General features: G+C 42.8%; 1 protein-coding gene across 2 annotated transcripts; it reads right to left on the reverse strand.

The window, feature by feature from the left end:
* Window positions 1-69,764: 69,764 nt before the first annotated feature.
* On the reverse strand, window positions 69,765-234,465 carry PDLIM7 (PDZ and LIM domain 7). 2 transcript variants are annotated; one of them, XM_089671137.1, is made up of 11 exons: window positions 234,320-234,465; window positions 234,008-234,112; window positions 157,516-157,667; window positions 157,373-157,403; window positions 152,054-152,256; window positions 88,616-88,653; window positions 81,132-81,375; window positions 80,809-80,989; window positions 74,749-74,869; window positions 74,537-74,652; window positions 69,765-72,991 (listed from the first exon to the last, which is right to left on the reverse strand). In XM_089671137.1, exons 2-11 carry the CDS (start codon window positions 234,101-234,103, stop codon window positions 72,905-72,907), a joined length of 1,269 nt encoding a protein of 422 aa, XP_089527263.1. In that variant the 5' UTR covers window positions 234,104-234,112; window positions 234,320-234,465; the 3' UTR covers window positions 69,765-72,904. The 2 variants fall into 2 exon arrangements, with proteins under 2 accessions (XP_089527263.1, XP_089527262.1); XM_089671136.1 differs by having other exon boundaries at window positions 234,267-234,385.
* Between the last annotated feature and the right edge of the window lie 53,893 nt (window positions 234,466-288,358).

Below are 288,358 nucleotides of genomic sequence, written 5' to 3' on the forward strand. Positions count from 1 at the left end.
AACTGCTGCACTCTGTTTGCAATTCTGGAAAGGGTCAGGCGAGTGGTATTTCCCATAATCCCTCTCCAGAACCAAAGAGGCACGCCGATCATACTGGAGTTCCCTAAGGAGAAGCTTCACCTCCGAGATTGCCCCCGAATCTCCACCGCTAGAAACAAGGTGGTCGAGCTTCCTCCGCAACCGCTGGTAGGCGTTATACTGTTTAAACTGCCGTCTCTTACCAATAGCCTTGAAAAACCTGCTGATCCGCACTTTGGTGAGCTCCCACCACTCAGACTTACTGCCGCAGAAATCCAGCACCGTCTCCTGCGCCTGAAAGAACTCCTCGAAAGATCGTCTCACCTCCTCGTCCTCCAGCAGAGACGAATTCATCCTCCAGATGCCCTTTCCTCTCAGCGGCGTGTCTGAAATATTCAAGGTGACAGATAGCATAAGGTGATCGGAAAACTCCACCACCTGACACTCAGGTGCCGAGAAGGCAGAGTTCTCCTTCAAAAAAAACCTGTCTATCCTACTCTGGCTATTACCTCTCCTAAAGGTGAAACCCGTGCCGTCTGGGACACTTTGAATCCAAGCGTCAACCAGACCTGCCTCCCTGACTATAGCATTTAGAAAATTGCTATCATATCCCAGCCCGTCAGTGAAGCCTCTCCTGTCCTTGGGCCTAGTAATGGTGTTAAAATCACCTCCAAAGACTACCAGCCGGGATGTAAAGAGGTAAGGTTTAATCCTCGCAAAGAGGTTCTTCCTGTCCCACTTGGACTGTGGGCCATAGATATTAATGAGACGGAGCTCATGCCCCCTTACGAGAACATCCAGAATCAGACATCTTCCGATCTCTACCTCAATTATCCGCCGACACGTTACCATGCCGGTAAAAAGCACCGCAACTCCGCTGTAAAGCTCAGCCGCAAGAGACCAGTAGGAGGGCCCACGCCTCCACTCACGCTTGGCCAGATGGACATCAGCCAAGGTGGGCAACCTGGTCTCCTGCAAAAAGAAAATATCAGCTTCCATCCCACTGATCAAAAATAAGGCTGTTTCTCTAGCACTTACAGACTTTATGCTGGCAACATTAATGGTTGCCACCTTTATCGGAGCGGGAACTGCCATTAAGATAATTGAGAGGGACGTTTCTTAATCCTCCTCTTGACTTTCTTGGCAGGGTCCCTCACTCTCTTAAGAGACCCCCCAGCATCCTCGTCCTCCATCGGGGAAGCGGGATCACTTGACCCCTCCTCCTCCCCCGACAAAGCCCCAAACCTATTCCCCAGGGCCACCTCCCCCGCCTCTAAAGAGGACACCGACCCTGCTGAGGACAAAACTGGCTTACTCCGCCTACCCACCAGGGACCACCCCTCCTCCACCCGAGCCCCTACCGGAGCAGAACCTTGGGACTCACGGGACTCCCTACCGGGCCTCCTACTCCGCCGCAGCGGCAAGAGCAAGGGGGGAGCAGACACTGAGGGACTAGACCTAGCCTCAACCATCCCGGCCCCTTTAGCAGCCTCCCTCAGCTGTTTCTTAGTCCTGGGAGGAGGAACCGGCACACAAGGGGGAACAACAGGGGACTCCAAAGGGGTAGACGAAACAGGGGGGACAGAGACAGGAGGGGCCACAGAAACCTCCCCTTCCCTCACAAGGGCCGCCACAGCAACCGAAGCCGCTCTCTCCAATGCCGCCTCCGCCTCTTCAGCATCTACCCGATCCAACTCTGCTTCAAGCTCCCCCACCGGAAGGTTGTGGAGGGCCTCCGGGCACTGGTTGTATGAATGCCCAAGCTCCCCGCAGAGATTGCATCGGACAACATTGCAGTCCCTGGCCAGGTGTCCTATTTCCTGACACAGGGAACATCTAATGACGGGGCAGGTGGCCGCAAAATGCCCCTTGCCCCCACACCGGTGGCAGACCCTCGGCTGACCCGCATAAAAAATTATCAGGCGGTCCTTCCCTAGAAAAGCGGAAGAGGGAATGTGCTGGAGCACATTTCCAACCACCTTTAAGCGGACGGTGGTCGTCCACCCACCTGTCCATATTCCCCTCTCATCCTTGATCTTCCCAAGGGGCCCCATCACATCCCCATATCTGCTTAGCCAGACCACAATATCTGATGCAGGGATGGATTCATTTCTCACCAGCACCGTTATTTTTTTAATCAGGGACTGGCGAGAGATTAGGCCCACCCACCTAGGGCTGGTGACAAAGGTGGCCTCATACCTCTGCCAAAAGAGGTCCAACAATTCTGGCCGCATGAAGGACACGTCATATTCTCCAGTACCAACTGGAGCAATAAACGCAAAAATATCTGCGGCATGGAAGCCCATTTCTAATATGCGGTCTATGACCTCTCTCCTGCTAAGGGGGGGGCCCTCCCCTGACCATTTCAACTGAACAACATTTCGCCTTGCGGCGGAAGTGGGTAGGTTACCTGCCCTTGCCCGGGCCGATCCCACTGACCCCTGACCTCCCCTAACTGCAGCAGAGTAACTGAGCCCCGATCCAGCCCCAGGGGCACTCAACATCAAGGGGGCATGACCAGGGGAAGCCGCCACACCAGCAGCAGCAACTGAAGGGGCAGATGCTGATGAGCCATGACCTGGGGGAGCCCGGGGCTGGGGACCACCCATACCAGCAGGAGAACCCACCTGAGCCGGACCCGCAGGAGCCTGGACCTGAGAACTTGGAGCCCCCTGAGGAGAAACCGGGGGACCTGCTGGTTGCACACCAGAGGCCACCATGCCCCCCAAAGGGGCGGGGCCCAGTGGGACCACCACCGGAGGGGAAACACCCTTAGCCAGGACTGTAGGGCTAACCTGCAGCTCAGACAATTTTGCAGGCATTATACCCGCTACCCCAGTGTCCAGAACCATCTCACCAACACAATCAGCAGAGTCCTTCTCCCCTTCCAGTGGCTCCCCTGCCTTTGCCAACACGTCCTTGGGGATGCGTTGCAGCATGACAAAGGCAGCATGCTCTTTCACCACCGGCTTAGCCGGCTTGCGGGGGATGACATCACTTTCAGCTTCTTCCTCTGAGTCCTCGGACGTAAACCTGAAGTCGGCTCCACGCAGCTCTGCAACCGCCTCTGCCAGGAACTGCAATCCGCCCACTATCTCCTCCTCCTCCACCTGGGTCCCCCAATCCACAGGCAGCTGCCCAGGGGGGAGGGACTCTGATGATCCTGCCACCACGCTGTCTTCCGTGATAGACGCCATTTCCTCTGAGGGTGCTGTGGGCTCAACCTGCCCCTGCTCGCCTTCCACCAGCAACTCCCCCGACAATTCCTCCACCGAAGAGGCCTCCTCCACCGGACCCCGCATCGCCGCAACACTGCGGCTTCTTGCAGCCTTAAATCTCGCTTCATTCAGATACTTCTCGCTTAGGACGCCGCTCTGGCGCTGCAGCGCCGCCACATACCTCCCCTGCTGTGACACACGAAGTTCCAGCGCCTCCAGGTCCGGTTTCATGGCCTGCCGCTTAGTAGACCATACACGGTCGTAGGATGACCGGAGCTTCTTTAGCTCCAGAGTCAGCTTCTGGAGCTTGGCTTCCTCCTTCTCTATTAACCTGGCCCGAGCGGCCACACGGTCCCGGTAGGCAGAATAAACTTCCCCCTTCCTAGGGGCCATTCCCAGGTCCTCTACTGGTGGAAAAGAGAGGCCGGTACTAGGCCCCTCCAGGGCCTTCTCCCCGCTGGACCCAGGCCCAGGATCCGCCATCCTGCCTGGGCTGGGCAGGGCACTTTAGCCCCAGGCTTCTCGGGCCTTTCTGGAGCTCAGCAGACAAGTGCAACACACCCTCTCTCAGGAATGAATTCACCAATAATGGTGGGACTCAGCTGCCTTGTGATCTGCAGTACCAGGGCTGGCCAGCGGGTGCTCCCAGCAATCAGAGACTCAACCTTTCAGCCAGCTAACACCTGGAACTGATGATACTGGTGTATTTAAGGGATGGCCAGACTTGCAGACTCTGCCTTGGTGTTGTGTTTGTCCTGGGCCCTGTATCTGTCCTGCATCCTGTTTCTGTTCCTTTGCTGACTTCTCCTGCTCTGATCCTGGCTTGTGACCCTGACCATCCCTCTGTCTGACCCTCTGTACTACGCTGCTTGCTACCTGTTCTGATCCCTGGCTTGTGACCCGGACCATCCCTCTGCCTGACCCTCTGTACTATGCTGCTTGCTACCTGCTGAACCTGGCCTGTGACCCCGACCATTCTCCGCTTGCTCCCCCAGTACCTACCTGCCCAATTGATATTGACCCGGCCTGCCTGACGACGCTTGCTTGTATATACTGTTATCTGTGGGTGGTTTGGTTTGGTTTGTTTGCACCGTATTATGTTTTAGTATTGCACTGCGTTTATGTTTGTACTGTTAGTGTTAATAAATTATATTGTTTATAACATATCTGAGGTCTGCGTTTCCCTGCTTCAGTCACACACCTCTGGTCATACCTGGGAGCCCTGACATTACACCAAGGCCAATCCTGACCAGAAGTGGCTGCACAGGGAAGCCATCTTGGCTTGTTGATGGGAAGGATGGATCTTGAGGAGGTTGAGTATTTATATCTGCTAGTGTTTGATGTCAGGGAGTATGCTTATCAAACTCTGAAGGAGTATACCCGGGATGAATTGCTAGAATGTATACGGCTCGCTCATGTTCTAGTAGATCAGGGCACAGTGTTCTCTGAGGTGCAGCCATTGATTGAGGTTTGTGCAGAGTTGGTTTCATCTGGTTCCCCCGAATGCAGGGATGAATTTTTGCCACCATTTAGTGCAGACCAGGTAGAGTCCCTGGTGTGGTTATTAGAGGATGATGTGGGTTACTTTCTGGAGCGTTATTCCACATGTTCACCACAGACACTAAGAGATTGTATAAACGCAGTGCAGTCATTGACCAGACAGACTTTGTGTAAGCTCAGCTTTGTTCAACCCCTACTGCAGACATGGACAGATTTGTTGCACCCAGCCTCAGTCAGCTTACAAAGACCCAGTCTTGCTTCTAACTCTACTCCTGTATTCCCACCAGCTCCTCTAGTTACAGCCCAGTATACTTGGCTATCTACCGCATGTCAGTCCCCTGTTCCCACTCGCTGCACCTATCCTGCCTTTAACCCTGTAAAAAAGCCCTCTGTAGCAACTGCTCCCTCTCCTGTTCCATCCTCCAGTTCTTCTCTGTCTCCAGCTGCTCCATTCGTTTGCAGACCTGCGTTTACTTGCAGTGCTCCAGTAGTTAAAACCAGAAAAAAAGCGAAAATTCTTTCCAACCAATACCATCCTGCCAGTATCCAAACCGGTGAGCCTGCCTTCCGTGGTTCAGACTGATGCCTCTACTCGGCCTGAAGCCTCTACTCGGCCTGATGCCTGTACTCGGCCTGATGCCTGTACTCGGCCTGAAGCCTCTACTCGGCCTGATGCCTCTACTCGGCCTGATGCCTCTACTCGGCCTGAAGCCTCTACTCGGCCTATTGCCTCTACCCAGCATGATGAACTGATCCAGCCTGACGATCCTATTAGGCCAGTTGACTCGATGCCCGCTGTTGATCCAGATGATCCGGTACCTGATCCGGTGCCCGCTGTCGTGCCAATTGACTCAGAGCCCGCTGTCGTACCTGGTGACTCGGAGCCCACTGCCTTGCCAGATGACGCGGTGCCCGCGGTCGAGCCAAATGACCTGATGCCTGGTGACCCGATGCCCGCTGTCCAGCCAGACGATTCAATGTCTGCCCCGGTGCCCGCGGTCATGCCAGTTGACTCGGAGCCCACTGCCTTGCCAGATGACGCGGTGCTCGCTGTCGAGCCAAATGACTTGATGCCTGGTGACCCGATGCCCGCTGTCCGGTCAGACGATCCAATGTCTGACCCAGTGCCCGCGGTCATACCAGTTGACTCGGAGCCCACTGCCTTGCCAGATGACGCGGTGCCCGCTGTCGAGCCAAATGACCTGATGCCTGGTGACCCGATGCCCGCTGTCCAGCCAGACCATCCAATGTCTGACCCAGTGCCTGCGGTCATACCAGTTGACTCGGAGCCCACTGTCGTGCCTGGTGTCTTGGTGCCCGCCGCTCCGCCTGGGGGCCCGAGACCTGTTGCTCCGCTTGGGGGTCCAGCGCCCGCCGCTCCGCCTGGGGATCCGGCGCCCGCCGCCCCGCCTGGGGGCCCGAGACCTGTCGCTCCGCCTGAGGGCCCGAGACCTGTCGCTCCGCCTGGGGGTCCGGCACCTGCCACTCCGCTTGAGGGGCCGAGACCTGTCGCTCCTCCTGGGGGTCCGGCGCCCGCCGCTCCGCCTGAGGGCCCGAGACCTGTCGCTCCACCTGGGGGTCCGGCGCCCGCCGCTCCGCCTGAGGGCCCGAGACCTGTCGCTCCACCTGGGGGTCCGGCGCCCGCCGCTCCGCCTGAGGGCCCGAGACCTGTCGCTCCTCCTGGGGGTCCGGCGCCCGCCGCTCCGCCTGAGGGCCCGAGACCTGTCGCTCCTCCTGGGGGTCCGGCGCCCGCCGCTCCGCCTGAGGGCCCGAGACCTGTCGCTCCGCCTGGGGGTCCGGCGCCCGCCGCTCCGCCTGAGGGCCCGAGACCTGTCGCTCCACCTGGGGGTCCGGCGCCCGCCGCTCCGCCTGAGGGCCCGAGACCTGTCGCTCCATCTGGGGGTCCGGCGCCCGCCGCTCCGCCTGAGGGCCCGAGACCTGTCGCTCCGCCTGGGGGTCCGGCGCCCGCCGCTCCGCCTGAGGGCCCGAGACCTGTCGCTCCATCTGGGGGTCCGGCGCCCGCCGCTCCGCCTCAGGGCCCGAGACCTGTCGCTCCGCCTGGGGGTCCGGCGCCCGCCGCTCCGCCTGAGGGCCCGAGACCTGTCGCTCCTCCTGGGGGTCCGGCGCCCGCCGCTCCGCCTGAGGGCCCGAGACCTGTCGCTCCACCTGGGGGTCCGGCGCCCGCCGCTCCGCCTGAGGGCCCGAGACCTGTCGCCCCGCCTGGGGGCCCAGTGCCCGTCGCCCCGCCTGGGGGCCCGGTGCCCGTCGCCCCGCCCGGGGGCCCGGTGCCTGCCGCCCCGCCCGGTGGCCCGCTGCCTGCTGCTTCGCCTGGTAATCCGATGTGCCTCTGCCCGGAGTCCTGCCCGATGTGCCTCTGCCCGGAGTCCTGCCCGATGTGCCTCTGCCCGGAGTCCTGCCCGATGTGCCTCTGCCCGGAGTCCTGCCCGATGTGCCTCTGCCCGGAGTCCTGCCCGATGTGCCTCTGCCCGGAGTCCTGCCCGATGGGCCTCTGCCCGGTGTGCCTCTGCCCGGAGTCCTGCCCGATGTGCCTCTGCCCGGAGTCCTGCCCGATGTGCCTCTGCCCGATGTGCCTCTGCCCGGAGTCCTGCCCGGTGTGCCTCTGCCCGGTGTGCCTCTGCTCGATGTGCCTCTGCCCGGAGTCCAGCCCGGTGTGCCGCTGCCCGGAGTCCTGCCCGGTGTGCCAGTCTTTGATATCCCGCCAGTTGCCAGACCCGGGCGGTGGAACATTTTGCCCAGCTAGGACTGTTTGGAGCGTCCTGAGGCCGCTCCTTGAGGGGGGGGGTACTGTTAGGAATGGACTGGCCAGCAATGGTGGGACTCACCTGCCTTTTGATCTGCAGTACCAGGGCTGGCCAGCGGGTGCTCCCAGCAATCAGAGACTCAACCTTTCAGCCAGCTAACACCTGGAACTGATGATACTGGTGTATTTAAGGGATGGCCAGACTTGCAGACTCTGCCTTGGTGTTGTGTTTGTCCTGGGCCCTGTATCTGTCCTGCATCCTGTTTCTGTTCCTTTGCTGACTTCTCCTGCTCTGATCCTGGCTTGTGACCCTGACCATCCCTCTGTCTGACCCTCTGTACTACGCTGCCTGCTACCTGTTCTGATCCCTGGCTTGTGACCCGGACCATCCCTCTGCCTGACCCTCTGTACTATGCTGCTTGCTACCTGCTGAACCTGGCCTGTGACCCCGACCATTCTCCGCTTGCTCCCCCTGTACCTACCTGCCCAATTGATATTGACCCGGCCTGCCTGACGACGCTTGCTTGTATATACTGTTATCTGTGGGTGGTTTGGTTTGTTTGCACCGTATTATGTTTTAGTATTGCACTGCGTTTATGTTTGTACTGTTAGTGTTAATAAATTATGTTGTTTATAACATATCTGAGGTCTGCGTTTCCCTGCTTCAGTCACACACCTCTGGTCATACCTGGGAGCCCTGACACAGTAGCTACAGTTTTTGTAGCTGCTGACTTTTATTTTTTTACAGAGTGAGTGGAACTCCGCTTTAATTTGGCTTGAGCATCTAGGCATCAATGACCTGTAGTCAGGAATAGATTTATCTGGAGTGATATCTTTCACCTATATGGTTACGCAGTAATGAAGATGTGTGTAAATCCAAAGACTGGTTGTACAGAATTACAATCAAACAATAAACATTTTTTTAGTATATCAACTGTGCATTTTGCTGTTTGCCAGGAGTTTCAAATTAAATGATATCTGAATTAACAGGAGATATTCCTCTGCAGAAATATAACAAACATGAATCTAGGCATACTTAAATGTCTAGTAGGGTCTCCTTTTGTATTTTTAATAGCATTTTTCATAATTAGATGTGGATAGAGAAAACCAATTTACATTTCAGTTGGACTAGAGGCGAACCAGGTAGAAATTTATCTGACTTATCCCTTATGAAGCAGGTTAACAGGAAAAATTGTGTCATTCTAACCAAATAAGGGAGGGGATCTTTTTTCCCAGGGGAGTGCAGGACTGGAGAGGAAGCCTGATTTCTCTGCTATAATTAACTTGCTGGCTAAATGTGGGAGCTGCGAAGACACCTCTGTGGTGGGGTGACAATGCGCTCCTCATACATATGCAGGCAGACTTCACGCTGCTTACATTTTCCTGTTCTTGTCCATACCAGCCACCCTGCACTCAGGGGACGGTTCATTTCTTCTCAAATATACATAATATTAAGCGCAAGCAATGTAAAGAAAATCTCTTTTGTTCCTGTCCAGAGCCATAGAATAACACAGCGTGAAGTGGTATATTGTGTGGGATGCAGCAACCTCTTACAAATATACAGGCATTCCTTCGTCAGTTCTTATCAAGGTCATAACAACAGGAAGACTATTGTTTCACGTACTCTAGAAATCCTAAAGGATAAATTTCCTTTTTTCTCCACCAATGGTGGTCCATGGGGGTCACCAATAATACCTCATTTAATAACCCTTTAAAAAAAAAATCCCACAAACTCAACATAAAGTGATATAAAGCGATTTAGAATTTTAAATGATATAAAAGAAATAATAAATTATATTGCACAAATATTAAATATAATATAAAATGATTTACATGACTTATGTTTTGGAGGCATTGGGGAAAAAAAAAGGTAATATTTCATGCTTAACCATTTTCTAAAGAAGACTACCAATGTCTGACTCACAAGCTGCATGCTATTTCTAGGGCAGTGGAACAGCTGTTCAGCATCACTGTGAGTGAGGTGACTGCCTCGGAGCTAGTATGTATCTTGTAAGGGCCCTTTCACACAGGTGGACTTCAAGCGATCCCCGCTGAGCAGGCGAATGACAGGTCCGTGTCTGCTACACCTGTGCAGAGCAGACACAGCCCGTTGTTCTCTATGGGGCAGCTGAATGTAAATAGACCGCCTGTTTTATTACATCTGACAGTCATCTGATCCGCTAGATGGATGAGGAATGGATCGGATGCAGGCACACGTCCATTTACATCCGCCTCCTCATAGAGAACAATGGGTGGTCTGATTGGGTCAACCTGAAAAATGGACAGGCAGACCCCATCAGTCTGCCCATGTGAAAAAGGCCTAAGGTAGACAGTGGCAGCTTCCAGTAGGCATATACAGTCTACTAGATTTAAAAGTGTCGGATAACCCCTTGATACAAGGGGTGCGGACGCGGGTGGGGGAGATTAAATTGGCCACTCTTGCCAATGACATATTGTTGTTTTTGACTGAACCTCGATCTCCATTGCCAGAGCTCTTGTGGGCCCTGGAGGATTTTCAATCTCTGCCCAATTTATTCATTATTACTTCAAATCTCATGCTCTTAACATGTCCTTACCGGCTGCTGAGATGTCCTACTATATGTGCCATTTTCCTTTTACTTGGAAAAAGGACATGATCATATACTTAGGGATCCAACTACCTGCCGATTTGTGGAATTTGTATAAGGCTAATTTCCCACCACTTCTGTTTGCCATTATTGTGGACCTCAGCGGGTGGGATTGCTCCTGTTACTCCTGGTTTGGCAGAGCAGCCATTCTTAAAATAAATGTGCTATCTCGTCTCTTATACATCTTCCAAACTTCTCCTCCATGAAGAGTGCCATGCTTGCGTTCGTATGACAGAAGAAACCTCACAGACCTGGCTATGCTATGTTGACCTTGCCGAAACAACAGGGTGGGATAGGCCTCCCGGACCTTAAAAAATATTGCTTGGCTTATCACCTTTCCAGGGTGGTGGACTGGTCTGTGCATGACCAGGTCAAGGACTGGGTCTCTGTAGAACATCTCTTTTCCGAAACGCCACTTTATACGTTGCCATGGATACCATCCATTGATGGGGCCAACATTACGAATTTTTCATCAGGCGTGCAAGACTTACTCTAGCTCGTCGCTTCTGGCCCACTAACGCTGTTGCATTTTAACCCAGACTTCCCCCTGGGGTTTCTGGGACTTTTTTACAGGGGGGCTGGCTAGGGAGATCGTTGAGGGCTCTTCACTTCTTTGATCGAGGACAGTTTAGGGATCGACTGTCTCTCCCCATGCCTCAGATAACCCTATGCCCTTTTGGGTCTACTTTCAAATTAGACATTTTCCTAAAGTTCTTTTGACCCGGTCCACTTATGCCCGCTCTAGAACGGACTTTGAAGTCGCATGCTCCTTGGAGCAACTCCAGGCTCACATGGTTTCCTCTCTGTATTTGTCCCTGTTTCTGGTCACAGCTACTTCGGGTGTTCCTGCCCATTCTAAATGGGAACGTGAGTTGAACATTACTCTCTCAGAAGAGGACTAGGAGGCCGTTTGTACATACACGCATAAGGGCTCCGTGAACGTCAATATTCAGAAAAATGGTTTTAAGTTGCTATCTCGAAGGTACCGTACCCCTACAGTGGTCCATAAGTTTTGCCCAGCTGTACCTGACCTTTGTTGGCGGTGTCATTCGGCACAGGGAACATTGATACATATTTGGTGGCAATGCCCAGTCTTAACAAATTTTTGGCAAGAGGTTTATCACATCACCACTGCGGAGACTGGCACCCCTCTGGAGTACACACCCGCACAGTTTTTGTTGCACCACTCAGGATTGTCTAAATGAGCGTACTTTAAGTCTTTAGCGACGTACATGATAAATGCTGCCCGTTTATGCATCCCCATGCACTAGCGTGCAGTGCATGCTCCCACGGTGGCAGAATGGTTCAGGAGCATTGACAAAATTAAGGTCATGGAGGAACTGATGCATGTTTCCATGGAGAGGACCTCACACTTTCATAAAACTTGGATGTGCTGGCTTCAGTATCAAACTCAATCTGAATATATGGATCTTCTTCGTTCTGCAGGATGAACGTATACCTTTATTCAGTTTCTTTGGGATGTCCCAATATGTCACGGATCGCAAGATCGCCGCCACCAACATGCGACGATCCCACAATCGCGACGTCTATTATGTCACAATCACGGCGTCAGATCCCAGACCTTCTCACCAAAACTCGTGACCGTAGGGCTAGCCGACCTAAAACCGCGATGTGACGCGCGTCACAATGCCAGACCCAGCTGCACCCTGCACAACGATTTTCCAGCTAATGGATACAGATTGATGTGCCAGCAGCCTGAATCAATTGTTACTGGGTCAGGTTAACTACGCAGTTAACCCTTCACACTGCCACCACCTCCTTTTTATTCAGAGAAAGAGGAAACTCGGCGTTCAGCTATAACACTATAATGGTTGATGTAATCGACTGCATAACACGGTCATCACACAGGCCTGTTATACAGAGGGTTAAAACAAACAGTAGCGTCTCTTTAAAGGCAGGGATTCGTAAATTGCAATTAAGAGCTATAGAAACAGTTCAACACTTTCAGAAAGAAAGATTATTACTAAAAGGGTCAAACAGGTGCAATAAAAATAATTACAGAGAAGATGTAACTAAGATACATAGAGAAAACAGCACAGCATAGCAAAGAGATAACGGAGAAGTTAAAAGGTTAAGTTACTTGCCATTAAGCCTTGGATGTAAGCAGATCCAGTTTCAGAGCGAAAGGCACAGGTCTCCCCAGGTGGTATATTGATGTTAAAATGGGAGATGTCTTCAACTTAACTTACTCTTAGGCTTGACAGCCTGTTTTAAAGTTTCCCAGCAGGGGGTGGTTCTGAAGTAACAGACCAATCCTCTGTTTAGAGAGGGATCGTCAGGCGGAACCCTAAACTGGAGCCCACATCTTTCATAATTCATATTCTGGTCCATAGCTTTCCATCTGCACAAGCGACAGTCCACCCGCGGGTATATTATTATGCAGACAAGTCTGAGGATTATTTAGATATGAATTATGAAATGATATATTGCACGGTTCATGAGTTCTATGTTTCAGCTTCCCTGATGGTCTGAGATAAGCGAGTGACCCATCAAACTGTTCGCCTGCTCATTGGCCATCTGACGAGGTGTCCGGTTTTTATGTAGGTCTCTCATATTCCAAGATATGAGAGATAGGGGAAAAATTTATTTGAGAAGTGTTCATCTAATTCTGTCACCTATGCTGAGCTAGGTTATTAGCTCAGAATCCCTTTCAACTCTTGGGAAGGCTCTGTTATATTTTTACGAGGTGTGAAATTACACAGGTACTTTGGTCAGTGAGACTCCAATTCTCTTAGGAAAGCTGGCCTTATCTCTTCCTAGGTGAGAAAAGATACAGCTTTCAAAGACAGCTCGGCACCTAGCTAGAGATGCCTTGCCCGGCCAGTGACCCATAAACAGTACACACACACACTGGCCACATGTCTCCTCTCAGTGAGAGGGAGGGATAGGGGAAGGATAAGAGAGAAATGGATACCCTTAGCAAGATGGAGTCTGCATCAGTCTCTGTTGCGTATGTTTGTGACAGTCCCCGTTAGGCCTGTAGAAGCTGATGAGGCTTTTGTTATCCTTATCAGGGGTGGTAGTGTTGCGGTGTTACCTCCTCCCTGGTTAGCGGCACCCTTTTCTCCTTTTCCTTTTTCCCTTTTCTTCCTTCATCCCCTTCCCACCCAATTCTATCCCCCCCCCACCCTTCTCTATTCCCCTTTCCTCTCTCCCCCTCACCCCTTCCCTCTCCCCCTCTCTCCCTGTCCCCCTTCAGTTTCCCTTCCCTCCCCACTCCCTATCCCCCCCCCCTTTTTTTATCTTCCTTCCTCTTTTCTCCCTTTTATGCTCATTTCTCAACTTTGCTCTTGACTCTCTCTGGCAGTTTTTTCTGTTTCAACTTCAGGTTTGTCTTATGTGGCTTACTGCCCTGGCGTTTTATGTTTATATGTACAGGTGATTGGTTAATTTCACATGGTGGGGAAAAGTCCTGATCCTCCTCCTATGCCCTTTTGTACTGATTGTGGCCCCTTCCCACATAAGTTCTTGTGATATGCCTTACGTCTCCCATTGGGTCATATGTGCTCCTTTGTTCCCATTTTTTTTACTCCAGCACACCTCTGGTTGGTGCTTATGATGAAAAGGTTTTAACCTTCAACTGGTCACTGGCTGAGATGTTGGGATATTCGATTTGAGGCTATTTTACCGATGGTGCTGACTTATGTTTTGTACTGACTTATTTGACATTGCTCTGTAACATCTCTGTCTGATTGGCTGTGTATACTTCCCTTCACCTGTACTGTATATTATTTGTTAATAAAACTTATGTGGAAAAAAAAAGTGTTGGAATACAGTGTTCATGAATTTTGTGCAACAACTACATTAGTATTTAGTAGAGATATATACTTCAACCAGTAGATGGCAGTTTTTATTCATTTGTAGCTGCATCTATGATGTACTCTATGTCTTTTCTTTAAATAAAGTTTCCTGTCTCCTTCTTGCACTGAAGCAGAAAAGCACGTGTGGACTTGTGGACTGTGCACTGTTTGTTCTGTAGAGCAATATATAGAATTGCTAACAGGTTATGGGCCCAGTCATAGCAGTAGAGTTGCCACCTGTCTGAGTTTCACCTGGACTGTCTGGTTTTCCAATCATGTGTCCAGGTTTCAAGCTGCCTGAAATCCAGACACCTACCACCCAACCGTCCAAGAACCTGCAGCACTATACCGGCAATTGATCCAGCACTGTCCTGACATCCTGCATGTTGCATCCAGCAGCCAGCAATCTGCAGCTGTCATAAACCTGTCTCTCTCTCTCTAAGCTTGTGTTACTACTTCTGGCTGGCCTTCCATGGTAAGCCCCAATCTGCACACAATACCTTGCATTGCTGAGCTTGTGTGCTGTAGCCACTTCCCTCCCCTCCCGTGCTCTGTTCTCAATCAGGATCGTTGTGTATGTGGAGGATTTCTCTGTACTGCAGAGCATAAACTGGTCACACTGCCTTCTCAGCCCTCCCAGCCATCAGTGAATATAGTTTTCTCTGTCCCCATATGTATAGTATATCAGTGAGAAGAGCTATGTCATTGCAGGGAAGCCATGGAAGAGGTGAGTACTGTAACTGTGGGCAGCACAGTGGCTAAATGATTAGCACTTCCGCCTGGCAGTACTAGGGTCGTTGGTTCGAATCCCAACCACAGTACCACCTGCGTGGAGTTTTCATGTTCTCCCTGTGCCTGCGTGGGTTTCCTTCAGCTGCTCTGGTTTCCTCCCACACTCCAAAGATCTGCTGGTAGGTTAATTGAATCCTGTCTAAATTGGCCCTAGTATGTGTATGTATAAATGTAAGTTAGGGAACTTAGATTGTACACCCCTTGAGGGTTAGGGACTGATGTGAATGTGCAATATATTTGTAAAGCACTGAGTAAATTGATAGCCCTAATAGGGTCCTTTGTGAAAACTCAGTTCTGTTACAATCAAGCCCCTACCTAAGCCTTCCATAAGGAAGATCCACCCTTAAAATGAGCCTTTAACATAGGGTGGAGTTCTCCTGCAATCTGCTTGCTCATTAGGGGATCTATCTGCTGATCCCCTCTGAGCAGGCAGATGACAGGTCTGTGTCCGCTCCATTTATGCAAAGTGGACACGGAGACTGCCCACTCTGCTCTATGGGTGGTGAGATGTAAACGGACCACCTATATGTTTACACCCAACTGCCATCGGTTCTGATCCACTAGACAGAAGGGATCTCCATCCATCTGTTTTTATCAGATTGGATGTTGGAAGGTGTAAATAGACACATGTCTGTTAACATCCTTCGTTCCATAGAGGAGAATGGAGGTTTCTATTGAAACGTTTGTGTGAAAGGAGCCAAACTTACCACTTTTAACCTCCAGCCCCATGAATTGCTACTTCCCTCTAAAGTGCATCAGGTCTCTCTGAACAGAACACCAGCCCCCCCTTCACTGAGTACCAGTCCCCCTCTCCACAGAGAACCAGTTCCTCCACCCTCTCCACCAATGCACACACACACATTCCTTCACTATATTGTACATTACTAAGTGTTCATTGCCTTAACAGTTACTGGTTGCTAAGCAGTCTCTGAGTATTTTAGGTCTTCTTTAAGGTAGGCTCAGATAAAATGTTATCTCTCTGACTATTTTCGAGGTACACAAAAGCATATGTAATGGAAGAGTTTTTTTTTTTTTTTTTAAATGGTTGTGTCGAGGATTAAACATGTCTGTGAGACTCTTGCAGGTGAAACTCGAAAAATTTGAATATCGTGGAAAAGTTCATTTATTTCAGTAATGCAACTTAAAAGGTGAAACTAATATATGAGATAGACTCATTACATGCAAAGCAAGATAGTTCAAGCCGTGATTTGTCATAATTGTGATGATTATGGCTTACAGCTCATGAAAACCCCAAATCCACAATTTTCTTTAGCCCAGGTAAGACACTTCTGATGTTTGTTGTTCAGGAGCGGCTTGACAAGAGGAATACGAAATTTGATGTCCAGGATCCATCGGTGTGTGGTGGCTCTTGATGCACTGACTCCAGCCTCAGTCCACTCCTTGTGAAAGTCCCCAACACTTTTGAATGGCCTTTTCCTGACAATCCTCTCCAGGCTGCGGTCATCCCTGCTGCTTATGCATCTTTTTCTTCCACACTTTCCCTTCCACATAACTTTCTTTTAATGTGCTTTGATAAGGCACATTGGGAACATCCAACTTCTTTTGCAATTACCTTTTGAGGCTTTCCCACCTTATGGAGGGTATCAATGATGGTTTTCTGCACAACTGTCAGGTCAGCAGTCTTTCCCATGATTGTGATTCCTACTGAACCAGACTGAGAGACCATTTAAAGGCTCAGGAACCCTTTGCAGGTGTTATGGCTTAATTAGCTGATTAGAATGGGACACTTTGAGCCTAGAATATTGCACCTTTTCACAATATTCTAATTTTCTGAGATTGTGGATTTGGGGTTTTCATGAGCTGTAAGCCATAATCATCACAATTATGTCAAATCACGTCTTGAGCTATCTTGCTTTGCATGTAATGAGTCTATCTCATATATTCGTTTCACCTTTGCATTACTGAAATAAATGAACTTTTGCACGATATTCTAATTTTTCGACTTTCACCTGTACTTGTGGCACAGCAGTACAGGCATATTTTATGTGTAAAGGAAGGCTTTTGTCGCATGCCGCTTTAAGTCCCTCCCACTGTTAATGCAATTTGGCCACACCTACTGTTCACCACGACGCGTTATGTGCACCGCATTACTACTTTCCTTGGGACACCCAAAGGTCCTTTACAATCCTATAGTGTATACTACTACTACTACTACAACAACAAAAATGCCATGCACAGATAAAGTGTTAGGGTTTGGCTTAAAGAAAAGGTGGCAACCCTACATAGCAGGCTACAGCAAATAAGTGCAAGATACAGCAACAGAAAGAAGACTGCAACAGTATAAAAGAAAATGGTCAGTAACACAGCTGCAACAAAGCTTTCTTTTGAAAATCTGACAAACTAAAACTACCAGTCCTGAAAATTCAAGATGAAAATGCTGAAAATGAGAAGGTACATGGAAATGTATAAATAAAGTTAGGCCAGAACAAACTTCAGAAGAGTAGATAAAGAAAGATCAGAAAGCACAGAGCACAATCTCTCTTAGCATAGAAAATTATAAAATCTTACATACACTACATACAATCTTACATACACTTGCAAAAGTGTTGGGACATCCCTCCAAATCATTGAATTCGGTGTTCCAATCACCTCCATGGCCATAGGTGTATAAAATCCAGCACCTAGGCATGCAGACTGCTTCTACAAACATTTGTGAAAGAATGGGAATTCACTTAGGAGCTCAGTGAATTCAAGCATGGAACTGTGATAAATTGCACCTGTGCAATAAGTACATCTGTGAAATATTTCACGGTCAACTGTTAGTGGTATTATAACAAAGTGGAAGCAACTGGGAACAACAGGCCATGTAAAATGACAGAGAGGGGACAGCGCATGCTGAAGAGCACAGTGCACAGAAGTAGCCAACTGTCTGCAAAGTTAATAGCTAAAGACCTCCAAACTTCATGTGGCCTTCAGAATAGCACAACAACAGTGCGTAGAGAGCTTCATGGAATGGGTTTCTATAGCCGAGCAGCTGCATCCAATCCTTACATCACCAAGTGTAATGCAAAGCGTCAGATGCAGTGGTGTAAAGCACACCGCCACTGGACTCTAGAGCAGTGGAGACATGTTCTCTGGAGACACGAATCACGTTTCTCTGTCTAGCAATCCAATGGATGTTTTTGGGTTTGGCAGTTGCCAGGAGAACAGTACTTGCTTGACTGCATTGTGCCACGTGTAAAGTTTGGTGGAGGGGGATTATGGTGTGGAGTTGTTTTTCAGGGGTTGGGCTTGGCCCCTTCATTCCAGTGAAGGGAACTCTTAAGGCAACAGCATACCATGACATTTTGGACAATTTCATGCTCCCAACTTTGTGGCACAGCATTTGTAGCAAACCCCAAATTTCTTCAAAAGTTCCTTACGTTCGTGGAGGGTTTTCTTTCTGAAGCCGATACATTTCTTAAGTGGATGTTGTTTGTTATGTATTGGACATTGGCGATTTGGGTCCTCAATTTTCTTGTTTTGATCAGTCTTTTCAAGAACTGTAGCAGGCTCAGGTTGAACATTAGTTATTTTCACTAACGCTGGACCTCTACGGTTTCTGTGTGGCATACTTGTGTTTGTAGGTCTTGGAGAGAGTGTACTGAGAGAGTTACAGTCCCCATACGAGAAACTTGGGTCATTCTTAGTGTCTGCAATTCTTTTGATGAACTCGCAGAAGAAGGAAAAAGGAGGAAAGGCAACTCTATGTTCTTCCTTATACTTTGATCCAAGTGCTGCCCATCTTTCTTGAATTCCATATGGTAGCTTGAGAATAATAGATTTGATGCCGTGAGAGGTGTCAAGATAACTGAGACCAGGTAAGTTGATGTCAGCTTTAGCAAGTTGAAGCTCTAATAGAACATCGCTGAGTTCTTGAAACTTTAGATCAGGGGTCCTCAAACTTTTTAAACAGGGGACCAGTTCACTGTCCCTCAGACCGTTGGAGGGCTGGACTATAGTTTAAAAAAAAAACCTATGAACAAATGCGGACACAGTACAGGAGATGACCAGAGACTGCAGACATACACTGGCGGCGGGAATACTGGTCCAGCCGCTCCATAAGACGCACAGACATTTACCCCCAAGTGTGTCTTATGGAGCTAAATAGTGCCCTGTCATTGGTGTCAGTGGGAGGAATAGTGCCCCATCATTGGTGTCAGTGGGAAGAATCGTGCCCCATCATTAGTGTCAGTGGGAAGAAACGTGTCCCATCATTGGTGTCAGTGGGAAGAAACGTGCCCCATCAATGATGTCAGTGGGAGGAATAGTGCCCCATCATTGGTGTCAGTGGGAAGAATCGTGCCCCATCATTGGTGTCAGTGGGAGGAATAGTGCCCCATCATTGGTGTCAGTGGGAGGAATAGTGCCCCATCATTAGTGTCAGTGGGGGGAGGAATAGTGCCCCATTGTTGGTGTCAGTGGGGGGAGGAATAGTGCCCCATCGTTGGTGTCAGTGGGGGGGGGGAATAGTGCCCCGTCATTGGTGTCAGTGGAGGAAGGGGATAGTGTCCCAACATTGGTGACAGTGGGAGGAATAGTGTCCCATCATTGGTGTCAGTGGGAGGAATAGTGTCCCATCATTGGTGTCAGTGGGAAGAATTATGCCCCATCATTCGTGTCAGTGGGAGGAGTAGTGCCCCATCATTAGTGTCAGTGGGGGGAGAAATAGTGCCCCATCGTTGGTGTCAGTGGGGGGGGAAAGTGCCCCATCGTTGGTGTCAGTGTGGGGGGGGATAGTGCCCCATCATTGGTGTCAGTGGCAAGAAACATGCCCCATCATTAGTGTCAGTGGGAAGAAACATGCCCCATTGTTGGTGTCAGTGGGAGGAATAGTGCCCCATTGTTGGTGTCAGTGGGGGGAGGAATAGTGCCCCATTGTTGGTGTCAGTTGATCTATTCCATTGTAGCTCTGGCTGTATTTTTAGGGTGGTTCTCCTGCTGAAAGGTGAACCACCGCACCAGTCTCAAGTCTTTTGCAGACTGTTAACAGGAATTCTTCTAAGATTGTCCTGTAATTGGCTTTTAGGCTAAAAAGTTAAATTTTGGTCTCATCTGACTAGAGCACCTTCTTCCACATGTTTGCTGTGTCACCCACATGGCTTCTTGCAAACTGCAAACGGGACTTTTCAAGGCTTTCTTTTAACAATGGCTTTCTTCTTGCCACTCTTCCATAAAGGCCAGATTTGTGGAGTGCACGACTAATTGTTGTCCTGTGGACAGATTCTCCCACCTGAGCTGTGGATCTCTGCAGCTCCTCCAGAGTTACCATGGGCCTCTTGGCTGCTTCTCTGATTAATACTCTCCTTGCCCAGCCTGTCAGTTTAGGTGGACAGCCATGTCTTGGTAGGTTTGAAGTTGTGGAATAATCATTCCATTTTCAGATGATGGATTGAACAGTGCTCCGTGAGACGTTCAATGCTTGGGATAGTTTTTATAACCTAACCCTGCTTTAAACTTCTCCACAATTTTATCCCTGACCTTTCTGGTGTGTTCCTTGGCCTTGATGATGTTGTTTGTTCACTAATGTTTTGCAACAAACCTCTGAGGGCTTCACAGAACAGCTGTATTTATACTGAGATTACATTACACACAGGTGGACTCTATTTACTAATTAGGTGATTTCTGAAGGCAGAAATTTCTGGTTCCACTAGATTTTAGTTAGGGATATCAGAGTAAAGGGGGCTGAATACAAATGCACACCACACTTTTCACATATTTATTTATAAAAGATTTTGAAAACCATTTATAATTTTCCTTCCACTTCACAATTATGTGCCACTTTGTGTTGGGCTATCACATAAAATCCCAATAAAACAAATGTTTTGGTTGTAACATGACAAAATGTGGACAATTTCATGGGGTAAGAATACTTTTTGAAGGCATTGTATTGCATCTTACAATCCTTAGATGTGTTGGCTGCATTAGATTTCCTTTTTAGGCTTTTTTCCCTCTGTTTTTAACAGGTGATCTGTCCAGTAACCCACCCCCTTTACTAGAGTGCCCCCACTCTGGATGAAGGAACACAGGGGCACTTTTGGATAGCAGCATTGTTACTCTAAGGCAGGGGTGGGCAAACTTTTTGACTTGAGGGCCGCAATGGGTTCATATATTGGACCCGGGGGCCGGACCAAGAGTAGATGAATGATGTGTATGTGTCATCCATAGTAAGTATAGTAATATTCCCCCATAGTAAGCATAGTAATTAATCCCCCATATAGTAATTCATCCCCCATATAGTAATTCATCCCCCATAGTAATTCATCCCCCATATAGTAATTCATCCCCCATAGTAATTCATCCCCATAGTAATTCATCCCCCATATAGTAATTCATCCCCCATATAGTAATTCATCCCCCATACTAATTCATCCCCCATAGTAATTCATCCCCCATATAGTAATTCATCCCCCATATAGTAATTCATCCCCCATATAGTAATTCATCCCCCATAGTAATTCATCCCCCATATAGTAATTCATCCCCCATAGTAATTCATCCCCCATATAGTAATTCATCCCCCATAGTAATTCATCCCCCATATAGTAATTCATCCCCCATAGTAATTCATCCCCCATAGTAATTCATCCCCCTTATAGTAATTCATCCCCCATAGTAATTCATCCCCCATATAGTAATTCATCCCCCATAGTAATTCATCCCCCATATAGTAATTCATCCCCCATAGTAATTCATCCCCCATATAGTAATTCATCCCCCATAGTAATTCATCCCCCATATAGTAATTCATCCCCCATAGTAATTCATCCCCCATATAGTAATTCATCCCCCATATAGTAATTCATCCCCCATAGTAATTCATCCCCCATATAGTAATTCATCCCCCCTATAGTAAGTCCCCCCTGTGTCAATTTACTTACCTTTGCTCTGCGCGTTCCTCTCGCCGTGTTCTCGCGCCGTTCCGGTCTTCAGGGCGGACTGTGAGAGGAGCCTAGCTCCCCTCACGTTCGTCACGCTGCCCCGCCTACACACATCCTGACAGCCTCACATCACGCTCCGCGGGCCGGATTAAAAGGTTAGTTTGCCCATTGCTGCTCTAGGGGGAGGGGACTGTTAAATGCACTAGCAGATTTAGACACTCTAACATATTGAAGCCAAACTGCAACTTGACTGTTTTATAAATAAAAGCTGATCATTGTAAGCACCCCTGTCAGTGGTAAATAGTTTGTCTCAACACTCTTTAACTGATACACTTGCAGGAGAGCTTGTTCCGTTGAAAAACAACAGATTTACTGGCCAGCTCGCCAGATGAAAATAAAGGAAAGAAACTCTAAAAAGAAAACTAATGCAGCCATCACATCTAAGTATTGATACATTGCAATATAGTTCATGTTTGCTTTTGGGATTATTACTGCTTTCATCTCTCACTGCTGATGTCATTATAGCAATCCAAATGATTGTATACATAGCTCCCCTATTTGGAGGGATTGTCTGTCCATTGCAGTCAAATCCCTCTGCCTCTCTTTCCCCCTCAGTTGTCCCCCTTTTGGGCTGTGAATAGACCTCTATTATAAAAAACACTTTATAACTACCAAAAGTGTTTTCCTACATCAGGGATCTCCAAACTTTATAAACGAAGGGCCAGTTTACTGTCCTTCAGACTTTAGGGGGGCCAGACTTTGGCCAGTGGGAGAAGAAAATGTCCTGGCATCAGTGGGAGTAAACAATGCCTCATCATTAGTATTAACGGGAGATATAGTTCCCCATCACTGGTATCACTGGGAGGAATAGCTTCCCATTGTTGGCATCAGTGGGAGGAATAGTGCCCCATCATTGGTGTCAGTGGGAGGAATAGTGCCCCATCATTGGTGTCAGTGGGAGGAATAGTGCCCCATCATTGGTGTCAGTGGGAGGAATAGTGCCCCATCATTGGTATCAGTGGGAGGAATAGTGCCCCATTATTGGTGTCAGTAGGAGGAATAGCGCCCTATCATTGGTTTCAGTGGGAGGAATAATACCCCATTATTGTTGTCACTGGAAGGATTAGTGTTCCATCATTGATGTCAGTGGGAGGAACAGTGCCCCATCATTGGTGTCAGTAGGAGGAACAGTGCCCCATCACTGGTGTCAGTGGGAGGAACAGTGCCCCATCACTGGTTTCAGTGGGAGGAACAGTGCCCCATCATTGGTGTCAGTGGGAGGAATAATGCCCCATTATTGTTGTCACTGGAAGGAATAGTGCCCCATCATTGGTGTCAGTGGGAGGAATAATGCCCCATTATTGTTGTCACTGGAAGGAATAGTGCCCCATCATTGGTGTCAGAGGGAGGAATAGTGCCCCATTGTTGGTGTTGGTGTTGGTGGTGGGAACTATGCCCACTGTTGCTGATGGTGGGGGGGATAATGCTCAGAGGGCCGGATAAAAGCAAGCAAAGGGTCGCAGTTTGGAGGTCACTGTCCTACACCAAACATTTCACCCAACCTTAAATTATTACATCTTTTTTTGTAAAGGCATTGTAAAAGAAAAATAATGCAAAAGTTGGATTGCCCAATCATTTTTGTGCAATAATTCTTTATTGTGTGTCTAAAAATGGGCATGGCAGATGGGTGCCCTTTGCCTTCATGCTATGTCCCTCTTTCTCATCTCAGCAAATAGGGGGGTATGTGCAGAGTTCATATCTTCTAGATAAAAAAAAAAAACAACTAGCATGAGAAGTGAGTAGAGTAGTCAGTGTTTGGTAAATCAACTCCTTACAGTTAAAATCAGTGAGCAGCATTTCTTTTTGTTTGCAGCCAAATTCTCCAATGACAAGGCCCAGCTGTCACCTAACCAATAGCATAGGCAAACATTCCTAATTGTCACAAAGAAGGATGTCTGATGACTACCTGGTGACTACATCCTACCAATTATTGGAGTGCTGGGCATATGGGGAAAGAACTATTGGTTTCATCCTTAATGATTTTCTGCCTCTGAACATACCCATGGGAGAAAACATGATACTGGTCACTGCTGCTTAAGACAGACAATGTATTTTAATATGTATGATGTCACCTGTAGCTTCTTATCAAGGCGGCATTTACTTTTCTTTATTTAACACTGGCTGTATGAAACAGCCATAATAAAATCTGTAGATATGATGCAAATGTCATAACATTACACACCATGCACTGTCCTTGAGAAAGTTTGTCCAGTCAAGCAGGGTCCTCTTACCCATCACCCAATTCTTTTATCAAGCTTGCTTCACAGTGTTCAGATATATATATATATATATATATATATATCTATCTACAGAGCACGCTTGTTCCACTTGAAAAACATATATCTCTGGAGGCCCTTTTACTTAGAAATGTTTAAAAAAGAAGAAGATATGCAAATCCCCATTTGGTAGAATCTGTTCTGTACTGTTAGCTGGAGGGCTGCACACTAATTAACCCTAATGAGACACATAAATAAATAGATTCACTGTTCACATCATGCACAGTGTTATGCAGGCCATAGATGGGGAGAAAACCGGCCGATTTTTCTTTAAAAAACCGAACAATCGGTCGTTCAAGTGTCCGACGTTACCAGGAATGGTAAAAAAAATCGGCCGATTTTCATCCCGTCTACAGCCAGCAAAAAGTGTCCCTGCAGAGAGCTCCGCTATTTCTTTGGCAGTGCTTTGACATTTATAGCGGCTGCAACAATGTATCTATTTTTATCCATTTCGGATACAGATGTTTTTATTCGGAAACAAATAGATACATTGTTGCAAGCGCTATAAATGTCAAAGCACTGTCAAAGAAATAGCGGAGCTCTCTGCAGAGACACTTTTTGCCAGACTGAAATTCTTCTTCTTCTTCTTCCTCTTCTCCTTCTTCTCCTTCTTCATCTTCTTCATCCTCTTCTTATTCTTCATCTTCTTCATCCTCTTCTTCCTCTTCTTCTTCATCCTCTTCATCCTCTTCTTCCTCTTCTTCTTCATCCTCTTCTTCTTCATCCTCTTCTTCTTCATCATCCTCTTCTTCTTCATCATCCTCTTCTTCTTCTTCTTCATCCTCTTCTTCATCCTCTTCTTCTTCATCATCCTCTTCTTCTTCATCTTCATCCTCTTCTTCTTCATCCTCTTCTTCTTCTTCTTCCTCTTCTTCTTCATCCTCTTCTTCTTCATCATCCTCTTCTTCCTCTTCTTCATCCTCTTCTTCCTCTTTTTCTTCTTCTTTTTGTCTTCCTCTTGCAGGTCACTGCTCATGCGCAGATTTTTTATCGGTAAAAAGATTGGCCGATTTGCCCATAATTGCCGCAAAAATCGGCCGATCTTTTTCCAACTTTACCGATAAAAAAAATCTGCCAAAATACCGAAAAATGGCCGAACAATTAACCCACTAACGATCCTAAAATCGGCCGATTTTTGACCCATCTATGGCCTGCATTCATTTTATTACTAAGATTAGGGCTCATGGACACAGGACTTTATAAAATGCCAGTAGTGTTAGCTGTGGACAGCAGTGTTAACCACTTACTTGGTATTTGATCGCCTGTGCGTTTTTAATTTTAAAAACAAAAAATCTAAACAAAACTATTTTTACTTTTACAGTTTCCTTAAAATGGTGATACAGTACACCTGTAAATAAACTATTTTTACTTTAACCACTTGCCCTCCAGAGGATTTACCCCCGCCTACCCCCCCCCTCCTGACCAGGCCATTTTTTTGCGTTATGGTGCTGCGTTACTGTATCTGACAATTGCGTAGTCATGCAACGCTGCACCCAAATGAAATTTACATCTTTTTTTCCCACAAATAGAGCTTTCTTTCAGTGGGATTTGATCACTTGTGTAGATTTTATTTTTTGCGCTATAGACAAAAAAAGACTGACAATTTTGAGAAAAAAAACTATATTTTTGACTTTTTCCCATTAAACATGTCCAGTAAAAAATCAAATTTCGTCATAAATTTAGGCCAAAATGTATTCTGCTACATGTCGTTGCTAAAAAAAAAATTTCAATACATGTAAAATAATTGGTTTATGTGAAAGTTCTAGCGTTTACAAATGGCGGTATATTTACTGGACTTTTTTTTTACTAGTAATGGCAGCGATCAGCGACTTATACCGGGACTGCGGCGTACATTCTGACACTGGGGGGAACTGACTTAGTGTCATTGACATCCCCAGTAATACCAATACAGTGATCAGTGCTAATGAAAAGCACTGACACTGTGTTAATGGCACTGGGCAGGAAGGGGTTAACATCTGGGGTGATCAAAGGGTTAACTGTGTGCTGTTTCACTATGAGGGCTGTGTGTGTGCTTTCCACTGTAAGCACACTGCTTTGTATGGCTCTGCTATGCAGTGTGCTGTAGCCGACAGGGGAGAGAATTGTATTTTACATTTCTCTACCCCTGTCGGTATTGCTGGGTGATCACTGGGTGCCAGCAAGTAATCACCGGCTGGGACTCAGTGACTGACAGCTAAGGCCGCGAATGGCGGCACGCCCCATACCCGTAAATTCAAAATCACGTATATATATGTGATTTTGCGCACCCCTGCCACTCTCTTGCAGTATTTCTGCTATAGGGCAGTGGAAAAGCGGTTAAGCAATGGACACTGGCATTTTTTATTATACAGTAAATTCCTACATTTCCCAGTGTGCTTTGCTGCTCTTGCTTTCACTGTCTGTGTGGTCAGTTTCCCCCCAGTGTCAGAATGCCCACTGCAGTCCCGTTATAAGTCGCTGATCGCCGCCATTACTAGAAAATTAAAAAAAAAAATTCCAGTATATATACCACCATTTGTAAACGCTATACCTTTCACGTAAACCAATTAATTTACATGTATTGGGATTTTTTTTAGCAAAGATATGCAGCAGAATACATTTTGCCATAAATGTCTGCTGAAATTAGATTTTTTACTGGACATGTTTAACCTCCTTAGCGGTAATCCCGAGTGTAGCTCGGGGTAAAATTTCTATACCAAGAGAGGTAACCCCGAGCTACACTCGGGCTTACCATGCGGCGTTGCTCTGGGGGTCCCTGCAGCACTTACCTTGTCCTTCGCTCCCACGATGTGTCCCCTGCAGCTTCCCTAGCCATCTCCTCCGGCCGATGCCGGCATCCAGCTTCTGTGTTCCGGTCCCTGTGACGTTGGGAAATTTTAAATTTTTTAAAAATGTAATTTTTGCTGTCATTGCTGTTTCAATGCATTTCACATACATTTTGTCCCTACTGCTTTGTCCTGTGCCCTGCCTGCATTTTGAATGTTCTTTCTGCCTGGAAACTTAGAAAAGTCCATGGCGTCCAAAAAGCGTCCCTTTACGTCAAAAGCGGTTATAGAACAGCTAGAGAACAGCGATAGTAAATCAGAACCACTTGCAGAATTGAGTGATAATGATTTGTGGGGAAATTCGTCATCAGACACTGAAAACGATTTTGCAACTTTGCTCAGCAATGTGCGAACTTGGCGCTATATTTCAAATTTCAGTGTTTTTGGTTTGATTATATTATTGAATTAAATTTATTATTATTATATTATTATTTTTTATGATTATTTATTAAATTATAATTTATGATTTCGTGTTTCAAATTTTATCCTACCCGGGATGTTTAATAGACTCTTGTTCGTACAGATTTCAGTGAGTTATTCCTAAAAATTACAGCCTACAATAAAAAACTACATATTTCCATGCAAAAAAATGGTACCGCTTTCATCACAAAAAATCGGAAAGAATCATACCGCCAAGGAGGTTAATAGCAAAAAGTAAAAAATATTTTTTTTTCTCAAAATTGTCAGTCTTTTTTTGTTTATAGCGCAAAAAATTAAAAACGCACAGGCATTCAAATACCACCCAAAGAAAGCTCTATTTGTGGGAAAAAAGGATTTAAATTTCATTTGGGTGCTGTGTTGCATGATCGCGCAATTGTCAGAAAAAGTAACACAGTGTTGTAAAGCAAAATATGGCCTGGTCAGGAAGGGGGGTAATCCTCTAGAGGGCAAGTGGTTAAAGTGCCAGGGCCAGCAGCTGCACCTAGTTGCTCACAGCTGCAGCAGGAATCAGAAGACTCCTGCTGCTACAGTTCACACTGGCCTAAATCAACGATGTGAATGGAGCCTAAAGGTGGGAATACACGATTAGAAAATCAACCGATCGGTCATCCGACGACCGACAGGCACATTAACCAATCTAAAAAAATCGTTCATCGGGCATACATAATGTTGACATCTTCCGTACAAGTGGAAGTGATGCAGTGTGCGTGTGACCTTGTAGCCACACCCTTCCCTCCAGAACAAGCGATATACACAGCAATTAACAGCAATGAGTATAATATAGTTTATTACATTACCTATATAATTAAATAGTGATACATAAAATATAATATGCAGAATTCTGGTTTCATTATGCCAATCTACTTTTAACATTTGGATTTTTCGTTTGTGTTTACGAAGATTCCTTGAACATAAACATCCGAGTCACCTTCTGTTTCCGCTCATGCATGATAGCGCTGTATTGATTTTTTTTCGTATGGAATCGGTTGTACGTATGCGAAACGACAACATTTTTCACTGTTGTTCAACCGGATTTTTTCGTTCACAATATCGTTATCAGTTAAAACATCCTGCTCATCAATGAAGAGAAAATCGTTTGATCAGTGGTTCGACAAACTTTTTTGTACAATTTTCTTATTGTGTGTACGGGGCATTAGATATTGAACATCTTTTGTTTTGATGAACCTGGAATGTATTTAGCTGATGTCAATGAGATTGGGCTTTAATAGACCAATGTAATGTCTCCCAGGTACCCTTGATTTGAGCAACATTTTGCTCTAGTACTTCCCATTACCTTTTACATTTTTTATTTAGATATGTGACATCTCAGACCATGCTGAAAGAGCCATATAACATAGCATAATGTGAACAAAGGACCTGGTTTTAAAACACTAAGTAAACACAGCCTTCAACTTGTATAAAAGCCGTATTTACAGCAAGCTTTTATGCAGCATTTGCAACGTTTTTGGCAAGCTTCAAGCAGCTTTCTTTAAGCCTTTAAAACAGGCATGTCAAACTTAAATCAAACATTGGCCTGAATTGAATGCAATAAATCGGCATTATGCTCAATGAGGGCCACACACACTTATGTTTATAAAACAGTTCACATAGCTATTCATCTAGCGAAACCGCTGGTGCATCCATTCTGTGCATATGTGGCAAAATCAAAAGTTCTCCAGATATTTTCTCTACAGGTCAAATGGTATTCATTTATGAAAAAGAGTTGTTTGGGAAAATACCACATTATGACCAGCAGATGGAGCTGAGATGGAGTATTTATTTCTTATGATCATCAACTCCCTCTAGTGGCCATAATGTAGAATGTTCCTAAGCAACGAATAACATGAATAATGAATAATATTTGAACTGTAGAAGAAATTGTACAAGAGCATTTGATTTCGCCCCACTCCCACAGAACGAATGTACCAGCAGTTTTGCTGGTCAAATAGCTATACATTTTTTTTTTTAAATACAGCACTGCTGTTACAGTCACACTTTGTAATGACCTGTTTTTTTCTGCGCAAGAACATCGCCACAGGGTTTATAGAAAACGATTGTTTTCTAAGAGCCCTATTCACACTGCAACACTGGTGTGATGTAGGGTACGTTGTGGAAAAATGCCCTCTGCCGGACCTCTTAGGGTAGCTTTGAGCAAAGGGCTAAAGCAGCTCACCATTGCTATCTGCATACCATCTGACAGGACAGCTTTAGTTTACTTTATAAAATACACAACATGATTACCACAGATAGTGGTGCTATATTAAAGAACATGAGAAACTAATGGCGAGTTCTTTCATTCTTAGGGGCTGATCTATAAAGCAGCAGAATGACTTTACCACTGCCATTCTGCTGTTCTAATAAAAACTCCTATGTGCTTTATAGATATAGCACTCCACCTTTGGGATTCTAAAGCTGGCACAGTGCTATTAAAAAGAGATTCTAAAAAATTAAAAGAAAAAAAAAATGCTGGGAGGATTCATATACCAGCTCCTCTCCAATCACAGAATTCTCTGTACTGGAATAATGGAAGTGAAGTCTCTTAACCCCTTGCCTATAAAGCACTTATACCCCCTTCCTGCCCAGGCCAATTTTCAGCTTTCAGCACTGTTGCACTTTGAATGACAATTGCGTGGTCATGCAACACTGTACCCATATAACATTTTTAGCATTTTTTCCACACAAATAGAGCTTTCTTTTGGTGGTATTTAATCTCCGCTGGGGGTTTTATTTTTTGCGCTATAAACAAAAAAAGAGCAAAAAATCTGAAAAAAAAAAACGTTTCTCTTTGTTTTTATTATAAAATTTTGCAAACAGGTAATTTTTCTCCTTCACTGATCTGCATTGATGAGGCTGCACTGATCCGCAGCACTGATGGTCACTAATAGGCGGCACTGCATTTGCTTTTTTCAGCGTTTTTTAGCACTTTTAGCACAGTTTTTAGCAGTTTTAGTGCTCATGCACTCATGTTACCTTATGGACTAGTGGGTTTCTAGAGTTTTTTAGCTGTAAAAATGCTCTAACGCTGAAAAACATGGCAAACCGTGGTAAAATGCTGCAAACCAGCGTTTTGGACTTTTTTCACCCAAAAAAACCTGGAAAAACACAACTAAACGCGACAAAATTCCGCTAAATGCTAATGAAAAACGCTAAAAAAGCTGAAAAACTCAGGTTTTTAATGTGACTTTACACAGCTAATGTTAACAGCATTATCAAAATGTCCAATATGCGTGAGGGCTTACTCTCACAAAATCTTCATGCTCAAAAACGTCAGTTAGCCACGGTTATTTGCGTTTTTCGGCTTTTATTGGTGTTTTTCAGCTTTTATCAGCGGTTTTCAGCTTTTATCAGCATTACAGCATTTTTAAAGCTAAAAAACTCCTCTTGAAACCCACAATTTCTGGGGAGTTTTCCAGCCAAAAAACACTGATTAAAGCCTATGTGTGCATGGACATATAGGATAACATGCTGGGGAGTTTACTGGCTGTAGAAAAAAGTGGCAAAAGCCAAAAACAGTCGCTGTAAAAACATCCGGTGTGCTTAAAAGTGCACCATTGGTTTTGAGTTATACTGGTATACAACACATACCATATATATGAGTATGTGAAGAGATCTAAAGGAGACACATTAAGATAAGTTTATGCTTTGCTCCCCACCAAACCCTATACAAGTCATTGCTTGACAATGGCATGGTGAATGCACAATCAAATGCATATTAAAAGAATCTTAACCTACCATATACATTAGTCCTAAGCCTAAGGTATCAATATGTATTAAAAACTGGAGTTATTTATCTTCTAACTTCATGGGCATAATCAGGGGCGGACTGACCATTTGGAAACTCGAGCACTGCCCAAGGGCCCCGGGGTCAGTAGGGGGCCCCATTAGATGCCCCTGGTACCTTTTTCATAGGCTTTTTTGAGTTTGGGCAAGGACACAGGGGCCCCATCATCCCCTATTGCCCGGGGGCCCCATGAGTTGTCAGTCCGCCCCTGCACATAACACATATACCACTTTGGATAAAATAACTTGTCCTTTCTTGTTTAATAAATACACATAAATAAATAAATAAAAACACCTGAGCAGAGCGATTTTCTGGCATTTTATTTTAAAAGTGTAATTCAAAAATTTAATGGGCATGTAAACTTTGGACATTTTTGTTTTATCAATAGAAAGCACTGGGGAGGTGGTAGATGTAGCTGACAGTTAGGCATCGAGCTACAGGCGCCAAGTTGCTTGAATGTAACGGACACCATTTAATTACATGTGATTTTGTATGTTGAGATTTTTTTTTTTAAAGTTTTGAACGACAAGCAACAAGGGATCAGGAAGGAATTTTTTCACTGCAGGAGCAAATTGGATCATGCTTTGCTGGGTTTTTTTGCCTTCCTCTGGATCAACTGTGGGTATAGGATTATAACTTTTTTTTTTTTTTTTAAATGGTTGAACTGGATGGACTTTTGTCTTTTTTCAGCCAGACTAACTATGTAACTATATGTAACTCAGTGTGAATGAGGCCTAGTTGTAAGGCCAAGGCTACAGCTCTATTGATTTACAATAAAATCAAAAATATGTTCAATCAAATATGCAAAACCATCAACGCCACGGCTAACAGGAACAAAACAGTGCCAGGCACAGCGCACCTAGTTATCATAGATTAGCATTACTGCTTGTCCTAGCCATCAGTTCAGGAAAGGCACCATCTGGACACAACCCTCTAAGGATAAAACGGATAACTTTGTTGCTGGCAAGGTGACAATTCCACCGATATAGCTCTGACAGTCAACTTTTTGTTTTAACTATTGAGAAAGAAGGGTGGAATATTGTATTGCAGGAAGCAGGGATCCAAAGGGGCCAAGTTCTCACTCACATCCCAGTTATTGAAACACTCTGCCTGCACCTTTTATTCATTATAGCAGGGATCACTAAACCAGGGCCGAGCTACAGTCCTGTCCAGACAGTGGCCATGCCACCTAACAGTTGTGTGTCCTTTCCTGTGTCTCTCGCCTAGCTACTGCCATCATCCTTACAGCGGGTGGGGGCGGGAAGTGCTGTAGATCTTCAGAGTGGGTGGCAGTTGTGCAGCAGATTGGAAATCTTTTTAAGTTAACAAGTGGGTTATCACCCACCTGTTAACATAATAAGTTGGGCAGCTCCCACCCTCCATCCAGATCTGCAGTACCTCCTGCTCCCGCCTGCTGTGAGGATGATAGTGGCAGCCGGATGGAAGACTCGGGAGAGGACAGCCAGGCTGATAAGTGTCTCTGCCCTGGTAGGAATGTGCAGGGGAGCCTGCAAATAAGAAGGGAAAAGGGAGAAAAGGGTGGGCTTTGACTGCAAGGGGCACTGTGATGTGAGGTGGGGGCACTGTGATGTGAAGTGGGGGCCCTGTGATGTGAAGTGCGGTACTGTGATGTGAAGTGGGGGCACTGTGATGTGCAATGGGGCAGTGTGGTGTGAAGTGGGGCAGTGTGATGTGAGGTGGGGGCACTGAGATGTGAAGTGCGGCACTGTGATGTGAAGTGGGGCACTGTGATGTGAGGTGGGGCACTGTGATGTAAGGGGGGGCACTGTGACGTGAAGTGGGGCACTGTGATGTGACATGGGGGCACTGTGATGTGACATGGGGGCACTGATGTGAGGTAGAGCACTGTGATGTGAGGTGGGGGCACTGTGATGTGATGCGGGGGCACTCTGATGTGCAGTGGGGCAGTGCAATGTGTAAAAAAGCACTGTGATGTGAAGTGGGGCACTGTGATCTGAAGGGCAACTGAGGACACTGTGGGACTGCTTTAAAAGGAAAAACTGTGATGTAAAGGGAAGTGAGACTGTGATGTGAATGTAAGCTGTGTACCGAGGTGGGCTCCCCAGGATACAGTGAAGTCACAAACGAGGAAAGCAACCCCAACACCAGCTTTTGTCACAACAGAATTTTACTTAGATGTGGCAAATAAACACAACCACAAATGCTGAGAACATACAATAAATTTACATACACCCAGCCCAAAGGCTGAGACCCTTGTACTGCACAGCACGGCACCTTCTGATGGATGAAGGTAGAAAGTGTAGTAATTTACCTACTGGCGGGCACAACTAAGCTGACACACCTTACCTGTTATTACCCTAAAAGAGCAGGAATCAGTGTATGGGTGTATGGTATGGGCTAGCCTGCGGTGCAGCACAACAGCTTACAATCTTACACAAATCTACAGTATTAGCACTCCCATAACTGGTCCTGTAGCATGTGCCTGAGTATTCCTTCTGAGCAAAACGCCAGTCTGGCTTGAGTTTGCGGGATGTTATCAGCTCTCCAATGTGAAATGTCACTTTAAGTTATGGAGTCCTTCCAATGACCAGTAATAACACTTGTGGCCTGACACAAACAGAGACCCTAACTAACTAACTATAGGCCTGGCCTCAGTCTCTAGGCGCCAACACTGAATGAGGTGTGTGCACGATCTTACCAATCCGGGTCTGCTTTGCATCCGCTGGTGACTCTGAACAGAACAAATGTCTCTCCAACAAGCATGTGATATTGCAGTATATGTTGCTTTGTTCTTCTGCTCTCATCAGCATTCCAGGCAGCAATCTTCCTTTCTCTGAACAGGATCAGCGTCTTGGACATGATCAGCTTCACTTAGCTGCAGCTCTGTTTACTGAGGGATGCACTCACACCTGGATGTCATCGGATTCTCAGCTCACACAGCCCCTTCATTCAACATCGTCCAAAACATGGCTGCTGTCTCTCCTCCTGTTCACTAAACTCCGTGTGAAAACCCCACCTCTTGTTGAATATAGAAATATCTATGCAGTCTGAGGCTGTGTTAGAAAAACAGTGACATTTTGTGGCTAAACCGCAGAATGTCACTTCATAACGTTTAATTTACTCCTCACAATCAGTGTTCAAACAATGAGAGCTGTTTCCCCATCTCACATGAAGGGGGTCTGTGATGTAACGGGGGACTGTGGTCACTATTGAAAAGGAGGGCAGTGATGCTAAGGGGGGTTGTGATGTGAATGGGGGCTGAAGGCAGTGATGTGAAAAGGGGCTAAGAACACTGATGTAAAAAGTGGACTGTGATGTAAAGGGGGCTATGATGTGAAGGGTAGGCTGAAGACACTGTTGTACAGGGGGGACTGCCATGTAAAGGGGCATTGTGATGTGAAGGGATGGGGGGCTGAAACACTGATGTACACGGGAGACTGTGTTGTAAAAGAGGCTGTACTGTGTTATAGCACAAACATGAAATTCAGACCTATGTTGGAAGAACAATTTACCTATAGTATGGCTACATTACACTTGATCACAGCCCCTTTTCTTAATGATGTGGTTCCTTTTTGCAACCAAAGTCATACTTAGACTTCAAAGTGGAACTACACTGCATCTGAGCACCACAAACCAAAAACACAGTTTAATTCAATTATAATATCAAAAGCAACCCCCCCCCCTTCTATTTGTGTCTCCATGCTTTATTTTGCTGGAAAACACCCCCTGGCATTTCTGGCCATGGCCATCTCGAGTAAGGGCAGATGATTCATGTAGCATTTACTTCCAGGAATCCATCTACCCTTAGCTCAGGCATAGGCTGAGCTGAGAACCCTCGCTCTCCTCCTGAAGACTGCTGGGATGTATGACATAATTTGCCTAGGCCTGGAAAGCAGGAAGTAACTGAAGAAATGTAAAACAAAGTTTAAAACAAGTAAATATGATATACTTTCCAATCTATTTACTAATGCTAGCAGCGGAAGGATTAAAAATAGTCCATGTTGATTGAGAGAGTGAAGATCCACTTTAAGTCTATCAGCATTACATATTCAAAGAGTGGGTTTAGAGAGGAGGTCTTCCTGCAAGTGTTTTGTGAATTTAAATTTCTGTATTTACAGTATAGTAAAAAAGAAAATGTGGGTGAAAATATGGAAGAGAAACTTGTAAAAATCAATGTCATATGGAGCAGGGGCGGACTGACCATTTGGAACCTCGGGCACTACCCGAGGGCCCGGGTCAGTAGGGGGCCCCATGAGATGCCCCTGGTACCTTTTTCATAGGCTTTTTTGAGTTTGGGCAAGGACACAGGGGCCCCATGATCCCCTATTGCCCAGGGCCCCCTGAGTTGTCAGTCCACCCCTGATATGGAGTATGACACAGCGATTATTGCTAGAGGCTATACCTGCTGGAAATAATTGCATGAAAAATCCGAGAGGCTGGTTGTACCCAAGTTGTACAAAAATCAATTTGGGTACAATTAGCCTGCCCATAGATGATTCGAATCTCAGCCGGTCCCTGCTGAACCAGTAGAGATTTGAACCATCTATGGCTGGCTTTAAACATTTTGTCAGATTTTTATTGTGTTTTTTACCCCTTTGGTGAGATTTTCTCATTTCTTATCCATGTGTAACACTCAAAAGAAATGACAAGTTAATTGTCAGCAGGACAAGAAAGCAGGTCAGCAATAAAAACACTGTTGAATGTTCTAACCCTTCCTTCCTTAAAGTGATACTAAACTCACAACATTAAAATCAGTCTGTATATGCAGCAAAGCATGCTTGTTATACTCAATGTGTAACCTAAGGGGTTAACCCTCTGCACTATTTAAAAAGGATGTTTGATCCTCCACTTCCTCTACTGTCACCAATCCATCTGCTGATAGTACAGAGCTCTAGGAGTCATTCTGCACATGCACAGTTTAGTGTACAGTGGATATAAAAAGTCTACACACCCCTGTTAAAATGTCAGATTTCTGTGATGTAATAAACGAGGCACGGATAAATCATTTCAGAACTTTTTCCACTTTTAATGTGATCTATAAACTGTACAACTCAATTTAAAAAAAAAAATGAAATCTTTTTTTTTTTTGGGGGGGGGGGGGGGGGAATAAACATAAAAAACTAAAATAATGCGGTTGCATAAGTGTGCACACCCTCTTATAAGTGGGGATGTAGCTGAGTTCAAAATTAAGCAATCACATTCCAAATCATGTTAAATAGGAGTCAGTACACATTTGCCATTATTATTATTATTAGTGCCTCTGATTAACCCCAAATAAAGTTCAGCTGTTCTAGTAGGTCTTTCCTGACATTTTCCTAGTCGCTTCCTACAGCAAAAGCCATGGTCCGCAGAAAGCTTCCAAAGCATCAGAGGGATCTCATTGTTAAAAGGTATCAGTCAGTAGAAGGGTACAAAAGAATTTCCAAGGCATTAGATACACCATGGAAAACAATGAAGACTGTCATCATCAAGTGGAGAAAATATGGCGCAACAGTTGCATTACCAAGAACTGGACGTCCCTCCAAAATTGATGAAAAGACGAGAAGAAAACTGGTCTGGGAGGCTGCCAAGAGGCCTACAGCAACATTAAAGGAGGTGCAGGAATATCTGGCAAGTACTGGCTGTGTGGTCCATGTGACAACAATCTCCCATATTCTTCATATGTCTGGGCTATGGGGTAGAGTGGCAAGACTGAAGCCTTTTCTTACAAAGAAAAACATCCAAGCCCGGCTAAATTTTGCAAAAACACATCTGAAGTCTCCCAGAAGCATGTGGGAAAATGTGTTATGGCCTGATGAAACCAAGGTTGAACTTTTTTGGCCATAATTCCAAAAGATATGTTTGGCGCAAAAACAACACTGCACATCACCAAAAGAACACCATACCCACAGTGAAGCATGGTGGTGGCAGTATCATGCTTTGGGGCTGTTTTTCTTCAGCTGGAACTGGGGCCTTAGTCAAGGTAGAGGGAATTATTAACAGTTCCAAATACCAGTCACAAAACCTTCAGGCTTCTGCTAGAAAGCTGAACATGAGGAGGACTGTCATCTTTCAGCATGACAACGACCCAAAGCATACATCCAAATCAACAAAGGAATGGCTTCACCAGAAGAAGATGAAAGTTTCGGAATGCCCCAGCCAGAGCCCAGACCTGAATCTGATCAAAAATCTGTGGGGTGATCTGAAGAGGGCTGTACACAGGAGATGCCCTCCTAATCTGATAGATTTGGAGTGTTTATGTACGGAAGAGTGAGCAAATGTTGCCAAGTCAAGATGTATCATGCTGATAGACTCATACCCAAAAAGACTGAGTGCTAGAATCAAATGAAAAGGTGCTACAACAAAGTATTAGTTTAAGGGTGTGCACACTTATGCAGCCATATTATTTTAGTTTTTTATTTTTACTTCCCTCCACCTTAAAGATTTCAGTTTGTTGTACAGTTTTCTCAGTTAAAACAACACAGCGCCATAATGCAAAAAATGGCCTGGTCAGGAAGGGGGGTAAATCCTCAGGAGGGCAAGTGGTTAAAGGTGGAAAAAGTTCTGAAATGATTTATCTTTGTCATTTTTTTACATCACAGAAACTTGACATTTTAACAGGGGTGTGTAGACTTTTTACAGTATATCCACTGTATATGGCTAGAGAGTTGTGTGTGGGTTTTTTTTATGTTTGGAAGGGTGCATGTGATCAGCACAGGGCCAATCAGCTCTGTCCAGAGAGAGGGTCAGGGGGTCACAAGACTGCTATATGCTGCTGAGAAAAGGGATTTAGCAGTTTATAGATAATAAAATAATTGCATTTCCGTATTGCGTGTACTGTGGGAGGCTGAATATAGTAAATTCAGGGTCCTGGGTTTAGTAACACTTTAACTAACATATGTTCCTGTTTTGCCTGTGTCCCTGTTGGAGAGATTTCCCTTTACTTCCTCTACTAATAGGAAGTGAGGAAAAATCTCCCAACAGGGACACAGACAGCAATGAAAACCTAAGCCTTGTTTCAGTAAAAAATCTTTGAATTGAAAAAACAGATAGGGGCTCCATATTTCCTTTTTCTTTTTTCTCTCTCTCAAAAAAAAAAGAACAGTTTTGTTTGGAAATGGGCTAAAACCATTCAATATAATGGTTTTCCTCCTGTAGTGGCAAATGAATTGTGGACTGTTAGTAGGTTTGTTCCTCACCATTATAATTTGCTGCTTACAATAAACCAAAATAATAGCAAGAGTGACATTTACAAGTTTTCTAAAGGATTGTAGAGTTGATATATGCCAGTGCTAACCATTTCTTATTATTTCTAAGCAGAGTACCTTCTCTTTTGTCTTTTAATTCTTTATGCCAATGAAGAAGTGGAATAACCTTTTCAGTGATTGTTGAATTATGACTCCAATAAATAATAAACCACAGCTGAAATCTGGTTCCAATGGTTCTCTATTGTAAATTCAAAAAACTTAAACCAGGAGACGGCACACAATAGTGGTGCATGGCATTGTCACATGCTGGTAATGTGAGTAATGTCGTTGTTTACATGTGTTGAGTTAAGGCAGTCAATTAATTTGAATGGGCTACCAACGCACCATGATGCAGCTAAAATGTAAGTGATATTTGTATTGTTTAACACAGTATACCACCATGCATGATATGAGTGTTGCAGTTTTCTGCAGTGCCCACTATTGTAACAATGTGTTGGGGATCCATTAAAAATGAATGGCACTGCAATGAGCATTTTACGGCATGTTACTGTTACAGCCTGTAACCAGTGATCCATTACTGCCTGCCCACTATTGCTCTTAAATATAAATCACATCTAAATGAAGTCATTCTGCCATATGTAGACAATTCTGAAAACTGTAAAGTACAGACATTGTTTATTGCTTTATTGTTATGTAAAATAAAAGAGTGATCTATGTGGTCTGGCAGACTGAATGATCTGATGCATCCTTTATTACATGTTCAGAACATTGAGACCACAGATAAATTGCTGGAGCTTTTTGTGCTTAATTACTTTTCTGTAATCTTCCAAACCAATTTTATCCATTAGACATTGCAGTCTAAAATTAAACGGAAAACGCATGTTTCTAACCACACATTCCATAAAGCTGAATTCCAGGGGGTTATAAAAAATATCAATGAATGCAGTATGTATTCATTTATAATTATAATTACATGTATTTTTAAATGCAAGTAATGTAGGAACCTGACTGCGTTTCGGTATCAGCCATGTGGGCTTAAGGCACCCTAGTGTGAACACTGTGGAACTGTAATTAATAATGCCTAAATGATAGGTAGGAGTTGCGAACATGTGAAATTAACATTAAGGAGGCACTCTAAATCTAGAGGCGAGTAGAGTACTTGCACCTCTTTGTAGTCCACAGCCATAATTCTTACACTATACAAATGAGTAAGTTGGATATGACGAAACGCGTTAGTTTGAGGCTGTGCAGCGACTGAAAGTGACATGATCGGAACCAGAAGTGACGCGGGTGAGAGCACTGTCTTGGGTCCCATCAGTGTTTACACCTATTGCAACATATTTGAGCTTTTTACTTACTTTGAGTCTGTAAGTGGCTATTTTAGTGAATAAAGGAGCTGTTTTGTACTGCACCATTGGGGCTTTTTTTGCTTTGTTTTACATGACCACTACACCTGAGAACAGAGTATTAAGAAGAAGGAGGTTATCCTTTATGCTGTCATAAGTGCCTCTGTATTAGGAATCCACCATCTACCAATTCATGTAAGTATTGCCAGCTAATTTTGGGGAATGGTAGATATGAAGATTGGAGGTTAGGAAGCACATCGGTACTAACTGATCTTTTATTCCACTGGGAGATATTTATTGATCGATTTTAGCCAACCATGAGAATGGGGGGCATTACCATTTGGTGAGTGTATACCTGAAAGGGGAGACACCAGTTTCTTTTACACGTACTGATTTATTCTGGAGAAATTGAAGAATTATTTGGTGGATAAGAACTTTCTTTGGACTTTATATTTCATCTGTGTTGATTTTTCATGTTCACATTTATTCACATGTAATTTGCGTTACTGAATCACTTTGAGGGTTCGTTTATGTTTTATAATTCTTACACTGTTGACACTAAAGCACTTCAGACACAACTTCTGTTAGAGAAATCCTCTCCCTCCAGGTGTGCAGCATTTTTGAGCTGGTACATTGGAGCGTGTACCAGTTGTAGGGGTAGCTCAGGTGGGGGATCACCTTCCCTGGGAAAAAGGTAGTCCAAACCAGGGGCGGACTGACCATTCGAGAACTCGGGCACTGACGAGGGCCCAGGGTCAGTAGGGGGCCCCATGAAATGCTCCTGGTACCTTTTTATAGGCTTTTTTGGGTGTGTTTTGAGTGTGGGCAAGGACACAGGGGCCCCATGATCCCCTATTGCCCGGGGGCCCCATGAGTTGTCAGTCCGCCCCTGGTCCAAACAGCAGGGCTTTCTTAAAATCTTACTTGTTGTCAGTTTTATTTACAAGGTTGCAAGCATCAAAACAAACAAAACAGAAAATAAATCCTTGCCATCCAAGCACTAACTGAAGATTCCTCTCTAAAAGGTGAAGGGCTTCTTCCTGTCTCCAACAAATGAAAACAGTACGCAAACCTTTTTCTTGCTTGTATAACACAAACATTCATCCACAGCTCACTCAGATATGACTCTCTGAGTCCCAGGCCAAGAGCAACTTCTTGCTCCAGTCCTGTCTGGTTTATACCACCTGCTGGTGGTCATCAGTGGACCACAAAATCCGGTCCGGAACCACCTCTGCCATAGTGGCCTGGAAAACCATGAGTGGACTCCACCTTAATCTCCCAGATATGATCGCATGCGAGGTGACACATGGGGGTTTATTTACTAAAGCTGGAGAGTGCAAAATCAGACTCACTTCTGCATAGAACCCAATCAGCTTCCAGGTTTCATTGCCAAAGCTTCATTGAACAAGCTGAGGTTAGAAGCTGATTGGTTTCTATGCAGAAGGGAGTCTGATTTTGGACTCTCCAGCTTTAGTAAATAAACCCCATAGTGTCCATCGATCACCTCGCCTTTCATACTGTCACACAGTCTTCACCAACTCAGTAGTCCCATCACTTCACTCCCAGTGACAATGTCCAAATGTTGCTTTCGGACACAGAAAATGCACTTTTCCATAACTTAATGTTTGTTCTCCTCCCATAGTCTCACTACATTACCCATGTCTCTTAGTTTAGGTCCCTAGGGGTACCATGAGTTCGGTCCCACTATATGGGTAATTGTTCGCTAGTGGAGGGATCAAGCATAACATTGCTTCACTACCAGAGCATCCGTCACCTCTGCCATATCACCTGTTTCCTGACTGGTTGGCTGCTTTAGCTGTTAGATCCCTGTGCTTGTTAGACCCCTGTACTGTATCTTCTCTAACCTTTCCTGTCCCCTGTTGTAAACCCTGTTCTTTTGACACGCCTGACACGCACCCCTTGAAAGACTTCAGACCAGGCAATTCAGATGAACAATAAAGATCTTTTACTGAAGTAGTTGCAGGTAACAAGTGACAGTCTTCAAAGACATCTCCCACACACGTTCCTGTACAAAGCTCTCTAGTGCCCCTGGATAGTGCCCCATGAGGTAGTCATACCTTAGACAGATTGCTAAATCCATAAAGAGTCCCTTAGGCAAGAGTCCATCATAGGTGGTAAATCCACAAGAGGTAGTAATAATCCCAACAGGGTCCAGCTTAAGTCCCTATAGTAAGTCCAAAGGTTCCAGACCCCAAAAGGAACCCTGACTGGGCTCCTCTCCAAGGGGTAGTTCAGGCTGACAGCATCCTGGCTACATTTTGGCAGTCTTTCCCCAGGCTAACCTACTAGGGAACTAATGAGCCCCTATTTATATGGTCTGACCTGCAAGGGGTGGTAACCTTTCTGAAAAGAGCGGAAAACCCTGTCCTGCAGTATTAACACGTCCTTCTCAGGGACCACCAGCTCTGCAGGTCAACCTAAGGACAAAGTGCAACAATTCTACATGGTAACAAGTAGCTTTGACACATAAACATAGCTATTCTAAATAATCTCAGAGCATGAACCTGGCAACAGAAAAACTAACACCAACCTTTTGGAAACACCTACTTACAAGCATCTTGCAATGCTTCGTACAGCAGTCCTCAAACAGACAGAGGAAGTGCAAGCACTAGGAACCAATCAGATATGCTGTATGCACATGTGCTGAAAAGGAACGTGCTGGCCTGAGAAAGCAAAAGTGAGCAGAGAGATGACTTCATCGCTGTGCTTCTGTTTCTACACTGTCCAGTCACAGTCTGGGAGACAGGGAAATGATCTAACTGTGTTGGTTAAATTATATCTAAAGGCAAAACGTTTTAGTTTTAGTTTTGGGTAGACTGGGGAAGCATTAGAACCCTGGTTAGGTTTTGCATGCTGTAATTGTTGTAGTGGAACTGCTATGAATTGGACAGGTTTTGCTAACTTGTACAGCTAGCTTTAGACATACTCAACAATTAATATTAGCATTCATTTATTTACTTCTCAAGTAAAGATACGGCAAGTTTGTGAACAATGCAAGCTTAGCAATTGTGTAATAGAGGATCCAAAATGTATGGCCTTGTGGCAGCATCCAGATATGGCAGAGTTCCCCTTTAAACATTATTATTTTTAATAGTATCTGCTTGCAAAGCAAAGTTTTTGGCTCACTTTTCCCCTCCCTTATTTCCTGTGAGTAATGTGTACCAGTCTGTAGCTAGTACCCTTATCTGCAGCTGCTATTCAAGGCTATATTCTGTTTAGAAAGCCTTTTGAATGTACAGAAAGTGAACGAGGAAAAATATGCATTGTGACATAATCATTGGTATATATGCTTGTAAGAAGTAGATACAAGTTACTCGGCTTTGCAGGCATGAACCTGGCTGGGTCACTCAGCACTGTTTTAAAAAATAACTTGTTTTCCTCAAGTCCGTGTCTGGAGTTCCTTGGTTTTCCAAAATTGTTACTACAGCTTTACAAGACAACAGTCATTAGCATCTCAGTTTTAGGCTCCTGTGTAGTTGACTGACATTGTTTACAGATGGCAGAGTTGATCATAATAAAAATTGAAAGACAATGAAAATCACTTGTTTTCAATGGTGGGAATTCGCATCACTGCATCACTGATTCCAGCACAATTTTGGCCCCATAGACTTAAATGGAAGTTGCTAAGAAAAAACTAATGAATATTGATTCAGGTTAGATCAGTTTCCACATCCATCTTCAGTTCAGGTAGGTTTACTTCCATTTTTGCATCCATTACTTGTAATAGCTGAATAAACAAATCATAGGTGACAAAAGTATAATAAAAAAAATATGTTTATTGCCTAAAAACAAACATCAATTGAAAAAAAGCCTTGCTCAATTAAAAAAACGGCCCTGAACAGGCATAGATGTATTCGCATGTAAATGGGTGATCATCCTTTATATGCGCACATCCCCTAAGAATTGCTGTTTGCTTTTCATTCATAAACGGACAGATGAAATATAGATGAACATGTGAAAGAACCCTTACTTGAAAAACAATAAGCTAGATATGCCCAATAATCAGACAAATCAATGTCCACATTATCTTCCCTGCAGTGTGCTCTTACACAAGGCCAGATTTCCCAATAGATACTGTAGGCATGTTCCTACAAGCATCCTTCCTAGAAGGGTGCCTGTCTGTATGAGGAGTGAGTTAGAGAGAGAATTCCTCTTTACAAAAATTTTTTTATCAAGAAAAATAAAAGTCGATCTTACTGTCTATTTTTTTTTTCGGAGGGGGGGGGGGCTTCAGAATTCTCTTCCTCGAGGCTCCTTTGATGTAAACCCGACCCTGCTCTTACCGTGCTCTATATTTTGTGATTATTATTCAGGCTCTGTATGGGTGGCAGTGATACTCAATGATACAATATGTATAAACAGCATGTTTTTTTAATTACTGTAACCTTATTATCCATTATTAAGATTCCTGAAGTATATGCACTGTGTCTTTAACTCTATGCAATTCTCTACCCCATTTCTTCATGATTTTTTTGTTGAACACGCACAGTAAAGATGCTCTGTTCATTAATAACACCATGTGGTACCAATAACTCAAAAGACCGCATATTACATTCCCTGAGATGAGAGGAAATTATTTGCAGGGCCTACAAGAATAGTGTTAATCTAGGATATACTGTAACTAAATTCCATACCTCCCAACATTAGAAATTGAGGGACAACCTAGAAAGGAGAAAACATAAGCTGCAGAAAGTGGGCATGGCTAAATTGCTCTGGATATTGGGCATTGTCTAAAGCAGGGGTCCTCAAACTTTTTAAACAGGGGGCCAGTTCACTGTCCCTCAGACAGTGAAGGGCCGGACTATAGTTTAAAAAAAAAACAAAACTATGAACAAATGCGGACACAGTACAGGAGATGACCAGAGACTGCGGACATACAACGGTGGCGTGAATACTGGGACAGCCGCTCCATAAGACGCACAGACATTTCCCCCCAAGTGTGTCTTATGGAGTGAAATAGTGCCCCATCATTGGTGTCAGTGGGAGGAATAGTGCCCCATCATTGGTGTCAGTGGGAGGAATAGTGCCCCATCATTGGTGTCAGTGGGAGGAATAGTGCCCCAGCATTGGTGTCAGTGGGAGGAATAGTGCCCCATCATTGGTGTCAATGGGAGGAATAATGCCCCATCATTGGTGTCAGTGGGAGGAATAGTGCCCCATCATTGGTGTCAGTGGGAAGAATCGTGCCCCATCATTAGTGTCAGTGGGAGGAATAGTGCCCCATCATTGGTGTCAGTGGGAGGAATAGTGCCCCATCATTGGTGTCAGTGGGAAGAATCGTGCCCCATCATTAGTGTCAGTGGGAGGAATAGTGCCCCATCATTGGTGTCAGTGGGAAGAAACGTACCCCATCATTGGTGTCAGTGGGAAGAAACATGCCCCATCATTGGTGTCAGTGGGAGGAATAGTGCCCCATCATTGGTGCCAGTGGGAGGAACAGTGCCCCATCATTGGTGTCAGTGGGAAGAATCGTGCCCCATCATTGGTGTCGGTGGGAGGAATAGTGCCCCATCATTGGTGCCAGTGGGAGGAACAGTGCCCCATCATTGGTGTCAGTGGGAAGAATCGTGCCCCATCATTGGTGTCGGTGGGAGGAATAATGCCCCATCATTGTTGTCAGTGGGAGGAATAGTGCCCCATTGTTGGTGTCAGTGGGGGGAGGAATAGTGCCCCATTGTTGGTGTCAGTGTGGGGGGGGGGAAAGTGCCCCGTCATTGGTGTCAGTGGGGGAAGGGGATAGTGTTCCAACATTGGTGTCAGTGGGAGGAATAGTGTCCCATCATTGGTGTCAGTGGGAGGAATAGTGTCCTATCATTGGTGTCAGTCGGAAGAATAGTGCCCCATCTTCGGTGTCAGTAGAAGGAATAGTACGTCATTGGTGTCAGTGGGGGGGAATAGTGCCCCGTCATTGGTGTCAGTGGGGGGGGATAGTGTCCCATCGTTGGTGTCAGTGGGGGGAAGGAATAGTGCCCCATCATTGGTGTCAGTGGGAGGAATAATGCCCCATCATTAGTATCAGTGACACCAATGATGGGGCACTATTCCTCCCACTGACACCAATGACACTTAACTTGCTGACCCCTGTTCCAGCATGGTGCTGTTGTAGCCAGCATACCTGGTTGCAGCAGCACCATCTACACGGCACACTTACCTGTCAGCTGTCCTTCTTCACTCCAGCCCTCTCCCTCACTCGATGTTTGCGGGGTCGCTCGGCTCCACCTCCTCGCAGGTGGTCGCCTGTGTGCCTTTCCTGAGCTACAGTTCTGGCACCCAATCACCTGTGAGGAGATGGAGCCGAGCGGCAGGAGTGAGGGAATGGTCGGAGTGTATGAAGGAGCAGCGCTTCCTGGACTGGATCGGCGTGGGACTGGGACCGGAACCAGGTAAGGTACAGTAGCCCCTGTACTTAGTGTCCCTTCCTCGTGGAAAATACGCCCCTGCCGGGGGGCCAGATAGATGGCCTCGGCGGGCCGTAGTTTGAGGACCCCTGGTCTAAAGGAACATGGGAAAATATAGTCTAAGGAATGACATTCACCTTTCAAAATGTGTATATTTTACAAACATTTTCCAAATTTCGCCGTCAATTTTTCAGTTCTGTAAAGTTGAAAACGAGTCTCAATTTGCACCCATTAATTGGCAGAAAACTAAGCAAATGTTCCAAATATACAAATTTTGAACACATTTCTACAGGTCTAGGGCCAGCCATCAGTGCCCATTACACACACATGCTGCATTCCTTGTAACCACAAAACACTACTTTAAGTGGTTGTAAACATTTACATGTACCTAGTGAAGTGACTGACCTCAGGTGATACACAGAGATTAAACAAATCCTCCTACATAAATTGTACCTGTTTATTTGCAGTCTTCTTTTCTCTATATCCATTCAAAGTCCAGAATGTATAACTATTTTCTGAGCTGTCAGAAAAAAGGGGGTGGAGAGCTGAAATTGCACACTGCAGAGCTTAGTGAGGAGAGCTGTGAGAGCTGATTGGAGGAAAGTGACACACCCCCTTCACACAGGAGCAGAGCTGTGGCTGTCATTCAGCGGGAGCTCCCTCCCCTGTCACCCTTTTTTTTCTTGATGTCAGAAAAACTTGTCAGAAGTGACTCATGCAGATAGCAGATGAACAAGTCAGCAGTACTCTGGCCAGAGACAAGTACACACACTATAGAGGGAAATGCTTTGTTCATATTTTATGTCTTAAGGTTACAACCACTTTAACTACTGCATCACTGAACTATTGTCCGGTAGCACAACACCATAATGAACATAAAGCTTTTAGAACAGACAGGCTGCCATGAATCCTATATATGGAAACAAATTATTTTAAGGCCTTGATGGGAATTTTTGAGTTATTGGGTTTGTAGACCTCAAAGTGAGATTTGTAGATAGTCCCCTGTAAATAAAGTAGGGGCTGATTCTCTTTCTCCTGGTGGGAAATGAGGTCCCCTCTCCCATTTTTCACCCCTTTTTTATTTGTCCTGTTATGAATGTTGTATTAAATGTTACTTTTAATTAAATGGGTGGGAAGTATTGTAGCAATATGAGCATAGGTATATTATTGATGAAAGTAGTTGTTAAATATATATATATATATATAGTAACAGTGCAGGGCCCTGTCACAGGATAAAAACAGGTAGAAGTGGTCTGGTAATGGACACAGGGTCTGCACATGTGCGGAGTGCTGAACTGCGGAGCGTAGATTTTGAGTGGAGAAAACTGCTTTTACTGGTTTCTCCAGATTTTGATATTTCTGGATGGGGCTCTGTAGTTTTGAGATTTCAAAATGCCTTGGGAGGGAAGAAATCTCCAATCCAGTGTCCAGAGTTTGAAGTCAACCAGCAGGGTGTGGGCCCAGGTGCTCACAGCCCTTATAATGATGGTCTGCTGAGAGTTGCAGGGGGGAGTGGAGTGCAGTTGGAGCAGTGGCTGCCATTGAGAGTCTCTGTGTGAGACAGATGCTGTGTGTATCAAAAAGGCTTGAGGCTGTGTGCGTTAAAGAAGTCCAAGGCTGTGTGCCATGAATAGCCAGTGGTCTGGGAGACCCATACTAGCAGAGGTACTGCTGACCAGCAGTGCTAATAAGGAGTAGCCAGGAGGCTTAGCATTTTTCATGTGGATTTACAACTGGAGAAGAACCCTTGTGGGAAAGCTTATTTTGAACTTTTGTGCTTTTTGTTTATTGCCTTTTATTAACAGTGGGCTACCAAGCCCTGAAAAAGAGTTTCTGACAAGCGTGGACTCACTTGGAAAGCATCTACCACTACAGCTAATCATCCCCCATGTCACAATAATAATATAATATATAATAATTTATATATAATAATAATTTATATAATATAAATGTATATATATACATTGTGCGATAAAAGATCAACCCCTATGTACGTTATACATATAGTTAGGGAGTAGGAAATAAGAGTGCTAAATGGTTTTAAATTGTATTTTATGTGATTCCATTTTTGTATTCTTTTTTGTATCTTATCGTGATGGAGAATTTTAAAAAAAATGGATTGAATTAAAAAAAAACCTACTGTATCACAAGGGAGAGTTTCACAGACACACATGGTACCTAATAAAAAAGAATATGGAGAAAGAAATCTTTAGCTTGCCTTAAAGGATAAGTTCACTTTTTGCCAAAAAATTATAACTACATTTTTTTTGCAAGTAGAAAAAAAAATGTGGATATTTTATTTTTTGTTGCAGGAGCCTGTAAAGCATTGCACCAGTGATCCGCAGATCGCTGGTGCCATGCAGGTCTCCTGTAGACCTGTCAGTATATCTGCTTGCCCATATGGGATGTACAGACAAGCAGATATACTGACAGGAAGAATCAATTAACTACTTTTACTTGTAGTTTCTCATTCACAGAGGACTGTGAAGGAGTGAAGCATCTGGGTGGGCGGAGCCCCGCTCAGTCACTTTTTTTAAATTTTGATAGCTGGCTGTCAAAGCGGAGGAGCAGGAGCTGGTCTATTCATAACAAGTTACATGTTACACCCTGAATATGGAAGTTATCCTTTAAAGAAGGTGCTTATTAAGATATCCAGAAACTGCTTAGCAACTAGTAACTGTTGAGACAATAAACAATTTGGTCAACACCATGTAATGTATAGTAGTAATCAGTTTGTTATGTACATCATTATTATTATTATACAGGATTTATATAGCGCCAACAGTTTGCTTAGCACTTTACAATATAAAGGGAGACAATACAGCAACAATACAGTTCAATACAAGAGGGATGGAGGGCCTGATCCTGGGAGCTTACAATCTAAGAGATGTATAGAGTGCAGTATGTGTCCTAGTGACCCTTATATTGCTGACCAGTTAAGTCTGTGTGGTGAATGGAAGAAAAAAAATATTAGCTATTGGGAACAATGGCCATCTCTGTGTCTAGCACAGTGCATGTGTTCAGGACAATCATGATGCTCTATGGCAGGGGTCTCCAGACTACGTCCCTCAGGTCACATGTGGCCTGCTACAAGACTTTATCTTGTCTGCAACAACTGTCCATGAAAATATCCTGGCTGGCTGCTATGTATCACAATATGGAGATGGGCCCATGCACGCCAAGCCCGTCAGCCGTGACCAGTCCCCAGCACAGAACCCCCACATCGGGCATGGTTGTTTTCTAGGACCACTAGTGTCCTTGCAGCCAATGACATGTTTGACCCACCCCAAGCTTTTACAGGAACACCAGACCTCCTCCATCCAGACCTGCTTCAACTACCTTTCCTGCCGCACTGCCGCATGAAAGGTAAGGGGGAAGTCTGTTGGGCACACATGATTGTAAGGGGAGACACTGCTGGACACACATAGAGGTAAGGGGGGACCCTGCTGGACACGCATGGATGTAAGGGGGCTCTGATGGGCACTCCTGGATGTAAGGAGGGGACTGTTTATAAAATTGATCCTTTTCATCCCACAAATAATTGTAAATTATATGATGTGGCCCTTGTACTGAGCAATTGAAGAACCCTTCTCTATATTCTCACGGATACAGGATATATCATCAATGGCAGCTGATATATTTCTCTTAGTACAGGTTTCCTTTAATATCTCAGGTCAGCTGTAAATTCACTTGGGAAGCTTTTTCATGATTAGTTCAGCAAAACAATGTTCAAAAGGAACATTGCAAAGAGCTGGTGGCTTCAGAAAGAATGGACAGATGGTGGATCTTCAGCTATTACATTTAAGCTCTCGCCTACTGATTTTGATCCCTTATTTTGATCTCTTATTTATCAAGCCAGAATGGCACTATTATCAAAGCACATTGTGAAGTTGCTTTAGAGTACGAGCAGTTACAGAGTAATAATTAAAAACAAAGAAGACATTACTGAACTTTAAAACATTTATGCAATTGAAAATATTGATTTGTTTTTGCAAAAACCAGAAGAAAAGTGAATATGACAGCAGACCTAGCCAAAGAACTGTTCAAAGATACATAATCCAAAAACGAAATCCTTAAATCATAAATTATGAAGGGTTTTGGTTGAATTTTAGTTTTATAAACTGATTTTTAGTAAGATCATTTCTAAAATATAATCTTGATTTTCCACTTAAACATTTGTTGGCAAGTGTATCTATGATGTTCAGTTAGCAAAAAGCTACACATGTTCTACACAGTGCTGTATTTAGACATCATGCTATCCTAGGAACACTTGAATGATGATGGCCTATTGAACATGTTCACCCCTTGTGATTATTTACATGAAAACTGATGGAATGTTCTACTGGAGGAAGCATGAAATTTGAACATATTCTGAACTACTTCAACTGTACAGACCACCAAGCAAGGGAGGTGATATAGCTTTATGTTTCATGGACTATAGTGGATCTTCTGAGTCTTCTAACTAGGGATGCATTGATACCTGTATAAGTATTTTCATGTGTACTCGTACTCAAGAAAATACTAACGATACCTTAACCCAGCCTTTTTCAATCTTTTCAATGCAGAGGAACCCTTGACAAAACTTTCCGGTCTCAGGGAACCCCTGCTAAAAATGACTATATCTTCAATTCATGATATATTAGTGTGATAGTCAGAGGTAAGAATGCTCCTTATACTTGTGGTCATTGGGAAGAATTACCCCCTTACAGATTTCTAAAAAGATCAATAATGTCAGTGGGAACTTACCTGAGAGGCAAAAACTGCAAATTGCTCAAGAAACCCCTGGCAACCTCTGGAGAAACCCTAGTTGAGAAACCCTGCCTTAACCGATACTTTGCGGTGCGATTTGGATGCAAATTGCACTGCAAAGATTAGCATGCGATTTGAGCAGGAATGCGATTCTTGTTCAAATCGCATACAGTTTCCTCACTGCTCCTGTGTGAACCCAGGCTTGTCATAGCACGAGTTCACACAGGAGTGGTGCGGGAAACCTCCCAGCTGCTGACCAATAAGATGCCCTCTAGTCCGAACCAGGGCTGGACTGACCATTTGGAAACTCTGGCACTGCCCGAGGGCCCGGGGTCAGTAGCGGGCCCCATGAGATACCCCTGGTACCTTTTTCATAGGCTTTTTTGAGTTTGGGCAAGGACACAGGGGCCCCATGATCCCCTATTGCCCGGGGGCCCCATGACTTGTCAGTCCGCCTCTGGTCCGAACTGTCATCGCTACAAGGAGAGTAAAGAAAGTGGCAGGGATTTGAAATCCTCTCCTACCACTGCCACTAGCATGGGATGCCTTCAGGGAGGTTTCCCGCCCCGCTTTTGTGTGAACTCGGGTTATGGCAAGCCTGGGTTCACACAGGAGCAGTGGGGAAACCACATGCAAATTGGACAGGAATCGCATTCACAGTCAAATCACATGCTATTCTTTGCAGTGCAATATGCACCCATTAACACAAATTGCACCGCAAAGTATTGGTACTCGGTATTGGTGAGTACTTGATCGAAAGTATCGGTACTTGTATTCACCAATAAAAAAACGGTACTGGAGCATCCCTTCTTCTAACTCTTCTCAGCCTACCCTGTACCCTCTTTCTTCTTCAGTTCTCTTTATTCATATATGTATGTATTCCTACTCCTAGGTCTGAGCAGTGGGTGAGTTTATGTAAGGCAGTGGCTGACAGAATTGTGGACAATATGTCTCGCCTAGGTTTCTCACCTATACATGGTAAGGGACTTCAGGCTTGAAGACTGATATAGAGAAAATAAACTTGTTGTTTTCTCAGAATGTTTTTTAAAGTCCCATTTGAGTCCTGCAGTCCCGAGGCTTTGTAGAGCTTCTGGTGGGAATAAGCCTTTGCTGGATCCATACCTTATTTTGCAGCCAGACCTTATTACTGGTCTCATCTTTACACAGGCCTTTGCATGTGAGCTGACTGATGCTCAAGGCTCTCCCTCTTGATCTTTCTGCTGTGAGAGCCTGCAGCTGAGTGAAAGGCTGAGTGCTGACAGAACACTAAAAAGGTACATATGCTGCCTGTTTGATTTGGGGAACCCATTAGGGAGCACCATGTTAGTCAGGGACTGACCCACGTTTTCATTAGTTGCTCAGGTGATGGTCTGTTTCATGCTATGGATTTTTTTGTACATTGTCTTATGCATGGTTTAATATATAAAGAGAGAGATATTGGCTTTCTGTAAGTTTGCAGTATTAGAAATTACCATTCCAGAGCTTCAAGTTAAATCAGTGCCATAAATTTAATTTTTGGAGAGATACTTTCCAAGACGATTGCATTTGTAAAGCTATGTAGATTCTACAGCTTTTCCTATAACAACACTAATGCCTAGGTGATGATGAAAGCAGATCCTATCACTGAGATAAATCAATTTGGTAAAAGTGCTAGCAAGGCACGTATCAAAATCTTTTACAATACAGTTTACCAAAAAACTTTAGTGTGTATACGGAATTCCTCTTTCTTCTCGACAAATCTGGAATTTCACACTGTTCAAGTTGCTTATTGTTTATTATATCATTTTGGGAATTCAGAAATGGGTTCCAAGCTGCAGGAAAATGCATTATGTCAACCAATGTAATAAAACTCTACCAATTAAAGTAATGTTTCTCTATTCAGTTTGTTGTGAATGTGTTCATTTTCTTATACAGTCAACTTGGTCTGACAGTGTAAGTCATACTAGTTCTCTTGCATGATATCATTAACCTCCCTGGCGGTATGATTATTTCAGATTTTTGGTGCTGAAAGCGGTACCATTTTTTTGCATAGAAATATGTATTTTTTTAATTGTAGGCCTGTAATTTTTAGGAAAAACTCACTGAAATCTGTCCGAACAAGAGTCTAGTAAACATCCCGGGTATGATAAAATTTGAAACACAAAATCATAAATTATAATTTAATAAATAATCATAAAAATAATATAAAAATAATAAAAAATTTAATTCAATAATATAATCAAACCAAAAACACTGAAATTTGAAATATAGCGCCAAGTTCGCACATTGCTGAGCTCAGTCGCAAAATCGTTTTCAGTGTCTGATGACGAATTTCCCCCACGAATCATTATCACTCAATTCTGCAAGTGGTTCTGATTTACTATCGCTGTTCTCTAGCTGATCTAAACCGCTTTTGACCTAAAGGGACACTTTTTGGATGCCATGGACATTTCTCAGTTTCCAGGCAGAAAGAACAGACAAAATGCAGGCAGGGCACAGGACAAAGCACTCAGGACAAAATGTATGTGAAATTGGTTGAGACAGCAATGTTTTACTATGTAAAATGTAAAAAAAAAAAAAAAAATGACATTTTTTAAAATTTTTAAATTTCCCGCCGCCGGCGGCGGCGCCCGTACGTCCCGACGTCACAGGGACAGGACACAGAAGCCGGCATCGGCCGGAGGAGATGGCCGGGGACGCTGCAGGGGACACATCATGGGAGCGCAGGGTAAGGTAAGTGAAGAACAAATGCCGGAGCAGTGCCGCATGGTATTCCCGAGTGTAGCTCGGGGTTACCGCTTTTGGTACTGAAATGTTACACCGAGCTACACTCGGGAATACCGCCAAGGAGGTTAAACATGCAAAATTATTATTGCTAATCCTGAAAAACCTATTTGCAAAACTGTTAGCTTGCAATGACAGGGCACAGAGCAATTAAAATGTGCAAAATGCAGTAACCCATGGTAACTGGCTATATTTCAGCTGTTATGCCAGAGCAGTCAGGAAAATAAGAAATTGTTGATAATTATTGCAGGATTTTTTGCACATTGCTGTATGTTTCTTTTCTTTATTAAGCTAGGTTATTGTAGTGTGTTTTTTGAGCTTATCTACACCAAGATGTCAGGGCAGGGCTGTGGAATGGACAGGTAGGCCTAGTGGCAGGGTAACGCACTGGCTGACGACAACCACCACCAACAGACCGAAGTCCCTCAGGGCGCGGAGTCTAAGTCCCAGGCTGCCCTTCACCAGGGCCCCTGATGGTGGGGATGGACTTGACGCAGCCAGGAACCAGGTCGCGGCCCCCGAGACACCCCGGCTGCGGTAATGGCCGCCGCCAATGGCGTGTGCTGGTGAGAATGACAATAGCGTAGTCAGGCAAGCCGGGTCAACAGCAATGAGACAAAACAGTACAGAACAGTAGACAGAGAATCACAGGTCACGGGCCGGGTTCAGCAACGGAAGGTCAGATCAAAGGGAAACACAGAGAATGGTCTTAGTCACAAGCTGAGTCAGAATACCAGAAGAGTCACGATCGTATACACAGAGCTGTAGCAAGACCAAGACACAAGAAACAAGTGCAAAGAGCATGTGCAGATCCCAGGCTTATATGTACTCAGCCACACCCCTCTGGGAGATGGACCTCAGAGACCTGAAGGCATAAAAGATTCCCATCATGCTCAGCAGAAATCCAAGATGGATGCCAGCACATGGAGTAACATAACCTCTGGGAAAAGGTAGGACCTTGACACAAGAAAATGCTATATCAGTAATTAGGTAATGTCCCATGGACCAATCCATGCAGGTCATACCATATAAAATGGTGCTCTTCAATGCCCCATGAGTCTTCTGCTGGAACCACTGCCAAGATGTAGGCTGTTACTCTGCCAGACTTTGCCCCCATCTGAGAGCCTAGTTGGGGTTCCCTATGGGGTTGGAAACCTGAGGACTTTCATGGGCTCCTACCTACCAGTTATTGACTTGTTGCCTGTTATGGATTACTGCCAAATCTGGGACTTTAACCACCTCCCGCCCACCCTATAGTAATATGACGGACGCAAGGTGGTTCTCTCATTCTGGGAGGACGCTGTGTCCGAGGGACACAGCGGATCACCGATCACAGAAAGAGCTGAAGATGTCTGCTTGGTCATGTGATCAGCTGTGTCCAATCACAGCTGATCACATGTAAATAGGGAAATGTCGGTTATCTGCATTTCTCTCCTCTCGAGCTGTCACACTGACAGCTCGAGAGGAGAGCTGGTAATCGGCTTTCCGTGGAGGGGACATGTACACTGATCATCAGTGTGCCCTGATGATCAGTGTAGCCCCAGCAGCGCCACCTGTCAGTGTCCATCAGTGCCTTGTGTCAGTGCTCATCAGTTCCTCTTGCCTGTGCCCATCAGTGCCACATCAATGCCACATATCAGTGCCTACCAGTGCACATTATTGCCACATATCAGTGCCCATCTGAGCTGCCTTTCAGTGTCACCCATCAGTGCCAGTCAGTGCCACCTATCAATGCCAATCAGTGCCACCTATCAGTGCAAGTCAGTGCCGCCTAACAGTGCCAGTCAGTGCCACCTAACAGTGCTGCCTATCAGTGCCATGTATCAGTGCTGCCTTTCAGTGCCCATCAGTGATGCTTGTCAATGCCCATCAGTGCCACCTACCAGTGCCTCCTCATCAGTGTCCATCAGTGCCACCTATCAGTGTCCATCAGTACAGCCTATCAGTGCCCATCACTGCAGCCTCATTAGCGCATATCAGTGAAGTAGAAAAACCACTTATTTACAAAATTTTATAACAAAAACTAACAAAAACTTTTTTTTCAAAATTTTCAGTGGTTTTTGGTTTGTTTAAGAAAAAATGGGTACAGTGTTGCATGACCGCGTAATTTTCATTCAAAGTGCGACAGCGCTGAAAGCTGGAAATTGGCCTGGGCAGGAAGGGGGTATAAGTGCCCGGTGAGCTAGCGGTTAAGGAATACTTGCTACCTCTGTGGATGTATTCCTTAAAAGGACTCTTGCCTTAAAAGGATTGCTTTTATGAACTTGCCAACTTCCTAAGGTACAGTCACTTTATGGGGCATTTAGAGAACCTTGTACAAGAATGTATGTAAAAAGAAAATAATGCTACTACCCATTAATCTATGAGTAAAGCTCAAGGGCTCACAATCTTCAGTCACTCATTTGAAAGTGGTATACCCATATAGTTGATCCATTGTTGCTTATAAAATTTTGAATTTATTCAGACCGCCACAGTGTACAGTATGCAAAAATGCAGTTTAGTTGATGCGTTTCGGCCTACACGGCTGTATTCATAACATTTACATTATGATTAAAGTTGCGTAGGCTGAAACGCATCAACTAAACTGTATTTTGCATACTGTACACTGTGTGTTCTGAATAAATTCAAGATTTTATAAGCAACAACGGTTGTGTGGATCCGCTATATGTATATACAAGAATGTATGTGAGGTTGCTTGAAGGAACTGTTCCTGTATGTTGGTGCTCTGTTTCAGTAGAGGCTTTTGTTGTTCCATTTAATGCCTGGTTAGACATTTCTCTAAAAGGGTGCATGCACAGCATATCCAAAGAACAGGGCTTACATCTAGGAAACTGTAGGTTAGCATAGATACAGTACATGTAGTCCATTATGTAGGATGCTGTCTAGTGCAGGCTATATTGCTGTTGCTAGGGTCAACCATATTTTTATCTTTTGCTAAAGGCAAAAAACCAGCCAGGGAACCGGTGGCTGGCAGGGGTGATGGTTACTTTGGTAGTGAAGTGGTGTTTTGCTTAACTCCTTCACCACTAGTTCTCCAAAGATGACTCTCACACACAGCCGTATACAGCCATTCATTTGTATGACCAGCTGTACACACCACCAATGGCTCCCTGAGCATGGGGAAGGGAATTGTCAGGGCTCCCGGGTATGACCAGAGGTGTGTGACTGACGCAGGGAAACGCAGACTTCAGATATGTTATAAACAATATAATTTATTAACACTAACAATACAAACATAAACGCAGTGCAATACTAAAACATAACACAGTGCAAACAAACCAAACCAACCACCCACTGATGACAGTACATACAATGCAAGCGTCGTCAGGCAGGCCGGGTCAATATCAATCGGGCAGGTAGGTACAGGGGGAGCAAGCGGAGAATGGTCGGGGTCACAAGCCAGGTTCAGCAGGTAGCGGGCAGCGTGGTACAGAGGGTCAGGCAGAGGAGAATGGTCAGACAAGCCAGGGATCAGGAGCAGGAGAATGGTCAGACAAAGCCAGGGATCAGAGCAGGGTCAGCAACGAATCAGACAGGAACAGGAACAGGGAGCAGGAACAGGATACAGGGCCCAGGAGAAACACACACCAAGGCAGAGTCTGCAGGTCTGGCCATCCCTTAAATACACCAGTATAATCAGTTCCAGGTGTTTGACTGGCTGCAAGGTTGAGTCTCTGATTGCTGGGAGCACCCGCTGGCCAGCCCTGGTACTGCACCTCATAAGGCAGGTGAGTCCCACCATTGCTGGCCAGTCCATTCCTGACAGGAATTTTATGCTTGAGCGCTTTTGAGCCTTTACATGCCTTTGGTCTTACTTTAATATATTTACCTTTTGTAGTTACAGTGAAACTCCAGGCAAATAGCTAAATACAGAAAAATCACCTAATGGCCAACTGGCTCAGCTTTATTACCTCTTGGGTTTCCTAGCTACCCATTGGATAGAGATGAAAAAGTCAATTTATTGTCCAGTAAGCAGGCTGAAAGCAGAGGTAACACATGAAGATGAATTGCTGAACCAGAAAATATTTGTGCCAACCTGACAGTGCAGTGTGGAAAATGTACTGTATGCAAATCATAATATAGATTTTTGCAGATGCTAAGGGGTGCCCTAGGCTATAATAATGACTAGATAAGATACAGAAGGCACTTAAGTACAGTTTGGAGATGGCAGATGAGTCTCTACAGTTCTGAATAGTGCAGTAAAGGTGTAAAGCACAGTGTTGTATTACAGATTGTATACCTGCATCCTTCTTTCTTGCAGTTTGTTATTCAGTTTATCAGCTTCATAAGTAGGTATTCATGTTTTCTTGATGATTACAGAACAGATGCCATAAACAACATCTTAAACTAACTAATGAGAAAATGTTCTAGCCATTACAAACTGGCCAACTGATAATTGGTTCAAGTATTTCATCCTCCCCCATACATTGACGATCATCCAATACTTGCAAGTTCAGCATTTTGGGATGTATTATGGTTATGGGTTTCTTGCAATTTCATATGCAATCCAGATACTGAGTACTGTTGGATGCCTTCAGGGAACACCCATTATTCTGACTGTGCTAGCCATTATCCGTAAAACACTAAAGATTCAAAGGACATTTGCTCTACTGCCTGTCTTGCATGTTTATGTCCCCAAAGGCACACAAAACAAGAGAAACTAAACAAGATCTGTCTGAAAGGATATTATTTAAAACAAGATTGTAATTCTATTCAGAAAGACAAATGAGTTTTCCCTACTGAGGGGAAGGAACAACATTGATTCACATATGAATCTACAATTCTTCAAAGAGACTCTTGCTCCTTCAAGAAGGAGATGGTTTGCTTTGACAAAAGCTGAGAAAGGGGCCCAGTTAGTGAAATTTGATTTTAAATGCTTACTTCTATGTGCCAGTCTTCAATTTACACCAGACATTCCTAAGATTCCATTTTCTGAGTCAACTATTCAGTACATTGCCCTTTCAGCCCTGTAACCTTGCTAGGAACCTTGGCAGTAATGTTAGCAAATTAGGAAGACATAATACAACTAGCTAAGAGAAGATAGCTTTTGGTGCCTTCCTAAATATCAGAAAACAATGTTCATGTTAATGATGTCATTGAAAAGAACTGACAAACTGTTAAAAGCATAAGCTGATAAATGTAGTGGCAATGCAATAATGGCGTTGTCTCCATCCCAACTGTAGGAGCAGTGAAGGTCTAAAGAAATCCTTGAAAGCAGGGAGAGGGGGGGGGGGCACAGTATGAAAGGGATCCAGACAGTGTTCCCAGGGACATTTAAAGTGTATGCAATCCCAAAAACAAAAATATAATATTTTGCAGCCTTCAAATTCTTAGATATGGTGACTGCATTAGTTTTATATTTTTCCTTAATTTTCACCTGGTTATCAGGAGAGTAACACACCCCCGTCTTAGCGTGGTTCCTCTATCTAAGGAGGAGCAATAGAGACACCCTTGGCAGCAGCATTGTCTAAAGAGGGTAGTGTTAGATGGACTTATAGATTTAGAGTGACATGTTACAGAAACATTTTTTGTTTTGGAATAAAGGTTTTTCGCATAAATTAATAAAAGTTGACCACTTGACCTGTCAGTGTTAAATCGTTTGTCTTAACCCTGTAGCTTCAATCTTTGCTGCACAGTTTGGTCTGTTAAAGGAACTTGAAAACTAACAGCAGGATCAACAGGTAAACAAATAACGAAGTTACAGGATTCAGAAAAGCAAAGACTGCTTTGTTAATGCTAGTTACAGACTGCATCGTATACAGTATGTCATTTTTGCTTTTAGTACCACTTTAAGCACATTGGCATTGGTGCGCAGTGTTTACTTTTTAGCATTATGCACATTATTTATTTATTTCAGGTACTTGTTTACACAGCGCTTTACATATATATTGTACATCAGAAGTTTATCGATTATTACAAACTGGGAGTAATCATGTGACTATAGCAAGCAGACTCTCCCACTTAGCCCTCAGGAATATATAGTATAAATATATAATATGTGTTATTTTCAATAACGCTTTACATATATATTGTACATATATATTCACATCAGTCCCTAACCCTCAAGGGGAGTACAATCTAAGGTCCATAACTCACATTCATACATACATATACTAGGGCCAATTTAGACAGGATCCAATTAACCTACCAGCATGTCTTTGGAGTGTGGGAGGAAACCGGAGTAGCGTGAAACACATGCAAACACAAGGAGAGCATGCACATCCCAGATGATGCATACTGTATTATGGCACTGATTTATTGACATGTTTGTATTAGTATTTGTATATTTGCAGCACCTTGGTAGACAGTCCCCCCTACAGTTTTGGTGACTAACAGTGTTGTCAATTTGATCTTCTGATCTTCTTTTACTTCCTGGCTGGTATTTTGTGACTGAAATTTGATTAGACAGTGAAACAGCAGGCATTCTCACATCTCCTGAAATGTTCCTTTCTTGGCCTGGGCTTACATGGTGTTTATACAATCTGTGCCTGGTAATGTGGAAATCTTTCACACGTCTATGGCAGTCACTGTAATACAGGTAAGATCAAATTTAGCTGCCTTTCTATTCTCCTGTATAAGATTAGTTAAATCACATAGCTAGTTGCTTGGTAGCAACCTGATATCTAAACTAGACACATACATTTGGCAACAGTGTCATACCTAGCTTCTGGAATTCTGCCAAATTTTCTAAAAAGTGATTCTAAATACAATTCTTTTTTAATAACAAATAAGTTATACTTACCTGCTCTGTGCACTGCTAGAGCAGCTCTGATCCTCCTCTTCTGGGTCCCCCTGCTGCCATTCTGGGCTCCTCCCCTCTGCAGAGTGCCCCATATCAAGGAGCTTGCTCTGGGGGCACTCAGGCATGCTCAATCCCAAGCCAGCTATGTGCGTCCATTGACATATAAAGAGCATGATTCAGCCCCACCCCCTGCTTTCTCCTCAATGGCTGTAATTAACAACAGCAGGAGCCAATGACTCCCACTGCTTCCTCTCTGTCCAATGAGAACAGAGGGAGTTATTGCTCTTATGCATATCGCTGGATCAAAATCTGACCCAGGTAAGTATTTAGAGGGGCTGGGGGGGGGGGAAGTTGGGTGTGGGATGCAGGAGGATTTTTTTTACGTTAAGTTACAAAAAAAACAAATGTGTACCTTTAGAACCACTTTAACCTTCTAAATTGTCAGTACATATTGGCAAGTGCTACTTATTCCTAAATAACCCAAGTGTGGTTTTAAAAGAAAATGTTTCCTGCTCACTTGATTGGTTTACCAGAATTTTATCGATTATTACAAACTGGGAGTAATCATGTGACTATAGCAAGCAGATTCTCCCACTTAGCCCTCAGGAATATATAGTATAAATATATAGTATGTGTTATTTTCAATAGAATTGCAGGTAAACCGCTAATAAAGTGTCTACAGATGATGTAAGATTTACACATATACACTATATATATATATATATATATATATATATATATATACACACAGTTGTGTTCAAAATAATAGCAGTCAGACATCACTAACCTGATCAATCACTGTTTTTGGTAGAAGTGATATTTCTACATGGCAAATAATTTACTAGCAGGTGTAGTAGAGTAATAGAAATCCAACAGACCCAACAGTCATGACATGCATGCTGCTGATTCTGTGTAATTGAATCACTAATTGAAAGGGGCATGTTCAAAATAATAGCAGTGTGGAGTTCTATTAGTGAGGTCATTCATTCTTTGAAAAACAGGTGGCAATTATTGCCCTTATTTAAGGAAGGAAGGCAGCAAATGTTGTACATGCTGGTTACAGTGCATTTCGCTCTGAAATTCTGAGGAAAATGGGTCGTTCCAGACATTGTTCAGAAGAACAGCGTGCCTTGATTAAAAAGTTGATTGGAGAGGGGAAAACATATAAAGAAGTGCAGAAAATGATAGGCTGCTCAGCTAAAATGATCGCAAATGCTTTAAAATGGCAACCAAAACCTGAAAGACGTGGAAGAAAGCAAAAAACTACCATTGGAATGGATAGAAGAATAGCCAAAATGGCAAGGACTCAGCCAACAATCAGCTCCAGGAAGATCAAAGAAGGTCTAAAGTTACCTGTGAGTACTGTTACAATTAGAAGACGCCTATGTGAAGCCAAGCTATCTGCAAGAAGCCCCCGCAAAGTCCCACTGTTGAAAAAAAGACATGTGCTGAAGAGATTACAGTTTGCCAAAGAGCACATTGACTGGCCTAAAGAGAAATGGCGCAACATTTTGTGGACTGATGAAAGTAAGATTGTTCTTTTTGGGTCTAGTGGCCGGAGACAGTTTGTCAGACGACCCCCAAACACTGAATTCAAGCCACAGTATACTGTGAAGACAGTGAAGCATGGTTGCACAAGCATCATGATATGGGGATGTTTCTCATACTACGGTGTTGGGCCTATTTATCGCATACCAGGGATCATGGATCAGTTTGAATACATCAGAATACTTGAAGAGGTCATGCTGCCTTATGCTGAAGAGGAAATGCCCTTGATATGGGTGTTCCAACAAGACAGCGACCCCAAACACACCAGTAAATGTGCAACATCTTGGTTCCAGACCAACAAGATTGACGTTATGGAGTGGCCAGCCCAATCCCCGGATCTTAATCCAATAGAAAACTTGTGGGGTGACATCAAAAATGCAGTTTATGAGGCAAAACCAAGAAATAGAGAAGAACTGTGGAATGTAGTCCAATCATCCTGGGCTGGAATACCTGTTCACAGGTGCCAGAAGTTGGTTGACTCCATGCAACACAGATGTACAGCAGTTCTCAGAAACAGTGCTTATACAACTAAATATTAATTAAGTGATTCAAAGGAAAGCAAAATCTTCAAACATTTTTCAGTTTATATAGTGAATATTTGAGTTTGTAAAGAAGAATACAAACACTGCTATTTTTTTGAACAGTCTAATATTCACTTTTCTTCCATTTTTTTGTTTTTGAGGAACAACACAAATTTGATATATTTCTCTTCATGTTTTGATTTGGAATAGAATGTGTAGTGTTCCCAATGCATTTGTGTGTATGGAAATAAAAGCTATTAGAAGGATTTTGAGCTTTATTCACTTTTTTCAACACACTGCTATTATTTTGAACACAACTGTATGTACACACACTATATTGCCAAAAGTATTGGACACGCACATGAACTTTAATGGCATCTCAGTCTTAGTCCATAGGGTTCAATATTGAGTTGGCCCACCCTTTGCAGCTATAACAGCTTCAAGTCTTCTGGAAAGGCTGTCCACAAGATTTAGGAGTGTCTATGGAAATGTTTGACCATTCTTCCAGAAGTGCATTTGTGATGTCAGGCACTGATGTCGGACGAGAAGTCCTGGCTCGCAGTCTCCACTCTAATTCATCCCGAAGGTGTTCTATTGGGTTGAGGTCAGGACTCTTTGCAGGCCAGTCAAGTTCCTTCACCCCACACTCACTCATCCATGTCTTTATGGACCTTGCTTTGTGCACTGGTGCACAGTCATGTTGGAACAGGAAGGGGCCATCCCCAAACTCTTCCCACAAAGTTGGGACCATGAAATTGTCCAAGATGTCTTGGTATGCTGCCACCTTAAGAGTTCCCTTCACTGGAACTAAGGGGCCAAGCCCACCCCCTGAAAAACAACCCCACACCATAATCCCCGCTCCACCAAACTTTACACTTGGCACAATGCAGTCAGGCAAGTACCGTTCTCCTGGTAACCACCAAACCCAGACACATCCATCAGATTGCCAAACAGGGAAGCTTGATTCGTGGCTCCAGAGAACACATCTCCACTGCTCTAGAGTCCAGTGGTGGCATGCTTTACACCACTGCACCGGACGCTTTACATTGCACTTAGTGATGTAATGCTTGGATGCAGCTGCTCGGCCATGGAAACCCATTCCATGAAGCTCTCTGCTAATCTGAAGGCCACATGAAGTTTGGAGGTCTTTAGCTATTGACTGTGCAGACAATTGGCGACTTCTGTGCACTTCAGCATGCACTGACCCTGCTCTGTCATTTTACATGGCCTACCACTTCGTGGCTGAGCTGCTGCTGTTCTCAGTTAATTTGTATTCAATTGAGCAAGCCTTTTCACTACATAGTTGTTGATAGACATTAATGAGATAATATAATAATTTTGAAAGTGTGTGGTGATCTTAACTGAGCATTCTCACATGCAAACCCTGTTGCAAACGTGTTTTGTAGTTTACCATTTCTTAACCTCCCTGGCGGTATGATTATTTCCGATTTTTGGTGCTGAAAGCGGTACCATTTTTTTGCATGGAAATATGTATTTTTTTTATTGTAGGCTGTAATTTTTAGGAAAAACTCACTGAAATCTGTCCGAACAAGAGTCTAGTAAACATCCCGGGTATGATAAAATTTGAAACACAAAATCATAAATTATAATTTAATAAATAATCATAAAAATAATATAAAAATAATAAAAAATTTAATTCAATAATATAATCAAACCAAAAACACTGAAATGTGAAATAGAGCGCCAAGTTCGCACATCGCTGAGCAAAGTCGCAAAATCGTTTTCAGTTTCTGATGACGATTTTCCCCACAAATCATTATCACTCAATTCTGCAAGTAGTTCTAATTTACTATCGCTGTTCTCTAGCTGATCTAAACCGCTTTTGACCTAAAGGGACACTTTTTGGACGCCATGGACATTTCTCAGTTTCCAGGCAGAAAGAATAGACAAAATGCAGGCAGGGCGCAGGACAAAGCACTAGGGACAAAATGTATGTGAAATAGGTTGAAACAGCAATGTTTTACTGTGTAAAATGTAAAAAAAAAAAAAATGACATTTTTTAAAATTTTTAAATTTCCCGCCGGCAGCGGCGGCGGCGTCCGTACGTCCCGACGTCACAGGGACAGGACACAGAAGCCGGATGCCGGCATCGGCCGGAGGAGATGGCCGGGGACGCTGCAGGGGACACATCGTGGGAGCGCAGGGTAAGGTAAGTGAAGAACACTTGCCGGAGCAGTGCCGCAGGGTAAGCCCGAGTGTAGCTCGGGGTTACCGCTTTTGGTACTGAAATGTTACCCCGAGCTACACTCGGGAATACCGTCAGGGAGGTTAAAGAGTAACTGCACTTTTGTTAAGAAAACAACATTCCCCTCAGGATAATCTATGTACATTGCAAGGATTTTAACAAACTTTGTTGCAGAGGAGTACCTTTTTGTTATTCTGGAGAAAAAGCTGTTTGAGTCCTTTTATAAATACTAATCAGTTGCTGAACCAGCAAGCTCGAATGAGGGAAATTGCAGGGTCTGCATCCCTTTAGACGTGTTTTCCCTTTGAGAGGATTTCACCAAAAATGCCATTTTTGTTGCAGGGGATGTTCAAAATCAAATTTGCATCGTAGTGTAGCCTTTTGGAAAAATCAGTAAGCCAATCACACAAGCAGGAAATTACACACCTGGGGGGCATACTGTACACCATCTTTGTACATAACACCTCCAAGTTGCCATACTGCATTGCACTTTACAGAGCATTACAGTATTGTAGATTGAAAAGGAAAGGTCATTTTTCTTAAAATTCAATTGCAATATGACTTGTGTCATAATTGTTTATGCTATTTCTTTTGTATTTGCTATCTTTTTTCCCAGTGGAAGTAGAGTTCCCTTTTTAAATGTGGTGGCAGCTGCATTCATTTTCTTTTTTAGGCTTCTTTCTTCTAATTTCATTTAGTGATCTGGCTAGCAAGTCTGTTTTTCAAAAGAGCAAGCTCTCCAGCAGAATGTATCAGTTACAGAGATAAGACCTTTACCACTGCCAGAGGTGCTTACAGTGACCTTTTATTTATTCATGTAAATCCTTTAACCCAAAAGGAAAAAAACTGCTTGCTGTAATTGCTTATAAAGTGTGAGCTAGAGTTTGGTTTCAATGTGTTAGTGTATTTAAATCTGCTAGTACATCTAACACTTCCATCCCCTAGACTGGCAATGCTGCTGCCCAAATGTGCCTCTTGTACTCCTTCATCCAGAGTGGAGGCACCCCAATACAGAAAGGCCAGATTACCAGGTGAAAACAGAGGTGAAAAAAGCCTTAAAAAATAAAACTAATTCAGCCACCACATTTGAGGATGCTATGTTAAGCTGCTATATATTACATTTTGGATTTAATACGGCTTTAAAAATAGGAGATCAACTGCTTCCCAGAAAATGTCATCTGCAACAGAATTCAATCTCCACTGAGACTGGAATATGTACATAGAATATTCTACATCTCCATATATATTATCTTTCTCTACCACCCATTGTGCTGTTATGGGCTGTGATTGGCCAGGTGCATGTGACTGCCTTTTGATGTAATGCTCTCCTGAGAAGAAGGAGTTCATCCATGTGTTTGGAGGCCATGACTCACTAAATAACCAAGCCAGATCAGCATGACAGCCAGCAACCAGTATCTTTAGAAGAGGGTCATTAATCACAGTGCATGTACGTTTCTAATCATAGCCTTTAAGCAATAAAACAGCAAACTATATTTATTGAAATTCAAATGATCACATTTCCTGGTTTCCAACAAATTTACAGCATTTTTGTGTTGTACAATATATTATAAGGAATTATTGTATGATTGGCAAACTGCCTTCTTTAAAATTCCCTTGATTTCCACAAATGTAATTTCCAGTGGTGACATATTCCACAGTACATTACAAAGCAGATCGATTATTTGTATGCATCCCAGCACAACCCATTCATACGGGCAATGTTAGAGATTTGGATGTGACTTTTGTACAGTCATAAACTAGTTTCATTATGGGTGGAAGCAGGGGCGGGCGGACTGACAACTCATGGGTCCCCCGGGCAATAGGGGATCATGGGGCCCCTGTGTCCTTGCCCAAACTCAAAAAATCTTATGAAAAAGGTACCAGGGGCATCTCATGGGGCCCCCTACGGACCCCGGGCCCTCGGGCAGTGCCCCAGTTTCCAAATGGTCAGTCTGCCCCTGGGTGGAAGGATAGGGGCAGCTCACAGGTAACCTTGGTCTCAATTCAGTCAATGCTAATATGCAATGGGTTGATTTAATAAAACTAGAGAGTGTAAAATCTGGTGCAGTTCTGCATACAAATCAATCAGCTTACAGTTTTTTTTTCTTTTCTCAAAGCCTTATTGAACACTCTGAAGTTAGAAGCTGATTGGCTACAATGCACAACTGCACCAGATTTTGTACTCTCCAGTTTTTAGTAAATCAACCCCACTATGTCCCACTGGTGGTCCTCTTAAATATTGGAACAGGATCATACAAAGATGTGTCAATTCAATCGTGCAGCTTCCAAATATATTTGCTTATGTAAGCAACTAACACCACTGTCTTTTAACTAAACTCACGATGGACAGGTCCTCTTTCTAGGTTGGTAATATGAGTGTTGGTAATTTTTTTCCTGTTCAGTCTGGATAAATCAACCTAGCAGTACTTTCTTGGGTGATGGGTGAAAACTCCATGCAGATAGAGCCCCTAATGAGAGCACAACCCAGAGCCATTAAAGGATAAGTTCACCTTTTGACCAAAAATAATAAATGCATATTTTTTACAGGCAAAAAATGTGCATTTATTATTTGTAGTTGCAGGAGACTGTAAACCATTGTACCAGTGATCAGTAGATCGCTGGTGCCATGCTGATCTCCTGCAGACCTGTCAGTATATTTGCTTGCTTGTACGGGATGTATAGGCAGGCAGATATACTGACAGGAAGAATCAATGAACTACCATGGTGCTCCACAGCGCCGTGGCAGTTCATTGAGAACTACAAGCCCAGAGCCACTAAGGCTCTCAGGACTTGTAATTCTTTAATTCACAGAACTCTGTGAATGAATGATGCGGCGGGAACTTCTCTCTATACTGCTGACACATTGGGGGAGGAAGGAGGGATTGGGCAGCAGCTGCAGTGGTGGGAACATGTTACATGTTCCATCCTAAGGCCCCATGTACACGGGACACTTCTGAACGATGGAAACTGACTGCTGGAAAATGTAGGTTAAAAAACATCTGTTTAGCCGCGTTTGCATACCGTGTTTTTGTGCATTTGCGCTTAGAAGCGTTTTTTAAAGATAAGCACAGGAGAGCCTCCCAAATGTCCAGAATGCACTGAAAAGTGGTAAATTATTAACTATTTCAGACTGTTTCAGAGAAATACAGAGAGCAGAAGCAGAGGCAGCAGTATGTGTTGAGATTAGCTTAGTTGTGAGTTGCTCATTAACATTTCTTTTGTTTCAAGGGTGGGAAGGTGTCTGCTGGAGTGAGTCATTAAGGCCACCTGGCAGGGGGTCTTCATGAGGAATTTGAGGTGTGAATGGTCATTAGGATATCTTTTGTTTCCAAGGGTGGGAGAGGTCTGAGGTGTGAATTGGTCATTACAATGTGTGACAAGCTTGGTAGGAACATCCTGTGTTCAGTGTTTTGTCCATTTGAGTACCTTGAAAACGCTTTGCATGCATTTTTCATGATGAAAAAAGGCTCTTGACAGCATCGGGAACTGGAAGAGTTAAAAAAACATTTTTCAAGTGCAAACACTTATAAACACTGCTGCATTTACAAGCGTTTTGCGTTTGAAACGCTGATAAAATCAACTGCTGAACGCAAGTTTTCTGCCTTCAAAAAAACGACTGTAAACTCAAATACCTGTAAATGACTGTAAACGAAGATGTGTACATGGACACATAGGAAAACATTAGGGTGAGTTCAGGGGCTGCTGGAAAAAAACGCTGAACAGCTCCTAAACGTGAATTCATCAGCTGCAGTGTACACGAGCCCTAAAAATAGGTGGGACATATAACATGTTCCCAAAGGTGAACTCATCCTTTAATGCTAGACATACACATTAGGATTTATCTTGCATAGCCCCATGGGCCTTCCCTGCCAGCTACTGCTTTCTGGCAGCCAGCTGTCGGAATACCTGAACAGTGACTGCATCTGTTTGACTGGCTGAGAATTTTCTCTATGGCTCCTTAGAACGAAGCTTGTTGAGCTGGGTGGCGGCATGGCCAGCATAAGCTGCAAGACCAGAGTAATATCCCCTTATCCATCCCACTCTGCCAAGTTCATCCCAATTCCACTAGTAACAAATCTATTAGCTGCTTTTGCTGGTAGAACCAGAGAAAAGAAACATTTTTACCCTTTGAAACTTTGATTATGTGTTGCCATCCTGTCATCCTTTTTACTTTGTGTCACAGAAATAGATTTCTAACATGTATACATTACCACTCCTCTTCTGCTATAACAAAAACTGAGCATTGCAAATTAATAAATCCAGGCCACATTATTCCTTGATCTAGCATACTTAGGAGACCTCCAAGCAAAAACACAAAACTCTAATGGAAGTGGAAAGTGAAAAGCTATTTGTGAAAATGTGCTTTGTTGTTTTACAGTATGGTCTTGGAGCAGAAAGTGAAGCCTTAGTTCATGTTTTGCAAGTTTTGGGTGACATTTAGCTATTACACACACTGTTTCTGGATCTGATATTTAATTGTTCTCCATTTCTTTTCCTAGATTAACAGAAGCTCCTTGAGATGCTGTAAAGCGCTTGCAAAATTGACAGACTTCGATTTTCCCATTAATGTTCTAGTAATACATGTTAAATTCTTTGTATAGTTTGTAATTATAAATGTACATAATGGAAGTCATATTTGCTCATTCCATATGAAGGTTCTGCTTCCTGCTCTGCAGTGCTTCACTGCTTCTCACAATGCAAATCAATGCTCTCACCAATGCTTTGAAAAACAGTGCCTTCTTTGTGTGGCTGATGTCTTATCTACAAAATGTGTAAGCTATCATTCTAGTAGCTATTCTGCTCTTTTAGTGGCTATTCTACAGTCATCTAGGTTTGATACAATAACAAAATTAGAGAAGAACCAACATTTCAAAATATGAAAGTCACATTAAAAATTAAAGTAATTCATGCAAAATATACTAATAACATGATACACAGCATGATATTTCGGATTAATAACTATTTAGTCTGACATCTCATCAAACTGGTAAATATAATATGGAGTAAATAATATCTATGCAGCCCTGTTAAATGATAAATTGCTACAACTGAGCAGGGCCCTCTGATTCCTACTGTATTGACTTGTATTGGAAGCGTACGGTCTGCCCTCATGTTGTAAAGCGCTACCTAAACTGCTGGCATTATATAAATCCTGTATAATAATAAAAATAATATCTGTGGTTATTTCACCAGTAGCTTTTTCAGCAGTACAGCAAGATTCATGACAGAAGCCCCACATCTCTTCTTTCATGAACTGGCATGCTGCAAAATGACCAAGTACATTAAAGATACAAACACACTTATCTGTCATCAATGAAGAAGCATTTAATAATGTGCATAACATTACAGCAAAGTGAAAACAGTGAAATCTGAGATAAAACTATGTATGTCACAACACATCAGTCATATCGATTTGGCATGATCACTAAAGTGACATGAACATAATCAATTTAGCACAGACAGACATTGTTAGTTTGCCTAATTTAATAAAGCTATAAATTGTTTGAAAAGTGCAACAAGCTATGTCAACCAATCAGCAATTATGTTTCACTGATATGCCCACAGATAACTGAAATTTAAATGGATGTTGTGGGTTACTGCACTTTACATATAGCTGCACATGTGCAAATAGGTACAGCTGACAAATGGGACAATAAACTAGCTGTTAAAATGGGAAGCTTGTTTAAAGTCAACATCCATCAAGTTCAACTCAGTTTTGACTAGAGTGTAATAAGGTTAGAACCTCTTTCAACCATACAATGATCTCTTCATTTGTCAAATTTCTGCCAACTTCTTAATGTCCAGGTGACTTGTCAAAACAGAAAGAGAAATTTCCTCTATAGGAATGCAGACAGCTTTAAAATCTAAAGCTGGCTACAGACGCACTGAATCTCAGCCAATTCAGTAGGGACCAGCCAAAATTGGAACCAACTATGGGAAGGCTGGTTGTACTGAAATTGGTTCTTCGACCAACTTCAGTACAACTAGCCCATCAGACCTTTGCATTTGATCACTGCTGGTGGTTATAGCCGCTAGCAATGATCATTCTGTTCTGCCAGCAGGGAAGGCTCCCCACTGGCATAACACAATGCTGATTGTGTTTATGGGGGAATCAAGCAATTTTCCTTCCTTTCTGGGAGGAAAGAGAATTGTATAATCCATGGCCCACCTGACAAAAATCTCCTCAACAAGGACATACAGAACAGTTTACCCCACAGAAAATCTAACCCTTCCATACACTATCCAAAACTAAAGAAGACGGTGGCTAGAATTAGGCTTTAGGATAGGCAACCCTGCTCCCTACAGACAACCAAGCTTATGTACTTTCACATACAGAGCCGCAGCTCAGGCCCGGCCCCTTTCTCTCCTCATTGGCTCAATGGCTGTGATTGACAGCAGTGGGATCCACTGCTATCTCAGCCTATCAGGAGGGAGAGTCCCCAGAGAGCCGAGGCTCTCATGCACATAGCTGGATCTCACTGGGACTCAGGTAAGTATTAGGTAGTATTCTGCATATAAAAGGTTTTTTTACCTTCATGCATGAAATGCATGAAGATAAAAAGCCTTGAGCCTTTAAACAATAAACTGAATCCACACCCTCCTATTTACATTACATTTTTTTTTTATTCCAGCATCAAACATTGTAATCTAGTTCCTATTTGCAATAATATTACTTTAAATCTAAAATGGAGGAAGGGGGGGGGGGGGGGTTAGTGAGTTCTTTATTCTATAGCAATCTGAAGGATGTTGCAATGTTATTGTTTTACAGTAGTTCTGTTCCTTTTGTGTTGCCCACTTTACCACTAAGGCCGCGTTCACATCTGGTGTTTTGGGATCCCAGGCCTGGTTCATACTATTGCAGGTGTGGGAATCGCACCTGTTCCCACACCGACAACCACCCGCAGCCAAAACACGATGCTATTTAAAAACGTGTGGGGATGCCATTAATTCTTAATGGCACCCCCATGCATCTAAAAACAAAGCGCATTTGCAGGTCTGAGAACTGCAGGGAACTCGCATGGTGCAAAAGCACCATGAGATTTCCCAGCCACTGCATTTCAAAAATGGTGCAGGAAACTTTCTGCATAAAATGCAGGCACAGAAGCCCATCCAAATGAATAGGATGCCATTCCAGCGCAAACGCGGCTCATGGGGCCACGTTAATGTGAACTATGTCTATGACTGGGGAGCCAGGAGGACTAACTCTTTTTAAGATCAGGGACATAACGTATTACTCTTACCTATGGGTCGGGGTACATGGGAGGTTACGCCTGCAGGATTTCCCAAGGATTTTAAGCTAATGGATCAGTGCATACAAAACAGCCCAGACACTAAGCATTCCACACTACTCAAAGTTGTATTTATACCATATATCTATACCATATTGAACTATATCAAGAGCAAGACTGAATTAGTTATTCTATACTCCACCTGGATGATGACATTTTGTACATTTTATATCAATATTGACTATGCTAAATTCATAAATCTGCCTGGCAATTGAAAAATGTAACAGGAATCCGCTATGTATAATGTAGCTGCATTATATATCTATATACACAAGTAAAATCAAAGTAGAACAGTCAGGTTTATTTAGTAAGACAAAATACTATAACTGTAAAGTACAGCGTGCCATAATAATCAGAAAGAACCTGAAACAGGTGAACTGGATTCTATGGGTTACTGTACTTGATAAGTTATTGCATTTCCCACTGTTCATAAATAAGCCAATGTGTGTGCAAAATCTGTAAACTTGCCCTATGTAAACTTTCTCTCTCTACTATCCTCCCTTCAGTATCAGTTTCAGCCCTTTACATTGTAAACTAGCTATAGTTCTCCATTTTCTCTATGTTAACTTGCAAGCTCTCAACCACCTGCCCCCTGCATTCATTCACTCGTCACCTACCTCGTCTGAGATACTTTAAGGAGTGTAAGTTTCTATTGTCTTTAAAAATGTACACATTGAGGTCTCTTACTTTGCAATACTGAATGTTAAAAGTAAAAGTTTTGCAGTCTGCAAGTGTTGATGTCTATGTAGCATTGAAGTGTCGTTGCTCATGGCAACCTTTTGTGTTACAGGTTTTTCTGAAAAGGTTAACATAATTATCTAGCGAGGACTCTTTCAGCTCTCTAAAAGTTTGCTATATATTTATTCTAACATTCTTTTCTCTGTCAGTTCCTGAAAGTAAGCGATCAAAAGAAACCACAGAGACTATCACTTATTAATGATTAGCACCTAATGGATTGAAGCTGAAATGTGACTGTATTTAAGCCTGTTCTTCATTCACTGCAGGTTCCTAACATAACTGAATGTGTATATGGGTGTCCAACCCATCAAGGCTCTTTTGGATCCCATACATCATGCAGGTAGCTATACTGTGTATGATGTGTGCGTGTCTGTGAGAGTGTAAGTGTGCCAATGTGCAGTTAAGCCAGCTACTCAGACATTGGAGAAGGCATGAGTCTTGCAGAGGGGCTTGTCCTTCTTTGAGTAAAATGTCTTGCCTTCCAGATTAGCTTGACAGATCTAAAAAGAGAACAAAAGTGTGTCAGTTTCAGTTATGATAACCTGCAAGTAGTGGATGCAAATCTCCTGAAATGTTTGAACACCTATCACAGTCATACCTCAAACCTTGTGAATGAACTTGGTTATACACCGATGGCTTTTGCTTACTGAACCAAAGCTGCAGGACGTTCACAGTGGAAGAAGCCATGTTTGGGAATACTCACATCACATCTCACAACACAGTAAGGTACACCTCTCAACTGTTTGCTAAGGACCTATACTGCATTGTGGGATGCAGTCAATGTGTTTTTTTGTAAGCTGACAATTGTATACTGCAGGCCTACTGGGTTCTGGGGGTCCCTCTGGGTGCTGAAATGCGCAACATTAGGGCATATTTATGTTTGCTTAACTCCTCCCAACAGGCAGTCCACTGCTTGCATCAGGGCCAAGGGCCAAGGGCTCTTGACGGGAGTACTGAAGCAGGGTGCTGTGATTTTTTTCTAGGAAGCTACAGTATGTATTGCACTCTGCTGACCCCTCCCACCACTCACTTGCATTGCGTGAAGAAGCACTGAGCCTAAGAGAAGGCAAACAATGAAATCGGAAAGGTGTTATTTAAAAAAATGTATTATCATGTTGATGAGTAAGGAATGAAGGAACCAGGGATGGCAGAAAAGAAACAGTTTAGGTTCAGCTTTAAAGCGGAGTTCCACTCACTCTGTAAGAAAATAAAAGTCAGCAGCTAAAAAAACTGCAGCTGCTGACTTTTAAAAAACAGCCACTCACCTGTCCCATGATCCCACGTTGCCCCCGCCGCAGCCTGTTTCACCAGCCGTCCTGTATTCCAGGCGCTGGCATCTTCAGTGTGGGCACCCGGCTGTGACAGCTTGTGGCTTCACAGCTGCGTGCCCACTGCGCATGCGCGAGTAGCGCTGCGCTTCCTGAATGGCCCCGTCGTCTCCTAGGACCTGTCACGTGTCCCACAGGACTTCGGGGAGGGAGGGTAGGACAACTTCCGTTTCCGATCGCCTAGGCGATCGCAGCGGAAGTGGGAGCTGTTACCTGTCAAATTCAGGTACCAGTTCCCCAAAGGTGCCAATCCTTAATGGGGAGTGGGGGACCAATTTTTAAAGCGGAACGTCCCCTTTTGGGTGGAACTCCGCTTTAAAGTAAGTTCTATTTTGGATAGAACAAAATGGGATCCTGAGCATTAAACTCACAGTAGAAAATGTTTATCATATTTTATAAATTATTCTGATCAGTACCCAACTACATGAAGTGGACTGGCAACATGGGTCACAGAAGCAGTCCACAGACTGGTGTTTCAGAGCCACTACTCTACTGCACATACTGTATTCTGCACTTTTTTTTTACTTTATTACTAAGTATGAAGGAGCATATACATACATATTATAAACATGAAGTTCAAACATGTCTTTAAATGACTACAGGGCCATCACCTTCCTTAGTTTGTGTTTCTGTATTCCATGTTTAGATTATGTTTTACTTCAATACTGAGATCAGCATACATAACTTCTTGCAGAGGAGAAATAAAGCAGTGCTTACCGCACACACAAAACAGGTGTCATGCCAGCTGAATCCAAGAGCTTCCAAGAAACGGTCACCGGCATCAATCTTAAAGTCACAGCCCCGACACTTAGTACCAAACATCTTTTCATAATCTGTACAATAACATATCTGTTAGTCCTATTGAAACACTTTACAGGTAGACCCAAGTATAACTATTAACAATACTATCCCCTTCTCATACAGCTCACCTCTTTCACAGTACGGCTGTCCTTCCTCCATGTAAAAAGCTCTGTTGCGAATGGGGGTCTTACAGAAGGCACAAGTGAAACACTGAACATGCCAAGTCATTTTTAAAGCATGCATGATCTCCTGAAAAACATAATAAAATGTCAACAACCAGTATGACACACTGAACAGCATGACATAGACATAAAAATAAAAGATGTTACTATTGTATGTCAGTTATCCATTGTTAATTTAGTGTATATTTGATGTGAATGACAAGTAAGACTGGAACGTTGAAAAAAAAAAAAAAAATCACACAAAGTTCTACAGTATCAATATACATAATAGAATATAGCAATGCATATTGTAGTTGTTGAAAGAATACAATGGAAGCTCATGACAGCAACGGAAATAACTACATTAAAGAACTATAGGTATTGATATACATTGATATATACACTGCTCAAAAAAAATGAAAGGAACACTTTTTAATCAGAGTATAGCATCAAGTCAATTAAACTTCTGGGATAGTGATCTGGTCAGTCAAGTAGCAAAAGGGGTTGTTAATCAGTTTCAGCTGCTTTGGTGTTAATGAAATTAACAACAGGTGCACTAGATGGGCAACAATGACACAACCCCCAAAACAGAAATGGTTTTACAGGTGTCACTGACATTTTTTTCCCTACTCATCTTTTCTGACTGTTTTTCACTAGTTTTGCATTTGGCTAGGGTCAGTGTCACTACATCAGGCGATACCTGGACCCTACAGAGGTTGCACAGGCAGTCCAGCTTCTTCAGGATGGCACATCCATATGTGCGATTGCCAGAAGGTTTGCTGTGCCTCCCAGCACAGTCTCAAGAGCATGGAGGAAATCCCAGGAGTCAGGCAATTACTCTAGAAAAGCTGGAGAGGGTCGTAGAAGGTCCTTAACTGCCAGAGCCCTACAAAATGACCTCCAGCAGGCCACTGGTGTGAATATCTCTGACCAAACAATCAGAAACAGACTTCATGAGGGTGGCCTGAGGGCCCGACGTCCTCTACTGGGCCCTTAGCTCACTGCCTGGCACCATAGAGCTTGATTAGAATTTGCCATCGAACACCAGAATTGGCAGGTCCGCCACTGGCACCCTGTGCTTTTCGCAAATGAGAGAAGGTTCACCCTGAGCACGCGTCAGACATGAAAGGGTCTGGAGAAGCCGTGGAGAAAGTTATGCTCCCTGTAACATCGTTCAGCATGACCGTTTCGATGGTGGTTCAGTGATGGTCTGGGGAGGCATATCCATGGAGGGATGCACAGACCTCTACAGGCTGCCATTAGGTATTGGGATGAAATCCTTGGACTCATTGTCAGACCCTATGCTGGTGCAGTAGGTCCTGAGTTCCTCCTGATGCATGACAATGCCGGTCTCATGTGGCGAGAGTATGTAGGCAGTTCCTGGAGGATGAAGGAATTGATAACATTGTATAGCTCCCACACGCCTGACCTAAATCCAATAGAACACCTCTGGGATATCATGTTTCAGTCCATCCGATGCTGCCAGACTGCAGCTCAGACTGTTCAGGAGCGCAGTGATGCCCTAGTCCAGATCTGGCAGGAAATACCCCAGGACACCATCCGTCGTCCCATTAGGAGCATGTCCCAACATTGTCAGGCATGCATACAAGCACATGGGGACCATGCAAACTACTGAGTACCATTTTGAGTTGCTGCAATGAAATGTCAGCAAAATGGACTAGTCTGCTGCATCATTTTTTCACTTTGATTTTCAGAGTTTCTTTGAATTCAGTCCTCTGTAGGTGGATAATTTTCACATTCCTAAAACATTACCCAGTTCATAACAGTAATGATATCCAGCATGATATTGTTCCCCATTGAGATCTGAAGTGTTTTCAAAGTGTTCCTTTAATTTTTTGGAGCAGTATATATATATATATATATATATATATATATATATATATATATACACACACATATATATATACACATATATATATATATTTTTTTTTTATTATTATTTATTTGGTACCTGAAACCTATTTACTGAGTTGTCATGCCGCTTGAAAGGCATTTAATTTAGCTAGGCCGATGAGAGGGAGAAAGCTCAGGGTGGGTGTTGCTAATGTGATGATATTCACTAGCAATTAAAACAGCAGGTAGGACCCAGAGCAGTGGCACTTAGCCTTTAGAACTGTATTTCTGAAAAGTGTTGCCACCCTCACTATACTGTACAGTCAAACAGCACAACTGAGGTGCATAGACATCAAGAATATACAAAGCTAACATGCCAAGGAATGGACACTTATTTAAAGAAATGACAAATTACAGGGATATGGCCTAAAATACAGATACTTATCCTTGTGTTAACGCTTTTTGAATTAAGTCCACTGTTTTTGCCAGTTAAAAAGGTCTATCTATCCACCTGTATGTACATATGCAGTGTACGTTTGACATATGCAATTTTGACACCTGTGTGTCCCTCCACACCACATAACCCTAGCTTGACCCAATCATTAAACCCTTCTCTCAGCTAAGCTCTTAAAGGTAACCTAATTTTAAATGAAACCACCAAAACTTAAAGTGGTTGTAAAGACTCAAGGTTTTTTACCTTCATGCATTCCATGCATGAAGGTAAAAAACCTTCTGTGTGCAGCATCCCCCCAGTCCTCCTTAAAACTTACCTGAGCCATCTTACTTACCCATCTCGATCCAGTGATGTGCACAAGAGCCGTGGCTCCTCCAGGTCTCATTCTCCTCATTGGCTGATACAGCAGTGGTAGCCATTGGTTCCTGCTGCTGTCAATCACAGCCAGTGATCCAATGGGGAGAGAGCAGGGGTGGGAAGGGGCCAAGCCAAACTCCGTGTGTGAATGGACACGCAGAGCTGCTTGGGAAACCCCATAGTAAGCTGCTTGCTATGGGGGCACTAGGCAGAAGGGAGGGGCCAGGAGCTGCCAGACAAGAGGAGGATCAGGGCTGGTCTTTGCAACACCACTGCACAGGTAAGTATAATATGTTTGTTACTTTTAAACAAAAAAAAAAAACCTGCCTTTAATATCAATTTAACATCTGCCCTAACCTTACAATGGGCCTTTCAAGGTCTGCATATAATGTCCAAGCACCCCAGCCCTTTAAAATCCTCCTATGGTTAGTAGCTCCAAATGCCTTGAAAGAAAAAAAAAGTTAGATTTATATAGTGCTCAGCATAAATGAGTACACCCCAAAAGATGTGTCAGAAAACCTTTTACTTTTTTTTCAGAATCAACATTTTCTACTAGACACTATACTACAAAATACTCCTCCAAATGCAGGCCATTGATTACAAACAAGATTTGTTAATTTGCTCACACAAGAAAGTATTTTTGATAACACATTCATTCAAGACCATGTTGCAAAAATGAATACCCCCAATCTTAGAAGCAAAGGTAAATTCTGGACAAAATAATCCTACTTAACAAGAATTTAACTACAGCTGAGTCTAAGTATTCATTAACAGTGTCCAGCAGACAGTTGATTATAAAAGTGTGTTACTTAACAAAGAAACCCCTTCCCATTTCATGCTGTCAGCAATGGCATGGTAGAGAAATGTCACAAGGCCTGTGAAAGAAAATAATTTCTTTACACAAGAAAGGTGAAGGCTACAAGAAAATCAGCAAAGCTTTACTTATCAGTCAGAATACTGTAGCAAAAGTGATACAAAAATTTAACAAAGATGGAACTGCAACCATCTCACAGAGATGACCAGGCTGTCCATGGAAGTTAACACCTCGATAGGAGTGTCTTCTGAAGAGAAGGGCTGAAGAAATTTGCCATGAAAGTTCTCTGCAGTTAGCTAAAGAAGTAGAAAGCCAAACTGGGGTGATTGTTTCCCGTGACACAATATGGCATACACTGCAGAGGAATGGCATGCATGGGTGTCGCCCACGAAGGAAACCTCTCCTAAAGCCCATGTACAAAAAAGCCTGCTTAGAATTTGCTAGGGTCCATGCTAAAAAAGAAGAAGACTACTGGGACTCTGTACTCAGGAGTGATGAGACCAAGATAAAGGATTTTGTAACTTATAGCTTCACAACTGTATGGCATTGCAAAGGTGAGGAGTACAAAGAAAAATGCATGGTGCCTACAATGAAACATGGTGGTGGCAACATTCTTCTGTGGGGCTGCATGAGTGCTGCTGGTGTTGGGGAGCTGCATTTCATCGATGGAACCATGAATTCACAGATGTACTGCTCTATATTGAAGGAGAAGATACTACCACCGCTCCGTGCCCTTGGTCGTTGTGTACTTTTCTAACATGACAATGATCCAAAACACATATCTTAGGCCATTGTTGCATTTCTGAAGAAGAACAGGGTGAAAGTGATTCAGTGGCCAAGTATGTCTTCTGAACCCTATGGGGTATTCTTAAGAGACAAGTTTAACATCACTCTCCATCCAGCATCCAGGCTCCAAAAGAGGGCGTTCTTGAAGAATGAAAAAAGATAGATTTTGCAATACGTCGCCAGCTTGTTCATTCCATGCCTAGACTTAGCGCTGTCCTTACAAATCATGGAGGTCATACAAAATACTAAATGTAAAGTAGTATTTTATGTTGTGGGGTGTATTCATTTTTGCATCAACTAATTTGAGTAAAACTGAAAATGTTGTTATCTAAATTATATTAAACTTACTTTCATATAATGAGCTAAACAAATGTTCTATAAAACTCAGTTTTGTCAAAATTTTGGAAAGTGTTTTTGTGTTCATTGAGATATTGATTAAAATCTTACTTTTCAAAAGAGTTGTACTCATTTATGCTGAGCACTGTACTTGACTTACCCTCATCTTCCAGACTGCCAAATGTCAGCATCTTTCCGGGTAACTTTTTGAGAGATGCAGAGCAGGTGAAATCCCTGAGCATAAACTCTTACCACATTCCAAGAGCATCCTCTCCAAAATTTGTACTGCTCTGTATTCCACAGAATCTAGCCAGAAGAAATGTGACATCCTCTTTGTCTAGATGCCAAAGGCCGAAGATAGGGGGTAAGGTAAGTGTAAATCTAACTTTTTTCTTCGTACGAACATTTTGTAACTACTAATACTAGGTGATTTTTAAACGGGGGCGATTGCTTCCACCCGATTGCTTCCACATAGCCCACAGTGGCTGATTTTAAAAGTTCCAAACATTCCTAAAAACGTCTCAGATTTAAATAAGGTTTGAGTTAAAAAAAACAAACATTTTTTATCAGGACAAGTAGATTGTCATGTGGGAAAAGTAGATTGGGATACCGATTTAGTCCCTGGACAAGTAGTTTTTTAAAAAAAATGTCCACACCCCTGTATTATCCCTGTCAATTTTATTGCCATCTGTGTCCCATTGGGAAATATAACTGCACTTCCAGGAAATCGCTTCAAATTAAGGGAATCCCTTGGGGCCTACCAGGTCACCAGAACTAATATCCCCATAGGAAGATTTTCCATCTATTACTTTTCTGGGGACAACCCAAAGTTTGGGACATTCTTTTATTTTAACTTTCAGCGATAATGGTAAACTGGACAAACAGAGAGGGTGAATCTCCCCAACGGGGACACAGACAGCAATAAAAACCTGACAGGGGTTCTTATCAATCTCCACTCTATCCAAAACAAAAAATGAAAGTGATATCTGGAAATATAATAGCTATTAAATAGAAATGTTGGTTTTAGACCAAACATTCTGACACAATGAAATGCAATGACTGTTAATTGTTTCAAACAAGAAATAACATGTTTGTTTTAACTACAACAAAAAAATATCAGATTCATTCTAAAGGATTTAAAACAGCAGGACTATCAAGTAACCAGACTGTACCTGGCATCCTACGAAACCAACAATTACAATGCTACTCTGAATAAATGAGGGAAGTTTTGATGCATAGTACACAGAGGACAGGAAAAATAATTAAAATGAAAAACAGTGCCTCAACTCATCACTTAAACAGTGGAACAATGACACCACTGGGATAATATAGGCCAGTCTTTACACAAAGCATATTAAACATCTCTACAAAATGATTGATAACTCTCTGCTTAATAATGGAGAATAAAAACAAAGCTTTCTCTCACCCCCGTAATCTTCTTTTTGCACTTGGCACAATTAGGAGCAAACCGGACATCATAGCACCTTGGACAGAATATGGATCCCTTTTCTTCAAAGAATCCACCTTCCTCAACTACTTTGTGACACTGTGAACAAGTAAACTCCTCGGGATGATAGTAACGACCCAGCGCTAGTAGGTATCTCCCTCTGTGAAAACAATATACAGGAAAATAATATTTATACTTCTATGGAAAGTTAAGCCATTGCTACTTGTGGCTATACAATATGGTCTGGATTAGCACAATCTTAGTCAGCGTGCAAGCTTTTCTATTCTGCACAAGGTACTCACCTAATGACCTTGTTACACTGGGAGCAGATAGGAGTCTTTTCCCCAGAAGGAGCAGGCTGCGCAGCCTGCAGGATTGAGCTGCGGTTCTGCGCTGGAGTTGGGGTCGCTGGTTGACTGTGCTTAGTCAATACAGTGGTTGTTTTGTCTGGAGCATAGCGCTCAGCAAAGGAGGGATCAGTGGTCCAAGGGGGCCGGACTGCCGGTCCAGTGGAGAGTGGAGGAGGGGCTGAAAAGTCAGTGACATCTAAAAAGAGAAAAGAACAATCCAAATCAGCAAAAAACTAAAAAGCACATTACCTTGCAAACCCTGTATTTCTGCCATATTTCAACCTTACACCATTAAATACAAGCTATTGTGAAGACTCTCTTTAATTTCAACATTGCACAACTCTACAAATGCTGGTTGAGAGTAAATACCCTTTCAGCCATTTTAGAAAATTTCTGAGTAAGGGTCCATGCACACAAGGTGGCAGAATAAGCAGCATAAAAAACACTCATAGTGGTTTGCATTGCACGAGAGTTTATGTGCGTATATGTGCAACCAATAAACACATAAAAGCGCTGAATGCTCCTAAATGCCAAGGTTAGGTTCATTTATGCATGTGGGGAGCTGGCCCATGTAGTTGGATCCAACAAAAGAACTACTGTAGCTCAAACTGCTGAAAAAGTTAAGACTGGTTCTGATAAAAAAGGTGTCAGTACACACAGCACATCACAGTTTGTAGCATATGGGAAGGCGTCGCCCTAGACCAGTCAGGGTGCCTATGCTGATCCTTCTCCACAGCCAAAAGCACCTACAGTAGGCACATGAGCATCAGAACTGGACCATGGACCAAAAGATAAAGTGTCTTCAAGGTATTGATTTGGTCTCCAAATTCTCCAGATGTCAATTCAAATGAGCATCTGTGGGATGTGCTGGAAAAACAAGTCCCATCCATGAGGGCTTCACCTCACAAATTTCAGGACTTAATGGATCTGCTACCGAGGGCTTGGTCCCAGATACCACAACATATCTTTGGAGTCCATGCCATGATGGGTCAGTGCTGTTTTGGTGGCAAGGTGGGGACCTACTTAGTTTTAGGTGGGTGGTCATGTTATGGTAGGTGGTCATAATGTTATGGCTGATTGGTGTATAGTTTGAGTTAGGTGGAATTAGTACTTTCTGGAAATTAATACTGGAAAAATATTCAATCAGTTTCAGTTGCAGGAAAAAAGCAGAATTTGCTATTTTATGACATCATCTAAAAGGAACCTGGGTGAACAAAACACTCAATGAAATAGTATATTTAACAGACAAAAGGGAGCAAATACGACATGTTCCTTGTTAGAGTGTTTTCCTATTGGTCGTGAGATCTCATGACAGCAATCAATAGCACATACTAGCCAGGGTTCAGATGGTGAAAGTGCTTGGAACTGTTAAAGTTAAATTTGTAATATGTCAGGGAAGCAGTCAAGCTTCCTCAACATAAAACCTCGCAGTTTTTAAAAGAGAAAAGCAAAAAAAAAAAAAAAATCACACTCACCTAGATGGCTGCAGCACTTATCCCAGCTGCATCTGTCCCCTACCAGCTCTACCCCGAGAACTGAGTGATCAAACACCACTGATCGCTCAGTTCTCCCCCTCCACTCTTGGCAGAGAGGGGTGACAGTTAGTATCACTGTTTCTTCTCTGCCCCTCCTGGAGCGCTAGGCTATGGAGGGTGCAGGAGGGCCTTGCTTAGGCTCTCAGTGACACGCTGAAAGGCTGAGCCAGCTGCCAGTCCATCTGGGTGGATCCCGACTGTAAAATTTCCTATGCCTGGACCAGCTGAGTGACATCAATGAAAATGGGTCAGAGGAGTGCAGGACAAACTGCACTCCTGTTATTTATAGGAGAAGTATAGCCCAAATAGCTTTGGCTATACTTCTCCTTTAAAGATCAACCCTGGATAAAAGAATAGCATATGAATTAACAAGCAATTTTGTATGTGACAAGAGTTCTCTTTTTGAGCATGCAATGTTTTTAGTAAAATGACAGGTCAGAAAGTAGTTGCCTATGTCTAAATGAACAAAACCTTAAGATCACAGTGAAAATGGGTAGTTGTTGGTTCTTCAGTTGTTGGGGAATAAGGGGAAGTGTCTATAAATGGTAAATATCATGTGTGGGAGCATTTTCAGGAGACAGAACACAATGAATGTGTTTAACGGAAAGAGACATCATAATTAATGTGCATTTTACAGAAACTGCAGCCAATCAGTCATTAGACTTGATTAAAGGCCAAAGTCAAAGACTAAGTATCTAGAATGAAATTGTTCCAGCTACTGGGAAGATCATGAGCTGATGTGTTAAGCAAATCAAGCAAAATTGCAAATACTGTTTTTCTAAAGGTTGATTTGTGGTATAAAGTTACTGTAACATATGTTTTTATAAGAAATGTCTGCTGCAAAAATCTCTCTTTTCCAGTTTATGCAGTGAAGTGGGTGTCACCACCCAGAGTCAATCAGGAGTTATCTGTTATATCACCAAAATTTCCTATGTCTATCTTGTATAGTTAAAATCTATGTCATGAATACAATATATATATACTGTAAAATATGTTCCCTGCTTGTAACATCATGCAGGCTGGAGATCTGCATGCATATCTTTCTGTAGACCCACACCAGACCTGAAGCATTTGTACCTGTAGCCCTACCCCACCTTTAATTCTGTCATATGTAATGTACAGCGCTGAGCGAACCATTGGCGCTTTATAAATACTGTATAATAATAATAATATGTCAAGTCATATTTCAAGACAGAACTTCATTGTTGCAAGAAAGCTGTCATGCAAGAGAAGCAATGTATATTACAAAAGACCACCGTATTACTGAATGCCTCAAGAGACTAATAAAGGGAAGATATTATTGGTTTTGGGTCAGTTTTATTTTCATTATCCTTTTAACATTCATACACTTTTATATTGGTTGGGCTATAGACCATGAATTGGACTTGACAACATTAGAGGACCTGCAATCACCTGGGCAAAGGAGAAAAGGGGCTGCAGGGACCAGTCTTAAGCCCCATACACATGGGCTGAATATTGGGCAGTTCAATAGAAGCCTGCCGACATTCGGCCCGTGTGCACGGCAGCTGGTCCAGCTTCTGTCGAAGGGGAATGATCAAAGAAGGTCTGCAGATTGACATCCAATCAGTGCTGGCAGCCAGTGGCTGACCGGTGTGTTCTAGCAAAACAAAATAGCTCAGCGGGGAGATCATTGGATTGTTAGTACAGGATCTCCTCCAGCATTTTTCAGCTTTTTTTTTCATTCAGCCCACTGGGTTGAACGTAAAAAAAAAATTGATCGTGTGTACTAGGCTTTACAGCCTGAGGTAGCCTGCAGGAATGGGGATTGGGTAAGTAAAACTGCTTTACTTGTTCCCCTAGACCTAAACGAGCATTTAACACTTGCGGTACAGTGGCAGCACTCTTTTCTTTAAAAGAGAAGTATGGCCAAAGCTTTTTTGATCATATTTCTCTTTCGGGCCACTGGAGTGCACTTACTCTTGCTTCCCTGGGAGCCAACCATCAACAGGCTAAAGCCCACTGTCAACTGATGTCACAGTCTAGGCTCTTGAAAAACCCTGAGCATATTCTTTGTCCGCCTGACTGACAGCTAGCGCTGGCTCTCAGGGTGTGGCTGCACCTGCCCCCTCTCCAGCCTGGTGCTCCATTGAGTGTTAGGCCTCATGCGCACAGGCAATTTTTGCAGGCACTTTTAGGGGCGTCAGGCTTCTTTTTTTTTTTTTACTGCTACCATGTTTTTTTTACTGCCCCTCCATTTCATCCTATGTGTCCATGCACACATACACTTTTAGAAGCTTTTAGTGGCCGCAGAGTTTACAGGCAGGAAAAAAACCCAGGCAGCGTTTTGGCAGAAAAAATGCTTGAAGCATGTAAACACGCCTAAACACGTCTTAATGCTAGGCGTGTTTATCGCTTGAGTGGTAATTAATTTCAATGGCCAGAATATATTATTATGGCCAATGAAATGAATAAACACCCAAGTGATTGATGCCTGTAAACATGCCTAAATGCTTGTAAAAGTTGTTAGTTGTTAGACAAGTATTTCTGCCGTCACCATGTCAGAATACCGGGCCGCCCGCTCAGCTCTTCTCTCCTGCAGGACCTTACCTGTTCCTCGCTCCAGCGCTGCAGTCTTCCCGCGGCGGCTTCTGTGACAGCCGAGTGCCCACTGCGCACGCGCGAGAAGCGCTGCGCTTTGTGAATGGTCCGGCGTCTTCTGGGACACATGACAGGTCCCAGAAGGCTCCAGGCCATTCACAAAGCGCAGCACTTCTCATGCATGTGCAGTGGGCACCCGGCTGTCACAGAAGCCGGCGCAGGAAGAAGAAGGAAGGACAACTCCGCGGATGTGGGAGCGGGTACCTGTCAAATTCAGGTACCCGATCCCCCTCCGTCCCCAAAGGTCCGCAGTCTCTGGTCATCTCCTTTACTGTCTGCAGTCTCCGGTCGTCTCCTGTACCGTGTCCGCAGTCTCCGGTCGTCTCCTGTACCGTGTCCGCAGTCTCCGGTCGTCTCCTGTACCGTGTCCGCAGTCTCCGGTCGTCTCCTGTACCGTGTCCGCAGTCTCCGGTCGTCTCCTGTACCGTGTCCGCAGTCTCCGGTCTTCCCTGTACCGTGTCCGCAGTCTCCGGTCATCCCCTGTACCGTGTCCGCAGTCTCCGGTCATCCCCTGTACCGTGTCCGCAGTCTCCGGTCATCCCCTGTACCGTGTCCGCAGTCTCCGGTCATCCCCTGTACCGTGTCCGCAGTCTCCGGTCATCCCCTGTACCGTGTCCGCAGTCTCCGGTCATCCCCTGTACCGTGTCCGCAGTCTCCGGTCATCCCCTGTACCGTGTCCGCAGTCTCCGGTCATCCCCTGTACCGTGTCCGCAGTCTCCGGTCATCCCCTGTACCGTGTCCGCAGTCTCCGGTCATCCCCTGTACCGTGTCCGCAGTCTCCGGTCATCCCCTGTACCGTGTCCGCAGTCTCCGGTCATCCCCTGTACCGTGTCCGCAGTCTCTGGTCATCCCCTGTACTGTGTCCGCAGTCTCTGGTCATCCCCTGTACGGTGTCTGCAGTCTCTGGTCATCCCCTGTACTGTGTCCGCAGTCTCTGGTCATCTCCTGTACTGTGTCTGCAGTCCATTGGTTCAGAATATTTTTTTTCTTGTTTTTCTCCTCTAAAACCTAGGCGCGTCTTATGGTCAGGTGCGTCTTATGGAGCGAAAAATACGGTATTTATGATTATTTTTATTTTACACTCCATATATTTTCTTCAATGACAGCAGTGTAAGTACCTGAATTTGACTTGGTATTAGCCTCTTGCAGTCAACTAAGCAGTCTGTACAGCAAAGCTCAGGAAGAAAGAGGGGAGGGTGGAAATAGTACAATGAGCTGGATGCTACAGTGCAAGAGGCATGTTGTTAGAAGGAGGACAGAGCAAAAAGACAGAGATTAGCTCATCAGTCTTCTGCTTCTCTTTTCGCTGTAAAAGTCACAAGGTGGGGGTGGAGAGGGGACCTGTAAGTGGAAGTAAGGCTGCAGCAAAGAAAGATCAGGTACCCTCCTCTGCTAGGCAGGGCTGTGCTGTATGGCAGAGTTGTGTATATCACAGGAAAGAATGAGAGATACAAATCCTTGGCAGGTAAAACAGCTCACATGAATGTATTTCATCTGTATATTTATCTGCTCATCTTTAACCTTTCCTCATGGTTCTCCATTCCCTTTTGCTGCACTTTTTTCCATTTTTTTTTTTTTTAATGGCAGCAAAAAATTTTTATTCAAGATGGGGTGCACTTCATGCCACTTTCAGCCAAAGTGCCTAAGTACACCTTGAACAGACAACTAAAACAGTATGCCAAATATTTTTTGCTAGAAGTTCAGTTTTATTTAGTTTATTTCTCCATACAAAATGAACAAGCAAGAAGTGTTAGCCAAATCAGCAGGCAGGAATCTGAAATCCTTTCTTACACACAAGAATAAGTGACTGTCTGCAAAATGATGTGTGGGTGGTTGTGGACTGCCCTTGTCAGCCCCACTGACCTAGATCATGGTCATGTTGGTCATGCAGAGATCCACCCCTGTATGTAAGGTTAGTCCTGTGTTTAAATTCACCTTGAGCTACTGATCTCTGTAGACAAGAGAGAGTTGATAAACAAGAACTCCTCTGAAATTCTTACAAAAATCACCAAAAATATATTACCAGCGCTTACTAGATTGAAATTGACAGTTTTTGGGTAAACACCGTTGATACATTTGTTGCCCTATATATTTTTAGCCCTGGCCATAAAATACATAAAAAAACCCACTATACTTTACTTTCAAACCCTGCTGCTACTTTGAAGTTATAAAAGACTGTTAGACATTACCTCCTTGTGACAAGAGACCTAAGAAACTGCTGCCTTTCTTAAAGTGGAAGTCCAGCCTATTCCTAACCAAGCTTAAATCTGCCCCCCCCCCCCCCCCTACTTCTAAACCCTACCTACCCTGTGAAAGGAATATGTCTATACTTACTTATTCTGAGAGTGCGCCTGTCTGGTCACATGATCAGCTGTCAGCCGTGAGTTCAGTGTAGAAGTAGGACAGCAGACAGCAGATAGTAAGCCTATGGCTCTGCATCTGGTGTCGGCGATTTCTTCTCTTCACTGAAAGCGGCCACTGGGGCATCATGGGAGCAGGTTTAAACTTAGCTAGGAATGGGCTGGACTTTCAACAAACAAAAGTGCCACATACTGAGCAGCAGCTAATTCAACTAATTTGTACAGCTCAATAGCTGCTTCATTTTAGAAGTGACTTGTAGATATTTAAAGCAGTAGTAAACTGTCAGAAAAACAAAAAAACAAGACAATGGGCCCCTGCAGGTTTAGGTGATAATATACTAGTATGCACAGACTTACCTTTACCAGGAGCCCTCCAGCGCAGAGCTGCCACGGCTCCCCGGCGCTGCCATCTTCACCCAGTCTTCCTTCTGGGTTTGTGGGCTCCAAGCATTTTAATGGCCGGAGCCGCGATGATATCACTCCCACGCATGTGTGTGGTAGCCCTTGGCAGCAAGACGGGCATTGAAGGTCCGGCATGGCTCCGTTCCTTCAGAGTGCTATCACCGGTGGTGTCACTGGCTGCGTGAATATCTCCTAAACAGTGCAGGTTTAGGAGATATTCACAGTACCTACAGGTAAGCCCTATTATAGGCTTACCTGTAGGTACAACCTAAACAAAAGACATTACTACCACTTTACTTCACTGCAGGCTGTAATGTAGGCAATGCAACAGAAATATAAAAGATATGTAGTGCTATTTGAGAGGTTTGCTTTTGAAGCTAAGCACGTTACATCATTTAGCTTAGTGCGGATTTACTTTATTATATTTAAAAAGGAATAAAAATTAAAGAAAATGTATGGAAACAAAGTAAAACTTCAGTACCTGAGTTACAGGTTAAATCAAATTAATTCAGTCACTTACCTTGTCCAACATTTATAGACGCATTCCTTGGGTTTTGCCTGTAGGAGAAAAAAGTTCAGGATTTGATATGGGTTGCTATAGGTGGTAAGCACAACACAGATTAAAACAGATATAAACACATTCTGTGGTATACAAACTAATATATCATGAATCAACAAAGTGTGACCATCCTAATACACTTTTCACCAAATGTTATGCTTGTGACACCAACTTAAAGTACGTTGTAAACAAAAGCATATCCTACCCAAAGAGCTTCTGTAGAACCGCACATTACATGTTGCCTAATGTTGTCTCCCACCCTCATCATTACAGGTTGCAACAGAAATCATTAGTCTAATGCCCATACCTGGGCCGTATTTAGACATGCTGACCTGGGCAACAGTTCCTTCTGACGCTAGCTTGGACCAATGTAAGTATGCATGTGCCATAACTGGCTGATCTCTGTGGAAGTTGGAAATCTCTGTAGTACTCACTGCTACTACACTGATTGCCACCAGCATCCAGACCCTGTACCAGGTGGCTGCCCTGATGCTTAGTGAACACAGAGGGTCGTTTTCTGGGCACAAGCGCCATTCAGAGAACACCTGGCATTTTCTCAAATAAACGCAAAGTGGTCTCTAATTTGGGCAAGGCAGGGCCGTGACGTCAAACTGGAAAATGTTCTCTGAATGGCACCTGTGCCAAGCGAGTGACCCCTATGTTCACTCAGTAGTAGGGCAACGCTCAGTACAGGACTTCAGAGTTAGCGGTGATCATTTTAGTAGCAACACCTGTTGCAATGATTTCACAGCGAACCCACAAGTATGGAACATACAGTATATACTCTAGTTTCAATACCTACATTGATCCAAGCTGGACCAACATAACTATGCAAAAAAGCCACACCTAAAATTCAGCTTTAATCCTCTGTACCCACTTCCTTCTACAGCCTTAATGCTGAATTTATCCATTAATATCCAAAGTTGGAGAAGAAGGAAACAAAATAGGAATAGAGTTTTCACAATCTGTACATTTTCAAGCTTTTGATGCCTCCTTCAACCCTGGTGCCCTAGGCATTTGTCTTCAAATGCCATTATGGTAAATTCAGTGCTGCCCACATGCTGCCAGATTTTTTTGGTACCTGGCTGCTACTATACTGTATCATGTACTCTGCACACAGAATACAAAGTACCATATGCACTAGAGCAGGGGTCTCCAAACTTTCTAAACAAAGGGCCAGCCGACTGTCCTCGACTATAGGAGGGCAGCACTGTGACCAGTGGAAGTAGAAAATGCCTGGGGCTTGGGGTTCAGTAAAAGTGAAAAAAAATTATAGTGCCTGTGGTCAGGAATAATGCCCCATCAGTGGTAGTAGTGGGAGGAATTGTGCCCCATCAGTGGTAGTAGTGGGAGGAATTGTGCCCCATCACTGTTAGTAGTAGAAGGAATAGTGCCCCACCATTGATATTAGTGGGGGAATAGTGCTCCATCATAGGTATTAGTGGGGGGGGAATAGTGCACCATCATTGGTGTCAGTGGAAGGGATAGTGCCCCATCATTGGTGTCAGTGGAAGGGATAGTGCCCCATCATTGGTGTCAGTGGAAGGGTTAGTGCCCCATCATTGGTGTCAGTGGAAGGGTTAGTGCCCCATCATTGGTGTCAGTGGAAGGGATAGTGCCCCATCATTGGTGTCAGTGGAAGGGATAGTGCCCCATCATTGGTGTCAGTGGAAGGGATAGTGCCCCATCATTGGTGTCAGTGGAAGGGATAGTGCCCCATCATTGGTGTCAGTGGAAGGGTTAGTGCCCCATCATTGGTGTCAGTGGAAGGGTTAGTGCCCCATCATTGGTGTCAGTGGAAGGGATAGTGCCCCATCATTGGTGTCAGTGGAAGGGATAGTGCCCCACCATTGGTGTCAGTGGAAGGGATAGTGCCCCATCATTGGTGTCAGTGGGAGGGATAGTACTGCACTGTTGGTGTCAGTGGGAGGAATAATGCCCCATCTTTGGTGTCAGTGGAAAGAAAGGGGGCCCACCATTGCTGTCAGTGAAAGGAAATATGCCCCACCATTGGTGTCAATGGAAATAATGGTGCCTCATTGTTGGTGTCAGTAGAAAGAATAATCCCATGTATCAATGACAGGAATAGTGCCCCAAGGGCCAGATAAAGGCAGGTAAAGGGCCGCATGTGGCCCGTGGACCACAGTTTGGAGACCACTGCACTACAGGATGCATTTGAGCTGGGGCCTAGAAACACTGTCTGGCTTTGGACAGGTCAGGTACTTTGTAGAAATAGAATTTCTACTTCTAGGAGTAAAGATGATGGTCTGGAAGGGTGGAACACAAATGCAGTTCATAATTACATGTATACATACTATAAAATTCTGAACCAGTCTCTCAATAGACACCATTAACAAGCTTGTTTCTTGAAGGTTGCCAAGATCTTTGGTAGCCAGAGGGAGCTATTCTGTATCTGTGCATACTACTATCATTGCATATTCATAATCTTAAATACAGGAAGCAACACTTCATGAAAGCACAGCATTTTTTGCTTCCTGATTTAGACCAGCTTGACTATGCGATGCTGATTAGGTAGATTTGCCACACACAGCCCCTATTTTTAAAAATTTTTAGGATCCATGTACACTGCTGCTAATAAACGTGAGTTTAGGAGCTTTTGCTGCTTTTTTGTCAAAGCCCCTAAACTCAAATCAATAAAAGCCTATGTGTCCATTCACGCACACGCTTTTATCAGAATTTAGGAGCAGTTAAATGTTTATTCATTTCAATGGCAAGTACTCTGGCCAAAGAAATGAATAAACGTCCAAGCTCTAAATGCAGCTAAATGTGGCTAAGCACGGTACCACGTTTACACACGTTTTTGCCTTGTTTAGCGGTTTTCTGCTGCCAGAAGAATTAAGGTCTACAGCAGTTCCTGTGTACATGTAACCTTACACGTGTCATAACTATTAAGAAGGGTTAGGCCATGGGTCATGTTGGGGTCCAACATTACCAATCATCCTGTTTAGGTTCAGGGAAATGTGTAGACGGCCAAGATCTGATCTAATGATTTTAGAGAGCATTAGTAATCAGAGATAGACAGCAGTCAACCATTTTGATGAAGTGTTGTTTTCTGCTCTTGGTCACATGACATGACTACCACCTGACGCTGGTATACTAAGCGCTACTGCTGTCTAATATCTGTTGGCTGGTATTCGTGACTACACTTCAATGCAATAAACACATAGTAATCCCTGGCAGTTCCTTTGTAAAATAACAGTCTCTCTGCTGTGTTGCAGAAAGACTGCCAGAAATTGGCTAAGATACAATCTCAAGTAACTGGAAAATTTTTGTCTTTAACGTGATGGTGGTAAAAACAGAAACAGGCAGTAGGTACAGACTTTGTAGGTCAGATTTAGGATACAAGCAGATCTTTAAGTGAGTGATGCAGTGCCAAGACAATGCCATCCAGAGCCCAGGGCAAAGATGCCAAACTGCACCCCTTCCCCCACTCACAATGTGCAAGCATATGGAATTATATGCCTAGCAGTCACTTTTTAGTCAAAATTACTGCTGCTGTAACTACTCCTGTCAGCCTTGTAACAGAAGAAAGGTGCTCCCATGTCTGCAGTAAACCATTGTGCCCAGGGCAATTGTCCCTCCCACCCATCACTTGTCCCAACCCTGGAGAGATGGGTATGTATATGGGTAAGGTGAGGTGGGCTTGGTAAGTGTGGATCTGTAGAAACTTTCTGTACCTTTATTACACCATATACAATAAAACATCATATCTGCATAACTTGGGACCATAACAATAACTGGCTAACATTCAAGCACAGGAAAAAAATCAATGCATTTTTATAGTGATCTATTTTCTTCCTTGACACTAGTAACATCTCTAATTAGCCTATTGTTTATTCATGTGGGGCTTGTAAATTCAGCCAGATGACATTTCAGGAAAACACAAGCAATGACCTTATAAAACACAAAGAAAACTATTACCATCCTGGTCACTAGGTAGGATAAATTGGATTTTGGCCATCAGATCTATGAATTAAATGATGGCAAAGGTCCTTCCAGGGAATCAGTATTTACTTAATCGAATTACAACACCAATGTTTACTATCAACATATTACATAGTTAGTCTGGCTGAAAAAAGACAAAAGTCCATCCAGTTCAACCATTAAAAAAAAAAAAAAAGTTATAATCCTATACCCACAGTTGATCCAGAGGAAGGCAAAAAAAAAAAAAAACCCCAGCAAAGCATGCCTCCTAGAGATAATCGTATATTCCCTGGATCAACTCTACCTATAAATGTTAGTATCCAGTTATATTCTGTGTATCTAAGAAAGAATCCAGGCCTTTTTTAAAGCAATCCACTGAGCTGGCCAGAACCAACTCTTGAGGGATTCTATTCCACATTTTCACAGCTCTCATGGTGAAGCAACCTTTCAGTTTTTGGAGATTACATTTCTTTTCCTCCAGACGTAAAGAGTGCCCCCTTGTCCTCTGTGATGACCTCAGGGTGAATAACACTGAGTTCACTATATGAACCACTGATGTATTTATACATGTTGATCATATTCCCCCTTAATCTCCTCTTCTCAAGAGAGAATAAATCCAGTTCCTCTAATCTTTCCTCATAGCTGATCTCCTCCATGCCTCTTATCAGTTTGGTTGCCCTTCTCTGTACTTTCTGCAGTTCCCCAATGTTCTTTCTGTGAATTAATGCCCAAAACTGAACTGCACATTCCAGATGAGGTATTACTAATGATTTGTACAGGGGTAATATGATATCTCTCTCTGGAGTCTATACCTCTTTTAATACAAGAGAGATATTGAAAAGTATACAGAGATGAATAAACTTGTGCTCAAAGCTGGCCATAGATAGGGCGGTTTTCTTTCCTGCAACCAGGAGAGCAGAGCCATTGTGTTCTCTCGGCAGGGAGGAGGGGCAGGGGGAGCCGCCCACAACATGGGAACACAGTGATGAAGATGTTGAATCCGACAGGCTGGTTGTGATGAGATTCGATCCATCTATGGCCAGCTCAAAGTTGAGTTCCAGCCGTTTTAGTGATTATTAAAAGTCAGCAGCTACAAAAACTGTGAAAGTTCCCAGGAGACTGCGGGATGGAGGAGGGTGCCGAACTTCCGGTACACTTCGCCGTGGTGAACTGAGTTGGAAGTGGGAGCGGGTACCTGTCAAAAACAGGTATCCGCTCCCCCCCAAAAGGTGCCAAATATGGCAGTGGAGGGGGGACGAGGCAAATAAGCAGAGCTTCCACTTTTGAGTGGAACTCAGCTTTCAGTTTCTTTTTGTACTGGTATCCACAGATAATAAAATACTGATAAATTGATCCAGTATTTATTTACAGTACCTGCTGGTAGGGAAACTGACTTTCAAAATCACATTTATTAAACCTATAACTTTGTATATAATATTTTTTAGATATATAGATAAATACAGGACTGGATTAACATCTCAGGAGCATATAGGCACAGAAAATCTGCTGCCATAAAGACTAAGTTCAGCTTTTTTTCAGAAAATAGCCTATGGAGTCAAGGGGCCCCGATGGGTATTAAAAAACTCTGCTCTTTTGTAAAATGGTAATTAATTTTATTATCATACCTGGAGGCAGTTTGGGCCCTCTCTCTGGAGAGAGAACACAGGAGAGAGCAGCTGAAGACATGCACAGTGCTGGATCAAGATCGGACGCAGGTAAATATATAGGGAGGTGAAGGGGTGAAACACATACGGAGACACTTTTTATCCTAATGCAGGGAATGCATTAAGGTTAAAATCTTTAGGCTTCATAACCACTTTAAATGTGTTTTACTTCGCAGTAAAACAAACTAATTCTAATATAGGTTTAGGGTTAAAATGGTTTTAAAGGCAGAAGGTTTTTTTTACCTTTAAGATGAACTCCAGAATTGTGCTATATTATGTTTACAAGATGCTCTCTGCTGGCCCAATTTAACCGCTGCCAAATTATAACCAAAAAGAGCTTACTTTTTGAGATCTCCATGACTGTAAAGTACTGTGACGTTACAGTGTTCCACAGAAAATCACTCTGCTTCCGAGCGCTAAGAGAAGGACTTTAGAGCTTGCCACATCACAACCACACTGCTATACAAAACTACCTTTCCCATGATGCAAAGGGAAATGTAAAACATGATGGGCGCATGTGCGGGCAGAGATGAGGGTGAAACTGAGGGCTGTGTATGTGTCTGTGGACAGAGCTGAGACACAGCTGTAGTTAAAGTGGGTGGATCAGACTGGGAGTCTGAGATTCCTGGATCCACCCACTACAGTGAATTGAGTGTAATTACATCTGCTCACTGTCTAACGTACTACAGTGGGGAAGTTACAAGACCAGTGGCCAGGTGGACAGAGTGTAACGGCCACTGGTCTTATCCAATGGAAGTTAAGGGGAAAGAGCACCTTAAAGCACTAAAGAAAGCATTATTTTATCACTATCTGGATAGCTATTAATGGAAAGAAGAAAGTGCTACTTAAAAGGTATGAATACAAAGATGAATTAATATTTATGCACAAAGTTCTGCTTTAATGCATTAAGGTGAAAAATCTTCCAATGTCTATGCCTCCCCCTTCACCAAACACCTAAATACATCTGCCTTTTGTATTTAACCACTTCCATACCGGGCACTTTTACCTCCTAAATGCCCAGGCCAATTTTCAGATTTCAGCGCTCTCACATTTTGAATGACAATTGCACAGTCATACAACATTGTACCCAAACTAAAATTTTATAATTTTCTTCACACAACTTGAGCTTTCTTTTGGTGGTATTTTATCAACACTGGGGTTTTTATTTTTTGCTAAATCAACAAAAAAAGACCGAACATTTTGAAAAAAAAAAACAAAACACATTTTTCTTTGTTTCGGTTATAAAAGTTTGCAAATAAATGATTTTTCTTCATACATTTAGGCCAAAATGTATTCTGCTACATTTCTTTGGAGAAAATAACCCAAATCAGTATTTATTTAGTCTGTAGGAAAGTTATAGAGTTCATAAACTATGGGATATATCTGAATATTGATCAATCCTGAAGACAGCCAATCTAATTTCTTGAGGTCCAAGAATGTCAGAACAGTACAGATATCCCCCAAATTACCTCTTTTTGCAAAGTAGACAGTCCAACGTATTTCATAACAAGCATGGCAAGTTTTTTGAAGTTGTAATTTTTTTGTCATAATTTTTCAGAAAATTAACAAATTAAAAAAATTATTTTCACTATTTTTTTTTTACATACTGTCACCAGTGCAGTACAGTGTCATCATATAACTGGCAGGGATCAGGGACACTGGTGACAGTACGAAAAAAAATTGCAAATTTTTTTTTTTTATTTTACATTTTTCTCTCTTTTTTTAAGATTTTTTTTTTTCATATTTCACTATGACCAAAGTAGTATAATGTTACCATAGTAACATTGTACTACTTTGGGGAAGTGATCAGTATTTTTTTTTTTTTTTACACAATTTGCTTATAGCAAAGAATTACTTTGCTATAAGCAAGCATTTACCTGAATGACATCGATTCATTCAGGGTTTTTATTTTTGTGCTTAGCTGTGATTTGGCCACGGCAAATCACATGACACAGTTGGGCTGTGATTGGCCCAGCTTGTGCATGTGATCACTGTGACCATTCACAGCTAGACACACTTGTATACAATGGATGGCATGAAAGGAAGCCATCCATTGTATACAACTGTCATGTGACATGCTGTGATTGGTCACAGCAGGTCATATGGTACTGGCAACGGGGCCAGTACACATATCTGTCATTGGCTGTGTCCGAGGTACACGGCTGGTGACCGATCACACCACAGCATGGCCCTGCGGGCATGTGCAATGCGCGTTCCTGAAAGGATGCCATAAGGCGTCCACGCAGAGGGACGAGCTGTTCGTCCGACCACCATCTAGCTATAGGCTGGGCGGCAACTGGTTAAAGAGGTAATAAAGTCAAAAGGTTTTTCGTACCTTAATACAGTACTTGCTGTTTGTGTCCTCGCTCGATCCAACAATGAGCTCATCTGCAGCACTGGTTTCTCTCCCTGCTTTCAGAGGACAAATTGTTGAAGGCAGTAGGAGCCATTGGTGGATGCACACAGCCTGGCTCAGGAGCGCGCCTGTACATGTGCCCCTATAGCACACGGCTTGCTATGTGGCAAACACAGAATAGGAGAAGCAGACAGCGCTGGTGTGGGATGCCAGAAGAAGAGGTCGCTCTGTCCAATATCCTTGCACAGAGCAGGTAAGTTTAAAGCCCTATTCCATTTCAGACAAAAAAGAGACTTTAATACCACCTTAATTTGAAGTCCCGTGGTGTAGTGAACACACAAAACTAGCACCCAGTGCAAAAAAAAAGTGAGCGCACAAAAGTGAAGCACACAAAAAAGTGCACAGGGTGTTCATCTAGCCCTCCTCTAAAGAGAAAGGGCCCTAGCCCTGATCCCCTGGGGCGCAAGGCTCCTGACAGGGACTGAGGCACGCACTAGGTCCACCCGGCCGACACCAGGTGGACCCCTTTCTTCAGGAGGCATGCAGACGCAAGGCAATCCCTAGTACTAAGTGGGGCTCTCCAAAGGGAGACCCCATGAAAGGGGGAAACCCTGATTAAAAGGCCACGTGCCCCCCCAAAGACTTTCAGGGCAGGCCCAAGGATCTACACTATACTAAATCGTAAAGTCAAAAAGTGCATACGTGGTGTGAAAAAAGTGCAAGCGACAAACAAACATGAAAAAAAAGGGAGGGGGGAAGTGAAAAAGTGCTTATTGTGCCATAGTGAGGTACTATGGCAGGCCATTCGGCCAGAAATAAAAAATTCCTCTGGTCCTGGCCAAAAGGCTCAGCACAAGCGGCAGGTGCAGAAAAAAAAAAAAAAAAAGCGTGACTGGTGTAGTGACCAAGATACCTAAAACTCAAAGTGAGCTCCCTCACCGTGACAATTTCGGCATTTTAATATCACTTTATGTAGAAGTTAAGGCTATAACTTTTTTTTTAAATTATTTTGGATAGAGCCAGGGAGGGTTATAACCCCTGTCAAGTGTTTCTTTTTGCCATCTATGTCCCATTGGGGAGATTTCCCTTTACTTCATATCCAATAGCCACCATAGGAAGTGAGAAGAAATCCTCCTACGTGAGGAAAATCCCTCGTAGTCACCAGGGTCACCAGAACTAGTCTCCTAGTCTTCAGGACAAATAGAGAGGGCAAACCTCCTAAAAGTACATATAACCAGTGAGGTGACTGGCCTTAGTTCAGGACTTGACAAATTAGCTGTGAATCTAGGAGCCAGCTGAAAAAGTTAGGAGCCAGTTTTCTTTCAGTGTAGCATGGGTTGTCAGCGTTTGAGACTTCATCTGATGCGATTTTTCCCGCAACAATCACGAAAACTGCACAAAGTTTTTGACGCCATTGAAAATAATGGCACCAGAACCTTCACTTTGCAATCACGGGTGTGAATGGAGCTGCCCTAGTTCACACACATGTGATTCTGAATTTTTTTTAAAACTCACAAATTCGTATGACACGCTAGGTATTTTGTGTTCCTATTTAGGTGGTTCACACAGATGCGATCCACACATATTGAGTTTTGAGTGCCATTATGAAAAGGGTCCTGTGAGAGTTTGTAAAGTGTGCTCCAGACTCCCAAGTGATAGGCTATAGTGTCAATGTGGAGATAAGTGTTCACATAGGATTGCTATTGACAGGAGTTTTTGCACTGAAGTCAATGGGAGCTGTCTTCGCATTGAAGTCTATGGGAGGCGTTTTCTCATTGAAGTCTATGAGAGGCATTTTCCCATTGAAGTCTATGGGGTGCGATTCCCATTGAAGTCTATTGGGCGTGATTTCCCACTGAAGTCTATGGGGCGCGATTCACCATTGAAGTCAGTGGGAGGCAGTGTGTGAACCCAGGCGCCAGGATGACTTTTTTTGGCGACCTGGGATTTGTTGAGCCCTGCCTCAGGTGATACACAGAGATGAAACTAAGCCTCCTACAAAAGTTTTATCTGTCTGTCTATCTGCAGGCGTTTCTTCTCTACATCTGTTCAAAGTGCAGGATTTATAAAACTTGTCTGAAATTTCAGTAAAAAAGGGGGCGAAGAGCTGAAATTACACCTTTGTAGAGCTGAGTGAGAATTCTGAGAGCTTATTGAATGAAAGGGGGGACACCCCCCCTCCCCCTTCAAACAGCTCACAGGGACAGAGCTGAGGCTGTCAATCAGCTGGAGGTCCCTTCCCATCACCTTTTTTCTCTTGGTGTCAGGAAAACGTATCAGAAGTGTTTCATGCTGATAGCATAGTAATGAAGTAGCAGATAGAAATTATACTTAGTGCTCTTAGTTGAGACAAGTACACACTATAGAGGGCTATGCCTTGTCTGAGGTTTACAGCCACTTTAAATGGGAATGCAGTAATAAACACCTGACAGGGGTGTAATCCCTCTCCACTTTATCTAAAACTAAAGTTTTGCCTTCAGTTATACTTTAAGTCCTGTCTATCCCCATAGTAGGGCTGGACAAATCCCAGAAACCAGGTAGCCAATGCTTCCTGAAAATTACAACTGGTACCTAACATTGTGGTTCTATCTAATTGCTGTCAATGGAGCTGGCTTCTAAACAATCCTGCTGGCTCCTGGATTGGACAGACTTACTCTGGAATTTTATAATTCAATTTGTCCACCCCTGCCTTATAGTATCATATGATATATTACTGACCTGTAAGATATATGGTTTACTGTTCCTGATGTGTGCTGTTCAATGAATGAGGGAAATTCTGTGCATTTGTAAAAATATAGATTTTTTTTTTTGAATTTGATTATTGTAAGCAAACTGCAGATGCACTGACTGCAGTGTAAATATAATAGGACAATAAAATATAACAGTGACACAGATTGTTGTGACACTACTGGTGATATATACTGGTGGTAAAGATGTGCAGGACATTCCTGTAATATATACTGTGATCAGCTAATTGACCTTGCATATACTATGTAGGTCCTTTTAGCTATATATCTTGAATGATAACCCAATCACGTTTCTGTACCCGGTGTTCTCTTCAGATTCATCCTTACAAAACCCCTGATGCGTAACGGTTTGGCTTGGGTTATTAAGTTCACAGAAACGTGTCTAGGTTTTTTCCTCGCCATCTTTTAATATACTAAGCACAATCTACTCAAGAGCGATGCAAGGAGTCCTTTGAAGCTTCGGTAGCTATGAGTATCATCTACTCTTGCTTTAACAAGTACTGTTATTTGTAAAGTCTATTTTCTTTATTGCTTCCCTCTTCCATATGGACATAAACTACTACTTCAGCCTGCATTACAGCCTATACAAATCATTGTTGTCATTATCCTATTACAGCTGCTTACATTACTGCAGAGTGGAAGAGTCATCAGGGCATACACAAGTGATAAACCCTTCACAGCTATTTAGGACCTCACCTCTGGCACATATTTAAACACATGCAAGATATAAAGCAACAGCAGAATTTACAAATGTATACATATGTTCAGTAATTCATGAATGTCAGCTACTGTTATTTTAAATGTTAGATCTTATGGTAAAATAACCTAATGTTCTAATGCTGCCACTGGGAAAAAAAGAACATGGCTGAATCATGATGTGCATGGTTTGTTTATTTTTGAAACCGTGTGTTGTATCGGTATTGTCTAAGAATTGAAATCACAGTATTTTCATGTACATGAAAGAAGCCAAAGCTGGAAAGAATCATGTTAAGGGAGGTGTGTATTTCCAGCAGCATGTCTCATTAGCTTTTCTTGTAGCTCTACTTTGGAAACTTTTGTTGGCCATTACGTTTAAAAAAAATAATGACTAAGGTAAATGACTGTTGATATTAATATTTATTGCGAACATTGTATTCTGTCTGGAGTTATATTCTAAAATCCAATTTATAGTGATTGGAAAGTTTTGCTTCTTTTTCTAAATACCAAACATGTCATACTTACCTGCTCTGTGTAATGGAATTGCGCAGAGCGGCCCCAAACCTCCTCTTCTCAGGTTCCCTGCTGGCACTCCTGGAATCCCCTCATTTTCAAGTGCACCTTACCAAGCTGCTATGGGGGGATTGTGTAGGCTTGATCCCACACTGCCTGCATCCATAGACACAGGCAGTGAAGTTCAGCCCCCCCCTGCTCTCTTGTCACAGGATGTGACGGACAGCAGCCTCAGCAATGCCTATGAGAGCAGGGAGAGAAAACCGAGCAGCTACAGATGGGCACAGCGCTTTAGTGAGGACTCAGGTACTGTAGGTATGAGTTGGGGGGGTTTGGGTGAAGGTGCAATACTGCTTTTTAAAAAATTTTTACCTTAAGGCAGGGAATGCATTAAGGTAACAATTGCTTAGGCTTTAGGATCACTTTAAAGCAGTTCTAGCAACTGAAGGTTTTTTTTACCTCAATGCACTCTCTGCATTAAGGTAAACAACCTTCTGTATGCAGCCCCACCCCTTATACTCAAAGACAGCAGCGGAAGCAATTGGTTCCCACTGCTGTCAATCACAGCCAGTGAGGAGGGAGCGGGGGGGGGGAGGGGCAGGGACGAACTACACTCTGTATGTCAATAGGCACACATGGCGTGGCTCGGGAGTGAGGCTGCACAAGTGCCCCTATAGCAAGTGGTTTGCTATGGGGGGCACTCAGTGGGGAAGAGAAGCTAGGAGAAGAGGAGGTTCGAGGCTGCTCTGTGCAAAACCATTGCACAGAGCAGGTAAGTATGACATGTTTATTATTTTAACTTTACCCTTTGTGAATTTAATCTTTAACAAATCCCCAGAAACCCAGAGTGCAGCCCACCTGGGATGATGCTTATCTTTTTTTTTACCGAAACAGCAATATTTCCCTCAACATGGACCTGGCTGACTACTACACATGCATGTGACAAACCTCATTTATTCCTGCTGGTAGCCATATTCCTAGTAGACTCCAGTGGTCCTTTGGCTTACTCATAGTAATAAATTGGGCTTTGGCACACATGCGCAGCATGAAAAGGAAAGATCAATGGAGTAAGGTAGATAATATTCCAGGTAATCAGCACCATTGAAGGGGCGGAGGGGGGGTTGTCCTTTAAATCAGATTAAACCTACAATCAGTAAAGCCCATGCTCCCTGAAAATTAGAGAACTCTAGATCATACTTGGCAAGCAGAGAGGATCCACAGCTTGAACACAGGGAGGAAGAAACTGACTTTTCCATTGTGGTTTCTTTCCAAAGTAAACAAACTGTAAGATTCGTGTTAATGAACCTGGCATGTATTTAGTTGATAAAGACCATATGCACACAGGGCATTTGCCCAGCTTTCCTATACGCCTTTTCTTCTGGCAGAAGCGTTTTTACAGAAAAAATGCCGGACGTATAAACGTGTCTGAATGCATTCAGGCGAATCAAGCACTTGGGCAATAATTCATTTAAATTAGCCAGAATAATGATTTATTCTGGCCACTGAAATAAAGTAATGCTCTGATACACCTAGCCATACTGTGCACCTAGATGTGTTTTACACGTGCCAAGCGGGGTTTTTTGTGTTTTTTTTTTTTTATATTTAGCTATTGTGAAGAGCAGGTATAAAACAAAACCCAATGGCACTAGGCTTAACATGGATCGCAAATGTTCAAAGTACTGTAGTGTCAAGAAGAAAAAAAAAAAAAGAAAAAAACATTCATAAAGATATCCATTTACAGCAGAAACAATAAAATGTATCCACTGTAAAATTGTCCAGAAAATAGAGACACCGTATGTAGATTGTAATAGTTGGTCTACAATGTTTCAGTCCAGACATTCAATATTCAAAAGGCGCTAAGGCTCAAAACTACTTGGCATACAATGAAAGAATACAGTGCAGTTAACCAACTCAGCTCAACGCAGTAATTTTCAAAATAACTATTACTACAAATACATAAACACATTTCGAAAACACAATAGCCCGTACCCTCCAATTGAAGGGGTCAAGGGTAGGCAAAGGAACAGAAAAAAAGGGGGAGAAAAAAAAAAAAAAAGGAGGGGGGGGGGGGTTTAGAAGAGACAGAAGAAGAGAGTGTGGGGAAAATGGGGGAGGGTGGGCATCAAGCGATATTTCTGCCAAAATGCTGCTGTTCCTGGACGTCTGGACGTGTTAGCGGTGGGGTATTTTTTCTGCCTCTAAATGCCCCTGCCCTTACATGCCTCTAATGTGTGCATAGACACATAGGCCAACATGGAGGGGAATTTAGAGGCAGAAAAAAAATGCCAGATGCCCCTAAAAGCAGCGTTTTTAACACTCAGTGTGCATGAGGCTTTAAACTGAAAGTTCACTTGGGCTTTGGTTGTGTTACAAAACAGCTCTAGCCTTGCCTAGTAATAAAATGGCAAACAGTGCACAGCTTAAGAAAGCAGGATAACACCCCTCCCTGCACCAGCAGACATCTGTCATCAGACGGGGAAAGTGCTGGGATGGCATTAGAAGGTGCTACGTCCTGGGGCTTAGTCATTACACATGTTCCATGAATGCTTATTATTGCTCTTTTGAGGCCAAGCATTTCATTATATCTGAAATATGTATTTATGACGTCTTACTTTTAAACATGTTCATATTGGAACATGATGACTATATATTGTGAATGTATGTCATGTCACAGACAAGCATGCCCACTACCCGGACACATCTGTCTGCTGCAGTCTATCCTTCCCTGAATAGCTGTAGACAGGGGCAGCTGCAGTGCTGGTATCAGCATGTTCTATCAGAATACAATGTTCTTCCTTCATGGAGAATATTGAACACTAAAATATGACATTTATTTAAAAGCAGAGAGAAGGATGTTTCCATAATGCCCAAGGGTATGATATATTTGCCAGGTTGCATTAGTTATTAACATCCTATTTTCTACAACTGTACTTAATGTAAGATAGACATAATATAAATTATGACCCTATTTCAATATCTAGAATTCATTTTGTTTTCACGTCAAGCATTTATAGAATCTTAAACCAAAGGAATACTCCTAAAAATGTTCTAATGTGCAAGTCTGCACAAAATTGTAGAACCAGATGGAAATGGATGTGGCTGAAAGACTAAAAAATATAATACCTGCTTACAAGCATTTTACAGCTACTACTTCAATAATATTACCCTTTACATTATTTCCATAAAACCTTCTGACCTAGACTTGGGACTATCTTTATTACCTGGGAATTTACTGTATATATATATATATATATATATATATATATATATATATACACACATACTTCAATGCTTCCACTTGAATAACATCAAGATATGCATCTCTCTTTGCAAATGCATTTGCTTAGTGGAAACATTGTTCTACTGACACTACAAAAGAAACTGAACCTGCACTGAACTTGTTAAAAGCAATTAATCTTGAAGAAAAGAGGATTTGTGGCCTCATGTTCTATTAAGTAAGTCTCACTAACACATGCAACCTCATTCACTATAGAGTTCTTACACTTAATTGCCATGCCTACGTCTAGTAACTATAAGAACAGAATTAACATTAGATTGGTTCTGATAGATTGCTACAGTTGATTGCATTGAAAAAAATTATTATGAGCCACCTTGTAAAAGAGTATGTTGATCAGTGGGCTGAGAGTTCAATATCTGCTATCTTGCAGAGCTAGGTATGTTGGACAGAGTGTCCCACACTAGGAACCGTGGTTCCTCCTGCCAGCTTCTGCAAGACACAAAAAATGTCCTAATGGCAGGAACTACACCACCCAGCAAGGAACATGCTATCTGACTCACCCAGAAGTGTCAGAGAGCAGAGGCAACCATAGTTTTTCAAGTGAGTGAATAACTGAACGTGCCACCCTTCAAGTAGGTATTTATTTACAGGGACTTCAATTGTCTTATCCTAGCGAGGAGCAACTTGAAAATTAGCACTTAATAATTAAGAACTCTTTGTCATATAATCATATAAGGCCAATGTTCACCTCTTTTTGACGCTCTGTTATACTGTGTAATGTAATACTATAAGTCTGAGCTGATATTCAGATATTTAAATCTTAACCATATCCTGTCCGGCCCATGTACATAAACGGACGGACAGGAGCAGTGCCGAAGCAGGCTGCCATTTGTAAACGGACCCCGCATTCACTGTCTGTGCATGCTACCTGGGAGCGCACGGCACCGCGATCCGGTGCCCGCTGTGTCCGATTGCTGTACGGGACCTCTGTGTGAGGTCCCGATTCATGTGATCTCTGATTGGCCAATCAGTGATCACATGAATAGTAGTAGTATGTCACTTCCTCATATCATTGCTTACTACTTGTGAACTCTGAATGATCACAGAGGTCACATGGCACAAGGCTATTCACAACAACCTTATACCATGTGAACAATCACAGCTCTCAAAGTATTTCTCAATGGCTGCAAAAATGCAGCCAGAGAGAAGGAGAAATGATTGCTTTTATGGGTGTAAAAGCAATCAGTGTAAAAAAAGAAAAAAAAAATATTCATCACCCCACACAAGTAGTACAGTGTCACTATGATGACACTGTACTGCTAGGGTGACAGTATGGTAAAAAAAAAAAAACCAACCCAAAAACATAAATAATATAAAAAAAATAAAAATGTAACAAATGTTTTTGAAAAAATAATTTTTGGGTATAAACTAATTTGGGTTTTTTTTTTTTACTAAAAAGATAGAGGAATACATTTTGGCCAAGATTTATGAAGATTATTTATTTGCAAAATTTTAGAAAAAAAAACTTTTTTTCTTCAAAATGTTTGGACTTGTTCATTTATATAGAAAAAAAATAAAAATCTCAGTGTTGAATAAATACCACCAAAAGAAAGTTTTATCTGTCTCAAAAATTGCTAAAAAAATTCATATGGATACAGTGTTGCATGACCGTGCAATTGTCATTCAAAGTGTGATAGCAGTGAAAGCTGAAAATTGGCCTGGACAGGAAAGGGGTGAAAGTGTCCAGACTTGAAGTGGTTAAAGCAACATTGGACCTCATGTGAGCAATTGCTAGGGCTAGCACCTCCTGACACATGTAAATGAGGTGTTGTACAATGGTTCATTCTTATCAGGGTTTTGTGCTGCTCCTTTAGACCTGATTTACACCAATACATTTTTTAGTGCTTTTTGCAAAAGAGCACTGCATTCCATTTAACTTGGTTTCCTATGGGACAAGTTCACAGCTATGCTTTTTAGAGCCCTTTGGAAAGCGTCAGGGACGTTTTTTAAAATACAAAACGTTTTTGGTTCAATAGACTTCAATGGAGACGCTACAGAAAACGCATGTCGTGTGTTTTTGACACGTTTTTAAAAAAATCTGCCCAACAAAAAGTTGGACCAAACAAAAAACGCATCAAAAAAACCTCAAAAATACACGTAAAAAAACAATGCATGGCAAAAAGCACTGCTAAACAGATAAATCGCAAAAAATACATTGGTGTGAACCAGGTCTCACTGCACTAAGGTGCTACTATTCTTCCAAACATTCTTCAGTTATTTCTTGAACTGGATGACATTTTATGCATTTGGTAATTACACAGCCTATATAAACTCTTCTTCAAGCATGTTTATGAAGTGCCGCATTCACTTTCAGGATGCGCTGCAGAAGGTTTCCACACTATGTCATGCAAATACAGTATATGTGCCCTATTTTATCAATATACCCTGATCTGCCTGGTTATTATTATTATTATACAGGATTTATATAGCGCCAACAGTTTGCTCAGCGTTTTACAATATAACGGGAGACAGTACAGCAACAATACAGTTCAATACAAGAGGGTTAGGAGGGCCTGATCCTGGGAGCTTACAATCCAAGAGTTCCCCTCATAGGGAGTACCACAGAGATTATCAATGACTTGACAAATGGTGTGTACCATGTAGTGCTTGATAATAAGGTTCACTTGGGTTCTCAACTTTCCAAGAGATAGAGGTTGTCCCTGCTGTCTCCTGCAAATCAGGGTGAGCCATTAGGTGGTACAAATGGTTTCACAGTCCTGCAAGGGATATGCAGAAATGCTGAATTTTTGCATCATGTTGTGATTTTAAATAGCAAAGTTAGATTTGTATCTCAGTTGTTTACTCATGTCTGTACAGAAGTATAATTATTTGCAAGAGATTTAGTTATATTGTTTTGCTAGATTACTGTATTTTACTGAGAGGCACTAAGCAATTGATCCCGGATTGCAGATTGTTTTATTATTTTATTTCAGGTACTTATATAGCGCCATCCATTTACGCAGTGCTTTACACACACACACACACACATATATATATATATATATATATATATATATATATATATATATATTGTACATTCACATCAGTCCCTAACCCTCAAGGGGCGTACAATCTAAGGTCTCTAACTCCCATTCATACATACACATACTAGGGACAATTTAGACAGGAGCCAATTAACCTACCAGCATGTCTTTGGAGTGTGGGAGGAAACCGGAGTATCCAGAATAAACTAAACCCATGCAGGCACAGAGAGAACATGCAAACTCCAGGCAGGTGATGCCGTGGTTGGGATTCGAACCAACAACCCTAGTACTGCCAGGCGGATGTGCTAACCATTTCGCCACTGTGCTGCCCATGTATTTCATCTATAAAAGGGCAAAGGTACCTGGTCACAAAATGATCACATAGGTTGCTGAATGTGGCCAGTGGATTACCAGCCATTGGTGTGTATGTCCAGCCATCATCACATAGCATAGACAAAATCTAGGTTGACCTAGTCATTTTACAGAAAGGAAAATCTGAAATCAAGGAAGGCAATTTATATATAAAGACTTTTTTGCACCCGAGGTGTTCAATAGGATTTTGTTCAGCTAAATCTTTCAGTTGAGTTAAAAATATATGGCAATGACCTGTCTCACTGGAGATTAAAATAGATGCAGTCATTCAAAATTGTGAAAAGAGATAATGTAGACAGAAGACTGCTCATACATCTTAACACTCATTGTTATTGGCAGAAAACAGCAATGTAATACATATGCCCTAGGCTATATGTAGGCCAGTGTGAGCAAAAGACTCTTAGGAGCTCTGTGACCTATATACGTGTGCTTCATCCATCACTCATTATTTTACAACAGAAACAATAAAAAGTTATAATGGCTAAATATATGCCTTATGCACATGGGCTTTTGAAAATATTTGGCAAAAAAATACTTCTAATGTTACAATATGTATGCACATTTATGTGCATATGGCGTATGAGCATAAAAGCATAATAATTTATTCTGGCTATTGGAGTACATTTACAGCTGTGTTCAAAATATTAGCAGTCCAACATCACTAACCTGATCAATCACTGTTTTTGGTATACATTATCTTTCTACATGGCAAATAATTTACTAGTAGGTGTAGCAGAGTAACAGAAAACCAACAGACCCACTAGTCATCTTGGTTCCAGACCAACAAAATTGACGTTATGGAGTGGCCAGCCCAATCCCCGGACCTTTATCTAATAGAAAACTTGTGGGGTGACATCAAAAATGCTGTTTTTGAGGTAAAACCAAGAAATGCAGAGGAATTGTGGAATGCAGTGCAATCATCCTGGGCTGGGATACCTGTTCACAGGTGCCAGAAGTTGGTTGACTCCATGCAACACAGATGTACAGCAGTTCTCAGAAACAGTGCTTATACAACTAAATATTAGTTCAGTGAATAACAGGAAAGCTAAATTTTCAAGCATTTTTCAGTTTATACAGTTTGAGTTTGTAAACAAAATGCAGACATTGCTATTTTTTGAACAGCTGAAGGCTACTTTCACACTGAGGAGTTTTTGAAGCGTTTTTGCGTTAAAAAAAGCACCTGAAAAGCTCAAGTAAAATGCTTCCCTATGCATGTGCATGTATTTCTATGTATGTTTTCACACTGAGGCGTTGTGCTTGCGGTGCGGTGTAAAAACTCCTACTTGCAGCATTTTTGGGGCATGTTTGGTGAGTTAAAAAAAAATGCCCCAAAAATGCCTCTTCCCATTGAAATCAATGGAAAACACCTGAAAACGCCTCTGGGGAGCGTTTTTGGTGCAGTTTTTAAGTCACGTGTCCTTTAATAATGCTTAGAAAGTGCGGCAAAAGCGCAGTAAAAATGCCTATGCTTTTTTGCGGCAAATCAGTGTGAAAGTAGCCCAATATTCCTTTTTCTTCACTTTCTGTAAAGTAATAACAAATTTTAAACATTTTTATTCATGTTTTGATTTGAAATAGACTGTGCAGTGTTTCCAATGCATTTGCTTATATGGAAATAAAAAGTATTATAAGGATTTTGAGCTTTACTAATTTTTTTAAACATACTGCTATTATTTTTAACACAACTGTATGTGCATATAGATGTGTTTATGCATGTTTTTTTTTTATGCTCAAAAGCAATTAGTGGGTTTTTGTACTGCCTATAAGTGCCTATGTGTGCAAGGCCACATAGATTAACATACAGGTGCTTTTACAGGCATAAAAAAAAAAAAAAAAGAAGTTTTGAACACCTGTGTAATCAGTGTTTCTTAAGCTCTGTATGCATAAGACCTAAATCTGGATGATCGATGATATTTTGGTGCCTTTATGCCCTCCTATGTAAATGTATACAAAGTAAGATAAAAGAATTTGGACTTCCAGGTGTAGCAATCATGCACACAGAGATGGACGCGATCATCCATTTTGCTCCAAACCCCTCCATATTGTATCTCTCACTCCCAAATTAGTTTTCCTCATCCCCCCTCCCTCTCTGTTGAGTGACATGTGGTCTGTTTGATGACAGAGATCACAGGCAGCAAACTCATTGGGAGGGCGTCATGGCTATAAACCTCACTAGCTGGTGCCCCTCTTCTAGGAAACTCTTGCTAGAGAAGAGCTTGTAAAGCCATAAACCAAGTCCTTCACTGAGTTCAAAGACATTCCACAGAAATCATAAACCAGACACCACATTCAACATCCATGTTCCCCTATGATTACATATCTTGGATTATGAAAGACTTACACAAACATGGAGCCCATATTCGGACGGCTCACTTTAAGACCAGTCTCCTGGTATATTACACCCCCTGACATATACAGGAGAGCAAAAAATTATATCTCGTGACCCATTCAAGCGGATATTTCATATCTAACCGTTCAGCAGATGTGTCTGCATATTAATCTACTAGTGGCAAGGCTGCTAAATGCACCGAGAATAAGTAATGAACCATAATATAAGCTGAGAGTTTTTGGTCATAGTTTGGGTCTCCACCCACAACTCCCTCCTCAAATAAGGCGATTGGTTTACTGCTTCAGGGAGACACCCTGTGGAGTTGCTAGAAAAAGCTATGCTAAGCTGAGTTGTGAAGGAAGTTAAAGAATCTCCCTTTTTAACATCGGAACTAACAGTGGGAGATATAAGCATCCTTTTGGCTCTGAAACTTGGAAGCTGCTTAAACCAAGGCTGACTGGCAAGTACTTTATCTAAATTCCTGTTATCTCTTTGCTGTGCTATTCTTTTCTGTATATTTATATATATATATTGGCTACATCTTTTCCTGTAAATATTTTTATTGCACCCTTTTGACATTTTAGTAATAAATCTTACTTTCTGAAAGTGTTGAACTGTTTCTAAAGCTCTTTAATGCAAACTAAAGCACCCCTGCCTCTGAAGAGCGCGACTGTGTGTGTTTAAACCTCTGTATAACCTGCCTGTGGTGACAGTGGTATACAGACGATGATTCAAACATCATAGGGTTACTGCTGATATTCTCGCGTTTCCTCTTTCTCTGTACAAAAAGGAGGTGGTGGCAGTGTTAAGGGTTAATTGCGTAATTAACCTGACCCAGTAACAATTGCTCTCAGGCTGCAGATACACAGATTGTGGTCCATTAGCTGGAACATCTGTGTGCAGGGTGCAGCTGGGCGTGGCATTGTTACGCACGTGACAGCGCGGTTTTAGATTGGCTAGTCCTTCGGTCATGAGTTTGGTGAGAAGGGCTGGGGTCTGAGGCCACGATTGTCACACCAGGCTCTATAGTTTGGTCTTACAGTATTCTGAAAAAAATGTGTCCAATACCTTTTTGATTATTCCAATTCCAATTATGCAGCTGTCCACAACAAACATAAGATTAACGTTGCCCAATTTGGATGGTTACCTAAGATCAGGCATCGACCCGATGACTGTAACCACCCCCTAACATTACCAGATATCCGCTGGATAAGCCTTCTCAGGCCAGACAATCGCTATTCTCTCCCATCCCATGAAAAAACTAGCTCCAGTGATCCTTCTCCCTCCTCCATAGCCCAAAACATGCCTCTTCTGTTGATCCCAACTTTGACGTTGCAGACAGGGGAATTTAATAAACCTTTTACAACAGTTCTGTGATGGTATATCCCTTTAAAGGGTCCTGCGCTAGATTCCAAAAGCCCAGCCATCATTTTCAGTAGTTGCCTGATTGAAATGTGTGGCAAAGTCAGGAAGTTCCAAATAGTGTTGCTTTTACAAAGTGGTGCTATTACTGCACCAAATTAAAAATTAACCATGGGTATTCATGGATAACAGAACTGGAGGTAATTAAGACCAACTATTATATGGTGCACAGAGACAGGCAGCATGCCCGTCTCTGTATGCTCTGTAGCAAGCCGCATGCTTCTTCACCTACTGTCACTGGTTCTTAAGCATGCTGTCGAGTTCACAGCTTAAAACCTTCTAGCAACCAGTGATGCTTACAGTGGGCAGAGTCTGATGGGGAAACTAGTTTGTCATCAGATCTGTTTTTCCTTGTGACGGACAGGCAAGTGGGTTCTATAACCTGCAACAGATTGTTTAGGCTAGGTCCACATCTATGCAAGTTGTGGTTGACGCCTTTTTCATTTTTGAACACATGTTTTTAATGCATTTTGCTTTTGCTTTTTTTTATAGGAAGGTATGACAATTCTGTTCATGTAGCATGACTTTACACTCCCTGGCACTCAAGTCGCATCAAAGTAGTGCAGGAACCTTTATGTGTCCAAAGTCACGTTAGGGCTAGGGTTAAATTTTAGGGTCAAGGGCTGGGGTTAGGGTTAAATGTTGGGGTTAAAGGCTAGGGTTAAATGTTAGTTAGGGTTTAGGGCTATGGTAAGCGGTAATCATTAGGGTTAGTGGTAATTGTTAAGGTTAGCGTTCTAACCCTAACAATTGCCTCTAACCCTAGCCCTTAATCCGTACATGCAACTTTGGACACAAAGACTCCTAAACTTTTTTGATGCTAAAGAGTGTAAAGTTGCATCAAAGTCACACTACATGAACAGAGCCATCATACTTTCCTATTAGCAAAAAAAAGAATGCAAAATGCGTTGCGTTTTTGATGAGGGCCCATTGAAGTCTAAAACGCAGTCTGCTGCGGGAAAAAGGTCCCTGACCCTTTCCAAAAAATGCACCGGCTCAAAACACACAGATATGAACTAGATCCATAGGAAACCATGTTAAATGGACTGTAGTGCGTTTCTGCAAACGCACTAAAAACGCATAGGTGTGAACCAAGGCTTATTGGCTTTGGATTCGTCCACTGCCTGCTGTCAATTTCAAGGGGAGCAGACCTTATAGGGCACTAGTATCTCTGAATTCCCATCAGGTTTTATTCACTCCATGGATGTGTTGCCCACACCAACTTTTGTTCTGTAAAAGGCATATCAAAATTTAAAAGAGGGCCATAGACATTCTTTATGAATTCCCGAATGGCAGTTCTCATACTGCAATGGGGGCATTTCTCTACCAGAGTGTGTTTTTATGTAAAGTGACAAGTTTGTTAATACAGCAGAAGGAATATTTGCATCAAAACCTTGAACAATGGAATAGGCGGTGGTGATTTAATGCCTGAAAATCAATGTAAAACTGAATTATCTATATGAAACTGAAATATCAGTTTATTATGTGCATGTAGTTTAGTAATGTAACCAGCTTATATTTTTAGGACCTGACAGATTTACTCAATTTAAATGTTAACTTTATCCAACAAAGACAAAATTGTGAAATCTTCTTTTTTGGTCTGCATAATGGACTAAAAGTGAACTATTCAAAACCTGGGCAATTAAAAGTTAAGAGTGTGGACCGCAAATCAAGACAACCAGTAGATCAAGGCCTACAGGAACCCAAAGTTTTGTGAATTTTGACTTCTGCCTGCACGGCTGTTCACATGGGTGTTAGCAGTGTTCCATCAGTGCTATATGTTCCCTTATTACCAAGTAGTGTTGAGCACTTTTTGGTTATTAATTCTCTTGCACAAAATAAAAACTTTAGCATTCTATAAGTTTAGATGAAAATGATGATGCCATTCAATATACACATTTATATATAGCACACACTTTTTATTCTCTTTTACAAATTGAGTGACTTTAAATTCTGCCATCTTTACTATATTCTATGTTAACCTCCTATCCCTCTTGTATTGAACTGTATTGTCTCCCGTTATATTATAAAGCACTGAGCAAACTGTTGGCGCTATATAAATCCTGTATAATAATAATAATATAATAATAATGTTAACACATTTCCAACAGTCCTTTTTTGTGGTACCTAGTCAGTAAACTGCAGAAGCTGTCAGATATTCTGTCCTTTCCATTTTTTGGAAGGGTGTGGGTTAATTGACCACCAGCCTGCATTCTAATCAGCCAACATCTGTGCAACATCTGTTGGGCTCTTGGTCAGGCGGAGTGCGGGGGCAGACACAGAATTACTTCCTAGCAGGAGAATCTGAGCACAAAGGCTTCTGCTCTCTGCCTGCCCTTTGTACCAGCTGCCCTGGGTTGTACAGAGAAAGGATAATTCTTTGTCACTGTTGGAACCAGTGCAGAGCCAAATATTAACTCCTCCCAACTATAAAGGATCTATTTGACACGTGCTTAAAAATTAATAAATATATTACTGGAGAGATTGCAGACCCAATAATTGTATTTCCCACACAGGCAGTGAAGGGGTTCATTGATTAAGAGCTGAGACTATATGCATTTCCAATAAATACTCACTATAATAGTACAGATATATTGTGCAAAAGTATGGATAGCTACTAAACTGCAGGATGGATACACAACTGGTTAACATCTGTCATATTACAATGGAAAGAATACTGATATGCAGTAACTAGTGCCAGCCAATTGGAGTTCAGAATTTAGCAGCCTGGAATGAGCAAATTAAAACGGATTTGAGATTAGTTGTTATGGATAACTAGGCGCCATTGCTCATGGGCGGTTAAATGCTGTTAAACTCTTAGGGCATATTTATTAAGCACACTGTTGGTTTGATCATATCTTGCCCATTCTCAAGTTCAAAATCTATTAGAAGTGCTTGTTGTCACCTCCTAGGGAAGCCCCTAAACAGGCTGATATTTGCCTGTCTGTCACGTGGATAGAGCCCTTTCTAGCCAGCTAACCTCTCCCCCCCCCCCCCCCCGGAGAAAAAAGTGGCAGCTGTGATTGCTACAGATGTGAAACTTTCAACCACAACAGCTCAATTAGAAAAATGTCACCTTATGTCTACGGCTACCTTAACCACCTTCCGCCCGCCATATAGTACAATGACGGGTGCAAGGTGGTTCTCTCGTTCTGATAGGATGTCATATGACGTCCTTCCATTCTCACTGCGCGGCTCAGGGAGCGTGCAGCGCGGCGATCGCCGGTGCGCTGTGTCCGAGGGACACAGAGAATCACGGAAAGAGCCAAAGATGTCGGCTCGGTCATGTGATCAGCTGTGTCCAATCACAGCTGATCACATGTAAACACGGAAATGCCGATTATCGTCATTTCTCTCCTCTCGAGCTGTCACGCTGACAGGAGAGGAGAGCCGGTAATCGTCTTTCCGCGGAGGGGATATATACACTGATCATCAGGGCACTGATGATCAGTGTGCCCTGATGATCAGTGTGGCCCCAGAAGTAACACCTGTCAGTGTCCATCAGTGCCAGCAGTCAGTGCTCATCAGTGCCACGTGCCAGTGCCCATCAATGCCACATATTAGTGCATACCAGTGCACATCAATGCCACATATCAGTGCCCATCTGAGCTGCCTTTTAATGTCACCCATCAGTGCCAGTCAGTGCCACCTATCAATGCCAATCAGTGCCACCTATCAGTGCTGCCAATCAGTGTTGCCCATCAGTGCCAGTCAGTGCCGCCTAACAGTGCCAGTTAGTGCCACCTAACCGTGCCAGTCAGTGCCGCCTATCAGTGCCATATATCAGTGCTGCCTTTCAGTGCCCATCAGTGATGCCTGTCAATGCCCATCAGTGCAACCTACCAGTTCCTCCTCATCAGTGCCCATCAGTGCCACCTATCAGTGTCCATCAGTGCAGCCTATCAATGCCCATCACTGCAGCCTCATTAGCGCACATCAGTGAAGGAGAAAAATCACTTATTTACAAAATTGCCCCTCCCCTATGCGTTATGCTACAGGAACTCGTAGCTTCCTCTGGGGGATGGGGAAAACTACATCCCCCAGAGGAAGCTACGAGTCCCTGTAGCGTAACGCGTAGGGGAGGGGCAGTGACGTCACCACGCATCCGCACAGAGAAACGGTGAGTATTGACAGTGTGCGCAGGCACACCTACAAGGCTGACCTTACCGCTGTCTGCAGTTTCATGTATACACAAAGCGCATCTTGATCTTTTCACATGAGGATGTGATCAAGCAGCTTGCTGAGGAAGGAAAGGATTTCGTTTATCATACTGACCCACGGTGCAGTTTCTATCGCACACCATTATTCAATTTGTCACAGAGGAGAGCACATTGTATCATACTTTGTACTACATCTATTGGGAGACTGGCACTACACTGTAGAAATGATTTTTTCCCATATAGTCTAAGATCACCACCGGAATATTAATTAAATACGCAGTGTGCATGAGTATATGGACTATATTCACTGCAATGATTGATTTGAGTATATACATGCACATTTATGGTATATTATTGTTTTCACAGATTAAGGCTATGTTTTGATGTTGCATGATTGATTAGAGCGCGGCACCATATTTATCCACTGTTTATCTTTTGATGCACACCAAGTGAGGGTGAGCAAGGAAGCCGGCGATCTAATATATTACATATAGAAACACATGTGAGCACCTTCCAGTGGCTCACAAGTAATTGCACAATTTTTTCATATAGCATTTACTGCCTGGAATCCGTCTAACCTTAGCTTAGACATTGGCTCAGCTGAGAACGCTCCCCTCCTGAAGCTTCCTGGGATGTATGACATCATTTGTAAAGGCATAAAAACCAGGAAGCATTCAGCTACTAGAGACAGCCATACAGGGGATTGGTTCCAGTTATTGCCCCCTTCGTGCTGATCACCCTCCCTGCCCACATCCGATTCACCCAGCTGCCTGGGCCCTATACAGTAGGACTGGTGGTACCCACCTATCCATGGCCCTGTATGCTAATAAATAGGAATTGCTTTCATTTGATGGCAGGTGCAGTCACATAAAATTAATACACACTGATGTTAACTTTCCAAGCCATAAAGGCTTTAAAATCTAATGCCATTGTAAAGTTGCAGGTACTATAAAACGTTCTTCAGCCACCTCACAGTGCATCTGTAGCAGCAAAAAATATACAAATGCCACTTATGCTATAGCGCAGGCACATCTGGAAGTCCCAAAAACTGAGATGCACCTGAATGCAAATATTGCCAACTCTGGTCACCCCTATTGGTCCTACAGTGTAATTGTGAGATGGGGAAACAGCTCTCATTGTTTGAACACTGTGTGGAAGTAAATTAATGTTTTGACTGACATTCTGCGGTTTAGCCACAAGATGTCACTGTTTTTCTAACACAGCCTCAGACTGCATAGATATTTGTATATTCATGAAGAGGTGGGGTTTTGCACTCAGAGTTTGGAGTTTAGTGAACAGGAAGAGGAGACTGTAGCCGTGTTTTCGACGATGCTGAAAGAAGGGGCCATGTGAACTGAGAATCCGATGACATCCAGGTGTGAATGCGTCCCTCAGTAACCAGAACTGCAGCTGAGTGAAGCTGATGAGTTTGCTGCCAGGAAGCTGATGAGACCAGAGGAACTAAGCAACATATACGGCAAGACCGCATGCTTGTTGGAGAGACATTTGTTTGGTTCAGAGTCACCAGCAGATGCAAAGCAGACCCGGGTCGGTAAGATCATGCACGCACCTCATTTCAGTGTTGGCGCCTTGAGACTGAGTTCAGGCCTATAGTTAGTTAGTTAGGATCTCTGTTTGTGTCAGGCCACAAGTGTTGTTACTGATTATTGGAAGGACTCCACAACTTAAAGTGAAATTTCACATTGGAGAGCTGATAAAATCCTACAAACTCAAGCTCAGAAGGAATACTAAGGCACGTGCTACAGGACCAGTTATGGGAGAGGGAATACTATAGATTTGTGTAAGATTGTAAGCTGTTGTGCTGCATCGCAGGCTAGCCCATACCGTACACCCATACACCGATTCCTGCTCTTTTAAGGTAATAACAGGTAAGGTGTGGCAGCTTATTTGTGCCCGCCAGTAGGTAAATTACTTCACTTTCTACCTTCATCCATCAGAAGGCGCCGTGCTGTGCAGCACAAGGGTCTCAGCCTTTGGGCTGGGTGTATGTAAAGTTATTGTATGTTCTCAGCATTTGTGGTTGTGTTTATTTGCCACATCTAAGAAAAATTCTGTTGTGGCAAAAGCTGGTGTTGGGATGCTTTCCTCGTTCGTGACTTCACTGTATGCTGGGGAGCCCACCCAGGTACACGGCTTACATAATGGCCAGCCTCCCTAATAGGGAGCCTAACTAATAGGGAGACATAGGAAGCAGGAACAGACAAGCAGTGCTGAAAACCAGGAAACTGGTTGCATCTTATGGTGTCCTAGATTTCATGGATCCTTGGCACTATCCAGCAGATCACAGTGATTTGTCAGAACCTTACTGCACTACACAACATAAGTGGCACTTGGATTACCACTACAGGTTTGCTTTAATCTGCAAAAGGGTCATCTCAGACCTACAGAGATGGACAAGGGAGGTACACAATAAATAACTCTGATGTTGGCTTATCAGGGGGAAAACAATAGCACAGAAAAATATACCAATATTTCACTTGAGGAGACCTGGTTAGCTATGTTTGTGGATTTCTTATTAAAGTGTTACTAAACCCTGGATTCACTATATCTGGTCTCCCACAGTACACGGAAATGCAATTATTTTAGTAAATATAAACTGCTAAATACCTTTTCTCATCTGCATCTACAGCAGTCTTGTGACTTTCGTAAAATACACACCAAACTGAGCATGTGCAGCTTGCCCTCAAGGCTCTTTTCTATCAGCAGATGGATTGGGGACAGTAGAAGGGGAGGATCAGAGAAGACAGGATCAAACATCCTTTTTACACAATTAACCTCTTAGATTCCACAGTGAGTATAACAAGCATGCTTTACTGCATATACATACCGATTTTACTATTGTGAGTTTAGTAACTATTTTGTAAAGTGCTGAGCAAACTGTTGGTGCTATATAAATACTGTATAATAATAATAATAATAATATTAGTAACACTATAACTTGTGACATATCGTTCAGTCCAGCGCTTTTCATGTTTTAGAGCATTTAGAAGTGCTACTTTATTAAGTTGATTATAGAAAAATGAATGAGGGTAAAAATGGAGGGGATGAATTTGCAAGAGAAATTACACTCTGCAAAGGGAGTTTTCATTTCTGAACTGCCCAAGATTCAAGCATGGCAGGAGGGCTTAGGAGGATGCTGCACTTTGTACTCTCAGTAGTTCTTTTTTCCTCTTGATCACAATTTTTTTTTATTTTGACCATAAATTCTCTGTAAGCTTCAATCCCAGGTAACTGCATTTTCAATCAGGAAAAGGTACACATGCTAAAGATGGTGGTTGGAAGTGCAGGCGTGAAGGAATGTTTTATGAATATTATAGCCATTAGCTAGTGGTGCGCAGCATCTCTCATCCCCTCATACTTTACCGATTTCTGGATTTAGGTGTCCGTTTATGACACAGAGAATAGCTGCGATTCAGAGGATCGCAGCTATTCTCTGGTCATTCACAGTTTATGACACTCAGGAGATCAGTGGAGAACTGTTCAGCTCTTCACTGGAGATCTGTGTTCTCCCTCCAGATTCTCCAGCCCAGAGCTGGAGAATCGGAGGGACCGCAAACTAAGCAGCGATAATTTACCTCTACTTAGTAAACTGATCTTTTACTGTAATCTCGGGAGATTATAGTAAAATCAGCCGTTTTCCAGAGTTTGTAGACCGTTTTCCAACGTTTGGAGACCGTTCTCCCTTCGTTCGGAGAACTGCTTCATAAAAGGCATTCACAGGAGAACTGTGTTCTCCGAGAATGCCGGAGAACTGAGCAGCCATCATTTATCGCTGGTTCATAAACGGACACCTAAGTATAAGACAGCATGCACCCTTATAAAGCTGTGAGATACTGGATTTGCCAGAGCACCTTGAACGGTGCTATAAGTGGCTATAGGGAAGAGGGAGAACAGCCAGACACCTGTCTAACTCCTGGGGAATCAACTATCAGGTAAAAAATCCACTGCAGCTAGTTCTGCTAATAGGGTCTGACCAGAATGGTGACAATTATCTTCATTCTTTAGAAAACGTAGGGGGAGATTTATTAAAACTAGGGCACTCAGAATCTGGTTCAGCCTCGCATGGTAGCCAATCAGCTTCTGACTTCAGCTTGTTTAATTAAGCTTTCACTATAAAACCTAAAAGCTGATTGGTTCCTGTGCAGAGCTGCACCAGATTTTGCATGCTCCAGTTTTAGTAAATCCCGCTTTTAATGTCCAGTGACATTGTACATATTTTACACTTTCTATAGCCCAAAATTTAGACAGACCAGTGTACACAAGGAAGAATGCAATGGAGCCTAGATTTTAAAATACAGGGATTGTAGACATACAATTGTCCCCAAGTCAACAAGGTCAGAAAACCCAAGCACAGCTTCTACTCCCTCATAATTACCAGCTACATGATCAAATGATAATCTTCATTCTGTTTGCTGTTACTATGCTTTTTGTTCTTCTATTATCTGTTTAACGTGTATTTAAACATTAACAATGAACTACTCTTATTAGCTCATATTTGGTATACTAAATTTACACTTAAAAGTTTTTTTTATTAGATCTGTTCAACAGGTAAAAAATAACTTTTGATTTTGGCAGAAATCTTGTGAACTTGTGTGCTTTCTGCTTTCGCACAAGGAGGGGTTATGGAGATGAAGAGGGGGCAGGAGAGGCCTGTGTTCTTTGTAATTTGTCAGAAATGAAGTAAGCAGGGCTGACCCCACATGCATATTACTTAATAGGAGTTAGGAATAATCATTTTTCTGTACTTGCAACATATTTAGAGGGTTGAAATATGAGGAAATATGCATGTATTTCAGAGATACATCAAATTTTAGTTTGTCTTGACATACACTTTAGGCCTCTATGTAAAAATATGATAATATAATGTATATTAAAGTGTATGTGAAATCCTATCAGTGAACCTTTATTTGCTCCCTTTTTGGTCTGTTAAATATAAAGTGATTTTTTTAAATGTGTTTGATAAATGCAGAAAAATACATCTTGACCCTGCCGCAAATCCAGTGAGCTCCTAATTCTTGTAGTACGGGGACAGTGCAACAGAACACCTGAACCCTGTGCTGAGAAGAACAGGAGAGGAGGATACGTTCTGTAGTTCTAACACTCTCCCTGACCCTGGGTGATAATAGTGAAATTTCATAGATACAGTATAGTGAGTGAGTACTGTCATACAAGGACAGGAAGTGTGTTACTGGTAGGATCACCAGGTGAACCCTTAAAGCGGAGTTCCACTCACGCTGTCAACAAATAAAAGTCAGCAGCTACAAAAATTGTAGCTGCTGACTTTTAAAAAACAGCATCTTACCTGTCCCTCGGTCCCGCGATGTGTCCCCCACAGCCCGGTTCACTGTCTGTCCTGTATTCCAGGAGGCCAGCATCTTCAGTGTGGGCACCTGGCAGTGCAGCTTGCGGGTTCACAGCCGGGTACCCACTGCGCATGCGAGTATTCATGAATGGTCCTGTAGTCTTCTGGGACCGGTTAGGGAGGGAGGACACCTTCCACTCCCAACCAACTAGGGGACGTGGGAGTGGGTAACTGTCAAATTCAGGTACCCGCCCCCCCCTGCCCCCCATAGATGCCAATCCTTATTGGGGAGCAGTCCTTAAAGCGGAACTTCCCCTTTTGGGTGGAGCTCCGCTTTAAGGGAAAAAGCTTGATAAAAAAACGGATGATGCCATCACATGTAAAGACTGGTAAGCTGCAATATACTGATGTAATAATAAACCTTAAACCAAAAATTTGGTTTATTGCAGCTTACCAATTCTTAGATATGGTGGCTAATTATAGCTTTCCTTTTTTTAAGCTTTTTTCCACCCGATGATCTGGCAAGTACCACACACATCTTGTCTTCGATTGGCCATAGATGGTTTGAATCCTGGCCAGTTCATCAGGGAGCAGCTGAGATTCAAAGCATCTATGGGCAGACTGATTGTCTACAATTTGATTATTGTACAACTAGGGTACAACAAGCCTTTCTGGTTTTTGAATGCGATTACTGCCAGCAGCCATAGCCGCTAGCAATAATTACTGTGTTCTCCTGGCAGGGACAGCAACACTTTTTAAAAAGTTAGGACTTGTGCACACAGCTGACCCAGGGATGATGAAAAGCAAACAGTTGAGTTGAGTTTACTACTCCCTACAACTGCTCACCTAAACAATTCAATGCAGCCACTCAGGGCTGTACCCATGCCTCGGCCGCAGAAGAAGTTAAATGCATGACACATTTGGCAGGCAGTACCGCTGACAAATGTGAGCCAATCAAGTGAATAGGGCTGCAATGCATGCGGTTGCCGTAAGGTGGTTCCGCATTTTGAGGGTTAAAGCAGTTCTGTACTGAGTTCTGTTTTCATAGCATACACTTTCATTTAACACAATCAGCATTGTAATAGCAATAGAAATGATAGTTGTTTTGACAATCCAGCGTAAACGTACTTGAAATCATTTAGGTTTTGAGTGCTGCCTGTTTGCTAATCATCTCTTTAATGCATTACTAGATTCCCGGCATGCTTTGCAGCAGCTCTTCTGCTCAGTTTGTTGGTTTACTTTTGATGTCTAAGGGCTATATCTTTCATTGTGCCTTGCTGCCTGTAAACAGATATGATATGGAGTGTTTCCCATACTAATTGTGCCGCCTGTAATTCAGGAGGCAGGCTCTGTGAAATGTTTGACACAACAGTGCATGTTCCCAGGGCACAGTGAATATGTGTCACAGAATTCAAGGAAGTAAATGTGTGGGCATTCTTCAAAAAGTTTTCAAACTTCAAAATCATTAAGATGAATAGGATAGGCTGGAAATAATTGAAATTGAATTTGGAAATCAATATACTGTATAACTGATTTTTAAACATAGGTACACTTTTATACCATTTAAATATTTATTCTTGGGTTTAGATACACCTTAACAAAATAAACAAACTGTTTGTACTGCACATACAAACATGGGATGACTGCTGTTCAGATTTGGCACTAAAGACCTGTGTCATCTAATTACTCCTCATACAGATACTCTACAATCACAGATGTGCACCTTTTTGACATATTCTTTGATGCCCTGAAAGCCACACAGAGCACATCCAGTAAGAAGAAAAGGAGGGGGGCACGAATCAAACAAACGGTAGAGACACCTTGTCCAAAAATCGCAGTATAGGCTGCTATGGTTTAAAGATATTGATCTGGAATGATAAAGTGGAATCATTGTATCCACAGTACCTGTTACATATGGATGACTATATATTTATAGGAAATAAAGGGCCCATTTCTTCTACAAGAACATTTGCGTATGATTACCCAGCAACAGTGCTGTAAATAAGTGAACAATGCCGGTGTGATGTAGTGAGATGTAAAGTAACCCCCTACTTGCGTCTCCACTATACTGACTCAGAGTTTTGTGCTCCAGCAGACAGGAAGGCTTAGTCACAAATGCTGCAAATTGGGCACACGTCATATTCCTTTTTTATTTGGAAACAATGTGCCTGAAAAGAGCACAGGGAGGCAGACAGAGACATATACCTTCCCTATTGGCATTACTAACACTTTGGTTTATACATTGACAGACCCTCAGGCACCAAATTTAATTGATTCTCCTTTTACAGTTTCAAGGGGAAAGATGTCATGTTACTTTTCTTTCCAGCATGTAAAACTGTTTGAGCTCTTAAAGCCCTGGCCTTGAAGAGAATCTTTTATTAGACTCTACACCATTCTTTATATACTGTATACTAAAAGAGTTGCCCTTACCTTACCCTCCACGGACCTACAATAGTGACCAAATGTGATAAACAGTGGGGTTGACTTACTAAAGGCAAACAGACTGTTCACTTTACAAGGGAAGTAGCACTTAAAGTGTTACTAAACCCAAAACAGTAAAATCAGTCTGTATATGCAGTAAAGCTTGCTTGTTATACTAACTGTGGAACCTAAGGGGTTAATCCTCTGCATTGTGTAAAACCGCTGTTTGGTCCTGTCTTTTCTGATTCTCCCCTTCTTCCAGTGTCCCCCTCTTATCTCCTGATAAGACATATTGTGGGGAGTAGATCTGCACATGCTCAGTTTGGTGTGCATTGCTAGAGAGGTTTTTTTCTTTTCTTAGGAGAGTGCATGTGATCAGCACAGGGCCAATCAGCCCTGTTCAGACACAGGTCAGGGGTTCTGCATCCTCCTAGAGCAGAAAGAAAACTCCTCCTACAAACTTTAACATGTGCTCAGCTGGACAGTGATTGAAGTCACAAGACTGCTCTAACTGCTGACGAGAAAAAGTTATTTAGCAGTTTGTATTTAATAATTGCATTTCCATGTTATTTGTACTGTAGAAGACCAGATAGAGTGAATACAGGGTCCTGGGTTTAGTAACACTAACAGAGCTTCCCCTCAATCACCAAGTTCTACAGACTACCATCATCCAGTCGTTTGAAAGAAAAATTGTTTTTTACCCTTCTACAGAACTGAATATTTTTTTGCAAAATGAAATTGCACAACATTCACTGAACTTTCATTATTCAGCTGAATTATTTTATGTCCTCTTTGACATGACTCTAGCAGCAGTGCTATTCAATATTGCCATTTTATTGTTAATGTGTATCTATGGTCAAAATGTAAAATCATATAGTAATTGCCACATTGTATTTCAATTATTTCTAGTCTAAGCCTATAAATCTGAATATAGAAGTAAACTTCCTTTGTGAAGATCTCCATATTTGCTTCCTTGAATTCTGTGACACATATTCACTATGTCCTGTGAACAGGCACTGCTGTGTCACAGAATTCACAGAGCCTGCCTCCTGAACAACAAAGGTGCCGAGAGGATGAGTTTCAGGGGAAGGAGTCAGTACAGGAATCACTGCCGGCAGGCAGCAAGGTACCATGAGATATGTAGAAATTGTAAGTAAACTGCAGAGGAAAAGCTGCAAAGGCCGCAGGGAATCCAGGATGTTGTGGAAAGATGACAGAACATGAAAGGAGATTTTTCAGGTAAGCTTACATGGGATTGTCAAAAATAAAGATTGTTTGTATGGTTAATACAATGCTGATGTTATAAAACAGATATGTCTGCTGTGGAAACAGAACTCACAATTATAATAATATATCTATGTGTACATTAGCATAGGTAACCATGTTTTTTCTTTGATGTTACACTCTCTTAGGCTGGTTACACCAAGAAGATCTTAACTCCACCATGAAACTGGCATTTACAAATTTAAGTGATCATATTCAATTTGTCATTCAAAATTTGCTAGTTCCTTGATCCATAATATTTTTTTTTAGACTTTTTGTGTATTCTTGCAAAGCAGAATTTATTCATTGTAGTGGGCTGAATGTCAATCTACTAAAGTATTAGAACCACTCTCGGGATTTATTACTTTGGGTGTCTCAAAAGGTACGTTGTTGACATTCTCCTTTACACTTTCCTTGAATGGTTTAGACTTAAAGTGGAACTCTATTCAATTTATTTCTATTTGAATAGAGCAGGAAAGGGTTCTCTTTTAGATTTGATTTCACACTGGGTTGCTAGAATGCATTAATCCATTCTAAAGAACATTTTTTTGAATAAGTGTATTGTTTTTATAACTTAATCCAAACTGCTCTCCAAGGTTCTGATTTTTTGTATATGTTAGCAATTTTCATTTTGTAACAGTGATCTATACGGTTTATCAAATTCATAGCCACTTTGATAATTTTTTTGTAACTAAAGGCTTGTTGGAATGGCCTGAAAATGGCCATGTTTGTCAAGTGTGAGAGCTATGAAAAATATTCTAAAATACCCTAACAATGTTTCTTACAATCTCAGTCAATTTGGATTTATGCATTCAATCCTATAAAATCTTACACATATTTAAGATTTCTTAGTATTTCTACCTTAAATGTGTACACATCGTGTGTCTTCATGTGGCTTATCGCAGACCTTGAGCTCTATTAGCCAGAAAGCCTCTACTGTGCCTGTTCTGTGGTTTCATTTCACTTTATTATGGGGCACTCTTATAGGACACAGGATGAAAGTTGCTGGAAACTACAGTAAAATGTCAAATTCCTTAGGTAATAATAAAAGGTAAGAGTAGGAACCTTGTTGTATGAACTCTTCCTAAGGAAAATACAAAAACGGATGTTCACTTTAAAGAGGCAACCTTATTGCGATCAGTAGGTTTTTTTGGCATGACATGAGAGCCTAACTTGTGTTATTTCATTGCAATGTGGTCCACACAGGGAGCTGGAAGAAGAAACACCAGAAACGCTCTTCATGGACTTTCAACAATGAATCTAGCCTGTGATTAGTATGTCTCCAAGATGCAGCGAGTAACCATTTTAGGTGGAATGTTCAGACCAACATGTTGGGAAGTGTATTGTGCTACGCTAAAAAGTTGTTCTTCAGCCAAAAGGTTGGAGCTTCTGTCAGCTCCTCATTGATGCCTATGTCCCTGTTGTGGAGATTGTCCTGCCTTCTTATGTGGTCCCAGCAGAAAAATTACATGACTGGAACACAAGGGAAAAGGGGGTGGTTTTCATTCACTCCCTGATGGGCCCCCAGTCTAAGACAAGTTTTTCTTTTTTTTCATATTCAGAAGCAAGCTTCAGTGGTTGGTACCCATGTTCCTGTCCTGTAGTTGCCCCCGCTGGGCTGGTGAGCCTTGGGCAGCTCCTTTAGTGATGCAGTCCTGAGTAGCACTCAGACTTAGAGAGAGAAGATTAGAACAGTAAACCAATCAGTGATCTGATATGCAGAGTGCATATAAACCCATAAACCTACCTTACAGGAGGATAAAACACAGAGTTCACCTCAGCAGTGTGAGCCTTACAGGCTAGCTAGTCCTTGACTGGACTAACATGCTTTAAAGTGGTTGGAAAGCCAGAAGGTTTTTTGACCTTCTGCATGCAGCTTCCCCTGCAGCCCCCCCCCCCCCAAAAAAAATACACACCTAAACCCAATCTCAATCCAGCATGTGCACAAGAGCTGAGGCTCTCTTGTTTCTTTCACTCCTCATTAGCTCAGACACAGCAGTAGGAGCCAGTTGCTCCCACTGCTGCCAATCAGAGCCAGTGATGTGGAGCGTGGAGGAGCAGTGCCAATCCCCGCTCTGTATGTCTTATGAACACACAGAGCATGGCTCAGTATCGAGCATGCACAAGTTCCCCCATAACAAGTGGCATAGGGGGGGGAGGGGGGGGTTTGAGCTAAGAGCGCTGACAGGGGACCCTAGAAGAGGAGAGTAGGGGCTGCTCTGTACAAGACCATTGTATAGAGTAGGTAAGTGTGACATGTTTGATATTTATTTTTATTTTAATAAAAAAAGTGAAGCTTTACAATCACTAAGTAAATCTAACCCCTAACTGGAAGACATATGGTTTTTCTATGGCACTGTGTTAAAGCAGCTTCGTTCAGCCGTTTCCTGTCTACATTTGCTCATTCCTGCGTTTGCTGTACATCACTCTTCTGAACTGGTTTCTATGTTTTGGAACAGCCACCACTGTCATCCCATCACAAAAACTGCCTATATAAAGACCTTCATGGTAGAATCACCATATATTATTGCAATGAGAGCTACATATTTAAAAAGATTACAAATCGCTTTTTGAATGACATTAACATGTTAAGGTGTTTCCAAATCAAGAAAAACAAAGATTTAAAAATTATGAAGCTTACCAGTGTTTAAATATGGTTTCTTTTATTTTCACCAGGTGATCCTGGCAGCAAAACGCTTTCTGTCCTAGGGTTACAATGATTTCTGTACTACTATCTATAAAGGAGCAGTGTTATCACCCTAGGACAAGAAGAGTGTTGGGATGACAGAGCAACCCCCCCCCCCCTTTCTTATTGCAATAATAAAGGAGGAAGGTGTTTGATAGCCCACAGAAAGAATTAGGAATAATGCTCACTGATTATAGTGCAGCAGAGGCAGAGAGCACAGGAAGCCATAGGTTCAATAGATTTCTGGCAGGTATTTTAGTTTCTGTACTTACCAAACAAATAAAAGAAAATGCTATTAATGGTATACTGAATTTAACAAACCAAAAGGGACCAGATTAGAGAAGATGTTAGGGTTTGGGAGTATAGTTTACTGGAAGGTTCAGGACCTGCTGTGTACCTGAATCACAAGACAAGCGGAAAAAGCCATTTTTTTCCCAAAAAGAGTAGTAAACATATAGGAGTAGGAATGAAAATAGGGTTATCGGCATTTTTCTTATAGAAAAAAAGGTCCCAATAATGGCATGCTGCATCCCATAGACTTCAATGCAATATTGCTTCCCTTAGACTTTAATGCAAAATCGCACCTTATAGACTTCAACGCAAAATCATGTCCCATTGACTTCAAAAGGCCAAGCACATTAATTATTTTTTTTCCCCCCATAAACAGTCCATTTCAGTTTTGGTTTTCAGCCAAGTGCATCCTGAATTTTCAGTTTCGGCACTGGAATTTTCATTTTGGTGCACCGCTAATTAAAGGGTTTATTGTTAACAAATAACTGGATTAAAATGTATGCATTATTACTTGCCTAGAAACAGAAACAAGCACTATAACAAAAAAGATACATCCAATATGTTTTTATTGTATCCATGCTTTCCCATCTTTTGTCAAAGTAATACCACAGCACTGATTGATACATCATCCAGAATTGCTTATATTAAAAGCCCCTAATAATAAGTAAGTATTTTTTGCTAAACACAGATGCTGTGTTCACCATAACTGCACACAAAAGAGAGGGAGAATGCACAAGATTGACCCAGCCACTGTATCACTATATATGAGGAGAGGTAGTGCAGTATGGCAAACTCTATTTATTCCATGCAGGACTATGTCTTTATGTGTAAAGATAACACACTCAAGCAATTATAAATAGCAGACAAGAACAGCATTGGTTGTGATTACAAGAAATGCAATTAGCAATACGTGTCCTTCAAAAGTTAGTAATAGAAATATTTTCACTTGTATTATGATGTAGATTATCTCTGTTTTTTGCTGCTATGCACAATAAACAATAATTAAAGTTCTCATTATATTCTCCAACAAATGTATAGCGAATGGTAAAGGTAAAGATTCCTGGAAAGGTATGATACATTTATCACACATTTATCACATTATCCATAGGAACAGAATACACCTGCAGGGAGAACAATCAGCAGGTAGGGAAATACATGATATATTTACAGCTGCTAGTAACACTGAAAGTTGTGGACAACACACCATTGGTAAAGAAATGGCCCTTGGATTTGGCACATCAGGAGTAGTTAATGTGACAAAGAACATTTATGAGATAATAGAAGCATGTCAGCTTCCTTGTCCTCTTCCAAAATATTCTTCCCCACCTGGTCCCGCCCCTCGTTTCTCTGCTCAAGGCTTCACATTTAGGGAGGTAGCTGATCTCTCGTGGTGCCAATCACGCAAGCGAGTATATCGGGGGCTCTGAAGCTCTGTGATGAACTTTTCCCTGTGTCACGGGGAGGGAGGGGATTGGAAAGTGAAAATATAAGGGGGGTAAGAAAGAACAAGAAAAAAAGAACAGAATAAGAATAGAAGAAATGACAAAAGAAGAAAACAAGTATAGACAATGGAAGTAATTTCAGAACCCTTTATAATAATGGGAAATGCTCACCTATGGATGTATTTTGTATTTAAAATTAATCAACTACACAGCAGATGTTTTTGGCTAAAGATCTCTTGAAAAGTCTCCTGCTAAAAATGTATTATAGATTTGATTTTGTCTATTTCAACTAAGATGAACATGTATACAAGACATCAGTTGAGAAATCTGACCACTACATGATATATGTACAGAGTAATCAAGGTGTAAATACGCACAATTGCACTAGTCTTAAAGTGTATATAAACCCAAAAATGTAAATTTCATGAATTCCAGTTTGCTAGTCCTAGTACTTGGATAGTGTGGCTGCATTAGTTTTATTTTGTTAGGCTTTTTTCTTTACCTGGTGATCCTGCCAGTATCATACTTCCTGTCCTTGGGTTTAAATATTATTTAAAGTCATTGCAAAGGCTGAAGTTATTTTTACCTTGATGCAGTCTAAAAATCATCTGTGTGCAGCTCCTCACTCATCCCCCCCCCCCCCCCCCCATACTTACCTGAGCCCGATCTCGATCCAGCGATGTGCACAAGAGCAGAGGCTCTACCACCTCTCTCCCTTCTCTTCTTGGCCCAGAGACAGCAGCAGGTGCTAATGGCTCTCGCTGCTGTCAATTCCAGGCAGTGAGGAGGGAGCAGGGGGCAGGGCTTCCAAAAGGACACACAGAGTGGGGCTTGGGAGCGAGCACGCACAAGTGCCCCAATAGCAAACAGCTTGCTATGGGGCATTCAGCAGAGGGAAGGAGCTAGGAGCACTTGCAGGGACCCAAAAAGAGGAGGACCAGGGCTGCTCTGTGCAAAACCATTGCACAGACCAGGTAAGTATGACATGTTTGTTATTATAAAAAAATGTTTCTTTAATGTCATTTTAAAGTGTAAGTTCAGCTTTAAAAGAAAAAAATGAAAAGTTGAACTAAACACCCTACACCCTTTGCACCCCCGTTACCTGCTGCACTTACTTCCATGGGTGATTAGCTGCCCAGACAGTCAATGCAGTCGTCCAGGGGTTTGAAAGTCCTACTGTTCTTCCCCTTCATTTCTAAGGACTTCCAGGATGGATCAGAGTGATTCTGATTGGTCAAGAGTTGGCACATGACCACTTTGACTAATCAGAATTGTTCTAATCCACCACGAAAGCCCTAAAAAAAGGGGAAGAAAAGTGGGGCTATTGAATCTCTGGACTGACAGTGAGAGCTAAATCACAGACAGAGGTAAGTGTAGGATGATACCAGGGGATAGGGAGGGGGTAGGGTGTTAGTTTACCTTTTAGTTTTTGTAAAAAGGTGAACTTACTCTTTAAAGAATATCTAAACTTAAAAGAAAAAAATAATCTAATGCAGCTTATCAGTCTCCTAGATGGGATGGCTACTGTAATTGTTTCAGGCCAAGAACCTTTATTTTGCAAATTCAGAAAATACCTGTTTAACTTACCGTAAATGCAATATCCTTGTCACTTCCTGTGAACCGAACTGATATACATTAACTGATATACTGTATCTTTCATTCAAGCTGTCTTCTGTAAACTACTAAACCCCATGTAAGGGAGATGAAGAGAGGAAGACATTTAAAGTCCAGGCTTGGTGGCTCCCTTCTTAGGTATAGTGGGTTGAGTGAGCATAGCTACCCCAGAACAGAAGTATGGTATTTGCAAGTTTACCAGGCAAAAACAAAATTAAAAAAGACATGTTTTTGTAGCCACACTTTAAGAATTGTTTTCTGTTAGTTATAATTTTTAAGCTTTTTTGGAATTGGAATGTATTGCAAATATGTATGAATGCACATTTTCTGTGTGTCTCAGTAGGAGCAAGCATCTGCATGTCTTAAATGCATGTTAAGTGCATGATATGTGTATATGTGGTGCCATTAATTGTCATTGAAAGAGTACAGCCAGCTATGGCTAAACTGCAACAAGCAGTACCTTTTAAACACACACTACACAAGACGCATAGGTGAGAGCTGTACCAATATAACCAATAGTAATAGAACTCTCATTATGCGATAAGTGCAGTTTTAATAGATGCAAAAGGAAAATAAAATACATAAGTGTTCTTAGGACAGAAGATTTAATGAAGGTGAAATATTTCAAATCTTGACAATAAATTATTTAGAGCAGCAGTCTCCAAACTGGGGCCCTGGGGCGCATGCGGCCCTTTACTTGCCTTTGAGTTAACCCTCAGGTGGTACTAATCTTGTACTTATTGCACTATATGAAGTTTATTGTTTGGGCAAATGTAGCGCCTATTTATATTTTATTTGCACTTTGCTTGCCTTTATCCAGCCCTTGAGGAATTAGTCTTTCCAGGGACACCAACAATGGGGCAGAATTCCTGACACTGGCACCAACAATGGGGCACTATTCCTCCCATTGACAACGCGTATTTCTCCCCCTAATACCAAAGATCGAGCATTGTTTACTCCCACTGGGCACAGTCCGGCCCTCTAAAGTCTGATGGACAGTAAACTGGTCCTTTCTTTAGGAAGTTTGGAGACCAGTGATTTAGGACTACTTTAATCCTTTGTAAACAGACTGTTTATATGTAAAACTGCCTATCTTTGAACTTATTTTTTTTCCCCATTTACATTTTTTACCTACTTACACATTCATTTATTTATGCAGCTGCATTTGTAGGACATAATCTCTAACTTATTTGTTTTCAAACAATATTAATGTCATTTGCCATTATACTTGACCAAAACTAGTAATATCCAATTTCAGATCTATTTGAGCATAGTATTGAAAATAAAGTATTTGACTAATTTACTTAGATGTAGCCAATATTTACAGGGCTGCTGCTGGAGAGCAGTATTCGTTTATAGGAGCCAATACAAACATTAGATTTTTTGGCCTTTTACATTGTGCTTAGGGTCCAGCTGTTAAGGCATTTTTAGAATAAAGCTTTTAGGAGAAGAGAGGCTAGCACTGTAACTGGGTTAAACTGTATCTGCAGCTTTAAGTGTCTGCTCTGCAAAATATATTTATAGAATACAGGGGCTGGACCACTTGAAAAGGAAACGAGTTTGTAATTAATACACTGAAGCTAAACTACATTTTATATTTTAAAAATAAACTAGCAACAAGAGACATATGTCTTTGGAGACTTTATGAATTTGCATTATACCCCGGTCACACCAAATCCGACTTTGAACTTGTGCAACTTCACTGTAAGTTGCACGATTTCAAAGTCAGATGACATGCCGATTTCAGGTGCGATTTGCAAGACATCTGACACAGATTTCTATGCAAATCGCACCAAAAGTAGTTCATGCACTACTTTAGAAATCGATGCGGCTCCAACCAAGTCGGATCCGCACCGATGTAATTGCAGACAATAGGATGCGACTTGGCATGCGATTTGCAAGTTGCATGGCATGTAAATCGCATGCCAATTCGCATCCAGTGTGACTGGGGACTTAATACAAAATGTCCAGTTAGCATTGCCACATTGTCATGATGTAGTATTAATTTTTTTTTTTTATTCTTGACAAATCAGGCATTTAAACTACATGTATGGAAGAAATTGTGTTCCTGTATTCCCCACACAGTTTTATTAAACCTGGACCGTATTAAAGGGAATGTTATAAATAAGAAGACCTGTCTCAAAAGTATATATCTCCCTTGGATGGAGGTAGCCATTCTCCAACTTTCAGGCTATATATTCTACTTCTAGATTAGTAGAGCTGATCCTACTTCACTGTCGTGAAACTAGTATGTGACTTGGGAATCAGAAAAAAAAATTTGATTTTGAAAAAAGGTATGTTCACCCATGAATCAATTTAAAGTGAACATGTCCTGGCCTAATATGTCCCTAAGATACCAGCACTTGTGTCAGTCATATAATCAGTGCCTTTTCAGAAAAAGCCTTGGATCTTAGCCACAAGATATACTTGGGGCCTCGACTTCTGCTCTAGTCAAGATTAAGCGTTAAGCCCAGCCAATATCATGCAGCTGTCAAATTACAGAACCTCAGTGGGCAGTAGTGTTGCTGGCATTTAGAAGTTGAATGACAACAGTATGGATTAATATCAGTTTGGACCTAGGTTCCAATGAGCCTCCACAGAGATAAAGGGATTCATCTGAAGCCTGTGAAAGATACTTGAATGCACTGCAATGTGCCTGAATCTCAAGCACTTCTAAGTGTTTTAGGCCAGAGCAAAATAACTTTCATTTAGAAAGTGGAAAACCTGTTTGCATACGTATCCCCAATAATAACCCTCCTATTTCTAGAAAGTAGGGCACAGCTATATAGGTGATTTCTGGCCAATCTATATTTGGGTGTTTATGGGTAATAATAACAGTAAAAACACATAACAAGTGAATGCACAGTTGATTTTTCTTAATATTTATAGATGATGAAAAATCAAACTCTCTAATGGATTTGAAAGCCTAATTTGCATTGAAATATAGTTTTCATATGGAGATATTGCTGAAGCAGTATAATATCATGGTTAATAAACTACGACTAAATTTGATTAAATATCTGCTGATAGCAATAATATTAAAAATAATAAAGCTCTGTTATACCCATTCTGTTTTGAAAGTTGTGATGGGTGGGTAATTTTACTCTTTGCAAGACTTTGTACCTGAAATCCCAGTAGGATTCCCTGAGCAACAATACAATAGGCCTGCTATTTTAAAAGTGAAAAGAAAAAAAAAGTGTGTGTGTACCATGGTTGGCTGCAATGGCCTATCGTGCAACAGTAAAATGACATCTGGAACCTAATCAGGTTGCCACTGGTCTATTATTATTAAACGGAGGAAAAAAGGCTTCTGCCATTGGCTGTACTTTCAGCTGATACTTACCTCATTCTTTTCATTTGCTCATCATCAGGGTCTTGCACTGCAATTAGTAAGAAAGGGCAGGAAAAATAGACAGAAAAAAGAAGAGCATGAGATAAAAGTCAGAGAAAGTAAAGTAAGGGACAGTAGGTAAAACTGTTTGTGGAAGGGTAACCTCATGTCATTAGTTCTTATGAGGCAGCAATAAGCAAATTGATCGTAAAGGTAATAATGAGATGGAGTAGGTTAGGGAACATACAGCAGATATTACTTTTGATTCTTCAATAATGAAGGTTTTAATGCGTTTTGTGTGGTTCAGAGACTGCAGCCTCACTGAGCTGCAGTTCTCACACTAACAACTAGAATCAATCTGCACAGTTCTCAACCATGTGATCATAGAAACTGCATATATTTTCAATCCAGAGGAGCACATGAAGTTTATTTACAAACAAACCTGCCTTCTTTTAGGCTAGGTTCACACCTAAGTCCATTTAACATGATTTCCTATAGGTGAAGTTTTTTAAATGCATTTTGGTTCAATAGACTGCAATGGAGCTGCTGAAAAAAAAAACGTAGTGCGTTTTTTATGTATTTTTGGTGCATTTTGCAGTTTTAATCTGTCCTGCAGCAAGTTGGTCAAATACCCTCCCCCCCACAGAAAAAAGCAAGATGCATTGCAAAAAGCACTGCAGAAACAGATCAAACGCAAACTATGTGTGAACCTAGGCTCACTCTTGTTCACACAGCGTGACAGAAAAACAAAGGTTTTACAGTTTGATTAAGAACTGCTCACTGCAAAATAACAAAAATAATGTTTAACATTTTTGCCCATTGACAGATTAAAATAAAAACATGAGCACAGAATTTAGTAACAATTACTTAGGAAGTCAGAATGATTAGGTTATTATCAAGTTAATAAATGCATACTAAGGCAGCTAAAGGGTACGTGGTTAGGGCAATATTATTTTTCCAATGTTTATTTGCTATTTTACAAATAAATATTTAATACATGACAAAGGATTCTACTTTGCAAAATATTGTTTACTCCATAACCACTGTTGTTTAAAATTGATTTGAACCTGATAACCATCTTCACACTTTCACAAGAGTGGGATGCTCTGTGTGGTTTTTGTCCTGTATAGGAATGCCAACATTCCATGGCTACAGTTGTGTTCAAAATAATAGCAATGTGTAGAAAAAAGTGAATAAAGCTCAAAATCCTTCTAATAGCTTTTATTTCCATACACACAAATGCATTGGGAACACTACACATTCTAATCCAAATCAAAACATGAAGAAAAGTACGGTATATCAAATTTGTGTTGTTCCTCTAAAAAAATTGAAGAAAAGTGAATATTAGACTGTTTAAAAAAATAGCAGCGTTTGTATTCTTCTTTACAAACTCAAACATTCACTATATAAACTGAAAAATGTTTGAAGATTTTGCTTTCCTTTGAATCAATTAATATTTAGTTGTATAAGCACTGTTTCTGAGAACTGCTGTACATCTGTGTTGCATGGAGTCAACCAACTTCTGGCACCTGTGAACAGGTATTCCAGCCCAGGATGATTGGACTACATTCCACAGTTCTTCTCTATTTCTTGGTTTTGCCTCAGAAACTGCATTTTTGATGTCACCCCACAAGTTTTCTATTGGATTAAGATCCGGGGATTGGGCTGGCCACTCCATAACGTCAATCTTGTTGGTCTGGAACCAAGGTGTTGCACGTTTACTGGTGTGTTTTGGGTCATTGTCTTGTTGGAACACCCATTTCAAGGTCATCTCCTCTTCAGCATAAGGCAGCATGACCTCTTCAAGAATTCTGATGTATTCAAAATGATCCATGATCCCTGGTATGCGATAAATAGGCCCAACACCATAGTATGAGAAACATCCCCATATCATGATGCTTGTGCAACCATGCTTCACTGTCTTCACAGTGTACTGTGGCTTGAATTCAGTGTTTGGGGGTCGTCTGACAAACTGTCTCCGGCCATTAGACCCAAAAAGAACAATCTTACTTTCATCAGTCCACAAAATGTTTCGCCATTTCTCTTTAGGCCAGTCAATGTGCTCTTTGGCAAATTGTAACCTCTTCAGCACATCTTTTTTTCAACAGTGGGACTTTGCGGGGGCTTCTTGCAGATAGCTTGGCTTCACATAGGCGTCTTATAATTGTAACAGTACTCACAGGTAACTTTACACCTTCTTTGAAGCTGATTGTTGGCTGAGTCCTTGCCATTTTGGCTATTCTTCTATCCATTCGAATGGTAGTTTTTCGCTTTCTTCCACGTCTTTCAGGTTTTGGTTGCCATTTTAAAGCATTTGCGATCATTTTAGCTGAGCAGCCTATCATTTTCTGCACTTCTTTATATGTCTCCTCTCCTCTCTAATCAACTTTTTAATCAAGGTATGCTATTCTTCTGAACAATGTCTGGAACGACCCATTTTCCTCAGAATTTCAGAGAGAAATGCACTGTAACCAGCATGTACAACATTTGCTGCCTTCCTTCCTTAAATAAGGGCAATAATTGCCACGTGTTTTTCAAAGAATGAATGACCTCACTAATAGAACTCCACACTGCTATTATTTTGAACATGCCCCTTTCAATTAGTGATTCAATTACACAGAATCAGCAGCATGCATGTCATGACTGTTGGATTTCTATTACTCTACTACACCTGCTAGTAAATTATTTGCCATGTAGAAATATCATTTCTACCAAAAACAGTGATTGATCAGGTTAGTGATGTCTGACTGCAATTATTTTGAACACAACTGTATATTAAAACTGATTGATAAAAAAAATTAGAAGTTAGCTACTCATCCTTCCTCCGAAATCCATATGCTGAATCCCCCCCTCAAAAGTCACTCCCTCTGTGAAAAAGTACTTTACAAAATCCCCATCTACTCCTAAACTCATGCATTGCCATTGCCCATCTCTACACTCAACTCATATACTGGAATCCCCATCTCTATCCCTCAACTTATGCACTGGAATCTCCATCTCTACCCCTCACCTCATATACTGGAATCCCCATCTCTACCCCTCAACTCATATACTGGAATCCCCATCTCTACCCCTCAACTCGTATACTGGAATCCCCATCTCTACCCCTCACCTCATATACTGGAATCCCCATCTCTACCCCTCAACTCATATACTGGAATCCCCATCTCTACCCCTCAACTCGTATACTGGAATCCCCATCTCTACCCCTCACCTCATATACTGGAATCCCCATGTCTACCCCTCAACATATGCATTGGAATCGCCATCTCTACCCCTCAACTTATGTACTGGAATCCCCAGCTCTACTCCTCAACTCATATACTGGAATCCTCATCTCTACCCCTCAATTCATATACTGGAATCCTCATCTCCACCCCTCATATCAGCCATTGGAATCCCGAACTCTACCCCTCAACTCATGCACTGCCAAAATTTTAGCAAACTTCTGCTCTTCCTCAAACCCCTCACTCTAATAATGGCTGCTGATTAATCCATTGCCTGCCACACCACTGGCTGCAATTTTGGTTTTTGGCTTTAAAAAATCATGGTGGGGATGGGTAGTGCAAATTCTCCACCATAATGACAGCTACATGTTGCTGCACACACTTGTCCCATAAACTATTTCAGAGGAGAAATATCCTCTCCAAAAGTGTGCTGCTACTAGACATGCACAATATTCTGTGCAGTAAGGCATGTTAGCAGGGGATGCCACTCGCTTGAAAATCATAGCAGTCATTGCATAGCCTACTGTACTGGGTATGTGCAGTACACTTATCTCCCTCTCTTGCTCATACTGCCTGCTGTCATACTCTCCATGCTCCGCTCTTGAAGATATTGCTCCACATTATACGGTGTGCAGTCCTTTCCTATACACACTGCCTGCTACCAATTCTTGACCCTTTTGGAACAGGCACATTTTGCTAATACAAAATATATTTTGTGTCCTACTCTGTCAACAAAAAAAGTAAAATATTTAGCCTAAAGCAATGAACAAATGAATTTTTGATAACTGCCAGTTCAACGAACCATCTTTAAATAATGTGCTAAGGCAATTAAGTATTTCTTCTGGGTCTAGTTTTTTATATTATTATATGGTTTTCTGTGCTGACAGATGTCAAATCATATCTATTCTGTTAAAGCCGAACACCCCAAAGCAGTGAAGAAATGGTTTCAGCAACTTAGTGGATTTTGCAAACTCCTTAACATTTCATTAAAAGAACACGCTTTTTTAAGAACATGAATTTATAGTTATTAGCCACCAGGATGCTTCCTATAGCACTATAGATATTCTTGTGCGCGACCAATATTGGGCCATGTATAAAAGGGAAAAACGCTCATGCAATTAAATGGTTTTTATGGGACAACGGTCACTACGTTGGAGCACTTCTCATTTAGTATAGCTGAAATGCTTATGTGGCACATCCATGCAGATACACTTACTGAAATCTGTGCCAGTGAGTTGTGCCAGGATGCGGAAAGAGCGGGACTGAGTAGTCCCTGTACGAGGCTTCCAATCCTCGGTGTCCTCTATCAGCCTTTTTTTACTGGAGTCATTAGGGAGGAAGGCTGGTTGGTAGTCCATCCTAAGCGAGTGCCTGCCGTTCGAACAAATGGAGGAATATGGAGGAAGAGGGGTGGGAGGAGTTGGAGAATACAGGTAGCAGTTAAAATGATTTAGTGTTACTCACAAAGCAACACAGCCTATGAAACACTACAGGCTTCATTAGTTTTTTTGGGGGGGGCACTTACTTGTCGTCTAAAAGAAATGTGTCGAAAGAGGGATGGTTCACTCCGTTCAAGACCTTGGAAACGTTCTGCTCTTTGGGGTTTATACCAACGCTATGAGAGCGAAGAATGTTACACACATGGAAAACCTTGTATTCTTTGACAACATATTTACCAAGAACACATAACTGCCACTACTTCCAATGACATCCCTGATCCCAGCAGCAATTGTCTTTGTCAACATGCAGACAAAATGTATTAGGTGCAAAGGCTCATAAAAGTGAACACACACACATATATTAGTAGAGACACAACAATAAGCAATGCTTACTGACTTTTCTATGTTCTCCACCTGCAAGAAAAAAAAAAAAAAAAAAAAAAGGAGAGGAAAAGGAAGGGAGGAAAAAAAGACAAATAGGTTAAAAAGAAGGAAAATCTAGTTTGCACATCTTTTCCGATCTAGATCTTTATAATCAGGCTGACAGATGATAAAAGATGGATGATAGATAGATAGATAGATAGATAGATAGATAGATAGATAGATAGATAGATAGATAGATACAGGTTTTCCATACATTGTAACCTTTTTTAAAATGACCACATCAGTGCATTATGTCTTATAGCCAAACGAGTGCTAGCACTTATGTGTTGTTTTTTTAGTGGTGCTTATGAGAAGATGAAATCAAGTGTATCGCTGGTTGCTGCAGAAAACAATTCTTTCTCCTTGTCCAGGAGTCTTCTTGAGTATCCACAATTATAATATATCAGCATACATCTGCCACAATGCAATATCTATATAAACCCTAAACAGTGCAATCTCAATCAATTTCTACATTTGATGATTTACAATTATTGATTGAAGAAAAGCAAACCATTGAAGTGCACAAAGAAAAGTGGATTCATTCAGTGCAACACTCACAAATATGTGCTTACTCCTGGTTGTACATATTTACATAGATGAAGTGCCATTTCCTGTGAATCCTGGACCATTGGTCACAGTCTGGTAAAGCAAATGCTGATCTCCACCCCTCACCAGCACACACCACCATAAGATGTATTCTCTCCAAGAACTGAAGAGCTGTGTGAAGAATGTGCTGTGTAGTATACCCCTCCTCTATGAATTTCAAATCAGATATTAAATATGTGCAACGGTCACAGAAGAACATGTACAGACCATTCCGATTAAAAGAATCTGATTCATTGATTCATTTTACAATAGGATTATCCTACCCTCACCCCATGTTCCACATAATATAATTGGTAAACATGACCTATGGACATCTAACAATGATATTGTATCACACACAGAGACCAAGAAACTGTTAGAAAAGCCCTGAAATACCTGCCTGAACTGAAGGAAGATGTGAAGAGCTCCAATACGTGCAGAGCTTCTGTCACTGATCCTTTATGCTGTCAGCCTCAATATAGCTACAGGTCAGATTACTCCAGCCCTAGTAAGGCTCTGGCAGGAGGTTGCAGTGCAGTACCCCACCCCTAATACTCTGCTAAGAACATACAGAGGAGGGGTACAGGAGCCTCTGCTTCCAATTTCAGTGCAACTCCCACAGTAAACAAGACAGCTTCCAATGTGTTAACAGACACCTGTCATCAACACTCTGGGCATTATGGGTGTCAACTCACCTTACGTTCTCTATGACGCACATTGGGTTGTGCATGTTCAAGAACACATGATGTCATATAAAATAAAGTATGTTGAATATGCAAGGAACACATCAAGTAAACAGAATGTTATGAAGATGTGTGGGACACTGGGACTAAGAGGACAGAAACAGGAAGGAGTAATAATTATTAGTGCCACCTAGTGACATAAATTGATGCAGCATGATTTCTGGTAATTCAATATAGAGAACTCTCCACCTCCTTGAAAAATTCATAAGACATTATATTTACCTTTGGAAAACCCCAGAAGTGAAAAGTGTAACCATGTTTAACATAATAGCCTATACATGCAGTAAAATAGGAACAGAATTTATATTTTCCTCCTTTTTTGCATATAACCACTGCTGTTATATGCATTCACTCTAGCAACTGCTGAATGGATTCCCACTTCCACATGACAACAATGGATCATGAAAAACCCATGCAAGGCATCATCAGCTGCTAGGATGCCACTGACAGGGCCACACAAAGTCCCTGGTTGCTAGGATGCAAGCGCCTTGGCTGCACAGCATCACTGGTTGTTGCAGTGCAAGCGACTGCCTGCACCATAACGACCAGTAATGCTGTGTGGCGCGGGGGACACAGGGCTGAACATGTAGTGAGGACTGAGGTAAATGAGCTGCTATACTGTGCACTCTATTAGCCACGCTTCCTGGTTGGTACCCTTCCCAGGAACAACTTGAACAAGGACCATACTGGCAGAATCACCAGACAATATTTTTACTGAAAGCTGCAGATTTAAAAACATTAAAAATCCCCTTTGAGGTTATATTAAAATGTATATGCAACTTTAGTGACTGGATTTACATATACCTCAAACACTGAAACCCGTTAGCTCGGTCCTATCTGATTACCTCCATCTAGCACCACGAGATCTAAATCTTTAAATGTCACTCCCAGCAGGCCAGCTATGGAAATATGCTTTAATTCTACAAGGCTGCATTCGTCCTAGGATTTGGAAAGTAAGGCAAAATTCTATAAGCTGCTTTGATATACTGGGATTGATTTACAAAAGGCAAATAGGCTGTTTACTTTGCAAACGGAAGTTGCACTTTGCAAGGGAATTATCCCCAGAGCTTAGCAAATGAAGTGATGCTCTGCTGACTCCATCACCCAATCATGTGCGAGCAAAAATTCCTGATTTTATTTTCCTTGCACGCGATTGAATTTTGTTGAATGTGGTAAAATTTCCTATTGCAAAGTGCAACTGCCCTTATAAAGTGAACAGCCTATATGATTTTAGTATATCAACCCTATTATCTTTTTGGCTTGCGCTTCCTGCCCACCGGCACCGTAAACACTTTCTCTGCTACGAAGCAGGGCTCAGTAAAGATGAGTGATAATGTGAAAACACTAGTCCTATTGCCAGTGGCACCACATTGAGGCATTTAATTCACATAAAAAATTGCATAGGTGTCTAATCATTTTCTCACACTATATAGTTATTTAGCCACAGCGAGCATTTACTTCTCATGTATTGTTATAATCTCAAGAAATCATTATCGCCCTTTCTTCTGCTCTCTTCAATAAACTTACAATTAATATAAACCGGAAGCCAGCAATATTTATAGGAACACCCCTGTGGATCACTTCTGTGAACAAGCTTTCACATATATATAAAATCTGAAAAAGTAGATAATCTGCATGCAGAACATTCAGTTGACGGGTGCAATGAGCTCTCAATTGAATTTAAACTAGTCAATCAAAAATACTTGACTGGAAAAATAGCACAGAATGAAACAGAAGAGGGAAAGAATCAGCAAATAAAAGAGTACTAAATGAAAGAGCCAGATCCTAAAATGACGGGTAATCGTGATGTGAAAATATCAGGACTGTTTGACACGTACACAGTCACTCTGCATCATGCAGGGATCTGTACAACATGTATTTCTAAGTCGTCTGCAGCTGGTCTGTGACAGTCTCACAATGGTCACACTCAGCACTGCTCCGTCTGGTTACTAGGATACAGGATGCTTAGTACCTAAAAACATCAGCATCTGTTCAGTCCACAGCCCTCCTGACAGCACACTACACTGCGCTGCATGTCCAGAGCCGCGGCTTCTCTCCCACATGGTAGCACTCTATGAAAACAGTCATGGAATGCAAAATAGGTAGATGTGGACAATTTTTAAAGTAACGCAACAAATAAAAATACCACCAAAATGGCAAACAAAAAGGAAATTGTAACAAAACAAAAAAAACTACTGCTAACTGAAACATCAACAATTCAAAAGGTAACTATAACAAATCTTGAGTGATAATAAAAACATAAAAACAATGACACTTTAATATCCCCCATTTTAGTACACCAATCCTTCTGCTGGCAATAATACATCTACAGATATCAGGGGCCTTAGAACTACTTGCAGATCCTTGGTTTTTGAAAGAGAACCTTAAATTCATTTTTAGGTAAAAATATTTTCCATCTGCACAAACAAAAAAAAATGAAAATCATGACTCCTGCCTTTAGGTCCAATGCACAATGCAAAAAAAAAATTGTAACTGCAGCTGAGAGGTTGCTAATCATTTCAGCAGAGCATACAAGTGCTACTCTGTCCTAGTCCAGTGGGTAAACAGTGCCACCCAGTGGCCAGAGGTGGAATCCTAAAAATTGTTGCTTGGCTAACTACCGCTACTGTTAACATTTTATTTTAGAACTCAATATACACATCTGTTAAGCAAAGTGCCTCTTTTACTCTGCACCACGTATATTATCTGGTACTAACATTTCATATCTCAAATAGAGCTTCTGTGGGAACTACCTTCCTGCACACAGGATCATTAAAGTCCCTGTAAACCATTACATATGCCCAGTGAAGTGACTGGCTTCAGATGAAACACAGAGATGAAACAAATCCTCCTACATAAATTGTACCTGTTTATCTATGCCTCCTTTCCCCTACCTTTCCTCTACATCTGTTCAAAGTGCAGAATATACAGAGGATCTCCCAGCTCTAAAAAGCAGGAGCTGAAATTACAATCAGCAAGCAGAGATCTGAGAGGTGATAGGAGGGAAGGGGCACACCCTCCTTTACACAGCTCACAGGAACAGAGTTGAGGAGGCCAATCTGCTGGCGGTCCCTCCCCTGTCACCATTTTTCTCTTGGTGTCAGGAAAACTCATCAGAAGTCATGCTTATATCAGAGGAATGAGGCGACAGAAATGACGCTAAGTACACTTGATTGAGACAAGCACACACTATAAAAGAGGTACTTTATTCATATTACATGTCTGAGGTTTACAGCCACTTTAAAGCTGAATTCCAGGAATTATCAGTATTGCATATGTACATTAGTGCACTGTGGTACAATGCAAGTAGGCATATCTCGTACCTGATGAACTGCTGGAGAAGCTGAAAATCATTGTAGTAATAGTCTACCTCTCTGCACACAGAACACAAGGGGGTTGCTTGCTAGCACCACTACCATTAACAGAACACCTTATATTTTTTTTAATGAACACAAGATTTTTTTTTATTACATGAGATGCAGAGAATGGGGGTAGTAATGTCACGCTGGCCCAAAGTACATATGCAATACGGATCATTCCTGCAGTTCAGCTTTAAGGTAAAGTATGTTTAAAGCCAAGTATGTTTAACCCCCCACCCCCAACTGGGGATATTTCCTGTCCAGAGAACTCCCCTCTAACACATCTGTCACTGTAACAGGTGTTCTTTTTGTTGGTGTTCAGGTCACAAAACTAATTTTGAATTCTCCCTCGTTTGAAGTCTTGGCATTATTGGTCACCATGATAAATAGAGAGGATGAACCTACTTAGTGGGGACACATAAAACAATAAAAACCTGATCGAGGTTCTAACCATTACATCCAAAAAAAACATTATTAACCAAAAAAACAAAACCTTCTTGCTTTAGATACACTAACTCTGAGCAACATTAGTTTCACAATTAAGAAGTGGTACACCATGGATCAAACCTTTTCCATGGTTTTCTGCAATGTTGTGAGTTATATTCACAGGATGCATATGCTTTGCATACACATACCTTCCTTTCTCTCCCCTGTTGCTCGATCCAATTGTTCTGGACAAAATGCAAGTCTGTAAGCTATAGGTCACCGGCGTCCTAGCTTACAGAGGTCTATGGACTCTCCCATGCGACCAAGCCGAATGGAGCAACGCAGTCACATGGAGTGGATTACAGAAGTACTGGGTATTTCCTTGTCTCCTGGTGCTGAATGGAGCGGAGGGAAGTAAGTATACGCTGCTGGGAAGAGGGGAATTGAAGAAAACCTATTACTTTGCCTTGAATGTATAAAGTACAGGTTTGCTGTACAGTTCAGTTCACTCTAATGCACTTTCCATGTGAACATGGATAACACAAGCAGAGGGGTATATTTACAATGAAGTGCAAACATTGCACTGGACAGCTCACGGTTTACTCAACGCTGCGCCCATATTTGACAGCTCCTTCACAAAATAAATTTTTTGGATTAGAAAATGAAAAATGACCAAGTAGAACATCTGAGAACGCATTTTATTGTTTGTTAGGGGCAGCAGAGACAATAACTCTTAGGCTAGCTTCCCAGCTAGGTTTAGCACTGGCCTAAGCGTTTGGTCATGTGACCTCTGAAGGATGAGGGGCTTATCGAATCTGGACTCCTTTTAGAAGTAATCATATGAACAAATTCCTAAACTTCTGGTCATGTGACTGGAACTGGAGGGAGCCTGGTGCAACATTTTCTTTAGGAAAGAAGATTATCTCATCCCTTCTATTACTCTTACTTTTTATTAAAATCAGCAAAACTGTTCATACAGCTTTAAATCAACATTTGAGTGTAGATTCACTTGTGGAAACAGTGTTGCCTGCCCCCAATTTCAAAACAACGCCCAAGAAAGAACTGGTTTAGATAAAAGAGAAGTCTTATGGGACTGATAATTACTAATCATATCCAGATGTATCCATAACTTATTCTGGGCTGTTTACAGCTTGCTGGAGATATGCTAATCATTTGCTACGGTCTCAGCACTGGAGTACTAACATGAGAAGTGGTGTGAGGCAATCAGGATTCCAGTGTACAGATAACCTGACAGCCAGACAGTGATCTCATTCCTTGACTAAATACACCCGCTGAGTCAGCATTTGTCTTCAGAATGTCTCCATTTAATTCTGTAAAGACCTTACCTTCCTAAAAAACTAAACAAATGATGCTGGGGTTAACCAGAAAAAGTTTTGAAGGTATGAGAATAATGAGATGTCTCACTATTTGTTTTTCTTGGGAATACTAGCAAGGGTTACCATCCTATTGTAAAATCTTCTTTAGATCTACCAACATCTATGTGCACAAGCGTCTGTCTGACAGTTTACAAACTGAATGGATTCTTCAGGTACGTGCGAATATAATATAGTTTTGGTACATTTAAAGGGAACATTACAGAGATTGTACAATCAGACTGCAATGGGCAGGTTATAAGATCTGCATGTACATGGCCACCCTAAAGCTGGAGATAGGAAACAAACGGTGATCAGTTCTTAAGACGTTATCAAACATAGAACTCAACAAGAGTGTAGAGCAGTTTGAAGTGTTACTAAACCCAGGACCCCACATTCACTATATCTGGTCTCCCACAGTACACAGAACATGGAAATTGGCAATTATTTTAGCAAATATAAACTGCTAAATACTCTCTCATCAGCAGTTAGAGCAGTCTTGTGACTTCAATCAGTGTCCAGCTGAGCACTGGTTAAAGCTTGTAGGAGGCATTTTTATTTTGCTCTAGGAGGATGCAGAACCCCTGACCTCTGTCTGGACAGTGCTGATTGGCCCTGTGCTGATCACATGCACTCTTCCAAGAAAAAAAAAAAAAAAACCTTTCTAGCAATATGCACCAAACTATGCAGAGTGACTCCACATGAGATATCAGGAGATAAGAGGGGGGCACTGAAAGAAGGGGAGGATCAGAGAAGTCAGGATCAAACAGACTTTTTACACAATGCAGAGGATTAACCCCTTAGATTCCACAGTGAGTAGAACTAGCATGTTTTACTGCATATATACATTGATTTTACTGTTGTGGGTTTAGTAACACTTCAAGTGACCCCATCACCACACTCCAAGAAAAAAAAAAAAAACACACAACACACCAGCCCCGTAACAGAGCAGCTCAATATTTACCCTTATGCTGCAAAATTGGAACCAGCAGCTGTGTCCATGCAGCTGCTGCATCCCAACAGACACAAATGGGACTTCCAAAAGACAGCCCTCCACATGGGCGTACAGATAGGTATGCCTATGTGAATGAGGCCTTAAGAGGCTCATGTCCTAGAACTCTGTTGCTGCCACAGGTATTCTGCACCTCCCACTGCGAGCCATGGTGACAGGGTCACTTTTAGTATAAGTGATTTCCTAATTCTACAGGAACTCCCAGTTCTGCTTATTGTATCACTTATACCAGAGGGGCCAGTAGAAATAGATGGCTGATCAGCTGCACCAGAAGTGTGGCAGGCTAGATATGACACAAATGAATGAAATACTTTGGCTGAGCTTCATAACACTGCAATGCTGATATGTATTCCATTTCCTCTTGTGTTTCCATTATGTTAGAGTAGATCTGGTTTGGTTTAAAACCGACAAGCTGTGCAGATGATTATGGTAACTTATGAGTTGTTGCAGCCAGAATGCCCAGCAGACTAGCATATGTATTACATTTGTCATGTATCGTATGTGTCATCATCAATGAATTAAAAGCTGACTGAATGAAAGCAGACTTCAGGTTTTCTTTTGGTTAAACTGACAATTGTGCAGCCTCGATGGCTAAGCCATTCCCAGTCACAGGTTTATAGCACAAATAATCTGTATGTTTTCATTAGAAAGTTACTACATAGAGCAGAACTCCAGGCAAAGTTAAAGACACTAATTATTTAAGCTCATAATACATTAAACTCATTAATACATTAAAAGTTTTCTTTTTTTTAATGCAAGCAGTTTAAGTACCTGAATTTGACCTGGTATCAGCCTCATACAATCCCCTGTACAGCAGAGCATAGACTGGGAGGGGGAGAAGCAGTACAATGAGCCAGTAAGTTGTGCTGCAATGCTCATAGTTTGTTCCTGCAGCATATGCGGTGTGTAACTACATCATACACGAGAACCTGACTTTGGCAGCACATGCAAATCAGTAGAAGTGGTCCTACTGACATTTGTCTGGTACTAATGCCTTGTTGCTCTTTATTCCACACAGGATTTAGTAAACCCCACAAATGGCATTTGATAACATTCTTTTACCCTGAGTCAGAGCAGAAACAAACTGACATGAATCCAGAGGAGTCTGGGTGAAGCCTATAGATAATCTTTTTTTATGTGACCTTTTGATTTCAAAAGATCAGACAATTGGAAGGTTTTTTTTCCATGTAACATGCACATATACTGTGTAGAACATGTCAGGTGAACTTCCCACAACCAGTAATATGTGGCACCATTTTACTAAGTATAAGAAATCTTAAATGATCCACTAAACAGTGGCTTAGTGGTTAGCACGTCTGCCTTGCAGTAAATGGGTCATGGGTTTGATTCCCGACCATGGCGCCTCCTGCATGGAGTTTGCATGTTCTCCCTGTGCTTGCGGGGGTTTCCTCTGGGTACTCCGGTTTCCTCCCACACTCCAAAGACATGCTGGTAGGTTAATTGGATCCTGTCTAAATTGGCCCTAATATGTGTATGTATGAATGTAAGTTAGGGACCTTAGATTGTACGCCCCTTGAGAGTTAGGGACTGATGTGAATGTTCAATATATATGTGTAAAGCACTGCGTAAATTGACAGCGCTATACAAGTACCTGAAATAAATAAACAAAACATTCTTTAAGGCATCCCAATACCTTCCCGATGAATAACTACCTAACAAAAAAACAAATTATTACCAAATGATCACTGACGTAGCCTAGGGGATTTTACGAAGAGGGAAAGGAGTTCAAGAATGGAGTATTTTGTACATTATGGGCTTGTGTGCATGGGCACTGCATTTCTCTACATAGAAGTCAGCTGGAGTACAAAAGCAGCATGGTGCAACTTATGCTGGACATACATGGTTAGAAAATCATTTGAAAAAGTGTTCGATACACTCGATCGTTCGTCGTTCAAAACGTTTATGGCAAAAAAAAGAACCATCATGTTGGATTTTTTGAGCCAAAAAAAAAACAAAACAAAAACAATTTTCTATACATTTGTAGTGCAATTGATCGAAATCTGTGCGAAAAAAAGTACAAATGCATGCGTGTTAGATTGTAACCCCAGAAATACAAGTAACGAAAAGAAAGATCTTTGTTTTAACCTCTCTGCCAGCTGTACACATATATGTAACCTCTCGGTGGGTGGGCCTCAATGCCAAGAGGCTGCATGTATGCATACCAAAATGTAAACAATACTGTGCCAACAGTGTGCTTCCAGCGGCGGGTAATGGAAAGCTCCTAATCTCTACTTGCAATCAGAAGCTTTCCAATCATGTGACTGTTGTGACAGCCAATAGCAGCAGTCACGTGACTGAAGTGCCCGCCTCCCGACATCTGAAATCTCTTAAAGGGCCTGGAGGCACTGGAGGAAAGGGGTTAAATACAGTTGGCGAGTGGGAGGGTTCACAAAGGTAAAAAAACTTTACATAATTTCCACCAATCAACAAAAAATGTGCCATTTATGTAGTTATTGAATGATAATATGTTGACGATTGGGGGAAAATGTTTGATACAATGGCATTATCGCATGCACTTTTGACAGATCTTTATAAATCTGACCTTTTTTTTTCAAATGATTTTCTAACCATGTATGGCCAGCATTAGGAGCTGGGAAGAGGATTACATGGAGATCAAAAGCACTTGTGAAAGAACGGATTTCAAAAGCATCTCAAAAGTCAAATTAAATGCACCTGAATGCAAGCTGCAGTCAAGTTTCAGAGCAGGAATTAGGAGGATATAGGTGGCAACAACTCTTCAAAATGACTTATGTGTCCCCTTACACAGTCTTCATATTTTTTCCATTACTTCTCCCACAGTAAGGCCACCATGAATTAAAGGTATACTACCCAACTCTACTTAGCATTCATTGCCAGCTCTGTGGACTTTCAAAACCAACAAAATTTTCATACGTGTCGTTCCCAAGGTTGTCTATAGCAACTGTTATTATTACTGTTTATAAATCAGTCTAACTGTATGAAATCCCCTTCAAGTATGATCAGATGATGTTGAAGTATCCTCCTAGCATATTATGTGGACTTCCTCCTTGGAAGTCATGTAAATCTATCACAGCTTGAACCAGGAGCTCCACAAAACACTGCTTCTGAAGCATTAGGGCAAATTCGAGAAATTCTGCTCAAGAAAAATCCATATGTTCCTATTTCCAAGAGTGTTACAGAAATAAGTAAGGGAACTATCAAACAATGTAAAATGTATGAGGGTACCTACGGTCCCTCCATACTCAACCTGTCCTTGAATGGAATGAACCATACATTTTAAAATATTCATCCAATTTTAAATGCCAATTCAATCAGCTAAATAATAAATACCAAAACATAGCCAGTTGTCTACTATCTATCATTACACAACAGTTTCACAGGCAGTAATCCAAATGTGAGTGATGCGAGTTACTCAAGTTACTTCGGTCACAGTGGTGTTGTCTGTATCCCCGTGTAATATTATGACAATCATAAATGCAATTTCTGGACATATCCCTCTACCAATCAAACATCAATTATTGATTTAAAGAATGTATTTACAATATCATGTATTAAAGACATATTTAAAAAGGAAAGCTATAGTTGTTTTAGTTTTGGACAGAGAGGGGAAAAGCTTAGAACCTGTTTTTGCTGTTTTCTGTAACCTCAGTGTGGAGATGTATTCACACATTGTTCTGGTGAGAAAGTGAGGGGAAACCCCATTGCTGACTGTCCTCAACAGAACAAGAGAGGAGAAAACATACAATGGAATTGCCAAGGAAAGCCATGAGGTGGGATTACCCTAATTTTCGGGAAATGTAATTTTCTTACCACAAAGACAAGAAAAGTGATCCTTCCCTACTTAATCCATAACTGAAAAAAGTTATAACTAGACTTCTACTTTAGGTAAAATACAGTCATGGCCGAAATTGTTGGCACCCTTGATATTTCTCCAGGAAATCATGTATTTCTCACGAAACGTATTGCATTAACACATGTTTTGCTATACACATGTTTATTCCCTTTGTGTGTATTGGGACAAAACAAAAAAAGGGAGGAAAGAAAGCAAATTCGACATAATGTCACACAAACCTCCAAAAATGGGCTGGACAAAAGTATTGGCACCCTTTCACAACTGCGGATAAATAAGAATGTTACAAGCATGTGATGCTCCTGTAAACTCACCTGGGGCAAGTAACAGGTGTGGGCAATATAGAAATCACACCTGAAAGCAGATAAAAAGGAGAGACGTTCACTTAACCTTTGCATTGTGTGTCTGTCTGTGCCACACTAAGCATGGACAACAGAAAGAGGAGACGAGAACTGTCTGAGGACCTGAGAACCAAAATTGTGGCAAAATATCAACAATCTCAAGGTTACAAGTCCATCTCCAGAGAACTAGATTTGCCTTTGTCCACAGTGCGCAACATTATCAAGAAGTTTGCAACCCATGGCACTGTAGCTAATCTCCCTGGTCGTGGACGGATGAGGAAAATTGATGAAAGATTGCAACGCAGAATAGTCCGGATGGTGGATAAGCAGCCCCAAACATGTTCCAAAGACATTCAAGCTGTCCTGCAGGCTCAGGGAGCATCAGTGTCAGCGCGAACTATCCGTCGACATTTAAATGAAATGAAACGCTATGGCAGGAGACCCAGGAGGACCCCACTGCTGACACAGAGACATAAAAAAGCAAGACTACAGTTTGCCAAAATGTACTTGAGTAAGCCAAAAGCCTTCTGGGAAAACGTCTTGTGGACAGATGAGACCAAGATAGAGCTTTTCGGTAAAGCACATCATTCTACTGTTTACCGAAAACGGAATGAGGCCTACAAAGAACAAAACACAGTACCTACGGTAAAATATGGTGGAGGTTCAATGATGTTTTGGGGTTGTTTTGCTGCCTCTGGCACTGGGTGCCTTGACTGTGTGCAAGGCATCATGAAATCTGAGGATTACCAAAGGATTTTGGGTCGCACTGTAGGGCCCAGTGTCAGAAAGCTGGGTTTGCGTCCAAGATCCTGGGTCTTCCAGCAGGACAATGACCCCAAACATACGTCAAAAAGCACTCAGAAATGGATGGCAAAGAAGCGCTGGAGAGTTCTGAAGTGGCCAGCAATGAGCCCAGATCTAAATCCCATTGAACACCTGTGGAGAGATCTTAAAATTGCTGTTGGGAAAAGGTGTCCTTCCAATAAGAGAGACCTGGAGCTGTTTGCAAAGGAAGAGTGGTCCAAAATTCCGGGTGAGAGGTGTCAGAAGCTTATTGATGGTTATAGGAAGCGACTGATTTCAGTTATGTTTTCCAAAGGGTGTGCAACCAAATATTAAGTTAAGGGTGCCAATACTTTTGTCCAGCCCATTTTTGGGGTTTTGTGTGACATTATGTCATATTTGCTTTTCTGCCTCTGTTTTATATTTGTTCCAATACATACAAAGGGAATAAACATGTGTATAGCAAAACATGTGTTAATGCAATACCTTTTTTGTGTGAAATACTTGATTTTCAGGAAAAATATCAAGGGTGCCAACAATTTCGGCCATGACTGTATATCAGACAACATAAAATCATAAGGCCACTCTAGATTTTCTAACAAAACAATAGTATATATAATATTTAATCTTAGACTCTACTATGGAATATAACTTTAACACATAGCTATAACTTAGTCTATTAAATTTAAGGATCACATAACACAAACTATATAAAGCCTCCTAAAACCATTATATTGTTTCCAGCCAATGTGAAATATATAGGTCAATGGTAGATGTGACATTTATGAAGCTAGTACACAAACTTCCTGCTGTCACTGCCAACAGGTACTGTTAGGTGCTACAATATCAATTTAGTCTTGCTTTTCCATTTAATAACAATATAATTTGTTTCTTGTAACAAATCTTCCTAAACAGACAAGAAAACAATAGTGTGTGCTGTATACAGTTCTAAAGACTCACTGCCAAAAGGCATTCACATACCCGTTCTGATGCTGGGCTCGGGATGTTTGGTTGTTGGTATAGGACGGTGGAGGGGGGTTGTAAGTCACTGCCTTGGTGACCTGAGCTGGCCGAGAGTTGTCTGGGGGTGGTGTCCCGGCACCAAACGGCCGGGCGGTTTTGTTGAGAGCTGTGCTCGGTGCAAAATTATACTTCACGCCTTGGGTATCAGGAGTAAGCACACCCTTTGGAAGAAGACAAGGGGACAAACCAAGCATCATGCAGCCATACTGTGCATTCTGTGCCCCACCCCTCCCACCATCACTCACACTAATTTCTTTAGGAATGGTGAAAATGTTAACAGAAAGAAAGGAGGACAGACACGGTTTTAATGCATGCAGCAATGCAAGTTAAACATGCAGGAACACATATCAAATAGGAAAATCAAAGGGAAAGTGCACATACATTTAAAGAGGAATAATGACATCACTAGGACATCCTAGAAAGTCACTTTAAGCCCATTATGCAAAGTGTATAACAACGGACTTCGATCATTTCAGGTGTTATATAAAAGCAAAAATGTGTTTCAAGCGAAAATCAGCTTATGGCAATGTAAGGATTTTCTTTATGCCATTGAACTATATTATCTATCAGAACGTATTCTGAGCAATGGCCAGAGATGTCTATTCTTACAGGATCTTAGAGTGACAAAATGGAAAAGGTCAAAGATCTCTAAAAATGGAATAGGTCAAAGATCTCTAAAAATGGAATAGGTCAAAGACCTTTAAAGAACACCCCCAAATCCACCCTGAATTGCCATATACTGTATGTATGGAATGTACTCTAGCAAATGTGGGATGTCGCTGTGATGTGATCTCTTACCGCAGTAATGAAATTGTTAAAATGTGATAAATTAAAACCTTATCTAATTTCTACCTTTAGATTTCTTTATTTCATGTTCGTAAGTAATATTTGTCAGACAAAATGGAACCATTTAATAAAATAGTACAAACTGCAGTCATCCAAACCAACCAATCATATTTTGGACATAGCTTTGAAGTAACAAAATCTGAACTATAAACCTGTCAATATTGGTTCTGCTGATATCAGAAAAAAAGAAAGAGGGAACAGGGAGAATAAACCTCCCTGTTCCTGGGACTTTCACACACTGACCTATAATGTTTACACTACTTTCTAAAGTCACATACTCAGTCTAATTGAAACTTTCCCTGATATTGTTAATTGTTGCCAATTTAGCAATCATGTTGTCATGGTATCACCATTTTGTTCTCATTGTCATATAAATTCACAACTATGCAAAGGCTCATCATAGCAACTGTCATTTAGCAGTCAACTAGGGATATATTTGTTCCACCATTAAAATTTCAGCAGGTGCATCAAACATGGTGTGCATCTGCTTCTTTATGTTGTAAACACTGCTAATTTTATGCCTCATCACAGCCCGTTTTCACTCCAAAAAGCTTAAAATTAAACTCCAGGACAATGTGTTAAGAGAGGAGAGGTATATGATTTAAGATGCTGCAAAAATAAAGATTTTTTTTGTAATTATTAATTTATATTAATAGTTTTATGGCAACCCTATGAAGTAATGGAGGAGACCAGCAGCATTGAGATACAAAAAAGGGAGAAGACAAGTAATTTATGAAAAACAAATGCCAACTTATAACACATATTGCTTTAGAAACATAACTGTCAACCAGTAGAACAACGATTGTGCTATGTTTATGTTGTACTTTATAAGCTTCCTTAAAAGTGGTATTAAACCCAAAACCAAACATGTAATATGTTGCAGCTTACCAATCATTAGATGTGGTGGCTGCAATAGTTTTCTTTTTTAGGCTCTTTTCCCCTCTGTTTTCACCTGGTTGATCTGTCCAGTAACAGATCTCCTGTATTAGAGTTCCCTCACTCGGAACAAAGGAGCACAGTAGACAGCAGCATTGTCAGTCTTGGGGGAGGGGAGTGGTAAATGTACTAGGAGATTAAATACACTAACAAATTGAAGCCAAACTCCAGCTCACACTTTATTATTAGTTACAGTAACCATTTTTTTTTGCTTTTGGGCTAAGGGTTTTATATACATAAATAAAAGCTGATCATTGTAGGTATCCCTGGCTGTGTTAAATGGTTTGTCCCATCCCTGTAAACTGATATACAGTATCTCACGTAAGTGAATACACCCCTCACATTTTTGTAAATATTTTATTATATCTTTTCATGTGACAACACTGAAGAAATGACACTTTGCTACAATGTAAAGTAGTGAGTGTACAGCTTGTAGAAAAGTGTAAATTTGCTGTCCCCTCAAAATAACTCAACACAGCCATTAATGTCTAAACCGTGGGCAACAAAAGTGAGTACACCCCTAAGTGAAAATGTCCAAATTGGGCCCAATTAGCCATTTTCCTCCCCGATATCATGTGACTCATTCGTGTTACAAGGTCTCAGGTGTGAAGGGGGAGCAGGTATGTTAAATTTGGTGTTATCGCTCTCACTCTCTCATACTGGTCACTGGAAGTTCAACATGGCACCTCATGGCAAAGAACTCTCTGAGGATATGAAAAAAAAATTGCTGCTCTACATAAAGATGGCCTAGGCTATAAGAAGCTTGCCAAGACCCTGAAACTGAGCAGCAGCACAGTGGCCAAGACCATACAGCGGTTCAACAGGACAGGTTCCACTCAGAACAGGCCTCACCATGGTCGACCAAAGAAGTTGAGTGCACATGCTCAGCGTTCTATCCAGAGGTTGTCTTTGGGAATTAGATGTACAAGTGCTCCCAGCATTGCTGCAGAGGTTGAAGGGGTGGGGGGTCAGCCTGTCAGTGCTCAGACCATACTCCACACACTGCATCAAATTGGTCTGCATGGCTGTCGTCCCGGAAGGATGCCTCTTCTAAAGATGATGCACAAGAAAGCCCGCAAACAGTTTGCTGAAGACAAGCAGACTAAGGACATGGATTACTGGAACCATGTCCTGTGGTCTGATGAGACCAAGATAAACTTATTAGTATGGTGGTGGGAGTGTCATGGTCTGGGGCTGCATGAGTGCTGCCGGCACTGGGAAGCTACAGTTCATTGAGGGAACCATGAATGCCAACATGTACTGTGACGTACTGAAGCAGAGCACGATCCCCTCCCTTCGGAGATGGGTCGCAGGGCAGTATTCCAACATGATAACAACCCCAATCACACCTCCAAGATGACCACTGCCTTGCTAAAGAAGCTGAGGGTAAAGGTGATGGACTGGCTAAGCATGTCTTCAGACCTAAACCTATTGAGCATCTATGGGGCATCCTCAAAAGGAAGGTGGAGGAGCGCAAGGTCTCTAACATCCACCAGCTCCATGATGTCATCATGGAGGAGTGGAAGAGGACTCCAGTGGCAACCTATGAAGCTCTGGTGAACTCCATGCCCAAGAGGGTTAAGTGAGTGGAGGAAAATAGTGGTGGCCACACAAAATATTGACACTTTGGGCCCAATTTGGACATTTTCACTTAGGGGTGTACTCATTTTTGTTGCCAGCGGTTTAGACATTAATGGCTGTGTGTTGAGTTATTTTGAGGGGACAGCAAGTTTACACTGTTATACAAGCTGTACACTCACTACATTACATTGTGGCAAAGTGTCATTTCTTCAGTGTTGTCAAATGAAAAGATATAATAAAATATTTACAAAAATGTGAGGGGTGTACTCACTTTTGTGAGATACTGTATAAAGAATATTGAAAGAGAAGGCCAAATCTAGCCCCAAAAGAGTGCAATGGGCAATTATGATCTGCAAATTGCAGCAAACGGAGGAAACAATCAGGTTTCTGTTTATTGTACGTTGTAGTCAAATCAGAGACTTATCTGGTTGATATGCATCACCTTGTATATACAGTATATCCATTGATTGCTCCACTATTTTACAGACTAAACTTTAAGCCTCTACATTTTTCCTTCAAGTGATAAACAGACATTTTCAATGCAAGTTAGTTTTTTAAACAACATGATATAAAATGTAAATTATTAAATGGTTGAATTAGCTGAATTTCTTATGCACACTACTAGACCAAGCTGGAGGGGGTGGGAGGAAATACACTACGCTTTTACATCATCTCCCTACACTCCTGCAGATAGAGCAATGTACTTTCAATCTAAAGAGATGTGGTTTGAGCCAGGCAGAATTATCAATGGTGTCGACCTCTACGCAGCTACAACAGCAGCAAAGAGAACAATAATGCAGTATTTTTACTGCAAATAGAAGTGTGATATCCTTTCAAATGAAGTGCCCATGTGATGGTTCTACTGGTTGGAACAGTTATTTACAAAGTTTATAATGGGTAATTAGAAAAACAAAAGAGTGTTGGGGCTCATTCATTTTGCTATTCACAGCTGCACACCACTCAGATCAGCATATTTCTGTAGTGTACAGCCAGGTGTTTACTTTCAGCTGTGGACGCTCAGTCTATACAAATCAATGGCAGGCTGAGAGGCTCTGCAGTTGTCCAAATGTAATTGCACATGGAGGAATTACCTGTAGATTGGGACAAATGAGCAGCTCTGGATGCAAACAAGCTTGCTTTCAGATCCGCTCTTCTGTAATTACTCCTTTACATGATTTGTGCATGGTTCCTGTCCCAACTGAACATAAATACCTGGCAAATAAATAAGCGGTTCTGATTGGTGTGCAGTCATGGACAGCCATGAATCCTTACTGGTATAGGCAGCTCACATCAAATATGTGATTTTATGGTATGGCCATAGTTATACTTTAATAATCTATGAAGGAGGTCAGAGTTTCTACGCTAAACTCCCTCAGCACTAAATTATAATTTCAGCTATCTGTGATTGCATGTGGAATATTTTTCAGGAACTGGGTTAGCACCAAGTACACTTAATATGTTAGTGATAATTCATCTTCCTCAAGTGTTGTGTTCCCATGAGATCACCGAAGGCATTCTAGCAGCTTAGAATAAACCAGGCTGTGTTTACCCTGAAGAGCACATGCAGCTCCAGGAATGCAGTAGAGGAGGGAAAGCAGGCACGTCAGCAAGCAGTTTGGTGCCAGGCTAGCCACAGCCAGAGGCAAAGGGCCACAGTATAAAGTGAAGGGGACAGGAGAAAGGTTCATTGTGTATACATTTAAGATCACCAATAGAGAAAAAGCAGACAGATTGAAGTTCTACTAATAGGAAGGACGCAAGGACAGATACAAATACACAGATAAAAATGGATATAAATAGCCACATCCAAGACAACCACAGACTCCGCTCCTCCTCTTATCTCCCTCTCCTTCAGTAATGCATACAACACCCACACACCATTCATCTTCCTGTGTAACCATGAAAGAAACTTACCTTTGGCTGATTACTCAATCCCAGTGAGAACCTGCAGAGAGAAAACAAGTGTCATTTTATTCAGTTCTAGCATCCAAACTCTTATTCAATGAAAAGGACTGCTGCCGTCTGTGGATAGTTATTACCAATCAGTTGTTCATTACCTGCTCAGAACTAAACCCAGCTTGTTGCTGCAGGCTCGGATCTTATTCTGGGCCTCGATGTGCGTCATATTTGTGGTGCTCTCTCCATCAATCTGTAACAACCAGTCCCCCACACTAACACAGGCTACTTCAGCTTTTCCCCCTGGTGTCAGCTGTAACGGAGAAAGGAAGGCACCATTAACACAAAAGGTTACCTCATCATGTTCAAAGCAAAGTACATGAAAGACTATAGTCAAGCTCTGTGTTTGATTACACACAATTTCTTACTGCCACAATACAAAAGGGAAAAAAAAGAGAGAGAAATCAAAGTATTCTCCAAATCACACAAAACAGCATGAATCACCGCTGTGAGCTGTTGTGTACCTGCACAGTGACTGCATCTGATTGGATGCAGTCACTGTCCGGTCTACAGTTCTCCACCTGTTTCCTTTGATTCTAAAGTCAAAGTTTGTTTCCCTGGGTTCAGCCGACAGTGCCGACTACAGCTTAAATTTTAGCCGATTCATCAGGAATTGGCCAAAGAGTTAATACTCATAGGTCAGCATTTCTGTATGAAAAAAGTGTCTACTTCCCAAAACTTTAACATGATGACAGGTCCAACTTAAGCAGGAAAGAGGGTTTCACTCAATGTTGCCAACGTCAGTATTTTTACCGGCAGCCAGTAAAAATGAGCACTTTTCTCCTGCCAGTAAATGCCAGTGACAGGAAAAGGTGGCCAGTTAAAAATATGGCTGTGATGCTTGGCTCTGCCCATGCACAGTCCTGCTGAGACCATCTGAGTACCTGCTACAGTGCGCCAGTGGGGTTCGGGTCTGGTGGAGGTGGTGCTTAACCGTGTCATGTGATCTCCTCTTGCATTACTAACCTACAAAGTGACATATCAGCATGGATGTCACTCCACTTCTTCAAACTCAATCTTTCCAAAACTGAGCTCTTAGTATTCCCCCCAGCCCATGCCCCCTCCCCTGACTTCACCATCAAGATCAATAATACAACCATCAGTCTCTCCCCTCATGCCAGGGTGCTAGGTGTAATCCTAGACTCCCATCTTTCCTTTCAGCCCCAAATCCAATCACTGTTCAAATCTTGTAGACTTCACCTCCACAACATCTCCAAGATACGTCCGATCCTAACCTTGGAAATCACTAAGCAACTTATTCACTCCCTTAATGACTATTGTAACTCCCTCCTCATTGGCCTACCTCATCGCAGGCTATCCCCTCTTCAGTCTATCATGAATGCTACTGCCAGACTCATCCACCTTACTAACCGTTCTGTATCTGCCACCCCTCTCTGCCAATCCCTCCACTGGCTTCCCGTTGCCCAACGGATAAAATTCAAAACATTAACATATAAAACCATTTTTAGCTCTGCCCCAAATTACATCACCAAACTTCATCCAAACCGTACTCTCCTCTCCTCGCACAACCTCCTACTCTCTAGCTCCCTTGTCTCCTTCTCCCATGCTCTTCTCCAGGACTTCTCCAGAGATTCCCCCATCCTCTGGAACTCTCTACCCCAATTTATCAGACTATCGCCTACTCTGCTCACTTTTAGGCGATCTCTGAAAACCTCTCTCTTCAGGGAAGACTATCCTGCCCTCAGCTAATAATGGAATCTTCTACTCTTCCAACCAGTCCATCCCCCACAGTTACTACCTTTTGTACCACTAGCCCCTCCCTCCTAGATTGTAAGCTCCCAGGATCAGGCCCTCTTATCCCTCTTGTATTGAACTGTATTGTTGCTGTATTGCCTCCCGTTATATTGTAAAGCGCTGAGCAAACTGTTGGCGCTATATAAATTCTGTATAATAATAATAAAAAACTCATGCTGCCAGGGAGCCGAGCAGAGCAGCCGGAGCCTCCTGTGCAGGTCTGCGGGACAAGAGCAAGGCAAGCCAAGCCGGGATGCAAGACTGTCAGTGCGGTTTGGACTGTAGTGGACTGAAGGGACTACCTGGTGTGGGAAGAGACTGTTCACTGTGACTCAGGAGGGGACTTGTCATGCCGGTGAGGTGTCATTTGTCCAGGTAGCACACTGCTGTCTGCTGCCCTGCTGCTTGCCTATTCTAATTTCCTACCCTCCTGAGTCCTGTACCTGTGCTACTTACTTACTATATCGAAAATAAAATAAGAAATATGTTTTGTTGCCTTAACCGCTTCCCAACTGCCCTATAGCAGAAATACTGCTACAGGGTGGCACGGGTGTGCAAAATCACGTATATATGTGATTTTGCATTTCCAGGTAGGGGGCTGTTAATCACCAGGTCCCGGCCCGGTGATAACCCCTTCCTGCCCAGTGCCATTAGTACAGTGTCAGTGATTTTTTTTTTAGCACTGATCACTGTATTGGTGTCACTGGGGATGTCAGTGACATCAAGTCAGTTCCCCCCAGTGTCAGAATGCCCACCGCAGTCCCGCTATAAGTTGCTGATCACCACCATTACTAGTAAATAATAAAAGAAAAATCCCAGTACATATACCGCCATTTGTAAACGCTATAACTTTCACATAAACCAATTAGTTAACACGTATTGGGATTTTTTTTTTTAGCAAATACATGTCGCAGAATACATTTTGGCCTAAATTTATGATGAAATTTGATTTTTAAAAATTTTTTACTGGACATGTTTAACCACTTGCCTACCGGGCACTTATACCCCCTTCCGTCTCAGGCCAATTTTCAGCTTTCAGTGCTGTCGCACTTTGAATGGCAATTACTCAGTCATGCAACACTGTACCCATATAAAATTTTGTCTTTTTTTCACACAAATAGAGCTTTCTTTTGGTGGTATTTAATCACCACTGGGTGTTTTATTTTTTGCATTATAAACGAAAAACCACCAAAAATTTTGAAAAAAAAAAATGTGTTTTTTTTAGTTTCTGTTATACAATTTTACAGAGTAATTTTTCTTTATACCAAAATTTATACTGCTACATTTCTTTCGTGAAAAAAAAAAAAAAAAACACAAATCAGTGCATATTATTTGGTCGGTTTGAAAGCTATAGTCTACAAGCTATGGTACCAATCATTGAAAATTGATGACACCTGACCACCCCTGATGCCTATCTCATTTCCTGAGGCCCTAACAAGTCAGGACAGTACAAATACCCCCTAAATGACCCCTGTTTGGAAAGTAGACATTCCAAAGTATTTAGTAAGAGGCATGGTGAGTTTTTTGAAGTTGAAATGTTTTCCCACAATTCCTTGGAAAATTACGATTTTTTTTTTTTTCGCCCCACAAAATTGTCATATTAACAAGTTATTTTTCACACACACAGCACAGGCATACTTGCAACTACACCACAAAATACTTTCTGCTACTCCTCCTGAATATAATGATACCAAATGTGTGAGACTTTTCCACAGCCTGACCACATAGAGAGGCCCAACATGCAAGGAGCCCCATCAGGTGTTCTAGGGACATAAATTACACATCTAATATCTTGACTACCTATTACAATTTTGAAGTCCCTGATGCACCAAGACAATGGAATTACCAACAAAATTACCCCATTTTGAGAAGCAAACACCCCAACGTATATTCCATGAGGCATAATCAGTCTTTTGAACATGTCGATTATTTCCCAAAGTTTTCAGAATATGCGGGAAGAAAATGAAAACGTATTTTTTTTTTTTTACACAAAGTTGTCCATTTATAAGATATTTCTAATATATAGCACGTAAATACAAATAAATAACCCAAAATACATTCTGCTACCTCTCCTGAGTATGGCAATACCAAATGTGTGAGACTTATCCACGGCCTGGCCATATACAGAGGCCCAACATCCAAGTAGCACCTTTAGGCGTTCTAGGGGCAAAAATTGCACATCTAATTTGCTGACAACCTATCACACTTTTGAAGGCCCTGGAGCACCAGGACAGAGGAAGCACCCACAAAATGACCCAGTTTTAGAAAGTAAACACCGCAACGTATTTTTTTATGAGGCATAATGAGTCTTTTGAACATGTCGTTTTTTTCCACAAGTTTTCAGAAAATGTGGAAAAAAATTTAAAAAAAATTTTTTTACGCAAAGTTGTCCATTTTGTAAGATATTTATAACATATAAACATGTAAATACCACAAAATACACCCCAAAATACATTCTGCTCTTCCTCCTGAGTATGGCAATACCACATGTGAGACTTTTCCACAGCCTGACCACTTAGAGAGGCCCAACATGCAATGAGCACTATCAGGTGTTCTAGGGACATAAATTACACATTTAATATCTTGACTACCTATTACACTTTTGAAGCACCAGGACAATGGAATTGCCCACAAAATGACCCCATTTTGAGAAGCAAACAACCCAACATATATTCTATGAGGAATAATGATCTTTTGAAAATGTTGTTTTTTTCCACAAGTTTTAGGAATATGTAGAAAGAAAATGAAAACGTATATTTTTTTTAAACAAAGTTGTCTATTTATAAGATATTTCTAAACACACAGCATGTAAATAACAAAAAAAAAAAAAAATACCCAAAAATACATTCTGCTACCCGTCCTGCATATGCAATAGCACATGTGTGAAACTTTTTAACAGCCTGGTCGCATACAGAGGCCAGACATCCAGGTAGCATCGTCAGGTGTTCTAGGGACATAAATTACACATCTAATATCCAGACAACATATAATTTTTGAAGGCCCTTCATATTTCTAACACATAGCATGTACATACCAAGAATTACACCCTAAATTACATTCTGCAGAGAAAATGGTAAGCAAAAGATTACCTGTGGTTTTAGTAGTGCATTTGTCCACAGAGGAAAGCATTGGTCCAGGCAGCAGGCAGGGACGTGGTCAGCAACATTAAAAACAATTGTCCAGGCAGCAAACAGTATTATCGTCCATAGTCAGTATAGGAAGCAGGCAGAGATATCATCAGCACAGCCAAACCATTGGTCCAGGCAGCAGGAAGAGATGTGGTCAGCAGCAGCCAAAGGAATTGTCAAGGCAGAGACATGGTCAGCACAGCCAAAATATATTACCTGGTAGTAGGCAGGAACATGGTCCATGGTACAGGTAGCAGGCAGAGGTGTGGTCAGTTCATGCGGCAGGCATGTTGACAGTAAGTTGGCAGCAGGAAGAAACATCAGGCTTAGGGCCTCGCTCAGGTTAGGCCTGGGCACAGGGGTAGACGCTTCGTCAAACCCATCTCTTCGAAGCCTCCAGAATAACAGACCCTATTCCGGGATTTTTAAAGCTCAGAGAAAACCAAAAACTTAGTTTTCTCCACTCTGAAAAATTATTCTGAAGTCCCTCACATATGTGAGACCCCTGTGTTATTTTTAATCCTACTACTACAGTAGCAGGGCAGAAGATCAGTCCAAGCAACGTGCAAAAAACTTGATCAATTAACAGGCCGAGGTCAGTTCAGATGGCAGGCAGAAACATGGTTGGCAGTTTAGACGGCAAGCACAGGCATTGTCAATAAACAAGCCAGGTTCAGTTCCAGAGCAGGCAGAGATATGGTCAGTTTAGGCGGCAGGCAGAGTTGTGGTCGAATAACAGGCCAGGGCCAGTTCCAAAACAGGCAGAGGTAAGGTCAGTTTAGGCAGCAGGCAGTGGCGTTGTCAAATAACAGGCTAGGGTCATTTTAGGAGCAGGCAGAGGCATGTGGAGTGAATAGCAGGAAATTCAGAATTACGTTTAACATACTTCACTAATATTGTAGAGAAGTATGGGAACAGTGAAAACAGTCACCTATGCAGTGGCCTGGTTGGGAAGGGCACGGAGGACAATAAAAACTGGTGTCACGTCTAACTCCTCTCCTGGAGCACACCAGTAATTTTTTTTTACATCTCCAGGAGGGACTTTTTCAGGAAAATGGAGTTGGTGAAGTCTACTCACTGCATCTGAGTGAACACTTTCTGGTGGTCCTCCAGGGTACAAAGGGCCGTGACAATTTCCTCCTGATAGCGAAGAAAGGACATGGGTGTCTCGATGGATTTCTGGTAGATCACATATGTATTTTAAATGGCCAAATTGAAAAAGTAAATGGAGACTTTATTGTACCAATGGTGGGTTCTTCTTACAGCAATGTAGGGCTGGATCATCTGATCATTGAAGTCAACTCCCCCCTATGTACAAATTATAATTATGGACACATTTTGGTTTTTAGATTGTGCCATCTCTTCTGGTGATTTGCACATGGGTGTCATTATGAACTGATGAGAGCATGTAGATGTCTCGTTTGTCCCTCCACTCCATAGCCAATATCTCTTTGTTCCGCAAACTCACCGACACCCCTCGCTGTAGTCTTGTGTTCATCAGCCTTTGCAGGAAGCCCTTCCTACTAGCTCTCACAGTGCCACATGCTACTGTTCTCCTTCGGTAAAGATTGCGAAAAAGGGACAAGCTGGTGTAAAAATTATCAACATATAGAAGATAACCCTTTTCGAGGAGTGGAAATACAAGCTTCCAAACAACTTTTCCACTTGCTCCAATGTAATCTGGGCATTTAGGGGGATTCAGTTGGGTGGCCTTTCTTTCGTACACGAGGAAGATGCACACGTACCCCGTGGCTCTGTCGCATAATTTATAGAGTTTAACCCCATACTGAGCCCTTTTGCTGGAGATAAACTGCTTGAAGCTCAGCCTGCCAGTGAAGGGGACAAGCGACTCATCCACGTAGATATTTTTGTCAGGGACAAATAATTGGGCAAATTTATCGGAGAAAAAATTAGGGAGTGGACGAATTTTATACAATTTATCATATGCTGGGTCATTTTGGGTGTTATCGTTGTAATGGAGGAACCGCATGATCAGATAAATTAGATATCTTGTTCTGGACATGACTGATGAGTAAATTGGCATGTAATGGATTGGGTGGGAAGACCAGTAGGAGTGTAATTGATTTTTTTTGGGAGTCCCATATTAAATGTGAGGCCCAAAAAGGTGCTAAATTCCTCCACTGTTACCTGCTTCCATTTATAGGGACGGGCATAAATTGAATCTGGGTTGGTGGCTATGAATTGTTGGGCATAGAGGTTGCACTGGTTCACAATTGAATTTAGCAAGTCATTGGCAAAAATTAAATAAAAAAAAAAAATCAATGGGGGCAAAATTTTCTGTGTTCATCTGGACTCCTGGCTGGGCAGTAAAAGGGGGGATGTTAGCTGCTCCGGAGTTAGGGGAAAGCCATAGGGGGTTTTGAAGGACATAAGGAATCACGGCTTGGGTCCTGACCCTTTGGGGCTGAGGTGAAACCCCACTAATACCTGACATTTCTTGAGGTTCTCCATTTCTGGTGGAAGCCACTGCTCTACTAGTGGATGCCACTGTGCTACTTGTGGCAGCCTGCTCCTCACCAGAACGCCTTCATTTGCTGGGAACACTTTCCTCCTCCTCCGATTCTGTAGCAGACCCACTGCTTAAAACGGGCTTGAAATCCAAATCAGAATCAGACTTGGAGAGCTCCCCGCTGCTGTTGTCGGTCATGGTTAAGATTTGATAGACCTTCTCACAGGAAAATAATTTTTTAAACATACTGATGAGGCTGCACTTCTGGGTGTGGATGAGGCTGCTCTAATGAGGCTGCACTGCTGGGTGCTGATGAGGCTGCTGCTGGGTGCTGATGAGTCTGCACTTGTGGGTGCTGGTGAGGCTGCACTTGTGGGTGCTGATGAGGGTGTGCTGATGGGGGTGCACTGATGGATGCTGATGAGGGTGCACTGATGGGTGCTGATGTGAAATGATGAGGCTGCACTAATGGCCACTGATGAGTTTGCACTGATGTGCAATAATGCACTGCACTGATAAACTGCCACTGATGTGCACTGATGGGTGTAAAGAGGATCCACTGATAGCGTGGCACTGATGTGTACGAATAAGTGGCAATGATTTACACTGATAAGCTGCAGTAATTAGGTAGCGCTGATGGTAACTGATGAACACTGATGTGCACCGATAAGTTGCAGTAATGAGGCAGCACTGATAAGCTGCAGTGAGAAGGCAGCACTGGTGGACACTGATGAGCCCACACTAATGGTCACTGATAAGCACTGATGAGCCCTCACTGATGTGCACCAATATGAACAGGTGGGCACTGATGAGCACTGATGTGCACAGCTGGGCACTGATGAGCACAGATGGGCACTGATATGAACAGATGGGCACTGATGAGCACAAATAGACACACACTGGTGGGCACTGATATGAACAGATGGGCACTGATATGAACAGATGGGCACTGATGAGCACAGATGGGCACACACTGGTGGGCACTGATGAGCACAGATGGGCACTGATATGCACTCACTGGCGAGCACTGATGAGCACATATGGGCACTGACGGGTACCGATGAGCACAGATGGGCACTGATATGCACTCATTGGCGGGCACTGATGAGCACAGATGGGCACTGATAGGGCACTAATGAGCACACTCACAGTTTAGGAACCGATTTTCTCTCCTTTCCTCACACTCGGTATTGGTGTGAGGAAAGGACAGAGAAAACCCAGTCATGACCCTGCTGTGTTTACATTTGTGATCGCACTGTCCAGTGACGAGCGATCACAAATGTAAACAGCCGCTGTAATTGGCTGTTCACACCCCTCTTCGTGATGTGCACAGCCATCACTTAAAGTTCCTAACTTGTGCCGCCGGGGCACGCGGGAAGTGTGATCATGGGAGGACGTCATAGGACACCCTCCCAGAACTGGCCGGCTGCGGTGAAGTCGTCATTCGGCTATCTGTGGTTAATAGCAAAAAGTCAAAAATATTGTTTTTTTCCTCAAAGTTGTCAGACTTTTTTTATATAGGGCAAAAATAAAAAATGCACAGGCTATCAAATACCACCAAAAGAAATCTCAATTCGTGTGAAAAAGAGGACGTAAATTTCATTTGGGTGCAGTGTTGCATGACTGCGCAATTGTCAGTTAAATTAACGCAGAGCTGTAACGCAAAAAATGGCCTGGTCAGGAAGAGGGGTAAATCCTCAGGAGGGCAAGTGGTTAATATCTAAACTTAAATCACATTGCTAATTCTACTTGTTTGTAGCCCAAATACTGACATTTGCATATTTGCACTTAAAACTGCAATTTTTTAATTTTTGGAAAAGCCAGTAAAAAAAACTTGGCTGTGCCAGTAAAATTTGGGTGTCATGTCAGTGATTTTAAATCTGGTAGTTTGGCAGCACTGGTTTCATTGACTAGATTAAATGTCCTCACACTCATCACAAACAGCAATACCTGTGCAATTACCACACCCTCAGAAGACCATTAATGGTCTTTGTTGACCCTCTCCAAAGTGTACTAATAGGCATCCTAGAGCAGGGCTATCCAGTCAGTAAGGGGTAGGTACAGGGCAGGATTTGGGGAAAGAGTAGTTTTACTTAGTAATCATTTGCTGTTACATAGAGAAATCCTACAAAATATGTGACGATCCTAGCTTTCAAGAACTGAGGTTGGACACCCTGCAACCTCTTTAACTTAGAAGTCAAACTGCAGGATCTGTGAAAGCTACTTTGAGCTGTGTGGCCAGTAGCTTTCTCTGGTTAGATATTGGCTGCCTTGCAGATAAGATGACAAACACAAGAAAATGAAAGTCTAAACAACTAACAATAAGGTGCATTAACGGTAAAGTGTAGCGTAAAAACGCTAAGGAGAAAAATAGGTTTTAATATTTTTTTTACAGGATAAGGAAAAAAAACAAAAACCAGAACATTGGTCAGTCATTCTTTACAAAAGCCTAATGAGCACACTCATTTACAATGCACTGGTGGAAATCCACCCATACAAAATGGTACAGTGCCCCCTGCGGATAGAATACTATTCATTGCTGATTGCATATTGTGTTAAGAAAATTTTAATAGTCAACAAGTGAATTTTGGAACAGTTCTCAATGCCTTAAAACAAATTAATTCCTCTAGTCAAAAACTTATTTTAATATTTATTTTAAAATGTAAAAAATATTTAAACAGTAGCAGCTTCATAAGTGTTCTCTGAAAACAAGTAATCAAATCAAATCTTCACCGACATGCCTACATCTACAAGCCCCTAGAGGGAGACAGAAAAAGAGAAAGAAGAAGCCGTTCCAGCAACCTGTGCATGAGCTTGGAAGAGGGCATAGTATATATAACTCAGAATTATACAAGCTCAGCATTTCTGGAGGAGCCACATGACAGCACTGGGACACCCTCCCCACCTGTCTCATTTATTCACAATGATCCTTTTTCTCTGTCACTCATTATAAACAGCCAGACCAGCCAGCGGGTGGGGGGACAAGGCACTTTTTTAACCAATGCAAACATTTCAGAAAGTAACAGAAGAAAATATAGACGACTCCATAGCTAGTGGGAAAATAACATTGCTGCAACATACAAATTGTAAAAAGATGGAATACAAATAGGAAAATAATAAAGATCAGTGTATTTGGCTCTTTTATTAAAGTGCAAACAGGCAGCAGCAAGTAAATCCTTCATATCAAAGAGCGCTAATGCCAACCATCAAGCAGGCTATTTTTCAAAATCTAAACCACCCCTAAATAGTGATGTCAGGTAGACAATTAGCCAATTACTTTCACTATCAATTTGCAGAATCCAATCAAGACCAAACTCCATGGCAGGAACCCACAGAAAAGTTTAGACCAAACCAAGTGGGAACTACAACTCCGAATAGCCAGAACTAGAAGCTGTCATTCCCCATCAGGTCTGTCTACTTGGAATTATACCAGCCAGTGCTACAACCACCCAAACAGAGGCCACCGAAATATGAGAACATGAAAGAACGGACTCAACACAATACCAGATCATCCTTTAAGGCATCTGTACCTACAGCAGTCCCTTACAGGGAATTTTCATTAAAATCCACACTTCACATAAGTGATTAGGGCACAAGTCAGCATTACCAGCTACAGTGGGGATCGAAAGTTTGGGCACCCCAGCTAAAAATTTGTATTAATGTGTATAAAGAAGCCAAGGAAAGATGGAAAAATCTCCAAAAGGCATCAAATTACAGATTAGACATTCTTATAATATGTCAACAAAAGTTAGATTTTATTTCCATCATTTACACTTTCAAAATAACAGAAAACAAAAAAATGGCGTCTGCAAAAGTTTGGGCACCCTGCAGAATTTATAGCATGCACTGCCCCCTTTGCAAAGCTGAGACCTGCCAGTGTCATGGATTGTTCTCAATCATCGTCTGGGAAGACCAGGTGATGTCAATCTCAAAGGTTTTAAATGCCCAGACTCATCTGACCTTGCCCCAACAATCAGCACCATGGGTTCTTCTAAGCAGTTGTCTAGAAAACTGAAACTCAAAATAGTTGATGCTCACAAAGCTGGGGAAGGCTATAAGAAGATAGCAAAGCGTTTTCAGATGTCAATATCCTCTGTTCGGAATGTAAATAAGAAATGGCAGTCATCAGGAACAGTGGAAGTTAAAGCAAGATCTGGAAGACCAAGAAAAATATCAGACAGAACAGCTCGCAGGATTGTGAGAAAAACAATTCAAAACCCACGTTTGACTGCACGATCCCTCCAGAAAGATCTGGCAGACACTGGAGTTGTGGTACACTATTCCACTATAAAGAGATACTTGTACAAATATGGTCTTCATGGAAGAGTCATCAGAAGAAAACCTCTTCTACGTCCTCACCACAAAAATCATCATTTGAACTTTGCAAATGAACATATAGACAAGCCTGATGCATTTTGGAAACAAGTTCTGTGGACCAATGAGGTTAAAATTGAACTTTTTGGCCGGAATGAGCAAAGGTACGTTTGGAGAAGAAGGGGCACAGAATTGAATGAAAAGAACCTCTGTCCAACTGTTAAGCATGGGGTTGGATCAATCATACTTTGGGGTTGTGTTGCAGCCAGTGGCACAGGGAACATCTCACGAGTAGAAGGAAAAATGGATTCAATCAAATTTCAGCAAATTTTGGATGGTAACTTGATGCCATCTGTGAAAAAGCTGACGTTAAAGAGAGGATGGCTTCTACAAATGGATAATGATCCTAAACACACCTCGAAATCCACGGGGGATTACATCAAGAGGCATAGACTGAAGGTTTTGCCATGGCCTTCACAATCTCCTGACCTCAACATAATTAAAAATCTATGGATAGACCTTAAAAGAGCAGTGCGTGACAGACAGCCCAGAAATCTCAAAGAACTGGAAGACTTTTGTAAGGAAGAATGGGCAAAGATACCTCAAACAAGAACTGAAAGACTCTTGGCTGGCTACAAAAAGTGTTTACAAGCTGTGATACTTGCCAAAGGGGGCAGTACAAGATATTAACTCTGCAGGGTGCCCAAACTTTTGCAGACGCCATTTTTTTGTTTTCTGTTATTTTGAAAGTGTAAATGATGGAAATAAAAGCTAACTTTTGTTGACATATTATAAGAATGTCTAATCTGTAATGATACCTTTTGGAGATTTTTCCTTCTTTCCTTGGTTTCTTTATGCACATTAATACAAATTTTTAGCTGGGGTGCCCAAACTTTCGATCCCCACTGTACTTATTACTTTGCATACAAAGCTACTTCTTTATTTTGTTTAACAAAGAATGTATCCCCTCCAGCTCCATCACCTAACCTGAAGCCTAAGCATGGAAGATATCATGGTCCTTGGCTTGGGTAGTGCTCCCCCCCTTCCACCTGAAATTTACAAAAAAAATGCCTAACCACATATGCTCTCATACTTGTATACTCCTTATGGACCAGAGCAATCTTTACATATCAGCTATGCATTTATTGATTTGACAGTAACTATGTCATTGCTTTTAAAAGACCTTCTTTTGGTGATATTTTCTACCACACTTTATTGGAATTATTTTCCCCAACTCCCCATTTTCATTAGCAGATTATGGAAATCTTATCCAGCATACATTATGTAATGGATATGCAAAGCTTGAGACAAAGTTCCTCACAAAAATTACCAAAGACTAAATCCTTGTGCATAACCTTGAAAGGTACATTTTGAGTATTTTTAGACAAAAACATTGAGTTGTTGTTGAAAAGTTTACCTTACGCTGCCCTTCTTGGGTCCCCTGCTGGTGCTCCTGGCTCCTCCTCTATGTTGAGTGCCCACATATAAAGCCACTTCCTCTGGGAGCACTTGTGCAAGCTCACTCCTGAGCCCCGATGCCTGAATCTATTGACACAGACAGTGGGCTCAGCCTCACCCCTTACTCCCTCATCATTGGCTTTGACTGACAGTCAGCCATTGGCTCCCATTGCCTCAGCAAAGACTGTGGGACCAGAAAGTGAAGGGAGAGAAGAGCTGCAGACGTGCACAGCGCTGGATCAAATGAGGGCTTGAATAAGTAAAATGGGGGGGGGGGGGGATACCGATGCCTAAACCTTTTTTTACCTTAATGCAAGGAATGAATTAAGGTAAAACATGTTTAGGATTTAGAACCACTTTAAAGTAGAACTAAATGCAAAACATTTTTTGAAAGCGGCCACAGGGGCACTAAACCGAGGGGGGTGAGCAATGGTTTGGCTCCCCCTCACTGCCCACCTAATCAATAACATCCAGTTGTTCATAGCTGTGGCAAAAAAGAAACATGTTGCAAAATGTTACCGAACGCGACCAATGCAAGGCTATGGAGCTATGCTGCAACTTTGTGCAATGCATGTGATTTGTGGTGCGATTGACAGGGTTAAGTCTGGCAGTAAGGAGGTGACATATTGTCTCCTCACTGTCTGTCAAATGCTCTTTGAAAAGCAATCTGAGTGTGGATCACTTTTCAGAAACAAACATGCGTGTAAACGAGCCCTAAGGCTTAGCAGTAAAAATAGATGGTTGAGCTACATTTTTATCAACCCCCCCCCAAACCCCCCTTCTTAAGCTGCAAAGGCAGCTATAGGGACGTACATGTTACATGGATGCTTTGTTTCATGGAATGGAAAAAAATATTCCAGCAGTGGTACTGTAGCATGACCCCATTAAAGAGACTGGGACTGTGCCACAACTATGAGCCAAGTGATAGGTTCTTGGGAGGGAAGCAGGCAGTCAGGAGGTAGTAGTATCAACTCCTGAAAGCCTGTCAGTCGCACCTGCCACGCAGTAAGGGAATTCCTGGTTGTCATCAGGACCACAAAAACTATTGTTCCTATTGGAAGATTTCCCCAATATTCCTGTTCTGGCGACAACCCATAATGTGATTTTCACTTTAAAACTTGTGGATAACTGAAATAGGACAAATAGAGAGGATGAACTTCTCTAACAGGGATGCAGACAGCAATAAAGGTATTCAAATCCCTCTCCACTCTGTCCAGAACTACAAAAAAAGGTTTAGTTATACTATTTTTATGTCACTTTCACATTTACATGCTTTTTCTTCCAACGTATTAAATCTTGAGATTTGCAGATTAAAAACTAGACAGAACTTTCTGTTGTACGCAACCTAATTCTACCTTCCTGGTTAAAAACTGATGAGGTAGGATGTGAGCCTTATAGCCAATACTAGAGATGAGCGAAGAAATGAAAAATTCGATTCGACTGATTCGGCGAATTCGTGGACAATATTCGATTCGAGTCGAATAAATTCGCTGTGAATTTAACTTAAAAAAGGGTGTTTCTAGGCTTCAGAGAGACTTAATATTAGTGCAGAACACTGTACCTTTAATTTAAATGCCCTTGGAGTCTGCTGGGGAAGAGAAATAATACTGTCAGTCAGTATGACATGCAGATGAGTGCCGTCGATCTTAGAATCACCGCACACTTCACTCATTTGGGCAGTCACGGGGCCAAAACCAGAGTGTGGAGCCACAGTGTGGCGGTGGAGGCAGCAGCAATGGGAGGCCATACAGCACCCTATGACAAAAATGGAAACCACCAGCAGTGTGAGGAGACCTGAAAGTGGCACATGGCAGAGTGTGGCGATAGAGACAGCAGCAATGGGAGGCCGTACAGGGACCCATGACACACTCTGGACCTGGCAGCAGCATGAGGAGGCGGTACAGGGGCCCATGACAGATTACGGGCCTGGCAGCAGCATGAGGAGTCGGTACAGGGGCCCATGGCAGATTACGGGCCTGGCAGCAGCAATGGGAGGCCGTACAGGGACCCATGACACACTCTGGACCTGGCAGCAGCATGGGGAGGCGGTACAGGGGCCCATGACAGATTACGGGCCTGGCAGCAGCATGAGGAGTCGGTACGGGGGCCCATGACACACTCTGGACCTGGCAGCAGCATGAGGAGGCGGTACAGGGGCGCATGACAGATTACGAGCCTGGCAGCAGCAACTTGGACAGGAGGACGTTCAGCTTCTGCACCGTCGGGTGCGTGCTCGCAAACTGTTGTCTCTTGGAAACGGATTCCAAGAAAGACTGCTGACGGAATCCGTGAAGAGGAGTAGCAGGAGAAGGAGCATCTGAACGAGCGGAATATGCCAACAAGCGACAACAGTGGCCCATGACAGATTACGGGCCTGGCAGCAGCATGAGGAGTCGGTACGGGGGCCCATGGCAGATTACGGGCCTGGCAGCAGCTATGGGAGGCCCGTAATCTGCCAGCACCCTATGACAAAAAATGGAACCCACCAGCAGTGTGAGGAGACCTGAAAGTGGCACATGGCAGAGTGTGGCGATGGAGACAGCAGCAATGGGAGGCCGTACAGGGACCCATGAGAGACTCTGGACCTGGCAGCAGCATGAGGAGGCGGTATAGGGGCCCATGGCAGATTAGGGGCCTGGCAGCAGCTATGGGAGGCCCGTAATCTGCCAGCACCCTATGACAAAAAATGGAACACACCAGCAGTGTGAGGAGACCTGAAAGTGGCACATGGCAGAGTGTGGCGATGGAGGCAGCAGCAATGGGAGGCCGTACAGGGACCCATGAGAGACTCTGGACTTGGCAGCAGCATGAGGAGGCGGTATAGGGGCCCATGGCAGATTAGGGGCCTGGCAGCAGCTATGGGAGGCCCGTAATCTGCCAGCACCCTATGACAAAAAATGGAACACACCAGCAGTGTGAGGAGACCTGAAAGTGGCACATGTTTGGGGCATGATTCATGGCGGATTTAGTCAGTTGTGTCAGGAACTGGTGGTTTGAAATCCAGACTAATCCACGCCTGATTCATTTTCACAAACGTGAGTCTCTCCACACTTTGGGTGGACAGTCGTGTCCTCCGCGGAGTTGCAATACCTCCTGCCGCACTAAACACGCGCTCCGATGCCACGCTACTGGCCGGGCATGACAGCCTTTCAAGGGCAAATTCAGCTAGTTGGGGCCAAAGGTCAAGTTTCGTTGCCCAGTAGTCAAGGGGATTGTCTACCTCGGTTGGCAGGGTGCTGTCCAAGTAGGCCTAAGCCTGTTGTTTGAGGTCCTGCTCCAGGTCCACCTGATGCTGCTGCTGCTGCTGCGGCTGGTTAGTAGTTTCCTCACTGCGCTGGTGAAGAAAGCTACTCATCATCGACTGCAGACTGAGGCAGCCGCTGCTGGTGGAGCTGCCACTGCTCCTACCACCCCACCCCTCCCCTGCTGCCATGGCAGCGGAACACGAGCGCACAGGGCCCACAGTGTCTGAGGATGGACGTTGGCGCAGACAGGCAGAGACCAGCTGACTACATAGGTGTTTTTTATAGTACGTTATTTTGGCCTCCCTCTCAGCAGGTGTGAAAAAGGCCACCATTTTTGAACGGTAGCGAGGGTCCAACAAGGTGGACAGCCAAAAGTCATCCCTCTGTCTGATGGTTATTATTCGGCTGTCGCTACGCAAGCAACCGAGCATGCTATGGGCCATTTGTGCCAAGGAATGCGAGGGACTCCCTGCCTCCATCTCCACAGCATACTGCCACGGTGCGTCTAGGTCCTCTGTCTCCTCTTCCTCCTCCTCTACCAGATGCTCCTGCTCCTCCACTCCTGTCCGCTGAGTGGAAAAACCACCCATTTCACTCAATAATTCCTGAGCACCAATGTCCTCCTCTACCTCCTCCTCTTCTTCCAGTCCTGCCCCCACAGGGGCCATGTGGCGTTGAGATCTGTGCGCCACGTCTACCGCACCCTGACCAGCCATTGTTAACAGCATTTGTTCCAGGACGTGCAACAGAGGAATGACGTCGTTCATCCCATAGTCCTGCCGACTCACGAATAGCGTGGCCTCCTCAAAGGGCCTGAGCAAGCGCAGGTGTCACGCATGAGCTGCCAATGGCTGACATCTAAGTTACACAGGGAGTACCTTTATCTGCTTTTAACATCAGGAAATCTGTGATGGCCTTTTGCTGTTCGTAAAGGCGGTCTAACATATGTAGGGTTGAATTCCACCTTGTTGCAACGTCACAGCATGAGGAGTCGGTATAGGGGCCCATGGCAGATTAGGGGCCTGGCAGCAGTTATGGGAGGCCCATAATCTGCCAGCACCCTATGACAAAAAATGGAACACACCAGCAGTGTGAGGAGACCTGAAAGTGGCACATGGCAGAGTGTGGCGATGGAGACAGCAGCAATGGGAGGCCGTACAGGGACCCATGAGAGACTCTGGACCTGGCAGCAGCATGAGGAGGCGGTATATAGGGGCCTACGGCAGATTAGGGGCCTGGCAGCAGCTATAGGAGGCCCGTAATCTGCCAGCACCCTATGTCAAAAAATTCAACACACCAGCAGTGTGTGAGGAGACCTGAAAGTGGCACATGGCAGAGTGTGGCGATGGAGACAGCAGCAATGGGAGGCCGTACAGGGACCCATGACAGACTCTGGACTTGGCAGCAGCATGAGGAGGCGGTATATAGGGGCTTATGGCAGATTAGGGGCCTGGCAGCAGCTATAGGAGGCCCGTAATCTGCCAGCACCCTATGTCAAAAAATTCAACACACCAGCAGTGTGAGGAGACCTGAAAGTGGCACATGGCAGAGTGTGGCGATGGAGACAGCAGCAATGGGAGGCCGTACAGGGACCCATGACAGACTCTGAACTTGGCAGCAGCATGAGGAGGCGTTATATAGGGGCCCATGGCAGATTAGGGGCCTGGCAGCAGCTATGTGAGGCCCGTAATCTGCCTGCACCCTATGTCAAAAAATTTAACACACCAGCAGTGTGAAGAGACCTGAAAGTGGCACATGGCAGCAGAGTGTGGCGATGGAGACAGCAGCAATGGGAGGCCGTACAGGGACCCATGAGAGACTCTGGACCTGGCAGCAGCAGGAGGAGGCGGTATATAGGGGCCCATGGCAGATTAGGGGCCTGGCAGCAGCTATGTGAGGCCCGTAATCTGCCTGCACCCTATGTCAAAAAATTTAACACACCAGCAGTGTGAAGAGACCTGAAAGTGGCACATGGCAGCAGAGTGTGGCGATGGAGACAGCAGCAATGGGAGGCCGTACAGGGACCCATGACAGACTCTGAACTTGGCAGCAGCATGAGGAGGCGGTATATAGGGGCCCATGGCAGATTAGGGGCCTGGCAGCAGCTATAGGAGGCCCGTAATCTGCCAGCACCCTATGTCAAAAAATTTAACACACCAGCAGTGTGAAGAGACCTGAAAGTGGCACATGGCAGCAGAGTGTGGCGATGGAGACAGCAGCAATGGGAGGCCGTACAGGGACCATGACAGACTCTGGACTTGGCAGCAGCATGAGGAGGCGGTATATAGGGGCCCATGGCAGATTAGGGGCCTGGCAGCAGCTATGTGAGGCCCGTAATCTGCCAGCACCCTATGTCAAAAAATTTAACACACCAGCAGTGTGAAGAGACCTGAAAGTGGCACATGGCAGCAGAGTGTGGCGATGGAGACAGCAGCAATGGGAGGCCGTACAGGGACCCATGAGAGACTCTGGACCTGGCAGCAGCAGGAGGAGGCGGTATATAGGGGCCCATGGCAGATTAGGGGCCTGGCAGCAGCTATGTGAGGCCCGTAATCTGCCTGCACCCTATGTCAAAAAATTTAACACACCAGCAGTGTGAAGAGACCTGAAAGTGGCACATGGCAGCAGAGTGTGGCGATGGAGACAGCAGCAATGGGAGGCCGTACAGGGACCCATGAGAGACTCTGGACCTGGCAGCAGCAGGAGGAGGCGGTATATAGGGGCCCATGGCAGATTAGGGGCCTGGCAGCAGCTATGTGAGGCCCGTAATCTGCCTGCACCCTATGTCAAAAAATTTAACACACCAGCAGTGTGAAGAGACCTGAAAGTGGCACATGGCAGCAGAGTGTGGCGATGGAGACAGCAGCAATGGGAGGCCGTACAGGGACCATGACAGACTCTGGACTTGGCAGCAGCATGAGGAGGCGGTATATAGGGGCCCATGGCAGATTAGGGGCCTGGCAGCAGCTATGTGAGGCCCGTAATCTGCCAGCACCCTATGTCAAAAAATTTAACACACCAGCAGTGTGAAGAGACCTGAAAGTGGCACATGGCAGCAGAGTGTGGCGATGGAGACAGCAGCAATGGGAGGCCGTACAGGGACCCATGAGAGACTCTGGACCTGGCAGCAGCAGGAGGAGGCGGTATATAGGGGCCCATGGCAGATTAGGGGCCTGGCAGCAGCTATGTGAGGCCCGTAATCTGCCTGCACCCTATGTCAAAAAATTTAACACACCAGCAGTGTGAAGAGACCTGAAAGTGGCACATGGCAGCAGAGTGTGGCGATGGAGACAGCAGCAATGGGAGGCCGTACAGGGACCATGACAGACTCTGGACTTGGCAGCAGCATGAGGAGGCGGTATATAGGGGCCCATGGCAGATTAGGGGCCTGGCAGCAGCTATGTGAGGCCCGTAATCTGCCAGCACCCTATGTCAAAAAATTTAACACACCAGCAGTGTGAAGAGACCTGAAAGTGGCACATGGCAGCAGAGTGTGGCGATGGAGACAGCAGCAATGGGAGGCCGTACAGGGACCCATGAGAGACTCTGGACCTGGCAGCAGCAGGAGGAGGCGGTATATAGGGGCCCATGGCAGATTAGGGGCCTGGCAGCAGCTATGTGAGGCCCGTAATCTGCCTGCACCCTATGTCAAAAAATTTAACACACCAGCAGTGTGAAGAGACCTGAAAGTGGCACATGGCAGCAGAGTGTGGCGATGGAGACAGCAGCAATGGGAGGCCGTACAGGGACCCATGAGAGACTCTGGACCTGGCAGCAGCAGGAGGAGGCGGTATATAGGGGCCCATGGCAGATTAGGGGCCTGGCAGCAGCTATGTGAGGCCCGTAATCTGCCTGCACCCTATGTCAAAAAATTTAACACACCAGCAGTGTGAAGAGACCTGAAAGTGGCACATGGCAGCAGAGTGTGGCGATGGAGACAGCAGCAATGGGAGGCCGTACAGGGACCATGACAGACTCTGGACTTGGCAGCAGCATGAGGAGGCGGTATATAGGGGCCCATGGCAGATTAGGGGCCTGGCAGCAGCTATGTGAGGCCCGTTATCTTGCAGCACCCTATGTCAAAAAATTTAACACACCAGCAGTGTGAAGAGACCTGAAAGTGGCACATGGCAGCAGAGTGTGGCGATGGAGACAGCAGCAATGGGAGGCCGTACAGGGACCCATGAGAGACTCTGGACCTGGCAGCAGCAGGAGGAGGCGGTATATAGGGGCCCATGGCAGATTAGGGGCCTGGCAGCAGCTATGTGAGGCCCGTAATCTGCCTGCACCCTATGTCAAAAAATTTAACACACCAGCAGTGTGAAGAGACCTGAAAGTGGCACATGGCAGCAGAGTGTGGCGATGGAGACAGCAGCAATGGGAGGCCGTACAGGGACCATGACAGACTCTGGACTTGGCAGCAGCATGAGGAGGCGGTATATAGGGGCCCATGGCAGATTAGGGGCCTGGCAGCAGCTATGTGAGGCCCGTTATCTTGCAGCACCCTATGTCAAAAAATTTAACACACCAGCAGTGTGAAGAGACCTGAAAGTGGCACATGGCAGCAGAGTGTGGCGATGGAGACAGCAGCAATGGGAGGCCGTACAGGGACCCATGAGAGACTCTGGACCTGGCAGCAGCAGGAGGAGGCGGTATATAGGGGCCCATGGCAGATTAGGGGCCTGGCAGCAGCTATGTGAGGCCCGTAATCTGCCTGCACCCTATGTCAAAAAATTTAACACACCAGCAGTGTGAAGAGACCTGAAAGTGGCACATGGCAGCAGAGTGTGGCGATGGAGACAGCAGCAATGGGAGGCCGTACAGGGACCCATGACAGACTCTGAACTTGGCAGCAGCATGAGGAGGCGGTATATAGGGGCCCATGGCAGATTAGGGGCCTGGCAGCAGCTATGTGAGGCCCGTAATCTGCCTGCACCCTATGTCAAAAAATTTAACACACCAGCAGTGTGAAGAGACCTGAAAGTGGCACATGGCAGCAGAGTGTGGCGATGGAGACAGCAGCAATGGGAGGCCGTACAGGGACCATGACAGACTCTGGACTTGGCAGCAGCATGAGGAGGCGGTATATAGGGGCCCATGGCAGATTAGGGGCCTGGCAGCAGCTATGTGAGGCCCGTAATCTGCCAGCACCCTATGTCAAAAAATTTAACACACCAGCAGTGTGAAGAGACCTGAAAGTGGCACATGGCAGCAGAGTGTGGCGATGGAGACAGCAGCAATGGGAGGCCGTACAGGGACCCATGAGAGACTCTGGACCTGGCAGCAGCAGGAGGAGGCGGTATATAGGGGCCCATGGCAGATTAGGGGCCTGGCAGCAGCTATGTGAGGCCCGTAATCTGCCTGCACCCTATGTCAAAAAATTTAACACACCAGCAGTGTGAAGAGACCTGAAAGTGGCACATGGCAGCAGAGTGTGGCGATGGAGACAGCAGCAATGGGAGGCCGTACAGGGACCATGACAGACTCTGGACTTGGCAGCAGCATGAGGAGGCGGTATATAGGGGCCCATGGCAGATTAGGGGCCTGGCAGCAGCTATGTGAGGCCCGTAATCTGCCAGCACCCTATGTCAAAAAATTTAACACACCAGCAGTGTGAAGAGACCTGAAAGTGGCACATGGCAGCAGAGTGTGGCGATGGAGACAGCAGCAATGGGAGGCCGTACAGGGACCCATGAGAGACTCTGGACCTGGCAGCAGCAGGAGGAGGCGGTATATAGGGGCCTATGGCAGATTAGGGGCCTGGCAGCAGCTATAGGAGGCCCGTAATCTGCCAGCACCCTATGTCAAAAAATTCAACACACCAGCAGTGTGAGGAGACCTGAAAGTGGCACATGTTTGAGGCATGATTCATGGCGGATTTAGTCAGTTGTGTCAGGAACTGGTGGTTTGAAATCCAGACTAATCCACGCCTGATTCATTTTCACAAACGTGAGTCTCTCCACACTTTGGGTGGACAGTCGTGTCCTCCGCGGAGTTACAATACCTCCTGCCGCACTAAACACGCGCTCCGATGCCACGCTACTGGCCGGGCATGACAGCCTTTCAAGGGCAAATTCAGCTAGTTGGGGCCAAAGGTCAAGTTTCGTTGCCCAGTAGTCAAGGGGATTGTCTACCTCGGTTGGCAGGGTGCTGTCCAAGTAGGCCCAAGCCTGTTGTTTGAGCTCCTGCTCCAGGTCCACCTGATGCTGCTGCTGCTGCTGCGGCTGGTTAGTAGTTTCCTCACTGCGCTGGTGAAGAAAGCTACTCATCATCGACTGCAGACTGAGGCAGCCGCTGCTGGTGGAGCTGCCACTGCTCCTACCACCCCACCCCTCCCCTGCTGCCATGCCAGCGGAACGCGAGCGCACAGGGCCCACAGTGTCTGAGGATGGACGTTGGCGCACAAAGGCAGAGACCAACTGACTACATAGGTGGTTTTTATAGTACGTAATTTTGGCCTCCCTCTCAGCAGGTGTGAAAAAGGCCACCATTTTGGACCGGTAGCGAGGGTCCAACAAGGTGGACAGCCAAAAGTCATCCCTCTGTCTGATGGTTATTATTCGGCTGTCGCTACGCAAGCAACCGAGCATGCTATGGGCCATTTGTGCCAAGGAATGCGAGGGACTCCCTGCCTCCATCTCCACAGCATACTGCCACGGTGCGTCTGGGTCCTCTGTCTCCTCCTCCTCCTCCTCTACCAGATGCTCCTGCTCCTCCACTCCTGTCCGCTGAGTGGAAAAACCACCCATTTCACTCAATAATTCCTGAGCACAAATGTCCTCCTCTACCTCCTCCTCTTCTTCCTGTCCTGCCCCCACAGGGGTCATGTGGCGTTGAGATCTGTGCGCCACGTCTACCGCACCCTGACCAGCCATTGTTAACAGCATTTGTTCCAGGACGTGCAACAGAGGAATGACGTCGTTCATCCCATAGTCCTGCCGACTCACGAATAGCGTGGCCTCCTCAAAGGGCCTGAGCAAGCGGCAGGTGTCACGCATGAGCTGCCAATGGCTGACATCTAAGTTACACAGGGGAGTACCTTTATCCGCTTGTAACATCAGGAAATCGGTGATGGCCTTTCGCTGCTCGTAAAGGCGGTCTAACATGTGTAGGGTTGAATTCCACCTTGTTGCAACGTCGCAGATCAGGCGATGCTGTGGAATTCCGTTCTGCCGCTGCAGCTCAATGAGGGTGTTCTTTGCGGTGTAGGAATGGCTGAAATGCATGCACAGTTTACGTGACATTTTAAGGATGTCTTGCAGTGGGATGGTGGATTTTAGGAACCGCTTGACAACCAGATTGAACACGTGAGCCATGCATGGCGCATGGCACAACCTTCCTTGACGCAGAGCAGACACCATGTTCTTTCCGTTGTCAGTCAACATGGTTCCGATTTTTAGTTTGCGCGGAGACAGCCATCTGTCGATTTCTCTGTTCATTACACTCAGCAGTTCCTCCCCTGTGTGACTACGTTCGCCAAGGCATACCAGGTGCAGCACAGCGTGACACCGTTGCGCCCTGCACATGTGATATGCCGGTCGGGTAATGGGACTTGGCACGGGGGTGGCGGCTGAGGACACGGCGGAAAAAGAGGTGGTAGAGGCGGACATGCTTGCTGGACCAAGGACGTGCAAACGTGGAGGCAAAAGCGTCGTGACCTGTCCAAGTTGCTGGTGCGGCTGTGCCGGCACCACGTTCACCCAGTGGGCCGTAAATGACATGTACTGTCCCTGACCGTAGTTACAGCTCCACACGTCGGCGCTGCCGTGCACTTTGGCAGAGACCGACATGCTCAAAGACTGGCCCACCATCTCTTCTACATGTGAATGCAGGGCTGGCACTGCCTTTTGGGCAAAGAAATGACGGCTTGGCACTCTCCACCGCGGCGCGGCACAAGCCATCATTTCTCGGAAAGGTGCTGAGTCCACCAGTTGGAAAGGGAGGGACTGCAGCACCAGCAACTTGGACAGGAGGACGTTCAGCTTTTGCACCGTCGGGTGCGTGCTCGCAAACTGTTGTCTCTTGGATACGGATTCCAAGAAAGACTGTTGACGGAATCCGAGAAGAGGAGTAGCAGGAGAAGGAGCATCTGAACGAGCGGAAGATGCCAATGAGCGACAACTCCCCTCAGCAGAGGTGTTGGAGCCTTGACTGGCTGATAGAGGGCGATTGACGACGTCGGGTGACGGAGCAAGTAACGGAGCGGGTGATGGAGCGGGGGCTGGGGCAGGCAGAACCGCCGTATGTTTATCACGGTTTTCCCAGGCCACCGAATGGTGACGCTGCATATGCTGACGCAACGCTGTAGTCCCAACATGGGCCCCCTGGCCACGCTTGCATTTCTGGCCACATAGTCGACATACGGCTACGTTTACTTCCTCGGGCGGCTTGAGGAAAAATTGCCACACCACCGAGTAGGAAACTTTGCCCCCGCTACTCTTCACTGGCTGACTGCTACTTCCTCCGTGCGCACCGGCACCACTACTGGCCGTGGTGGTAGGCTGCAGTGGAGCTGGTGCTCTACTCCGTGGACGTTTGGCTCCACTGACACTGATGCGACCCTGCTGCTGTCTCCTGGGCAACCCACCGACTGTTTTGCTCGCTGCCAAGCTGCCACCCTCTTCTCCTGATGATGCGGAAGAAATTGCCTGATGACGACGAGGCTGCCAAGTGCGATCAACCTCCTCATCATCAAGTAGGGTCTCCGCCTCACTACTAGCCCCCTCGGCTGCGTCTGGGTCAGGAGACAGACCTGTCTCTAGACCGGCTACCGAGCCACTCTCCTCGCCAGTACTTGTTCGCTTGGCTGCTGAAAAGGCCGATGTCTCCCCCCGTTCCTGACCGCCCTCTGTTAGCTCTTCCTCACTGTACAGTGGGGCTGAGCCCACAGCATGCGATACTTCGCTTGGTGAGGGAACAGCAAAGGACAGGGGCAGGTAGAGGACACGTGATTTCAGTGGGCTTGGTCCCGGGCCATGCCAACTAACGGTTGTGTCTGACGTACCCACCGACCGTTGGCTGTAGGTGTCAGAGGTGACCTGGGAAGAGGAAGACGACCGAGCCAACCAATCAATGACGGCAGGGTTGTCGGTGGAGACACGACCGCTGGATGACACCGGGAGCACTGGCCTCTGGCTGCGAATACTGCTGCCTCGACCCCTTCCTCTGCTGCCACGTCTGCTCGCTCCTAAAACATTGCCTCCTCTGCCACTCCTCTGCATGTTGTCTGACATACTATTTAATTCAACGATTAGGTGTCCCTGAGTAACAATTCTCTGGCACTCAGTAACAATTCTGTCTGTCCCTGAGTATGAATTCTGTGGCCCTGAGTAACAATTGTGTGTCTGTGCAAGTAACAATTCTGTGTCTGTGCAAGTAACAATTTTGTGTCTGTGAGAGTAACAATTCTCTGGCACTCAGTAACAATTCTGTCTGTCCCTGAGTAACAATTCTCTGGCACTCAGTAACAATTCTGTCTGTCCCTGAGTAACAATTCTGTCTGTCCCTGAGTATGAATTCTGTGGCCCTGAGTAAGAATTCTCTGGCACTCAGTAACAATTCTGTCTGTCCCTGAGTATGAATTCTGTGGCCCTGAGTAACAATTGTGTGTCTGTGCAAGTAACAATTCTGTGTCTGTGCAAGTAACAATTTTGTGTCTGTGAGAGTAACAATTCTCTGGCACTCAGTAACAATTCTGTCTGTCCCTGAGTAACAATTCTCTGGCACTCAGTAACAATTCTGTCTGTCCCTGAGTATGAATTCTGTGGCCCTGAGTAACAATTCTGTCTCTGTGCGAGTAACAATTCTGTGTCTGTGCAAGTAACAATTTTGTGTCTGTGAGAGTAACAATTCTCTGGCACTCAGTAACAATTCTGTCTGTCCCTGAGTAACAATTCTCTGGCACTCAGTAACAATTCTGTCTGTCCCTGAGTAACAATTCTCTGGCACTCAGTAACAATTCTGTCTGTCCCTGAGTAACAATTCTCTGGCACTCAGTAACAATTGTGTGTCTGTGCAAGTAACAATTCTGTGTCTGTGCAAGTAACAATTTTGTGTCTGTGAGAGTAACAATTCTCTGGCACTCAGTAACAATTCTGTCTGTCCCTGAGTAACAATTCTCTGGCACTCAGTAACAATTCTGTCTGTCCCTGAGTATGAATTCTGTGGCCCTGAGTAACAATTCTGTCTCTGTGCGAGTAACAATTCTGTGTCTGTGCAAGTAACAATTTTGTGTCTGTGAGAGTAACAATTCTCTGGCACTCAGTAACAATTCTGTCTGTCCCTGAGTAACAATTCTCTGGCACTCAGTAACAATTCTGTCTGTCCCTGAGTAACAATTCTCTGGCACTCAGTAACAATTCTGTCTGTCCCTGAGTAACAATTCTCTGGCACTCAGTAACAATTGTGTGTCTGTGCAAGTAACAATTCTGTGTCTGTGCAAGTAACAATTTTGTGTCTGTGAGAGTAACAATTCTCTGGCACTCAGTAACAATTCTGTCTGTCCCTGAGTAACAATTCTCTGGCACTCAGTAACAATTCTGTCTGTCCCTGAGTATGAATTCTGTGGCCCTGAGTAACAATTCTGTCTCTGTGCGAGTAACAATTCTGTGTCTGTGCAAGTAACAATTTTGTGTCTGTGAGAGTAACAATTCTCTGGCACTCAGTAACAATTCTGTCTGTCCCTGAGTAACAATTCTCTGGCACTCAGTAACAATTCTGTCTGTCCCTGAGTAACAATTCTCTGGCACTCAGTAACAATTCTGTCTGTCCCTGAGTAACAATTCTCTGGCACTCAGTAACAATTGTGTGTCTGTGCAAGTAACAATTCTGTGTCTGTGCAAGTAACAATTTTGTGTCTGTGAGAGTAACAATTCTCTGGCACTCAGTAACAATTCTGTCTGTCCCTGAGTAACAATTCTCTGGCACTCAGTAACAATTCTGTCTGTCCCTGAGTATGAATTCTGTGGCCCTGAGTAACAATTCTGTCTCTGTGCGAGTAACAATTCTGTGTCTGTGCAAGTAACAATTTTGTGTCTGTGAGAGTAACAATTCTCTGGCACTCAGTAACAATTCTGTCTGTCCCTGAGTAACAATTCTATGGCACTCAGTAACAATTCTGTCTTCCCTGAGTAACAATTCTCTGGCACTCAGTAACAATTCTGTCTGTCCCTGAGTATGAATTCTGTGGCCCTGAGTAACAATTCTGTCTCTGTGCGAGTAACAATTCTGTGTCTGTGCAAGTAACAATTTTGTGTCTGTGAGAGTAACAATTCTCTGGCACTCAGTAACAATTCTGTCTGTCCCTGAGTAACAATTCTCTGGCACTCAGTAACAATTCTGTCTGTCCCTGAGTAACAATTCTCTGGCACTCAGTAACAATTGTGTGTCTGTGCAAGTAACAATTCTGTGTCTGTGCAAGTAACAATTTTGTGTCTGTGAGAGTAACAATTCTCTGGCACTCAGTAACAATTCTGTCTGTCCCTGAGTAACAATTCTCTGGCACTCAGTAACAATTCTGTCTGTCCCTGAGTATGAATTCTGTGGCCCTGAGTAACAATTCTGTCTCTGTGCGAGTAACAATTCTGTGTCTGTGCAAGTAACAATTTTGTGTCTGTGAGAGTAACAATTCTCTGGCACTCAGTAACAATTCTGTCTGTCCCTGAGTAACAATTCTCTGGCACTCAGTAACAATTCTGTCTGTCCCTGAGTAACAATTCTCTGGCACTCAGTAACAATTCTGTCTGTCCCTGAGTAACAATTCTCTGGCACTCAGTAACAATTGTGTGTCTGTGCAAGTAACAATTCTGTGTCTGTGCAAGTAACAATTTTGTGTCTGTGAGAGTAACAATTCTCTGGCACTCAGTAACAATTCTGTCTGTCCCTGAGTAACAATTCTCTGGCACTCAGTAACAATTCTGTCTGTCCCTGAGTATGAATTCTGTGGCCCTGAGTAACAATTGTGTGTCTGTGCAAGTAACAATTCTGTGTCTGTGCAAGTAACAATTTTGTGTCTGTGAGAGTAACAATTCTCTGGCACTCAGTAACAATTCTGTCTGTCCCTGAGTAACAATTCTCTGGCACTCAGTAACAATTCTGTCTGTCCCTGAGTAACAATTCTGTCTGTCCCTGAGTATGAATTCTGTGGACCTGAGTAAGAATTCTCTGGCACTCAGTAACAATTCTGTCTGTCCCTGAGTATGAATTCTGTGGCCCTGAGTAACAATTGTGTGTCTGTGCAAGTAACAATTCTGTGTCTGTGCAAGTAACAATTTTGTGTCTGTGAGAGTAACAATTCTCTGGCACTCAGTAACAATTCTGTCTGTCCCTGAGTAACAATTCTCTGGCACTCAGTAACAATTCTGTCTGTCCCTGAGTAACAATTCTCTGGCACTCAGTAACAATTCTGTCTGTCCCTGAGTAACAATTCTGTCTGTCCCTGAGAATGAATTCTGTGGCCCTGAGTAAGAATTCTCTGGCACTCAGTAACAATTCTGTCTGTCCCTGAGTAACAATTCTCTGGCACTCAGTAACAATTCTGTCTGTCCCTGAGTAAAAATTCTGTGGCCCTAATAACGTTTCTGTGGCCCTAAGTAACAATTCTCTGGCACTGAGTAACAATTCTGTCTGTCCCTGAGTATGAATTCTGTGGCCCTAACTAGCGTTTCTTTGTCCCTAAAGAACGATTCTGTGGCCCTCATTAACAAGTCTGTGTCCCTGAGTAATGGTTCTCTGTCCCTAAGTAACTTCTCTCTGTCCCCAAGTATTGTTTCTGTGGCCCTAACTCTGTCCCTGTCCCTAGTACAGAGCGGTCTGCCTCTGTTCAATGACTGCAGGCAAATGAAGATTTCCAAAATGGCCGCTATATATACCTCGACCATTACACAGTGCTGGCTGGCTGGCTGCTGATTGGCTGATGCGATCACATGTCGTTGAGGAATGCATTATGGGGCAGCGCGCCTTGTCTGCGCGCCTTCCCCGACATCCCCGCTCCGTCGCCGCACATGTCAGCCGCCATTTTCGGAAAAATTTCGATTCGCGCGTCCGAATTAGGCTGTTTTTCGGATTCGGCACGAATCGAAATTTTTCCGAAATTCGACTCGAATTCCACTTCGGATACTTCGATTCGCTCATCTCTAGCCAATACATCCATGTTTTCACTAAATAAGCCGACTCAGAATTGAAACTTAGAAATGCAATCCATATATTAAAACACCGTCTCTAACAACATTAACACACTGTGATAAGATTATAAACATTGTATTGATCGATTTATTTTCCATGTGCTGGATCTAAAAAATCATTTTAAAAAATGATACATTATTTTAAGACGTTATTATCCAGAGTCCTATGTGAAGAGCAGTAAAGCTGATCATGGCAGCCAAATGCTGTGATAGTGGGAGGCACCTGATAACTGCAAAGCTTTCAACAAGTGAGCCTGGCCACCAGCTACAGCAGCACAAGACGTTCAAAGGACAGATGTACTGTGACTTTAACATGTGATTCTTAAAGCATGCAATGAGTGGGTGGTGGGAATAGGAACAAACTGTACACACTGCTGCTTCCAAAGGAAGATATATTATTAGAAATCATATCGCTGTGCTTGAACTGTAAATCTTGTTCACTGAACACCAAGATTTCTGTATGCTGTCATCGCGGCCAGAAGCACACAAGTATTAATTACTGGCACAAACAGAATCAGAATGTGTGCACTAATAATTTATCCAACTGTGACAACACAGACAGTTTATAGTAATGCTGTAAACAGGAGTAATTAAAGTGCCCATAATTTATTTGTAAATTATCAGGCTATTTAAGATGCCAAAAGTGGAACTTCACTCTCTTAAATGACACTGACTATTTTTAATCCTTATGCTGCTAGCATTAGTAAATAGATAGGAAAGTATATCATATCTACTTGTTTTAAACTTTTTTTTTTACTTTTCTTCAGTTACTTCCTGCTTTTCAGGCCTAGGTAAATGATGTCATACATCCCCGGAGTCTTTGTGAGCATGCCTGAGCTAAGGGCAGATGGATTTCTAGGAAGTAAATGCTACATGAATCATTTGCCCTTACTCAAGATGGCCATGGCCAAAAATGTTAGGGGGTTGTTTTTCAAAGTGATTTCTCAGCAAAATTAAGCATGGAGACATGGATGGATGGGTGGGCTTGATTTGAATATTAAAATTAAATAAATAGCATTTTTGGTATGTGGTTCTCAGATACAATGTAGTTATGCTTTAATCAGACTGCTGGCCTGTGCAGGGAGCTAAATCATTTCCTGCAGATAAGACTAGAAGATCCAATCATACAATTGATTATATCTCCCATTTTAGGGTATTGTTACTAGGATCCCACTATTAGCATTGCGGTCTGGTTACACAGAACCTTAAAAATAATTCTCTAATAGGTTAATTTTATTGAAGTAGGAACTCCTATACTGCTCTGTTGTTCTGGCTTAGTGACAATAACCAATAAACCAGTGGATAAGCAGGTTAATGAATCAACAAGCACTTTCAGGCTGGTTTTCAGACTTTAAAGGATAAGTTCACCTTTGAGAACATGTTACATGATCCACCCTTTTTTAGGGTGGAAGATGTAACATGTTCCAGCTCCGGCAGCAGCTCGCCGATCCCCACACTCCCTGTGACAGCAGGCCAGGCATCTTCTCCCCATACCTGCTGTCACTACTTGAAAAGAGCATGGCTGTGCTGTGCTCTGCCGACATGGTCGCATCATTCATTCACGTTCATTCAGTTCTGCGAAAGAATGAACTACAAGTACCGACAGCCTTTGCAGCTGTCGGCTTGTAGTTCTCAAAGGCGCTATTGAGCATTCGAGGTATTTCGTTGATGCTTCCGGTCATTGAGTAGCTGCCTGCCTGTGCGAGGTCTGGTAAAGACTTAGATTGAGCTCTGCAGTAACTTTTGCAGCCGGTGTTTTCTTATTCTGCACAATGTCCTTTTGTCTCTTTTGGTCAGTTGACCATGTCGACCACGTTTATGCTTATCACATGATGTTTTCCCAGAAACTGTATATGTTGTCATAACCTTTGATACTGTACCTCACAACACGGCAAATAAATTGGAAACTTCACTCACGGAGGCACCAGCTCAGCGGTCACCAACAATTTTCCCTCTTTGAAATTCAGTAAGCTCTGACATGACTCTATTACTAGCAGTTCATGGAGTGAATGACGAAAGTGAGGCTTCCCACCTGTTATCTAGATGTCTCATCACACCGTGGAAGCAAAAGAATGTTACATCACATCTTTTCAACGCAAAACATGTCATCACTTTCACATCTGCAAATCATGTACTGTTTCCATCTCTTTGTCTAACTCCTGTATGTATAAAGTACTTACAGTATTAAGCTGTTGAGATGGATCATGTCAGCAATGATCTTAAAATGGAGATAGACGTAGTGGGCTACCAGAGCAGATTCTGAGAAGTGTGCTAATGTAATGAATTATCTGCAGATCAAAAAGGTATCTGTATGGACTATTTCTCAATAGTCCTTGAGGTATTGGAAAGATCTAATATTGACTATCATTAGGAAACTGTACAAGGATTTTCAAATGCGAAAAGGAAAGGGGGGTTGATACTATCTGATGGGGGCAGATGGGGGGAGATTAAGTCACTGGAAAACTTAACAATGTCCTATTGGTTGAGGGATTGTTGTAAAAGTGGTGCCAGGAAATATTCTGCGATATCAAACTATAGATAGGGCTGGTGAGCTGTATATGATATGTAAGTAGACCTACAGTTGTGTTCAAAATAATAGCAGTCAAGAATAGCCAAAATGGCAAGGACTCAGCCAACAATCAGCTCCAGGAAGATTAAAGAAGGTCTAAAGTTACCTGTGAGTACTGTTACAATTAGAAGATGCCTATGTGAAGCCAAGCTATCTGCAAGAAGCCCCCGCAAAGTCCCACTGTTGAAAAAAAACACATGTGCTGAAGAGGTTACAATTTGCCAAAGAGCACATTGACTGGCCTAAAGAGAAATGGCGCAACATTTTGTGGACTGATGAAAGTAAGATTGTTCTTTTTGGGTCTAGTGGCCGGAGACAGTTTGTCAGACGACCCCCAAACACTGAATTCAAGCCACAGTACACTGTGAAGACAGTGAAGCATGGTTGCGCAAGCATCATGATATTGGGATGTTTCTCATACTACGGTGTTGGGCCTATTGATCGCACACCAGGGATCATGGATCAGTTTGAATACATCAGAATACTTGAAGAGGTCATGCTGCCTTATGCTGAAGAGGAAATGCCCTTGAAATGGGTGTTCCAACAAGACAATGACCCCAAACACACCAGTAAACGTGCAACATCTTGGTTCCAGACCAACAAGATTGACGTTATGGAGTGGCCAGCCCAATCCCCGGATCTTAATCCAATAGAAAACTTGTGGGGTGACATCAAAAATGCAGTTTCTGAGGCAAAACCAAGAAATAGAGAAGAACTGTGGAATGTAGTCTAATCATCCTGGGCTGGAATACCTGCTCACAGGTGCCAGAAGTTGGTTGACTCCATGCAACACAGATGTACAGCAGTTCTCAGAAACAGTGCTTATACAACTAAATATTAATTAAGTGATTCAAAAGGAAAGCAAAATCTTCAAACATTTTTCAGTTTATATAGTGAATGTTTGAGTTTGTAAAGAAGAATACAAACACTGCTATTTTTTTGAACAGTCTAATATTCACTCTTCTTCAATTTTTTTTAGAGGAACAGCACAAATTTGATAGATTTTTCTTTAGGTTTTGATTTGGAATAGAATGTGTAGTGTTCCCAATGCATTTGTGTGTATGGAAATAAAAGCTATTAGAAGGATTTTGAGCTTTAATCACTTTTTTCAACACAGTGCTATTATTTTGAACACAACTGTATATAAGTGGTTTGTGTGTGTCTTGGAAGAGACTAAGGGAGCTATTTGCACTGCTGTGTAAAATTTTCCCAGGTTAGGGATGATAAGTTCAGCCGCCATTTTATGGTGGTAAAAATATTGGGTGATTTTTTTTCCATTCTGTGAGAGTTCCATATGAAGTTCAAAAATTTCCTTTGTTCAATGTGTCGAATGTGATTAGGCAGCAGAACCCTATAATAGTACCGTAGCTTTGAGAGGTAGGACATTTTAATGGCGTGCATTCTGATGAGCCCAAAGATTGGGAGGGTTTGCCAAACTGTAGACCCAATAGTTCTCTAAAGAGAGGGGGCAAATTTGCTTCAGACAGAGAGTTGTAAACTGGAGTGATATATATGGCCAAGTATGGTAAAATGTTGGACCAAGTAAAGCTATAGTTTATATGAAGTTGAAAGAGGAGTTGGGGGTTTAACATCAAATTTATAATCTCTGATTTTGCTTTCTTGGTGTGAAGAAAAGGCTGAGAGGGTATTGAAAAGCTTTTTAGACCATTTCTAGACCATGGATTACAGGGTGTGCTGTAATCACAGGAGCAAGGGGCTCCAGAGCCAGCATAAATAATAGGTAGTAGCCTTGCCTCATGCCCCATTGTATTAGCAAAGGCTTGAAGACAAATGTGCATTTTATCAAGGCAGATGGCTAAGCATATAGAGCTGCATTCCAGGCTATAAGTCATATCCAAGTTCCCTTTTACAGAGGCAAAGCTCATATACTGCCATGAGATCATGTCAAATGCTTTGCTCATGTCAAAGGAAAGCAGCATGGTTTCTAAGGATCTGGTGTAGCCAAGGTGTCCAAGTTGTTTTAAATGTTTGACAATGTGTGCGACTTGCATGGCACACAGTGTATCTGGTCTGTGTGTATAAGCTGGCCTAGGAAAGGGTTTATTCTTGTGGCCAAAACTTACACCAGAATTTACAAGTGTGTGTTCAGAAGCATAATGGGTCTGCAGTTAGACCACAAATGTGGGTCCAATGTTAGCGGACACATACACAACTAAAATGGGCTTCCCCTTTTTGAAAAAAATTTATGTTTGCAGTTAATTGGGGTACAAGAATGTCAGATTTTTTGTAAAACAAGGAAATGTAGCCATCTGGGCCTTATCTTTTGTTTGTCTTGAGAGATTTGATAGTGATGGATTTCCTGTATGATGTGGTAAGCATGAAGAGGTATTGTTTTGGGATGGTGGGAACAATTCCCCCACTTTAACAGGAGAGGGCCAAGGGAGGTGTATAATTGGGATATCTGATGTTTTATATTGTATGACATTTTCAAACATCTTACTGAAATGGAAAGATCTGCCTTTCACGCTAAGTGAAGGCATTTCTAAAAATTCACCATTATGGTTCTCAAGCAATTCTTCACACAGGAGGCAATTTGTGTACTATAGTCTGCAATTATCCAGGACAAGTTCATGTAAATATAGCATTTATGTTTTCCTTTGCTTACGTATTTGGCACTGGCTGGGTATTGCATGAGTTTATCTGACAGGCTAACAGAAAGGAATGAGGATTTCATAGGAGTACAGTGCACACACCAGTTTACGGCTTGGCATGGCCTTCCATTCCAACCTTTTTTTAGTTGTTTTATATGCTTAGTCACCCTGAAGCTGTGTCACTGACCCCCACAATACGTTCTACTTCATCCTTATAATCAACTACAGAGCACAAGTGCCTACCATCTAATTTGTGGTATTGGTGACGCAAGTCCCATCAGCAGACGCTGATTTGCAATAAGGACCTCCTACTTCACGGACCAACTCTTTAAAATGAGTGCGGGGGTGGAGGAAACTAGACCTATTAACAGGTCTCCTGGCAACAATTCCCTATTTCACTTGAGCTGTGCCCTTGTCTTCTGGGTACTAGCATGGCTTGTCTTGAAATAGCTCTGCTCAAAACAGCAACCTGTTGTGCTCTGTGCAACCAAATCTATTTTAAAGAACAGCCTGTGGGGAAGCAAAGCAACGAGAGGGGATCTGTAATTACACAAAAGCACAGTGCTTTGCTTAAACTTCGCTGTAACAAAATGAAACACAGACTCACATATACATACATATATATATATATATATATATATATATATATATATATATATATATATATATACATACATACATACACACACACACATACACACACACACACATACATAACTGCACATAATTGGATTCTGTGGGACAAGACAAACACAAATGTTCGATAAACACAAATATTTCTTGTTATAATCCCATGCAGTCCCAAGAAAAGAAAAACATTAAATGCCAAAAGTCAGTAATATGCATTGGAAGGTATGCGGTCCATATTTGCTTGGAGAAAAAAAAAAAAGAAAAAAGGAGAGTAGTACATATCTTGCCCAGAGTTAGACATATCAAGGGTTAAAGGGCAATTCCACTCAAAGGAGATGCAACTGACCTGAAGGGTTGCACAAAAGTAGAATATATTTGGCCCTATAAATCACCATATTTTTGGGCTCATGTTACCATGCTCCTTTTATTTCCCAGCTAAAATCGTGACAGATTTGGATCATAGCAGCAGTGTACATACCTCACTGCAGGTCACAAACTTGAATATATATATATAAAACATATACAAGCTTAAAGCTGACCGACTGGAAAATCTATGAGACTGTAGAAATGGTAAAAACATAATCAAAGCCAATTGCTGTTGAAAACTGCAAGATATTTACAGTATGGTGCATTTACTAATGAAAAAAAATATATCACACAAAATTAAAGCTGAACTCCAAGGAGATATACAATTTATGCACATTAATGAACAGTCATATTCAGTACAGGCAAAATGCCACTTAAATGTTAATAGCCATCCTCCCCTCTTCCTTTCTCTGCTGAGCTAGGGCTGTGTTAGGATCTGAACTTCAGTGGGGCATCATTTCTGCTGATGTAAAAAGCTCATTTTACTTGGCGGTACGTGCTGATGCTATGTGCCTAAGTTCATACAGTTGTATTAGACCTTATGCACACAGAAGCTCTTCTAAATACTTTTCTCCTGGCAGGAGAAAGGCAGCTTAAAAAATGCACCTAAGCCATGTTTTTCCAAATGCGTTTAGGTGTGCCAAACGGTTCGACGTTCGTTCATTTCGGTGGCCAGAATATTAAACTTATTCTGCCCATTAAAATATATAAACACTCAAGCGGTAAAACGTACCTAGCTCTTAGGTGCTTTTATACACATTTAGGTGCGTTTTGTTGGTTTTTAAACAGGTAACAGGAAACACAGAGGTGACCAAGCCCTACAGTAAAACTGAAATAACTGAGAAAAGATAGGTCACCAACATAGTTCTGATGTCTGATGTCTAGCATGTAAAACAGCTCCCTTATATGTATTTAGGTATTTTATCTGTTTGTCTGGATTTCAGCTTCAGACTCTTATCTGTATTAATAGCTAAGTTTGATATGATCAAACTTATTTTGCTAAAAAAATAAAATAAAAACCTGCTCTGTGCAACCGTATTACACAAGGCGTTCCCTTATCTCCTCTTTGGTGGTCCCCTGTCAGCGCTTCTTCTTCTGAGTGCCTCCTCAGCAAGTGTGGTGCTAAGGGCACACCCATGTGGGTGCACTCCTCAGCAGGGCTGTGTGGGGCCAATGACATACACAGCGCTGTTAAGCCACGTCCCTGCTTCCTCAAAAGCCCAACCCAATCCTCCCCTCTCCCTTGCCTGACACATTATATTAAAAAATCAAAATCAGACTTGGGCTTTAAGGTTGCCAATAGTGCAAAAGATGACACCTACTCTTCCTCAACCCACTGACTTTGAGAAGAGCTATCCTATAAGCAGTCATCAAATACGCTTTCCTGTGTTGTTGTTGGAATTCATCATGAATTAGCCTTTTGTGTTTTCAGCACTATTTAAATCTGGCATTTAATGGATGTGTAATGAATAATTAGGCAGAGCATTGAATATATAAAGCAGCCTTTAAAACAAGCTATACCACAGTGTAATTATAGGTACATAGGAAAGATACTGGAAAAACAGGAAATGCATCATTGAACTGACTCATTTCAGCTAAACGTGTGAGACAGATGGCAATACTGACACACAGTGTCAAAAATTCAATGTATGGTGAATACTACATACTGCAAACAATGCTGAAGAACAAGGAGCAGACACAAAAGCAAAGATTAGTCACCAATGGGTTCATAATGTAAGAGAAGCATACTAATGTCTGCATTTTTGGAACTGAAATCATGTGTGCCCTTGTATTCTAAAGTCTGATCAGGTAAAACTGAGCACCTACAGGTGAAACTCTAAAAATTAGAATATCATGCAAAAGTTCATTTATTTCAGTAATGCAACTTAAAGGTGAAACTAATATATGAGATAGACTCATTACATGCAAAGCAAGATAGTTCAAGTTGTGATTTGTCATAATTGTGATGATTATGGCTTACAGCTCATGAAAACCCCAAATCCACAATCTCAGAAAATTAGAATATTGTGAAAAGGTGCAATATTCTAGGCTCAAAGTGTCCCACTCTAATCAGCTAATTAAGCCAAAACACCTGCAAAGGGTTCCTGAGCCTTTAAATGGTCTCTCAGTCTGGTTCAGTAGGAATCACAATCATGGGAAAGACTGCTGACCTGACAGTTGTGCAGAAAACCATCATTGACACCCTCCATAAGGAGGGAAAGCCTCAAAAGGTAATTGCAAAAGAAGCTGGATGTTCCTAAAGTGCTGTATCAAAGCACATTAATAGAAAGTTATGTGGAAGGGAAAAGTGTGGAAGAAAAAGGTGCACAAGCAGCAGGTATGACCGCAGCCTGGAGAGGATTGTCAGGAAAAGGCCATTCAAAAGTGTTGGGGACTTTCACAAGGAGTGGACTGAGGCTGGAGTCAGTGCATCAAGAGCCACCACACACAGACGGATCCTGGACATGGGCTTCAAATGTTGTATTCCTCTTGTCAAGCCGCTCCTGAACAACAAACAACGTCAGAAGCATCTCATCTGAGCTAAAGAAAAACAGACCTGGTTCTGTTGCTCAGTGGTCCAAAGTCCTCTTTTCTGATGAGAGCAACTTTTGCATCTCATTTGGAAACCAAGGACCCAGAGTATGGAGGAAGAATGGAGAGGCACACACTGCAAGAAGTCCAGTGTGAGGTTTCCACAGTCTGTGTTGATTTGGGGAGCCATGTCATCTGCTGGTGTTGGTCCACTGTGCTTCATTAAGTCCAGGGTCAACGCAGCCAACTACCAGGAGATTTTGGAGCACTTCATGCTTCCTTCCGCAGACTAGCTTTATGGGGATGCGGACTTCATTTTCCAGCAGGACTTGGCACCTGCCCACACTGCCAAAAGCACCAAAACCTGGTTCAATGACCATGGGATTACTGTGCTTGATTGGCCAGCAAACTCGCCTGACCTGAACCCCATAGAGAATCTATGGGGTATTGCCAAGAGAAAGATGAGAGACATGAGACCGAACAATGCAGAAAAGCTGAAGGCCGCTATTGAAGAATCCTGGTCTTCCATAACACCTCTGCAGTGCCACAGGCTGATAGCTTCCATGCCACACCGCATTAAAGCAGTAATTGCTGCAAAAGGGGCCCAAACCAAGTACTGAGTACATATGCATGCTTATACTTTTCAGAGGTCCAATATTGCTCTATGTACAATCCCAGTTTTATTGATTGCATGTAATATTCTAATTTTCTGAGATTGTGGATTTGAGGTTTTCATGAGCTGTAAGCCATAATCATCACAATTATGACAAATCACAGCTTGAACTATCTTGCTTTGCATGTAATGAGTCTATCTCATATGAGATTCACCTTTTAAGATGCATTACTGAAATAAATGAACTTTTGCATGACATTCTAATTTTTCGAGTTTCACCTGTAAACCAAACATTCTCCTATGTCACCCATAACTGTTATAGCTTAGACAACACGAAGATAATAAGAAATGGGTCTCTAGTGTGTCTTATGTTTTTATCTTCTCACAGCTTCAATGTCATCAAAATATACACTGCCAGGGAGGCAGTTTGGCAACTTTTCTATTGTCATTTAAATCACCATTAAAAAGAAAAAACACTGTCATCTATTAGTTATTAAGGTCCAACTTCAGAAATTAGAAAAAACAAAAAACTACCCTTGCAGTGCCCCCCGCCCCTTCCCTTCACTACAAAGTTTAAATGCTTATTATGTCTATAGATGCTTGAAAAGGGCTACATATTTACCTTATTCCACGGCCCATTAGGGTCCCTCCATTGATGCAATTGGTCCCCCATAACTTCCTCTCTAAGCTGTCCATTTGCACACGCTTGCCCCCTAGCCCTCCATTGTACATGATGACACCAAGAGAGCACACAGAGACTGGATCATCAGGAAGAATCCAGCTGAAGTGGGGGAAAAGGTAAATAATCCTGTCTCTTCTGCTAGCTCTAGGCAAAAATGAATGCCGGAGCTCCATTGCAAGGATAGATTTTTTTCTAATTCCTGAACCTGCCACACACACCACACACACCACACACACACCACACACACACACCACACACACACCACACACACACCACACACACACACACACACACACACACACACACACACACACACACACACACACAGAGGAACAGAAGTGTTTGAACACCCTGCGATTTTGCAAGTTCTCCCACTTAGAAATCATGGAGGGGTCTGAAATTCACATTGTAGGTGCATTCCCACTGAGACAAAATTAAAAAAAAAAAATTCAGGAAATCACATTGTATGATTTTTAAAGAATATATTTGTCTTGCACTGCTGAACATAAGTATTTGAACACCTGAGGAAATCAGTGTTAATATTTGGTACAGAAGCCTTTGTTTGCAATTACAGAGGAAAAACGTTTCCTGTAGTTCTTGACCAGGTTTGCACACACTGCAACAGGGATTTTGGCCCACTCCTCCACACAGATCTCCTCTAGATCTGTCAGGTTTCGGGGCTGTCGCTGAGCAACACGGAGTTTCAGCTCCCTCCAAAGATGTTCTATTGGATTTAGGTCTGGAGACTGGCTAGGCCACTCTAGAACCTTGAAATGCTTCTTACGGTGCCACTCCTTGGTTATCCTGGCTGTGTGCTTCGGGTTGTTATGTTGGAAGACCCAGCCACGACCCATCTTCTATGCTCTGACTGAGGGAAGGAGGTTGTTGCTCAAAATCTCACAATAAATGGCCCCATCCATCCTCTCCTTAATACAGTGCAGTCGTCCTGTCCCCTTTGCAGAAAAGCACCCGCAAAGCATGATGTTACCACCACCATGATTCACAGTAGGGATGGTGTTCTTGGGATGCAACTCATCCTTTTTTCTCCAAACACAACGAGTGAAGTTTAGACCAAAAAGTTCTACTTTGGTCTCATCTGACCACATGACTTTCTCCCATGCCTCCTCTGGATCATCCAGATGGTCATGACTCTCAGATCATGGGAAACAAAACTCTCTGGTCTGATGAAACAAAGATTGAACTCTTTGAGCTGAATGCCAAGTGTCATGTCTGGAGAAAATGAGGTACCGCTCACCACCTGGCTAATACCATCCCTACAGTGAAGCATGGTGGTGGCAGCATCATGCTGTGGGGACGTTTTTCAGCAGCAGGAACTGGGAGACTAGTCAGGACAGCACCCATCCCCTAGCCCCTGCTTGCCTTGCTAGGCTCAGGTCCCACCCTGCCAGCTAAAAGAAGACACTCTAAAAAAGGGAAGAGGGGACAGCTGCTTTTGGACCTTCCAGGGAAAGAGGAAAGTGAGATTTTAAAGCACAAGAATAGGTGGTAATAGGTGAATGTGAACCTCCTCCTCTAAATTAAAAAAGGCATTTAATATCACTTTAACTGCAGTAGAGAAAAGGGAGGTCATCAACTTAGTTACAGCTAGCTGGGATGCCTGGTTCACAAAAATTTCTGAACACAATTATAAATTCTGGTGGATAAAACAGTTAATGCATATGCATTTCAGCTTAATATTTAGCATACTGTCTGGAGTTGTTACCCCAATATTTCATACTTATATGTGTCACCATGTAGTTGTATTAAAAAGTATCCTCTAAGACGTTGCAGCAGTTGTAGTTACTCTAGATATCAAGTCCAACAGAAGGCCAAAAGCCCTGCGTCGTGTATGAGGACGGCAAGGGGCTACCAACAATACAGACAGTCTCAGGGAAGAGCTAAAGTGTTACTAAACCCACAACAGTAAAATCAGTCTGTATATGCAGTAAAGCATGCTTGTTATACTCACTGTGGAACCTAAGGGGTTAATCCTCTGCATTGTGTAAAAAGGATGTTTGATCCTGTCTTCTCTGATCCTCCCCTTCTTCCACAGTCCACAGTCCCCAATCCTTCTGATAGTACAGAGCCCTAGGAGGCACTCTGCACATGCTCAGTTTGGTGTGGTTTGCTAGAGAGGTCTTTTTTTTGGGAGGGTGCATGTGATCGGAATGTCAGGCATCATGCAGCCTCATAGGGCTGTCAGAGGAGACTGAAAACTCCTCCTACAAACTTTAACCAGTGCTCAGCCGGACACTGATATAAGTCACAAGACCGCACTAACTGCTGATGAGAAGAGGAATTTAGCAGTTTATATTTACTAAAATACCGTATTTTCCGGCGTATAAGACGACCCCCTACTTTTCCTGTTAAAATATAGGGTTTGGGCTATACTCACCGTATAAGACTACCCCTCTTCCAAACGCACACCAAATAAAAATTAAAAAACATCAGATTTGAATTCAATATGGTATGGTATGGTATTTCAGTATGGTATTCCAATGATGGGACACTATTCCTCCCACTGACACCAATGATGGGACACTATTCCTCCCACTGACACCAATGATGGGACACTAATCCTCCCACTGACACCAATGATGGGACACTATTCCTCCCACTGACACCAATGATGGGACACTATTCCTCCCACTGACACCAATGATGGGACACTATTCCTCCCACTGACACCAATAATGGTGCACAATCATTAGTGTCAGTGTGTGAGGAATAGTGTCCCATCATTAGTGTCAGTGGGAGAAATAGCGCCCCACCATTGGTGTCAGTGGGAGGAATAGCGCCCCACCATTGGTGTCAGTGGGAGGAATAGCGCCCCATCATTGGTGTCAGTGGGAGGAATAGCGCCCCATCATTGGTGTCAGTGGGAGGAATAGTGTCCCAACATTGGTGTCAGTGGGAGGAATAGTACCCCATCATTGGTGTCAGTGGGGGAAGCAATAGTGTTCCATCATTGGTGTCAGTGGGGGGTGGAATAGTGCCCCATCGTTGGTGTCAGTGGGGGGGGGGGGAGGAATAGTGCCCCATCATTAGTGTCAGTGGGGAGGAGGAATAGTGCCCCATCATTGGTGTCAGTGGGGGGAGGAATAGTGCCCCATCATTGGTGTCAGTGGGGGGAGGAATAGTGCCCCATCGTTGGTGTCAGTGGGAGAAATAATGCCCCATCATTAGTATCAGTGACACCAATGATGGGGCACTATTCCTCCCACTGACACCAATGGCACTTGCTGACCCCTGTTCCAGTATGATGCTGCTGCAGCCAGCATATGTGGTTGCAGCAGCATCTCTGAACGGCACACTTACCGGCCGCTCCCTCACTCGATGTTCGCGGGGCCGTTCGGCTCCGCCTCCTCGCCGGTGATTGGCTGCCTGTGTGCCTTTCCTGAGCTACAGTTCTGGCGGCCAATCACCGGTGAGGAGGCGGAGCCGAGTGGCCGCGCGAACATCGAGCGGCCGAACAGAATGGAGCAGCCGCGCTTCCTGGACTGGATCGTCGTGGGACTGGGACCGAAGCCAGGTAAGAAACAGCAGCCCCCTGCCCACCCCTGTACTTAGTGTCCCTTCCGTTGGAAGGGGGGGCAGCGGCGGCACCACGCCGCCATCCTAAAAAGTGCTGTTCTGACACCAAGTGTCAGCATGCCGTATACCGGCGTATAAGACGACCCCCGACTTTTGAGAAGATTTTCAAGGGTTAAAAAGTCATCTTATACGCCGGAAAATACGGTAATTGCATTTCCATATTCTGTGTACTGTGGGAGATCTGATATAGTGAATGCAGGGTCCGGGGTTTAGTAACACTAAGCACCAGATGCCGGGGAATAAGACATTAGGTAAGAAAATTATTTTCCCTGGTACATTAGACATAAGCAAGCATTTAACTTTTGCACTGTAGGGGTGCCCCACTGCAAGGATATTTTTTTTGTTTACCCGGAGTTCAGCTTTATTGAATCATTCTCAGGATGGAGAACACCTTGGCCAAATACCAAATATGTAACTGTACTGGAGCTCGCCTGTCTATTACACTTTTTTCATTAATTATTTAATTACCCTAAGCAAGGCTTACAAAGGGTAGAATCAAGCTATTAATCCTTTCCAAAAGCCCCAAGCCACAAGTTTGCTGTATGTTATCAGGGCTGTTGAATTCCTATCGCCCGAGGCCCGGGACATGTATTTCCGGGTGCTGGGCAGGTAGGTTTTTTTTCCCTTTAGCCCTGCTGCAGGTAAGCAGCAGAGCTCACCTGTCAGGTGGAAGCAGAACCTGTCACCAAAAAATAACAGAGAGGACTTTGTCCCCATGTTATGAAAAAAATAATTAAGTAAAAAAGAAAGTTTTTTTTTTTTTTTAATTGTAAAAAAATTAAAGTTACATCCAAGCACATAACATCCCCCACCCCAAAAACAATTAAGGCCCCCCCACCCCCACATATACACAGATACAAACGTAAAGATACACACTGGGGCATCTACGCATGTAAACGTCGATTGTGATACACCTGTTACATATCGCCGCGCACACAAGAATGAGAGCAATAATTCTAGAATGAGACCTCCTCTGTACTGATAAGGGGCTTTAAAAGTGTCACATATAGAAAATATAGAGTACTGAAGTTTGTCGCTGTAACAAGCGTACACACAGAGATGGACGCGGTTCAACCATTTTGGCTTCAACCTCCATCTTGGCAAAGGGGTTAACCATCCTGACAAACATATTTTCCCCTCATTCTCCCCCTCCCTCTCTGAGAGTCACAGCGACATTTGGCCAGTGTGTATGTGTGTTAGGAGTGTCACAGGAGGCCAGGGCCCAGCAGGGGGCTAGGAGCTATAAAGTCCCCAAGGGAGCTGGGGCCTAACTGTCCAAAGAACCTGTGCAATGTAACACCTCGTATAAGATCAGGCAAGCTTTCCCAGGAGTTCAAAGAACATTCCCAGGAAACACAATCAGATAACCACTTTTCAAAATCTATTTTTCCCCTGTGTCTCATATTTTGGAATATGAGAGACTTACATAAAAACCAGACATATCGTCAGATTGGCTAAGAGGAGATGAACAATTTGAACCAGTGTATAATTTCATAATTCATATCTAATCAATCCTCAGACGTGTCTGCATAATAATCTACCCGCGGGTGGAGTGTCACTTGTGCATAGGAAAAGTTATGAGCCAAAATATGAACTAGACCTCCACGCCCTAAACGGGGTATTGGTCCTTGACTTCAGAGACACCCCCTGCTGGGGAACTAAAAATTGGGCTGCCAGGCCTAAGAAGAGGAAGTTGAAGACGTCTCCCATTTTAACATCAATACCACCTGGGGAGACCCGTGCCCTTTCGCTCTGAAACTTGGATCTGCTAACCCAGGACTTTGGCAAGTACCATAACCCTTTCACCTCTCTCTGATATCTCTTTGCTGTGCTGTTGGACTCTGTATATATATATATATATATATATATATATATATATATATATATATATATATATATCTTAGTTACATCTTTTTCTGTAAATATTTTTATTGCACTCGTTTGACCTTTTAGTAATAAATCTTTCCTTCTGAAAGTGTTGAACTGTATTGCAATTTACAAATTCTTGCCTCTAAAGAGAACGCTACTGTGTTTGTTTAACCCTCTGTATAACTGGCCTGCGGTGACCATTTTATACAGCCGATTATCTCAATCATTATAGTGTTATAGCTGATATCGCCGAGTTTCCTCTTTCTCTGTACAAAAAGGAGGCGGTGGCAGTGTGAAGGGTTAATTGCGTAATTAACCTGACCCAGTTACAATCGCATTCAGGCTGCCGATGCATCGATTGTGGTCCAATTAGCTGGAAAATCCTTGTGCAGGGTGCAGCTGAGTGTGGCATTGTTACGCACGTGACATCACGGTTTTAGATTGGCTAGTCCTTCGGTCACGAGTTTGGTGAGAAGGGCTGGGGTCTGAAGGCGCGTTCGTCACATATTGGTGACAGCGATCATGGGATTGTCGCATATTGGTGGCAGCAATCTTGCGTCCGTCACAGTCGCCATTTCACGAGCACGCACAAATTTAAGTTTTGACAAGTTGGATATCTATTTACTCAGTGCAACCTCATCTTTAATATTTTACAAAACATAAGGTAATTTATTGCTTTTTTTGTACCCTAAAATTAACTTGTATTTTTTACTAAAATTTGTGGTAATATCATGCAACATAAAAAATTGGAACTACCACTATTTAATTCTCTAGGGTCTCTGCTTTCAGAAAATATATGTTTAAGGGTTTTGTGTAATCTTCAGGCCTAAAATGATTTTTTAAACTTGTGCAAAAAATGCAAAACCGGTTCTGGCAGCGAAAGGGATAAAGGATAAGCCACACACTCCCCTTTCCTGAGGAGCACCCAATCGGTGCTCATTACACTGGAAGGTCTCCCTCTTCTCTGCTAGTCCCCGGGTGTGGTGCTGAAAACAGGCATGGATAGGAGGAGGGGATAAACAGCGTAATGTTAAAATTATTACACGTTTTAAGTCGCCATAAAGCCCCTTTTGTTTTTAAAACATTCCTAAAATGACCTCTGATTTAAATACAGTTTTAGTTAAAAAAAAGAAAAGTGTTTTAATCTGGACAAGTAGATTGTCATGAGGGACAAGTAGATTGGGACACCGATTTAGTCCTTGGACAAGTAGTTTTTTCAAAAATGTCCACACCCCTGTGGTTTTAAGTATAGGAAGCTCTGTGGGTGATATAACATGCAAGGCAGGAGGGCAATGTAAGCAAATTGGCAAGGAAGCCAAGCATTATTTAATGCTAAATAAGTTTGCGAAGTGGAAAGGTCCCCTACTTTTCGAGACCTCTAAAGAGGTCTTTAGCTGTCTGCCATCTCTAAATTTCTAAGAGAAAAGCACATCTATTTAGTCAATTCCTGGAAATGTTCTCCCCAAGTACAAGAGGGGAGAGCGAGAGGTCACAAGATGTCGCTGTCTCCTCTCTCTACTGTGCTCACATCCAAAAAAAAGATGTGATCACCAGAAATTAACCCTTTCAGTAGGTCACAGAAAATCACGACACAAAGACTGAAAATGGCTGCATGTAAATAATACCAAATAAGCATTTAAAATGTAATCTGACTATAAACAAAAAGGAAGCTAGGTATTTAAACTTTTTTCCAAAATACAAAATAATTTCTTGTCACCAGAACAGGAACAGTGAAGGAATATTCCAAGGGAATCTTGTTCTGGTGACAACTAAAATGGTTTTTCCCTTATTTTGGAGAGATTAACTCTTACTGTCTGTGGGACCAGAAGAGAAAGTACTGTAATACTCTGCAGTGGGACATAAAAAAAAACAGCAGTTTTATACATGAACTTCTTTATCTGAAACAAAAGAAGTATTCACTTTAAATATATTTTTAGGTTCTGATCACACCAGATGCATTGGGACTGTGCTGGATATAATGCAAAGCAAGGTGAAGGCTTTATTTCCTATCAGGCCAGTTCACACCATCACACTTTGCCACTGTGTGCTGAAAAAAAAAAAAGGTACTTTTTATCGACACAGCAGGATGCAACACAATTATCACACCATTCTGCAGCCAATAGAACTTAAGGAAATGTCACTTGGTTAGCACAAATCTGACAGGAGGATAAATGTAATGTACACTTGTCCCCACAAAAGTGAAAATGACAAATGGCAGCAAAGAAAAAAAATGGAAGCTAATGGTGGCCACACGTGAAAGACAGCAGTCTGAACATCAGAACAATGCTCTTTGCAGAGATTTCCAATCATCCAAACCGAAAGCATCTCCTTCCAGCGAGTTTGAGGACAAGTAACTTCTACCACTCATTTCCAATGAGACATTGACTCATTTATGGCTACCCAAAGGCCTTCACTGATAGTTATACATACATGCACAATCTGATTTTTTTTTTTGGCAATGTCAGTCATGAACATGATTCAAATTCCTGTCTGTGTATATTTATGACTATTGAGCAACGATGAGGGAGCAAAAAGGCAGACAACTATGGAGTAGGATTTTTCCTGGGAAAGAATAGACAGGAGTGTCTTCTGCAAATCAACCAGATCAGTTTGTGATCATCTGTGGGCAGACTAAGGGCTAAACCTAAGGGCAGATTTACATCTACACATTGATGTCAACGTAATACATATTGCATGCATTAATGCACTACAGTGCAATTTATTTTGAATAGCACCCAATGCATAAAGACAATACACATTACAAAATGCTGCAGCCCATGGCCACCACCGTTGTGCAATACAGAACATTGTGACAACATTTGTGACATGTCTAATTCTAACTTTAGTACAGGAACTTAAAATCTCAGAACATTTCTGGCAGGATTAACAGGTATTTTTTGCACTTACTAAATAGATTTAACAAAATGCTTTCAATTCTATACTTAAAATCGGAGCTCCACCCAAAAGGGGACGTTCCACTTTCAGGACTGTTTCCCCGATCCCCGTGAATTTCTTTTTTGCGCATACACAGTGGGAAGTCGCAAGCTGTCACAGCCGGGTTCCCACACTTAAGGTGACGGTGTCGGGGACAGAGGATGGCTGGGGTGAGCACACCGCTGAATTGTGGGACAAGTGAGTAGCTGTTTTTTAAAAATCAGTAGCTATAGTTTTTGTTTTTCAAAAGGAGACTGGACAACCGCTTTAATGGTTCAAAAGGGAACAAATAAGAGAAGTTCATTGTAAGGGGTCTATTTATAAAAAATTCTGCAGATATATATTTGGTCCTATGAAACTGCATGTACATTCATTCTGTACAAACTGGGGAAATCAAACGCTGTTAGGCTATTTTCTCTCCGGGTTGGATGTTCTTCATTCACACAGAATAGCTTGATTTAGGAAAATATTGTATAATGGCCACAAGATTGAGCCATTGATCATAATAAAAAACATGTTTATCTTTCCTATGATCTTCTGCACCATCAAGTGGCCATAATGCAGCCATTTTCCTAATCCACTTTATTCTGTGTGAATAAAAAACTTTTGACCTGAAAAGAAAATAGCCTGATAACATTTCTATTTGTCCACACTTGTACAGATCAAGCACATTCACTGACAATGTACTAACATATACTTTAAGCAGTGATTACATTCACAGATCTAGAGATGGCCACTAGAGAGAACATTCACAAGTCTCTATATGAAATACAATAATAAAAACTAGCACCGTCAAACAAGTAATACTATGGAATTCATGTCAAAATTTACTCTCAAGGCAACATTATAACAATGATTCCAAATTTGGATTGACTGGAAATGTGCTATTGTTTCCCTTTAAGGTACATCAGAGGGTGCAGGCTCAGATCCTGTGTCTGTGGGCATATTCACAGCATTCCAATTATGTCATCCAAAGGTTGTGTTAAAACTTGCGTTTTCTGCTGACATACCATACATTTTCAAAGCACTGTTTAGCAATAAACGAGGACAGCAGCAGAAAGCGTGAATTGTGCTGGAGTGAGAAAATCATGGAAATAAAATGGTCCCAGCCCTGCATTTATTCTGAAGGTGGCTCAATCTAATCCCTGTGGAATCCAGTTTTCAGCTTTTCACACTGCTCACTTAAAAGAACAGCAAGCTGGGAGAGGAATGACTCAAATGCCCTAGATGTTATACATATTTTCCAGGTCTATGTTTTTTTAAGCTTTTTGATTACATGTTAATTGATTTTCTTTGGTTTATTTATCAAGCCTTCATAAATTTGCTGAGACATGTTCTGTGCTGCTGAAGCTACGCACCAGATAATCGTATTTCTAAGGACAACAAGACAGCCAGCTTATTTTAGAAGGAAACTGTTGCTGTACTTTACACATCGTAATTTGCTTTCTGCAATGTAATATCAAATAAGCCAACAAATCTCTTTACTAATTGACAGAGCAGACCCTTTTTACACAGCTAAATGTGATACTACACACATATCCTGGTTTCATCACATGTAATCTGACAAAGTCTAATGCTCACTCTTGTACAAGAGGTCAGAGGATACAGTTGGCTAGTGTAGCCTCACCTATAGTAGCCCCCGATCTCCCTTAAGACAAACAACTCTACTGGTAATTGGCAACCCCTAGGATTTATTACACAATGCTGTATTCTCTAGCAATGTAGCAACAGAGGCTGAGCAAAGGTAAAAACAAAAGGTACACAGGTAATACAGATGTCTGCTGAGGATGGCGGGTAGTGGTGCCTCAGCATGAGCATAGTCAGAAGATACGCCGTGTGATCAGTCCAGGTAGCAGCCAGAGATGTGGTCAGTAAACCGGCAAGAGGTCATTCCAGGCGGCAGCCTCTCAGAATATACCATTGATGAAGCACTACTACTAAACTACTAAAATAATAATAATACTACTAAACAAACTTATTTCCAAGCTTTTCTGCAGCAGACTATCTTTTTATCTCCATCAAACTTAAGCTTAGTACACATGACTAGAAAATCGTATGAAAAATACCACTTTTGAAGCAATTGTATGTTAATCTGATCGTTAGTACACAGCTTTCAAGAGCCAATAAAGACAGTTCATCCAAAATTATCCAAAGGAATAAACATGAACATTTTTCTCGTACAATACTAGATTGTACGATTTACGTTTAATCAGTACGGTTTTCATTGGAAAATACAATACAAATACAATACATTACATCACTTCCGAATGTGTATTCTGTTTTTCAAGTATTTTCGTAACCGCTTTATTTTCAATATGGAGACTAACATGAAAAAAAAAAAATAGATGATTATTTGTCTGATATTCTCATCATGTGTACGGGGCTTTAGAATAGCCAAGGCCTGGAAATCCTCCACTCTAAGCTTCGAAGCAGTAAAAAACTGGTCGACCAATATCACAATAAACAAAACCTTAAGGCTATCCACACATTTCTCCTCAATTGGTATCCTTGGATGTCACATTCACAACCCTCACAATTAGAAGATTCTCTATTGTTGTTTTAACTTTACAAGACACTCACCCCCTAAGACCCCTTCTCTTTCCTCTTGTCCACCTCTGTCTTCCTCTTGTACCTTTCCCACCACTTTATTTTCTTCTATTCTTCCTTAACTCTTCTCATACCTCCGTTTTTCACAGCCACAGCAACCACCTCTTGGATCCATATTCTTCTCCCCAAACCTTTTTTGTATGAGTTTTTATTTTAAAAACCATTAGCCACACCTTGAAGAAAACCAAGATTTGACCTCTGGATCCCTCCATCTATAAGATGATATAGTTGACTCTAAAACAGGGTCCCCAGCTATGCATACCCTAATCTTTACAACTTGTCATGGGTATTAGGTTATTTCTACTTCTGTATGATGTTGACCATCTGTATGCATTCATGTCACACTAGTTTAATACTCTATATGTCAAAGATGGTTAACTTCCCAATAAACATTTGTAAATATACCTTTAAAAGAGTTATACTGTATCTGTTCCATAAGTGCAAAAAATGCCTATTGATTCTGCCACAAATCTTTTTATGTGCCTTGCAATACTTAAAAACTGGAAAAAAATATACAAGTGCTCTTTAGAGTTACTGTAGGAGTTTGTTGAGCAACTGTTAAACATATTAGTCTTGTTAGGATAACCTTACAGGTAATACTTAATAGGGGAAATCATCCAAGTACTTTCTAAATGAGGGACTGTTGAGTGATTAATCTTCTGCTCTAAAGTCTTTGGAGGAGAGGAGGGGAGATCAACACCTAATAGTTCGTGCTAAGCAACAAAACTTTTGTATTGTGTGAGAGATTATTTGTTCAATCCCACTACTGAAATTCTCTTGTAAAGCAGCTCGCATTAAAAGTAGTGGGACACAATCAGATATCTATTTCATGAAATGTTAAAAGTATGCCTAAAGCTAGGTTCACACCTGTGAGGATGTTTGCAGCCTTGGGACCCACACCTCTTCCCACAGCCGCAACCAATCACACAGTGAAATGCAGGAGGGTGCCATTAAACCTACACTGGAAATCATACACGCACTGGGAACCACACTGTGATTTCGAGCTGTGATTCCAGAAACAGTACAGGGGCTTTTTCCCTGCGTTCCACAAGGTACTGCAGCCCAATAAAATTAATGGGCTGCCAAGCCCTAGCAAACTGTGGCCCATGCAGCTGCACAGGTGTGAACCTATCCTTAGCCAATGTAGCCCTAATGTACACCTGAATTGGCAAACTATGGTCCAGCCTATGACACAGAATACCTCTCGCTGTGAAAAGCCACACGCGCATAGTTAACTTGTAAGGCCCCCTATAATATGGTACCTTGTCTTGATCAATAAATACAGTATGTGGCACCTCACCTGTAAACACAGATGAAAATTCACTCACTGTGCCTTTAAACAACACACAAGGACATTTATTTCTTTTGTAAAATTTCCTATGTTTAACTTTCTTTTATGTTCTCTTCTGATGTAAAATAATCCTGTACTATACCATACTTGATACATAGGTTGCCTTACTGCAGTTCTTCTTGTGTGGGACCTTATACAACTTTATTAAAACTACGTTGTAATGGCCACTCAATAAACTAAATGTACAAGGAAATAGAACAGACACACTTCTAACAGTATCTTTCAGACCACAGTTGTTTTGAAAGATACTCTTATGGTGGCTATACACGATTCGATTTTATTATCCAATTGCTTTGTGATTCGATTAAAAAACAACCATAACCTCCCTTCAGACTGATTTAGACTCAGTTTAGATTGGATCAAATTAAGTTGATCGGCCAGGGTGGAAAATGATCAATCACTTTGCATTGATTGGCAGCATTGAGATGCTTTGGTCGACCATAGACTGATTATTCCTATTGATCGGTAAAGAAATTAATCATTTATTATAGCATGTAGAAGCGTTTTTGTTCTTTTTTCTTGTAGTAAGGTTTTAAAGCCATGATGGAACATTCTAGTAGCCCAAAATCAGGCTTTATCACCCCACATGGAGGACTGTTCTTATATAAGGGGTCTTTTTGTGTAGACTATTAAACTCAGTTGTGGCAGCTATTTGCAACCTTTTTTATATGTGTGTCAGAAAGAGCTGTGTGATAATCCAAGTACCAAAACCCAGAACGTTTATACTGAAGGGCTGCTAGATCCCATGATTTAAAGGGGTAGATTTACTAAAACTGGAGCACTCAGAATCTGGTGCAGCTGTGCATAGTAGCCAATCAGCTTCTAACTTCAGCTTGTTCAATTAAGCTTTGACAAAAAAGCTAGAAGCTGATTGGTTTCTACGCAAAGCTGCAAAGTTTCTGAAATAAGAAAAGTGAATACTGTCAAACCAGCCTTCGGCTTGTCACTTTCGCTCTCTCAGTGCAAGTCATATATGACATGGAGAAAATGTTTAGTTAAGAAGCCAAATAACATTTTAGTGAACTGTATACCTACCAGATGCTACAGAACAAGTATATAGTCAGAACTCCTTTACACATGAGCAAAGCTGATTTCTCTCTAAACCTAGTTATAGACAGTAGATGACGGCCGGATGTTTATAAATCCTCTAAGCACTGAAAGATCTTTTCAAGAACAAGCTCATACTATTGCTGGCATTTACTGTATCCTGCAAGCTAGCATACTTATGTTTACAACCCTAGTACTGCTCTTTTCTTGGGGAAATAACAGTCTGTAGGCCAAAAAATCTTTAGCACAGCCCACAATTACCTTACAGAGAAATCTCTGTGCAGTGTCCTTTAGGGTCAAAAAACATTTCAGTCTTTGACTGATCCTGTTTTCAACAGGCTCAGGCTATGACAATTTATACCCTAAACACACAGCCACTCGTGTTCACTGGGAGGAACAGTGTTGATGCACTGATCCTGTCGCATTACACTGTTTACTTTATTTAAACAACACAAAGCGACATTTTATTGAAATACTAAAAGGCATTTTGTTTATTAAAATAACAAACATGTTATACTTACATGCTCTGTGTAATGGTTTTGCACAGAGCTCCCCCAATCCTCCTCTTCTGCAGTCCCCTGCCATCAATCTTCACTTCTCTTCTCTCTGTGCCTCCCATAGCAAGCCGCTTGGTATGGTGCTTGCTTCCAAGCTCTGTGTTTTAATGGAGCCATGCTCTATAGACACAAACCGCAGGCTTAGCTGTTGACTTTTGACAAAGTCAGAATCGCAAATAAGTTACAGCCCTGATTTGTCTGTATATTTTGAAATAAGGAATATAACTGAAGCAGCTGATGCAACTTATGAAGGTTTGCAGAATGGAACCATATAAAGCTGGTTACTAAAAATAGAACTGCACATTTTAATATCAGATTTCCAAAACTCGCATATAATATTGGCACTTTGAATCAATACATTTTTTTTAAAGATCTACTTCATGAAATGTCAATTATTTCTTGTTTGAAAGTGAGGAAGACTGGATTTTATGATGAGAGAGACAGAAACAAGACTCTAAGCAGACTGTTTAGTTCTTGAAAGGAAAGGCAAACACAGCTGTAAGTCAAGTAGCTATGCTAGTTTATATATAAGTAGTCATTCCTTTGCATCATATTTCTATACATAGCTGAAAGGATCATAGCTGAAAGGATCATGACAAAATTACAAAATATTTAAATGAAAATGAAAAGCTATTAACAAATAATATTCATGATACATAAAAACAGCACCAAAGCATCAAATTAGAGATTGGAAGGCATCAACATGATTACCTCTGGGGCCAGAGCAGAGTGTTGGGACAGGTCCTTACCCCATCCTCTGCCTTTTAAAGCAGAATTTCACTCCCTCCTGCCAGCCTGTAACTGAGCTGCAGTTTTTTTGGAGAAAGGGGAAGAGCAAGTACCAAATTTTAATCAGATCCCGCAGTGTCAAAGATACACAACTTATCCCTGGAGGCTAGAAGACCATTCACGGCGTTGCAAGAGCTCATGCCAATGCAGGGGGGAACCAGCTGTGGTTCCTCAAGAAGCCACAGGCCACTCCTATATCCAAGATGTCAGCACCAGGGTTCCACAATGGTAAGAAGAACTGGCTGTGGGAAGACAGCTCTGGGTTTCAGGCACTGGTAAAAGCCTGATTTTTAAAAGTCAGCAGGAACAGTATAAGTTAACCACTTGCCTACCAGGCACTTATACCCCCTTATTTACCAGGCCAATTTTCAGCTTTCAGCGCTGCCGCACTTTGACAATTGCGCGGTCATGCAACATTGTACCCATATGAAATTTTGATAATTTTTTTCTCACAAATAGAGCTTTCTTTTGGTGGTATTTAATCGCCGCTGGGCACTTTACTTTTTGCGCTATAAATAAAAAATTGCCAAAAATTTGAAAAAAAAAAAAAAAAAGTTTCTTTGTTTCTATTATAAAATTTTTCAAACAGGTAATTTTTCTCCTTTGCTGATGTGCGTTGATGAGGCGGCACTGATAGGCGGCACTGATAGGCAGCACTAAAGGGCACTGATAGGCAGTACTAATGAGGTGTCACGGATAGGCGGCACTAATATGCAGCACTGATAGGCGGCACTGATAGGTGACACTGATGATGGGTACTGATAGACGGCACTGACTGGCATCACTGCTGGGCACTGACTGGCAGCACTGACTGGCACAACCGCTGGGCACTGACTGGTGGCACTGACTGGCGGCACTGCTGGGCTGCACTGGTGGGTGGGCACAGGTGGGTGGCACTGGTGGGCACAGGTTGGTGGGCACAGGTGGGTGGCACTGCTGGGCACAAGTAGGTGGCACTTCTGGGCACAGGTGTGTGAAATTGCAGAGTGGCACAGGTGGGTGCACTGCTGGGCACAGGTGGGTGCACTGCTGGGCACAGGTGGGTGCACTGCTGGGCACAGGTGGGCGGAGCTAGTGGGCGCACTGCAGGGCACAGGTGGGCGGAACTTGTGGGTGGCACTGCTGGGCACCGATCATCAGGGCACTGATCATCAGTGCCCTGATGATCGGTGCCGATCCCCGCTCTGACAACTGCCGGTTCTCGGCAGTACTTTCCTCACGATCTGACAGCGTGAGGAAAGTGCAGCCGAGAACCGGCACTTGCATTTCCCTCTGATCAGCGTGTCATTGGACACCGCTGATCAGGTGGTAAAAGGCCGCTGTGATTGGCCTTTTACCACATCACGTGATCAGCTGTGTCCGTAGGACACAGCGATCACGGAGATCGCCGGGTGCGCGCCCCCTGGGGCCACAGGAGAGCGCGTTCTGGGGGGACATCATATGACGTCCACTCAGAACTGGCCGGCCGCAGTGCAGCCGTCATTCGGCTATCTGCGGTCGGCAACAAGTTAAAAAAATAAACGAAAAACTGAAGTTCCTCTTTAAGGCCTCTTGCACATAACTGCAAAAATGTAGTGATGTTTATTTGCAGGATCTTGCTAGCAGAAAGATCCTAAATAAAGTCAACATCTGTGATTTGGTCAAGAGTTTACCATGTGGTTCTGTTATGGCTCCAAAGAAGGCTGCTTCAGCTAGCAAGGACAAGAAAGACCACAAAAGCCCCAAAGCCAACCAAGCTGAAGACCCTGTGTCAACCTTCTACATTGGCCAAGGTGGTAGACAGCCAGGAAAAAGGACTTTGAGCGGAAGGGGACTTCTGCCCAGACCATACGCACCAGAATTCTGGCTGCTCATCCTACTGTGGACCCCGTGAGGCTCAAGTTTCTGCTGAGGTCTGCTCTGAACAAAGGGATAGAGAAGGGAATCCTTGCTGAAGAGTAACCAAAGGGTCCAGCAGCAGCCAAAAAGCCCAAAGCCATAAAGGCAGATGTGGATACCAAAAACAAGAAAGAACCAGCTAAGAAAAAAAAATAAAGCAGAGACTATTGAGAAGAGGACAACAAAAGTCCTTGAGGAACCTGAAGAAAATGGCGCTGCGAAAACAAGCAAGAAATGGAAGAAGTGACATGATGTGGTAAGATATTAATTGTAAAAGGATTTTCATTTATTTAAGTAAAGTATTTAATAGACTAAAAAAAATTCTAAATAAAGAACACAAGCTAAGTTCAGTAAGGACCTCACATATACACACTAATGCATATAAAATTACTACACAATTTTCTTTTCTTTTTTTTAAAAAAAAAAACCACACACAAAGAACCCATCACTGCAGTATGCCATACACTGCAGGTGTGCACATTAGCCTACAGACAACACTGCACTGGTTTTTAGGTCCTAAAAGAAAAAAATGCTACAGACCTAAAAAGGTGGAGTCTTTCGCTCATACGCTATATTGCCAAAAGTATTGGGACAATATCATTGTATTCAGGTGTTCCAATCACCTCCATGGCCACAGGTGTATAAAATCAAGCACCTAGGCATGCAGACTGCTTCTATAAATATTTGTGAAAGAATGGGTCACTCTCAGGAGCTCCGTGAATGCAAACATGGTACCATGATAGGTTGCCACCTGTGCAGTAATCCCATTCGTGAAATTTCCTTGCTACTAAAATGTTCCATGGTTAACTTTTAGTGATATTATAACAAAGAAGAAGCAGCTGGGAACAACAGCAACTGCAGATCATGTAAAATGACAGAGCGGGGTCAGCGCATGCTGAAGTGCAAAGTGCACAGAAGTCACCAACTGTCTGCAGAGTTAATAGCTTAAGACCTCCAAACTTTGTGTGGCCTTCAGATTAACACAAAAACAGTGTGTAGAGAGCTTCATGGAATGGGTTTCTATGGCCGAGCAGCTGCATTCAAGCCTTACATCATGGGTGTCAAACTGGCGGCCCTCCAGCTGTTGCAAAAAACTGCAAGTCCCATGAGGCATTGCAAGATTGACAGTTACAAACATGACTCAGAAAGGCAGAGGCATGATGAGACTTTTACTTTCACAACAGCTGGAAGGCCACCAGTTTGACACCCCTGCCTTACATCATCAAGTGCAATACAAAGCGTTGGATGCAGTGGTGGACTCTAGAGCAGTAGAGACAAGTTCTCTGCAGTGATGAATCACGTTTCTCTATCTGGCAATTGGATGGACATGTCTGGGTTTGGCAGCTGCAAGGAGAACGGTTCTTGCCTGACTGCATTGTGCCAAGTGTAATGTTTGGTGGAGGAGGATTATAATGTGGGGTTGTTTTTCAGGGGTTGAGTTTGGCCCCTTAGTTCCAGTGAAAGGAACTCTTAAGGCATCAGCACACCAAGACATTTTGGCCAATTTTATGCTCCCAACTTTGTGGGAACAGTTTGGGGATGGCCCCATTCCTGTTCCAACATGACTGCGCACCAGTGCACAAAGCAAGGTCCATAAAGACATGGATGAGCGAGTTTGGGGTGGAGGTACTTGACTGGCCTGCAAAGAGTCCTGACCTCAACCCGATAGAACACCTTTGGGATGAATCAGAGCAGAGACTGCGAGCCAGGACTTCCCCCTTGACATCAGTGCCTGACCGCACAAATGCGCTTCTGGAAGAATGGTCAAACATTCCCATAGACACAATCCTAAACCTTGTGGACAGCCTTCTCAGAAGAGTTAAAGCTGTTATAGCCGCAAAGGGTGGGCCAACTCAATATTGAACCCTAAAGACAGGGATTGCATTAAAGTTCATGTGCGTGTAAAGGCAGGCTCCCAATACTTCTGGCAATATAGTGTATGTAGGGGTCTAAATAAGATACAACACATTCCCAGATTCTTTGCACTCCTATTCCCCATACCACAGTATACTCTCAGAAGAAACATGGACTGTAGCAGCAAAACAGTCAGGAATTATAAGATGCTTAAAGTTGACATTTTACAGCATTATAGCTACAAAGAAATCAAAGACTGCAGTAACATATTGCACAAAATAGTTCTGCTTTTCGCCTAATATGGCTGTGCAAAAAAACAAAACATTCTTTTACTTGAATAGGGAAAACTACCAGCACAGGAAGTCTACAAAAGTACCTGGCTCAGAGTGCCTCCTGGTTCATGCACACTAGCAACACTTGAAAATGTCTGGCATTATTACATGAGTGTTATCTAGCATTGTGTTTCATTATGTGAACCTTTTCACAGGCATTTTGCATGTCATTTCCCGTGAAATTGCCTTTAGCAAAAGTTTTTTATTATGTGGGCGTTCCTGTTGGTTATTATGAGAAGTAAAATCACTTTGAAAATGCAGCATGAAGAAATTATGTCATTCATTGCAAGGGTAGGAATTTATCAAAGCTGGAGCAGACAGAATCTGGGGCAGGTGTACATGGCAACCAATCAGCTTCCATCTTCAGCCTGTTCAGTTAAGCCGCATTTACACTTGCGAATAAGCTTGTGACATGCAAGAACCCCAGCGGGGGTTCCCAGCGATTAGCAGCTACAGGAAGCCTCACTTGCAGCTAAGCCCCGTTCACTCCAATGAGATTTGATAGTTCAAAATCACATGACAATTTACCCATATATTTGTGTCTATGGAACCATTCAAATCGGTTGGCAACTCCAACTTAGCAGTGTGGCATCAATTTTGAAAAAAGGTTCATGCACTATTGGCGATTTCATGTGCTTCTTGCAAGGTCATCTGTGCATAAAGTCACACAGATGTCAGGCAAGCCGCACATAAAAATTGCACTGACTAGTGGCTTTGAAATCGCGCCACTTCAAGTGAAGTAACACGATTCCAAAGCCGCATTCAGTGTGAACCAGGGCTAATAGCGGCCATTTGCATGTAACTGCATTCCCCTGTAAATGATCAGCCCTGGATGCAGACTGTCTCTAACTAGTTGCAGTAGCAATGTCCAGAATTCCTTTTACTGTACCCCAATTTTTTGAGTATAATGAGTAATAAGGTTGTTAAAAACAAAGAAGAACCTCAGAATCACAGTAAGGGCTCATTCACACGAGCAGAAAAAATGCTGCATTTAGCTGATTATTTTCTGCATAATAAAAGATCCTAGGTAAAATTTGCAGCTGTGTCCTACTTTTTTTTGTGCGCGACTAAACGCAGCGCACATTTTTGTACGTAGAGGTAGCTGTGTGTATAGGTTCATTGAATACTACAGTGCTGTGTCTAGATATGTGCATATGCCTATCTACTGTAGGCATCTAAATGCAGCTCTTTTTTGTGCCCTAAAGGCTCATTTACATTTCTGCACCTAAAAACATTTACAATTTTAACACAGATTTTTAAGCCATTTTCTGATGTGCAACAGTGTGTATATGTATGCATGTTTTGTATGCGATTTCCAGGGGTAAAAGAAAATAATAGTTCTACATAGAGTATATATGCAGATGCAAAACAAAACTTTCTGTAGTCTCCCATCTGTGCTAAGCAGATGAGTAATCAGACAGGGAAACAGTCATACTTGCTACTTTGATTGACAATCTCAGCAGTGATCTCTTCCTCCCTGCAGATTGTCCCATTTTGAAAAATGTCTCAGATTAAATACACTTTTCCAGGAAAACTGAATGGGGTATGTGGCAGACTGGCTCATAGGGAACAAAGTGCAGTGGGCTACAGATCTTTCCTTCATGTCCTTACCTTCACACCTGCCTCTATTGAAAGTTAGAATTTGCAAACATCGATCCCAGCAGCAGCAAAAAAAGTGTTCTGTACAATATTTCGGTTTTGGTTTACAAGCCAAAGAGATACGTTAGTGATGTTTTAATTGAAAAAGTGCATAGCCTTTAAAGCGATGTTAAAGCCTCTTTTTTTATTTTAGAAGAGGAGGTCCAGACTCGACTACTATGTATAGTCCTTAACCTTTAAAATGGCTCCTCTGTGTCCTTGTGGATCCCAATTCCGCTGCCCCCTCCTCCCTGTTTGTGGGTGCCTCCTTTAGCTAATGTCCATTAACACACGCACACTGCCAGGCAAGTCATGCTCTCGCTCCCTCCTCCCTTTTTCCAGCAATTTGACTGATGGCAGAAAGAGCCTATGGCTTCGCTGCCCTCAGTGTTTCCTGTAAAACAAGGAAGTTCAGGGAATGATGCTGACTGATCCCAGAGCCATCAGCGGTAACAAGGAACAAAGGAATTGGGGGAGTAGAACCTGTACAGGGTTGTTTTTATTAATGCGATTGTATTAAAGTAAAAACAAACTTGATGCCTTTAATATTACATTTAGAAAGCTTGTTGAAATTGTTGCAATACAGTATATGTAGTTGACCTGACATTTCTTTGTGCACAAGGCGAAAGTTTCACTTTAAAAAAATTCTGACTCCACTTTTGATATTCTACCTCTGAACATTACCCACATTACTCAGCTCCGATTTCTTCTTCAACATTCTTTCTTAACTTGGAATGTACTGTAAGTAACAGATGCTGATGGGCCTCTAAACATAAATGCACGATGCCTCAAATAAATGAGATATTAATAGTCTTTGTGGATATAAATGAACAAGTTTCAGTACCTTAAAAGAATTTAGGATTTTAGGTTTAATTAGCTAAAGGGATTTTTCATTTTAAATTAACAGAGGTCCTCAGCTTTAGCACCATCCAAAACCATCCAAATTCAGAACCTTTCAAAACAACTTCCACTTGTAAGGAATACAAAATGGTCTTGTTGGGCTGTTTGCAATGGCAATAATAGGAGCTAGTTACAGAGCAAATGCAACAGAAGGGGCCAACCCATCTAGCAGGGGTAGATATATATACCCCTTTGGAGGGAAAGTAAATGTTTATGGATCAACTTTATAATTACTTTTTTGGATTTATGTGTTTTATACGGATTACTTTTTCTTATTTATACCCTCCTTTTAGAAATAAACATTTAAAATGGAGTACATCAATGGCACAGAATTCACAGAGCACTATGGGCTTTCTAAAGAGACAAAACAAACTTTTCACTTTGAGACTCTCTTGCTCTCTGACTGAAACTTTATTATACATTATATCGTCTAAAATTGAAAGCAGTGGCTGTGAGGGAAGAGGGATGACACTTTCACAGTGCTTTGTCCACACAATAGGTTCACTTCAATGCCAGCCCACACAGCTACTTAAGCTGGCCATAGACAGTTCAAATCTCAGCCAGTTCAGCAGGGGCCGAGATTTGATGCGTCAATGGGCAGGCTGATTGTACCCAAGTCAATCCATTGATTGACTTGGACAAAACCAGCATGTTGGACTTTCAACATGCAATTATTGCCAGTGGCTATAGCCACTAGCAATAATCAATGTGTTCTCTTGGCAGGGACGTCTGCCTGCAAACCCCTCCCCCACTACCACCAGGAGAACCCAATAACTTCATGAGAGGAATTCCCCCATCAACACTGACTGTGCTGATGGGGGAATCCAGAGATTTTCATTCCCATGGCTGCAGGAAAGAAAAATCACATCATCTATGGCTTGCTTTATACTTTCTTTCCCCTCACTCCTGTATAGCTCAGTTGGCCCAGAAAGGTAAAGTGATATACCCACTACTTCTGGGCAATTCCTTCCTCACTGTGACAGTGCTGATTCTTGGTTGCTGAGGCATCCAGCACTGAGACAAACCATTATTAGGAATTTACATGGTGCTTCTTCTGTTTGCAGTACTGCTACACTGATTTCCTGTAGCTACAAACAAAATGTGAATATAGGCATCTGTGGGGGATACCATTAAAGTGTTGTTTTGCCCTAAATTGAGCAAAGCACATGTTCAGTTAAAATTAAACATTTCAGCCTGAACTATTATAATCAACAGGCTTTTTTAGCCTTTAGGTTAGCCTGAAAAACAAGTAAAAAAGGAGCTGTGACATCCGCTTTTTCACAATGGAAGTACAAAATATTCTAAAAAAATAAAATTCATTTTTAAAAACTTTTTTCTGGCTATAATAAATAAAAAGATACAAAATTATATATTCCATTCAAAGCTGAGATAATGTTACATTTGTTAAATTAGTACATCCTGTTTTATATTCTACTCTACAGTGTCCTTTAACTTGTTGGAGGTCTGTTGTATCTAAAGAAACACCTCCTACATACAGTAAAAACTTCTGGTTAGAGCCTGGAATGATTTAAATCCTTAGTATTCCCATCTGTAAATGTACTCCATTTTATATTCTCATCTGTAAATGTACCCCATGTCCATTTTATATTCGCCAGGTTGTATTTTAGGTTTACTCGTCAAACAGTTTGTTCAGCCAGTCTCAATTCACCTAGGAAATGTTGGAAAAAATAGTTGCTAACCTATTCTTTTTTTGTGGAAAAAAAACCCCAAAGAAGTAAAGCAGTGTAATCAAAATGGGTATCCTCTGTCTTAATCCTTTTAGGGATTTAGAATAAGTGTGTTACACAGCTGTGAAAGCCAATTAAAGAGATTGTTTATCTGGAGATTTGGGTGTGCTCAATGGCCAAATACAGACATGTAAAGTCCAGTGCTTGCTAAGTTATCACAGTTGTCTAATCGTTTGTGAAGTCATTTACACTTTCCTGCCATAGAATGTGGTAAAGAATATTTTCACTGCACTGACAACATACCCCATGTGGATTCCTGAGCAAGTCAAGCAGAAGTTACATTCAGTAAAAACAGCACATCATCCAGGTTCAGAGCTATATACATATGTCAGCTTTTCATGTAAAATTTGACCTTATCTACTCAAACTGGCCACTTCAAGAGCCACTCTGTAAGTCCTCACTTACCAAAAGCCAGGCTTGGCAACTAGGATGGGGTGGTGCACACTTCACCTTAAACCTGGCCATAGAGGAGTAGAATTTCAAACAAAAATTATTTGGAAAATAATGTCCTAAAGTTTGTTTTTCTAATCATTAGTGGGTAAAATCAACGTTCAATTACAAATGCAGTGACAAGAAAATTCGAAGAAGCAAGATGGAAAATTTTTCTAACAGTGTATGGGTTTCTGTTCAATAAAGTCCATTCATTCCACGTCAAAAAGAAAAACAAAATCTTTCAAAAGACATGCGAACGTTCTGAGAATTTACGCATGAATTTTCCTAAGTCTTTTCCTAAGAATTTTCTATCCATCTATGGTCAGCTTAAATCGAGATCTTTTGACGTGATGTTCTCTCTGAAGGTAACCTCTGTGTAGGAATTAGGACTAAATTAATAAAGTAGTTCATCTCTCACTTTCTCACTTTGAATATCCAATCATATGTAGGTGGTATAGTTTGTTTGGATGATTGGATAATTGAAGTGAATCTTCACTGACATTATTGAATGAAGATTCTCCGTTCCTTTGGTAAGGAGATTCTTATGCTTGACTTGCACAAGTTTGTGACAGGTTTATTTTGAGAATACAGCAGTTCAACATCAAATATTCACACCTGTAGTAATTAGGCATAAGTGTCCTTGCTACATTTGACATTTTTAAAATTTGTTGGTAAATAATCTATGCAAAAAGCTGTCTATACATGTAAAGATTGTTCTTGAACATCCATGCTAAACAGGGCAGGTGGACAAATCTTCCACTGTTGGCTATTATATTCTGAAAGCTGACACCTGTACCTGAATAGTGACTGCATCTTTTTGGAAGAAATGGAGCCTAGGTGGGGCAGTAACCCCACAATCTCCATCTTATCCAGTGAGCAAACACCTTGTATTCATTGAAAAAAGACATTCTGGGAATGGCAGCAGTGCTGAGTGAGCAACTCCCTATGATCATTATGTAGAAAGGAAACTGCTTGGCACAAGACCCAGAAGACTGCAGTGATTGCTGTAGCACCACAACTATTGCAGTGGTTGTCACCTTCCATAGCAGTCCCTCAGGTATAAGATATGCATGCACACACAGGAGGCATGGCTTGGTATCCCTGTGCTCTAATGTGTGTTGGCATATGCAAGATGCCTTCCTTTTTGCTCTAGGGTGATAAAAGATGGGCACACACACCACAGGGTGAAGCTCCAATTAAATGGAAGCTTGCTGCAGTGATACCACATACAGTGCATGCACTTCCATTCTTTGCAAAGTTAAATAAGAGCCATTTTTAATATCACTACTGCTCAGCCTACCTCACTTGATGTGGTTTTTCTTATTAAATCTGGTGCATGTGCCAAGTAAAGGGTTAGAAATTATCCTAAAGAATAAAGGTAGTTACCCTCTTTAGCACAGCTTTTCGCTGAGCAGACTAGCATCATTTTCTATACAAGTCTTATTCTTAGTCCAACATATGCATTGGCAGGTATAGAAGGTTGTAAGAGGGTCCTCCAACCCTGCCTTACATATGTCTTCTTTTCTGCCAGTACTAAGGAGTTATAACATTTTCTCAATACACAAAGACCAGCTGCTTTCCCCGACACTGATTCCCCAGGTTAACCTTTGCTGCCCACTTCTCTGGTGGAACAGGGGGCACCATCTTTTCCTGAACCTCAGCTCCCAGTGACACACAGAGAGGTCTATCTTCCCAAGACTTATTTTCAGACACAGGGGCTGACTGTCCCAAATCACAGCCAATCATCCTATGGGTTATGTGCACCAGCAACTATCACGGTGTACTAAGCAGACACTGGGAAATACCATAGGCTGACCTCTCAAGTCCTATCCAACCCATTCTTTATGAGACATACCACACACACACACACCATCAGGACCAGCATGATGCTGTGATCTTTTCTTCAAACCCCCTTCAACAAATATGAGTCTCATTCGGTTGAAAAGCTTTTTTCCACATAGCAAGGATGTACATCCATTCTCCAACATTTAACACTGCTTCATCAACAAAATTGGGTGCTCCCACATTCTCGTTTCAAATCAATGTGGTCCTTACTAGGCAGGAACGCCTAGTCTCCCTGCAACAAATGGTGGTAACCCTGCTTTCCCAAGTAGCCCCTCTACCAGAAAAATTCCTACTCAGCACGATCTTCCAGTGTGCAACAACAACCAGGTTCCTGCCACCCTTACTTAAATAAATATATACACACACACACACACACACACACACACACATATATATATATATATATATATTTTTATTACACACATACATACATACATACACACACACACACACACAGTATCTCACAGAAGTGAGTCTACCCCTCACATTTTTGTAAATATTTTATTTTATCTTTTCATGTGACAACACTGAAGAAATGACACTTTGCTACAATGTAAAGTAGTGAGTGTACAGCTTGTATAACAGCGTATATTTTCTGTCCCCTCAAAATAACTCAACACACAGCCATTAATGTCTAAATCGCTGGCAACAAAAGTGATTACACCCCTAAGTGAAAATGTCCAAATTGGGCCCAGTTAGCCATTTTCCCTCCCCAGTGTCATGTGACCCGTTAGTGTTACAAGGTCTCAGGTGTGAATGGGGAGTAGGTGTGTTAAATGTGTGTTATTGCTCTCTCTCTCTCATACTGGTCACTGGAAGTTCAACATGGCACCTCATGGCAAAGAACTCTCTGAGGATCTGAAAAAAAGAATTGTTGCTCTACATAAAGATGAAGCTCAGTTTCAGGGTCTTGGCAATCTTCTTATAGCCTAGGCCATATTTATGTAGAGCAACAATTCTTTTTTACATAGATGAGAGCAGGTTCACCCTGAGCACATGACAGACGTGAAAGGGCCTGGAGAAGCCATGGAGAACATTATGCTGCCTGTAACATCGCTCAGCATGACCGTTTTGGTGGTGGGTCAGTGATGGTCTGGGGAGGCATATCCATGGAGGGACACACAGACCTCTACAGGCTAGACAATGGTACCCTGCCATTAGGTATCGGAATGAAATCCTTAGACCCATTGTCAGACCCTACACTGGTGCAGTAGGTCCTGGGTTCCTCCTGGTGGACGACAATGCCAAGGAATTGATACCATTGAATGGCCCCCACGCTCGTGTGACCTAAGTCCAATAGAACAACTCTGGGATATCATGTTTTGGTCCATCCTACACCACCCGGTTTCACCTTAGACTGTCCAGGAGCTCAGTGATGACCTGGACCAAATCTGGGAGGAAATACCCTAGGACACCATCCGTCGTGTCATTAGGAGCATGTCCCGACGTTGTCAGGCATGCATACAAGCACGTGGGGGACATACAAACCACTGATATCATTTTGAGTTGCTACAATTAAATTTCAGCAAAATGGACTAGCCTGGTGCATCATTTTTCACTTTGATTTTCAGGGTGTCTTTGAATTCAGTCCTCTGTAGGTTGATAATTTTCATTTCCATCAAACGATGGGGCATCCTAACATTCCTAACACATTACCCAGTCCATATCAGTATAGATATCCAGCATGATATTTTTCCCCATTGAGATTTGATGTGTTTTTACAAAGTGTTCCTTTAACTTTTTTTGAGTAGTGTGTATATATAAATTGAGTGACAACCAGAGAGGACCATCCCTTAAAGGGCCTTTTAAGGTTAACAATTTTATTAAGGTGCACTTATCCTAAAAGTTGTTCATGCAGAAGTGTGTTTTGAGAGAGTTCTTTAGAGCTACAAAAGTTTATAATAGGGAAAGGGAAAATACAAGTGTTGTCTACACCAGTTGGGTTCCAGATGTAATTCATCTTGATCAGGTTACAAAATTAAGAATTTCATATAAATATAACTAGCCATTGACAGTTAATGGTGGTTTGATGGTCAAAATGCTCTATTTTCTTTTGCCTTATGAGTAAAACAACAATCTAATATGAAGAAAGCATGTGTAGGTGCCTTTAGACACCCCTAGACATATTTCTGTCTCTTGAGGAAGTGACAGATTATTGGCAAATAAATATGTATCTTCCCACAAAAGTGGTCAAACACGTGTGAGGTCATCTTTGCCACCCCTTAGATAGTCCGATTTTTAATCAGTCCTGTCAAAATCATATCTGTCATGGGCAAAAAGGACTGTTTATAAAGGTCATCAAAAAACTATTCCTCATTTGGTGGCCATATTTACCATTAAATGTTCAATTTGTGCTACATGCAGACTTAAAATTCGACATTTAGTAATAGACATTTTCCTATCTGAAGACATTTTTCTGTTCACCACCGCAAGGTCTTAATTGTTTCAATTTGGTGACGTTTGGTGTCTGACTTCTATTGCTTCACCTTATTCTTAGTAAATCAGCCCTAAAGTGTCACTAAACCCAGGACCCTGTATTCACTATATCTGATCTCCCACAGTACACACCACATGGAAATGCAATTATTTTAGTAAATATAAACTGCTAAATACCTTTCCTCATCAGCAATTAGAGCAGTCTTGTGACTTTTATCAGTGTTCAGCAAAGCACTGGTTAAAGCTTGTAGAAGGAGTTTCCTTTCTGCTCTAGGAGGATGCAAAAGCCCTCACCTCTGTCTGGAAAGTGCTGATCATATGCACTCTCCTAGGAAAAAAAAAACCTCTCTAGCAATACACAGAAAACAGAGCATGTGCAGATTATCTCCACAGATATGTCTTATCAGGAGATAAGAGGGTGTGACTGGAAGAAGGGAAGGATCAGAGAAGTCAGGATCAAACAGCTTTTTTACACAATGCAGAGGATTAACCCCTTAGGTTCCACAGTGAGTATATCAAGCATGCTTTACTGCATATACAGACTGATTTTACTGTTGTGGGTTTAGTAACACTTTAAAGTCAATGGCAAATTTAAAAAAATGGCTAAACGGGTGATCACTTAATGATGGAACAATTGATGCCTTCTAGGGAGAGTCTCTTAGTCTTAAAACTAATGGATTAGGGCTGGCTTTGGATAACAGATTACAGGCAATGTTTTGAGGGAAGAAAATGGTCATAATTCATAAACAAGTCTATCTACAAAGCTGGGTCATTTCCACCTAGAAAGAAATGGTGAATAGTGTAAGACATTCTATATAGGCGGTGAAAATAATATAAAAACTACTTTCAAACATCGTTCTGAAACATTAATTTTAATGTCTGCAGGGAGGCAAGAGAGGCACCAACATGTCTATGACAATCTCAACACAAATAATCTTTCTTTCACTTTTAATTCAATCACAGAGTTTTCTGTTGTCTAATTGCATAGCAATGTAATCTCAGCCAAAACACACATCATTCCAGAGGTTTACACAGACATCCCAGCCTTTGTTACCCTAGGCTAAAATACAACCGCTTTTGTATGATATAATATTTAAAACACAGTCCTGTATGAAATCCATGTGCAGACAATTTAATCAGTTATATCGAATAATTTGTAGCAATTTGCAGAATGCCAAAATATGTAATTTTTCAGAATGATTAATGAATGCTGAAAATGGCATGCGTGCCGTGTCGTATCTTTATAAAGAAATTTGCAGGTTCACCCCCTAATAAGTACCATATATCCGAAAGGGCAATTGGCAATCTTGTTTGACAACAGCTGTGAAAAAAACCTACACCTAGACAATGAACCAGAAGAGTGAATTAATTTTCCACACTCTGTGTAGCTTTGCTTATCTCCACTTTCCATAAACCCCTGTAGTTTTACTGAAGATGAACTATGATGGCTGTGTGTCAGTTCTTAATTTTAGGTTTATACATTTTTAAACTGTTTTACATCTGATTTTCTACGGTGTATATAAATTCCTAGTTAGGCAGCCGCAGGTACTTGCAGCTGTCTGAATACAATAGCCAACAGTGACGATTCCTTCATTGAGTCAGTGTCAGTCTGTTTTAGGAAGGATAAAAAACAAAATGCTCACTATTATTTCTTGGCCATAGTACAGGTACAAACAACAAATAGCACACATATGTGGCATCTTTGTGCACGTCAAGAGTAGGAGAATGTATTTTGGGTTGTTTTTTTTTGTGGTGGGTTATGGTAATGACAAGAAATATACAAGATACACTTTTTTTAAATGTTTATCTTTTTCCTATTTTAGGTCAGTTTACATAAATAAAAATCAGGAGATATCCATTAACATTTACCACCAAATTACAGCTAAATTTGTCCTGAAGAAAGGTATAATTCACTTGGATACACTAATATGTTGCAAAAATATGTACAGTTTTACGAACAAATGTCAAAGTTGCAAAACTGGGTTCAGACTTTCAGGTTTTTTTTTTCCTTGTCAAAGGCTTTCAGGTTATTAAGGGGTTAGAGCCCAGAAATGCAGCGAAGCCTGAGCATTTAACGCACCACATTGAATTCGCACTCCGTTCATGCGATCTACGACTGGTGTCAATGTTAAATCAGTGACACCCCAAAACAGATTGCAAAAATGTAATGTGGTTATTTCTGCCAAAGTGCTCCTCTCCTACATGCGCTCTGGGGGGGGGTTCTGCCTCTAAATGTTTATGTGTGCCTGGACACCTAGGTAACATGGAGGGTTGTTTAGAAGCAGAAAAAAAAATTCAAACACTCTTAAAAGTGTCATTTTTTACGCCCAGTGCTCAAAAGGCCTTATGGGCATCAGACTATGCAGATAAAAGAATCTCTTTCTAAGGAATGACACTAGTAAAAGGTGACAAGTTATCCTGTCTACTCCCAGGAAGGCTGTAAATGCACTGAGTCATGCATATCATCAGTCTGTGCATGTGTCTGCCAGTGCCTACAGACACACCTGTCACTACTCCTTTTACCCTTTATCTAATAATTTATGCTACAGGAGACTATGCAGCTTTGCTAGTGGCGTTTTGTGACAAAGTAAAGGTTGTCACTTAGATTCTCTGCATTCTTAGTACTACCATGTAACACACTGTTAGTTTTGCTGCTCTGCAGTTTCCACAGAATATTATCAGGAAATAATAAAAAAAAAATAAAATGCAGGACGTTCCTTTTTTATGATGATTGCATTTTCCACAGTACTCACACAACTTGTTATTGATATATAAGATGTACAGCACTAAATAATATTTTGTAGACAGTTGTATTTGGAGGAAGACAAAGGGCAGTCAGATATTCAGATGTGATCCGGACATCCTGGGCTTATATGCTAGTCAGCATTTTATCTTAACATGACACATTGTATTGGGCAACTATTCATTTAAAGGTAAACTTTCATTTTGCCCATTCAGGGCAGTGATAGAGTCTCTTATTAGACCATCCCTTTACCCACTTATACTCACTATTTCCATTTGCCCCTGACGCTTAGTTGCTCTGTCAAAGTAACCACAAATACCCAGTAATTCCAGGAATAAAACAGAATATCATCTCCTCACAGGATGCAGTACTTGGTCCTGGGTGGCCAAATACCCGGCTCACACACTGTCACCTGATGAAAAGAAACTTTTCCTGTCTGCAGGAACTTTCTAAAATAAAGACTGGTCACTGTTGCTCTCTCCTTGTGCAGGATTATTGGTCTTGTCTCTGCCCCCTCCTGTAGTTTCCTGCAGGCAGCCTGTAGTGAGTTAACCCCCTGGGCTCTACTGGGCTCCCCACACCTCTACTTAGGCTCTGTGCAGCACAGTGATGATGTCACTGCTACTTTAACAATGTGATACGTGAATTCGCAAATGCATTTGGTGCACACAAAATTAATTTAATTTACAGTATATCTTTTGTGGGTATTAAAAAAAATAAATAAAAAAATAAAATTATATATATATATATATATATATATATATATATATATATATATATATATAACATTTTTTGTGACCGGAGCTCAGCTTTAAGCTTGGATACCATCTGACATGGAGGTTAGACAGGTATTAGCTCACTGAGCAGCAGGGGAGTGTTGTGATATGTGTGGTGAGTATAAATGTGCTGAGCTAGTCAGAGACTGTCAAATTGTCCAAATGACTGAGTCTTAAGGCTTCAAGTGATTACAAAGTTTTTTGTTTTAAAAAATAACAAACATGCCATACTTATCTGCTCTGTGCAATGGTTTTGCAGACAGCAGCCCTGATCCTCTTCTAGGGTCCTCCGCCGGAGCTCCTGGCTCCTCTTCTTCTCGGTGTGCCACCATAGGAAGCTGCTTCCTATGGTGGCATACATGCAGGGTCAATTCCAAGCCACATTACATATGTCCATTGACACACACACAGTGCAGCTCAGCCCCAGCCCCTGCTCTCATCACTGGATTTGACTGACAATAGCAGGAGCCAATGTTTCACACTGCTCTCACAGAGTCCAGAGAGGAGAGAGAGAGAGAGAGCAGCACTGTGCTCTTGGGCACAGCACTGCATCGAGATTAGGCTTAGGTAAGTATTTGGGGGGCTGGGAGGGAGATGACAATATAAGATTTTTACCTTAAGTCCCCAGTCACACTGGATGCGAATTTAGCAAAAACCGACTTGGTCGGAGCCACACCGATTTTTAAAGTAGTACATGCACTACTTTTGGTGCGATGTGCATAGATATCTGTGTCAGATGTCTTGCAAATCACACCTGAAATCAGCATGTCACCTGACTTTGAAATCGTGCAACTCCACTGTAAGTCGCACAATTTCAAAGTCGGGTTTGATGTGACCGGGGTGTAATACAGAAAATGCATTAAGGTAAAAAACCTTCAGCATTTACAGTCACTTTAAAGCTTGTTTAAAGCCAGAAATAAAAATGTACAATATTGCAGCTTAGCGGTCCTTAGATGTGGTGGCTACATTAGTTTTAATTTTTCAAGCTAAGAACACTTTAAGCAAGTACAGAAATACCCGTTGATCTTGCCAGAACTGCAGTGTCCTTGACATTCTTGTAAGCTGAAACGAACACACAAACATCCATGCCTCTCTCGTGTAAACTACTAGTCCCATCAATGTAACATGTAATGAAGATGAACAAAGTTTGATAAGTTTGAAGTCCAGCCTTTGTGAAAATCATGGGTCATTCCATAGATGCAGCGGAGGAGGAAGCAAAGGGACAGGTGGTGTTTGAAGGATTAACAGATAAAAATACAATCTAAGAACCAGGGGTGGACTGACAACTCATGGGGCCCTCGGGCAATAGGGGGATCATGGGGCCCCCGGGCAATAGGGGATCATGGGGCCCCTGGGCAATAGGGGATCATGGGGCCCCTGTGTCCTTGCCCAAACTCAAAAAAGCCTATTAAAAAAAAAAAAAAAGGTACCAGGGGCATCTCATGGGGCCCCCTACTGACCCCGAGCCCTCGGGCAGTGCCTGAGTTTCCAAATGATCAGCCCACACACCACGCATATGCTTCCATGGCAGCTCTTACTATGTGTCAGTAACCAAACTGACTGACAGCTCCTGGTCTCTAGTTATGATTGGTAGGTGGCAGAACAGATCCCAGTTCATGTGACCACTCTGACAGTCAATAAAACAGCATTATTAATTTCTGGTCAGAATGATCTACATACATTAGAGTCAGGGGAAAGAGTGAGAGTAGGAGGTGGGCGCCAGCCTATCAAGGAGGTACAATTGCATTCTGGATACGTTGCTGCCCGATCATGTGTTCCCTGGACAGCAGTTGGTCACAGACTTGAGGATCACCCAAAAACACAAGGTCATTACCCAATCTAAATGAAAATGCCCAGGTAAGGCACTATTATCTCAAATATATGGGGATCCTAAGGATAAACATGCAGGCTTGTGTACAAAGGCACATGCTAAGATGCAGGAACCCATAGCAAGCAACAAATAAACCTTTGACTGATCTTATATCATTAAACAGAAAACTGACTGGTTACTATGAGTTATATCACTTTGCTCACCCTTCTGTTTTTACACTACTTTGCTCATCAAGTTTATTTGTTGCCTGATCTTTTCATATATGATGTTTCAGATCATCTTCATCTAACATACACATCCACTGGGTAGATTTCTTTTAAGATTTGATACTCAGTTCATATTATCTTTGTTTATCATCAGAAAACAAAGAAGAGAATTGGCAAAGCCATTTCAACACATCTGATTGAGGTCCTGATTGAACTATTTTCACATCATACATGGTCAGTTTGTGATTGAATTGGTATCACGCAGCAACTTAGGCACATCCTGAGTTTTGATGTTCCAACTTGAACAGCTCTGTGCTTTTTTCGCTTAGTCTGTAATATCTGTAATTACTTAAGGTGGTAATTAAACTCACTTAGTGCCTTTGATGTTCCTTACATTAGCTTTAGAACCTGTGTTCGGTTTTAAAGGGATGAAATGGCAACCGTATCTGTAATACAGAGAAGTCAGTACCAGAAGTGGTCCAAAAGACACGTGCTAGGTATTCAAACCTCATCAAGCCATGTAAGCACTGCAATGCAACCTAAAGACTGTCACTACCTCTAATACAACAGAATAAAATCATGATATAACCAAATTCCAGCAGTCCTAAATATCAATCTGCCCCTATTTCTCACTCCTACTCCCCCCATGAAAAACCCAAGCACACTGCTCTTGTCTGGGCAAGACCTCCCCCGAAACAAACACAAGGGCAGAGCAAAATGCTTAGCGTGAAGGGAAATGATTGTCTGAACATGGCACAGAAGCAAAATCAACACAGTTAGGAACAAAAGCCGCCCCACCCAGGGAGGAGGGTGTGAAGTGAATGTCAGAGACTTTTCAGCCCCCCACCAGGTTACTTTAAGCTAAAAAAAAAAAAAAAAAAGAAAAAAAAAAAAAAACTAGAGTGACCTGTGAACATAACATCAGACCTCCACCCATCCTTCTATAGTTATCACTGACACCCGCTCAGTTGCCTAGAGTCACATACTGCCTCACACGTCAGTCTCACAGCTTCAGGCTGTTCACCCTTCTAATACCAAGACGGAACTTGTTCCCAAAAAAGCATCGAGCCGCTAGAATGTCACTAGAGCAGACTTAGCTAACCCTTGGCTCTCCAGCCACCATATGACAAGTTTCAGCATTTACTGCCAATATGCCTCCAAAAGTTGCAGTGGGACCAAAATCAAACATTCACATTGGTGTTGAATTTCTAAAGGCAAACAGGATGTTCATTTTGAAGGGAAGTTGCACTTTGCAAGAGAATTATGCATTTTTGCAAGAGCTTAGTGAATGTGGTAAAGTTTCACTTTGCAAAAAATACTCAATCACATTCAAGGAGAATACAAAAAAATAGAATTTTTACTTGCACGCGATTGGATGATGGAAGTCAGCAGAGCTTCACCTCATTTACTAAACTCTGGGTAAAATTCCCTTGCAAAATGCTACTACCCTTGCAAAGAGAACAGCCTATTTGCCTTTAGGTCCCGTTCACATTAATCGCATAACAGGAACAAGTGTTCCAACTACATGATTTTGACATGCAAATTTCACGTAATTCTGTGTGTCACATATGCGCATTTGTAGCCTGAAAAGAAGCTCTGTCTCCTTTTCTGGTGACAAGCTTCACTTCACGAGATTTGTGAAGGCACTGTTTGCTACATGATTCTCACACTTGATAAATCGCAGCAGAATCGCATTGCGCTTGGGGGATAATGGGACCCAAACGCACGCAGCGTGTTGTGCTGCAATTGCCATGTGATTTGGCATTGTGGGCAGAATCGGGGCCTTAGTAAATCAACCTTGTTGTCTCTGTTTAGTATTCTGCCATTGTTGCCAGTATTCTGAAATTAGGACAATTCTCTACCAAGCACAAATGAACCAAAAAAATCAAACTATTTAATTATTATACAAGAATTATATAGTGCCAACACAGTGCTTTACAATAACAAGGGAGACAGAACAGTTACAATACAAGAGGATTTGGGTTAGGAGGTCCCTGCTCATGAGAGCTTACAATCTAAATCCTGAAGACCGCTTTCATACGGGCAAACCAATTGGGTCCGCCTGTCTGTTCTTCAGGCAGACCCAATCGGACCATCCATTGCCCTCTATGGAACTGCAGATATAAACGGACATGTGTCCGTTTCCCCCCACCTGCATCCGATCCGATCCTATGCACTAAAAACAGATGGATGGGGATCCGTTTCCTGTCTAGCGGATCGGAGGACAGACGGATGTATACGGACAGGTGGTCCTTTTACATCCAACCACCCATAGAGGACAGCGGGCTGGGTCTGCCTCCACTCAAAATAAGTAAGGGAGAATGTCACCAGCACACTGAGCATCACCAATATGGGTGCAAAAGTTTTAATAAACGATCACATAGTTACAGCAAGGCAACTTTTCGGTGTCTCGCAGGACCCCTTGTTGGTCACATGCCTGATGAAAGGGTCCAGGGAGACTCCGAAACGTTGCCTTTCTGTAACTATACGATCGTTTATTAAAACTTTTGCACCCATATTGGTGATCCTTGGTGTGCTGGTGACATTCTCCCTTGCCGATTCTGTTCAGATCCAGCCGACGGTCGCTGCAGCACCCACTTATACACACAGCCATTTTTTAGCGCAGGAACGTGTGCATTTGGATTGTACACTTGCACTCTGAATAAATGGCATGTACATGGACCTGTCATCCGCCTGCTCATTGGGGTTTAGAGGACAGAACCCCCCCTAAGCAGGCGGATCCACTGGTGAAGTCCGGCTGCGTGAAAGGGGCCTTATTTACCGTAGACACAGTTATTACACTTTTTTTTTTTAAACGGCAATCTTTTAATTTAACTTAAAAAAAGGCAAGAGTTGAACCTAACCTTCAGAAAAATAGGGTGATTGCTGTTCAGTTAGTTAAATCCCAGAAAGTAGAAACATTTGTGCCACAACTTCGAGACCTCAGGCTATCCCTATACATTATCAAGTGTAGCACCACAAGTCCCAGCAGATGCCAATCTTGCATTCGGGTCATCACCTTGGACCAGGCACAAACCCACATCGCTTGCAGCATCAGCTGTTCTATATCAAGAAAGGTAAGTTGCCTCCAAATTCTCTTTCATGTAAAAACAGACAGACCCCCCCCCCCCCCCTCCATGTGTCATGGAAAGAGGAATCTCTGCATCAAGGAATTCCTGTCATGAAACAGGATACACACATTCTATTTTTCTTGCAGCATTCCTATAAGTGGAACTTTTACAACATTTAACCCAGCGCTTGCTGTAGCGTGTCAAGATGGGTGATCGGGCGTGATTGATGGCAGAAGACTTTACAGCCAGAGGGCCATCTCTATCCACAAATGTCATCCCTCCCTGGGGAAAGCTTCAAGGTCATTCTCAGGTGCTGTTAAGCTGGCCATACACGACTTGAATTTCGGCTATGGACGAATTTCCACGTCTGAAGCCGTACAGTGAGCGCAGCCAATCAGATGCAGTCACCGTTCGGGTATTCTGATAGCTAGCAGCAGGGGGATTCCTCCACCCACGCCGTGGATGGGGGAATCGACGGATTTTCTATTGCTGGCCAGCGTTGTCATGGCCGGCAGCAGGAAGAGAGTCACACAGCAACAGAGATGTAATCATTCAGAGCTTGCCAACTACAGAGTGCGATAAGAGTGGTCAGTCACTCACCCGGGAGATGGAGAGCGGCATGTTGAAGTCCTTTCCCCCCTGCAGTCTGAAGCCCCACGGGGCAGGACCGTCCAGAGTCACTTTGTACTCCTCCATGTCACCAATCTGCAGACAAGAAAGAAAGCGTGTGAGAGCCTTCCATGGAATGCACCCTGTCACCAGCACTGAGGTGACCACAGCACAACTCGCTCAAATAATGCTAAAGTTTGTAGTAAAGCCCCCCTCCTCCCTTCCCATAGAGGGGTACAAGGTCACCCACTGGCAGCGCCTAGGGCAGCTCCATACACCTCACACTGTCCCCCTGAGTCTCACCCAAGGCAGCAGGCGGAAGAAGGACAGGCTCCGAGTCCTGCCAGCAATCCCCGGCTCCCAGGCTATATAAGGAGTGTAAGATGACACCCGGGCCGGGGCCGGGGGATCCAGGGAAATGAATCATGCTTTGCTTTGGGAGGGACCAGGGCTGGAGCGCACACATTCCCAGCTCCTAACAAGGGGGAGTTTATGGAGAGCCGCATTCCTCACTCTGCGCCTCAGGAGCCGGCTTCTTCACAGCGGGCTATCACTGGCCGCCATGGCACGGGGGCTGCTGAGGGAGGCCAGCCTCACCGAGCTCTGCCTTCCTAAGGGAAACCATGTCCTCACCGAGTTCAATAAAAGTTCAGTCTCCCTCATGATTTCCCAGCTCCGAGTTGTCAATATGGTCAGTGTGCTGCACATGTACGGTGCACTGCGAGGATGCTCATGAACAGGACTTGATGGCAAACACTCCATATTTATAACCGCCTGAGGAAACAAAGGAAGATCCATCATTTTTCTGTCAATAGAAGTGCGTTTTCCTTGTGAGAAATAATGGCGTTAAGTTCACAGTGGCTTAGTGGGTAGCACGAGTGTCTGGTGGTCTTTGGTGTGTATTCCAGTCAGGACACTTATCTGTATGAAATTTGCATGTTCTCCCTGCACTTGCATGGCTTTCCTTCCACACTCCAAACACGCTGCAAAGTTAGTGTTACTAAACCCACAACCAGGGGCGGACTGACAACTCATGGGGCCCCCGGGCAATAGGGGATCATGGGGCCCCTGTGTCCTTGCCAAAACTCAAAAAAGCCTATGAAAATGGTTCCAGGGGCATCTCATGGGGCCCCCTACTGACCCCGGGCCCTCGGGCAGTGCCCGAGTATCCAAATGGTCAGTCCGCCCCTGCCCTCAACAGTAAAATCAGTCGGTACTTGTCTGTTAATTCACCGGATTTATTCACTTGTCAATATAGTTAACATAGTTTAAAAGTTTTATTTAAATATATATATCCGGTGAATTAACAGACAAGTACCAATCAGTCTGTATATACAGTAAATCATACTTGTTATACTCACTGTGGAACCTAAGGGGTTAATACTGCGCTTTGTATAAAAACGCTGTTTGATCCCGTCTTCTCTGATCCTCCCCTTCTTCCACTGACCCATAAATATCTCCTGATAGAAGAGAGTTTTGGAGTCACTCTGCACATGCTCAGTCTGGCGTGTATCGCTAGAGAGTTTTTTTTATCTTTGGGAGGGAGCATGTGATCAGCACAGGGCCAATCAGCACTGTCCAGACAAAGTTCAGGGGTCCTGCATGCTCCTAGAGGTAAATAAAAACTCTTCCTACAAGCTTTAGCCACTTTCAATCCAGACGATTTACCCCCATTCCTGACCAGGTCATTTTTTGCGAACGTTATTTTAACTGACAAATGCACGGTCATGCAATGCTGCACCCAAATGAAATTTACGTCCTTTTTTCCCCACAAATTGAGCTTTCTTACAGTGGTATTTGATCACCTGTGTGTTTTTTTATTTTTTGCGTTCTAGACAATAAAAGACCGACAATTTTGAAAAAAAAAAAAAACTATTTTTGACTTTTTGCTATTAAACATGTCCAATAAAAAAATGTAAAAAATCTAATTTCATCATAAATTTACACCAAAGTGTATTCTGTTACATGTCGTTGCTAAAATAAATCTCAATACCTGTAACTTACCGTATATTTCACTCCATAAGATGCACTTAGGTTTTAGAGGAGGAAAACAAGAAAAAAATATTCTGAACCAATGGACTGTAGACACACTACAGGGGATGGCCAGAGACTGCGGACACAGTACAGGAGATAGCCAGAGACTGCGGACACACTACAGGAGATGGCCAGAGACTGCGGACACACTACAGGGGATGGCCAGAGACTGCGGACACACTACAGGGGATGGCCAGAGACTGCGGACACACTACAGGGGATGGCCAGAGACTGCGGACACACTACAGGGGATGGCCAGAGACTGCGGACACACTACAGGGGATGGCCAGAGACTGCGGACACACTACAGGGGATGGCCAGAGACTGCGGACACACTACAGGGGATGGCCAGAGACTGCGGACACACTACAGGGGATGGCCAGAGACTGCGGACACACTACAGGGGATGGCCAGAGACTGCGGACACACTACAGGGGATGGCCAGAGACTGCGGACACACTACAGGGGATGGCCAGAGACTGCGGACACACTACAGGGGATGGCCAGAGACTGCGGACACACTACAGGGGATGGCCAGAGACTGCAGACACACTACAGGGGATGGCCAGAGACTGCGGACACACTACAGGGGATGGCCAGAGACTGCGGACACACTACAGGGGATGGCCAGAGACTGCGGACACACTACAGGGGATGGCCAGAGACTGCGGACACACTACAGGGGATGGCCAGAGACTGCGGACACACTACAGGGGATGGCCAGAGACTGCGGACACACTACAGGGGATGGCCAGAGACTGCGGACACAGTACAGGGGATGGCCAGAGACTGCGGACACAGTACAGGGGATGGCCAGAGACTGCGGACACAGTACAGGGGATGGCCAGAGACTGCGGACACAGTACAGGGGATGGCCAGAGACTGCGGACACAGTACAGGGGATGGCCAGAGACTGCGGACACAGTACAGGGGATGGCCAGAGACTGCGGACACAGTACAGGGGATGGCCAGAGACTGCGGACACAGTACAGGGGATGGCCAGAGACTGCGGACACAGTACAGGGGATGGCCAGAGACTGCGGACACAGTACAGGGGATGGCCAGAGACTGCGGACACAGTACAGGGGATGACCAGAGACTGCGGACACAGTACAGGGGATGGCCAGAGACTGCGGACACGGTACAGGGGATGGCCAGAGACTGCGGACACGGTACAGGGGATGACCAGAGACTGCGGACACGGTACAGGGGATGGCCAGAGACTGCGGACACAGTACAGGGGATGGCAAGAGACTGCAGACCTTTGGGGAGCAGGTTATCGAATTTGACCAGCTCCCACTTCCACAGAGTTGTCATCACTCCCCATTTTCTGGGACACGTGACAGGTCCCAGAAGACTGCCGGACCATTCACAAAGTGCAGCGCTTCTCACGCATGCGCAGTGGGCACCCGGCTGTAAAGCCGCAAGCTGTCACAGCCGGGTGCCCACACTAAAGATTCCAGCGCCAGGGAGAGAAGACAGTGAGGACAGCGCTGGCCCGAGGAACAGGTAGGACTGAGGAGCAGGTTCTGCTGCACAGAAGGGCCGGGCAGCTGGCCCAGTATTCTAACACGGTAACAGGAATACCGGGCCGGCCGCTCCATATTTGCTCCATAAGATGCACAGACATTTTCCCCCATTTTTTGGGGGGGGGGAAAAAGTGTATCTTATGGAGCGAAAAATCCAGTAATTGGTTTACGTGAACGTTATTGCATTTACAAATGGCAGTATAGATACTGGAATTTGTTTCTCTTTTTTTTTTTTACTAGTAATGGTGGTGATCAGCAACTTATTGCATGACTGCGGTGGGCATTCTGACACTGTTTGGAACAGACTTGGTGTCACTGACATCCCCAGTGACACCAATACAGTGATCAGTGCTAATAAAAACCACTGACACTGTACTAATGGTACTGGACAGGAAGGGGTTAACATGTGGGGCAATCAAATGGGTAACTGTGTGCTGTGTGTGTGCTTTCCACTGTAAGCACACTGCTTTGTATGGCTCTGCTATGCAGAGCCATACAAAGCAGTGTGCAGGAGCAGACAGGAGAGACCTGTATTGCTCACATCCTCCGTCAGAGATACTCAGCAATCACCGGGTGCTGGCAAGTAATCACTGGCCGGGACCCGGTGATTGATAGCCGAGGCTGCGAATGGTGGCGCAGGTAGGGCACGCCCCCAACCTGGTACTGCAAAATCACACACAGTCACATATATGTATGTGTGTGATTTTGGGCACCCCTGCTGCCCTAAAGCAGTATTTCTGCTATAGGGCGGAGGGGAAGCGGTTAAAGTGTTACTAAACCCAAAACAGTAAAATTAGTCTGTATATGCAGTAAAGCATGCTTGTTATACTCACTGTGGAACCTAAGGGTTTAATTCTGCACAGTGTGTAAATTGGACGTTTGATCCTCTTTTCTCTGATCCTCCCCTTCTTCCATTGACCCATAAATATCTTCTGATAGAACAGAGGGCTGGAGTCACTCTGCACATGCTAAGTTTGGTGTGTATTGCTAGAGGTTTTTTTTTCCTTTGAGAGGGAGCATGTGATAACCACAGGGCCAATCAGTGCTGTCCAGACAGAGGTCAGGGGTTCTGCATCCTCCTAGAGCACACAGGGCCCGCAGGTTCAATCTGGCCCTTCAGGCCATTTCATGTGGCCCTTGCACTTCTTCTGCAGGTACCTCCTTATCTCAGCACTCAGCAGCAGAGAGAATAGAACTCTGCTGCCAAATCCTGAACTTGCTCAGTGCAGCTGCAGCTCCTCCTCATCTCTGCCTCCCCTGGTCTCAGCATTCAGCAGACTCTTTTAACTGATTCCACTCCTCCTCTGGTCCTCCTCCAGACCCTGCACTTTCTGCTTTCCAGCTCTGCCCCCAAAGGTGGTACACGGTGATGTTCGAGAGGGTGTGGGATTCTTGACATCTGATGTAATGGGGGTGGGGTGCTCTGGGCATCTAGTCTTACAGATACAACTGGCACTTTGAGGGCAAACATAATGCTGATACGGCCCACGATGAAATGGAGTTTGACACCCCTGTCCTAGAGGAGAATGAAAACGCCTCCTACAAGCTTTAACATGTGTTCTGCTGTACACTGATAGAAGTCACAAGACTGCTCTAACTGCTGATGAGAAAATGTATTTAGCAGTTTATATTTACTAAAATAATTGCATTTCCATGTTCTGTGTCCTGTGGGAGATCAGATATAGTGAATGCAGGGTCCGGGGTTTAGTAACACTTTAACCACTTCCCGTCCGCCCTATAACAGGAATACTGCTACAGGGTGGCACGGATGCGCAAAATCATGTGTCTATGTACATGATTTTGCAGTTCCAGGTAGGGCCATTCACAGCCTCGGCTGTCAATCACCGGGTCCCGTCCAGTTATTACTCTCAACACCCGGTGATCGCCGAGTATTACGGACAGGGGAGAGAACTGTATGTAAACAATACAGTTCTCTCCCCTGTCAGCTCCTGCACACTGCTTTGTATGGCTCTGCATAGCAGAGTATTACAAAGCAATGTGCTTACAGTTGAAAACACCCACAGCACACAGTTAACCCTTTGATTGCCCTAGATGTTAACCCCTTCCTGCCCAGTGTCATTAGTACAGTGTCAGTGCTTTTTATTAGCACCGATTACTGTATTGGTGTCACTGGGGATGTCGGTGACACCAAGTCAGTTCCCCCCAGTGTCAGAATGCGCACCGCAGTCCCACTATAAGTCGCTGATCACCGCCATTACTAGTAAAAAAAAACAATTTAAAAAAATTCCAGTATATATACCGCCATTTCTAAACGCTATAACTTTCACGTAAACCAATTAATATACACATAATGGGATTTATTTTTAGCAAAGACATGTAGCAGAATACATTTTGTCCTAAATTTATGACAAAATTTGATTTTTTACATTTTTTTATTGGATATGTTTAATAGCAAAAAGTCAAAAATATATATTATTTCTCAAAAGTGTCAGTTTTTTTTGTTTATAGAGCAAAAAATTAAAAACGCACAGGCAATCAAATACCACCAAAAGAAAGCTCTATTTGTGGGGGGGGGGGGGAGGACAAATTTAATTTGGGTGCAGCGTTGCATGACAGTGCAATTGTCAGTTAAAGTAACAGCCAAAAAATGGCTTGGTCAGGAAGGGGGGTAAATCCTCTGGAGGGCAAGTAGTTAAAGCGGTCAGCAGCCAGTAGACCGTGATCTACCAGTAGTTCTCGGCCAGGTGACTTGTAGATCACAGTCTGGGCTTGCTGACCGGCCATCCCAGAGCATCAGAGTGCAATGCAGAGGGACTACTTAAAGTTGGAGCTGTAGTAGGGAGCCGCATAAGTTGATGTCTCCTCTGTAGTGCTGGCTCCTACGCCCGGTCATGATTGGTGGGTATAGCACCTGCCAAGCATGACCCATTCAAGTGAATGAGGCCGCTCTGCAGTTGCCCTGAAACCTTGTGCAGTACAGCAAACAAGGGGTTAAACAGGCAGTGGTGTGTTGCTTTCTCACCACCTGCCTTAACCCCTTGGACCCTGCAGAAGCATGCAGTTGCAGGACACTTCCAGATTGGCCCAGTTTACTTGAATGGGTCTCGACTGGCAGGCAGTAGCACCCACCAAAAGCAACAAGGGGAGTAATTCCTGCTGCAGCTTGTGTACACCCTTGGCTGCTGCCTCAGCAGCTAAAGGGAGTAGGGATTGGGGAGGTAAAACCTTGACTCAGCTGAAGGGTTTTACCACACCCCAACTTTACATGTGAACGAGCCCTAAGGGTGCTGCTGCCGAGTGCAACTAAGGGCTCATTCACAAGTGCAGCAGGCATTGTAAAGCGATCAGAGTTTGTTTGACAGGTGGTGAGGAAGCAAGGTTTCCTACTCACCATTCGATTTAAACCCATGATTGCCGTGCAATGCATGCGATTGTGACATGGTAGTACGGCAATCATGCAATGCTGCACCCAAATGAAATTTACGTCCTTTTTTTCACACAAATAGAGCTTTCTTTCGGTGTAATTTGATCACCTGTGCGCTTTTTATTTTTCACGCTATAAACAAAAAAAGGCCAAAAATCTTGAAGAAAAACAATATTTTTTACTTTCAGCTATAAAAAATATATAGTAAACTCAAAGTTAGTTATAAATTTAGGCCAAAATGTATTCTGCTACATGTTTTTGGTAAAAAAAAATCCCAATGAGTGTATATTGATTGCTTTGTGTGAAAGTTATAGTGTCTACAAACTATGGTATAGATACTGCAATTCACGCCATTTTTCTGCTATACAGCGCTGCGCTAGTTTAACGGACAATTGCGCGGTCATGCAACATGGTACATAAATGAAATTTACATCCTTTTTTCCCCACAAATTGAGCTTTCTTTCGGTGGTATTTTATCGCCTGTGCGGTTTTTATTTTTTGCGCTATAAAAAAAAAAAAAGGCTGACAATTTTGAGGGAAAAAAAAACAATATTTTGGACTTTTTGCTATAAAACATGTCCAGTAAAAAAAAAAATGCAAAAATCAAATTTAGTCATAAATTTCTGCCAAAATGCATTCTTGGACATGTCTTTGCTAAAAAAAAAACCAATACGTGTAATTTAATTGGTTTACGTGAAAGTTATAGCGTTTACAAATGGCGGGAAAGATACTGGGGTTTTTTTATACTAATAATGGCGGCGATCAGCGAATTATGGCGGTGATCAGGGACTTATGGCGGCGACCAGCGACTTATGGCGGGACTGCGGCGGACATTCTGACATTGGGTGGTACTGACTTGGGGTCACTGACATCCCCAAAAACACTAATACAGTGATCAGTGCAAAAAAAAAAAAAAACTGACACTGTACTAATGGCAATGGGGAGGAAGGGGTTAACTTTATTTTGCAGGGAAGGGTTATAGGAGTGAGGGGAGTGCTTTACTAGGGGGCGGGGGTGTGTACTGGGCGGGACAAGGCTGATCGAGAAAGAGAAACTGTTCTTTCTCGATCAGCTCATCCTCGAGCTGACAGGGAAGTGACAGACAGCACAGCTACTGTAGCTGTGCTGTCTGTCACTGTTTTCCGCCGATCGCCGGGACATAGCTGCTAAGGAGTGGCTGTGACCCGGCGACTGACATCTGCGGCGGTGATCCGCCTGCGCCCCCTGTTTACAAAACACACGTTTTAAAAAGTGGTTTTGCCTGCGAGTGCCGCCCTGCCGCCGTATATGTACAGTGGCTGGGCGGCATGTAGTTAAGGTTGCCTACCCCTGCTTTAAAGTGATATTAAAGGTTTAAATCTTTTTTGTATTAAAATACAAAAAAGTCATACTTACCCACTGTTGCACAATATTGCACAGAACGGCCCCGAACCTCTGCGTCTGGGGTTCCCCGCCACTACTGTGAGCTTCTCCTCACCTGTGTCTGCCCCCATAGCAAGCTGCTTACTATGGTAGCAGACAGTCCCAGACTTGGGCCAAAAATAGGGCCCTTCCCTTGGAGCCCGGCAGAAGAAGGCAAGGGCCATGTCGCAAGTGCAACCCTGGTGGTTCCGCCACTGGTGTCCCCGTTTGGGGAGCTTTGGTGAGATATCAGGGATCTAAACAGACCCCTGAGATCTCACCATTGAGACAGAGAAAGGAGACTGCGGACGCAGCCGTCAGTCTTCATCTCTGCAGCCTCAGCAGCACAGAGTGAATAGACAGGAATAGATCTGTACAGAGCTTCCCGTTCATTCATAAACTGAAGTATAGTAAACAGTTTACTATGCCTCAATTATGAATGGACAAAGTGTGTGATCGGTACCAATCATTGACTGTCCAGACAATGAAGGGGCCAGTAAATTACATATTTACCAGCCCTCCCCCTCTCTCCATCCTGACAGATCCCCCACAGCAGCCATTAGGAGAGGGGAGGGGGGACCGGAAGAGAGCACAGGGGGACCAGAACAGAAGACAGGGGCCTGAGGGCAGCAGAAAGAAGATGAATAGGAGGGGCGGCATAGAGGAACCGATCCGTCCTATTTTCTCCTGCAGCTGCTAAATACCTGCAGGAAGGAGAGGAGAAAAAAAGCGGGTGATCAGCGGTGGCAGGAGAGAAATCACACAAATCGGTTCCTCCATATACCGCTCCTCCTATCCAGGTGGCCCCCACTTCTCCCTGCTCCAGGTGTATCCTTAGCAAGCCCTCTACTGGGGGGGCACCCATGCGGGAATGCTCCTGAGCTGGGCTGTGTGTGTCCATAGACACACACATAGCACCAGTAAGCCACACCCCTGTTCCCTCTTCACAGGAGTTTGACTGACAGCAGCAGGAGTCTATATCACCCCCTGCCCCCTGTCTCCTACAAGACCAGGAAGTGAGATGACCAGTATTGCAGCCAGGACAGCCTCAAAACAAACAGTGAGAGGAGGCAGGTATATCTTTAGGGATGTGGGGGGACAACTAGTGGGGAGTTTTTTACCTTGGTTGCAAACCTCAGACATGAAATATGAACAAAGCACATCCCTCTAAAATGTGTACTTGTGTCAGTCCAGAGCACTAAATGTCATTTCTGGCTGCTGCCCCATTTCTCTGCTATCTACATGAATCACTTCTGACAAGTTTCCCTGATACCAACAGGTAAAAAGGTGACAGGGGTGGGAGCTCCAGCATACAGCCCTTGATTGACAGGCTCAGCTCTGTTCCTGTGTGTTGTGTGAAGGAGGTGTGTCCCTCCCCTTCAATCAGCTCTCAGAGCTCTCCTCACTGATATAACTTCAGCTCTCTACCCCCTGCTTTTCAGAGCTGAGAGGTCCTGTGTACGTTTTGCACTTTAAACAGATGCAAGGAAAATATGGCAACAGATAAACAGGTACAGCTTATAGCTTATGTAGCGGAATTTGTTTCACCTCTGTGTATCATCTGAGGCCAGTCACTTCACTGGGTATATGTAAGGGTTTACAACCACTGTAATGCAGAGAATTCATGAAGGTGAAAAACATAGACTTTAGAACTACTTTAACCTCTTCCAACTATGTAAGACATATATGTGCTGACAAGAAAGGCGAGCTTTAATGCCTGGCCACCACACATATACATTTAGGTTAAGTTCACATCTATGTGGTTTTTTTAGTGTGTGTGCAGATCCACAGAAACGCACAACAACCGATTTAACCTAATCTTCTGTGGGTCCTGTTCACATCTATGCAGTTTCCTGAAATGTCTACTTTTGGAAAGGTGAGAGCAGTGGGGGGGTGGGCAGTCAGGACGGTTGCAAGATCTAGAAGAGTGCAGAAAAGTCCCAACTCCCGCCGCACCCGCCATCCTGAACAGGGGCGGACTGACAACTCATGGGGCCCCCGGGCAATAGGGGATCATGGGGCCCCTGTGTCCTTGCCCAAACTCAAAGCCTATGAAAAAGGTACCAGAGGCATCTCATGGGGCCCCCTACCGACCCCGGGCCCTCGGGCAGTGCCTGAGATTCCAAATGGTCAGTCCACCCCTGATCCTGACTCCCAAATATGCTGTCACTCTCTTTGCGATGCCACTAACTGCACTCCAATGCTATCCATCTTTTAGCAGCCGGAGCCTGGGAGCTGTGCGGGTTCAGCAGTGGGCGCCATCTGTAATTGCCCAAATTGGGTCACATGATGCGGGTGCAGCAGTGGCAGACAGAGCAGTTTGTAGTGGATGATAGTGGTTAGTTGGCACAGCCACTTGTTCTTACCCTCTGTTCTGCATTGCCTCCTCCATCACAGCAGAGCTTTGGTGGCAAGAAGAGCCGTACCAGATGAGTGGTGCTGGGGGACACGGCTGCATCCCCTCCTCTCCTCTGTCCACCTAGCTCCATCCTCCCCTCCACCTGGCTGCACCCCCTCCTCTCCTCTGTGCACCTGGCTCTCCATCCTCCCCTCCACCTGGCTGCATCATCCCCTTTCTCTATCCACCTGGCTGCATCTTTCCCTCCATGTGGCTGCATCCCCCCACTGTATACTGCTCACTGCCCCCCCACTGTGCGTCCAGGTTATAGGCTGGCTGCTCTGCTGCAATGGATTAGTAAGGGCTCTGCCTCCTCATTATTCACAGCTGGAGTCTCCAATTGGCTGCCTGCAGCCTTTTCTTGGTTGACTCTGAGTGATCGCTCTTTGATTACTGTAGTCAAAGAGCGATCACTCAGACTCAACCAATAGTAAATGGCTGCGGGGCTGCAGGCAGCCAATCAGAGGCTGTGAATAGCAAAGAGCCCTTAATAATCTGTTGCAGCAGAACTAGTGGAAAGGTCTCAGGGAGTGTTAAAAGTCCAGGTTAGGCTGGCCATACATTATACAATTATCTTCCAATTTTCTGCCCAATTTCCTTTAGATTTACCTTCAACTGTGTAGTGCAAGGGCTTGCCTAATTGGATACAACTGAAAGTGTTGTTTAGGTTTGTCCTCCTATTATATGGTTTTTGGTAAATCTAAACCAAAAATCTCCAGATACGTGTATAATGTATGGCCAGCCTAAGGGGGCGCAAATTACTTGCCTTGGCCCGGGTGCTGACAACCCAAGCTACACCACTGGATGCAGGAACATTTTTATATGCAGCATGGTGCATTTTTGGCTCCACAGACTTCACTGGAATCGCATTAAAAAATGCTTGAAAAGACATGTTTTAGTGCATTTTCCTACATAACAATAGACACATCCTCTTAGCAAGATCAACACTTCCCAAAAAATGCAAAACATATCAAAAATGCTCATGAAAGACGGAAACCAGAAAACACACAGCAAAAATGCATCAATCACACATGCATAGATGCGAACCTTTCCTTAAGGCAGCACAAGGTTGTGTGCTCAGACAGCTCTCATTCAAGGCTTCTAATCAGGAGCCAATCATGTGACCGCTGTGAGAGCCATTTAGAGCAGTCACATGATACAGAAGACCCACTGCTTCCCTGGCATTAAATAATCATTTCAGGCATGGCTATATATTATACATTGTTACACTGGTCCAGATTGGATCAATGCCAGGGTTCATTCACACTAATGGTTGAAGGGCAGTAAACACCCGCGGTTGAGCCATGCTTTAACTGCCCCCACCAGGTACTCCCTTCAGCTGAAGAAACAGTGACAGGGGAAATGCACATGCCGCGGGCATGATGGTTTTTCTTGTGGCAGGAATGATAACCCCTGTCAATTTTGGCGGATACTACCCCTTCTAGTGAATGGGGCCACTCTACAACCATGTGCAATGCGTGTAGATGCGGTGTCCTAGAGCAAGAGGTTAAAGCAGGCAGTGAGAAGTCAATACAGCATCTTCTCTCCATCTGTCAAATGCTCTCTGAAGAGTGATTCAAATGCAGATCACTCTTCAGGCAGCAAAGCTAGTTTGAATGCTTCCTAGCTATGTATATACCATATATGGCTGATGCTGTTGGAATCACTTAAGTGGACACCGCTACTTCAGTGATCTCAACTTGCTTCAGGGCCCTGACCTGATCAACTGCACTCCTGTGTTTCAAACATAGGAGGTTAGCCTCTTGCCATGAGCTTTGCTGTTCTGAATGAATGCAAAGTGTTCTTTGATTCGATGAGGTGTAGAGGAGGACCAGTAACATCATACTCCCCACCTCGTCCAATCAGAGAATGCTTTGCATTCATTCAGAAAATGCTTAGCATTTTTTACCAAACACATACCTGAAGTCTATATTTTAATTTTAGGAATATTTGGGGTATATGGATGGTGGGGGGGCAGGAAGTGTTTGTATTTGCAATCTGATCTGACATTTTATTAAACGTTCAAGGGTATGCAGCGTGGAACTGTGAAAGGCTCACTAACTATAAACTATTAGACTATTTTGCCACTGACCAATCTGTTTAAAGTTGAGGACTTTATTTTTGGTGCATAAATTTCCTACAAGTTTTAGATTTGTTGTGGCTGCTAATTCCACCATTCATTTAAAGGGATTCTAAAGGTTGAAATTAAATAAAAAAAAAAACGTGTTATACTTCCCTGCTCTCTGCAATAGATTTGCACAGAGCAGCCCTGGTCTTCTTCTTTTTGAGTCCCCCACTGGCTTCTCCCACATGCCAAGTGCCCCCATTAGCAAGCCTCTTGCTATGGGGTCATTCGAGCAGGCTTGTTCCTGAGCCACGCTCTGTGAATGGACATTGTCCATTCATGCACAGAGCGAGCCTCGGTCCTGCCCCTTGCTCTCTCCTCATTGAGTCACTGGCTATGATTGACAGCAGTGTGAGCCTATGGCTCCAGCTGCTGTGTGAGCAAATGAGGAGGTAGAGACCTTGGAGAGCCACTGCTCTCATGCACATCACTTTCTCAAGATGGGGCTCAGGTAAGAATTAGAAGAGTCTGGGGGGCAGTTGCAACCAGATGGTTTTTCACCTTAATTCATAGAATGTTTCTTTTGGGCATTTAGGAGAAGGGCATATATCCTCATTTAAGTGAAAAGGAGGCATTCAGATCCAATACTGCTTGCCGCTATGTAACACCAAAAAGTATTTCTTACAGAACAGGGCAGCCAGCTCCAAAACCCATCTGGTGGAGGTAATAGCCACTGGAAAATCCACCAAGGGAATATCAAAAGGGCAACTATTGTCGGACCAAAAATACAGATGGAAGGTCCCACAGAGTCACTGGTGTTCAATGAGATGGAGTGATGTGAGCAATTCCATGAACAAAAGCCTTAATCAAGGAGTGGGAGGCTATGGGTCTCTAGAACCGAATGGCCAAGGTCGAGAATTTATCCTATAGCATACTAAGGCCAATCTGTGGTCCAGCCTCGATTGGACAAAGGCCAGCAAGTGACCCACAGAATAATGGCAAGGGTAGAAGTCACTCTGTTCACACCCATGGAAATACACACTTTATGTATGATGGTATACCTTACCAAACGTGGTCTTTCCTGCCTTGGAGAAGCATTGGAATAACTGATAGATGCATTTGGGCCTCAACAACCATACCTTTAAAGCCAGCAACCATGAAGTAGGATGATAAATTGGAACTTGAGACAGAAGGTCTGGATGATCTGGAAGAGTCCAAGTTGCAAACATAAGAAGAATGTCTGAGCCCTTCTTGGTCACCACCTTGGGAGCCACCAGAATCAACATAGCTCTCTTCATCTTGATTCTGTAAAGCAGACAAGCTAACACCTGAATTGTGGGGAATGCATAGATCAGATGGAATTGATCCCACGCTGTCATCAAAGCATCTACTACCTTCTCTAGAGGATCCCTTGTTCTAGACGCAAACGTGTTCAGTTTCTGTTGAGCTTGGACTCAAGATGATCCAGATCGTAAATTCCCCAATGATGACAGATCTCAGCGAACATCTGGGTGTAGCAACCATTCCCCCAGTATCAGTTCCTGTGGACTTATAAAGTCAGCCTGCCAATTTTCCACTCTTGGAGTGTGAATGATGGATATGGCTAGAACATTTATCTCCACCCAATGTAGGATGGGATCTGTCTCCTGATGAGTTGCACTGCTTCTTATGCCTTCTTGGTAGTTGACATAAGCCACAGCCGTGGCATTGTCAAACTGTATTCTGACCTGGAAGACAGCTGAGAAGGGCTAGTTTCCTTTTTCCTAGCCTCACATACTTTGTTTTATCACCCTTCTCCATTCATTCCTAACATCAGCAGCTCTGCCCACAAACTCCTTTCCTTGTTTTCACCATGCTCGTTAACATGGTTGTAAACCACTGAAATAAAAAAATGAACAGAGCATATCCCTTTATAGTATGTACTAGCCTCAATCCAAAGGAAGTAGTGTAATTGTCTGCTCTGTCTTCCCTCTACTATCTGCATGAGTCACTTCTGACAGGTTATGTTGACACCATAGAATTCTGGGGGGTGGCCCCACCCCCCTCTCCAGCACACAGCAGCTGACTGACAGCCTCAGCTGTGCACGTGTCCTAATGAGACTGTGAGAGAGGGGTGTGGGTCCATTTCCTCCACTCAGGTTTCAGATTACACTCAGCTCTATGTTCTGTGCTGTGCAGTGTATGACATTAGATCCCCACCACCTGCCTTCTGGAAGATAACAAATTTTATGCAAACTGTGAGCTTTAGGAGGCTGTAGGGGGAAAAGGGGTGCAGATAAACAAATACAACTTACGTAGGATGATTTCATGTTGGTGTATCACCTGATGCTAGTCACTTCACTGGGTATATGTGATGAATTACAACCACTTTAAAGATCATCTGTCATCTTTCACTGCAAGAACACACACAGGCTCCTCCCCCTCAGTATGAGCTTCCTGTGCTCCACCCCTCCTTTTGACATTAAATAATTTAATGTATTTAAGTCTGTCATTGGCATCACTGGCTCCCTTGCTACTTTTACTGTGAATACAAGCACTGACTGTTGTTTATAATAGGAGTATCCAAACAGTCAAAGAGCCAGTTTCCTGTTCTTTAGACTTTAGGAACACTGCACTGTGGACAGTGGGAGTAGAAAATGCCCCAGCATCAGTGGGAGTAGAAAATGCCCCAGCATCAGTGGGAGTAGGCAATGTCTCATGCTTGATGATCAGTGGGATTAAAAAGATTTTATTGCACCTTTGGTCAGTAGGAGGAGGAAGAGTGCCCATCATTGGTATCAGTAGCCTCATATTAGTGGAAGGAACAGTTCTTCAAGGACTGGATGAAGGCAAGCAAAGGGCCACATTAAGACTGCAGGCCGTATCATGGAGTCCAATGGTCTATAAAATCCTCTGCCTGCAGATAACATTTAGAGGTGAACTCCAGGAATTCAGCCACATTGATAAATGCATTTGCACACTATGAATTAAGTCCAATGAGGTGCATCAAAGTCCAGAATGTACACAGGATGTCACAGCTCTGAAAAGCAGGGAGCTGGGATCTAAGGTCTCACAGTGCAGATCTCAGTGAAGAGAGTTTTCAGCTCTCATTGGATGGAAGGTATACACCTCCCTTCACTTGGTAACTAGAGAACATGTAGAGCTAAGGATATCAATCACAGGCTGAGTGCTGGAGCTCCCTCCCTGTCACCTTTTTATCACTTGGTGTCTAGAAAACCTGTAAGAAGTGACTCATCAGTGACTGTACACTTGGAAAGCTGCTTTATTATACTGTATGTAGTGGCTGGGTTGTCCTGTGTTATGCTTTGCATTACAACTAGAGTGTTTTTAACCTTATCACTTTAACTACCACAGTAATACACTATATGAGTCCCTCTTTCTCCTTATGTGCCATGATGTGGGGCAGAGCCATATACAGTGGGTATAGAAATTAATCCCCCCCTTTAGAATAATCACATTTTGTTGCTTTGCAGACTGAAATGAAGACAGTTTTTTTTTATCCAGCTGTATTAATTCAGTGCAAAAAATATCACTTAACAATAAGAAAAACAAAAACAGAATCACTGAGTTGGAAAAAGGATCACCCCCTTGTGTCAGTGTTTTGTTGAATCACTTTTTGCTTTAATTACAGCCTGTTGGAATGAAATGTCTTTACTATCTTTGCACATGACTTTTCAATATTTGCTCACTCCTCTTTGCAGAACTGCTCAAGTTCAGTTAAATTTGATGGTAACGATTTCCATTCCACAGATTTTCAATGGGTTTTAAGTCTAGGCTCTGACTAGGCTATGCAAGGACATTCACCCTTTTCTTCTTCAACCACTGTGTGCTAATTTTTGCTGTGTGTGCTTTGGGTCATTGTCATGTTGGAAGGTAAACCTTCTTCTCATCGACAACTTTCTGGCAGACGGAAGCAGATTTTCATCAAGAATTTGACTTTATTTTGCCCCATCCATTTTTCCTTCTATCCTGACAAGTGCTCCAGTCCCTGCTGCAGAGAAACACCCCCATAACAGGATATTACCACCTCCATGCTTTACTGTAGGAATGGTGTTATTTAGATGGTGAGCTGTATTGGATTTCCAGACATATTGTTTGGTGTTGAGGCCAAGTAATTAAATTTTAGTCTCATCTGACCATAATACCTTTTTCCATGTGGCCTCAGAATCTTCAAGATGCGGTGTTACAAAGCTCAGTCATGACTGCATTTCGCTTTTTTTGAGGAGTGATTTTTTTTCTTGCAACCCTCCTATACAAGCCACATTTGTGGAGAATTTGTGATATTTTTGTCACATGCACACAATGACCACTTTTTGTCACACATTTCTGCAACTGCTTCAGAGTTAATGTAGGCCTCTTGGTAACCTCTCTGACCAGTTTCCTCCTGGCACTTTCTTCCAGTTTGGAGCAACGTCCTGATCCAGGGAGAGTATGTGTTGTACCGAATACCTTCCACTTAATAATAGACTTCAATGTGCTTCTAGGCATTGATAAAGCTTTTAAAAAATTTTGTATCCATCTCCTGACTGGTGCCTGTCCACAACTTTATCCTGGAGATCTTCTGATGGTGCCTTACCACCCATAGTTGATTGTTTGCTTCACTTGCACTACAGGGACTGAAATGCTTCAGAAAAGCTCTTTTCATGCTGGACTAATCAAAATGACCACAGCTGACCACAGTTGAAAGTCAAATGACTTTGTGTGCCATTGAGAAGGTGATTAGCTACACCTGACTGAATATACAAATCATGTTTAGGAGGGTGGAGTGGATCCTTTTTCCAACTCAGTAATTGTTTTTTATTTTTTGGTGTTATATCTTTCACTTGGATGTAAATACAGCTGGATAAAACAAAAACTGTGTCTGTCTTCACTTCAGGCTGCGAAGCAACAAAATGTGATTATTTTAAAGGCGGGGATTCTTTTTTATACCCGATACCCACTGTACATATGCAGTGTCTGATTGAGATGTGGTCAGACCAAATTGGATTGCTGCTTTAGACTCCTTTAAAGGGAACACATGCATTTTAGAACCTGCGATTATATACGGTCTTTCCCTGGAGGTGAACAGTTGGGTGTACCACGGGGTGAAGATTACACAGCTGCATGTTTGATATATGTTATGCCACAATCAGATTTGCACTTGGATAACGGGAGTGAACACAGTTTACTTATGGATTGATACTGTTGGACTTTTTTTGCCTTTGTACACTTTATGGGTAAAATTAGACTTTTGTTTTCTAGGAACTATTTGAAAGAGATATATTACCTGGTAAGGGCATTCATTTTTAATATGGCCGCATGTGTCCCCATTTCTGGGGGAAGGATGATATTCAGTGGGAACGATTTTGAGTAGTTTATTTTGAAGTTAGCAATATCATGGAAATCCTTGAAGGCTTTTAGAAGGTTAGGTATGGAGGGCAAAAGCTGGGTCTAGAAGAGCAGCAAGTCAGAGACAGGAGATATCCCTGCCTTGTACCATTGCATATGGAGAAGGCATCCAATAGTGATATAAGGTGAGGCACATTTAGTCCAAGGCCACTCTATTGAATGTCTTATCTGCTTCAGTCAATAGAAGAAGGCAGGGTATTCCTTTAGAAGATGCCCAATGGATGAGGTTATTTGCCATGATGGTATTGCCCCTCGACTCGCATCCCAAGACAAAGCTGACTTTATGCATAAATGAAAAATCGGTCGTTGCCGTTGCCAATGCTGCCACCAATCTCTACGAAAAATGTCAGTTTTTTGTGGATTTTCCAGCATGACCGATAATAAGAAACGAGAAGATCCACGTAAAACGGCCGACAGCATTGCCCCACTAACGGCGTGAATATCGGCCGATTTTTCGTGCGGACGAAAATTCAGCCAATAAATGACCCGTCTATGGCCTGCATTAAGGGATTTTATGTATGGGAGCAAGGGAAGTAATCTATTGGCTAGCATCTAGGCGTGGACTTGCCTTCCACATTTAACAAGGATATCTGACTTTAACTTGTACACAGGGCGGGGTCTTTACCCTCCTTCAGAATGACCGAGATGTGCACTTCCTACAAACGTCTGGTGGAGTATGGGGTGTGAAAACAGGTTGAAACGTATGGACTTTAGGCACATACCCTTCAAAAGTCATGTTTTTTATTAAATCTTAATTATCTTTATTACACAAAATGTTACAAAAACCATGATAAAAGAGAAAACAACAAATAGTTTTACCAACATAAAAAGCCTAAGATAAATAACTCCCTGCGTGTCGCATTTGGCATGAAAGTGTGGAGCAAACAGTTCCCCATTTGGTAAATGAAATTGTGTGCCCTCAAGTACCCAGGGGCAGTGGGGACAGTGACCACATTTAAAAATCCCTTTTTATGTAGATACATTAGCCAATTAGGGTCTGTAGTAGCTGCTTGTGACCCTATCTTCCAAAGAGAGGGCTTTTTGAAAAACTATTTCCTGTCTTCTTTTTTATATTTGGCTAAACGTGGTATCCTCTTGTAAAAGCTGCCATTGTCTCTGTAGGAGTATGCATAATTGAAGGTTCTAGGCTGAATATTTAGTAATACATTTGACTGTAGAATATTGTGATTTGAATGTTCAAAACTGATATAATAAAGACATATGCATTTTACCTAGAGCTTGGTTATAAGCCCTCTGTAACAGCGTTTTGCTGTAACCTCGCATCAACAGTCATTCACACAACTGTGCAGCCTGCAATATAAAATCATCCAACTGTTTGCAATTCCGTCAAAGACGGATGTATTGTGCATAAGGTATGCTATGAATGAAAGCTGATGAATGGGCACTTTCGTAGAATAGTAGAATAGAATATTCCAGCCATGTCTTTCCTGTATAATTTTGTAGCCAGGCAATTGTCCGTGTCCCTACATATTTGAAGATCAAGGAATGGGGCAGATTCCTCATGATAATTCATGGTAAAAAAACATGCAAAACATGTAGAGCCAACCATAATTGAAATGGAAAAAAAAAACATCTAGAAAGAATAATATAGCCACTTGAGATTACCTAGTCATTTGTGGTCCTTTGGTACCTATTGGCACTCTGTGATTGTAGGGGGTAACCATTTTCAATTCAATCTGGATAGGGTGTGATATCTTCAGATATGTGATTTAATGTGAAGGCTTATTTTATGAACTGTTGTTTTCTCTTTAATCATGATTTTGTGTAATAAAGATAATTAAGATTTTATAAAAAAAACATTACTTTTGATGTGTATGTGCCTATAAAGTCTATAAATGTCAACCTGTTTTCATGTGATGTAGCACACGACACTAGTTGTTATTGATAACTTCATAGTACCACCTTATGGTTACATTTCTGATGGAGTATGGTGTGGTCATGTGAGTCGAAAACCTCAAAATAACGAGGGGTTAGCGCATTAGGACCTGGGCCTTTTCTGGCCTTGAACTGTGAGATCACTAATTTGACTTCTTCAGGTGTAAAGGGCAATTCTACTAAATGAGTCCATTTAACATTCTGCCATTTCACTCAGGTATATTATCTGCTTCATCTACCATGTTTTTTATTTTACAGTACATATCTCCAGTCTCCTTCATGCTTTCTATAAAAGTATATTCGCTTCTTTGAACCGGGTTTATTTTATGTCAACTCCATTAGTGGAAACATTTGTATCCTTCTGGCCAGACTGCATCCAGCCATTCACCAACTGAAACATATTTTGTTACATTTTGTTACACTGTGATCTTTGTGATTGTTCTTTGACAGCATCTCTTACCTTGTGTTTCTCAAGGAAGGCAGAAGCTCTATCTTTGAATAATCATCACCTGTGCATACACACAGTTTTTTTTTTTTTGTTTTTTCAGTGTGAAATGTGGCTTCCTTATATTATTATTTTTATATAGTCAAGCTGTGTTGCACTCTGGTTTTGAGAATACACTATATTGCCAAAAGTATTAGGACACCCCTCCAAATCATTGGATTCAGGTGTTCCAATCACCACCATGACCACAGGTGTTCTAGGCAAGCAGACTGCTTCTACAAACATTTGTGAATGAATGGGTCGCTCTCAGGAGCTCGGTGAATTCAAGCATGGTACTGTGATAGGTTGCTACCTGTGCACACTTGTGAAATTTCCTTGCTACTAAATATTCTAAGGTCAACTGTTAGTGGTATTATAACAAAGTGGAAGCAATTGAGAACAGCAGCAACTCAGCCATAAAGTGGTAGGCCACGTAAAATGACAGAGCGGGGTCAGTGCATCCTGAAGTGCACAGTGTGCAGAGTCAATAGATACAGATCTCCAAATTTTGTGTGGCCTTCAGATTAGCACAACAACAGTGCATAGAGAGCTTCATGGAATGGGTTTCCATGGCTGACCAGCTGCATCCAAGACTTACATCACCAAGTGCCATGGAAAGTGTCAAATGCAGTGGTGTAAAGCATGCCACCACTGGACTCTAGAGCAGTGAAGACGTGTTCTCGAAAGTGACAAATCATGCTTCTCTGTCTAGCAATCTGATGGACATATCTGGGTTTGATGGTTGCCAGAAGAACGGTACTTGCTTGACTGCATTGTGCCAAGTATAAAGTTTGGTGGAGGGGGGATTATGGTGAGGGGTTGTTTTTCAGGGGTTGGGCTTAGCCCCTTAGTTCCAGTGAAGGGAACTCTTAAGGTGTCATCATACCAAGACATTTTGGACAATTTAATTCTCCCAACTTGGTGGGAACAGTTTGGGGATGACCCCTTCCTGTTCCAACATGACCAGTGCACAAAGTAAGGTCCATAAAGACATTGATGAGCAATTTTGGGGTGGAGGAACTTGACCGGCCTGCAGAGTCCTGACCCCAACCTAGTATAGAACAATTTTGGAATGAATTAGAGTGGAGACTGTGAACCAGGCCTTCTCATCCGACATCAGTGCCTGACCTCACAAATGGAAGGATGGTCAAACATTCCCATAGACCAGTGTTTCTCAACTCCAGTCCTCATGGACCCCCAACAGGTCATGTTTTCAGGATTTCCATTATTTTGCACAGGTGATTTGATCAGTTTCACTTCCTTAGTAATTACCACAGCTGTTTCATCTGAGGGAAATCCTGAAAACATGACCTGTTGGGGGTCCATGAGGACTGGAGTTGAGAAACACTGCCATAGACACACTCCTAAATCTTGTGGATGGCCTTCCCAGAAGAGTTGAAGCTGATATAGGGTGGGCCAACTCAATATTGAACCCTACGGACTAAGACTGGGATGCCATTAAAGTTTATGTGCATGTAAAGGCAGGCATCTCAAAACTTTTAGCAATATAGTTTTTTTTTCCTCAATGGACATGCTATCAATATGTGTTTATTTTATACATGTGTATTTCAGTAGAAATTCTTCATTATCATTATTTTTATATGTACTTTTTTTAAACTTTCTCTCCAGCCCTGAAGAAAGGGGATTGTGGGGCACTCAAAATGCCTTGGATGTCTTTTGACCTTGTTGTAACCAATCAAACTAAAAAGACTTTGGACTCCTAATCTTTTATTTTGTGCTCCCTTTGAACTAGTATGCTACAATGCCAAAATCTTTGTAAAAACTCAGGGATCCGTGGCTAGACTGAAGGGGAGAGCTACAAACTGAAAGCGGTTGTCCTCCTCTGGAAAAAGGGGTGGCTTTGGTTTGGAGAATAATCAGAACATGTAAATATGTATCTTTGATATTGATGCCAAGAATTTCCTTGGCTGAAAGGCCACTACAACCGATCTGGTAGATTCCATTTTTGTGTTTCAGGAAATAATTTAACGATTTGAGGTCCAGAATGGGTTGGACCCACTGTTTGTATTAGGAAATGCAAACAGGTTTGAGTAGAACCTCTGAGACCTCTCTTCCTCAGGGACCTGTATCACAATTCCTTGACCCTGAAGCAGAGATACAGCTTTTATCAAAACCATCCCATGCTGATGGGACAAAGGCACATTTCATGGACAAACAAGGTGGAGAATGGTTCTGAAATTCCAGTTTGTAACCAGAGGACATGACCTCCTGTACTCAAGAGTCTGCAATCTCCTGGCACCAGATGTTCCCCCCTGCTGTTACCAGTGGGGGGGGGAATGCCTACATTGTGATGGGGACTCGGGGCTTGGTTTAGAGCAGGGATGTCAAACTGGCAGCCTTCCAGCTGTTGCAAAACTACCCATCATGCCTCTGCCTTTTGGAGTCATGCTTGTAAATGTCAATCTTGCAATGCCTCGTGGGATTTGTAGTTTGGCAACAGCTGGAGGGCCTCCAGTTTGACACCCGTGGTTTGGAGGGTCTGGAAGACCAACACTTGCAGTGAAAGAAGCTTCCCGGTTTGGTTTGGACTTAGAAGCCTGGGGGGGGGGACACAAGGACTACTTATTCTGTGCTGAGGGGCCTGACTTACCCCAAGAGAACCTCATCTTCTTACTGTACAAAAGAATACTTTTTCCACCCATCACATGCCTACTTTAAGCATTTGAGGATTCCACAAAGAGGTGTTCACCTGCAAATAGAATCCTTTCCAATTTTTTCTTACAGGCAGGTTGAGGGGAAACAACATTTAGTAGTTGATTGGTTGCTGTTTGCATTAGATTCTTTCTTGATAGATCATTTTTCATACATCTCAGGCTAGATTTCTGTTGGTGTCATCCAGAAGCTCCACGCTTGGTTGGAATTGCAAGGTGGTAAGTTGAAAAATTTTTATTGTTAAGAGGAAAATTTGAGCACTTCAAATCCACCAGTGAGCTTGTCAACAATAACAAATATAACATGAAAATTAAATGCAGTGAACTGAAAACAACATATACACAACACCAATCTCTGGCAGATCTTCCTTGGACTAAGATGAGAGAACCATTCCCTACCTATTCTTGATGTGACCACAACGAGGCCACAATTACCAGTTCCTTTTTCTTCTCTTATTCTGAATTCTACAATTTTATGACTGCAATAGATGGGCTATGTCAAGCTTCTTGGAGCATAGGGGTCTTTCCTGGAATACTCAAAGAAACTTGCTTATTTCCTCAAAAATGAGTAGCACATTTAGGTGGTTCTTACCTTCAAAATACAATTTAAAATATTTTTATTTAACATACACAAGAAATACCAGGTAATTGTAAATAATAATATGCTTTGTAATGTTTTAAAAAAAATATTTGTGTATAGTTTGTAATCCTATGTGTATATAAGGCAGTATTGTTTTATTATTCCTCTTACCCAATGTATTGACAGTCTGTCCAAACATACTGAACACAAGTTTAAAAAAAAAAACAGAAAAAAAACTTTGTACACACTGAATATATTCTGTATTTTTTTATCTTGGTCACATCAGTACAATCATTATGTATGTATGTATAAATTAAAACCAAACTTTTGTACAGTGATACATCTAGATCTAAATATCTTTTACAGTGCTTTTGAAAAATCACAGAGAAACACAACGCAAAATAAAAAAATCATATAAAAAAACAAAAACAATTAGGCCTCCTTTACACACGCCATTTAGCCACATGCACCAGATTCCAGCAGTAAGAATCAGCAGATTCTTACAGCTGGAATGACAGGTACATGCAAATAGTGTTGGCCGCTCAGTCTATATAAACTAATGACAAGTTGACAGCGGCTGCGGATCTTAGCTTTGCACCAAGCAGTTACCTGCAGTGAGAGGCAGATGTCCAAGCCTGGATGCCGCTGACTGCGTCAATTCTTGGACATCTATCTGTAATCACAGTTGACCATGTGGCGTGCAGCTAAATGTGCACTATTCATTTTGTGTCCTACTATGGGTACAAACAAAAAAAAATTTATGTGTATATGGAATTAGAGAATTTTTTTTGGGACAGTTTTCCTTTGATAATAAAAAAAAAAAGAGAGAGAAAAACATTACCATTTACCACCAAATAGGGGCCCAATTTATCCTGAAAAGAAAACCAAGCATAAATTACATACGAGTATACACCTTGTTGGAAATTCCTCCTGTTGCAAGTCCCACTGAGTGCACCTACTGCCTGCTTCATTTTCTACCTACCCACTTTATAGATTAATTCTAGGCAAATATCCTTAAAGGTGTGTGCGGTGGCCCACTTCTACAGTACCAAAGTAATTTGGATGATATACAGTATCTCACAGAAGTGAGTACACCCCTCACATTTTTGTAAATATTTTATTATATCTTTTCATATGACAACACTGAAGAAATGACACTTTGCTACAATGTAAAGTAGTGAGTGTACAGCTTGTATAACAGTGTAAATTTGCTGTCCCTTCAAAATAACTCAACACACAGTCATTAATGTCTCAACCTCTGGCAACAAAAGTGAGTACACCCCTAAGTGAAAATGTCCAAATTGGGCCCAATTAGCCATTTTCCCTCCCCGGTGTCATGCAACTCATTAGTGTTACAAGGTCTCAGGTGTGAACGGGGAGCAGGTGTGTTAAATTTGGTGTTATCGCTCTCACTCTCTCATACTGGTCACTGGAAGTTCAACATGGCACCTCATAGCAAATAATTCTCTGAGGATCTGAAAAAAAGAATTGTTGCTCTACATAAAGATGGCCTAGACTATAAGAACTTTGCCAAGACCCTGAAACTAAGCTGCAGCACGGTGGCCAAGACCATACAAAGCTTTACCAGGACAGGTTCCACTCAGAACAGGCCTCGCAATGGTCGACCAAAGAAGTTGAGCGCATGTGCTCAGCATCATATCCAGAGGTTGTCTTTGGGAAATAGACGTATGAGTGCTGCCAGCATTGCTGCAGAGGTTGAAGTGGTTGGGGGGTCAGCCTGTCAGTGCTCAGACCATACTCTGCACACTGCATGAAATTGGTCGGCATGGCTGTCATCCCAGAAGGAATGATTGCTGCCGGCACTGGGGAGCTACAGTTCATTGAGGGAACCATGAATGCCAACATGTCCTGTGACATACTGAAGCAGAGCATGTCCACTCCCTTCGGAGACTGGGCCACAGGGCAGTATTCCAACATGATAACGACCCCAAACACACCTCCAAGACAACTACTGTCTTGCTAAAGAAGCTGAGGGTAAAGGTGATGGACTGGCCAAGCATGTCTCCAGACCTATTGAGCATCTGTGGGGCATCCTCAAATGGAAGATGGAGGAGTGCAAGGTCTTTAACATCCACCAGCTCTATGATGTTGTCATGGAAGAGAGGAAGAGGACTCCAGTGGCAACCTGTGATGCTCTGGTGAACCCCAAGAGGGTTAAGGAAGTGCTGGAAAATAATGGTGGCCACAGAAATTATTGACACTTTGGGCCCAATTTGGACATTTTCACTTAGGGGTGTACTCACTTTTGTTGCCAGTGATTTAGACATTACTGGCTGTGTGAGTTATTTTGAGGGGACAATTTCTTCAGTGTTTTCTCATGAAAAGATATAAGAAAATATTTACAAGAATGTGAGGGGTGTACTTACTTCTGTGAGATACTGTATGACAATTTTACTAATACATGCTAAAGTTGCAAAAGTGCATTAAGGAATTAAAGCTTAAAGGTGAAGTATGTCCAAAACCTTTTTACCCGTACTTCTACTGGGGATCACAGGAGTGCACTTTGTTCTGTACTCCTGTGTCCCAGATTCAGCAAATGCTGAAAAGGCTAAAGCTGACATCCCAGAATTGGTCCAGGCTCTGCAGGGATCGGGATTAGCCCAGATATTTGACTAGCAGCTGGCTTAGCCTCTCAGCGGGCCGCTGAGAACCTGAGCCTTTTGCTCCCCCCCCCCCCCCCACCCTCTACATAGCCTGGCCTTCCAGTGAGCATTGGAGGGGCAGAGCACAGAGCGATGACTGACAGTCACAGACTCTCTGCTCACTGAAGAATGAGAACTGAGTGATCAGCGGCCTTTGATTGCTCTGCTCTCTGTGTAGAGCTGCGGCATCGGATTGATGCTGCAACCATCTAGGCGAGTATGTATGTTTGTTTTTTTGTGAACCCATACTACTTTTTTAAGTTTAGTTAATATTTTCTTTTTATGCAGCACAAGCTAATGGCTGCTCTTTTAGTCAAAATCTCTCTGCTCTGCTCCCCCTGCTACCCCTGCTACCCCTGCAGCAGTAATTTTCTGGTGCTGTGGGGGTTAATATGAGCCACTGGACTTGTCATAGACACTCATCAAGAGGGCTAATTGTGCGTGCCTTTTTCAACCCCTCCTCCATACATAGTTGTACTTTTGCTTCCAGCAAAGAAAATCCCTCTACAGTTGGAGGACAGGTGGAAGAATGAAAGATCCACCTCCTCCATTCATAGAGCGCTTTGTATTGCGGGAAGGGATAGTACAGTTTTGATTAATGGTGGAGGGGAGGTGGAAAGGGCAGGCACTCTTGAGTGCCTGTGACAGGTCCAGTGGCTTGTATTAACCTCCAGAGCACCAATAGATTACAGCTGCAGGCATATGGTGGCATAGGATAAAAGATTTTACAGAAGACAACAGCCACCAGCAGACCAGACACTTCTCATTCAATGTAAGTACCGTCCCTTGTGCTGACTGATATAACTAAACTTAAAACTTTAATATTTGTTTTACCTTCAGAACCTAATGGGTTAATTTTCAGGAACCAGGCCTATCCTTATACTCCATTTATTGATTTCTTAATGAATACACAACTATGTTAATTGGTGTTTTTTTTATATCTCTGGGCAAACACAGCCACACTTCCTACAGTAACTCAACTAAAATAACCAGCTTGGCATGCTTGATGTGAACAATATATGTTTTCCCGATCACCCACAGTTTCCCACACCCTTTGTCATAATCAGTTAGCAGTAGGTCACAATAGCCTATTGAACGGTAATTGCTCATCTGCTATTTATTATATTAAAAGTCAACACCTGATGAGACACCTCTGTTGGGTGGGTCCTTCTCTAATGCTGATCCAAAGGCCCCCAACAGTCCTTTTGAAGTATGGCAATTTCATCTGCACTAAAATGACTCACTGATAACCAATATTAAAGCGGAACTTCACTCTCTCAATCAACATGGACTATTTTGAATCCTTATGCTGCTAGCATTAGTAAATAGATAGAAAAGTATATCATATTTACTTGTTTTCACCTGTTTTTTTTACATTTCTTTAGTTACTTCTTGGTTTCCATGCCTAGGCAAATGATGTCATACATCCCCGGAGTCTTCAGGGGAGGAGGAGGGTTTTCGCAGCTAAGCACACCCTCTTGCATATATGTATAGGCTAAGGGCAGATTAATTCCAGAAAGTAACTGCTACATGAATCATCTGCCCTTACTCAAGATGACCATGGCTAGAAATGCAAGTGGGGGTGTTTTTCAAAGTGATTTCTCAGCAAAATAAAACATGGAGACATAGATGGAAGGGGGTGTTTTCTTTGAATTTTGAAAATGAATTAAATAATGCTTTTGGTTTGTGGTGCTCAGATCCAGTAGTTCCACTTTCAGCTATACGTACAAAAGGCAATTAGGCTCCATTCACACTATGGTGTTTTAAATTGCGCTACAATCGCGGCAAACCGCATTGTGTGAAACTCTTCGCCCAAAAGAAGTTCACGTTTCACGTGATATGGTTTGCTATGCTACGATTGTAGAATGGTTTATTTCACAACACTTGCAGCAGAACTGCACCGCTTTTTCAGGTGCCATTAAAATTAATGGCACCTGAACATGATCTGTCATTTTAGCAGAGCGTTTTGAAATTGCGGGCACACCATATTGTGAATGGGCCTTAAAGCGGTAGTAAAGTTGTGTCTTTTAAAATAAAAAAGCTGATCCCTCTTCGGTTTAAGCCACAATGTACTAGTATGCCCCACATACTAGTACATTATGACAGACTTAGCTGCAATGAAGCCCTCCAGCACAGCGCTGTCATTGCTAAGCCGGTGTTTCCATCTTTGCAAGGTGTAACTTCCGGGCTTCGTATCTTCAGCCGTTTGAATGGCTGGGCTGTGGTGATGTCAATCCCGCACACGCGTATGGGGGTCACATCACTGCGGCACACGGAGCAGGCCGTAAATGTGATTTGAGCTGCTCATGTGCTGCTCAGATCTCATTACCCACTGACAGGCAATGGAGACATTTGAGACCGAAGAGACCACTAGGGTCTCTTCTGTTATAAAAACCCTGCCTGTCAGTGGATTTTACAAGCAGTAACTTTTCTACCACTTTAAGGGCTCAATCAGGCTGGCGTTTAGGGGTGGTAACAATAGGCAGCTGAGCCATGGTTTTACTGCCTTCTGACCAGAGGCAGACTGGCAACTCATGGGGCCCCCGGCCAATAGGGGATCATGGGGCCCCTGTGTCCTCTCCCACACTCAAACCACACCCAAATCAGCCTATGAAAGGTACCTGGGGCATCTCATGGGGCCCCCTACTGACCCCGGGCACTGCCTGAGTGCCGGAACGGTCAGTCTGTCCCTGTTCCTGACTGCCCAACTACAAAGCTCAATGTTGTACATATGCTGCAGCCACAATGTTCTGCTTTGCAGTAAAAATTAAACACCATGTTGCATTCGCTAGATGGTATAGCCACCAAGAGCAACCAAGTGTATGGGGCAGCACCCCAACCTTTCCGCAACCACTGGTAATGAACACAGTTGCAGTGCAGTGGTGCTGCATTTACAAGCAGGGGCGAACTGACCATTTGGAAACTCGGGCACTGCCCGAGGGCCCGGGGTGAGTAGGGGGCCCCATGAGATGCCCCTGGTACCTTTTTCATAGGCTTTTTTGAGTTTGGGCAAGGACATAGGGCCCCCATGATCCCCTATTGCCCGGGGGCCCCATGAGTTGTCAATCCGCCTCTGTTTACAAGATTAAAACAAGTGATGAGGAAGCAGCATCACCTCTTCACTGCCTTTCAAATGCCTCTGAAAAGCTATCCACTACAGATTGCTTTTCAGAGGGGTGGCGAGGGTTGTCACACATAGGAATGAGCCCAAATACTGTATTTCCATACAGCATGCATGTTTTTTGTTTTGGGGTTGTATGTCCATGCCTGTGTATTCATGAGCACCAGTTTACACGAGATGGCAGGTGTACAGCATATTTTGCAATACAGTTATATGGTCAGAAATACATGGCACCTGAGGCTCCCGGCTGCTGTAAATGAGGTATACTTTATGCTGCACAGCCAAATGCCTGTAATTACATTCATGTGCATGTACTATTTGCTTAATGTAATTTTTTTATTTTTAAACCTGTAGCTCTTTTTAAAACATTACCTGGTGATTTGGCCACAAAGGTCCTTGCTCAGGCACTTTCTGTTATAGGGTGGCAATACATTCTCCTTGGTTTCCAACTGTTCTTCTGAATCTTTATCCTGTCACATGCTCTCAAGTGGCCACTCCACACAGGCGTTGTCCACTGTTGGTACCATCATCCAACCTACCCTTAGAAATGCCATGCTGCTTGTGTTTGAATTCATGAATGTAGACAGAAATGTCTGCCAAGTAGGTGTAGGAGAACTGCAAATGCAACAAAGGATTATTATTATAATACAGGATTTATATAGCGCCAACAGTTTGCTCAGCGCTTTACAATATAACGGGGGACAATACAGCAACAATACAGTTCAATAAAGGAGGGTTTGGAGGGCCCTGCTCCTTGGAGCTTACAACCTAAGAGGAAAAAAAAGAGGTAAAAATTAGTATTTTATTAATAAAACCAGGAACTGTTTATAATACACAATCCTTTAGCAAACCAAATATGGTTAACTTAGGGTTTGCATCTATTTTAATTATGTAAAATATCATTTGGAAAAAAGAATAAAGAAATACATTTTAAAAATAATATTTTATAGATTTACAAAAATGACAGATTTAAAGCAAAGTATAGTACACAACACTTTACAGCAAGGAGAACATTTTTTATTTTCTGAGCCACAAAACCTAACAATTTTTTCCATACTATTATATAAAACAGGAGGATGCCATTTTTCAAGGAAAACGAAACGGCTCCTACAGTGCAAGATTACTTGCCAAGGTACAGAATGGAACCTCTTTATTGTTCAGTCATCTGCATTGTGTCTTTATGCGTGGTTTTTAGTGTTTTACATTGAGATTGATGCAGCCAAACATGCAAATTGACATCAAGTTGGAAAGTCTTTATGGCAGCACATAAACACAAAATAATCATGGCTTCATCTGATCAAAACTAGGCATTTAGTATGTTTGTAGATTAGACATACCTCTGATGATCATTTCGGAGAGACTGTTTCAGGGTTGGAAACTTGGAATTGAATTTGTTTTAACTGACAGCTATTTCTTATATTAGATTGGTCAGGTGCTGGAGGTTCATAAACATGACCGGATTGGACCCAGAGGTAGCCTGGTGTTAAAGGACACAAGTCTGTTTGCACATGTCGGTCCATAGTGGGTGATTGGACCCAGAGGTAGTCCGGTGTTAAAGGACACAAGTCCGTTTACACCTGTCGGTCAATAGTGGGTGGTTGGACCCAGAGGTAGTCCAGTGTTAAAGGACACAAGTCCGTTTACACCTGACGGTCCATAGTGGGTGATTGGACCCTGAGGTAGTCCGGTGTTAAAGGACACAAGTCCGTTTACACCTGACGGTCCATAGTGGGTGATTGGACCCAGAGGTAGTCCGGTGTTAAAGGACACAAGTCCGTTTACACGTGTCGGTCCATAGTGGGTGATTGGACCCAGAGGTAGTCCGGTGTTAAAGGACACAAGTCCGTTTACACCTGTCGGTCCATAGTGGGTGATTGGACCCAGAGGTAGTCCGGTGTTAAAGGACACAAGTCCGTTTACACCTGTCGGTCCATAGTGGGTGATTGGACCCAGAGGTAGTCCGGTGTTAAAGGACACAAGTCCGTTTACACGTGTCGGTCCATAGTGGGTGATTGGACCCAGAGGTAGTCCGGTGTTAAAGGACACAAGTCCGTTTACACCTGACGGTCCATAGTGGGTGATTGGACCCAGAGGTAGTCCGGTGTCAAAGGACACAAGTCCGTTTACACCTGACGGTCCATAGTGGGTGATTGGACCCAGAGGTAGTCCGGTGTTAACGGACACAAGTCCGTTTACACCTGTCGGTCCATAGTGGGTGATTGGACCCAGAGGTAGTCCGGTGTTAAAGGACACAAGTCCGTTTACACGTGTCGGTCCATAGTGGGTGATTGGACCCAGAGGTAGTCCGGTGTTGAAGGACACAAGTCCGTTTACACGTGTCGGTCCATAGTGGGTGAATGGACCATCCGATCAGGTCCACCTGAAAACCCGACAGGCAGACCTGATCAAAGCTGCTGTGTGAACCTAACACAAACACAAACTGAGATGAGTTATTCAAATGTAACAATTTGTATAGCTCAGTTTATCATTTGTTAACAAGTATTAAAATAATAGGCAATCAAAATATCCAAACAGCTTATTTTGTGACTGTAACAGAAAAAAAACATCCCTGCAAAAGTAATCAGGGGTTTTAATCCTAATTTGCAAATAATTGTCATTTGTATGTACTGCTGCTAACTTTCTCACCCAAACCTGATGTTTTTGAGAAAACAGGGAAAATCCAAGGGCATTATAGCTGCCTTGACATTGGTATGCATTTATTGTGCTACTTTTTTGTCCCCTAAATGATCTGGAACATTTTAAGAGAACATGTCAAATGCGCTTATAAGGCCTCATGCACACGGGACATTAGATTATCTTCTCTGAATGCCTTTAGGCAGGAAAAAGCTGCCTAAAAAAAAAACACTCCTAAAGCCACATACTGCACATGCATTTTGGTGCATCAAGCAGTTGAGCGTCAATGGATATCATTGGCCAGGATAATAATGTATTCTGACCATTGAAATGAATGAACACTCAAGCGCTAAATGTGTCTAGCGTTTAAATGCATTTAGATGAGTTTAGGCACATCAACCAATTTTTTTTTTTTCTGCTCAAAAGCTCCTCTCCTGAATGCACTGGTTATGTTTTGTTTTTTTTTGCAGCCTGTAAATGCTCCTCTTCTAATACACCTGTAAACGCCTAAGTGTGCATGGATACATAAGTTAATATAGAGGTGCTTTTACAGTCTGAAAAAAAAGCCAAGTGTCTGGAACAGCCAGGTATAGTCCAATGTAACTAAGCAATAAAAAAAAAAGTACCTGGAATTCAGATTTAAATTTATTTTCTCACTGCAGAAATAACACACGTGAAATACTTGCTTTATATGAGTTTTGTGAAGTATACCTGGATTACTTACACACACCAGTTTCAAAAAGCAAGAAAAAAAAACCTCTCACTAGCAGAGTCATGCGGGAGCCCAATAGTCGGCTGAGCTTGCCAAAGGAACTCTCAAAGGCATTCTGTGAAGCAAGCTTATCTAGCTTAAAACATCCCCTGAAACACACACAGGAAGCCAAAAGACTCAACACCCCGTTGATAAAGGAGCTCACAACAAGTGGCAGTATTGGCACAAGCATGTTTTCACTCCTGGTGGTAACAAGTGTGCCTTCCCAACGCTTGCCTTTATTAAAGCCCCCAACAATTACATGAATAGCAGAATCCAATGACTTGTTTACTTTTTGTTTATTTATGTATTTATTTATTGTTTTTAGATAACGTGATGCAACTGTATGTTCCTCTAAGTCTAGGTTCACACCTATGCAGGTTGCGTTTGATGTGTTTCTGCATTGCATTTTTGATGCATTTTGCAGGGTTTTTTTTATTTTTTTCTTGTTGCTAGGCAGATTTTAAATGCAAAACACATCAAAAACTTATAAAAAAATGTGGCAAAACACATCAAAAACGCATTACATGCGTTTTTGCATTCCCTTGAAGTCTATAGAACAAAAATGCAACATTTTGCATTCAAAAAAGTCCCTTACCCTTTCCAAAAAACACTCTAGGTGAAAACGCAGAGATGTGAACCTGTCCCATAGGAAATAGCAAAATGCTGCAGAAAACGCTTAGGTGTGAACCAGGGGCAGACTGACAACTCATGGGGCCCCCGGGCAATAGGAGACCATGAGGCCCCTGTGTCCTTGCCAAAACTAAAAAAAGTCTATGAAAAAGGTACCAGGGGCATCTCAGGGGCCCCCTACGGACCCCGGGTCCTCGGGCAGTGCCCGAGTTTCCAAATGGTCAGTCCATTCCTGGTGTGAACTTAGGGTCAGGCAGGGTTTCTCAACCAAGGTTCCTCCAGAGGTTGCTAGGGGTTCCCTCAGCAATGAGCAGTTTCTGCATCTCAATAAGTTTCCACTGACACCATTGATCTTTTTAGCTATCTGTTAGGGTGAGATTCTCCCCAGTGACCACAAATGTATGGAGCATTCTTCCCACTGACCGTCACACTAATGTATTATGAGTTATAGATATAGTACTTTTTAGCAGGGGTTCCCTGAGCCTGAAAAGTTATTTCAAGGGTTCCTCTGAGTTGAAAAGGTTGAGAAAGACTGGTCTAAGGTGTAGCAGTACATTAACACAGAGCTATCATTTTACATGGTAGCAGAGAATGGGACTTATCCTTTATTCACCTGAAGTTGCTGAAAGCTGGACTTGCACCTTCCTTATTCTTTGTAGCATTCAACATACAGTTTTGTTCAAAGAGCAGGATGACTTCTCTCTGAGTGTTCTTTATTTAAAGTATATTTAGACAGCGCATGGTTTGAGATATTATACAGAATATTTATAGCTAGCGTATGGTTTGAGCTGTTATTGCATTGTTTATTTTTTCTGTGACATTTTTATACACGTTTTTGTTATATCACATGCACTGTATTTGTTATATTATGATAATTAGCAACATGTTCACAGACTTTCTTTCACTTGAGACTATCTCAATTAATGTTTTCATTATTGTATGTGCAGCTCTGGAGTTTTGGTGTTACAACTACAAGAGTTTTTTTGTTGCAGATCACATTTATTTGGCATATTTTGATCACTGATTACACCCTAATAATAGTTATGAACTGTCCATTAAACTGTGCGGCAACATAATGTTTATTTATTTACTGGTTTTGAAACATGTCTTTCTCTCCATTTCTGTTACATTAGGGGTGGAGAAATGAATCTAATTGTTTATGCTTGCAGGTCAGCTCATGAGTGACAAGGACACTGCATTTCTGGCAAGATGAATGGGTATCTCCTGTACTTGCTAAGAATGACATATAAAATGCAGCTATCACATTTAGGAGCTGTTTAGCTGTAATACATGACATTTTTGTTCCTGGATTTGGCTATCTTAGAGGCGTCATTCACACTGTGCAAACATTAAATGCTTTGTTTAGTGTGTGGATAGTAGTCAGTTTTCACTTGCAGTGAGCTATGGTGATGGGAATGCTACATGTCTGCATTTTCTGCAGCTCACCACACCTCTTGGCTGTGTTGTAGTGTGTTTGGGGCACATAGAAAACAATCTATTTGGCCAGGGACAAACTTACAAGTCAGTAGGAGGCCCCATGAGCATGGCGTTTTTTCGCACGGGCCCCTGCAGTCCCCATCCCCCCAGTGCAGTGGATGGGGGAAATAACTGAAACCAATCTTTTGTGGCTCTCACTATAGCAGCTGAAAGCCGACATCTCCTGCTGCAGTGAGTGTCACAAAATATTGGTTCTGTATATTTCCCCCATCTGCTGCACTGATCCCAATTTCGCTCGTTGCCTGGACCCCTACATGTGCCCCTCCCCCAGTGCTACCAGCTTCTCTCCTTGCCTCTCCCGCCGGCAGCAGCTGCAGGCACACAAGGGGATGGAGTGTGGGGAAGGGGCCGTAAATATGTAATTTACCGGCCCCTTCCTTTTCTAAGTGAGCACAGTGAGTGATTGGTACTCACTTTAGTCATTCATAACTGAAACATAGTAAACTGTTTATTATGCTTCAGTTTATGAATGCTGAGGAGGCTCTGTCTCATGGTCATTCATCTGTAGTGCAGCTGGGTCTGCATAGAAAGGGACTAGGGAATGTGTCCCCTGCCCTTTTCTCTGTCTCAAACATAAGACTTAAGGCATTAAAATAAAAAAATAAAAAACTGTAAACAATAATAGGAAAAATATCAGACTAAAAAGTCACACTCAATATGTGGAATAATCCCCCTGGTAGGGGCCACAGTGAATTACTTTGCAGAGGGGCCCATGCTGTTAATGAGTTACTAAACCCAGGACCCTGCATTCACTATATCTGGTCTCCCACAGTACACAGAACATGGAAATCAATTATTTATAGTAAATATTAACTGCTATCTTTTCTCATCAGCAGTTAGAGAAGTCTTGTGACTTCAGCTGAGCACTGGTTAAAGCTTGTAGGAGGAGTTTTCTTTCTGCTCTAGGAGAATGCAAAACCTCTGATGTCTGTTTGGACAGTGCTGATTGGCTCTGTGCTGATCACATGCACTCTCCCAAGAAAACAAAAAACCCTTTCTAGCAATACACACTAAACTGAGTATGTGTAGAAGGGTACGGGTTCAGTCTGTCTTATCAGCGTGGACATCTGAACAAGAAGAGGGGCAGAGAAGTCAGGATAAACAGTGTTTTACACAATGCAGAGGATTAACCCCTTAGGTTCCACAGTGAGTATAACAAGCATGCTTTACTGCATATACAGACTGATTTTACTGTTGTGGGTTTAGTAACACTTTAAGGTGGCACTTGGTACCTTTATTAGGTCGCCAGCTTTAAGTCTCCTGTCACTCTGCATGTTGCTGAGCTTGCTTGGCAATACACACTAAACTGAGCATGTGAAGAACGACTACGGGTTCAGTCTTTCTTATCAGCGTGGCCATTTGAATAAGAGGAGGGGCAGAGAAGTCAAGATCAAACAGGCTTTTTACACAATGCAGAGGATTAACCCCTTACGTTCCACAGTGAGTATAACAAGCATGCTTTACTGCATATACAGACTGATTTTACTGTTGTGGGTTTAGTAACACTTTAAGGTGGCCCTTGGTACCTTTATTGAGTCGCCAGCTTTATGTCTCCTGTGAGCTTGGTGCCTCTTCATGCAGCCCTGCTGCATTAATGTTGCGTTATAAAGATGGCCTTTGCACGGTGGCCATCTTTAAACCTGGGACTCCCATTATCTTCTATTGCCTGGGGGTCCCATGAGTTGTCAATCTGCCCTTGTATGTGCCCTAGCAGTAAATGGCATTTATTGGGTGAGAAAAGAATGCCAGTCACTGGCAATCATTGCACATAAGAAAAACACATTTTTAGTGACGGTAGGCTGGAACCCAGCTTTATCACCTTTACAGACAGTAAGTTGAATCTCTCCATTCGTGACAAAAAAAAATTGCAGCAGTGCTAACCTTCCCCACTCTATGAAAAAAAAAATGACAGTTTTGCCTGGTTAAATGAACTGCTTCACGTCCGCCCTATAGCAGAAATACTGCTACAGGGCGGCAAGTGTGCGCAAAATCATGTGTATATATACGTGATTTTGCATTTCCGGGTACGGGGCGCACTCAGGGCAAGTCCGCACTCTACCAGCACTGCCATTAGTGGCCGCAGCTGTCAATCACTGGGTCCTGGTGTAAACAAAACAGTTCTCCTCCCTCTCAGCTCGGTGAAGCACAAACACACAACCCCACAGTAAAACACACCCATTACACAGTTAACCCTTTGATTGCCCCTCAGGTTAACCCCTTCCTGCCCAGTGCCATTAGTACAGTGTCAGTGGGGTTTTTTTTAGCACTGATCACTGTATTGGTGTCCTTGGGGATGACAGTGACACCAAGTCAGTTCCCCCCAGTATCAGAATGCCCGATATAAGTCTTTTATCGACACCATGACTAGTAAAAATAAAAATTTCAGTATATATACCACCATTTGTAAACACTATAACTTTCACTTAAACCAATTAATTTTTACGTATTGGGATTTTTTTTTAGCAAAGACATGTAGCAGAATACATTTTGGCCTAAATTTATGACAAAATTAGATTTAATTTTACTGGACATGTTTAATAGCAAAAAGTCAAAAATATAGTTTGTTTCTCAAAATTGTCACAGTATTAACAAAGAAAAAAAACCGCAGAGGCAATCAAATACCACCAAAAGAAAGTTCAATTTGTGGAAAAAAAAATACATTAATTTAATTTGGGTGCAGAGTTGCATGACTGCCCAATTGTCAGTCAAAGTAGTGAAGCGCCGTAACACAAAAAATGGCTTGGTCAGGAAAGGGGGTAAATCCTCAGGAGGGCGAGTGGTTAAAACATATTCATACTCCAAAATAAAAATGCAATATATTGCATTTTACCAATATTTAGATATAGTGGCTATATTTACACATTTACATTGTTACACACCTTTTGCATATCGGTACGCTGTGTAAATTGACGGCGCTATATAAGTACCTGAAATAAATATCGGTGCATTGCGGTATACTTATCCAGTGACAACCCTTAAATGTTGGATTTCCCATCACAAAAAGAACGATGAAAAAGAGTGCCCCTTTCTCTCTCTATGCCGAACTGAAAGAAACTTTGGTTTCATTCACTTTAAGGATCACACTTGGCATTGGAATGCTTCTATGTCTTTGTTGCTATAGGCAAAACATTTTATTCCTTTCCTCCCTTTTATCATTAACCCAACAACCAAGAAATTGACAATGAGCAATTCGTGCAGCTGAAGTGAACCGTGAAGTCACGATTTCTCAGAAGGGTGCTCTGTTGAGGAGTAGTAGGTGTGGCTTCTTTTATTGAACAGCAGAAGAGGAATGCAGATCATTGTTTTGTCACTGCTTTGCACATTTTTAGTTGCTGCAGTAATGTCAGGCAATAACTTTCCTAGATTTGTATAGATGCTGGGGACTTTCACTCTAGTCATGCTACAGGAAATTGGTTTCCGGTTTCGGCCCTTATACGGACAATGCCCCATTTGGAGCGTGTTGTCCGAAACAAACTGTCCTTCTAAAACAGTTGCTGTTTACAAATCCATATTCGGATCTACGCAACTGCACTGACAGATGGCTGGAGTGATAACCAGGATGCAATACAGATAATAACATGCCAAATAAAAGTGACCATCTGGTAGCTGCTAAATTGCATTAGTCTTCACAGTTAAAGCGCTATCAAAATGTAATTGTATTCCAGTGTGTAACATTTAATATATGTGAGATTTAGCATGTGTCATTAATTAGCAGACTGTAAAACGCTGTACCATTAACCAAATGCTGTGCTGATCCTATTGTTTGATGATAAAGTAGATGGTTATTAAATGAAGAGGACAGGGCTATCTCAGTATTATTATTATATTATTATTATACAGTATTTATAAAGCGCCAATAGTTCGCTCAGTGCTGTATATTACAAAGGGGGACAGAACAAGTGACAGAACAATACCAATACAATTAAAAACATGAGGGGATTGAGGGCCCTGCTCTTTCGAGTTTACAATCTAGGAAAATATATCCCCTCCCTCCTAGATTGTAAGCTCCAAGGATCAGGCCCTTTTATCCCTCTTGTATTGAACTGTATTGTTGCTGTATTGTCTCCCGTTATATTGTAAAGTGCTGAGCAAATTGTTGGCGCTATATAAATCCTGTATAATAATAATATCAGGAAGGCTAGGTTCACACCTATGCAGTCTGCTTTTGATCCGTGACTGCAGTGCGTTTTGCGTTTTTGCACATGCGTTTTTGATGCGGTTTGTTTTTTCTTTTTCCAACTTGTTGCTAGGCAGAATAAACACAAAACGCATCAAAAATTAATCACAAACACATAAAAAATGCACTATATGCTTTTCTGCAGCATCTCCATTGAAGTCTATAGAACCAAAAAACGCAACGTTTTGCGTTTAACAAAAAAGTCCCTGACCCTTTCCAAAAAACACACCGGGTGAAAACACAGAGATGTGAACCTGTCCCATAGGAGCAGGGGCGGACTGACAACTCATGGGGTCCCCGGGCAATAGGGGATCATGAGGCCCCTGTGTCCTTGCCTAAACTCAAAAAAGCTTATGAAAAAGGTACCAGGGGCATCTCATGGGGCCCCCTACTGACCCCGGGCCCTCGGGCACTGCCCGAGTTTCCAAATGGTCAGTCTGCCCCTGCATAGGAAATCATGTTAAATGGACTGCTGTGTGTTTCCGCAAAACACAGCAGAAAATACATACAGTGGGGCAAAAAAGTATTTAGTCAGCCACCAATTGTGCAAGTTCTCCCACTTAAAAAGATGAGAGAGGCCTGTAATTGGCATCATAGGTAGACCTCAACTATGAGAGACAAAATGAGAAAAAAAATCCAGACAATCACATTGGCTGATTTGGAAAGAATTTATTTGCAAATTATGGTGGAAAATAAGTATTTGGTCAATATTAAAAGTTCATCTCAATACTTTGTTATATATCCTTTGTTGGCAATGACAGAGGTCAAACGTTTCCTGTAAGTCTTCACAAGGTTGGCACACACTGTTGCTGGTATGTTGGCCTATTGCTCCATGCAGATCTCCTCTAGAGCAGTGATGTTTTGGGGCTGTCGCTGGGCAACACGGACTTTCAACTCCCTCCAAAGGTTTTCTATGGGGTTGAGATCTGGAGACTGGCTAGGCCACTCCAGGACCTTAAAATGCTTCTTATGAAGCCACTCCTTTGTGGCCCGGGTGGTATGTTTGGGATCATTGTCATGTTGGAAGACCCAGCCACATTTCATCTTCAATGCCCTTGCTGATGGAAGGAGGTTTGCACTCAAAATCTCACGATACATGGCCCCATTCATTCTGTCCTGTACATGGATCAGTCGTCCTGGTCCCTTTGCGGAGAAACAGCCCCAAAGCATGATGTTGCCACCCCCATGCTTCGCAGTAGGTATGGTGTTCTTTGGATGCAACTCAGCATTCTCTCTCCTCCAAACACGACGAGTTGTGTTTCTACCAAACAGTTCTGTTTTGGTTTCATCTGACCATATGACATTCTCCCAATCCTGTTCTGGATCCTCCAAATACTCTCTAGCAAACTTCAGACGGGCCCGGACATGTACTGGCTTAAGCAGGGGGACACGTCTGGCACTGCAGGATCTGAGTCCCTGGCGGCGTAGTGTGTTACTGATGGTAGCCTTTGTTACGTTGGTCCCAGCTCTCTGCAGGTCATTCACTAGGTCCCCCCGTGTGGTCCTGGGATTTTTGCTCACCGTTCTTGTGATCATTTTGACCCCACGGGGTGAGATCTTGCGTGGAGCCCCAGATCGAGGGAGATTATCAGTGGTCTTGTATGTCTTCCATTTTCTAATTATTGCTCCCACAGTTGATTTGTTCACACCAAGCTGCTTGCCTATTGCAGATTCAGTCTTCCCAGCCTGGTGCAGGTCTACAATTTTGTTTTTAGTGTCCTTCGACAGCTCTTTGGTCTTCACCATAGTGGAGTTTGGAGTGTGACTGTTTGAGGTTGTGGACAGGTGTCTTTTATACTGATAACAAGTTCAAACAGGTGCCATTGATACAGGTAATGAGTGCAGGACAGAGGAGCCTCTTAAAGAAGAAGGTACAGGTCCGTGAGAGCCAGAAATCTTGCTTGTTTGTAGGTGACCAAATACTTATTTTCCACCATAATTTGCAAATAAATTCTTTCCAAATCAGCCAATGTGATTGTCTGGATTTTTTTTCTAATTTTGTCCCTCATAGTTGAGGTCTACCTATGATGCCAATTGCAGGCCTCTCTCATCTTTTTAAGTGGGAGAACTTGCACAATTGGTGGCTGACTAAATACTTTTTTGCCCCTCTGTAGGTGTGAACCTAGACGAAAGGAGAGGCATATATGTTATACAGAGGCGCTATTTCATGTATATTCCAGCATATACTGGTTAAATTTGATGCTAATAGAAAGATGTATTACTACCAGGGTCCAATGTTTTAATCTACCCTGACTATGGGTGTTCTAACAGTCACCAATGCCATACCTCCCAACCTATTTAAAGTTAAATTATCATAGCTTTGAGGTCAATTTAATTTACATTGTTTTTAAATTTGTACATCTTAAGCTGATTTTTTTTAATGTTTTTTTTTTTTTTTTTACTATGTATATAAAGTCTTTCTTTACAAATAAATATTTAATACATGGTTCTCCAATGACACAAAGTACTATGGTCTTTCTTTTGAGACACTTTATACAGGAGCCATCTGAACAGACTAGGGGGTTTGGGACGGAGTAGGGAAAGAGCAGGACAGAGTGAGGGGGAGGATTTGTTGGCAGTTGTTAGTGCCCCTTAAGTTGTATTACTCCTTTAGTGATGTAATGGGTAGAGATAGTCCCTTTTTATATAGGGTTGCCACCTTTTCTTTAAGTCAAACCCGAACACTTTAGCGCCGCCCAGAAAGTTTTTTTTTTTGTACTATACAAAACAAATGAAAAACAAAATGTACTACAAATAGATGTAAAACCTGTATAACCTATTTAAAAATTGTGCTGCACCAAAATACATGGTATTTTGTTACCCTACGTTTTGCAGCAGGTGAATGAGGACAAAAGAAAGGTGTGTGGTTGTACCATTAAGACTTAATGGCATCACTGCACACCTGTAAATGAGCTGTGTATTTTTGTGCAATGCAGGAATGCACACAACATTCCTACAATGCAAAGATGTCCACCTAGGGCAGGGGTCAAAAATTTTAATTCAAGGAGGTCTGGTTGTGAAAATAATCTTCCATCTCAGTTCCGAATTGCTCACCACTATAACATAAAAGTAAAAAAAACCTTACATCCCTTACCTATCCCTGTCAGAGTCCCTCCTTACTTGAGGTGTCCCAATCAGAGTGCCTACTTACATTAGGTGTCCCCATCAAAGTACCCCCTTACATCTGGTGTCCCCATCAGAGTGCACCCTTACATGAGGTATCCCCATCAGAGTCCCTCCTTACACCTGGTGTCCCCATCAGTGTCCCTCCTTACATCAGATGCCCCCATCAGGGTCCCTCTCTACATCTGGTGTCCCTATCAGAGTGCCTCCTTACATCTGGTGTCCCCATCAGAGTGCCTACTTACACCAGGTGTCCCCATCAGAGTGCCTCCTTACATCGTGTCCCCATCAGAGTGCCTCCTTACATCAGGTGTCCCCATCAGAGATCTTCCTTACATCGGGTGCCCCCATCAGAGTCCCTCCTTACATTAGGTGCCCCCATCAGAGTCCTTCCTTACATCAGGTGCCCCCACCAGAGTGCCTTCTTACATAAGGTGCCCTCATCAGAGTACCTCCTTACATCAGGTACCCCCATCAGGGTCCCTCTCTACATCTGGTGCCCCCATCAGAGTCCCTCCTTACAGCTGGTGTCCCTATCAGAGTTGTGCCTCCTTAAATCAGGTGTCTACATCAGAGTGCCTCCTTACATCAGGAGCCCCCACCTGAGTGCCTCCTTACATCAGATGCCCCCATCAGGGTCCATTTCTACATCTGGTGTCCCTATCAGAGTGCCTCCTTACATCAGGTGTCCCCATCAGAGTACCCTCTATATCTGGTGTCCCCATCAGTCTCCCTTAGATTATGTGCCCCCACCAGAGTGCCTTGCTACATCTGGTATCCCCAACAGAGTTCCCCTATACGTCTGCGTCCCCATCAGAGTATCTCCTTACATCTAATGTTCCCATCAGAGTCCTACCTTACTTCAAGTGCCCCCATCAGGATCTCTCCTTACATCAAGTGCCCCCATCAGGATCCCTCCTTACATCCGGTGTCCTCATCAGAGTGCCTCCTTACATCAGATGCCCCATCAGAGTCCCTCCTTACATCAGAAGCCCCCACCCGAGTGCCTACTTACATCCAGTGTCCTCATCCGAGTGCCTCCTTATATCAGGTGTCCCCATCAGGGTCCCTCTCTACATCTGGTGTGCCAATCAGAGTGCCCCCTTACATCTGGTGTGCCAATCAGAGTACCCCATGACATCTGGTGTCCTCATCAGAGTGCCTCCTTACATCAGGTGTCCTCATCAGAGTGTCTCCTTACATCGGGTGCTCCCATCAGAGTCCCTCATTACATCGGGTGCTCCCATCAGAGTCCATTCTTGCATCAGGTGCCCCCATGGGAGTACCTCCTTACCTCTGGTGTTCCCATCAGAGTGCCTCATTACATCGGGTGCTCCCATCAGAGTCCTTCCTTACATCATGTGCCCCCATCAGGGTCCATCCTTACATCTGGTGTCCCTATCAGAGTGCCTCCTTACATCTGGTGTCCCCATCAGAGTGCCTCTTTACATCTGGTGTCCCCACCAGAGTGCCTCCTTACATCAAGTTTCCCCATCAGAGTACCCCATAAATCTGGTGTTCCCATCAGAGTGCCTCCCTACATCCAGTTGTTCCCATCAGAGTCCCTCCTTACATCAGGTGTCCCTATCAGAGTGCCTCCTTACAACTGGTGTCCCCATCATTGTGCCTCCTTACATAAGATGCCTCTATCAGAGTTGCTCCTTACATCAGGTGTCCCCATCAGGGTTCTTCCTTACATCTGGTGCCCCCTTCAGAGTTCCTCCTTATATCAGGTGCCCCCAATAGAGTGCCCCCTTACATCTTGTGTCCCCATCAGAATGCCTCCTTACACCAGGGGTCCCCATAAAAGAGCCCCCTTGCATCTACAGCTCCAATCAGAGTGCCTCCTTACATCAGGTGCCCCCTGCAGAGTCCCTCTTTATATCAGGTGCAACCATCAGGGTCCCTCGCTACATCTGGTGCCCCCATCAGAGTGCCTCTTTACATCCGGTATCCCCATCAGACTGCCCCCTTAAATCCGGTGTCCCAATCAGAGTGTCTCCTTACATCAGGTGCCCTATCTTGTTCCCTCCTTACATCTGCTGCCCCCATCATAGTGCCTTCCTACATCAGGTGCCCCCATAGGAGTGCCTCCTTACATTAGGTGCCCCCATCAGAGTGCCTCCTTACATCAGGTGTTCCCATCAGAGTCCCCCTATATTTCTGGTGTCCACATCAGAGTCTCTTCTTACATCTAATGTCCCCATCAGGGTCCCTCCTTACATCTGGTGCCCCCATCAGAGTGCCTGTCTACATTAGTTGTCCCCAACAGAGTTCCCCTTACATCTGGTGTCCCCATCAGAGTTCCTCCTTACATCAGGTGTCTCCATCAAAGCGCCCCCTCGCATTAGGTGTTCCCATCAGAGTCCCTCCTTACATTTGTTGTCTTCATTAGTGTCCCCTTTACATCAGGTGTCCCTCCACACATCAGAGTTGTCCTCCAATTTCTGTTCTGACAGATCACAAACTGCAAAGAAGGCAGCTCCGCCTTCCTCTCTCCAATCATGTGATAAGTCACATGACAAGGGGAGAGAGAAGGAAGGACAGTCTGTCTTCAATCCCCTGCCTGCAGTGCTGAGACTGAGGTGAGTTCTCTGTCTCAGTGCTGGCTCTCTATCACCCCCTGCAGGCTGGAGGGAGGAGAAAGCCTAATACTCTCTCCAGCTATCTTAAGGTCTTTCTTAGGTGGACTGAAAACTGAACATATGATTCAAAACCCGGACTGTCCGGGTGCATGCCAGACAGGTGACAGCCAGGGGCGGACTGACCATTCGAACAGAAGCGGGCCTCATGAGATGCTCCTGGTACCTTTCATTGGCTTTTTCATAGGCTTTTTTGGGTGTGGACAAGGACACAGGGGCCCCATGATCCCCTATTGCCCGGTGGCCCCATGAGTTGTCAGTTTGCACCTGGTAACAACCCTACCTTTATATGTTATCTGTGGTTGAGGCCCAATTTAACTGGGGTATGGGAGCAGGGAAACCCTGATCAGCAAAGTGTAGTGCTTTTCTGGAGCAGAACTAAAGAGACCTCTGCAGTACTGAACTGGGAGCTGAGTGGCGAGTGAGGACACTTGGGAACAGACAGAGAAGCCTTGCCCCCCTTGACCATCACCTAGCAGGTTCCTTGGCTTAGTTTAGAGTGGCATCTGAGACTATGGAGGTTCTCCCTTGATGTGTGAGGAAGAAACACTCTGTATAACACCTATGCTAAAGAGACTTCTGGGGAAGATGGCTTAATCTATTCTTTGGGGACTTTGAAGCGGTTTGCACTTGTGTGACAGGAAGAGATAGCCCAACCGCCACATTCCTTGCCCAGCCCAAGTAGTTAGCAAGTAAAAGCAACCTCAGCTTGAATCATCCAAGCCATGCCCCCAGCATGTTTCATTCCGCCCCTGGGGCTTAACCATGGAGGACTTCCATCTACTTCAAAAATAGCTGTCTTGAGTGGTACTTAAGATGTTTATACAACAATAGTACAACAAATCTGCCTGATGCTATTGGCAATTGCAGAGTGTAGGGGTGTACTCACTCACATGGGTCCCCCTAGACTCTGCACAGCTGTTTTCCACATTTTCACATACAGTCAGTTAGGGGTTAACAACTTGAATGGGGTCTGTGGGTGTATGGGATGCCCAAGGAACTGCAAAAATTGAGGGCAAAGTTTACACTGTAGAAAAACATGGATCAGAAAAATGGCTCTGTCTCTTTAAGGTGCACTGAAGTCCCCTTGATCTCTCTCCTCAGAACCCGGATGAATCCTTCCCCTTTCAACCGACTGCACTTAGGGTATCCCTGGGCAAGGGATTCCAAGATCTGCCAATTAAGTAGTCCCGGATGAGGACTAGTTTAGTCTTGCACCTGACTGCCCTCTCAGTTTATCTGGTTCAGGGGGTGTACTAGTACTCACACTGTCCTGTCGGCTTGATGGGTGATAGCTTTCAGCTTTCAGGCCTTACACTGGGTTGGCTTCTTCCCGACTGACAGGCTGTCCTCCCAAGGAGATTTGGCGCAGTGGAGATCCTTCTGTCCAGCAATCAGCCTGTAGGTAGGCTCTCCTCCCTGGGGCCCCCTTTCCATGCTCCACTCTCCAGCACCTTCCTTAAGTCCATCCTCAAGCCAACTCCCCTTCTGTCAAATTTGAGCATAAGAAGTAGTAGTTGCCATGAGCAAACTACCAAAGTAGGTAATAAACACAAACGTAATTTAGCTCATGTGTAAAATCACATATTTTTATTAATCCCTTGTAGTGAAAAAAAGAATAATATCCGTGAATGGTGACATATACAATTACTGAATACACATTAAAAACAATGAAAGACAAGCAACCCGGATTGCAGCATTAGAATTTTCTAGTGGTACTCACTGAAGACTGGTTTGAGATATAGAGCAGCATTATTGCATGAAATGCCAAATTCTGCCATGTATCATAAGGCTTAGTGTTGTAAATATATAAGGTATACGTACACAGTAATAGCAATTTGTCAAAAAATTAGCCAAGCATGTAGCTAGATATGCATTAAGATGCGTGGGAAATGCAAAAAATGCAGATTTAAAAAGAAAGAAATGAGTATGTCCGTTTTGTAGAGTGCCAAAAAAGGATTCCATGGAATTATACAGTGTTGAAAGATTCATACTGTCCCATGTTCCTTCATAGCTTGAATACTGTGTGGTACGAACCTCAATACATCATGAAAATATGTAGATGTCTTTATCCCTCCTGGGTATTCCTCCAGATAAACATCATGGTAAGTGTATGGTGAAGCTGAGAAAAGATTGCAAGACTCCAGGTGAGGTGTGCAACAACAAGTAACGATGTTTGTTAGTACACCACACTCACCACCGTCGTACTGACTAATAGCCTAGCCATTTCCAAGGAAATGAGTTCTCAGCACATTGAAACTTGCTTGTCATGTTGTATATATGGAGTGGATTTTCCACACATTTCCCATCATGGTAATTGTCAGACCAGGGGCGGACTGACCATTTGGAAACTCGGGCACTGCCCGAGGGCCCGGGATCAGTAGGAGGCCCCATGAGATGCCCCCGGTACCTTTTTCATAGGCTTTTTTGAGTTTGGGCAAGGACACAGGGGCCCCATGATCCCCTATTGCCCGGAGGCCCCATGAGTTGTCAGTCCGCCCCTGGGTCTGACCTCATATTATAAGTTGTTCCTCATGCAGAGTTCCTGTCGGATCATTTGGCATATCAAGTGGCGCAGTGTCATGACCAGGTTTTGGACTGACTATTTGGAAACTCGGGCACTGCCCGAGGGCCAGGGTCAGTAGGGGGCCTCATGAGATACCCTGTTACCTTTTTCATAGGCTTTGAGTTTGGGCAAGGACACAGGGGCCCCATGATCCCCTATTGCCTGGGGGCCCCATGAGTTGTCAGTCCACCCCTGGGCATGACTGCTCTCACTAGTCCATGATATCAACCACGTGGGACATTGCTTCCGGGTGTGATGACGTCAGTACGTTACATTGACGTGTTTCGTCCGCCAATCAGTGCAGACTTCTTCAGAATAGGGAGGAGACATTGAAGGCTGCTTAAATACCCTATATTCTAATTGGGAATAATATACAGCACCCCCTAGTGACCAAAAGTCATCATGACTCATTCAAAACAATTACAATTATCAGTATATCAGTAAGAGTAAATAATTTACCCTGATGGCAAAGTATTTTAACATGGCAAATATTCAGAATTAATTAGTCTCAATCCAGAAATACCTTGAAATTGAGTTCAATATTCAAACCTTTAGGAACCAAAGTTTCAAGAGTGGATATCCAGAATTTCCCTTTCTGTAACAATAGTTTATCAAAATCACCCTTTCTTGGGGAGATATTGAGAGAAAAGACTCCTTTTAGCTTTAGATCATCAATCCGTTCATTATGGACTTCTTTGAAGTGTTGGGCTAGTGGATTTTCCCTACCATTTTCTTTGGGTTTACGTTTAGATCTGATATCTCTAAGATGTTCACCTATACGAATTCTCAATTGCCGTTTAGTTTTCCCTATAAAAAGTTTTTAAATGGACATTCATTCATATATATGACCTTAGAGCTAGAACAATTAATAAAATTGTGAATATTATAAGATTTAGTTCTCCCAGAATTTGGAAAGTTCTTGGTTTTGTCCACATGGGGGCAAATTTGACAATGTCCACATGGGAACATACCTGAAATGTAGATTGTTCAGTTAACCAGTTACTTGATATTGGTTTCCTATATTCTGATCTTACTAATATATCATCTAGATTAGCTGCTCTACGTGCCAATAATGAAGGTTTATCTCCTACTATATATGCTATAATAGAATTAGCTGTCAATATATTCTAATGTTTTAGCATTGTGTTTTTTACATCTTGCCACTGCTGTCCATATTTAGTAATGAACCTAATAGGTCCTTTGAATTTTGAAGTTTGGTCTTGCACCCTTGTTTCCAGTAGTGTTTGCCTTTGAGCTTGTGTCACTCTCTCCTTTGCTTTACTATGCGTTCTATGGGGATATCCCCTATCTCTAAAACACTTATACATAGATGTAGCTTCATTTTGAAATTGTGTTATATTTGAACAGTTCCTCCTAATTTGGAGAAATTGTCCAATTGGGATACCTTGTTTTAAAGCTATGGGTGATGGCTTGTAGCATGCAGTAGAGTATTTGCTGCTGCTTCTTTTCTAAAAGTTTGTGTAACTAATTGATCTTGTTCTTTGGTTATCATTAAGTCAAGAAAGGGAATCTCAACCTGACTATAATTAAATGTTAGGTGGATGTTTCTATCATTTAAATTTAAATCATTAATAAATTCCTTAAGTTGGTCCTTCGACCCATTCTATAGTATTAATACATCATCAATAAATCTTAACCATTGTAAGACATGATTAGTATATCCTGGCATTTGGTAAACAATTTGTTTTTCCAAAAGGCCCAAATGTAGACATGCATATGCTGGTGCCCATGGGGTTCCCATAGAGGTTCCCCTAATTTGTTGGTAGTTTATGCCCATGAATTGGAAACAGTTATGATTAAGCATAAAATCTAATAGATCAATGATAAATTCATTTTGTGTCTCCATTCCAGGGTAGCATAGATTAAGAAAATAGGAAACCGCAATTATTCCCCATTTGTGTGGAATAGAAGTGTATAGGGAGTCTACATCTACTCCTACTAAAAGGGTTCCTTCTGGTACTGCTATATTTCTAATTTTAGATAAAATATCTCTAGTATCTTGAACATACGAAGGTAACTGAGTTACCATGTCTTTTATTAGATCTTCTACATACTTACCAATTTTTTCCAAGGGTCCGTTTACTGCTGATACTATGGGGTTTATTTACTAAAGCTGGAGAGTCCAAAATCAGACTCCCTTCTGCATAGAAACCAATCAGCTTCTAACCTCAGCTTGTTCAATGAAGCTTTGGCAATGAAACCTGGAAGCTGATTGGTTTCTATGCAGAAGTGAGTCTGATTTTGGACTCTCCAGCTTTAGTAAATAAACCCCTATGGGTCTGCCAGATGGTTTCAGTGGATTTTTATGGATTTTTGGAATAATATAAAAAGTGGGAAGATTATATATTTCAGTTGTCAATTAATCAAATTCTGATTTCGTTAGTAGATTTGCCTCATAGGCATAAAGAATTTTTCTATTCAAGATCTCAATTATTCTTTCAAAAGGGTTTCCTGAAAGTTTCATATAAGTATTAGTATCATTAAGTTGTCTTTTGACCTCATCTTCATAATCCCTACTATTTAATAACACCACATTACATACAGACCTTAAGAAAATAAAGTGGAATAGAAACTTCCCTGATAATTTAACTAAGGAAGAACGAAAGGCTTTATCTGAGCTAAAAAATGCCACTAATATAATAATTAAAAGAAGTGACAAAGGAGGTAATGTGGTGTTATTAAATAGTAGGGATTATGAAGATGAGGTCAAAAGACAACTTAATGATACTAATACTTATATGAAACTTTCAGGAAACCCTTTTGAAAGAGTAATTGAGATCTTGAACAGAAAAATTCTTTATGCCTATGAGGCAAAACAAAATCAGAATTTGATCTATTGACAACGGAAATATATAATCTTCCCACTTTTTATATTATTCCAAAAATCCATAAAAATCCACTGAAACCACCATGCTACAAGCCATCGCCCAAAACTTTAAAACACGGTATCCCAATTGGACAATTTCTCCGAATTAGAAGGAACTGTTCAAATATAACACAATTTCAAAATGAAGCTACATCTATGTATAAGCGTTTTAGAGATAGGGGATATCCCCATAGAACTCTTAGGAAAGCAAAGGAGAGAGTGACACAAGCTCAAAGACAAACACTACTGGAAACAAGGGTGCAAGACCAAACTTCAAAATTCAAAGGACCTATTAGGTTCATTACTAAATATGGACAGCAGAGGCAAGATGTAAAAAACACAATGCTAAAACATTGGCATATATTGACAGCTAATTCTATTATAGCAGATATAGTAGGATAAAAACCTTGATTATTGGCACGTAGAGCAGCTAATCTAAATAATATATTAGTAAGATCAGAATATAGGAAACCAATATACATTATCTGGTATGTTCCCATGTGGACATTTTCAAATTTGCCCCCATGTGGACAAAACCAAGAACTTTCCAAATTCTGGGAGAACTAAATCTTATAATCACAATTTTATTAATTGTTCTAGCTCTAAGGTCATATATATGATTCAATGTCCATGTAAAAAACTTTATATAGGGAAAACTAAACGGCAATTGAGAATTCGTATAGGTGAACATCTTAGAGATATCAGATCTAAACGTAAACCCAAAGAAAATGATAGGAAAAATCCACTAGCCCAACACTTCAAAGAAGTCCATAATGGACGGATTGATGATCTTAAGGTAATAGGAAACTTTTCTCTCAATATCTCCCCAAGAAGGGGTGATTTTGATAAACTATTGTTACAGAAAGAGAAATTCTGGATATCCACTCTTGAAACTTTGGTTCCTAAAGGTTTGAATATTGAACTCAATTTCAAGGTATTTCTGGATTGAGACTAATTAATTCTGAATATTTGCCATGTTAAAATACTTTGCCATCAGGGTAAATTATTTACTCTTACTGATATACTGATAATTGTAATTGTTTTGAATGAGTCATGATGACTTTTGGTCACTAGGGGGTGCTGTATATTATTCCCAATTAGAATATAGGGTATTTAAGCAGCCTTCAATGTCACCTCCCTATTCTGAAGAAGTCTGCACTGATTGGCAGACGAAACGCGTCAATGTAATGTACTGACGTCATCACACCCGGAAGCAAAGTCCCACGTGGTTGATATCACGGACTAGTGAGAGCAGTCATGACAATGCGCCACTCGATATGCCAAATGATCCGGCGGGAACTCTGCATGAGGAACAACTTATAATATGAGGTCTGACCATTACCCTGACGGAAATGTGTGGAAAATCCACTCCATATCTACAACATGACAAGCAAGTTTCAATGTGCTGAGAACTAATTTCCTTGGAAACGGCTAGGCTATAAGCCAGTACGACGGTGGTGAGTGTGGTGCATTTTCAAACAGTTACTTGTTGGTGCACACCTCACCTGAAGTCTTGCAATCTTTTCTCAGCTTCATCATACACTTACCATGATGTTTATCTGCAGGAATACCCAGGAGGGATAAAGACATCTACATATTTTCATGATGTATTGAGGTTTATACCACACAGTATTCAAACTATGAAGGAACATGGGACAGTATGAATCTTTCAAGAGGGTATAATTCCATGGAATCCTTTTTTGGCACTCTACAACAACGGACATACTCATTTCTTTCTTTTTAAATCTGCATTTTTGCATTTCCCACACATCTTAAGTTAATGCATATCTAGCTACATGCTTGGCTAATTTTTTTGACAAATTGCTATTACTGTGTACGTATACCTTATATGTTTACAACACTAAGCCTTGTGATACATGGCAGAATTTGGCATTTCATGCAATAATGCTGCTCTATATCTCAAACCAGTCTTCAGTGAATACCACTAGAAAATTCTAATGCTTGTCTTTCATTGTTTTTAATGTGTATTCAGTGATTGTATATGTCACCATCCACGGATATTATGCTTTTTTTCCCTACAAGGGATTAATAAAAATATGTGATTTTACACATGAGCTAAATTGCTTGGGTGTTTATCACCTACTTTGCTAGTTTGCTCATGGCAACTACTACTTCTTATGCTATATATAATTTTTGGTTTACACCCACACCAATACTAGGTGAGATCTTTGAACTCAATAGGTTACTCCGCTTAACACTTTGTGGTATATTTATATTTTTGAATATCTGTCAAATTTAAGCCCTTGGCTATCATACCCAGCCTCCTGCCTGGGGATTAGCCAAGTTTCCCTAAACCTGCAAATCTGGGCCTCCTCCTTCAGAAAGTGCCAATAGTTTCTGGGAGGGCGGGAGGGCTCCAGAAGCCCTGACCTGTAGAGCCTCCCAGCCTGCACTGAGGTGAACTCACTACCTCACTCCCAGGCTTACTCATCCCAGACTTCTAACAAGCCCCTAAATAATAAAACAAATCCTATCTACCTAGAGAGCGCAGCATTGAGTTGAGAAGTCAGTCCAATCAAAACTGATACATAACTTTTGTTAATACTGGGTTAAGCCGTATAACGGTTTCTTATTTCTTTGAGGCACACCTGTGGTATTTTTTTTTTTTTCTTTTTTTTTTTTTTTTGCACATTTTCAGCATTATTCTCATACAAATTTACATATCTTTAATAACATTTCTAACTATCTCTATTCCCATTTACCACCCCTCCTCAATCTAATTTCCCCCCCACCCGAGGAAGAAAAAAAAAAAAAAAAAAAAAAAAACCCCCCCATATAAACCCACCCACTCTGCATAATTCAATTATCCCTCTTCATACGCGAATATAGGGAATTTAAAACCTTCTATCCTTCTCACATAGTTACTCCATATATTTCACCATGTATTCTTCCCATGTTCTCCACCTCTTATAGAACAACCCCATCCTGTCTTCCTGCATATAACACAATCTCTCCATCTTACAAATTTGATTAGTTCTTTCCACCCAATCCTCTATCTTAGGCACCTCTGGTCTATGCCAAAACTTAGGTATCAGACCCTTCGCCGCATTTAGATAGCACCATATACCCGAATCCTTGTACTTATTTACTGATAACTCTGTACTATGTAGTAGACATACTGCTGGGTCCAGTCCTATCTTTATCCCAGAGATATTCTCAATTACTTGGACAATTATCTCCCAGAAACCTTGAATCTTTGGGCACTCCCACCATATATGATATAATGTGCCTATTTTTCCACATCCCCTCCAGTACTCTAGTGAATTTTCCCCACATATCTTATACTCAATATTCGGTGTAATGTGCCATCTCGTTAAACATTTATCATTTACCTCCACCTCTCTCATACTTATATTCTCGTGTATTAATCTATATATTTTCCTTTGTTTATCCTCATCTATCTCTATTCCCAGATCTATTTCCCATTTACCTATATACCTTGGTTTTGTGTAAGTGTCTAACTCAGTGAGGGTTTTATAAATTTTTGCAGTGCCTCGCCTCCCGTCACCTCGTGTTTCTAACAACCTCTCAAACAGGTTCCAATCCTCTCTCGATCTCAACGGTTTTGTGAGGTTTCTGACAAAGTGTTTTAATTGGTGATATTTCCATTCATCTATTTTAATAAAAAGTTCCCTTTTATCCCCTTTCAAATCCCCAAGTGTTCTCAATTCCTGTCCTTCCATTATATCTCTCAGTTGGATATCTTCTTTTCTAATCCATTTCCCTGTACTTTCCTCCTTACCTGGAGGAAAATAATCCGTATTCCTCAGTGAAATTAATTGCGAGTTAAAATCC

The sequence above is a fragment of the Staurois parvus genome, unplaced genomic scaffold (genome assembly GCF_062004578.1).
Source record: "Staurois parvus isolate SC_StPar_1 unplaced genomic scaffold, SC_StPar_1.0 ptg000099l, whole genome shotgun sequence".
Taxonomy (NCBI): domain Eukaryota; kingdom Metazoa; phylum Chordata; class Amphibia; order Anura; family Ranidae; genus Staurois; species Staurois parvus.

What these genes read in the sequence shown, in the direction of transcription:
- PDLIM7 (XM_089671137.1), bottom strand. Translation starts at nt 234,103, where the DNA reads ATGGAGGAGTACAAAGTGACTCTGGACGGTCCTGCCCCGTGGGGCTTC. An exon ending in CTGGGTTTAGTTCTGAGCAG is followed by an intron (nt 157,404 to 157,515) that starts GTAATGAACAAC and finishes TTCTCTCTGCAG; the next exon opens with GTTCTCACTGGGATTGAGTA. An exon ending in GTCTATAAATGTTGGACAAG is followed by an intron (nt 81,376 to 88,615) that starts GTAAGTGACTGA and finishes TTCTCTTTTTAG; the next exon opens with ATGTCACTGACTTTTCAGCC.